Genomic DNA, 288358 nt, shown 5'->3' with positions numbered 1-288358 from the left:
AGATCCTTAGCTCTGCCCACTGATGCCATTTTGTGGGGAGAGGGGACCAAGTGTGTTCTTTCTCGGGGCTTGAATGCACAGACCTCCTGGCCGTGTGGTGGATACTGCGAACATCTGAGCCAGGTTGGCCTCAATGCCAGGGGCCCTAGCCCTAGCCACTGCTGCCAAGCCGTAGGTGAATCTGGGGCTTGCCTGGCCACCTGGAAGCAATCTCTGGGCTCTTGAGGGTATGGAATTACTGCCTAAGGACATCCATGGATAAGGCCACTGTACGTGCAGCTGAGAAATGGATCTTGAGGGACTGCCAATGACAGGGCCACTGTACTTGCAGGTAAGCGAGGGGACTGATACGTGATGGTTTGGAGGTAAAAGACCAGAAGAAGATTTGTATGGGTCAGACTGATACAACAGCCCACCTGGGAATCCAGAGTTGGGCTTCTTGGCGTGGAATATTGCTGACCACCATACGCCAGTCCATGCAAAAGCCATGGCTGGAGACCTGTCCGGCAGGGACAGATCCCAGTACCAGACTGAATGTTGGAACAGGGCATGGGTCACATTAGGCAGGGTCATGTCACCAACCAGCACACAGGAAAACCAAATCTGGGTGTATATTCTGTAGGGGATATGTGGGCCAAACCCTGTGGAAATACTAGTCTTGCTGGTTAGCTCCTGAGTTGGGATAAGGATGAGTTGAGCTAGGTGTGACCATGAAACCTGCCACACTCATGGATACAGGGACCGAGAATACTCTGGGCAGGTCTAGGCTGCCTCACCCAGCCCAACTGTGTATCACACACAAAGGAAACCTCCGCATAAAGCCTAATAGCAACTGGCTTTGTATCTTCTCCTTCTTAGTCCAGACACCACCAGGTGGCGACATTTTGCCATGGTCTACTGACTGTGGACTGTGGTAACAGTGGTAAGCTCACATGCAGTACCAAGTCAAAATAGTAATGACCTTGGTGCACAGTGGGTATAGACTGAAGGGAAGCAAAAATGAATCACTGTATCTTGATTTGAAGCTCACTACTTTATACAAATGTAACAGTTTATCTGTGTAAGACATGTCAGTCTTACCACACGTTATTCTTCAACAAACTTGCAGATTAAAAGAAAAGCAATAGCTGAGACTGTTGTGAGGATGCATTAGGAAAAGCCATTGCCTGATACGCTAGCATCCCAAATGGGCACCAGTGTATGTCTTGGCAGAAGATGGCCCAAGTGTTTGGGCCCCTGTCTCCTATGTGGGAGTTTCAGATGAAGTTCCTGGCTTTGGACTGGCCTAGCCCTGTGAGTGTCAGATCAGAGGATGGGTCCCATTAGACTAGGTCATGACACCAACCAGCACACAAGAGAACCAGGCCTAGGGCTGAATTCTGTGGGCAATATATGGGTCCAATCCTATGGAGCTACAAGTCCCAATAGTTAGCTTGAGTGTTGGGATGCTGATGGACTGAGCTAGGCATGATGGGCGAGCTAGGAACTCACCAGTGTTCACCAGTGTTGGGACTGGGAACAAGTGAGGCAGGTCCGGCCTGCAGCGTCTGCATGCACATCTTCAAACAGGGTGTATGTCAGGCCGGGCTGCACCAGTTCATGCAAAGGCCAGGACGGATGGGGCAGGCCATGCCAGGTAAGGGCCTAAAACCCACTTGCACGCATGAGATTTGGGTCTAGGAGTGGCCCGAATGGGGGAACCTGGGAAACTCCACTGGCAGATCATAGCTCCCACTGATGAGCACATGGTTCAGGCCTGGGGTCAGGAAAGCTGAACAAGATAGCTCCAAATGATGGCAAATGTGTGGGTTAGTTTTGGAAGGGAGTAGACTGGGTGGGGCCAAGCAAACCATAGCCCACTGACAAGTGCAGAAATCAGGTTAGAGCACAGACATACCAGCTAGGCTGCCACACCTACTGATTTGCATGAGTCAGAGAAGAGAGCCAACTGAGCAGGGTCAGGTTCCAGTACCCACCAGTGAGACTTGGGACTGGGGGCAGGCCAGATCGGACCAGCCTACATCCAAAGACAAAGAGCAACACAGGTGAGGGACTACGCCAAGCTGGGTCACTACAACCATTGGCACATGCAAGATCTGTGCTGGGATCAGGCCTGGTTGAGGAGCAAAGAGGATGCCCTAGCTGGGTTATGGTTCCCACTGGTGAATGAGGAGGCCAGAGTGGTGGCTGCTCTCTGGTCTGGCCATGGATGCAGTCTCCCTCGACATGGGGGTGCACTGGGTCTTGGGTATGACAGACTGGTCTAGACTCCAGCAGCCACTGGAGCTTGTGAAAGTCAGGAGGGGTCTAGGATGGTTCTAGGATGGGTCTAGGATGGACTAGGCTAAGTCTCTGTCCCTGCTGAGCCACCTGTGAACTGTGTCTGGGTGTGGACCAGGTTTGGCTGAGCTGTAACATCCAACAGTAAGAACAGAAATGGGTGAAAGCCAGTCAGCATAAGCCACTTTTCCTGCTAGGACATGAGGTGGACTACATAGGGCTGGCCCAGTGACCCACTGATATGTGCAGAATCTGGCATTGGGAGAGGTTCTGATGGAGGAGCTTGGGCAACTCCTATGTCAGGACACAGTCTCTGCAGGTAAGTGCAAGAACCACGACAGGGAGCAACCCAGACAAGGCCAACTAAAGGGACCCAAGGGACCAGGGGCAAACCAGGTAGGGCCAGTTCATATCACCCACTGGCAAATCCAAAATCCAGAATGGAGTGTGGGTCATGCCAGGTTGCACTGTAATACCAACCAGTCTACATTATGACCAGGACTGGGGACTGGCTGGGCTGACTCAGCTGTAGTCCTCACTAGACCAGGGGGTGGGCCAGGCCAGGCCAGGCTACAGCACCCATAGGCAAATGCCAAGCTGAAGCGGGCCATGCCAGACTGGGCCACATCACTCAACCATCACATGTGAGACCAGGCAGAGAGTGGGTGAACCCAGTAGGAGGGCCGCAGGGAGCTCTGCTGCTGGGCCACTGTTCCCACTATTAAGCTGAGATTGAGGGCAGACCAGGCCAGGCAGGGCTATAACACTTTATTTGAGTGGAAAGAAAGCAGCATCAATAAACCAAGCAATCATTTTAAGACAGGAATTTAGACCTGGAGAAAGAAAAGCACATTTTCAGCAGAGTTCAATTAAGGCACCAAAAAAATCCAATTTAGATCGAATTGGTAGGCCTGTCTCAGCACTGGGAGAAGATGCTTATCTGTCCCAGGCGCCACAACCCGGGGCCAGCGGCTGGCCCAGCCCCTCCCTCTCTCACTCCTTCTGCCTGTTCCTCCCCTTCTCCCCATCTTTCTACAACCTTGGCAATCCTTGAGCCTGTCTCCATGTCCCATGTCACTTACCCTCAATGTAATGCCCCGATGGATTGGTGTCAGCAGTGTCCCTTGCTGAGTTGAGTCTCTTCCCATGCTATATCAGTTTAATACAGCAGCTGTGACATCTTGCCAGAGCTTGGTGACAGAACTACCGAAATTTACTGTCTCATTGTACTGGAGACCAGGAGTCCAGAACTAGTTTTGCCAGGCTGAAATCCAAGTGTAGGCACAGCAGCCTTCCCTCTGGGGACTTCCTTGTCTCACCTGAACTTCAGGGGTCTGGAGGCTGCACCCCACCCTTTGTGACAGTCATCGCTGCTTGGGCTCTCTGATCAGAACGGATGCACGAGCCATCCAAGATGGAGACTCTGTCATATGTGTTATCACATGAGGCAGAATTCACTCTTGTTCCTGAATAGGCGACATTTGGGAGTTTAGGGATTTGGACTTCATCACTTCAGGCAGCCATGAATCTGCCTGTTTGCAATTTTCAAACCCTAGCACCATCTTTAACTTCTCTTTCTCATATATCCCACATTGAATCTATCGGCAAACACTACTAGTTCCATCTCTGTAAAAGTTCCGAATCCTACTGCTTCGCTGCTCCTTGACCTCTCCTTAGTGTAAGCCCCTCCGTCCTTTCCTGGACTGTTATAATTGCCTCCTAAATGGTCCTCTGGGTCTCTTCCATCACTGCCTTACAATCACTATGGCCACAGAGATCTGATTAAGCATAAATCTTGTGAAACTTCTCTTCTCAAAACATTCCAGTAGCTTATTAGAATGTTTAGAATAAAATCCAGTGGTAGGCACATTACTCTTTTAGGAGACCCACATCCATCCTCAGAGTGCCTAAGTGTGCTCATTGGATCCGCTCCCAAGTCCCACCAGTACAAATCCTGGGAGGCAGTGGGTGATGGCACAACAGAGTGGGTTTGGATCGAGTTCCTGGCTCCTGGCATTGATCCACTTGTGATTGCTGTAGGGAGTGAACCAGCAAATGGCAACACAATCTTTCTCTCTCATTCTTCTCTCTCTCTCCCTCTTAAATAAATAACATTTTAATAGAATAAAAAAAGATGCCAAGTCCTGCCCACGTAGTGCAAAGTGCCTGCAAGCCCATCCCGGATTACTTCTGCGCTTGTGTTTTCCACACACCGACACTGCTGCTCCTGTTCTTCCATTTGCCACTTACACCGCTGACTCAGAACTTGGGCCCTGGACCACTGTTGTCTAGATTCCTCAGCATCCGTCCCTTGACTACATCCAAGGGTCTGTTTTATCGTCACTTCCTTAGGAAGGCCTCTTCTGAGATGCCCCTTAAAGCAGCCTTTCTGTTGCTCTCTAGCCTACACCAGAGCTATTTGCTTTATGACACCCCCTTACTACCCAATGTTGTGCCATGTCTTTATTGAATCTCATACTTTGGCATCAGCCATGATAGCCACAATCAGGAAACAGCTCCTTTTCCTCATTCCTGCGTCCTTTGGGCCTACAACAGTGCCTGACACAGAAGAGGAACGGAGTGAGACCTTTTCAATGAATGAACGGGTGATGCAGCAGACAGCTGAGATACAAAAAGGAAAGCTCGTGGAAGAGGCCGCCTTCCTCCTACCCGCTTCTCAGATAACCATGCTGTGCTTCCTCGCAGCCTGACTGAACGCCCCCGCCTGCTCCAGCTGAATGTCAGCTCAGCCCGGGCAGCAGCTGTGGTTGCACCCACCCCAGCTTTCTGATCAGCCTGCCAGGATGAAAAGCGAGAGCAAGAGCATGGGGAGCAGAGTCCAGGAAAAGGGCAGTGAATTATGGGGTGTGCATGTGTGTGTGCGTGTGTGTGCGTGTGTGTGGTACCTGTGTTACAGTAACTGCTATGACAGGCATTACAAACATAGTCTACCTCTTTGAATTCTCTATAAGTTCTTAGCAGAAAGACTGCACTTGATGCCCTGGGAGTTGCAAACAAGAGCAGCACCAAGTGAGTGCTGTCTGCATTCCTTCCATGCGTCCAAACACAGAGCCTTCTGTCCACCGCAGACCCAACTCCTGCCACTGCCACCACCTTCCTAGGAAAATTGGTATTTGCTCAGGGATCAGTGAAATTCCACATAAGGCACAGAAGCAGTATATAAAGGGTATCTTCAGTTCTAGAGGCAAACCTGAAATAAAAATAATAATGTGTGTATCTGGGTTGCTGTGTGGATGGAAAGGCCTAGAGCAGCCCCAGCTCTCACTGACAGGCAGTTAGCATAATTATCCTTAGGCGGCCTCTGCAAAGGACTGCAGGAGAAGGAGGAAACCAAGATGGCTGGCATGCTCACGTGCTGTGCTGCGTTTGGCTTTGGTTTCTGCTGTACCGAAGCCATGGAATCACCAAACGACAGGAGAGTTACAAAAGACCTTGGAGGTAAGAACAGCAACGGCCACACCGAAGCTTGCATTTCACCAAAAAAAAAAAAAAAGCAATAGAGGAAGCACCATCAGACAATTAGTTGACAGCCAAGCCAGGGCTACCTCCAGATCTCAGCGCTGTGGCCTTGCACTGCCGTGCAGGGCAGTCCCTCGGTGATTTTGGCCTCCACTTCAGCTGTCCTGTTCCTTCCTCTGCTCAAGCCTCAAGCCACACAGTTCAGGACCAGCTTTTACAGCAGTTACTCACGACCTCACAAGACTCTTTCTCTAGTCTTCCTTCACCCCTCCACTGAGTCCTGTGGCTCCCAAACAGCCTTGCACCAGGCAGAACACCTGGTCAGGCAGCCCCCCCCAGGCGGGGGTGGAGTGTATGGCAGCTGCAAGGTCATCTGAGGATCCCTGGGCTCATATAGCTGCGAAGGCTCTCAGGGGAATGTATTCTCTAGCTTAGGCCTTTGTAGGACCTCAAATTCCTTTCCCATCTTTGGAAGCTTTTATTTAAGCTGTTACGATGACTTGTGACCAGTTTCCATAAATTAGAGTGAAGGCGTAACAGCAGGCCTCTTCGGTTAAACACCCCGTCTAGGATTCCTGCCTGTCTTTACACCTCTCCAGTCCTTGCTTCCTGAAAATACCAGCACTTCTGCTGAGACTTTTCAATAAAGGGATTGCTGGGAACTGAATTCCAGATGCTGACTTCCCGTCGCTAGCAAAGCAACCATCCTATGCCTTACTTCCTTCCTCTGAAGAACTAGGATAATGACTTCTTCCAAGAGTAGTTGGAAACTTATGAACTGATATGTGCAAGACAGTCGTAGAAATATCTGAAACAGAATAAAACCTCAACAGATATTTTCTTTTCAGTACTTCTGAGATTAAGAATATCACTACACTTTCTTTTAGATAGGAATTCACTTTAGAACTCCATCTGCCCCCATAATAAGCATCCCCCCACTTCCTCCTTCATAAATGTCTTACTGTATTAGCTGATGCAAACCCCTTCAGTGCTGGTTCTCTGGTCAAGCGACTCATGTGGGATGTGGAGACACACTCCCTGCTGGGCAGGAGCAGATCTGGTTAACTGGTCCTCACTCTCAAATGATGCTCAAATGATTTATGTGAGGAGCACCACTGAATAAATGATAGGTAACACTATTATTCTTTTTTGAGACTTGCTTATTTATTTGAAAGGCAGAGTTATGGAGACAGATGCACACACACAGAAAGAGAGAGATCTTCCATCTGCTGGTTCATTCCCCAAATGACCACAACAACCAGAGCTGGGCCAGTTCAAAGCCAGGAGCCAGGAATCTTATTTTGGAGTCTCCCACATATATGTAGAGGCCCAAGCAGATGGGTCAGTCTCCGATGCTTTTTCAGGCACATTAGAATGGAGCTGGATCACAAGTGGAGCAGCCAAGACTCGAACCAGCACCCAAACGGGATGCCAGTTCCATAGGCAGTGGTGTTATCCATTACACCATAGCACCAGTCCCAATACTCTTATTATCATGTCTAGTGATCTGCTTGAGTAATTCGATTACTGTTGATTTATCAGAGGAAACCGTCTATTTTTAAAGGTGAAAAGGTGGCTTAACCTCCTAGGAGTAGTGCTCATTGCAATAAAAAGCAAGAATAGCACCTAATACTTACTCTAAACGTCTTCTGGATTATTCCATTTCACGTCCATGACCCTGTGAGATGAATGAAGAAACTGAAGCACCGAGAGGCTTAGCAAATGTACAAGGGTATCAGCTAGGAAAGTGATACCAAGCCAGGCAGTTTAATTCCAAAGCTCACACCTGCTGCATCAAGAACTCTGCTGTATTCCTGTCCAACCGTCCTTCAGCGCTGACCTTCACACCAAACTGGTGGGTGACAGGATCCCCTGATTCCTGCTTTCTGCCTGCCTGAGTTCCTGACACTGCTCACTCCCAGTTTCTCCACCACTGCGTATTGTCTGTCCAAAAAACACTCACCTGTTATTCCTGTAGAATAATCCTGATGAAAAGCACTTTGCTGAGTAGCTCCCCATCATTATGCTGTCCTGTTAATCGCATGCCATACCAGAAAACGCCTGCTCTTTGAAAATTCATTTCATCCTTTCCCCTGCCCCCAGAGGTGTCCAGTGCCACATCCACACCCTTCTCTGTCTGTCCTTTCCTGCTCATGAGAAGACAACACTTAGCCCTGCTTGTGTGTATTCCACAGTGGGGAGACCTCCGGCAATGACCTTGGGGAGACAAAGAGCATGAGAACCAGTCCCTTCAGGCAGGGGTTTTTAACCGGCTTGGCAGACAGGATATTGAAGAATTGCAAGATAGCAAGACAGCGCACACTGAACCTTGATGGAGCACTACATTTACTATGCAATGAAGACCTGTTGTTGTGGCCGAGCATTAGAAAGCAAATGAGAACTAAATATCAGGGTGCCACTCAAACAGCCCCTGCTTATCACGTGTACCAAGTCCAGTGGCCCAATATGAAATGGTACCCAGCGATGGTAGAAACTGATCTTACCAGAAACGTGCTAATGCAGCTCTGTGCAGTGTCCTGTTAACCTCCAGCTCCCTCGCGCGACAGCAGTGGCAGTATCCCGTTTGTGCCCCTCACGACACACACCCCTGAGCCTGTACTCCCAAGCCAGGAGTCCTAGAACCATCATTTATGTCCTTCTCAGTATCTAGCCTTCACCCACCCCATGTAAATTGCAGCTAAAAAGCTGCTTTTAGTTTTGTTCCCTTTTTTTCCCTTGAAATCGTACAACAATGTATTTTCAGGCGATATGTTTTCAGTTTAGTTTCCACTAGCTAAGCCTCCCTGGTGTGTAGCCATTAAGTCTATCGACAGACAGGTATCTGGCATGACCAGAAAATCAATACAAGCCAGTGAAGCAAGCCATTTCTTCCTTGCCTGCTCGAGCGGTTGAGGGCAGCTTCCCATCGTGATTAGGAAGGCCCTTCCTCCCTGCTATTTTCTGTGGGCATATAGGTTTGCTTAATTCAAGGATGTCTACAGTATGGAAAAGTCAGCCTAAAATCATCGCATCTCCAAAGTGATTATGGCATCTGTTCCCGAAAAAGATGGGAAAGAGAAGCAGAGCTCCATTATGGAGGTGTAGAAATATAAATGATCACGGGGCCTGCTGCGGAGTGACACGTCAAGCACTTGTGACACCCACATCCCATACGGGGTGCTGATTCGAGCCCCAGCTGTTCTGCTTCCAGTCCTGCTCCCCGCTGATGCGCCTGGTAAGGCTTAGGTGCCTGGACCCCTGCCACACACGTGGCAGAACTGGATGGAGTTTCTGACTCCTTGTTTCAGCTTGGCTCAGCCACAAGCATTGCCGGAATTTGGGGAGTGAACCAGATCCATTCTCTTTCTCTCTCTCTCTCTCTCTCTCTCTCTCTCTCTCTCTGTCATCCTCTCTTTTTGTAGGTCTGCTTTTTGGAGAAATAAGTAAATTTTTTTTAAATTATGACCAAGTTTTCTACTTCTAGAGAGGACTTCAGAGTAACCATTCGCATTTCCCTCTAGAAATTCTCAGAAACCTGTATTTCTAAGTCCCCGTCTGAAGGCCTGTGCCTGTAGACACCAGGGCTTCCTCCCTTAGTGCAGCTGTGCTTCATCTAAGCTCAGCCATTATTGATGACAGCCTTTCAGCCTGACCCTCTGCTGTTCAGTATGATGTCAGAACGTGTGCTTGTGTGACTAAATGGCAGGTCCCACTCGCCATTACTAGTAGAATAAGAAACGATACATGGTTTTCAAAGATAACAACGATTAAGTCACCTGCCTTCGCTCATCATTTAAAAAATTCATAGACTGGGTGGCTTCAAAGGAGAAACTTACTGGGGCCAATAGGGTGGCACATCAGATAAAGCTGCCGCCCTTGACATCTGCAGCCCGTACGGGAGCTGGTTAGAGTCCTGACTGCTCCACTTCGCCTCTGCTGACACACTTGGAAAAGCCGTGAAAGACAATCCAAGTATTCTGGTCTCCTACCCATGTGGGAAACCTGGATGAAGCTTCAGGCTTAGGAGGGTCCCAGGCTCTCCATTGTAACTAGAGAATAAACCAGCAAATGGAAGCTCACTCTCTCTCTCTCAGTTAAATCTTACAAGAGAGAAAGAAGGAAATTTGAAATATTTACTTATATGTTTGAAAGAATTACAAAGATATGAGAAGAAACAGAAAAAGAAATCTTCCTTTTGTTGTTTTACTCCCCAGATGTCCTCCACAGCCAGAGCTGGACCAGTCTGAAGCCAGGAGCCAGGAGCTTCTTCTGGGCCTTCCACATAGGTACATGAGCCCAAGCTCTTGGAAGAACCCAAATATCCTCCATCGTTCCCCCAAATACCCCATCTTGCCATTAGTAGTGGGCTGGATCAAAGTAGAGCCACCAGGACTCTAACCAGTGCTCATATGGAATGTTGGCACCACAGGCAGAGGCTTAGCTTGCTACACTACAGCACCAATTCCTATAAATCTTAAAAAAAAAAAAAAAAAAAAAAAGCCAGTAAGGGGGAAGAATTCCTGTTTCATGCTATAGCATAGAGACACTTTAAGATGCTATGCTATATAAACTGGTTTTTAAAAACAGTAAAATTCGGGGCCTGGCGGCGTGGCCTAGCGGCTAAAATCCTCACCTTGAAAGACCCGGGATCCCATATGGGCGCCAGTTCTAATCCTGGCAGCTCCACTTCCCATCCAGCTTCCTGCTTGTGGCCTGGGAAAGCGGTCGAGGACGGCCCAATGCATTGGGACCCTGCACCCGCGTGGGAGACCTGGAGGAGGTTCCAGGTTCCCGGCTTCGGATCGGCGCGTACCGGCCATTGCGGCTCACTTGGGGAGTGAATCATCGGACGGAAGATCTTCCTCTCTGTCTCTCCTCCTCTCTGTATATCTGACTGTAATAAGGTGAATAAATCTAAAAAAAAAAAAAAAAAAAAAAAAAAAAAAAAAAAACCAGTAAAATTCTACTTATTTGAGGGTACCTGACATCGTCCATTTTCCCAAAACAAAAGGTAGAATGGTGCTTACCAGGGACTGGGAGAAAGGTGAGGTGGAGAATTTCATCTTCTATGTACAGAGTCTCAGTTTTCCAAGATGAAAAGGGTTAGTGAAAATACTTAATAATGTGCTTTTATGAGAATTAAAGAGATGCATATTTCAAGTTAAACCCCAAGCTAGTAATGTGATAGTCACTTCAGCTTCCTAAGCTTCGGCTCTTTCATCCACAAACCCACAGGGAGTAGTAACAACACCTAGTTAAGGGTTACTAGGAAAGCAAAGTGCAGTAAGCAGAATTGCAGACAATCTAGTGCATGGCAGAAATAGTGTGCTATTATTGTTGAAAACCACTCTGTCACAAGTCTAGCACAGTTAAACACATTAGTTAGTTAGAACTATTTTCATCCTGGCCTGTTCAAAGGCACTTATGCAACATGGGCACAGGAACTGCCTCCCACATCAATTCCCAATTTTGGAAGGCAGTGTTCTTTATAAACAAAATGTCAAACATGGCATTATATCATCTGAACAGTAGGAAACAGAGCTAGCTACTCAAGTTTAGAAGAAGTCAACCAGGATTTGCAAATAGTAATCTGGACTGATGAGTGGTGGGTGCTTGAGGGAAAGGGTCAGGGAACTGGGTTCCATCAAATTCATCCCCCAGCTGCTACTCAGGCGAGAACAAACCAACAAAACCCATTTGTGGGCTCTGAAATATGTACTGCTGCTTGGTGCTGATGGCTCATCTGAAAATATGGCTCATTTATAAAGGGGACAGCAAATGTGAAGCAGCAGCATAGAAGCCCCAGGAAGTTTTGCTGCCAAACTTCTGACTGAATCCAGACCAAGTGCGGATCATCCATGCCCTGCTAGAGTCCTCTTGTTTCCTTGACTCTCCTACTAAAGAATAGCCAAACCCCCCAGTTCTCCTTGGGCATCTTCAGAAGAAGCTAGAAACAATACTTTCTTTAAAAAGGTTTACTTATTTTTACTAGAAAACCAGATATACAAACAGGAAGAGACAGAGAGGAAGAGCTTCATCTGCTGATTCACTGCCTAAGTGGCCACAACAACTGGAGCTGAGCCAAACTGAAGCCAAGAGCCAGAAGCATCTTCTGGGTCTCCCACATGGGTGCAGAGTCCCAACGCTTTGGGCCATCCTCAACTGCTTTCCCAGGTCACTAGCAGGGAGCTGGATGGGAAGCAGGGCCGCCAGGATTAGAACGGCACCCATGTGGGATCCTGGTACGTTCAAGGTGAGGACTTTAACCACCAGACTACAGCGCCGGACCCAGAAAAAAAAAATATTTTTTTGAAATAGAATCTTTATTCTTTCATCCACAGACTGTTCCCAAGAAGGAACTGTCACACAACCAGCAGGAAACATGTCGGGACCACCCTATTGTCCTTGTAGAACTTTGAGGAAGGATGCAATTAAATATTAGATCTAGAAGATAACATACCATTCAGTTGATCCTCACTGATCTTAATACCTTAATAGAATGAGAGGCAGTCACACGGCAGGATTATGTTTTTCAAAAGTTGGATTTGACTTAGAAATGCTGTTGTTTCTTTTAGAAAACTTATTGGGTGCATGTAACTTAATAAGTTAAAGGGAGCAGAATTTTCTTTCTTTGCTTAGAATCTTACATTTTAAAGTGAAGGTGTTCATGCAAAAACACATTAGCTTTTGCTGTTTCTCCAAGAAAGGCTGTATCTTTATGCTGCTGGGAGCCTCACAGCTATCTCTAAGCACCTCGGGTAGACCAGAAAATAATGTTCCTTGCTGACACACTTGCGCAAAGCCGCACACCTCCATCTCATTACCGCAGAAGCTTAGTGAGAGAAGGGACCCTTGTCTGATTCATTGGTTTATTCTTTTTTAAGATTTATTTATTGTTATTGGAAAGGCAGATACAGAAAGAGGAGAGACAGAAAGATCTTCCATCCAATGATTCATTCCCCAAGTGACTGCAACAGCTGGAGCTTTGCCGATCTGAAGCAAGGAACCAGGAACGTCCTCCGGGTCTCCTGTGTGGGTGCAGGATCCCAAGGCTTTGGACCATCCTGGATTGCTTTCCCAGGCCACAAGCAGGGAGCTGGATGGAAAGTGGCACTGCCTGGATTAGACCAGCACCCATATGGGATCCTGGCACGTTCAAGGTGAGGACTTTAGCCTGTAGGCCACTGCGCAGGGTCCTATTGTTTTATTCTTAACAAGAGTTGCAGGCACAGAGGACTCAGCGACTATTTTTGAAACACATAGATGAGTACTTGCTGAATATGTACTCCTACATGAATTTTTGCCATTGAGGACGGCAGAATGTCCCTTGTTTCTCTTTCAAGGGAAACATGCATATCATCACATCCTGGTAAATCTGAAGATGATTCATTTTTAACATATTGATTTTAATAAATACATAATTATAAGGAAACCAGTGACATTTGTGCCTGATATCCAAATATGATGTCCAGACCAATAAGGATATATTTAGTTTTCGAAATTTAAAATCAAATTTGGGGAAACAGCATGTAAGTAAGGAGAACTAAAAGGCAAAAACAAACAAAAGCAACAAAAAAAACCACAACATAACACTTATACTAAGTAGCAAAAGAATGCCAAAATATTACAAATTATAGGACCGGCTTTTGGCTTAGCAGTGAAGGTACCTGCACCCTACGTCAGAGTGCCTAGATTCAATTCTTCCTAACTCTGGCTCTTGACTCCAGCTTCCGACTGATCTAGAACCTATGAGGCAGCAGTTCAAGTAGTTGGATCCCCACCACCACATGGAAAATTTGGACTGAATTTCCGGCTTTTGGCTTTGTCCTGGTCCAGCCCTTGCTACTGGAGTATGTGAGGATTAAACTATCCAACGAGAGTATGTGAGTTCATTCACTCATGTTCTCTGTCTCTTCTCTCACCTTCTCCCTCCCTCTCAAATACAAAAATGTATGCTTAAAAATAAATACATATATGTGTGTATATATATATATATAACTTTTAAAATGGATTAAAAACAGAAACCTCACAAGGTGATCATTCAATGACTGGCCATCTCATCACTAGGGTCAGAATCCAGTTAGTTACTGTTCTGCTACTTGCTTTCTTACACAAAGATTGTAAAGACTGAATTTCTTTTGTTATATATATATTTTAATTTATTTTTATTGAAAAGTCAGACATACAGATAGGAGGGGAGACAGAAAGGAAGATCTTTCATCCGATGATTCACTCCCCAACTGGCCACAACAGCTGGAGCAGAGACGATCCGAAGCCAGGTGCTTCCTCCAGGTCTCCCACGCAGGTGCAGGGTCCCAAGGCTTTGGGCCGTTCTTGACTACTTTCCCAGGCCGCAAGCAGGGAGCTGGAAGGGAAGCAGGGCTGGCGGGATTAGAACCGGCGCCCATACAGGATCATGATGCATGCAAGGCGAGGACCTTAGCCACTAGGCCACCGTGCCACGCTTTACACTGGATTTCTGACATAGGTACTCATTTGTGGGCTTTTGACTCCTTGTATGCCAAGCCTTTCTGAATTAAAAAAAAAAAAAAAAGGTTTCTGGTACATTACACTTTTCAAAACATTTTTCTGTGCATTACCTAATTTTAAATGTCTATGTAAAGACTGGGGAAGGTTAGACATCTAGAAAGCCTGAGCGATCACCCAGTTTAAACTTGTCACCTTACTCCCTAGCTTGCCTCTGGTCACTAACCTCTACTCCAGCAGGAATCTTTCAGCACGGACTAGCAAGTTAATGTGATCAGGTTAGGAAGACTTTCTGGTTTGGAAGGTGCAAGGGGGACTACCTGCAGAAAGAAGGGCTGGGTGGCAGACCACAGAAGAAATATGGGCTGAGCCATTGAGACTGGAGCGGAGGGGCAGCCAGATATGTCGACAGTGCTAAGCGAAACAGAGGATCACACGGAGCTTCCAAGCACGCTGGAATTGGTTCAGGATGCGGAATGATAAGCAAGCCAGTGCATTCTCACTGAGTGGGCTCCTCTAACTCCTGGCTTGGAGACACCTGTGGCAGATCGCAAAGCTTAGGTGGCTGAATCGAGGTGCTTACCAAGAGGCTTCCTGCAACATTTGGCTTGCTTGTCCTTCCACCACACGAAGACACAGCAATTCTCCCTGCAGGACAGTAAAGCATCAGCACACTGTGTTGGAAGCAGAGATCACCCCTCCCCAGACAAACCTGCAAACACCTTGATCGTGAACTTCAGAGCTCCAAAACTTGGAGAAACAACCATTCGTTATGAATTACCCAGCCTCAGGAGTTCTGCTGTAACAACACCATCCTACCACTAGCCCACTAACGATTCTCAGCCAGGAATACCCATTGTCTGTTGCACGTGTCCACCTCAGAATTTCTAGCTAACATTATTTCAGAGCTACATACATGATTCTAATACACAGCCAAAAATGAGAACTGCTGCATCATACCTTACAACAGGTTAGATTGATGTTAGACAGAATTTTCCATTGATGAAGCTTGATCTTGGAAATGTATAAAATATTTTCTGGACTTCAGGAAAGAGAAAAAAAAAGTCATTGAATTAAATATACCAAATTAAACACGTTTATTGACGCTCTCTAGTGAGTTTTCCCTAAATGAAAGTAAGTATTATAAACCATAAGAATAAATTGAACAGAGAATGATTGAAATGCTCAGAAGTTGGGTGTGAGTTCTAGAGATGGGGAAGGGGTAAGAGAATAAACAGGAAAATTGCCTTGAATCTCTATATAATGACCAGGTAGTCCCTCAGATTCTCTCGCCAAATACGAGAAGACAAGATACTTAGATTTTCTTGTATAGGCTGATTGTGGTCTGGAAAAATCAAGTGGAAAGCCTTTGGACAGGTGTTAAGTACAGTAGAAGATGGAGAGGTACAATAGTGAAACCGACGCTTAACAACCATGCTTGCTTATATCCAGGCCCTTGCAAAGTGCCCTCCCACCTGGGACCTTGGGTGGTCCTGTGATTCACCGGGACCACTGACAGGCACTGAAGCAACTCTGTGCTTCCTTTTGACCTAAGCAGTTTCTCCTTTTGTGCTTTTAACGGTCTGTGCGCCGTCTGCTGAAACGACAGAGAGACCACAATGAAGACATCATGAAGGAAAGAACGACATGATGCCAAGACTTCATAGAGAAGAAAGAGGCTCAACGGTCCCTTGGGGGGCTAATCCAGTCGCCCAGCCAACCAGTCATTGCACCAACCGCATAAGGAAAACCCTGTTAGATGAAGCAGTTCAGCCCCAGGGGAGACAGCTGAGCCCCATTCAACCCACAGAATCATGAAAACTAGTGAAATGTTGCCATGATAAGCCACTAAGTTAACTGCTAGTGTGTTATGCAGCAAGTGATAACAACTGTCAAATATTTTTTTAAATTACATCTGGATGTCCACAAACTTCTTTTTCTGTATTTTATTTCATTTTTAACTGACACACTAAAAATTGTGCATTTTTATGGGATACCATGTGATGTTTCAATACGTACATATACAATGTATTGTCCTATCAGAGTAAACATGTCTATCAACTCAAGTATTTATTGCTTTATGATATAAATTTTCCAAATCCTTTCTTCTATTTGTTTAAAAAGAGGTACAGCACATTATCATTTCCCGTGGTCCTGTTATTGTGCAGTTGAACACCAGTACTTCTCATGCCCAAAGATGAGATTGAATAACCTCTCCCCATCCTGTCTTCCTCTGGTAGTCCCCCCAACCTCTGGGGGCTTCTGTTATACTCTTAACTTACATCAAGTCAATGTTTTCATTTTCCACAAGTAAGTGAGGTCATATAATACATCTGTCTGTGCTTGGCTTATTTAATTTAACATAATGACTGTGACAGCCGAGACAAAAAAAAAATGGCAACAGTAACGCTAGATCTCCTGGAACATTTCTGGGCATTGTCCATAACTTCAGGCTGCTGCCGCATCCTGAAAGGGAAGTGAGACTAGTCATTGCAAGAATATCTAATTCCAGGATGAGATCTTGTGTGTCTTTCACACAGTAAGCTGATTGCCACAAACTGCCTTCTGTACACAAAATGGAAAGGACCTGTTTGCCTGGTTCAGTTGTCCCCTACTAGCTGGTCTGCATCTTTCATTGATTGGATAGTTTAACGTGCATTGTGCTTAAACTGGGTGCCTGTGTGCTGTGTCGCTACAGTTGGTTGGATAACCTGTATTGTGCAGTCACGTAAGCTTGGTTGATTGAGTGATTCATATCATGCACCAGTGCTTAGCTGACTGGATGATCATTGCTTAAACCCCTGAACACAGATAATCAGGGCTGCTGCCCTCTTCTACCTGCAGGGGTACAGGGCAGTCCCCGGGTTGGTGCTGGCCAGCGAATCGAGTCCTGAGCTTCTAAGAGTCTGCCTCCAAGTCATTTCTGGGATGGATTTGGCCAACTCACAATAATGACCTCCGGTTTCAACTGCATTGTTATGAAAGAAAGATTCTACTCTTTATGCGACTCAGTAGTATTCCATTTTGTATACATATTACATTTTCTTTATCCATGAAGCCGTTTATGGAGTCTTAGGTTGTTCCCGTTTTGTAGCTATTATATGAATCAGCAATAACATGCAAGTGCAGATGGCTCTTTGACAAGGGCGTTCACCTCCCTTGGGTATATGCTGGGTAGTGGGATTGCTATCATACGGTAGTTTTCATTTCAATTTTTTGAGCTATCTCCTAATCATTTTCCACAATAGCTGTACTAACTTACACCCCAGTAACAGTGTGCAAGGGCTCCTTTTCTTCACATCCTTTGCAGAACTTTTTATCTTTTGTTTTCTGATAATAGCCAATCTAACTGGAGTAAGCTGACACCTCATTGGGATGTTGATTTGCATTAATCTTGGTAATTAATTATGTTGAGATTTTTTTCATGTACTTGTTTATCATTTGCATGTCCTTAAAAAATGTCTATTTGGGGCCCGGCGGCGTGGCCTAGCGGCTAAAGTCCTCGCCTTGAAAGCCCCGGGATCCCGTATGGGCGCCGGTTCTAATCCCGGCAGCTCCACTTCCCATCCAGCTCCCTGCTTGTGGCCTGGGAAAGCAGTTGAGGACGGCCCAATGCATTGGGACCCTGCACCCGCGTGGGAGACCCGGAAGAGGTTCCTGGTTCCCGGCTTCGGATCGGCGCGCATCGGCAGTTGCGGCTCACTTGGGGAGTAAATCATCGGATGGAAGATCTTCCTCTCTGTCTCTCCTCCTCTCTGTATATCTGGCTGTAATAAAATGAATAAATCTTTAAAAAAAAATGTCTATTTGGGGGATAGGCGGCATGGCCTAGTGGTTAAAGTCCTCGCCTTGAACACACCAGGATCTCATATGGGCGCCGGTTCTAATCCCGGCAGCTCCACTTCCCATCCAGCTCCCTGCTTGTGGCCTGGGAAAGCAGCCGAGGACAGCCCAAAGCTTTGGGACCCTGCACCCGCGGGGGATACCTGGATGAGGTTCCTGGTTCCCAGCTTCGGATCGGCACAGCACCGGCCATTTACACTCACTTGGGGAGTGAGTCATCAGACGGAAGATCTTCCCCTCTGTCTCTCCTCCTCTCTGTATATCTGACTTTGTAATAAAAAAAAAATAAATCTTAAAAAAACATCTATTTCGGACCCGGTGTGATAACCCAGTGGCTAAAGTCCTCACCTTGCACCTGCCAGGATCCCATATGGGCACCAGTTCTAATCCCGGCAGCTCCACTTCCCATCCAGTTCCCTATTTGTGGCCTGGGAAAGCAGTAGAGGATGACCCAAAGCCTTGGGACCCTGCACCCACACAGGAGACCCAGAGGGAGCTCCTGGCTCCTGCCCTTCAGATCAGCTTAGCTCCGGCCTTTGCAGTCACTTGGAAAGTAAGCCAGTGGATGGAAGATCTTTCCCTCTGTCTCTCCTTCTCTCTGTAAATCTGCCTTTCCAACAAAAATTAATATTTTTTTAAAAAAGAATAGATGTTAATTTTTAAATGGTAGGTTTTAACCATGAAACCAAATGTTTTGTACTTTTCTTGGCTAGAAGGCTTTTTATTTTAATCTCTGAGTCAGTTGTGTGGCAATTTCATCCCAATCTCTCCTACATCGGAAGGTTTTTGCTGAAAACAACAGAACAGAGTGAAGGGCCAGTGCAATGTCCTAACTACCAATCCTCTGTCTATAAGCACCAGCATCCCATACAACTGCCAGTTCATATCCCCACTGCTCCATTTCCCATGCAGGTCCCTGTTTGTGGCCTGGGAAAGCAATCAAGGACAGCCCAAGCCTTGGGACCCTGCACTCGTGTGGGAGACCCAGAAGAAGCTCCTGGCTCCTGGCTTCAGATAGGCTCAGTCTGGTCATTGCTGTTACTTAAAGAATGAACAAGTGGATGCAAGATCTTTCTGTCTCTTCTCTCTGTATATCTGTTTTTCCAATAAAAATGAATAAAACCTTTTTTTTAAAGAACAGAGTGAAAGGCTAGTATTCAATCCATATTGTTTTCAATCTAGATGTTCACTCTTAAATTATAAGCAACATAATAAAGAGATGAAAATTCTCAAAAAAAAAATTCATGCAGTCACTTTTCTCAGGAAACTATTATCATCTATGATTCAGTAAAAGGATGAGGCTAGAAACACCAGATTGGGGTGAGAAATATTTAGCAATATTGAGGGACTTTTGAAGTTGTCACAAAGTGAGTGTGGCTAACGATGTGTCATGGTTTGAAACCAGGCACGCTATTAAACATAACGACGCAGAAGGCTACAGTCCATGTTGATGGCACAGAGGTTGAGAAAGCTTAAACCCAGAAAGTAATAGACTGGGTGGTAAGATTTTCACCAGCATACATTTGCAAAGCAATGAACCAGGACAGCAGCTGTGTCCCAGCTTAGAGAGCAGTGGTCCAAACTGGAAAAAAGAGCACAAGGCACCCAGGAGCGACATATCCAGGAGGAGGGAAAAGGTGGAACTGAAATGGCCCCTAATTATCAAACCATGTGGAACAGATTGGGAAAGGAATTGTAGTTCTTAGGAAAATGAGATTTACTGCGCTTGTGAAAAACCAAATACATTTTAAATTGAAAGGCTGGTGGATGGTGTAGGACATTAATCCTCCACCTGCAGCACTGACATCCCAAATGAGCACCGATTCCTGTCCAGGCTGCTGCACTTCTGATCCAGATGTTTCCTTATGGCCTGGGAAGGCAGCAAAGGATAGTTCAAGTCCTTGGATCCCTGCACCCAAGTGAAAGACTCAGAAAAAGCTCCTGGCTCCTGGCTTCAAATGAACACAATTCCAGACACTGCAGCCATTTAAGGCATTGAATCAGCAGGTAAAAGATCTGCCTCTCTTTCTCTCTGTAACTCTGCCTTAAATTAAAAAAAAAAATCATGAAGTCGTTATTAACTTCAGAAGAAATAAAAGATGATGCCAGGAGGGAAACAGAATTATATTCTCTTCTTTCAGCAAAAGGGTAATATAATAAAATAATAATAGCAAACATTTATAGCTTATTATAACACAGTTCTATGTGTTATATTTACTCACTTGACCTTCACAGAATTTGAGTAAATGGCTACTGCTCTTAACACCTTGAAGAGGCATGGAGACATTACAAGTGGTTTACCTGAGACTGAAGAGCCATGTGACTGGCAGGCTCAGGGTTTGAACTCAGGACATCTGGCTCCAGAATTTGAGTATTTACCTGCTATGCTGGGCTAGTTACTGATTTAAATGAGCAACATCAAAAAAAAAAAGTTACAATTGCCCAATATGTGCCAACATGGCTGGACAGCCTGTAAGTCCTTCCCACGTTGTCCATCCGTTGAAACAGGTCTGGAATGTCACTGCTGAGACCACAGTGGGAGGATGGAGAAGGAAAAGCCAAGAGTGTGATTGTGATAAATACCCAACTTCTATGTTGGTGAAATGATGCATATTTTTTAATTGAAAGAAAAATAAAAAGAGAAAGCAGGGCAAACATTATTTTCCAATATGAGGGGGGGAATCAGAAGAAACAGCTACAAGCAACCTAAGTGGCTTCCCTGAGTGGATGGAAGTTAGGGACTGAGAACAAGAAGACGGGGAAGGCTTTCAGGACAAGCCAGGTAGCGAGACTGACTTGATAACTGGGTGCACTTGTTACTTTGAGGACAAATGAAACCCAATTTAAGATTGTATGGGTCTGCTGAGGCTTGTCGTGCTGCAAACATAGACGCAGTCCTGGGATCTCCACCATAGCCTCCTGGGCTAAGGGTGTGGCAATAGCAGCTAGTCTCAGAGACCTGCCTGAGCAGACGCCTCTTCTTGTATGAAACAGGAAGACCTTTCAGAGTAGAGATATTCTCTTTAAGCCCCCAAGGGCATAGAAGACTCTATTTGTGCGAAGAAGTATCCGTTCTCTTCACGGCCAGTGGAACTCCTTTATGGATAGACATATGGAGTTTCTTAGGTGGGAAGGCGCCCTCTGGGGGCGGGGAGGTGGATAAACTTGGGTCCCTTTGATGCAAAAGATGAAAGTAGATCACACACAGGAAGGAAGGTTGTATGTAAAAATAGATGTCACATGAGTGTAGAATACAAGTATCAGGAGGGTGTTTTGAGATTTATTAACACTAAACCTTTTTCTATTGCTTCTCACCAGCTCCAGCCACCTTTTATGCCCTGCTTAATACCTTCCTGGTTTCATCATTTCATATATTCCAATCCAATCTATTGTAACACCCAGTGCCTCTCGGCTGACTGGCTTTACACAGGCAGTCTGACAGTTGTATGCCTCATGACCTCACTTAGCTGCTTTCAAGAGAGTACCTCCTGAATGGACAAAACACCACAGAAGCCATTAACATCGGCTCTCCCAAAATGAAGTAACTAGGCAAAAATCTAACAAACAAACATAAAGTCTGTATGCTCAATACTACAAAATATTTACCACCAACAACAAAGCTATACATTGATTTCAGAATAAACTTATCTTTAAATTACTTATCCCATCATAGGGTGGACAATTGGAAGCTCGGTGAAGAGTTTATGGGACTGTGCCCTGCGCGATGGCTCAGTTAGCTAATTCTCCCCCCCTCACAAGTGCCAGGAACCTATTTAGGCAGTGGTTTGTGTCCGGGATGCTCCACAAAGCATTGGGACCCTGCACCCATGTGTGGGACCCAGAAGCTCCTGGTTCCTGGCTTTGGGTTGGCTCAGCTCTGGCTGTTGGCGACTACTAGGGGAATGAACCAGCCAATGGAAGATTTTTCTCTGTCTCTCCTACTCTTTCTGTAAATCTGCCTTTCCAATAAAAAAAAATAAATAAATGTTTTAAACACACACACACATACATACACACACACACAAGTGTATAAGACTATTTGTCCTGTATTTGCAAATTCCTGAGATGCTCTCATTGGTTCAAATTTTTTTTTAAAAAAAAGCATAAAAACCAGGAAAACAAAAATTAAATTCAATTCAAAATAGTTTTTTAAAATGACCCATCTTCCCCCAAGTTTTTTTTTTTTATTCATTAATTACATTGTATTATGTGACACAGTTTCATACGTACTGGGATTCTCCCCACTCCTTCCCCCCAAGTTTTAAAGGAATCAGAGTCCAGTTTAGAAGTAGTAGGAACCTTTCCCTGCGCTGTAGATGCATGTGAGCCTAGAAAGGAAGGACTAGCTAAAGAGAGAATAGAGATGAGTAGGCAGAATCCGGTACCAACAGAGAAAAACCGTGTGCCTGAAGCAGTGGGCTGGAGCTTAAGCAGAATGAGGCTCTGTCTTCACTGACACCCATGCACAGAAAAAAATAGCAGGAGCAGGCAGGCTGGAGGTAATCTAGGCTCGGGGACTGCAGGGGAGGAGAACATGTGTGAGGGTGGCAGGAACGACCAGAGGAAATCACTCCAGAGTGGGAACAAAGAGAAGTCTACACTCCAGGTGCCACCCGGCTGGAGGACGCTTGGCCTGGTGCTTACTGACCAGCTGAGATCCAATTGCCCTCTCGCTGTTCAAGTCAGACCTGCGACCCTGTCTGCATCGGAGAACAGCGGCTCTGCCTGCTGCTTCAGTTCCCAAGTCCAGAGCCCATTAATAACACTCATCATCACAGCCTACATTTGCATAGATGGATTTCTTCTTTTTTTCTTCCCAAAATGTTCTCTATCTGTGACCTCATTTGAGCCTCACTGCTCACTTGGCAGACAAAAACAAAATGGGTTTGACAAAGATAAGCACGTGAAGAAATCAGGAGCTGTCACCGACTGCTGTGCACATTAGGCGTCTGTTCCAGTCTCTGGGCAGTGGCCATCAGTGCTAGGCTAATTGTCTTCCTGGTTGGCCTGTTGGGCCATGTTGGTTGCCAATTCGCTGATTTCTTTTGCAACACGATTTACAGGGACTCCTACCTTCAGAGGGAAAAGCTGCCAATGAAATCCAACCTCCTGGAGGGGCTTAGGCTTTCCCAAGAGCTGCAATGGGAAAGGCAGAGCACCCCCTCCTCTGCATGGGCTTCATTTTTCTTCGGGAAGACACAAAGGATATAGCAACATTCTGCTCTGTTTTTATGCTTTCAGGTGATTCCTGAGTCTTAGTCACAGATGGGTCTTGGATTAATCAGAATTTATTTTTATCTTGCAAACCTTCCAGCTGAAGCTTAGAGGGCTGTGCTTTCACTGTTGGCTGAGGTTGCCATAGAAACTCTCCCAGGGAAGCAGCAGCTTTCTGCATAGCGAAGAAACCTCAAGCAGGGCCAAGACAGACCAGCCACTCCCAGGCAAGAGTCCTGGGGTTCTGGGACCCTGAAAGTACTCCATCCCTTCCTCTCCAAGATTTCCTGAGCCCTGACATGCAAAATAGTCCCCAAACCAGATCAGAGTCCAAGACATAAAAAGCAACTGCACCTGTCCCTGCCAAGTGTGATACTTATTTGCATTTCCTTAGAGAACTACTGGAGAATCAGGTCACAAAAGAGAAGGCTTGAGGATGCATCAGTGCACTAGTGACGGTGTGGGTCATCTTCCAAGCCCAGCACGTGCAATTCTTCCCAACTGCATGCTCAGCCATGTCACACTGGCAGCTTGAAATTAGTTCTAATGGAAGTGCTTACACCACAGAAATTGTCAGGTCCCAGAGAAGCAGTTTGATCCACTCATTACTGGCGTGATTTATCTTTCTGTAAGAACTCTGAAAAGATTTACATTCTGGTTCCAAATGCTTTGTTTTATAAATATTCCTGAGTTGCAGGTATCTCAGTCTAGACAGAAGGTAACTCAAAAGAGTAGACTAGAATATAGATCCGTATTCTAACTGCTGCCACCCTTGTAACTTTTGACTACATTTGTTACCATGGTGTGTAGATTTCTGAAAACAAGTATCATTCTCATGAAACTGTCTCCTGGCAGCCAAGATTGCTATCCCCTGGGACAAGTACAGCAAGTACTCAACACGTATTTGGTGGCTGCACTCCTGAGTTAATAAATGAATGTTCAAGCCAGGAAGGGCCAAGAAAGAATTTAACATAGGGAGTATACTCATAAGAAAATGACACCCAGAAAATTCATATTCCCTTACCCAAGGACACAAATCCTATTAATGGTAGGGGGAAAAAATTAGAAATTTGCTGATACCATTTCAAATTGTTGTCATCTAATTCCAAATGTTCAGTATTTGCAACAAACACCACATTTGGTTTGTCGCTTCAGGCATTCTACTCTCCTCTGAATATTGCTTCCCATAATATCACTATATGTGAAAACCCAAAGACCCCTCACCAGCGTTCTTCCATCCTTGTCTAGGTGTTTCCACCCCAAATAACACCAAGTCCTCCTGCTCCGGGGACGTATAACCACCAGTACCAGAGTCTTGCTCCGGCTGACTCGAGAGCTTACAAAGGATGTGTGGATCGGCGAGGAGATAAGAAGAAGGAACGTGGACCACTACGGCATGATGCTCATAATGGACAACTCGGAAAAGTTGCCTTCTTTATTTATACACAAATCATCACAAGCTTTCGCGTAACATCCAATTGTTTCATTTTTACTTCATCATAAAAGAATGATTACAAAAGCAATCCTAAAAAACATTATTGTTATTTTACTTCAGAGAAAATATTTTCAGCAAGCTATTACTCATTCAAACCTGCAGTGACCTGGCTGAAGGCAGGAACTCCACGGCTGGCAGCACATGCTCTTATGTGATAGTGATTTACTTATATCCAAAATCAACTTTCACTAAACATAAACTAACTAATGTTACTTAAAATATCAAGAGTAGAGAATTAAAAGAAAATCTCATAAATGAAAGGAATTCATAAAAACATGTATCATAGATTCTTTATTAAATTTTATAATCAATCACGCATTAATACCACCACCTTCACCTAGTGCTGATTCAGTTGTTTTTTTGTTCTTTTGTCAAAGGGCAGGGCAAGGGATCAGGGCAAGTCAGCCTTTCTACAAACAGAGGGCCTTTACAAGAAACTTCTTTTTATCTTTATAAATTATTTTGTTTCCCTAAATATGAATGCCAATATAAGGTAGAAGTTTTTAGAAACTGTTTTCTTTCCCTAAATATAAGTACCAATATAAGGTAGAAGTTTTATGCCATTTTTCTTTGGGGGTTCACATTTGTCTCCCTTTAGAAGATGCTTCATATACTTTCTGCTTTCCGTGGTGAGAAGCCAGAATGCATCATTCCATGTGTTTGTAACAATTTGAGGCACATGGTAAACAAACTCTTTGTACCTCCATGGTTGCCATCTGTTCCAAGATATTATCAAGCATTTCTTAAGGAAAACATTGCTTAAATTAGGGCAAACTCCAGGACAAAACTGGGCACATAGCAGGATGTTTGGAAATATTGTGGGCTCAATTGTACTATTGTATGCTTTTAGCTGTGTGTCATTGCCTTACGTTGCTAAAAACGCTTTTAACATAACATGATTGATCAGTTTGAGGTGTTATACCAGTTACAGGAATCATCTCACATTTGCAGAAAAATAACAACACCCTCAGGAAAATTTTATGAAACATCGGAGAGGTGATTGAGTGTCCATATGGGGTGAGGCAGCAATGCGATGACTAGAGACATTCTGTTGGGCTTTGCCACGCAGCCAGAAACTCTTCATTGCCTTGCTAACCAAGGAGCAGTGGTCATCACACACTCATGTCATCCGACCCAACTGCATGGCTTCCCGCACACCAGATAAAGTGTTACTGCTGATTTGAACCCCAGGAACCTGTTCTATTAACAGAGAAGAATGTGGCCAACGACTAAACACATGAGAAGGTGATGTTAGCACACCTCCTGATTGGGAGAAGTGAGGAGACACAGATTCCTACACCTGATAGTGCAGGCAGGCATGGATGTGGCCCCCCAATTCCTTCCTCCTCTGCCCCTCTTCTGGGAAAGTATAAGTGTTTGTGTGCATGTGTTGGGATTGAGAGGGGGTTCAGATGTGGAATTCGTCTAAACATATACGTCCAGACAATACTGACCACCAACGTTCTCATCTGTTGGTAAAGCAAATGACTCCTTCGGTCCAACAATTATGACCTTGTTGAGCAAACTGGATTGCTCCCTTAGTTCATTGAATTTCTTCTTCCGATAAAGGACAGACAAGACCATCTTGGTCTCAGGAAGACAGATGCGAGGCTGGGTCCTGCCTGCAGGATTTGTTTCTAATTCACTGCATGTAAATTTATTTTCCTGAAAACTTCTCATCATCTTACACACATAGGTTGATTATCTACCTAGATGCCTTAAAAAAGAATACTAGGAAACTTGCCTCAAATCATATTTCTTCCTCCCTTCCCCTCTCTCCTTCTTTTTCTTTTAAAAATATATTTATTTGATTAATTTGAAAGGCAGAGTTACAGAGAAAGAAAGAGAGAGGAGAGAGAGGGGGGGGGAGGGGGGGAGAGAGAGAAAGAGAGAGATCTTCTATCCTCTGGTTCACTCCCCAAATAGACAAGTCAAAGCCAGGAGCCTGGACCTTCTTCAGGGTCTCCCACGTGGTGGCAGGTGGGTTGGAAGTGGAGCAGCTGGGACTGGAAGAGGTGCCCATATGGAATGCTACTATACCAGGAGGTGATGTTCCAGGATGCCAGCCCTCATCCCTCATCTTTTTCTTTTGTTTCTTCCCTTCCCTCAACCTTTATTTTCATTTTCTCTCCTCTTCCCTATTGTTTTTTTCCCACCCCTAGTTCTGAAAAGGTTTCTTGCCCTAAAAGGTAGAAATCTTTCATAAATCCTTTCTCGAGTTTTCTTTATAAATCCTCATTGTAAATTCTAAATCTAATCAAGGCTCTTGACATATAGGAAGGAAGTGACACACAAGGAAGAATGAGAAAGATAAACATATTAATCTATATTTAAAAAACTTTTGCAAATGTCAATGTTCTTATTACAGCGTCTCACTATTTCTTGTCTTGCCTGGTTACTAGTAATCCTGACTTGGAGCTCATCTTCCCTCCTGCTCTTCTTACTTCTTTAAAGATAAAATGCAAATGTTAAAGTATGGGAAAAATATGCTGAGTGTTCAATACATTGTGGTTTGTCAGCATGCGGCTGATGACTTTCATTAACAAGTCTTGGGAGGAGAGAGTCAATGACAGATCAATAGCTGCCTTCCAGCCCCGGTTGATATGCTGATGTGCTCCAGTGCAGAAACTACATCTGAAAGAGCAGCTGTAGTTAACATCATGACCTGATTGAACTTACAATGAGGCACTACCATTTTTCACCATCCCTCTCCCGCACAAGTTTAAACGCAGCAAGCTGTTAGAATGACTCCATGGCATTCAAGCTGAAACACAGAATACAGAATATCTGTTCGGTGCAACCATAAGATAAAGTTATGCTGATCTATCCATTCCCATGCAATGTTCTTGGACTTTACACAATAGAGAATGTCAAACTCTGGGGCCAGTGCAGTGGCACAGCAACCTGATCCTCTGCCCCGTTGTACATGAGTGCCATGTGGGTGCTGCTCTGTGTCCCGGCTGCTCCACTTCCAACCAGCTCTCTGTTTGTGGCCTGGAAAAGTAGCAAGGGACAGCCCAGGTCCCTGGGCTCCTACACTCATGTGGGAAACCAGGAAGAAGCTCCTGGCTCTTGGCTTCAGGTCAGCTCAACTCTGGCCCTTGTGGCCATTCAGGGAATGGACCAGCAGATGGAAGAGCTCTCTGTATCTCTCCTCTTTCTATAAAATCTGCCTTTGAAATAAAAATAAATAAATCTTTAAAAAATCATCAAAATATAATGAATTCATAGAAAAAGAGAGCAGAAGAAAAGTTTCTGGGGCTGGACAAGAAAGAAATGGGAAGATGCTGATCAAAGGGAACAAACTTTTGATTATAAAATCAACACTTGTTTTAAGGTTTATTTATTGATTTACCTTAAAGGCAGAGTTACAGAGACAGAGGAAGAAAAGAGAGAGACATATGGAGATAGAGAGAGAGAGAGAGAGAGAGATCTGCTTCACTCCCCCGATGGCCACAAACATGTTATACTAGGCTAAGCTCAAGCCAGGAGCCTAGAACAGGTTCCCCAAGGAGGTGCCAGAGGTCCACGCACTTGGGATATTATATGCTGTTTCCCCAGCTGCTTTAGCAGGAAGCTGGATCAGAAACAGAGTAGCCAGAACTCAAACTGGTGTTTACATTGGATGTCAACATCTCAACAAGTGGCTTAGCCCACTGCACCGTAAGGCTGATGTTCAGAAACCTTGATTGTGAGGCTACAAGAGATTAACCTTTCAGAGAGGTCACAGAAATGCCCTGGCTCCTTATTTGAACCTTTCTCTCAGACTAAATCTCCACCACACGGCTTTCCTTCTTTAGTTGACTATATCAATGAACACAAAAGGCCTTTATTCCCATTTAGATTGTCTATGACAGTGTCTTTTTGACCATCTGGAACCTTTTCTTCTATCAGCACTCCTCCAGGTCACCGATAATAACTAGCGTTGGCCAGGCTGTGTTCTTGACTGCTTGTCTGCTACTTACCTGTCCCAGCACACTTGCTGATGGCTTTAAACTCAGCCAGTTCAGAGAGCACTTCTTATTCTCTTCCTCAGAAACCACAATCAGTTTCCATGGAGAATATCTGTCAGGATTTAGTCAGAAAAAAAAAAAATCGTGTGTATTACACACCTAAAATCTCTAGGGGGATTTAGACATTCGTTGGGCATACACTTTATTCTAAGAATGGACCCAAAACTGTAAGGCGCTAACGAAGTTAGCACAGATCTGGAAAGACCAGTTGGGAGATCCAGCAGAAAGCATCACTCAGCATAGTCTTCCAAAAGCTTTGCAACAGGTGGACAAATCAAGGCCTGCGGGGATTGCAAGCAATAACCGTGTCCAGCTGCTACCAGGAGACACTTGAAGAGTGGTGTATGGGAAGCTGCTAGCTTTACGTTAGCTACTGCCTTGGCATGTCACAGCAGCACCAAGGCCTGCTGCGTGCTCAGGGCCAGTAGCTTGGAAGCTAAGAGGGATGCGGAGCAGAGCAAGCGGCAGCTGGGACCCATAAAGCACTCACTTCTCTGACATATCTGACTGTGATGAACTCCTGAGAGCTGATTACTGCTTCAATTTGACCTCTCAAATCCCATGTAAGTTCTTCTTTTGGCCAACTCTAAACAGGAGCTGCCATTTGGGGAGTGAATTAGCAGACAGATAAACTCTGTGTGTATCTCCTTCTCGCTCCGTAAATTTGCCTGCCTCTCAAATAAAAAATACATAAATATTTTTTTAAAGGTGAGAAAGCAAACACACATGCACACAGGCCCAGGTGAAGAATGGAATGGGTTAGAAGGAGAAAGGGAAAGGGAGGGTGGAAGTAGGTAGAAAAGGCCTGTCCCCGCCGCCTGTCTCTTTTATGCGGTCAGAAGGGAAGTCGCAATTCATCGGCTCCTCTTCCCAGGTCTCAAGCAAAGGAAAACATATCTGGAATAAGGGGAAGTTTGATTGACAAGCAGGTGAATAGGATTCCATGAAGCAAGGCCTGTGGCTTGTGACCTCCAGCTCCATGTCCTAGGCTAGCTATCGCATATCGCTCTCTGTGAAAGCCTTGGCTGGGTGAGAACAAAGGATTTCATGGGCTGTCAGGATATTAGGGAAATGGACTAAACGACTAATGAACTAAATAACTTGCCAGGATTCCTTCCACCCCTCATTCTATAACTTTCGTTAAGACATAATGTTTCTTCTTGGCTCTTTCTTATGAATATTTCCATGCAGGGCGATTCTGGATGATATCCACAGAGAAAGAACAAGCAGCACAATTTTTTTGTAAAGAATTTTGAAACTTCCAAAGCTACTTTCAGATGGATTTTCATATTGGCATCTCAAGCAGTGCAGTGAAGTGAGCAAGGCAAATGCCATAATTAGCATGCTCATAGGTGTGGAGAGGCAGTCTCTGGGCTTTCAGACAGCTTGCTGTTCCCAGAGCTCTTTCGGTTCAGCACGCAGTGACGGAACCGAAGTTATGTAACTGATTACGGCTGCTGGGTCAGATGCCTTTTCTGCCCAGGAGTGATGATGGGTTGCTCTACTTCATTCATACTTCATTACTTGCCAGTTTTAATGATCAACGCACATGCATTTGGAGGAACTGCTTAATGTGCATTGGTAAAAGGAAGACCTCGGCTTGCAAAAAGGCTCCATTACTTGCTAACTTTGTGGTTGTGAGCAGCTTGCTAAATCTCTCTGAGCTTCCGTGCTTGCAGTGAAAAACTGGAATAATTTTTTGCAAGGTTGCTGTGTTCTAGAGACAACATTTGATGGCGCACAGTGGTAGCATAAGGCCAAGTACAAAACAGTTGCTTAACAAATGCCATTTTCATGTATAAATTCTATTTATCCCGTAGGAGTGAAGTCAGTCCCACATAACTCCCTTCTCACATTTTTTTTCCAGTTTAACTCTCTCGGTTTTCACGTAGTCAATAAAGATTTAAGCGGAGCAAACCACTTTCAGACATTGTGCTGCCCTCTGGATTCATAGTGGTGAAGAGAGCAGATGTGCTCCTGCTATCAAGGAGCTTAAAACCATGTGGGAAGCAGACTCCAAATCTCTAAACACAATATTTTTATTACAATGGAGGAACTGCGAAAGAACTGTGCAAGCAGTGGATTCTGCTATAATTCAGATTGCTAGTCTTGCTTGCCTAGGTGCATCACAGGGTTCTTGAGAGTGAAGAGCATACTTGGTACTTGTTCAGCACTAATCACAGCAAGGACACCATGCTGTTTACACACGGGTACATAGTACTAATACATAGTTGAAGGCGGAGTCTTTATTATACAAGCTTGGCAACAGCAGCTCCCACTGCTCTCCAGGAGCCACTGTGCCACACCCCCGAAGTCAGGAGCTTTTAAGCTCTCATCCTCCAATCAGCTTGAGAGCCGTGCAGTACAAAGTTTCCATATATTCAATTAACTAAGTGTCAGGAAGGGAGCTGCCACAGCCCAAAGTTTTCCTGTAGTTGACCTAACGTTGCACAATAGGAAGCAGGAGGGGTCAGGTGTGCAGAGCCTCTGGAGCCATTTCTGCACTGTCAATCATCTTGAATGGCATGGAAATCAGGAGAAGTGGGCTGTATGTGAGGCTCCTCCAGAGCCATTCTCATGCCTTTAATTAACCTGGAGTGGGAGTAGGTGGGGCACAGACCCTGCATTTCCACACACTGTCCATTAGCCCAGCAAGCAGGTACCAGCTAATCTACTGGCTGTACCCTACCACAAACCTAGAAGGTGCCCAAGTTAACTAGACAGCAAAAGATCAAACTTTTTTCCTGCAAAGACGTCTAGCATAACTTTCCATGAACTCAAGTGTTGCAAGGGTTATGTTAGCATCCAGGAATTAACTATAATCAGGATATTTGTAAAAAATATTGTAGAAATCATTCAAATATCAGATGAGATCAAGCCTCTTTTTATCTTAAGAGAAGTAAAATAATGTCAAATGCTAAGGAAACATCGATCTTGGATTCCCATCTAGACCAGACAAGGCCTGGGATTCAATCTATAGGACTTTGAGCAAATCACTGAACCTCAGTAACCTCCAGTTTCCTTGTCCATAAAATTAACGTGATAATATCTTTCTCAAAAGGTTAGTGTAAAGATTAAACAATATTTTCTTCTTGGTATATAATTAGCATTCAATAAAAGTTTTAATTATTATTAACATTTTTACTTTTATTCAGTTATTCCAATAGATTCCCTGGATAAAATAAAGATTTTCTCTTAAGTTCAGGCCAAGGGTGGGCACTGTGGTGCAGTGGGTTAAGCTGTCACTTGGGACACATACCATCTCCTATCAGAATGCCTGGGGTCAGTCTCCTGCCTCCACCTCTTCTTCCAGCTCAGCTTCATCCTAATACATCCAGGACACAGCAGGTGATGGCCCATGTGCCAAATCCCTGCCACCCACATGGAAACCCAGATGAAGCTTCTGTATGCCCCAATTCATCCTTGCCCAGCCCCAGCTGTTGAAGGCATTTGGGATGTGAATGGAAGATCTCACATCTCTCTTGTGTCTCTCTCTCTCACCTGTCACTTTGCATTGCAGATAAATAAAAATGAACAAATAAGTATTTCAAAAGAAAAAGTTCAGGGGCCCCAATGTTGTAGCAAAGTGGGTAAAGACCCTGTCCTCAATGCTGGCATCCTATATGGATGCTGATTTGTGTCCTGGTTGCTCCATTCCTGATCCAGTCGCTAGCTAGTGGCCTAGGAGAGCAGAGGTTGATATCCCACAAACCTGGACCTCTGCCACCCACATAAGAGATCTGGAAGAAGCTCCTGGCTGTTGGATTTGGGCTGGCCTTGTGCTGGCCATTGTGGCTATCTGGGGAGTGAGCTAGTGAAAGATCTGTCTCTCACGAATATCTGTAATGCTTTAAAAATAAGTAAGTGAATTTTAGAAATAAAAAGAAAAACTTCATGACAGATACACAGTCACACTTGTGTGCAAACACTTGTTTCCTCAAACCCAAACTGTTGCGGAGTGCAAGAAAAATCAAATCACACCAGACACAAGTGTAAAATGTTTGGCATTATTGGCCAAGCTTTGCACCTACTACATTCCAGCAGCCACTGTGCAGGGCAGCCAAAACTTTCATCCTCCAATCAGATTGAGAGTGGTTCAGACAAAGTTTGCATGCATTCAAGTAACAACGTGGCAGGAGGCAGGAAAAGGAGCTGCTGGAGCCCCAAATCACCATGTAGTTAATTAATCTGGAGCAGCGCTGTAAGAGACAGGAGAGGCAGGGTGAGCTGGAGAAGGCTCAGGAGCCAGAGTAAGGCATTCAATTACCTTGAATGGCATCAGAGCAGGTGGGAAGGGCAGGGTGCTGAACCTCCACTTCTGCACTGTCCGTGCCACCCATTAACCTGGCAAGCGGGTGCTAGCTAATCAACCAGCTGCACCCCATCACAAAACTACAAGGGAAAGTAGCATCACTTCCAATGTGCAATGCTTCCAAGATATGGAGTGGGCATCGTTTCTCACTAGGCACACGTGGACACTTCCAAAAGTGCATTCTAATGAAACTAAAACGTAAGTTTAATATTGGTGTTAAAACATTTTGAAATCCATGAATGGCTTTTTAGAATGTTTTCCATGAGTTTTGGAAACACTCTTCAAAAATTTGAAATTTTGTACCAGAACGAACTTAGCTTCTAACTTCAGTTTCCCACACACTCTGTGAAGCCCCCTCACATTTATAAACAGAAGCATTCAGGATGCACGCTTTTTCTGCTCTAGAGAGAAGTCCTGCTCTTGTCACCACCCTCAGATCCACCTGCTTCCTGGGAACTTCAGCTCTGTGGGGATGCAGTGTCTTTATAAACTCCTTTCAAGGCTGCAAAAGGGCTGACCATCTGGATGGGACTGAACCAGACAGCACCTTAGCACTCCTCTGTTCTCATTTGCATTCTCCCCTGGTTTTATTGAGATATGTTCTCTTATGGAAATTCTGGAAAATCTATAAAAGAAAAATGGGAAAATTAAGCTCCTTAAAACCACCAAGGATGTTGGTTTTATTTATCCAAGGCACTTTTAGCTGATGTTTTTAATAACCTTAGAAACAAATGCTATCTTAATTTATCCGACCTAAATTTTTTTCAGTATCCACCTTTTCTTTTCTAAATTTTTACTTGTTTGTTTGCTTTTATTTGAAAGGCAGGAAGACAGAAACAAAAAGACCTTCAATCCTCTGGTTTACTTCCCATATGCTTTCAACAGCCAGGGCTGGGTTAGCTAAAACCAATAACCTGGAACTCCACCCAGTTGTTCAACGCGGGTGTGAGACACCCAGTCACATGGGCCGTCACCTGCTGCTTCCCAGGCTGCACACCAGCAGGAAGCTGGAGTAAGAAGTAGAGCTAGAGGTCTGGTGTGATAGCTCAATGACTAAGTCCTCACATTGCAAGCAGGATCCCATATGGGTGCCAGCTCCTGTCCCAGCGGCTCTACCTCCCATCCAACTCCCTGCTTATTGGCCTGGGAAAGCAGTCAAGAGCAACCCAATGCCTTTGGAACCTGCACCCACATGGGAGACCCAAAGGAAACTCCTGGTCCCTGGCTTTGTGTTGGCTCAGCTCCGGTCATTGTGGCTACTTTGAGGAATGAACCAGTGCATGGAAGATCTTTCTCTCTGTTTCTCCTTTTCTCTGTAAATCTGATCTGCCTTTCCAATAAAAATAAACAAATCTTTTTTTAAAAAGCCATGAAATTAAAAACAAAAGTGGTTCTGAGACTCAAATCTACACACTGTGATATGGGAGGGGTGTGTTCCAAGCAGTATCTGAACCATCATGTCAAATGTCCCCCTTTTTCTTTCTTACTTTGACCTAGGTGAAACCAAAATTGTTGACAGGAGGAGTCACTATTCTCTTCCTGCCAAGTGTAGAAGTTTGTCCACCTTTGTTTGCTGGACTCTGGAAAGATTTGTCACCCCCTGTTGGTCAAAAAGAAAAGTACCCAGATCAAGGTCAAAGCCACACTGCCACTGGGAACAGAGTGCAGAGTACAGACCCCCAAGTGTTCACAGGCCAACATCCAGCAGGAGCCTGTCAGGTGGGGAATTGCCAATTCACATAGGCTGCCATCTTCCCACTGCAATTCCAGCTGGGAAGGCAACCCCAATTAGCAGCTCGGATCCAAGAATATTCCAGCCCAGCCTCTTTGGCTTGGGACCAGACATTCCTGGGAACTCTGAGCAGAGAATCTAAATAAAGCTCTCAAACTCAGCAGCTGCCAGTCATGCTCATCTTACCTCATTAGTTAGAATGAATTTCAGCCTGCTTGGACAGGAACTTCCAGGAAAGCTATGGACATTTGGGGGCTTCAAATAAGCTGAGTTCATAAGTGCAGGTTGGAGTTTCTCAACTCAACATTATAAGATGAATAGATTACATTGTCTGGAAAAGACTTCTAGATATCATCCTGCATGATTCCTGCTGGAAGAAAGGGAAATAAAGGTGAGGGTGGAGCCAGCAAGCACAAAATCATGAAGAAAAAAATCTAAAACCACTCCAAGGTCCTTTAAGCATTTGGGAAATTCTTTTTTATCTCTAAGTGCAGTTTTTCCTACTGCCATTTAACCTCATCTCATGTTGACTTCTGAGAGATGAATTTTCTGAGTCTAAAGAAGGGTGGTACAAGATAGTACAATAAGCACTAAGCTACCAGAATCACTTGAGTTGGAATCTTAGATTCTTCACTCAGCTTTATGACTTTACAACTCTGTGTGCCATTTTTTTTGCTTTGGATTCTCCATAAATAAAATAGGCATAATAATACATTCCTTGAGTGGGGGCGGCATCCTGGTACCTTAGGTTAATGCCTCTACCTGTAATGCCATCATCCCAGATGGGCACCTGCTTGAGATCTGGCGGCTCCACTTCAGATTCAGCTCTCTGATAATGTGCGTGGGAAAGTAGCAGAAGTGGCCCAAAGTGTTTAGGCCCCTCACACCCAGCTGGAAGACTGGGAAGAAAGCTCCAGGTCCTGGCTTTGGCCTAGACCATCCCCAGCCATTGTAGTGCCTGGGAGAAAGAACCAGCAGATGGAAGATCTTTTGGTCTCTCTCCTCCTCTAACTCTACCTTTCAAATAAATAAAAATAAATAAATATTTTTTAAAATAAATGATGCATAGTTGCTAGGGTTGGTATGAAGATTAAATGAAATAATATATGTCATGATCCTTAATTCAGAGTTCATGTATCACATATGGTGTGTTATAATGACACTATATACATTACATGTAAGATCAGTTACATTTACATCATATATCCATCATAATGTGAATAGTAAAGTTTATTTTGACATTGCAATGTACCTGGTATTGTAATATAATTTAAGCACACAGTGTAAACTAGAGCTTAGCCCTCTTGTTCAAGTATCCCTTGTTATTTATATGGCTTTATTTTCAGACTTTTGGGGAGTTTTCTTAATTTTTTGATTATTGGAAATAGAATATAAGGAAATTTAAATTCTCTTGTCAATGTGCTAAAATAAATAAACAAACAAAAACAATGTAATCTTCTGCTAGAGCAGACTCAGAGGAGTGCTGGGATCATGTTAACTTTTCACTCTGGTCTTGAAGAAGACAAATGCCATGGACCATTGGTAATGACATTTAAAGAAGCCGCAGCATCCTTACTCTTGGTTTCCACTTCAAAAACAAACAAAAAGAGGGCTGGTGGTTTTCCTCTTCCCTCCTGTACAAAAACAAGAAGCATTTTCTCTTCCCTCTGAGATTTGGTTCCACCCTCAAGGCCGTCCTGGTCCTTTGGGACTGGTGACGAGATTATGTTTACACCTCCCAAATGCCAGTCGCAGAGGACCTAGGATGTGATCGGAACTCAGCTGTGTCCTTTTACGAACAAACTTCCCCCCAGTGTTGACGTTTATGGCCCTTGACTGTATTAACTAGAGGCCTGCCCCCTTTCTCAACAGTATCAAATCACTCCACTTCCTTCTATGCTCAGGGCAGAAAGAGCATTCATGATCCTTGCTCGTTACCCCCTACCATATTCAGGCCACACTGGTGTCTACATGGCTTAGCCAGAGCTCACTTTCGGAAGTTCATAGAAAATTCTTTGAAACCCGTTGTGCATTCCCCTCAGAGTTCTACCAATTTCCTTATGATCGTCCATACTGCCCAGTGACTTCACTGAAAGAATGTTTCTTTCCACTTCTCAGGCAGAGCAGAGCACCATGAGAGGGGCTGCCAATCACCTGTGCTTCTCGTGTCAATGCGTCTTAATCTAGCCTCACATGGTCCTTCTCTTTCCTTTAGATCCCAGAGACCCACCGGACATCCATCACCTGGGCCAGTGCAACAGAACACACATTGCGTTCATCAGAGAATGGCTGCTCCCTTAGCGGCCTGGATGCAGACATTTTTCTCTTTGTCCTGCTCCTTGGAAGACTATAACTTCATTGATTTTGATTTTGCTGGTTTCACAAAAATCTGGTAGTGATATTTGCATTTTGAAAAAAACAAATTGATATAGAAGTGCCAAAATATAAAAATTTACATTTAAAAATAGAGGGCACTTAACTCCAGTCACTTAGCAAGAACTCTACAATACGTATATACTTATCCCTCAACTTGGAGCCACATCAAAGAAGACAAAACACCCTCTGTGCCGTCATCTCCTGACCACCTGCAAGCCCTACACACTGTCTTCTCATTGTTGTTTTTCATCACCAGTCACTCTGCAGTTTCCTAGTCAGCTCCATCACCTCCGATATGCTTGACACATGCTTTCCCCCACCATGGAAGCCCCACACCTTCAACATCTGCTGTGCCGCTCTAACAGTGTCTGGGCTTCACCAATGGTTTTAAATGTTACTAGAGAAACCTGGGAGCCACTGAAACTGAATCCATCCAAATCCATCCCTTGATGAATCTGCTGATACTCACACCTTCTTTCCCACTCATCTTTCTCCGATCATCATCATCCTGTTTCCCCAGGACAGTCTTAACTCTCCTGTTCTATCCTTAAGGCTATGGTTTGTATAGCGCCCCACTCGAAAAAAAAAAAGTGCTGTCTGTTCTACTGGGATATTTTCTGTCATTTGGACAAGTTCAAATTCTTTTATTCCTTCCTTCATATCTGTGTGCATCTGTCCTCCTGTCTCTCCTCGGTCCACCTCTCCTCTTTTGAGGGCTTTCTCCTGCATACCCCCCGCCCCCGAGGCTAAGCCTGTGTTCTTGGTCAAGACCCTCCTTCCTCCTTGGTTCTGTGCTCTTCCATCTGCTGTCCCCTTTCTCTCAAATTGTCAATCTTTCCTTGGGAGGTGGCATCCCAGATTTTGCCTACATGAGCTTCCCTTAAAAGCCCTTACTGCTGATCTCAGAACCCCAACCATGAAGAGACTGTGTCAGCCAGTGGATTCTGACAAGGTTTCATTGCGATTGGAAAGGCGAAATTGGCAGCAATTCAGACCTGTTGAACTATCAAAACTACTTGAGCAGGACCCTCGGAGCATGCGTCACATCGGGGACGTGGGATGGGGGGGAGGCTGGGTGGGGCTTTTCCCTTTGTTTCTCCCCTGACCCCAGATACAGGGAAAAAATATTAGTGTGGAAACAATGGTATTACCCACTTTCCTGTAGCTCTTGACCCTTTGTACCCTAATCAACTAAGATCATTTAAAAAAAATAAATTCATTAAAAATTTTAAAAAACCCTTACTCATCCTAAGATCTTACTATTTCCCTATCCCTCCCTCATTCTCACTCTCCAATGACTTTGAAAGTACAGTCGGGCCCGGCAAGGTGGCCTAGCAGCTAAAGTCCTCGCCTTGAACACACCAGAATCCCATATGGGCGCCGGTTCTAATCCCGGCAGCTCCACTTCCCATCCAGCTCCCTACTTGTGGCCTGGGAAAGCAGTCGAGGACGGCCTAAAGCCTTGGGACCCTGCACCCGCGTGGGAGACCTGGAGGAAGTTCCTGGCTCCTGGCTCTGGATCGGCACAGCACCAGCCATTGCGGCCACTTGGGGAGTGAATCATCAGACAGAAGATCTTCCTCTCTGTCTCTCCTCCTCTCTGTATATCTGACTTTGTAATAAAAATAAATAAATCTTAAAAAAAAAAAAAAGAAAGTACAGTCAAACTCACCACATACACTACGTTCGTGCCAACACGCTTGCTTAACTTCTTCCATTGTGTCTTTTCCCCCTCTTGCGCCTATGAACTCCACCTAAGGTTATCACCGACACACCAGTTACCAAGTCTCCTAACCATGTTTTCCCAGTGAACTCTGCTACAACACTGTTGTTGATGTGGAACACTTCTTTGCTGCCTGACACAGCACTGCTCTGATCTTCATCACTTTGATCACTCTTACTGGCTCTGCTTCTTGCTCTACCCACCTGAATTTAGCTATTTTGGGATCTTCTATCTCTTTATAGTCTTTCTTTCAACTATCAACCATGTTTATTGCTTCAGTCATCACTGTAGATGGGTGACTCTCTAATCTTGACCATCACCTCTCTGCTCTCAGGAATAGATTCAAATTTCTAGGAACTCTCACTACCTGAAATCCAAAATATACAGAAAGAGGCCCAAGATTAAATATTTTTTAACCCCAAAGTACCACCTTTTTTAAAGATTTATTTGTATTAGAAAGGTAGATTTACAGAGATTAAAAAAAGGGGGGTGTGAAAGAAGTGGAGGATGACCCAAGTCCTTGGGTTCATCTGAGAAACCCGGAAGCTCCTGTCCCCTGGCTTCAGCCCAGTGCAGCTCTGGCTGTTGTGGTCATTAGGGGAATGAAGCTGCAGACGGAAGATATCTGTGTGTCTCTCCTCGCTCTGTAACCCTGACTTCCTGCATCCCGCTCCTCCCCCCCAAAAAGTCTTTCTTTAGAAAAAGAGTAATGGTGAAACAGTGTGGGAGGAATTATTGTACATAGGTGATTTGGAAGGAGTGATAGTTTGGGTGTTGGAGGGAAGGAGAGAGTACGTTAAGTGTTGAAAGAGGTAAGATTTGAAAGTGGCCTACAAGGAATGAGTAGAACTTCCCAAAGGGAATGAATGTAACCTGGGGATTTCCTGAGTCCCACCTTGTAGCTGCAGTTGCCATTGTTAGGATTCTGCTGTTCTCCTGCAAAACCATGACAGAAGAGGCTCAGTGGGATGCTAGTAAGGAATGATATTTTGTGAGTCAGTCGAGTTTATCCTGGATAAACTTGTTTCCCTAACTTTGGAGCACCTTATTTAATTCCACTGAGTCACATTTTCTGCAGCCATAAAATAGGAGAACAATGCTGACAGAGAGCGGTCCCTTACTGCCGTTGACGCAGATGCTGGTCTCTCAACAGCCTCAACATCCTCCTTACCTTAAAGTTTCCTTGCCCTGCTTTTATGCTTACATATCAACTTCCTTCTTAAACGCTTTCCTTAAAAATACATGCATATATTTATTTATTTTATTTGAAATGCGGATTTTACAAAGATAAAAAGAGACAATGCATTCCTCAAATGGTTCACTCCTCAAATGACTACAATGGCCTGAGCTGAGCTGATCCAAAGCCAGGAGCCTTCTCTGGGGTCTTCCACCTGGGTGCAGGGGCCCAATGGACTTGAATCATGCTATGCTGCTTTCCCAATTCATAAGCAGGAAAGCTTACAGGAGCAGCCAGGACATGAACTGGTGCCTATATGGGATGACAGCACTGCATGCAGAGGATTAGCGTGCTATACCACCATGCCAGCGCCACACATCAACCTCTTGTTAAAAATAACTCACTGGACTTAGGGAATGATGCAACCAGCACCATTCATGACATCCTTGATTCCTCTTCTAGCTAGGATCTTGATGTTTAGTCTCATCTTCAGAGTTTTTGTTACCCCCAGACACTGCAGGCCCTGATGACTGATGGAAGCCCACTTTGCAACCATCAGCGTTCCCAGAAGTTGATGCACCAACCAATCAAAAGAAGGCCCTAGCACTGTAGACCAACCAAGGGCATGTGCAGGAAGTAAACACGCACATCTCAACTTCAACTGCAATATACAAGATTTTTTATCCCAATTTCTCAAGGTAGTTGACAAATAACAAGATAACTGCCCAGCTCCTTGCTCTGCACTCCACACTTGTTGCACACTCTCCACTCTCTTCCCATTGTTAGCAATTGGCTTGTGTTGGGTGAGCAGATTTGGGTTTGGGGGATTGTATATTACTGCCCACCTCATAGCTGCTTATGAAGATTGAATCAATGACCTGGCACAGAGCCTTGGCATAAATTTAATAAATACTTTTTCCTGCTCATTTTTTCATAAATAAGGAGTTAGCATTATTGCTATTTTCTTTATTTAGAAAATTAAATTCAGTGGGAATTAAATGACCAGGCCATCCAATTTCCATGTAGCAGAATCACTGATGCTATGTTTGCATTCTGTTCTCATGGATTTTTCCAGCAGCTGAATCAATAGAAGAACTCTAGCGCTTATAGAAAGAAAGGGAAGGGCTTTGAGGCCCTGACTATCTGAAAATGATTTTTCAGAATAATTACATTTCTGTCAGTATTTGAAGCAGGGCATGACTGTTCTGAGTGCTTCAGAGAAACACAGTGCTGGCTTTGGATTGCAGTGATTGATGAGGTCCCATCAGCTCAGGTCCTGACACGTGCCTCCCTGTCCCCACTCCATGATCACCAAGCTTCCCACGTTCCCATATCACACACTTTCTTCTTGTCCAATAGCCTTGAGCCTCGGTGTCTTCGATACTTGGCCGTCATCTGTCTGTGACCTCCATTCTGGGGCAAAAATTTGCAGTCAGAGTTCCAACATGATGATGGGAGGACACACTCTTGTAGAGCAGTCAGCATGGCCTCACTGTTTTTCTTCACCCTTCTGTGCTGTAGAATACTGATTAGAAACAAATACAGCGCTCAGCTGGAGAAGGAAGTCTCGAGTTCTCCAGGGAAATTAGGAATAGTGTTCTACACATTTTTTAATCTTTAAAACCTAGCAAAAATGGGCCCGGCGGCGTGGCCTAGCGGCTGAAGTCCTTGCCTTAAAAGCCCCGGGATCCCATATGGCCGCTGGTTCTAATCCCGGCAGCTCCACTTCCCATCCAGCTCCCTGCTTGTGGCCTGGGAAAGCACTCGAGGACGGCCCAATGCATTGGGACCCTGCACCCGCGTGGGAGACCCGGAAGAGGTTCCAGGTTCCCGGCATCGAATTGGCGCGTACCGGCCGTTGCGGCTCACTTGGGGAGTGAAACATCGGACGGAAGATCTTCCTCTCTGTGTCTCCTCTTCTCTGTATATCTGACTTTGTAATAAAATTAAATAAAATTAAAAAAAAAAAACCTAGCAAAACAATAGATATTTCAAAATGGAGAAAACATTTTTGAGATCCTTGCATATAAGCAGTCTTTAAAAAGTTGGTGAAAATGCTTATCATGAGCGTAATCAGCATGGATTTCAATTTTTTGTGCACAAATACATTGATCCCTCTAATTCCATCCATGCTTCATAGACATTTGAGATACCCTCTATAAAGACACTCGTATTCAACCATCAGTACGATAGCTCCGTGCTGAGAAGCTTGCACATTCATAAGTGGTTATGATACAAGGCAGATCAAAAGCAAGACACATGGGATCAGAGGACAAGAAGGTTCCATTCCAAGCAGTGAGGCATGCTCCACTTCATGCTCCAGTTCCTGAGTGGTCACTAGCTGGGGCTGAACTGGAATTCAGTTACTCTTAAGGGCAAAGTTAGAGACTAGGAAGGTGCCTGGCAGAGAGCAGGTACTCAGTAAAAGTTTTGTTTTGTTTTTTGTTTTCGTATTTCAGTAAAAGTTTTAAGGGGAAAAAATTCAGCCTAACAATATACACGTCATTTAATTTCTCCAAATTTCAGTGTTTGTCAACTTTAAAATAGATGACTAGTGTCCTATGTCACATGTATATAAGGAGAACTCCATGCAAATGAACTACTGCAGGGTCCAGAGCTGTGGTGTAACAACTTAAACTGCTACCTGCCATGCCAGTTTAGGTCTAACTATTGTTTCCCATCCAGCTCCCTGCTGATGCAGCTGGGAAAGCAGCAGAAGTTTGTCCAAGTACTTGAGCCCCTGCTGCCCACCTGGATTCCTGGTGGAGGGAATTCTTGGCTCCTGGCTTCTGTCTGGCCCGCTCTCGGCAGTAAGTCATTTGGAGAGTGAACCAGTAGATGCAAGGCTTCTCTCTTTCTTTCACTTTCTCTCTCTTGTCTGTCTTTCATATAAATCAAATAAGGATTTTTTTAAAGTTAATCGATAAAGCAACAAGGCCAAGCATTTGTTCCTTTCATGAAAAACAGGTCAAGAAGAGTATTTTCATTCATGCTAATCCATGTGAACTCTGTAAATGCTATAGTAAGGCGAGAAAGGAAGGAAAGAAGGAAGAGAAGAAGGAAAAAAAGGAAGAAAACAAGACAATAAGAGGAATAAAGAACAACAACATTTGTGGGATTTTCTCATATTTGCTTTCTTGGATTCCAAGTTTTCCCATCGTTCTACAAGTTTGGTCAGTAAAGGCACTAACCCTACTTTTTCTCACACAAAATATACGTGTGACTACACAGAGACAACATGTGAGAATGTCACACTACACAGGATTCATTCACTTTATGACTACTTGCACATGGAAGTGGCTTTAGGTGGTGACCATCCTAGAAGGAGTTAAGTAAGTTCTTAGGCTTTAAAGACAAGGAGTCTGCATTTGGGTCACAGTACTGCCACAGGCAAATCAGGACTTCCTGTATTAATTTCTTCAGCAATTTGTCCAGTCCTTAAGATTGAATGAGAATCAAATGAATTGATCTATATGAAGTGTATGTCATTGTCCTAAGGTCAAACTATGTGATGCTCACATACCACCAGGATGATGAAGATAACGATGCAGCTGATGGAAATGACAGTGAAGGCAATGATAGACCAGGGAACACACGTTTGATTTCGTCACGCTGGAGTTAACAGAGGAGTATGTTTGTGTGCGATTTGAAGAGATCAGCTAAGAAGGAGTCTAACAACTCTTGTTTCATGGGATTTGGCAAAGTCCAAGACACATCCACGTCTATGCTCTCCTTTGTATTCTCGGCAATTTTGACAGGCAAAGGATTGGAGAAAAGGAAATGTTCTGGAGAAGTGGAGAAAGCAATAACATTGCACAGTAGCCCTAGGTGAGGGACTCCGACCTCTTGTCTACCCTAAGAATCTGAGTTGCGGTTTCCCTTTCTCCCTCATCAGTGATGTTTCTGATGAGCATCAAGTTAATCCATGCTCAACTGTTGCCCCTTCCTCAACACCAGGACAACAGGATCAACAGCAACGGTAAGGATGACACCACGTTTTTCCAAGATTCCTTTCTCTTCTGCCCATATCAACAGCTCCAGCCGTATGCTTTTCAGAAATACATCAACAATTATGCCCTATTGATAATATTTGAAACTTAGAGTAATTTTTTCTTCTGGAGATCGTAAAGTGTTTATAGCAGATTATATTTTCTTTATTCCCATTCATGTATGTGAAGTCTCAAAATACTATGAATAGTGTCCTCCTAGGGCATAGCCACGGACTTCCGAAGAGGTTGTTCAAGCTCAGGATGACACTGGCTTCTTTTGTGCACAGGATGTTGCTTTGAGTTGGGGAGTAGATGCCTCTGAGTATCAGGAAAGCCCTGACTTCCCTAATCATTTAGAAAAAAATTTAATTCATTTTTGGCCCCACCAGGCTCTGCCATATACAAGCCCAGGAAGGGACTGCATAGCCTAATCATGTCATTGCTTCCTGCTCTAATCCCAAACATCCCTTGGCTGGTCACAATACCATACAACTGGGCAACAGGATGAGGGAATAATGTGGGGGGAGCCTGATATTTCTCAGCGCCATATGTGCTCTTTGGCCACAGTTAAAATAAACATGTTAATTCTCTCTCCCGGTCCCAAGGGGTGTGCACCATTTTTTCAAATCCACTTAGAATAGTTAAAGCAGGTCATCTGACTTGCCTAATTTCGACTCTGATTTTTACATCTTATCTCTTAGTTCAGAAACATGTGGAAGTTGAGATGCTTCCTTTGGCATCCCTCTACACTTCAACAGGGGCTCCACGGTGATTCAGCAGGTGTTTTCTCTCCCAGGTTCCCCTGGCCTCCCTCTACCTCAGGCTCAGTGCTCCGTCCTCTTTCTCAGTTTCTGAGCACAGTTAGCTTGGAGTGCTCAGAGTGGAACCAGAGTGTCCCTCAGTCTAGATTCTCTTTTCTTTTTCTTACTGTCACACTGCAACTGAAAATCCTCTCCTACACTCCATTTTTCCATCCCCTCTATGGATTCTGGACTCAGCTCTTCACTCTTCCCACACTACTATCTCCTTTTATTCATTCATTCATTCATTCATTGCTTTGGATATCTTTCTAGCACCAACTCAGGCTCAGGAGTATACCAGTGAACAAAACAAGCAAGACTTCTTTCATGGAGGAGAAGCCTCCTAACGTGAGGGGACAGGAAACCAGCCAGTACATCAGTTGAAAATAAAGTAACATTGGGCAATGACAGAAGATACGAAAAACAAGAAGTTGAGAGACTAAGCAGAGATAAGGAGAGGGTAATGAGATAGAGACGGAAGGAAGGAAATGATATAAGGATAGAAGACAATGGTAAAAGATAGAATAGCTTCTGGTGAGGGAGGTGGGCAGGAAAATTTAGAAATTGTCCATAGAGTATTATTCTTAGGCAAAGTTAGTGGAGGCAAGAATATAATGACAAATGGGCCCAGCATGGTAGCTTAGCAGTTAAAGTCTTTGCCTTGCACGCACTGGAATCCCATATGGGCACCGGTTCCAATCCTGGCATCCCCACTTCCCATCCAGCCTCCCTGCTTGAACCCTGGAGAAGTAATCAAGGATGCCCAAAGCCTTGGGACCCTGCACCTGTGTGGAAGACCCGGAGGAGCTTCCTGGCTCCTGTCCTCTGATGGGCGCAGCTCCAGCCATTGCGGACACTTGGGGAGTGATTCAGTGGATGGAAGTTCTTCCTCTCTGTTTCTCCTCTTCTCTGTATAACTGACTTTGCAATAAAAAATAAAATAAATCTTTTTGAATATTACAAAAAAAAAATGACAAGAACTATAGGATAAGGAGAATGCTGGGAACAGACACCATCAGATGCAAAAGCTACAATAATAGTAACGGGGGAAAGCAATGATAAAGAAAATACTGAGAGTTTTAAAAAGTAAAGTTTGACTATGAAATTGTGGACAAGATAGGATGATACACATGAGCGTGACGAGAGCCCAGCTTCAGGGACAACGTTGCCAGGGCAGGATGGAGATTTTATGAGTAGTGAGATGCTACAGAAGGTTTTCAAGCAAGATAAGTACTATTAGCCTCCTGGGTGCAAAAGTCTGCATCCATAATTCCATCAGTGAAGAATAATATATACATATTATATATATATAATACATGTTATATATATAAATTACACATCTATACATATATATGGTATGTATGCTGACCAAGTACACACTTTTCTTCTTTTTTTAAAGCACATGTACTTCTTTTTATTTGAAATGCAGATTTACAGAGAGGAGAAACAGAAAAAGAAAGATCTTTCATCTGCTGGTTCACTCCCCAAATGGCTACAACGGCCAGAGCTGAGCCAATCCAAAGCCAGGATCCAGAAGCTTTTTCTAAGTCTCCCACAAGGTTGCAGGGTCCCAAGACTTTGGGTCATCCTCCGTTGCTTTCCCAGGCCGTAAACAGGGAGTAGGATCAGGAGTGGAACAGCCAGAACATGACTCAATACCCATATGGGATGCCAGTGCTTAAAGGTGGAGGATCAGCCTGTTGAGCCATGGTGCTGGGCCCAGACTTTTCTTCCTGTCTTTACACGCAATGCAATATAGTATAACAATTATTTAGATAGAATCATCTCCATTGTAGCTGGAGATGATCTGAAGACACAGGAAAATGTAATGGGTGATACACAATTATGCAATTTTATATAAGAATTGAGCATCCCAGGATGCTGATATCCTTGGATGGGGGTGAGAGAGCCTGCAACCAACTCCCCAACTCCCTGAGGACACTGAAGGCCAGCTAGGACTGCCCTGTCAGCCACCTAGAGGCCAGAACATATGGTCTCACCAATCAACTCAAAGTGAGATTGGTCATCAAGCTGGAAGATGCAAAAGAAATAAATAAATAGGCAGCAAGAAAGGATCAAAACCAATCAAAATGACAGATAAGGCAAGGGTGCCTTCAACGCATTTTTAAAGCTGCTGCCTGTGATGCTGGTGTCCCATGTGGGTGCCAGTTCCAGGCTGAGCCCCTGTATCCACCTGGGAGACCTGGGTGGAGTTCCCAGCTCCTTGCTTCAGTCTCGCCCGGCTCTGGCCATGGAGACCGCTTGCGGAGTGAACCAGTGCATGCAGGATTTCTCTCTGTGTGTTTTTCTTTCTCTCACTGTAATTCTGCCTTTAATTAAATAAAATAAATCTTGAGAGAGAGAGACAGAAAAAAGAAGAAAAGAAGAAGAGAAGGAGGAGGAAGAAGAAAACAAAAGAAAAAAGAAGGAAGGAGGCAAGGAATGAGGGAGGGAGGGTGGGAAGGAGGAAAGGAGGAAAACAAAAGGCAAAGAAAAAAGAGAACGCAAGCTCATTCTGACTGATGTGCGGCTGTAAATCATTTTGGAGATGCACACACTAAAGCAAACATCATAATTCCGCTGGATTTGTGCTGGCCAGACCACACAGAGGACATCTGTCCCTTTGCCTGTCACTTGGAGAATCATATTGGCAAACTACAAGTCCTGAGAAAGTGGCCAGACTGTCTAAAGGGTGGAAATTTCTAGGTACTACTAAGGAACTTGGGAAGCTGAGCCTTAGCCAAAACACCCTCCAGATGGGGCCTGGCAGAACGATATTAGGGCATCTCAGCAGAGTCTGGGGAGAAGGGAGGAGGGGTACAGAAATTAAGTTTCCATCCAAGCCTAACACCGAGCAATGCGTGGACTGGTCCTCGCACAGCATCCAGGGTAGGGATCCTATAGGGACACCCAGTTGCTCTGTGACTGTGAGGAGGCAGTGTTTCCTGTGCACGGTTCACTTACCGTCAGCTGTTCCTCTGCCGGTGGTTTCAGCAGCGTTTGGAAAGAGAACAGAGAGACTGGGAAACGAGGCTCTTGTATTAATCTTTCACACCAGTCCCCGGCATTCCTGATCTGCTATGTCAATCTGAATTTATAACTGAATTTAAAGGTTCAGGTTTCCCTTCCAGAGCTGGGGCAGGGCCTCGCCAACAGCTGCTAGCACTGGGGAATGGCTAATAATTGGAGGACGTCAAGCCACAAACCTATCAGGTTAAAATAATAAACAAAGAACAAACAAATTAGAGAGGAAAAGAGGACTGCAAAGAACCAGGGAGGGGGGCACGCGTCCTCTGAATCCTGCCCACAGCACCAAGCTTGGCACTAACCGTCGGATCATTCTCTCTGGGTGAGAGCGCAGACGGAAACAGGTGCGCCTCACCACTACCCCACCCGCCCTAAGCAAGGATTTTTTTTTTTTTTTTTTTTTTTTTGTCTGCGTTCGCCGCGTCTGCCACCAATTAATCAAGGCTAGAGAGGGAAACTGGAAGAGACAGGTTCAGGGGAGTGACGCCGCGAGCCATGTCTGGGGTACATGGCAGATGACATCATTGCCTCAAACAGCCTCGGCCCTCCCCTTCCCGGAGACCAACACAGGCATGTCAGCACGGGAGCGCCTGTGGGGCCGCCCGCAGGGTGCGCCTTGTGGCAGCAGGCGCTCCTGAGCTCCAGACCGCGGTGCAGGCGCGAGAGGGAGGCCGGGGGACCACCAGCCGGCTGGCCAGCCCTGGGCGCACGGCGGCTGGAGGTGTTTGCGCGGCCCCAGCTCCGGCTCCGCCCCCGATCCGCGTGGCGCGCCGCCCTGGGAGGGGCACGCCGGGCTGAGGGTGGGGAGTGTGTGTGCACCAGGGGGAGGGTCCGTGGTGGCGGTGGGGCGGAGACCCGCCTGCGCAAGTCAAGGCCGACCGAGCACGCCCGGCCCCCGGCTGCAGAGAGGCTGAAGCTCTGGGCCACCCAGGGTCGGGGGCTGGTGCGCTCCGGAGGCGAACTCGGGGAAGGGGCTACCTCCGCCACCCACCGCCACCTCCGAGATCGCCAGCCGCTCGGGCGCTTCCGCCTTCTTCTGGGGGGGGCGGTGGAGGGGATCCTCGGCTGCTCCTCGGGGAGCCGAGGGGCGGGTGTGGACTGGCCCGGAGCGGGTCTGAGCCTGTAGCCTAGACGGGCATCCCCCTTGGCTTCCAGAGTTGGGGACACGCCCAGCCAGAGACGCGGGGCAGGGCGGATGAAGCCGGAGAGCAGCAGTGCCTAGGGGCAGCGAGAGGTGAATCGCCATGGACCCCCTCCACAGCGCCGCCTCCCAGGGCCCGGAGCGCCACTCCCTGCCCTGCTGAGCCTGCCCCCGGGTGCAAACTGGAAAGGCTGGAGACTGACTGGAATCCCAAGTTCCGGGGTGGGCGGGGAGGCCCCTGTCCGTGGTGCTGAGCGCGATCCCAGCCACCGGCCCCAGGGAAGGCGCGCCGAGCTGCTGGGCCGCTGCCCGGAACGGGGGTGGTCGGCGAGGGTCGCTTCCAAGCCAAGACCTAGAAGTCAGAAAGTCGCCCCCTTGGGGGCATTTCGTCCCCGAGGGTTTCCTCGAAAGAACCACAGGGCTCAGTGCTTGACCGAGGCAATCTCTCCGTTTAGCCCCTAAGCTACCTGCAGAAAAAGATGCCTGCCTTCGACAGATCGTGCGTCCTGGCTTCCCTCTTGCTCATCTACGGGGGTAAGTACCAGCACCCCGCCGTGCGAGACGTGGATGGCAGTGAGAATGCTAACAAACAGGACACGTATTGATGTTGGTGGCAAGAAGGAGCTCTGGCTGGCTTCCCTCTGTGTGCCAGTTATGGAGGTTCTGGGGCTTCCATGAGGATGGGGATTCGCAGCTTGGAAAGGCGCCTCCCCACTGCCCGTAGGCTTCATTCTCTAATCCCCCTTCCGTGTTCCTTCTCTCTCCCAGCATCCTGCTCATTCCAAAGACTGCCCCCACCCTTTCCCCTTGCTGAACCGGAATGTGGTCACGTTCATTCCTATCTAAAAACAGACAAAACAGAACTTAAAAAACAACTTACAGTTACATTTCATTTCTCAATGAGCTGTCGGGATTCCTGGGAAAACTCCCTGAATTCTTCAAAACCTGCCACCATATTAAAAATAAAATAAAAGCTGGATGCATGCATTCTGAGGGTGGAGATAATTTAGTTATTGACCCATTTGTTCGATTTTCCTAAGGAATAGGAGGCACTGGACTCCAGCCATTTGCCATTTATGCATTACATTAATTGGCAACTAGGAAATGCATCTGTTTTTTTCTAACAAACACGTGCAATGAAGATGCTGTGGGTGTTTAGGAAGCTGGGATTTTTTGCTTCCAGGCGTGAATGGACTTTGGTTTGTCAGCTGTGTGCCAGAGGTGACCTTCTTCCTGCAGAGAAGGGGGTTTATACTTTACCTGTGCAGAGTGGTGTCGGGGGTGTGCACGGGCCGGGTGCCTGAATGCATCATGGAAACAGGGTTTTCCTCTGTGTTGTGTGTGTGTCAGCATCTAATGTATGTGCCGACACATGTCTAAGCATGTTCCAATGCACATCTGAATGAGCTGGTGAGTGTGGTGGTGGGAGAGGGGTTCTGGGCCTCTCTGCATTGGCCATTTGATTATCAGATCGCCCGAGCAAGTGTAGGTGCCCATGGACGGATAGGTTGCTTGACTTGATCTTAGCTGCCTTCCTCCATGCTAACATCGGTAAACACGATTGGTGGATGTGATCATGCCCACCTGCTTTCCTGGAGGTGTGCATGTGGGATTATGCTTCTGCAGCTGGTGGGATGGATGCTCATCCTGCTTGTGCAGGGAGACATGCTGGTGGGAATAGCCTCTGTGCTGTAGTATTACTTTGTCAGGCCTCCAGGACTAACTGTAGCTGCCAGCATTATCTGGAGTTCACGTGTTACCAGAGCCAAGCTTCCTGCTGGGGAAAAAAAAAATGCCTGGTGAGGTAGGCCAGGAAGGATGAGGAGGAAAGCAGCACCATCCCCAGGGACAGATGCACAGCCATGCTTCCCCAGGAGGGTACCCCAGGCCTGGAGACGGAGCACATAATAGGTTGCCAGTGATCTCACCTGCCTTAAGGATCAGGACCGAAGTGTTCCCAGGGGAAAAGCCGGGGACATGGCTTTCTCAGGGGAAGGGCTGAGGGTGGGAGGTTCAGGAGAGGTTAGTCTGACTGGATAAGAGATAGTGTGGATAAAGCTGAAGTAAAGACACCTTGGGGTGAAACTCTAAGGAGGCCCTCTTCCCACAGCCCCTACTCTGATTTTTAGGGTTCCGGTGGAGGGTCAGGGCATGCTATCATCCAAGAATCTTTTGGCCAGGACTGATGAGTCTCAGCTCTGCCATAGTGCTGCCTTGTATGAATTCTATCTAACATCTCTTTGGGCTGCACAAGTAAAGGGTAAGGATACGTTTGCAGAAAACTGCTAGAAGTGACAGCATTTCCAGCCTTATGCCTACCCCCCCCAAACAAATGTGGAAGAAGTGTACTGCTCTGTGCTCATTCCCAGCTCTGTTTAAGCTGAATGTTAGCTCATCAGACTGACGAGCTGCAGAAGGGGAAAAGGGATGGTGCAGGCTGCCTGGCTGTCGAATGAAAGAAAAAGGGCCTCATCTCACAGATGTGATTTTATTTTGTTTACATGTGGTTCCAGTTTCAGAGCATGCTTCACTTAGATGTTCTGTCTGCCCCACACTGATTTTTCACATGAGGTCTGAATGGATGGAAGCTCCCTCCACTTATTTCCTGTGTGGATTTGGGAAAATGCCTTATTTCCTTTATGAAAGCATGTAATAATAATTTTAGAACCTATGCTTGCGTGAAGCTTCACAGTTTACAAAGCAATTGCCAATCCTTTACTTCGTTTGGCCATCCTGTCAAGTCTTTGCCATGTCAATTATTCCGATTTAAGAACATGAGCTTAGAGAAGGAATTTGCCTGAGAACTCCTATGTTCTTATTTCGGTCTTCCAGGCTTTCTTGTAGCGCCTCTGTGGTTGGCAGGGTGTACCAGCTGTCCCATTGACTTTGTGAGCTCCTCTCTTCAGCCCTCACTCTTACCTTTACAGGGATCGCATACACTCTTCAGGTCCAGTTCCTTCTCTGCTTGTCCTCTCCAGGCATGGCCTCCCAGCTGTCCCTTATGTGGGGGAATGTTTTCTTCCGCTCTCCAGATCGCCTTGTGCTCATTCTATTCCTTCAAGGCCCTACTAAGTGACCACCTAATTGGATTGCCCAAGCCATTTCAAAGTGTTCACATCTAAAAATAACTTCATTAGGGTGCCCTTTTGGAAATTATTTACATTCTGAACACAGCCTTCCTTATATTAGGACAAAGGAAAGTATTCCAGAGCAAGCTCAGCAGGAGTAATTTGGAAGCATGGAAGGAAAAGACTATTCAGGGTTTGTAGAGGAGTTGGTACAGTCTAAAATATCTAAGAAGTACTGTGGAAAATGCAATTGGAAGGTGAGTTTATTTGGGTGCAAAATTTTTGAAATTCATACATATGAGGGCTTTTCAAAAAGTTCATGGAAAATGTATATTATGAGAAAACTACATATGGATTTCAAAAAAAATTGCCCGCAAATACAATATACAAAATACAATTGTCTTGTATTATTCTCATATGTTCCTTCATAATTACTATGCAGATTGGATAGGAGACCAAAGATGAAATATATTGACAAATATTAGTGCCAGGAATTTCTCATTTACCGTCAGCATCGTAGCTTTCTGCCATGCACACAACCTTCTCTTGGACACTTTGAGGGTCTCAGAGTAGGGAAGGCAGCGTTGGGTTGGAGACTGCAGAGTAGACAAGCAGACTTCACCTTCATATTGTAGAGACCAAGTAAGCAGAGGGCCCTGTGGTCAGTTTGCAGGAGCGGGGAAGCAGTGGCTTGCTCCTGGGTGATCCCCTAGATGATGGTGCCCTAGAGGACAGATTTTCATCACTACCACACACATCCCATCTTCCCCGTATATCTGTGAGTGCTCCTATCTTGCATCCCATCTGCTTGCTCCAAGAGCACATCACCTCTCGCCTAAGGAGGTTAGTCTAACAAATGAGTCCCTTGGTCACCCCAGCAGTCCCGCATCATCCTCACTGCAGGGAAGTCAGCTTGACCGATTCACTGCACCAGTCTGGTCTCTCAGCACCCACTCTTTTTTCCTAAGATTTATTTATTTTTATTGCAATGTCAGATATATATATAGAGAAGAGACAGAGAAGAAGATCTTCCATCTGATGATTCACTCCCCAAGCGGCCACAATGGCCAGAGATGAGCCCATCTGAAGCCAGGCACCAGGAAGTTCTTCTGGGTCTCCCACGTGGGTGCAGGGTCCCAAAGCTTTGGGCCATCCTTTACTGCTTTCCCAGGCCACAAGCAGGGAGCTGGATGGGAAGCAAGGCTGCTGGAATTAGAACCAGTGCCCATGTGGGATCTCAGTGCATTCAAGGCGAGGACTTTAAGCCGTAGGCTATCGCGCCGGGCCCTTGGCACCCACTCTTGTCCCCCTTCACCTCTCCAGCTGATTTTCAACACTGTGGACACATCATAGAATTCTGTTAAAATCACATCACGTCATTCTTCCTCATATCACACTAAGCAGAAGTGAAAGTTCCATCCAGACTGGAGCCTGCAAGATCTGCCATGCCTGGCCTGCCTGCACACATTCTGCTTGTTCCTTTCTGTCCTCACGGGTACACTCTGTTTCACACAGATGGTCATCTTTTCTCTCTTTCTTTTTTCTTTCTTTCTTTCTTTCTCTCTTTCTCTCCTTCCCTCTCTCGCTCCCTTCCTTCCTTTCTCTCTATTTTTAAAAGATTGATTCATTTATTTTCAGAAAGGCAGATTTATAGAGAAGGAGAGGCAAAGAGATAGATCTTCCATCAGATGCTTCACTCCCCAAATGACCACAAATGCTGGAGTTGAGCCGATCCGAAGCCAGCCATCTTTTCTGGATCTCCCATGTGGGTACCGGGTCCCAAGGCTTTGGGCCATCCTCCACTTGTTTCCCAGGCCACAAGCAGGGAGCTGGATGGAAAGTGGAGCAGTCAGGACACAAACGTGTTCATATGGGATGCTGGCACTTGCGGGCAGAGGATTAGCCAGTTGAGCCATTGCACCGGCACCCAGTGGGTTCTATCTTGACCTTTGAGTGTAACAGGAACACTCTTGGGAGCCTCGCCATTTGCTGCTCCGTGTTACTGTCTCACTGGGACCACCCCCAGTGGCTTCAAGTGCCTTCCCTCTCCTCCATTTTATTCTTCCTAATTTTTCTGTTGTTTCTATTGTTTATTTGGGTCCTCCCCTCCCAGACACACCCCTGCACACACCCCAGATGTTGGTTCTTGTTGTGTCCCTAGCGCCTAGAACAATGCCTGCTTCTTGACATTCTTGTCAAATACATGAAGCATAAAATGGCATTCCTAAGCAACATTTCTATAGAGCACATTTACATAAGTTAATATGTAGATTTCTAATGACATTTTCAGCATTTTGTTCATGAAAAGTTGACTCTTGGAGAAGTGATGTCATAGGTTGAACCCATTTCTTCAAGCAGTAAACCACCTCCACGCAGCCTCTGTTCTTGTCACTGGAAGTTTCTCAGCACTTTCTCTATTCTGCTTCTGAGGTCACCAAGCAAGTGTCTCACCTTTACCATCTCTCATTCCCCACGAATGTCATGGCTGCATACCCTTGCCCCTCTGTCTACTCGCAAACCTTTTGCACAAACTATACCTCCTTTCAAAAAATGTAGTTCTGTGAACAAGACTTCAGACTCAGTGCCTGCTGAAGGTGTGTGATCGCTTGTCCCAGCATGGACCCTCCGTCCATGAAGTGATGCCTGCATGTAGAGGCAGGAGATCCTCTTGCAGATGACCAGATAAGACTGCTTTGAATTTCTTGAGGATTTAAAAACAACAATATTTTGCTTTGTTTTTAAACACTTATTTATTTTTATTGGACAAGCAGATACACAGAGAGGAGGAGAGACAGAGCGGAAGATCCTCTGTTTGCTGGTTCATTCCCCGAGTGGCCACAATGGCCAGAGCTGGGCCAATCTGAAGCCAGGAGCTTCTTCGGGGTCTCGCACATGGGTGTAGGGTCCCAAGGCTTTGGGCTGTCCTCAACTGCAGGCAGGGAAAGTGCATGGGAAGTGGGGCAGCTGGGACACAAATCAGCACTAATATGGGATCTTGGCAGTTGCAAGGCAAGGATTTAGCCACTAGGATATCGCGCCAGGCCCTTTTGTTTTTTTTAAGTTAATTATAGGATTCTGGTTTTAACTCTGTGTTTAAAAATGACATGTGTTTCCCTCTAGTAAAACACATTATTTAATTTTTTGATTCAAAATTAATTTACACCAATCTGGTCTAAATAAAGCATTTCTCTGCTAAAAAAAAAAAAAAGTTTATTTATTTGAAGACAGATGAGAGATTGTCCATCTACTGGTTCTCTCCCTAAATGGCTACTACAGCCAGGTTTGGGCCAGGCTGACCCAGGAGGCAGAAATTCCAACCTGGCTTCCCCCAGGAGGTCATCTTCTGCTGTCTTCCCAGAAAGACCAGCAACAAGATGGATTGAAAGTGGAGTAGCCAGGACTCGAACTGGCACTCTGAGATGTCAGTATTGCAGGTGGCTTAAGCCACTGCACCCTAAACACCAGTCCCTCCTCAGTTTTTAGAAAAATACTCTTTTTAAAAAATATATATGTATGTATTTATTTTTATTGGAAAGGCAGATCTACAGAGAGGAGGAGAGACAGAGAGGAAGATCTTCTGTCTGATGGTTCACTCCCCAAGCGGCTGCAACGGCTGGAGCTGAGCTGATACAAAGCCAGGAGCCAGGAGCTCTTCCAGGTCTCCCACACGGGTGCAGGGTCCCAACGCTTTGAGCCGTCCTCGACTGCTTTTCCCAGGCCACAACAAGCAGGGAGCTGGATGGGAAGTGGGGCTGCTGGGATTAGAAACCAGCGCCCATTTGGGATCCTGGCATGTTCAAGGCGAGGACTTTAGCCGCTACACTATCGCGCTGAGCCCGAGAAAGACTCTTTGTCTCAACAATGCCAGTGGACTGGCTTTAAAATACCAGTGTGCCTTGTTTCAGTTGTATTTGGGGGCTTCCATTCTTAACTGATGTGAAAGTAGCGTAGCATCAGAAGCAACTTCACAGCCCAGGTAGAAAAGGGCTTGGTGGCCATCTCACCTTTGCATCTTCCAGACAAATGAGGTGTGCACGCTTATCAAATAGCGTGAATAGTTGCATTTGTGAATAGTTACGGCATCAGACATTTCCATCAGAAATTACTTCAAACTTGTACTTTTTCTTAGAACTGTTGAAGTTGCATTAAAATCAGATTAGACACAGATACATTCCACATTGTCACATTTGCCCGTGGACCCTCGTTGTCCTGCTCAACTCTGGGTTCCATGCATCCAACAAGTTCCTTTTGTAAAATATGGCACCGTGCACGGGGGCCTAACAGCCCAGATTTGTCCTGAACAGTACAGAAGAGCACACTTTTTCCTGAGCATGTGCCTCTGTTAATGCAGCCCACACTGGCACTTGTTTGCTTGGCAGCTGCGTCCCACTTTGGATTCATTCTGAATTTGCAACCCGATAGACTGTGAGTCTCCGTCTCCATGCGGCAGGCAAGGTGTCCCATGTTCTGCCCTCCCTCTGGATTTTTCCCTTTGTCAATCTCCGCTCCTCCCACAGCACATTGCTTCAGCCTGGGGGTCAGTGCAACAGCTTCCGCCTTGCTGCTCCGTCCTCCACCAGGCCAGAATCGCCCAGGGCTTCCAAAAGACATAGAAATGATCCCATCAGCTCCTAGCTTTAAAGCATTCAGTAGCTCACACTACAAAGGAAACACAGCCATGTTCAAAACATGGATGCTAACCATCTGTCCATCTGAGAGTTCACATCATGCTTCTCTTCCTTTCTCTGAGCTCAACCAGGAGGAACAGAGCATGGCATCCTAGTGCCATACTTGGTGGTCTTAGCTTAACGGTAAGATTATGTGTTCCCGGCTAGGTCACAAATATCTAGGGGGCAGGATAGTGTTTTGTTCCTCTTTGTATCTCTCAATGAATGGCTGTTGAGTGATGAGGCAGATGGATGGTGGCTGGAAGCCTGCCTGCCCTGGTGCCCTGCCTGCTTCTAAGACTTTGAGGGTAGGGGTCGAGTCTACACATGCTGCCTCTCCACTGCTTCCAGGCTGCGTCTGGGTCATCCGCGTCTCCTGTGTCTCTTTCCGTACCTGTTCGCGTCATGTACACTTGGGAAGCGCAGGTGAAGGCGTAGACACATCAATATGCTGTTTTCAGATTTGTCTTAACAATTCTTCTTTCTCCATCTCCTCCTTCTCTCCTCGTTCTCCCATCCCTCTCCCGATGCCCCCTCCCCGGTCATGCGTCCACTCTGCAGTCAGCGTCTGCTTCCCTGTGTGTGTGGAAGTGCCCTCGGAGACGGAGGCTGTCCAAGGCAACTCCATGAAGCTGCGCTGCATCTCCTGCATGAAGAGGGAGGAGGTGGAGGCCAGCACCGTGGTGGAGTGGTTCTACAGGCCCGAGGGCGGTAAAGATTTCCTTGTATGTCCTACGGCTGCTTCTGGCCTTTCTTTTGCTGATCTCTGCTGTGATGTGCCTGACTCCTGTCAGTCTGGGGGATGGCAATTTGCACACTCTGGCTCTGTTTCTTCCAAGCACTGACTGTTCCTCAGTGGATAACTGACTCGGCTGAAGGGGAAAGGCGGCACTTGGCCAGCCTGAAGCACAGCTAGTAACCAGCAGGAAGAAGAATGAGAAAGAGATGAACCGTGTTTCCAGTGTAGGCATACAACTAGGCACTTTGCAGGTGTTTCTATGTAATTTCCCACTCCATCCTAGAGAAGTTACAATCAGACCTAGCATTGTCTATGAATAGCACAGGTTAGCTCCTTCATTTCTCACAATGCCACTGAAATAAGTCTGAAGGGAATGGCCGAGGCTGACAGTCTAGTTCTAGCCATCTCCATGGGTTGAGTGTTTACACAGATGTCCAGTGGATATGTGCTGTGCCATGTCTACCGCATGGCCCCACCACCAGTCCTCCCTATGTTCAAGAGACCACAGCACTCACTTCTGGCAAAGGCTCGGCTCCTGTGCCACAGCCAACGTCAGATCTGCTCGGTCAACGTCAGGGATGATGTGGTTGTCATCTGTTTTTAATTCCACTTTGGAGAAGGCCATTATTTACACTTCCACTGACCCCGGGGATAAATTTCCAGGATTGGATTCCTGCCTCCACACTTAGTGCTGTGCCCTTGAACACTTGCTTCAACCACTCTCTGCCTCACTTCTCATTTGTAGAATAGGAATGTACACTGTAGCTGCCTTACAGGATTGTTACCAGGACTCATGAGCCATGCACCTCTGGGTTAACAGAAAGTGGTTTCTGGAATATGAGTAAGCACTGTCCCAAGTGTTTGCTGGAGAAATGAGATATTCCACAGAAAGGGAAACAGAGGCTGGGAGACGTTAGAGTAGTGGACAGTGCGTATTCCACAGCAGTTACAAGGCGCTTTTCATTCGCCACACTATCATTCTGGGGCCAGTTGCTCCTTCACAAAGACTTTTAATGGAGACAGTGCAGGGTAGAAATGACTTTTGCTAACTCATTCCCTTTTCTTTTTTTTCTCCAACATTTATTTTATTTATTTGAAAGAGTGGCAGGGACACACACATACAGAAAGAGACAGGGATTTTCCATCCACTGGTTCACAAGGGCTGGGGTCAGGCAGAAGCCAGGAGCCCAGAACTCTATCTGGACTTCCCATGTGGGCAACAGGGCCCCAAACACCTGACCCATCTTGTACTGCCTTCCTAGGCACGTTAGCAGGGAACTGCCACCTCCAGGGGGTGCCAGTGTTGCAGATGCCGGCCTAACTTGCTGCACCACGATGCCAGCTCCACTGCCCATCTTTATTCGTCTTCGTTCTTTGCTGCTCTCCTCTTCATTTCCTCCCCGAAATTCTAGGTTTCCCAGTGTGTCCTCTGTCCCCCCACCCCTGTCCACCTGCAATTCTACTCTGTCCTGGTCCCATCTTGCTGCCCCTCCCTGTCTCCTCTCGGGCCCTATCCTCTTCCTGCTTCTCTACCTGCAGATCTACGAATACCGAAACGGCCACCAAGAGGTGGAGAGCCCCTTCCAGGGGCGCCTGCAGTGGAACGGGAGTAAGGACCTGCAGGATGTGTCCATCACTGTGCTCAACGTCACGCTCAATGACTCCGGCCTCTACACCTGTAACGTGTCCCGGGAGTTTGAGTTTGAGGCGCATCGGCCCTTTGTGAAGACCACGCGGCTGATCCCCCTCCGCGTCACCGAGGAGGGTGAGACGACGACTCAGGGTCTCTAGGGTGCCCTGCTGTCTAGGGTTGGGTGGGGGAGGTGGCAGGAGGACCATAGGTTTCCACACAGAAGAGATCCCTGAAGAATGCAAAAACTTGGGTTTCTAGTCAGCTTTCCACAAACAGTCTGATGGGTTTGTCTGGTCAAAGTCTGCCTTTCCTCAAAACTGGCACGCTTGGAGATGGCAGTAGGTTGAGCTCTCCCTGGTGCCTGGGGAGAAGGGAGTCCCGAGGAAGCCTTCAGGTACTGACTTAGCTCCACCTTCCTCTCAGGTCTGTGCTGAACTCCGACTCAGTAGGCTCAGAGAAATGTCATGAAGTTAGCTAAAAGTCACAGTGCTGCTGTCTAAATCACTGGCTTTCACACTTGAGCCAACCCCAGCTCTCCTTGCTAGATGCCAACCTTTGCAAGCGGAGCCCAAGAATGTCACACTGTCTAGCAAACGCCAAGCGATGCCATCCAGTGAGAGCCACTGTCCAGACCAAAGTTCTGCAGGCTCTTTGTCACCACCCCCGCAATGCCTGCCTTCCTTCCTGATCTTTCCTTAGGTTCACACTGGGAGACCGGAACAAGTGTAAGCTCTCTAGTTTTTAACTGAAAATTCTCACAAACTCTCACAGCAGCTGCTTGGTTGGTGAGTGGGAAGCCCTTTGCAGTCTGAGCCCAGAATCTTGAGGGCAGGTGTGCAGGATGCTCAGATGCTTGGCTGAGGTTGCTCTTGGCTCCGCTGTCAATGGGCTCAGAGCACGGAACCCTCGGCTCCCCCCAGTGCATCCTGCGTTGGGTTTCCTCACCCAAGCTCTCTGCTAGTTCCATTTTTATTTGAGCCCCTCTCACTCTATTTTGAGCTTGTTCTCAGCATCATTGCTGCTTGAGATGCAGGCTGATGAGCAGGCCAGTGAATATGAAGTTAATGAAAGGAATACTAACGTCCTCCCCAGGCCACTAGTTTAGTTATTTAATTATATTTTAGCATGTCCTTGGGAGACAGAAAATTGCTTAGTCTTGAAGAGTGAATGATGAGAAAGATGCAACCAGTTAGACAGTATGACTAAAATGGGGGAAGGCACAAAGGCCTTTGAGCCGCTTGCATGGAGAGTCTGTTGAGTCACCGTCCTCTCTGAGCCAGGCTCCTCTGGTGTAAGGCAAAGGGTAGGACTGGAAGCTCCCAGTTCAGAAGGGCTAACAGCTACTTGTTTACTCAGCGCTCCTTCCTACCTGGCGCCCTCTCCTGATCATTGTCAGGAACTGTTGACTGGTACCTGCCAGGCCTCGGAAGGAGCCCATCTTCTCCGCTCAGGTGTTTGCCCCCAGCTGGTTGAAAGTGTGGCAAAGCTCAGCTGGTCGCCTGCCAGGCATCAGGGCGAGATGGGTAAGGAGGGAAGGGAAAGCAGCTTGTTAACAGGAGCCACAGTGCCTCGCGGATGACCTGGCTGGAATGAAGTTTGGATGTCACTTAACCCAGGGGGACCTCAGACTTGCAGGTCTGAGTTTGAGGCGAGGTTCCCTAAGGTCGTGAGAAGGAAGCTGCAGCCATGATGCCCTTCAGTCCATGGCTGGGAAGACAGTTCTGCAGGGGTGGGAGATTTGCTTGGGATATGAAGCAGATAGCACCAGAAGCAGGAAATCTGGAATGCAGATTCTTCTGCTAACCAGGGCGGTTCTATTCCCAGTGCATTGATTCCTTCTGCCACCATGCCCTCTCTGCCACTTTCCTTTCCCTTTTGGCCTCTGTGATCCTGGGATAGCCCTGCCCACCTGACGCTTACTGCCTCCCATTGCTCCTGATGAGCCCTGCCAACCTCTCCATTCCTCTGGTCCTAGTCCATTCCTGGGCCAGGCTCAAGTCAGCAGCCAGGAACTCAATCCAGGCCTTTCACATAGATGGAAGGCACCCAAGTACTTGAGCCATCACCACTGCTTCCTAGGGGTGCTCTGGCAGAAAGCTAAATCAGGAACACATACAATCCAGGCACTCGAGTGTGGAACATAGGTCTTAACCACCACCAGGCCAAACACACACCCCGGATGTGCTGTGGGCTTTACAAGCAAGGCTGGCCCGGGTCCTAGGGATAACACTGGAGCAAGAGTCTAATTTACTGGTGGGAGCTGGCAGGAGTAGAGGTGGCTGCTTGACCCAGGGGCAGCATGGAGCACCAAGTTGCAGAACCCATTCTGCACTTTAGAAAGAGCTGCAGGGAGCAGGCAAGGTGGCGCCGTGTGTCCAGCCACTCTTTGTGACCCCGCATCCCACATGAGCTCCTATGCTTCGAATTGAGCTTCCTGCTAATGTATCCTGGGAGGCAGCGGAAGATGGGTGCCGTCTGCATGGGAGACTCTGATTGAGTTCTGGCCCAGCCCTGGCTGCAGTTTTTCCTTTAAGCTATGACTGGTTGAACAGGTGGATGTAGAAGCCATGGATGTGAGGGCTGACTGTCAGCTACTTATCTTACTCAGAGTCCAGGATTGCTCCTGCTGCCCTGCTATACCTTCCACCCAGCACATTCCCACATCCTTATCGCCAGAGTGGGCAGTGAAGTGAGAAAGCCTACAGCAGGACAGCCAGAGGACAGGAAAATCCTTTAGCATGCTCTTGATTTCCTTTTAACACTGTTCTTCCTTAGTCCATCCTTAACAATGGGCCTCACAGCTGTGTCCCCAGTGGCAGCCCTGTTTCTGGAGATCCATGCCCTGCCTGTTCTGAGCCTCATTCTCCTCATTGCAGCCGGAGAGGACTTCACCTCCGTGGTCTCAGAGATCATGATGTACATCCTGCTGGTCTTCCTCACCCTGTGGCTGCTCATAGAGATGGTTTATTGCTACAGAAAGGTCTCAAAGGCCGAAGAAGCCGCGCAGGAAAACGCGTAAGTCCAACGATGCCTAGGGAATGGTGGCTAGCACCTTCGGGATGCTTGCTGTCCCAGGTGAGCTGCTTAAGCGCTCACACACATCCTCCACCTTCTCCTAACAACAACGCCCATTTTGTATAGAAGAACCCCGAGTCTGACGGAGTTTTCCTGAGGCCATTGGAAAAGGTAGAACGAGGTCTTCATTCAAATTTGCTGACTGCTGGCCTTTGTTCAACCAGGGCAAAGACCCTCATTTGCCAGAATTCCTTTTGTAAATGCTGAAGCAGGCTCACAGAGGGAAGTGGGCTGCTGAGGCTGCGTGGTGAGTGGAGAGCCTGGAATCTAAATCCTTTTGAGGTTACATGCAGCTGTGCAAGGTGGCACCAGAGCCCATCAGACATCTTGAGCCCAGCCCTTTCACAGCTGAGCAACTCCAGGCAATGTGTTGCTCCTTGTAGAATCTGACAGGCATTGAACACCCAGGGTATAGGTCCTGTGAATCAAGGGCCAGCCAGTATTACCGCCACTGTCTCCAAGACCGGAATGAGCACATGTTAGAACTGACGGAGGCTGAGATGTCACATTCAGGAAGAGGAAGGGCAGACACAACTCCCCCACAGATTCCTAGCCACATTCATGGGGTAAGGCTGTTACCACCTAGAAATCTTTGCTAAAGTGGACAAAGCATATGTTGCTTTCATGGAAGTAAAAAGTCAAAGCCATTTAAAAATGAAGAGTATTATTCTGAGGGAGACTGAAATTCCTGGTGACCTGGTGCTGCAACTTTAGGATTTGGACTGGAAGTGCCCGTAGTCAGGGTCACAACGAGAAGTACAGTTGGAACTGAGGCCCTCAGCAAAGCGAGGATCTCAGAAGGCTCCAGCTCACACCAAGGAGGACCAGGAATCATCAGTCTACTGGCCCAGGGAAACGCCAAGAAATCTAACTTCGTCCGACTCCAGCCGTAAGAATGGAAGATTCTGACAATTAGTCACCACACCTGCTCTCACAGTGTTTGGCATTTACCTTTCTACCAGCTAGCCACGTGATTCAGGGACCACATGAGCCGTGAAACTCGCTGAGAACCAATTCCCAGCCAGTGATCAGCATCAGTGTTTTACAGAAGCAGATGGAGAACCATCCTGAGGAGACCCTGCTTTCAGCCGAAGTTTGACCGGTTCTGTGGGTGCAGCACTGTTGCATCAGATCCACAATCCAGTCGCAAGCCTCAGAGCATCACAGCCAACAGCCTGCAGACAGCAGGGCCCAATCCCAGGAAGCTCAGCCCCAGAAGGGCTTGATACAGTCCAGAAAGTAAGCGTGCTTAAAACACAGCAGTAACTGAAAGAATCAAAAGCACAAGAAAGTAAATTGCTACAGTAGGAGAAAAAAAAAACACAAATTAGGAAAAACAACAAAAATTCCACAAAGTCAAAAAGATGGTCAGTATGACTTAAAGCTCAATAGATGATTAGCAACCAGAAGAAAACTGTGAGGAAGTTACATAGCAGTAAAACACAGATAGAGAAGGATGAGCTGTAGCAAAGGAAATCCATTAGAATGGAATATAAAGGCACAGCATCAAAGAGAAAAACATCACAAATCCAACCACATTATGTATGAAAAATCAATTGCTTCCTATAGGAACCACTAAGCAAATTTAAAGACAGATAACCAACTTGGAGAGACATGAAACCACCAAAGAAAAATCAGTGAGGAAAAAAAAAATCTCAGAAGAAAAGCTGGCATAAAAAAAAAGAGAGAGAGTACAGAAGTAGGAGGCCAGAGAATTGCTAAACATGAAAAGGTGCTCAGTGTCAACAGAGATCAGGGAAATGAACATGAACGTTAGTGTAGAAGAGCATTTCTCACCCATCCGTTTGGCCAACCTCTTAACCTAACATATACTGAGTCCTGAAGACAATGCAAGGAGGCAGCGCTGGTTGGAGTGCTCGGGCACAAAGGCAGGAGGAGGTGGTGTTGGGATCTGCCGACAGGGCCGTGGACAATACAGGAGCAAGTGTCCCGGGACCCCCTCTGTCCTCCCGACTGGTACCGAAGCACTGACACACTTCCCCCGCTGTGTCCTCCTTTAGGTCTGACTATCTTGCCATCCCTTCAGAGAACAAGGAGAATGCTGCGGTCCCAGTGGAAGAGTAGAAAAGAAGCAGTTACAACATGAGGTGATGTAGAGGAGCTTGGGAAGGGAAGGTGAACCTGGGTGGCAGACGGCTCAAGTGGCTTGAACCTTGGTGCCTTAGATTTAGTCCTGCTTGGCCCACGGTTCCCACACTCAAGGGTACTCCTTACATTGATGCCCAAGTCATCATTAGGCTCTGTACAACACGAAGCTCTTCCGAGGACGGACTACTTTGGCCTAAGTCTTGGGACACTCCTCACCCCTAGTAACAGAGGTCTCATCATTCCCCAATTCCTTCTTTTGGTCAGTGAATTTTGGGGCTGGAATGGACTAGACTGGGTTGGAAATTTTCAGTGTGTTGTTTTGTTGTAGGTAGGTGGCATGAAAACTGAGAGACTGGATCTCCCAAGTTCAGTGATGTCAACAGCATCAGGAGGGTGCGGGCCCCATCACTTCCCTTCCTGTATCCATCCTGCACTTCATTCATCCACACATCTACCCATCCCAAGCTTTCACCTCTGACTTCCCAACTCCGTCAGATCTCTACGCACCCTAAGATTTGGCCAGAACTGAGGAGCCAACATTTCTACACAGACTCAACTTCTCCCTGTTCTAGCTTTCAAGCAAGAAGCTCTTCTGCCAGCTGGATTTCTGCCTTGAGCTCCAAATGACTAGAGGTATCACCTGCCTCTGGCCCTCACTGGCTGGAACTCTCATTCTCCATTGCCGCGAGAGGATGGATGTCTAAATAGAAGGAAACAGGAGTGATTAGTTTGGATTAAAGCAAAACCATGTCATACACTTGGATTTCTTGACATCAGTGTTTCCAAGTTCCTGGCCCACTGGGCCAGAGTACCAGAACAAAGCATCTCTGTTTAGGCTCCCTAAATCCTTATGCACGGACTGACATGTTCTCTGCAGCTTAGTTTCCTAAGGCTGCACCCTGATGCATCTCTGAGACCTGGGTTACTCAGTCCTTCCAAGAAGACAAAGACAGGAGACTGGGAAGGATCGATGGCATTCAAAGTGGCTCCTAAAAGCCACACAGACACGTTCCTGGTCCTATTGAGATCGCGTGTCTGTGCCCTCCTGGAGGACACACCTGGGCACTAGGGCTGAAATTCCTAAGATCTTCCTCTACACATTTCTGTGAATCAGTATTATTCCTCATTTTATAGGAAGCAACTGAGACTTACACAGGGCTCACGTGAGTAACAGGATCAACTGGAGCAGAGAGAAGCATTAGGCACTGCCCAGAGGACTCCCCAGCATGGACCATTCTGTTTTGATAAGGACTTTGATTCTGAGCTTGGCTATCAATGGGCAGCTCTCTTTCATAAGCCCAGAGGAGGGTGGACTGCCCGGCTGAGGTCAGCTCTGATTATATGCAGGTTATAAGAAATTGGCCAAAAAAAAATCATACCATGGAGAAGGACATAGGTGGACACAAAAGATTTCCTCAGTGTAAAAATTTGTGAATGGGAAATATTCTGCAGACGGGAATATCTTTCCATCTGAGATGGGTGGGGGAGCAGGGGAGCCGGAGGGAGGTAGAAGTGGCTTCCAAGCACTTTCTCTGAAGTCATACTGTGATTTTTTTTTCCAAATTATGAGGGAGTAGACAAACAATGGGAACCATTAGTCAACATCTCCTGTTTCATTCTAATTGGTCCAAGTGTGATATATTTCAGCATGTGGTCACCAGAGGGGAAGGGTACTTTATGAATTACAAGAAGATAAAAAGTGATTGGAGTTCGATGAGAGAGATGGCTCTTGGGTCTAGGAAGTTACAGGGAAAAGACCACTCTGCACCGACTTTGGGTCCTGGAAAGCTCATTTTTTTCATCTCTTCCATCCCTAGGGATATATTGGACATCATATCTTTAACATATTAGAATCTGTTCAAGAAAATATTTGTAGTAAATTCAAGACCCTTGTCGTGGGTAATTTCCTACAGAATTCCTCTTAAGTAGGGGATGAGAATATAGAACATTTTCCTTAGAGCTCATTTCCCCAGTCATTCAACCTGTGGATGCTGGGGCTCATATAGCAGTGGGCTACTTCTCATCCCTTCACTTCCCTCTTGGTCCCAGCGGAGCCTGCATCTAACTTACACCCATGTAGTATGCATGACTGCCTTTTACTCTTCTCTACTAAAAAAAAAAAGTGTTTCTTGAGTGATGTTTAATGAAGCTGAATGGTATCTATCAGGCATACCTCCCTATTCTTTAGGTTTGCTTTTTTTTAAAAACTCTTCTTATCCTTGATAGTTTCATTAGAGTTATATGGTTTGTGAAAAAATTTCACTACAATTATTTAATTGTCCCCAACCAGTCCTGCAAGGTGGCATTTGTAATCCTCATGATACATCTCCAAAGTTAAGTAGCTTTACTAAATCCAAGGTCACATTGATTGCTAAATCAAGCTAGAATTCAGGTCTTCAGACTCCCTGCCCAGTTCATAGCCACTCTGTCCACTTAGATTATGCACTTTTCCTTTATCTTTTACATTTCTATTCAGTCTTTGCCTCTCATACTTGCTCTGATGTTATCTTCTCTCACTCTAACTCCACTCTTGCTTCCCTAATGTTGCTTTTTGGCAGATGCTAGACATGTGTTTTGAAAACTAATCTTGTTTTGGTTGTCTCTCTGGTTGGTTTGTACATCCTCATTTCTCTTGAACTGCAATGCACCTCCTTCCTGGGAGACTTGATGATGGTGACTGTAGATTGAAAGTACTGTGGTCACCAGCCCACTTCAGTCTGCCCCAGCTCTGGTTCTCCGTATATTCCTTTGAAAGACCCAGACTAAATGTATGTAGCTTTTGAAACTATTTGGCATATGGTTGCTTATTAAAGGACTTATAAGAAGAGTCCTCAAAGGGCTATTATCACTTTAGAAACCCCATGTTATTTTGGTGCTGGATATCTCCCTTGACTGGTCTTCAATGACACAACTTACTAAAGGCCAAGCTAGATTGGATCTGACCTTCCCTTAGTTACTGCTTCGTAGCCATGAACTTGATTGATTGTTCAACTTTGTGGGCCCTGGGAGCACCTTGTGCTATTGACCTGTCCTGTCAGCTTCGTCTTTTAGTTAGTTTTTAGTTAGTCTTCCAACCTTGTGTGGAACTACTTTTTCAGTCAGTGATGGTCCCTAATCTAGCCTTTATCTTCATTCTCTTTTAACAGAACTATCCCTTATTTTGGAGTCAGAAACATTGACATACCCAGACAATCCTTCTGAGGGTCTGGTCTGTAACTGTTAAACAAAAAACTTTAGTAGGAAAGGAGTTTTCTAAGCAGAAATGTGCTGGGAAATGTGATGAGCAGTCAATGGTTAAGAGAAGAAGCACGTCTCTCCTCTGATCCAAAAGGAAAACACCCAACTCGGAATCAGCAGGAAGAGGGAAAAATGAGAGTTAAAAAAATCAGGTGGATCTTGCTTCCCTCTTTTAGCTAATATGGACATTTATCAAAAATCAAATTCCTCCTCATCTCATGTTATGAATCAGAAAAGCCCTAACCAAATAATTGTACATAGGTCCAAACAGTACTCGGTGTGCCCATCAGCCACTCATCCATTCATGCTGCAAACGAGTACCCGTGAGTCAAGCATGAGCCTAGACCCTCCGTGCGACCTAAGGTCTTTAGGTTTGAAAAGCGGCTTTATCCAAACTTCACTTAACCTCCAAATGCTCACATGGTAGATATTTGTATTTAGTTCAGCCAACTTCCTTCACTAGGAACCAGTAGATAAGCACGGCTAAGCAAGTCCAAGTCACAGATCTCCACATCAGCCAAAGGTCCGAACTGGTCACGTTCTGTCCTTGTTCCTTGTGTCACTGCTGGACATGAGCCACACCTACTGGGCAGTGTGTGTGTGATGTGGAAGGAGGGTACTGAGAGATATATGCTCTCAACTTTGTCAAAATGCCTTTAAACACTAGAAAATTCTTAGTTTTGCAACAGAACCACACCGTACATTGTCACCTTCATATTTGCTTTTTTCTTGATTTTCCACAGCCAATCTTTTTCTGAACTCTAGAAATATTCTTCCAGACCACCTGAGCCCTTGACAACCTAATGCTTGTGTGTAGCATTTTTTCAGTAAACTCCTATTTCATGTCAATAAAATGTCTCTGAAAACCATGTGGCTGGTTTTGCTGTTCATACTCCATGTGTCTGCTACACACCCCACCCTGACTCAGTCTCCATGCTCAATGAGAGGATACATGCCCAGAGAATGGAGAACATATTTCACAGTACAGAGATATGTAGACACAGGCTGCTTGTGTGATCTGGCTTCTACTCTCTGCCTTTCTCCTCTACCCAAACACAAATAAATTCAAGAGTCACCTGTGTTCCTACAAGTTTCTTAACCCAATGAAGGGAGACATCACACTGGCTCTCAGTTCCACCAGTTTAGGCAACGTATGGCAGTAAGGCAAAGCTGTCTCCCAGTGTCCAACTTCCTGGATCTTACAAGGAAAAAGAAAAATTGAACAAGAAACTGTCATCAGGTCATTACATCCGATAGTAATAACAGTACTAATTAAAAAGACATTGAAGAAATTATCTTAGTGTAATCCTAACCACTGTCATACTAAGATATACGGGGGATCTTCATGGATGGGCATCTATCTGCATGTCAACTTGAAGCATCTGGGTTTAAGTCTCAGCTCCACTGCCAACTTCAGCTTCTTGCTGCTGCACGCCATGGGAGGCAGTCAGCGAGGGCTCAAGTAGCTGGGCCTCCACCATCAGGCTGACTCAGCTGTGGCTGTTGTGAGGACTGGGGTGTGAACCAGTACACGGCACATCTCCCCCCACAACCACTTTGCCTTGTCAAATAAATGAGTATTCTCTAAAGTTCATGCAAAATGAAACTAAAAGGTAAGTTCCTTTTTAGTGCAAAAAAAAAAAAAATGTGTTAAAATCCATGCACAGCTTTTTCATGATATACATTCCCAAGCACTTTTTGAAGATCTAGAGTATGTGTGCTTTAAAAAAAAAACAAAAACATTATCTCTAACACACTGAGTCCTGGGGTGACCAATGAGCACAGGGTTGCAGAGCTAGTGAACAGCAGGACAGTAGTCTGTGTGCAGGTCTGTCCGATTCCACGCCTCCTATCTGCCCTAGCAGCTCAGGCTGCTTCTCTAACCTCTCCGCAGGGAGTAGCAGGTATAATTGTACAAACACACCTGCACACAGCATAGAGAACTTTGTGTGAACATGGCCGGGAAGACCAGAAACATCGGAGATACCGAGCACTAATGAACCAAGCAATAAATACACACAACACTTATTGTTTGTAATTCAATACTTTTTCTTTTAATTCATACTGTACTTTCATGGCTCTAGCTACTTTACATAAAGATTTGGCTGGGTCGCCTTGTATGTTTCTAGGTACTAGCAATAAGTTTTCAGACCTTGCGCACAGCGCCAGGCAAAGTACAGTTATATATCCAAACACCGAAGGCCAGACAATTCGACTGCAATCAACCTGCATTTTCTTCCCCTAAGTGGCCCAGTGCAAGTGTCAGGGGCTGTTCCCTCTGCCTTGCTCCACTCCACCCCCTATGTCAGGTTCATCCAGTAGCCATTATGCCTTCTGACCCATCTCTCCCCGCCTTGCAGTCTAGGTTGAGTAGGGGGAAAAAAGCACCATGGGTTTGGGAAGATGGTCTGGTCCATGCAGAGAGTGGTCTGGCCCTAGAATGCAAGGTAAGGAGATGTGGGGAGTCACACACTCCTGTTGGCAAAAAAAAAAAAAAGTGGTTGTTTTTCCAGTGCAATCTGAGCACACAGCACCCAAGCCCAAGGCCAGCTTCCCAGACAGAACCAATTGTCCTGCTTGAAGCAGAGGCCACTCTTTTGCTTCTGCAATGTCTTGCGTTCAGAGAAGGAAGGAGGGCCAAGGGGCAGAGATGTCAATGTCCTTCAAGCCTTCGTAGATTGGGGAGACAATCTGGCATCCACTCCTCTTGGCAGGTAAGGTGCATCTGATGAGCAGCCCAGTCCAGGCTCCCAGGCCTGCTGAGGACCCCGAGTCACAAGACATCTGAGCTGTCACACAGAGATAATCCAAGCAGAGAGCTGGCTGGGCCCTTCACAGCCAAGGCTGGAGCAGGAGTGAGGTAACAATGCTGGGCAGAAAGGTGGGACTGGGAGCTCCCTATGCTGTGGGCAAGTTCCTGCTCCACACCAAAACCGTAGGCGCGGTAAGAGATGGCCTTCCAGAAACACACTCCTCTGGGACCAAAAACACATCTGGAAGAAACCATAGAGGTGGAGGGGCGTGGGGCCAGCCTGCTGGAGGTTGGGAATAATAGTCAAAGGTGTCAAGGGGAAGTGGGATGATTGTCCCACCGCCTAGAGACAAGGGGTGAGGTGGGAAAGAATTAGGAAGAGGGGCTTTTGAGAGTCCTATGAGAATGGATGGGCAAGATCGGGGGGCTGTAGGAAGGGAAATCACAGTCCTGCCACCTGAGGAACATGGGGAGGAGTGGCTGCTTTGGCTACCCTGCAGTGCCAATGAAGCGGAATGGTATAGCATGGAAAGGACCCTTCTGGGACCTCTATGAATCCAGACAGATTCTTCCCCTAGTTCTTTCTCCAAGCTCTTATCCTAGAGATAGGAGGTGCCGACCAATGTAACAGGTACAGTCCAAGCTTGGGTGGGTGACAAGGACATGGAGAGAATCCACTTCCCCAGCAGAATGTTCCTCTTGGCATCTCTTGGTTCTCTTTGCAATACCAGGTTCTTTGTATTGGTGCTCTAAGACAACCCAAGGACTCCAGCCAAACTTTTATCTGCCGTACAAATCCCAAGAGGGTTTTGGTGGAGACTGAAGAGAAGTGTTAGCTGGAAATGGCTTCTCTACTGTGCCTGCTGCCACTGAAGGGGGACGGGTATGTGAAAGACTCCACAATGTGCAGAGATGAAAGATGGGCTTAATCCAAGATGATGCTCTTTTCACCACTGTCAAAGGAAGGTCCCTTCCCTAACTTAAAACTAAAGAATAAAGAAACGCCCTTCCTTGTTAATACTGAGCAATGCAGCAAGCTTGATTTCTTCTGCTACTGAGCTGCCCTAATCCTCTCAGCCTTCTTAAGATAGTTTTTAGCTCCGTTGGGTTTCCTAGGAACCGACACACTGCCCTACTGACCGCTGGCTACTTAGGGAAACTCTGCTCCTGTAAGCGTGTTCCTACCCTGGCAGAACACCACGTAAGACTTCTGAGAACACCCAGCCTCTGGCCTAACCTCCAGCACAATGCCAAAGCTAGACCTACCCAAGAGTCATCTAACCCAGCCCCTTTCTGTTTCAGTAGGAGCCTGAATGTCCAGAGTGATTTGTCCAAGGCCTACAGAAGTACTTAGTGGCAGAGGCAGGACCTGCACCCAGCTCGCCCATCTCTCAGTCCAGTCCTCTATGGACTCTACCACCAGATGACCGATCCTCTGGCCTTATGTGCGGTCCCCTGCACCCAGGCAGGTGCATGGGGAAAGAGGAGAATTACAGATATGGTTGGCTTCTGCAAAGCCAATCTGGTTTAGTCCTCCACACCATGTTGGAGTGAACCCTGTCACTGTTCATCTGGCTAGAAAACCTAAAATAAAATCAATGTGAGTCCAGCATTTTTATGTAAACACCCACTTTCACCCACCCCGACTCCCCACCCCACCCCCAAGGGGGAAAATAAAGATTGGCTGGAAGAAGTGAACACAGGAAGTGGTGGTTTTCCCACTCTCTGGCAGATACCTACCAGCCAGGCTACTCGCCAGGAGTTATGGACTAGCGCAGAAATGATTCTGTCTAGGAATGAATAGAGTTGTTGGTTTTCTTCCGGCTTGACAGTCAAAATTCCATTAGAACAGAGCGAGCCCATCAGAGATCCTTAGTTCTCAGTGGGCATTCTCAATGTGCGGGCACTGTCTCCTGGCCCCAGCATAAAAACGCAGGCTCCTTGGACACAACTAAGGAACGGCCTTCCCTGTGCCTATCCCTCCCTCAAAGGGGCCCGAGAAGGGAGGCACAAACAGCACAGCTCTCTGCGGCCAGGTCGACATCCTCCACTCCATACCAGCACAGAACACCTCTCAAGGCATCCCAGAGGTGCCATGGCTGCCTTAATACTGCGATCACTTAAGTAAATAACCATGTAGCAAATACATTTGAAAATTCACCAGGTTCTGCTTTCAAAAAGTTTCTGGAAACAAACGGGACATTCCTAGCAATTCTTCCTTCTCTGCGTCAAGGTCCTTTAGCTTCAATCCTCCCCCAGAGTCCCCGACTCCAAGTCTTGGATGACCAGCTGGGCTCTGGGAGCATGTGCCTTCCCAAGAACGACGTCTCTCCTTGTTTAGGTGAGGGACAGACACCAATCCCAGTTGACCTTTTCATCTTCCTCCCATGGAGGATGACCTGAGCATAATGAATTTTGCCCTAGCGAGACACCAGGCATTTTTCTTACACAAGTCGAAAAATTTCTTTCCCTTTCTTTGTTTTTGTCAAAGTGGGATGTCCTACAGGAAAGAGCTGGCGTGGATTGGCTCATGCCTTGCTGGGTGGGACACAAAGATTAGTCACTCCTCACCATGGTGTTGAGGATTTTCCTGCACACCCTGCCCCCCCCCAAAAAAAATGTTCTGCACCTTAAATGTCGACAAATATCTTGTTAGAGTTACAAGCCAGTCTAGATAATCCCAAAATCTGCCAAGATCAACAAAATTATACTTCAACACAACAAATGGCTAAATACTAAAATGAAATAGACACGAGACAGCTGAATGGTGCCCTATAGCCATTTTAAGGTATATAGCAGCCAGTTCGGTCCTGTATATAAACTAAAATTGAGATGTCAATGAGCTAATCATAGGTTGTGGTTAGGACTTGGTTTTTTTTTTTTTTTTTTAACATACTGGTTACTCAAAACCATGTCAATTCCATAATATTGCAAATTGCTGTTGATGTTATATTGGGACTCTTAATTGATTGTGATGATATTATACCAGCTCTGACTTTGGACCAGAAATGGTCTCCCCAAGAAACTGTTCAACCCATCTGGACAATAAGTAGCTGGACTCCATGCTTGGTATATGTTTGCAAGGAAAGAATCTTGATTGAATTTGAACTGTAATGCTGCATCAAGGTGGAGGAATCCACCAGGGGGGAGGGGAGGGGGAGGGGGAGGGGTGAGGGGATTCCCAGAGCCTATGAAACTGTCACATAATGCAAAATATTAATAAAAATTAAAAAAAAAAAGTGGGATGTCCTAGCCATTCCAAGAGCCATTCTTTCACTTTGGGGTAAATCAATGAGAAAACAAAACAAAAAACTACTTTCCCTCCTTTGTGCTTATTTGCTTGGGACGTCTGGGGTTCTGGGGTCCCTTCTGTCCCTTGCATCAAGAGACTCAGAAGAACCAGACATCGGAAAAGGTTCTCCAAATCAAATCCACTGAGTCTTTCCTCACTGAAGAGTCTCCATGAGCTCTGTCGGGCGCCCGGCAGGAGTGGTCATAAGGTGGAGAAGCAGTAGTGAGTGTATGAACATGTGTGAATGTGCCTAGGCAGGCCCCACTCGGTCACATAAATGCATGGATCTCTGCAGGCCCATTCTGCAAACTCCCTGCATGGCTCATTCTTCTAAGCAGCATCTTCTCTGGACTCTTCAGCGACCTGATGCTAGCCTGGAGCCACGAAAGGATCTCGACCAGCAACCCCTCTCCTTCCCAGTCTGAGTCTCAGGGTTCAGAACAACCCACAAGAGGTCAGAAAGCCTGAGCCTATCTGGTCTTATCCTGCCTAAACCCTGCAACTTCTACCAAAACCCATCTGTTCAGGATCTTCCCTGCCAAGTGCAATGCTTCCAAGATGGTTATCTCCACTGTCTGAGGTGGGCTCTTTACCAAGAAGGAGCGACACCAGCAACTCCTTGCACAACCTGGCTGTGGTGCTCACTGCTCAGTGTTTGAACAACCTCGGCAACCCACGTACTGGGACACTCTCTCCTTCTCTCTCCCGCTTGCTCGCTCAGTCAGACCCTGCAGGGCCTCAGACACCCAATCCATCCTGAAAATCAAATTCACAGCTCAAAGTGAAGGAATTGCAGCCACAGACCCGACTTGTTCATAACCACTGCAAAGAGGTTTAACAAGCCCTGGCTCATAAACAATGTGCTCTTAGGGCACAGAGAAATAACAGGACTTTAGGCACTAAAAAAGTGACACTTCTCCCAGATCCAGCCTGGGAGAAGACCAGAGAGAAAGGGAGAGGGAAAGTCAGGAATTCCCAGCCCTTAATGGGTCCACACCCTACACAGGTCCGAGAAAGGTGCAGGGGTGATGGAGGAAAAATGCCCTTTGGAACAAGACCACAGGAGCCTGCAGCTCCTAAACCCAAACCCACAAAGGCAGCCTCACTAGTTTTTCCAACGGCCCTCTCCACCTGGCTCCCAGCGCACGGGCCTGGATCTGGGGGCGGCCTCCCGCAGAAGAGTTTAGACTAGGCACCAGCCTTTGATGCTTCAGTGTTCCCAAGAGAACATCTGGGGAAGTGTGGGTTAGGGGAGGAAAACATTCTCTTTTTATTGGGGGGAACAAATCAAAAGTGGATTAGGGAATGAAGCACCTTAAGCAATGCCCCCTTGAGATTCCGAGACCCTCGGTTCTTCACAGGCGTGACTTTGGCTCAACAACATTTCCCTTCTAAGAGCCAAGAATGGCCAGCAAGGGAAGGGGAAGGGAACGGAGGGTGGGAGGAGGAGGATCAGGGGAGGTCGGTGCTGAGGGGTGCTCCCTGCCCTCCTCGGCTCCTCCATCAGGGAAAGCACTGCTCCAGCCGGCACAGGGGCGGGAGGGCCCGCTCCTTCTCCCTGGTACATAGGCGTCATCTCTTTTTAAAATCTGTATATAATATATATATATATTTATATTCTGTATATATATATATTCATATATATATATATATTTATATGGTCTATGTACATGTATTGCACAGGCTGCTTGCAGCCACCCCTGGCAGGACCTTGTCAATGATAGCGGTTCCTCTTCTCTTCGCTTTCCGATGTGTAGTCACGTGCCCTGATGCCATTCTGAAGATTGATGAGGGAGTCCTTCATCTGTAAGACAGGGAACCCCCACGCCAGGGTCAGGGCTGTACCCTCAGCAAATTTCCCCTCCCAGCAGCACTTGCCACACTCAGCATCCCATCCTCCACCCCCACCCTGACCATGTCACAGAGCAGTGGTTTGCAGAGAAAGGGAACAGCCAATCCCACACTGGGACTCCCCACTCCCAACCCCCAGGAAAGGTTCACTCTATCCCTGTGACACAAAACCCTGGTTATCACTGGATTCAGGGGGCTCTCAGCATGCATGCTGTAAAGAGCCCTGCTGGACTGGAGTCCGTTTTATTTTCTATTTATTCTTTGTGCTTTCCCCATGGATATTCAGCATACAGTATGTATTGCCACGTTGTTAATATTTCCACTTTGCCCTATTTCAATCTCACCTGCCTGTTAAGACCCAGAACAAAGGTAAACATTCTCGGATGCCAACCGTCTTTCCCTCTCTTTGCCACTCATACGCCACACACTAAGGGTTCTGGACAGCAGTCACCCCTAACTCCTTTGTTTCTTATCCTTGCGACCAGAATGGTGTTATTCCTCCTTCGGTAGCTAACGGTACCAAGCAGAGACAGAGTAAGCTTTTCACTGGTACCCAAGTCAGTGAATTAACATGTTTAAGTGGTAGGATGGCATCCAAATAGAGGCTGTTCCAGTAGAAGGACTGCAAGATGGCCCATTACAGCATAACACATTTCAATATTGTCTCTGGGGAAAGCTGCTCTGTGATAACACGTGACCACATTTCCTGGGTAAATCACTGTGAATTATGAGAACCTCTGTTCTCTCTGCCTGCTCTTCCACACTCTGCTCTGGATATTCTACACGCTCTGCCCAGGAAGACTAAGTGGTCCATTACAGTTCCTTTGAATATTACTTGTAAAGGGAATGGAATATAACAATTGACATCCACTGGACCCAGCTTAAGGAAAATTCCAGAGTCGAACAATACCTCGATGTCACTCACCCTAAGTGTCCCTCCATTTAATCCTTAAGTTTCTCTTCCATCATCATTCTTATCACCTAGTCATTCCTTGATTAGTTTCAATCTTGGGACATCAACTCTCCAAATAACTTATTACAGTGATGGACAACTCTAAACACAATAGCTGTTGTTATGTGAAGACCATCCTGTTCTCTTCAGCTCACGGTTCCCCTTTCCTGGGCACGCTCTTAATTCCATCAACCCTGCTGCACTAGGTCTCCAAGCTGCTCATTTCATTGTTTATCCTTGTATGATTTAGCGGGGAAAATGTCCTCCTTAATCATGGCTCCAAAGTCAAAATATGATACAATTCCTGTTTTATAAGTGAAGAAACTTACAAGTGAAGTTCACTATATTAGGTCCCTTGCACAAGGCCACAGAACTAGTTAACTGCCAAGACTGGGACTCCACCTCAAGTCCAACTGACGACAAAGCATCAAAAGGACATCACCGTAGGAACAGAAATTCAAACCCTGGGCCTGTCATCTTCCTTCAGCACCACAGGGGAGGGCACACCCATTAAAGACTAAATGTTTCTGGAGTCGGGTGGGGGAAGGGGACTCTTCCACTCAAGGAACCTAAGCTCATCACTGAATTTGCTCCAAGATGATTTTCTGAAATAGTTAGATCCGTTCTTTGGGAGATTATGGGCAGATGCACCACAACACTTACATGAAATGAAGCCAGCACAATCACCCCAGCTGTCAGTGCAACGCCATTGAGGAAGACCTCCAGCTCAGGGGTGGGTGTCTTTTGAGGGCACTGGGGAGGAGTGGTTTGCAACAAAAAAAAATTTGAAGGATTGTCCTGCCGAGAAGAAGGTGGAGGGAGGTTCTCCGTTTAATGGCCTACATTTATGAATATGACTACCTGTGTCTTTCTTTGTCTCTCTCTCTCTCCCCCGCCATCCCTCTCCCCATACACACACGAGTTCTCTCTCCTAATCCATAGCTTCCCTGTTGCAGATGTTGCAGATCTGGTGTGTTATTTTATTGTTATTATTTCTAACCATTATTTCTAACAACCCATTTAAAAATGGCTGGGAGAAGATTAGATGAGAGATCTGGAGGGTTGTCCAGAGAAGGTGGCAGCCTTTCTGGAAGCTGAAGGCACGCCGTCCTGTTCACAAAGGCTGGAGAAGCAGAGAAGACACGCATCTCACCTGGTCAAGCAGCATCACTGAGGATTTGATGATCTCTCTCCATTTTTGGAGTTCAGTATCATGATACTTTTGTTGAGACTCTAAGAGCTGGGCCCACTCTGTCTGAGACTGGGGTAACCTGTGGGGTAGAAGAAGGGGCACCCCAGCAGCTGGAGTTATGCTCAGCAGACTGTCCTGTGCTCCCAGACCCCTAGAGGACAGAGAGTCACATCAGAGTGCTGTGTCCTCCACTCACTGCCCCTTGGGTCTCCCAGAGCCCCCATGGGGCTAACCCTCAAAGTACTCCCCTGGGGCAAGGGCAGTGGAACAGTCCCAAGGAGACTGAGAGGCAGGAGCCAGGACACAGCACTGGGAGTGGGCAGAAGTGGGGACAACAGGATGAGCCCAGGATTACCTTTCTTGGAGCCTCAGACCCTGCCAGGCAGTGAGGGTCTGGGTGGTATATTCCAGCATCCAGAGCTTGTAGAAGAGCATCATGTTAAGGATGACCAGCAGCACCAGACTAGGAGGGAGATACGAGGGGGGAAAGCAATGGCAATGAGATGGATCCTGAGCCAGGCATCTCCCCTGCCTCCAAAGCCATTGGGCCATCCGAAGCATCACAGTGGGTGAGTGGGTGAGTGGGTGAGCCAAAGGGATGCAGTGAGAGGACAGAGAGAAGCATTGATTCTGTAAGGCCAGGGAGAGAGGAAGAGCAGGTGGTGGGCAAGGCAGTGAAGATATTGGGAAAGGGAGACACACACTCATCCAGGATTTGGGTGCCTAGGGGAAGGGAGGGAAGGTGGAGGGGACATAAAGAGTAATTGTAGAGCCAGTACCTGAAACAGATCCTAATGGAGCAGGGAAGAAAAATGGGGAGGAGGCAGAGATTAGAAACAGACGCGTGTGGGGAAGGGAACATTTGCACTTGAAGTAAGCCACAAAGCAAGCAGGTGTGTGGAAGAGAAGGAAATACTAAAAGCAAAACCAATCGGAAATCCAGAGAGGAAGGGCCAGAGAAAGCCACTGCAGTTGGCCTTTCATGTCCCTGCTTCAGCCAACTATGGAACAAGTGTCTGGGGAAACAATATGCATTTACTGAATAAATGATGCAGACTTTTACGTCCTTGCATTTTTTGGTGATTATTCCTTAAACAATACAACCTAACTATCTGCAGAGCATTTACATTAGGTTCTGTGTTATCAGTAACCCAGACACGATTTAAAGTATATGAGAGGATGTATATGGGTTATATGCAAATACTATGCCATTTTTATCAGGGACTTGAACATCTGGCCCTGAGATGACATGGGGATTAAAGGGAAGGTCCAGAGGGGACTTCAAAAAGTACATGAAAAACTGAATTATGAAAAAGTAATCTGTGTATGTGTTGCAAAATTTTTTTCATCAAATTACTTCTCTTTTCATTGCATTTTCCATCAATTGCCTGAGGTGCTTGCATGTGTCTAGAACACCCTGGCCCTCCCCAAGGGGTGGTTCTGAGCGTGACAGGGAGAGAAGCAGACAGCCAGAGGGAGAAAAAGCGGCTAAAAACAATGGGAAAATAAAACAGACAGATGAACAGAAGGCAAAAGAACAAAGGCTTTATACTAGGCCTCCAACTTTGCAACGTGTGAGAGAAATTGGTTTCCCACCCGTGTTCTGGGCTCCATGGAAGGTAGTCTTCCCTAAGCTTGCAGCCCCAGATTCCCGAGACTACTCAGCTTCAGTGACTACACCTGACACTGCGTCAGCACACACAGTACCAAGTGCACTCCCACCTCTACAGGTGCGCTGCATACCATCACAGTGCCAGTAGCAAGTTTGTGTTGAAATCCTCGATCTGCCACCTCAAGGTCAAGGGACACCCCCAGAGGCTTTGAGTGAAGGCTCCACTGTGGTCCCAACAAAGAAGGAGGGAGGTAGGAGGCAGAGTCACTGCACAGCAGGGCCTCCCAGGCAACAAGGCAGGCTGAGTATGCCAGTGTCTTCCACACACAGGCTACTGACAGGCCCTTGGCCTGGATGCTACTGCCCCGAGTCTAGGGGTCGGAACTCAACTGATGCTACAATTTTCTACTCACAAATCCAGTACCAGGCCTGGCGTGGTGATCTAGCAGCTAAAATCCTCTCCTTGAACGCACCGGGATCCCATATGGCCGCTGGTTCTAATCCTGATGGCCCCACTTCCCATCCAGCTCCCTGCTTGTGGCCTGGGAAAGCAGTCAAGGATGGCCCAAAGCTTTGGGACCCTGCACCTGCGTGGAAGACCTGGAAGAGGCTCTGGGCTCCTGGCTTTAGAATGGCTCAGCTCTGGCCTTTGCAGTCACTTGGGGACTGAAACGTTGGACAGAAGTTCTTCCTGTCTCTCCTCTCTCTCTATATATTTATCTATATCTATATATGCATATGTATATGTCTGACTTTTCAATAAAAATAAAATAAATCTTTTTCTAAAAAAATCCAGTACCAGAGATGGAGTTTCAGCAGAACAACACATGAACCGCATTTGAGGTGATGTTGCTTAATGAGAACTTTACTAGTTTTACATTTATCTTAGTATTAGTTGGTGTCATAATGACTTGGTTTCATCAGAAGGACTTTGCAGCCATTTTATGGGACATACTGAAGTAAGGTTATTGAGAGTTCTCGTTATGTTCCACACAGATCCCACTTCAAAAAGGGGTGTCCAAGGTCATACTTGTCCCTGACTTGTCATGCATGCTAACTGCCAATGGGTTGATGTTCCATTACACCTGTGACTGTGATGCTACAGATAATTAAATGTGACTGGAGTTCACAGGGACAAATAGGCATAACCTGCACCAAGATTACTCATGACAATACAGATACACCTAGACTCACAGTCTTCTCTGATAACTTTCCACTAAATCTGACATTCCTTATCATGTTGAACCATCAACAGTCCCTCAAATCAGAAGTCCATTTTTTCTGACTACTTACCTAGATGTTAACTGTCTCCTACCTTTCTGGGGTCTCAGCTGCTGTCCCCCTCTGTCTCACAGCCACCAGCACTTCATGGCCAATGACCTCCCTGCTCCAGGATTTTCTTCAATCCATTCCCTACATTGCCAGGACAGTGATTTGTACTGTAAAGCAAACCTGCCACTCCTGGGCTTCCCTCGGGTTCCTGAGAGCAAGGATAAGCCAACCGCACTCGGGCAGCTGCCCTGCCTTCCCTCGACCCACACTCCTACAATCTCACAGCACACTGTCCCCAAAATAGGGCTGGGGTCACCAAAGAGAAGAGCTGTTCTTGGCTTTTCTAGCTGCTCACTGCTCAAAATCATTCAACAAAGTCCCCGGGAGCCGATGGTGTGGGCTTCCATTCCAAAGAGCAAGCTATGTTTTCCCATCTTATGTCTTTGTTCCTGCTGATTTCCTCTCTTCCCAGCTCAATAGCTGTCTAGGGAAGTGGACTCCTCCCGTTGCTTAAATGTATAGCAATGATCAAGTGTCTACATTAGAACCATCCCCTTGATGTACTTACTAATTCGGTCCCCCTTCCAAAATCGGCATGGTCCTTGCACTTGGCACAGAAAGAACACCAGGATCTCCCAGAAAACAACTGAGCAGACTTCTAACATGCTCTGTAACTTTTTTTTTCCAATGGTTGATTTTATTTGCTGGAAAGTCAGAGTTATCAAGAAAAAAAGAAAAGGGAGAGATCTTCCATCCATTGGTTCATTCCCCAAATGGCCACAACACAGCTATGGTTAGGGCAGGCCAAAACCAGGAGCCAGGAGCTTCATCCAGGTCTCCAACAAGGATTTAGGGGCCCAAAGACTTGGGCCATCCTTTGCTGCTTTCCCAGGAGCACTGGCGGGAGCTGGATCAGAAACGGAGCAGCTGGGATCTCAACCAGGGACGATATGGGAATGCTGGTACTGCAGGTGGTGGCCTAACCCGCCATGCCACAACATCAGCCCCTTTAACTTTTCTGTGTTTCTGTTCCACACAACTGTGTGGGAACTGTGCATGTTCTGTCTCTCTCACTCATCTGTGGGGCATCCTGCAGCATTTTCTTCTGAAATCCTAGCATACACTAAATGTTGTATAAAGCAGAGAAAAGTAAGCAAACCGGCAAAAAGAAAAAAAAAAAATGCCAGAGCAATCCATCTAAACAGAGAAAACCAGAGGACATTGAAGAAACAGAAGACCAAGCATGTTCCTGTCTCAGAGATGGGGAGGAAGCACCATGCAGAAAGGGGAAGGTGCAGGGGCCCGGGCAGAAGAACCTAGAGTCCCTTACACACAGCTGATGACCAGCAGCAACTTGGACACGCTCTGTAGGTGGAAGCCACTGGGAGTGTCTTCGGGGATATGTCGAGTCTGCGTGGAACCTGTGCGAGAACAAAGAGGCTGTCACCAGCATAGCCCACGACAGGAATTTCAGGAAGTGACAGAGAATTGTCCATGCTGCTGCCATGGCGACACTGCTAGCCATCCCCAGCCCTCTAACCAGAAGATAAGCTTCTCAAGGGCAGGGTCATGAATTGGGTTGGGCATTCAGTGAACAAATGAGAAAATCAACACATCCCTACAGCCTGCACAAACGGATATGGGACAAAGTGATCTTTAGCCCCGGAAGGGGAAGCAGCACTGGGGAAGGATTGCAGGCAGCACAGCTTCCAGCTCTTCGCTGCATCCACAGTCAGCTACGCGAGAGCTCTGGTGAAATAGCGGGCGAGGGGTACACGAGACTGGCATGCTCCTCCTCCTCCCCTCTCCCAGTCAGCTCTGAGGAACCCATGAGGATACGTAGATTTTAAAGAGCACTGCAGTCGTGGGTATAAAGCCCCATGTTTCCTGGTTCTTGAAGCTGGTGCATCAACGGGCTGGCTGGGAAGAGGAAGACATATAAAACACGAGGGCAGATGCTATACCCATTGGGGAAAAATAGGGGGTGGCTGGACTCCCTGATCTTGTTCTTATGTTATCTCCAGTCTAGACTTCTCCTTAGTGTATTTCTCAAGAATGCAGAAAGCTGCATACTTGGGTCTGTGCAGGTAGCCAGGGAACTTGGACAATAGGGAAACAGAAGCTCAAAGGCAACGCTCATTAAACAAAGCATACACACTCACTGGGCAAGGGATGAGGCAAAGAAAGGAAAGAGGGTAACAGGAGCCTTAGATTTCAACAGTTTCCTCTGAAATTACGTCCAAGGTGCAAAAGGAACGTGTGTGTGTGCACGGGCTGGCAGCTCCAGCAAATCCTCTTCCAATCCCACCATCCATCCCCACCTGGTAATACCTGCCACGTGCTTGATTCTATGACCCACATCTTCATCAGTGGGTGTGGTGACGGGGCTCATCACCTCTTCCAGGTGAGGCACCCGCAGGTGGGCATGGGGACGCTTCCTCCTCCGCACTGTTGGGGGTTTGGTGGCTTTCTCTTTGGGAGACTGTCTGTGCATCTCAGCCAGGTAGGTGCTCTCCGTTTTGGTCAGTTCACTCTCTACCAAGGACAAAAGGTTGCATCAGAGGCCATCCTCCCATTTCTTCAACCCAACGCACTATCTTCTAGAAGAAATTCTCCAGGGGCGGGCTTGTTCCCATACTGAAGCCTTGGAAGTTGGCCAGGTGGGCAGGGGCCACTCATGGATGCTCAGGGACCACTTCTGGGACCAAGCCCCCACTCAAACTCCTCATCTGGGTTGTTTAACGTGGGATAGGGCCCCAAGATCTCACCATCAGCACAGTGGTGCATACAATTTGGGACCTATCGGGCGCTTCCTAAATGGATGCATCAACAGACTATTTGCCAAGCCTTCTCAGAACAGAACTGGCAGCGGTACTGATATATGTCTGGCTCATTTTGTTTGGAAGGAGGGTTTCATAGCTCCCTTAATGATGTCATAAAAATTACAGCGAAGAGTTTTTGGAAAAGTGCACAAGTCCACATACATGCCAAATTGATCTCCATTTCCAGGGCAGAGTAGGGATCTCATAAAACCCCATCACAATGTCATTGTCTCCCACCCTCCTGAAGGGTGGCAGCTGAGCAGCCCCTCAGCAGCACAGCCACAGTGCCCACCTAGATGGCGGAAGTAGTCCTCCAGTCCACTCCAGAAGTTCTTCTCGATGAAGGTTTTCACCAACCCCCAGGGCTGTTTTCGGTAGCGCAGTTCTGTGGAGACCCTGAGGAACAAGGCAGACAAGGACTGTCATTGCCAAGGTGGACTGTCCACTGGTAGGAAAAGGGAAATTCAGGTCCAAGGCCAACGCAGCTTCATCTGGTGTCCCTGGCCATATCCCTGAGCCTACTGGAGCTAGTGGATTTAGCTACATTTTACAGAGGACCAAAAACTGCCAACCACGAGCATAGAATTCTTTCATGATCTCACACTGCCTACCTCCCAACGGGTCTAAGGATGGTGTTGGACAGCCCCTTCCAGTCAGGCAAGAGAAGGTGAGTAACATCCGCTACCTGCCCTGGCTCCTGTCACTCCCCTGTCCCCAAGGCCTGGTCCACTCTTGCTCAGCTCCAGAATCTGGGTCCCAATCTGTTCAGCCCACTGCTCCACCTCGCCTACTGCATCCACTCCTGCCCTCCCTTCACCTTCCCCTAGTGGTCCCCTTCCTTTTCTTTGTCTTACCATGCTTTTCTTTCCTTTCCTCCCCTGTTCCCTCCCCCTCCCTTTCACTGTCTTGGTTTCCTCCTTGGGTGCACTTGACTTGACGATATTCTCTCTGCTTCTGCTCTCCATGTTAAGGCTGCCTGCACCCATGACCTGTTAGCAGAAGGCCTTCACTTGGAGCCACCTCTTCCCCACCCACCCCGCGACTGTTTCCTGGAACGAAGAAGAGGCACTGCCTGCTAAAGGTCTGTGTGAGGTCAACCAGTTACCTCTTTGGGACCGAAATTAAATAGTCTGCGAAACCTGAGATTACAAAACCTAGACATTGGCCCGGGGGGAGGGTGGGACAGAAGTGGGTGTCTGTGCAGAGGACAGTATAAACAGGAAGGAGATTAGATAACGAAGAGAAATAAAAGAAGGAGGAAGAGCACACACAAAGCCCCACAAAACACCCCACCCGCTCCCCAAGAAAAACGAATAGGGAGATGGGGCAGAAGCAGGCGATGCTTGGGAAGCTGGCATTCAGCGCCCCATGATCCCCAAGAGATCTCTGTGCAACCTCTGGCTAAGCATCCTGCTCTGAACTGCCAGAACGCCTTCCTGCTCCTTCAACCAGAAGCGCTCGCTCTAACATGCAGGTATTTTGCAATGGAAGCATAGCATGACTTTTCAATGAGAAGGCAAGCTCTTAAAATGCCAGGGTTCGGATTTCTTCCATCTTTATTTTCCCACGTCATTGTTAAAACTAAAAAAATAAATAAATAACTACAATAAATTAGAATGAAAGGAGGAGGGAAGGTGAGAGCGTGGGTGAGGTGGGAAGTCTCACTACGCGACTAAATCCACGTACAGGAAATACATGGAATGTCTTCACCTTACATAAATAATTTAAATTTGAGAGTGTCCAGGGGTCTACAGTTATCCCTTGTTTCCAAAACTTATCTTTTTTTAAAATGATGGACTTAGGACTGCTTATGAAGGACTATACTATTGTAATCCTATGGGGAAATAAGTTGGGGGAAGGGCATTTGCTGAGGAGGTAAGGGAAATCCCAGAGCCTATGGAATTGTATCATAAAATTAAAACAGCTAAAAATAAACAAATCAATAAATCTTTTTGAAAGAGTTACAGAGAGAGAGGGAGAGACTGATGGAGAGAGACAGAGAACTCTTCCATCCACTAGCTCATTCCCCAAATGGCTGCAACAGTCAGGGCTGGGTCGGGCCAAAGCCAGAAGTCTGAAACTCCTGCTGGGTCTCCCCAAACATTTGGACTATCTTTTACTGCTTTTCCAGGCACATTAGTATTTGATAATACAAGTAACCTAGATACGATTTAAGAGTATATAAGAGGATGCACACAGGTGCATGTAAATAATGCAAATAACAGAGCATTGGGCATATGTGAATTTTGGTATTCACAGTGGTCCTGTACCAACCTCATGTATACAGACAGGTAACTACCTGCAAGGGGTGTGATCTTGACAAAGTTAGTTCACTTAAATGAGCCTCAGTTTTCTCATGTGAACATGAGGATAGGTTATATCCTATCCTTAGGTTATCTTTCCTTAGGTTACAAACACACCACAGATTGCAGGTAAGGCATGCACACAGCACTCTATAAGCCAGGTAGCCCATAAATGGCCAATAGTCATGCAAGCCTCACTGAGAAGGTGGACAGAGGGGTAACAGGTGCACATGGAGAAGTCAGAGGTCAGCTCTATTAGGACAGTGAAGTGGCAGAACACAGAAAGTGTCAGCAAGCAAAGGCACCCAATCTCCCTCCTCCCAAGAGCAGAGGGGTGCTCCCCTCCGTGAGGACCCCGATCCCTGCATTCTGCACCTGAGCCGGCTCTTGTTGCGAGCCACACGGGTGAGTGTGTAGCGGTTGATGGTGTAGAAGTAGTCGTGATATGGTACATCGTGGGTGAGGACTTCGGCGTCAATCACGTAACATTCACTCTCCTGGCTCGCCTTGTACATGGTCTGTGGTGAGGAAAGGACGGCGCTCAAGACATGCCCGGTGGAAGCCTCTGGGCTCCACACCCCATCCCATAACTTCTGGATAGAAGACTCAGGGTCCCTACAGGTGGCGCAAGCCAAATTGTCACAGCCAGCACCCAGGACTCCTTCCTGAACCCTGTCCATAAATCCTCCAGAACAGACAAGCTTCATCCAGCCCATCTCACATCCGCCTCTGGCCTCAGTCTCTCACCTGAGTCTCTCTGACCGTGGCAGTTTTGGGAGCCAGAGGGTTGGTGAGGGTGATGGTGTAGAGAATGACGCGGCTCTGGTTTCCGTTCTCTTCCTTCTTCCACGGGTGGAAGATGATATCTGCGGGCAGAGATGAACCCCAGAATGAGGGCAGGAAAGCAGTGCCCCCTTGCCCACATCCTAACTGTCCCTCCAAGTCACTAACTTCTCTTCACTGGGCTGGCCACAGACGGGCCCCCAACAGGAAGCCAATGGGAGCCCAAGGACCAGGAGGAGGAGGCGGCCTCGGAGGAGGGGGAGTGGAAACAGAAAAGAAGCTCATTGTAGAACGGCCAGAAATCTACAGTGGGCTCCAGAACGCTGATTGTTCCTGGGTTGGGGCAGGAGGTCTTAGGGCCACCTACAGCGGTGCAGGCAACACTGGAGTTACTGTGGCAAGGACCTAGGATCCCTTGGGAACAAGGCGTCTCCTCCAAGACCTGACTGTCCCATGCCCTCAGCATGCCTCTCTCAGCCTAGGGGCTTTCTGGTGCCCTAATGCTTTCCTCAAGGCCTTTTCCCACAGCAGTGCCGCAGCCCCTGCTGTGGGAACGGCAGGATGGAGGGGATGGACAGCAGTGTGGAAGGTCAAAGGGCAGAACTGCTAGTGCCCAGATCTAACTCCTGGTGCAGTTCTACAATGTTCACCATGAACTGAGAATTTAAGCTTCTTCCTCAGCCCTGGGGGATTACACGGCCTGCACACAGGGCAGCTGTGCACCCTGAGTGATTAAGAAGTGCACCTGCCATACGCTCTATGCTTCACCGGGAGTGGGTACTGGTGCCTTTCAAAAGACACTGAGACCCGAGAGAATGGGAGCCAGGCCACAGAGGGCAATGCGTGACACTGCACAGCCAGAGCATGAAGAGGACAAGCAGGCACTGAGGCAGCTCTGGCACCTTGTATGGCAACACAGCAGGAGCCTCGAACATCAGGTGGCCTGAGGAAAAAGGAACCATGGGAGGGGGCGGGAAGGGCTCAGCCCCACAGAACACACCGGAAAAGCGCCGCTGCTCCATGAAGTCCCGCAGGAAGGGCGAGGTGGTGAAGAGAAGGTCATAGAGCTTATCCACACTGAAGTTGAAGACTTCATTCACGTACTGCCGGCCACTCAGGTCCTCATAGAAGGCCTGGACCTCCCCTGCATGGAAGAGAGTACAAAGAGGTAGACAGTGACAGCAGAGAGCACAAGGAGCCCTGGGGACATCCCCGAAACACTGATGCCAGATTCATGCGTGTGGGCATGGCTGCCAGGAGTGGGGAGACCTTCGGGTCAGGGAGCTGGATGCCCTGGCTCCACTGTTCAGGACTACGCTTCAGTCTCTTCCCTTCACTGGGGTGCAAGCTGTCCACAGCAGTTAGCACTGTATTCATTCACCCTTTACAGAGGACTTGGGGCGGTGGGCACTCTTTGCTTTACACTTCCAAGGCACAGCTATGCTGAAGGGCCAAAGCTTACAAAAAAAGCTTCTGAGGCTGCAGCTGCCCCAGTGATCTGGGATCCCCAACTGTATCATCCCTGCTCTGATGCCACAAGGCAGCTTATTTCACCCATGACTTTAGTCCCCGCTCCTTCTTCTAAAAACTTGCAATGATAGCGTTACAGGAGCAAAAGAAGAGAAATCAAGATGAGCCAACGAGGCTCTACACAGCAAAAGTGGGGATAGGGAGAGAGGGATACACTTCCAAAGTATTAGCTTGCATTCTCCAGGTTGCTGTACCCACTCAGAACACAACTCTGTGATCACATGCAGACTACTGCCAGCCTGGGCACTACACCTGCAATGTTTTGCATTTTCTCCCTGCTGCAGACGAATGTGCCTGAGAAGAGATGGTAAAGCCTTAATATTTCCTCCCAGCTCCCAGCTTCTCACAGTTCCTAATGACTGTGCCTGCATGAGCTGGCTTCCCACAGCCCCTACCGCCTGTTCCTGCATGGGCTGGTACATGACTGAAGCACCAGAACCCTAGCATTTCAAGCACCACTAGAACCTGAGAAGGCCAAAGGAGTCAGGAGCAGCCTACACAGTCAGCGTCTAGGACTGGGCATTGCACAGTCATGGTGTGAAGGATGTGCCCATCTTAGAATATGCGAATGGCATCGCTGGAATCAGGCAATGCCCAACCTGCCCAGTCATTTGTCCTGAATCCTGGGCAGGGGCAATCAAGACAATTGAAGACTAGAGAGCCACCAGAGGCAATCCCAGGGACAAGCTGTCCACAGATAAAGCCACTGAGCACTGTCTGCACCCACCACCAATTCAGTGAAAGAAACCAACAGCCTGATTTCAGGAATATGGAGTCTGTAGTTTTCGCTCTGCAACGTAGGAGCAGAACATATCTGAAGTGGGTCCTAGGAGCTGGCCCCGCCTAGCAGTGCAGTAAGAAGCACTACTGAGATTCACTCCAAAGTCTGTCCAACCCCACATGGCCTAATCTGTGATGTTCAGCTCACTAATGAGTTCTCCAGTGCTCTTGAGAAAATTTCTATCATTTCCATAGCACACTCCCTGTGGCTAAACACTGCCATCACGTAGCACGTCCGTGAAGGATAGAGCTGCAAAGCAAGCCAATGCCAATGGTGAGGTACATTTAGAGGCAAGAATGCGGCAGGAACAAAGCATCCACTGAGCACAGGAAGACAAACTATAAACAGCAAGGGTCCTGCAGTGATCATCTGAAAAAAGGGATATCTAAGGACGTTTGAAAAAGTTTGTAGAAGACAGAGGTAAAACAAGCTTGTTTTGATTCCAAAAAAATGCTGAAATTAATTTAGTTTTTCCCCCAACATTTTCCATGACCTTTTAAAAGTCCCCTACAAATACACTACTAGAAAATTATTACTTGAGGGCCCGGCGGCGTGGCCTAGCGGCTAAAGTCCTCACCTTGAATGCGCCAGGATCCCATATGGGTGCCAGTTCTAATCCCGGCAGCTCCACTTCCCATCCAGCTCCCTGCCTGTGGCCTGGGAAAGCAGTCGAGGACGGCCCAAATATTTGGGACCCTGCACCCACGTGGGAGACCTGGAAAGGTTCCAGGTTCCTGGCTTCGGATCGGCACAGCACCAGCTGTTGCACTCACTTGGGGAGTGAATCATCAGACGGAAGATCTTCCTTTCTGTCTCTCCTCTCTGTATATCTGACTTTGTAATAAAAATAAATAAATCTTAAAAAAAAAGATTCTTAAAAAAAATTATTACTTGAAAGTGTTGCAGGGAAAGAGGGAGAGATAGAAAGAGACAGGTCTTCCATCCTCTGGTTTATCTACCAAGTAGCTAGCATGATTAAGGCTGAGCCAGGCCAAAGCCAGGAACCAGGAATGTTACCCAGGTCTCCCACATGGATGACAAGAGCCCAAGCTCTCAGGCCACCTGCTGTTGCTTTTCCCAGGACATTAGTAGGGAGCTGGATTGGAAGTGGAGCAGTAGGAACACAAACCGGTACCCATATGGGATTGCTGGCATTACAGGTGGTAGCCTGACCAGCTAAACCACATTGTGGGCCCTGAAATGTACCATTTTTTCCCCACAGCTCTGTAAACAACCCTTCCACAAGGAACCTAGAGACAACCAACCGTAGTCTCTAAAGAGTCACTTTAGCTATTCTCAAACGCCCACCTTCATCATGTGTGTCAGAAGAGTCGCTGAGCTCCGTGGGGATGTCTTCATTGTCATTGAAGTCCAACGATGGAGAGTTTACAGGTGCGATGATGTCCATCTTCTCCCCTATGATGTTGTCAATGGCGAGCTCCTTCTCCAGGGACCCATCGCCCTCTAGCACCTCTTCCTCCAAGGGCAAGCCATCGAACTGCGGTGGAGACAGCAGTCACACACCACAGACAATGTGCTCAGGACATCTGTCTTCCAAAGAGATTAACGACCTGGTCTTGGGGTTCCTCCCATGCACAGCTCAGCTACTGGGTAACTACGAGAGAGTTGGCAGTCCTTTCCTGAGCCACATCCTGAGCATGCTATGATCAAGTCAGCCTGCCTCCAAAGCATTTTTGCTATTCCTTCTTCCATCAGCCCTGGAGGCCCAATGCAATGCGTTCTAGCTTCACAACAACCTTAGAAGTAGAAGATGAACACTAATGCTCAAACGCATGTTTTCATACTAACGTGAGTTGGCCTGGCTCTTAACCCACTGCAATGCAAGACTCCCGTTTCTGAAAATTGCTCCCACCTTCCAGCAAGCACACAAACTCCTTCCTTCATCACCATCCTTTCTCCTCGATATCTGAACTCCCAAGAACAGAGAATACTTATCTTTATGCTGTCCACAGAGCCTACCACAGTAAGAAACTGAACTATGGTGTATATAGAAATATTAACCAAATGCACAGTTCCGGATTAGTTCTCCACCAGATGGAGCTTGTCCAGAGCAGTCCAGCAACGAGCCAAGCTCACACAATAGGTTTGGAATGGTTTCCATCTGCTCAGAAGGCAGTCCCATGTCACTAGAACCGAAACTACATCACTGGAATATGGACAGCCCACTCGCCAGGATGTGTTGTTGAATAACCCAACCACGATATAACCACCCTGTCCTCCATTACTCCCCAGAACAGGGTCCCTGTGGAGTTAACTACCCTACAAGAGCCTAGCCCCTGGGTGGAAGGACTATGGGCTCATGCCCATACCGAGACAGGGGCTTCACTGCTCCCTGTGGATGTCAGAGTGCTGTTGGTGATGGATTTCTTGGGCAGCTGAGGACTTGCGTCTGGCTTGGTCTCTATGCTGCTTTTGGAGGAGCTGTCATTGACTTCATTCTCTTCCACGGGGATCTCCTCGCAGTAGCTGAAGGAAGACAGCAGTGAGCCCAGATTAACCTCAGGGGTTATGATCACTGAAGGTGTTAAAAACCTCAAACATGTCCATCTCCACCCAAAGCTATGGGCCTTCCTGCCTCTTTGGGGGCATATATATGTATTTCTCCCCTAACCAAAAGTCTACCTCCATTACTCGCCTCAAAAGGCCTTCCTACCACACCCTACCATTTTCTGCTTCCCTACAACTTTTGGCCTCAAACTCACTTTTTTTCTAGACATCATCCTTAGATTTGTTCTCACCTAAACATGGTAACTACTGGTTTTAAGCTATGCTTTTTTCCACTGGTATCCATTCTGACTGCTTAAATCAAGTGTTTGGGTTCTGAGCATGATTTCATTTCCCCATGACTAAGACAGGACTCCGGCTAAAGTGCTCCCTCAGTGGTACTGTTCAAATCCTAGCTCTTAACTAGTAAACCTCTCTTCCTAAACCTCAATGGAGACCTCTTTGAGAAGGTCATGTCCTTCCAAGGACATTTCAGGGAGAGCTGCAGTTATCACTGTTGTAGTCACCACAAACATCAACATCTGGCTTACTCTTCACATATCAGGACTGACAATTAACATGCACTATTGCACTCACCAACTGGGTTTGCACAGGGATTAAATAATACCACTATTCAATACTGATGCTTACACCTGAGCCCAGGTTTAGGTACTCTCAGTTCAAAACTCTTCCCCTGCCTTCTACTCTTCCAAGTCTCTTACACTGTCGCCTAGTCTTCTCCTACCATCTATAGCTCATGCAAGCTTGCTCTCAGTAGTATGAGTGTGCAGCCTCCTATCAACAGTATGTGACACAGTGGGACTCTCTTCTCCTTAACTCCTTTGCCTTAGCTTCCAGGATACAAAATGCCCCTGGTGTTCTTCCTACATCTGTGGGTATTCTTCTAAGATATTTTTTGCTGCTGCTTTCCTCTTGTCGAGTGCTCTCAGGCCTAGTCCTTGAACTACATCTTACGTCCATTCGGTTAGTGGAGGGCTCAGCCAGTCTCGGGGAGCTCCAGTAACCACTCCAGAGCATGTGGCCCCAGACTTCCTGTGACCTCCACCCTCACACCTCAAGGCCTGCTGGATTGCTCCAAGTGGCCATCTGTCTAAAGCCACTCTTGTGTTCTTCCCTTAAACTGTGCTCTGCCTACAATGCTGTCCATCTCAGTCTGGAGCCACCTCATCTATGCAGATGGTGAGATCAACGACAACAACAAAATCCTACATACAGTTCCCTTTTGGATCTACCAACAAATATCAAAATATATTCAGGAACAGATCACTTACCACCATTCTACAGCCACTCTTCTGGTCCAAGCCACTGTTCTCATACATCTGAATCATCTAATGATTCTCATTCATCTTAGTGTCTCCCGTTTCTCCCTATGGTCTTCCCAACCCCCACCATTGTGTCTTCTGTTAGAGGCCAGGGTGATGCTGTTCAGTCAGACCTTATCAATGATCTACTCACAATGTTTCCATTCCGCTCTTGGTAAAAGCCAGCCATTGGGGCCAACAGGCCCTTGGGCACTTCCACAGCCCTGGCTTTGCTGTTTCCTCCACCTGGAAGACTCTTCATCCAGGTACGTCTCCCTTGACCCCTCAGACTCATTCCTTCACTTCCACTAGGACCAAATTTCAACACCACTTGCCCAGTGGAGGCTTTGCTGCCAATCCAGCCCCAGATTCCCAGAGCAGCCCAGCCCCAGCTCCTCACCCCATTGTGTTGAAGTCATCATCAGGGGGCACATAGTCCTCATCGTCACTGGTCAGGCCCAGCTCGTTCCCGTAGCACTGGTGAACAAAGTGCCAGAGCTCCTTAGGGCACAGAGGCTGCAGGAGAGAAAGGCAAGAAACCTGAACCCTGGTTCTTCCGAACCCCAATCTGCCCAGAGGAACTCTCTTCAACAGGGCTGTGCAGAATGTAACCAACTGGCCACTTGGGTATGATAATTGTCCCACCCACATGCCTCCTGATGAGGTCCAGTATTAACAGCCATAAACTCATGGTGCTCCAAGGTTAGGGAGCCGTTTGGATGCTGAACACCCACAGGATCCCAGACCTTGTATCCCACACACAGCAAATATCTCCTAGTGTGTCACTTCAAAGAATGAAACTCAATGTCAAAAGTGGTCCATTCCACAAATGGAGGATTCCTGTGATTAGAAAGTTCCACATTCTTGGAGTTTAACAGGCCATCTCATTCAACCTTCTCTTGACTGTCTTAATACAGTGGAGCAGCCAGGACACAAACTGGCACCCATATGGGATGCTGGCACTTGCAGGTAGAAGATAAGCTTGCTGAGCCACTGCGCCAATGAATGCTCTTTCTTAAACAGAAGCAGCTTGCAACACCCATCAGTTCCAGCTTTGTTTGCTTAATTTCAATGACTGTGCCACGCACAGTCCTAGATAAGTGTATTCCAGAGTGGGTACTGTGGCATGCATCACATATGGGTGTTAGAGTTCTCACTATTCCATTTCTAATCCAGGTCCCTGCTAATAAGCCTGGAGAAGCAGTGGAGGATGTCCTGAGTCCTTGGGCCCCTGCACTCCATGGGAGACCTGAATGAATCCAAGTCCCAGCCATTATGGGACACTAAAGCTGTCGTTAGACCATCTTTACAGAGCATGGCTTAAGAAACCAGCAGAATACCGCAAGTCAGTCTTCTAGTGTTCTAGATTGGCAGAGCCAGGACCTGTCCGTGGGGTAGCAAGGTTTGTGGGCTCCCTGTGCCACTGACCAAGAAAGGAGTCTCTTTCTTCTGGATTTGAACTCTGTTCTATCTCTGGCCTTTATGGACACCATTCACCCTGCCTGGGACACAGCTGCCTCTCTCTAAGCCACGTCCCAGCCTGCCTCACCACTCAACCTTTGCCATGCAGCTTTCTCAGGCAAATCCCACCGGTTCAGCTGCATCTAACCACAGGTTAAAAAAAAAAAAAAGCACAACAAGCAGATCCTCCTCACTGGGCAGAACTCCTGGAAGCCACTTTACCAGGGCACTGGGATAACCCTGTGTACAGCTTAGACTCAAAAACAGTTGTGACCCAAAAACTCAAATCTGCCCATGAAGACTCAGCTACTGCCACCTGGTTATTACAGGTGGCCAATTAAAGGGACAGGAAGTGCAAATAAGTGACCAGGATTCATGCCATGGATACAGACTCTCAGACTAGCAGAAACTCTATTTGAGTCAAGGCAAGAATGGTGGCCCCTCTCAGTGCAACTCAGCAGTCGGCTGGTGGAGATGCGACTGGGCATTTACACGTTTTTCTATTAGTGGTGCTCTGGCATCTAGCATCTTGTTCAGAAGCAACCTACCAAGGTTCATTAATTCCCAGCAACAAGAACAGCTCACTCACATGCAACCAACCAGCGAACAGTCCCTCCACCCAGGGACGGAGCACACTCCCTTGCCCTAGCTGCTCCAAGGTCAGACGCTGTGCAAACATAGATGACCCCTACACCTTTAAGCATGCTGACTTATCAAAATCAGCCAGACCTAAAATCGCACCCAAGGCTTCCTGCAAACACCACACTAGAGGTGCTGGCTGTGCTCTCCCAACCCTGAAGCTTTCGCTATGGTCCTGAGTGCAGGTCCCGTATGACTAAGGATCTTGGAATAAAAAGTGTCCGTTTTCAAGACAGTCATTTCTATGTCAACACACCAAACAAAAGAACAATTTACAGTAGTGGAACTGATGATGGGTCTGTGATGGATCCAAAATCCTCAATGCTTTACTCTGGGCGGTGTGGAAGTCATTCTCACAGAGGACAGGCTACTTCCAAGGACTCAGGTCTATACTGTTGGTGCTAGCATGTGCCATTCTCCCAACCCTGGCGGAATTCTGGGACCACAAAGAGACTGGGGCATCTTGGAGCTGGCTAAGTAAGGAGCAAGCTCCCGTCGGGACATCAGGTGGAAAGGACATTCAGGTGGACATTCACCTGGTGGCAGAACATACCTTATCAAGGAGAGCATTCTGCCAGAGCCGGAACATCATCATGTACGTCCTATCCCGGGCTCCAAAGGACGTGAAAAAGTGCTGGATGGCAGGAGAAAATGGACAGGAATGTGTGTTAGGACTCAGAAAAGCATGAATGGAGTCATGATCCTTACTTCTTTACAATACTGATTTCATCCTCTAATGCCAACAACCCTGACATTTGTGGTCACAGTCCAGGCACTTCAGCTGCAGAGGCCACACACAAGGGGTCCAGGCTCTTGGGACTCCTGAGTGCCTTTAGGTCCACACCCACGCTTGTCTCAGGACTTTTTTTCTTTGGTTTCAAGTTTTCACTTACAGCGGCATGTGCTGTGGTGCAGCACATTAAATTTCAGCCTACACTGCCGACATGCCACATTAGAACAATACTGGCTGTTCTACTTCCAGTCCAGGTCCCTGTTAACGTGCCTGGGAAGGCAGTGGAAGATGACCCAAGTGCTTGGGCCCCTGCCACCCATGGGGAAGTTTCAGGTGGAGTTTCAGATTCCTGGCTCCAGCCTGGACCAGATCAGGCTATTAGAGCCATATGGGAAATGATCCAGAAGACAATAGATCTTTCTTTCTCTTTCACTAATGCCTTTCAGATAAATAAACAATGGTAAGTGTTTAAAAAGATAAAAGTTTCACCTCCATAAAAAAATGTCCTTCACCCAACACACCAGAACTAGGTCAGAGGTAAGCTACGAACTGACCCAAAAGGAAGGTCAAGACAAATGCCCCAATGCCCTGGCTTTTTTCATTCATTCAACAAGTATTTCAAGATCAGCCTGCACTGGACATCAGTCTACATGCTAAGGCCCCACAAGGACAACACGGAAAGGAATCCTCTCTTCTGGTGCTTAGTTACCACTGGTATCCTTTCTAACATTCAGAAAGCCACCACGTACCTACTAACTACCTCAAAGCTTTTTTAAAAAAAAAATATTTTTTTTCTTTGAAAAGTGGATATACAGAGAGGAGGAGAGACAGAGAGGAAGGATCTTCCTTCTGATGGTTCACTCCCCAAGCGGCTGCATCGGCTGGACCTGAGCCAATCCGAAGTCAGGAGCCAGGAACCTCTTCTGGGTCTCCCATGCGGGTGCAGGGTCCCAAAGATTTCGGCCGTACTCAACTGCTTTCCTAGGCCACAAGCAGGGAGCTGGGTAGGAAGCAGGGCTGCCGGGATTAGAACCGGTGCCCACATGGGATCCCAGGAGTGCAAGGCAAAGACTTTAACCGCTACGCTATCATGCCGGGCCCTGTTTTTCAATTTTGAACCACCCAAAATGCGTTAGGTACTCCACAAAATTGTTAACAAGTATTAGCATGATCTTGAGGTTGGGCAGCTTTCATCATCTCAAAACTTGCTGGGGCCAGAAACAGAATCAAAGCCCAAAACTATGAACCCCAATGTTCACGGATCCAACCACTGAACTGCCCAAGTCCAAGGAAACTGCTGTATTGACATCTTCAGCAGACATCCACCCTGGCTTTGACCAGGTTAGTCTTCAGGCTCTGGTTACTTGCCTTAAATTCTATCCATCAATGTTTCCTCTATGGAAGAGGATGCTCCATTTGCTATCTGACTCTTCCTCCTCTTGATGGATCATCAGCTATGTTCTGATATGAAATGATGAGTACTTATATTTGCCTAGTCAGTGTTTCACAATAATGTTTTCAAATAGGTGATGCTATTTTAAAACTCATTTCATTTCACACATTTGAGAAAAACTAGGGCTCAGAAAGGATGCCTGCAGTCACAGGACTCTATCTCTGAGTTCTGGTTCCAAGTCCAACGTCTGCCACTCCAACCTCCTGCCAGCCTGCCACTCATCATCACTCTCATTACCTCTCACCAAGGTACTACTGGCCTCCACATTCTCGCTATTTAAGGGCAGAAATACAGAATTCATGATTCTGGTCAGAATTAGGGGACGGCACTGTGTGTAGTGAGTAAAGCTGCCGCCTGCAGTGCTGGCATCCCATATTGGCACTTCATTCTCTGCCTGCTCTACTTCTTAGCCTGAGAAAAGCAGTGAGTGACGACACAAGTGCTTGGAACCCTGCAACCCACGTGGGAGACACAAAATGAAGTTCCTGGCTCCTGGCTTCGGTCTGACTCTGCCCTGGCTGTTCAGCCACTTGAGGAGTGAACCAGTGAGTGGAAGATATCTCTCTTATTCTGTCTCTCCTCCTCTAACTTTTTCAGATAAATAGATTTTTAAAAGAAAGGAAGGCAGAAAGCCAGTTCTGAGTTAGACTCCACTTACCTTTTCTGAATCAGTGCAAACCTGGATGGCATTGGGAATGAGGCGAGCTGTTTTTTCTTTAGTCATGGAGCAAATGTCCTTCAAACGAACTGTCAGCTGACATTCCACGGGCACAGGAAAAGACAACAAGTAAGAGGAGGTATCAGTGGACCCAGACAGTGTTTTCAGGTGGCGTAGGTGCAGGCAAGGAATCCAGACCAGAGATGACGCATAAATAGCCTTGGAAGGGTGGCCTTGGGATCTCCGGGTTCCACTCCCCTTCATAGGGAGGAACAGAGCCTTTTGGGTAGGTTAGCTCTAGGTCCAAGAACCTTTCACACTGTGTTATGTGTGTCCAAGTCCTGCCGTTATTTGTCACAAACACAGAATAATGGCATCAGACAGGACCTGACATGTCAACTGGTTAATCATTGTTCACCTCACAGGATGAGGAATCAGACTGTAACACAGAAAGTAGCCTAAAATCACACAGCTATTCGGCTGCAAAACCCAGAGAGGGTGCAATCAGCTCATGAGTCCCAAGGCCAACAGTCTCTTAATTCTATTATGCTAAATGTCCAGAGGTTCACCTGCCTTTGCCAAAAGCAAATGCTCTTAGTCCGATCTTCCACATCCCGAGGGGAGAAGGAGAGAGATTCATACTGGGATTCAGAGTGACCTAGCCTTCCCAACAACTCGTGCACATGTTTCTGTTAATTCTGCCAAGGTCCGGGAAGACAACAATGTCAGCAAGAGGAAAAAGGAGCGGCTTCTCAGCCATAACCAAGGCTCCTTACCAGGGTTTCCCAGCGGAAGATGTTGCTGTAGAAGCAAATCCAATTTTCAGAGAGGTAGAGTCGGCCCTGAAGAAGAATGTCTCTTTGGAGTGCACATGAGTAATCTGTGGCAGGATGAGGAAGAGGAGCACAGAGACAGGAAGCATTTTTTTAACAAACCACATGTCATCCCTCCCAGCAGCACCGGTGAAGCCCACTGCCTCCCGACGACCAGGTGCACGAGCCACATGAAATAGCAGCCAGGAAACACCCTGATCAGGAACACGAAGGTGAAACAGGCCACTGCCTAGAGGCAGAGGAATGAATGGAGCACCAGGGAGCCAAGAGCTACAGGTACCAAAGGCCAACAACAGTCAGCTAACTCCCTCCCTCCGTCATCCATGCCCCCTGGGCCACCTGCAGAGGTTAAGGACGCAGGTGACCTCCTGCAGCTGTGATGCTGGGGCCAGGGCTCTGAACATCCCCTCTTCCTGTTCCAGAAGGATGTGATTATGTGGACTGTTCACAGCCTCCCAGGTCACCCAGCTCACCAACAATGAGGCGCTCCGTGTCTGGAAGTTGCTTAAAGAGCTTTCTGAAGTCTTCATTTCTCTGCTTGTATGTGGGACTTAACACCTGCATGACAATGGCCAAGGTTAGCAGGATGGACCCAGGTTCATCCGGGCTAGCAAATAAGGCACAGGAGCAGCATTTGCTTATATGGTAAGAGGGCAAGGGCCAGTCTCTATCAACCACTGACCCTAGGAGAGCAGGTTAGAAAAGGAGGCTTAATGAAGAACATCAGGGTGGTGAGAACCTGACAGTGTGCCATACTCTGAGTCATGTATTTGTTAATGACAGAACATCACCCATATTAAACCAGGGTTCACACTACATCCCCGAGGAGAATAAAAGGCAGAAAGGACAGTTCCAGGCTCTTCCCCTGCCGGGTACTGCTGCTCAGCCTTCTGCAAGCCGGCAGCTCCACCCCAACAGTGAAGCATGGGACCCAGCCAGGCACATGATGGGCTGGGGCTCAATGTACCCCGCAGGAGAAGCTGTCACCACGACACAGCAAGCACTTAGTTGACCATGAAAGACCTGATTTTTTTTTTAATCATAAAATACTTCTAGAAGACCCATAAAACATAAGACATAAGCGAAGAATAAACACACCCAATTCCCCTCCCCAGCCTCACAAAAGGTTCCAATTCCAACCTTCAGTGTACTGATGGGAAAACCAACGCTGGTTAAAGACAGGTCCCTGAGGTGATGCTGTCCCACAGGCCATGGGAATCAGGTCAGGTAAGGGGTGAGCATGCACAGTGCTTTCCTTCTCTCGATGCCCAGCCCCGGGCTCTCACCCGACCACCACCTGTGCTGCCAGATGGCCCCTCTGCACACACAGCTTACAGGGTTCTCCAAACACTTCCTTGGTTATTCCTCCTTGCAAACTTTGTCAGCTGTAAAATAGGCAGAATTCCTGTCCTTTCGAGGCTAACAAACTTGAGATTTAAAAAATATAAAAGGGCCCAGTACAAAGGCTCAATTGGCTAATCCTCCCTTTGCAAGTGCCAGGATCCTATCTGGGTGCCGGTTTGTGTCCCGGCTGCTTCATTTCCCATGCAGCTCTCTGCTTGCAGCCTGGAAAAGCAGAAGAGTATGAACCAAAGCCTTGGGACCTTGCATCCCTGGAGACCCAGAAAAAGCTCCTGGCTGCAGGCTTCAGATTGGTTCAGTTCCAGCCAATTGTGCCCATTTGGGGAATGAACCAATGGATGCAAGCTCTCTCTTCCTATCTCTCCTTCTCTCTGTAAATCTGCCTTTCCAAGAAAAAATAAGTAAATCTTAAATAAGAATAAATAAGTAAATAATTTAAAACAAAAGAATGGGTGCTTGACACAGTGGTGAAGATGTGCGTGGGCATGCATCCTGCTTCCTGCTAATGCACACACTCTGAGGGAGCAGGTGATGGCTCAGGGAGTTAGCTCTCTACCACCCACAGGGGAGATTCAGGCTGAGCTCTGGTTCCTATTGTCTGCCTGGCTGGCTCCAGCTGTTGTGGGTGTTTGGGGAAGTGAACCAGTGGATGGGCATGTCTGTACATCTCTGATCCTCTGCATTTCAAATAAAACACAAATGCAATGCCAACTCCCCTAACTGTATCACTGCACATAGCATACCTGAATACAACTATTGTACCATACTGCACAAACATGTGCAATTGCTGCATGTCACCAAAAATACCTCGACAAAGTAAATAACATGAAGATATGCACCACAGATGAAGACACCCAAAGATGCAAGGAACAAGTATACAACCCACGAAGAGCCTCGTGCAGCGACAAAAGGCATATGTACTGTGTGCTGACCTACTTCTACAGTGCACAAAGCTGCTGACCCTTGGTCAGAGGCACGCCTGAGGACAGACTGCCCAGTTGCAGGTGACACATGGGTCTTGGCCTTTTATACTTTATCATCCACTCCCTGCAAATCAATTGGCACGCAGTTGTGGGGATGACAGAGCCGGACTTGAACCTCTCATTATTTTGGCCTCCATGGTGCCCAGCTGCCCACAAGGAAGCTGAAGCCATGGTCAGCACACGTGTCCACCTGAGCTATGACCTGGGGGTCTCTGTGTTGGAGGGAAGAAGAGTGTTTCATAGAGAAGGCAACAGGAGGGCAAGGGAAAGGGCAAAAGGTGCTTCCAAGCATTGGGTCTGCAGCTAAGAACTGGGGTTTCAGCCTTTGATCAGTACTTATTACAGAATGAGTTCCACCTGCAATCGTAGCTGCCCCACTGCATTCTGCAAAGCAAGACTGTCACAGAATCCCTCAAATGAAGCAAAGATCACAAAACCAGCCTATCCAGTGAAAGACCTTGGGAGACACCCACACTACTAGTTTCAAACTAGTCCTGAGATTATCAATGTGGCTGGCCCCCTGGCACCTTGGAACACAGTCCATCCTAAAGCCCTTGCTTAGCTATGGGATTATCAGTGAATTCCTAACCATGTCTAACTGGCCATTGAAAGCTGCCTATAATGTACCATGGAATGAGTCATTGCCAAGTACCAATCACCGGTTCAAAACCCAACATGTCCACTCATCTCTATATCTGGCAGAAGGGTTGTTTTTAGTTTCCTAAGTTCCGCTCGAGTAAACTGAGGCACACAGCAGCTAACCAATTTACCCACAGTGCCTGGCTACCGAGCAGGAGAGCAGAAGGGAAACCCAGGGCATGTGGCTCCAAACTGGGGCATGTTCTCCTGCTTTGGGCTCTCTCCCTACACACATCCCCAAACCTCTACACACACACCCAAACCTCCCCCACTATATATTCCTGGCCCTCTGTCAACCTGAGACACTGTTGATCAGGTGGCCCCAAGTCCTTGCAGGGGAACCTGGACATCAGCCTTCCAATCACCTGGAACTCCAAAATTTTCCTATTTCTAATATCCTGCCCACATGGTCATTCGTCTCTTGCTTCTCTTGTGCCCCATGAGACCTCAGACACCTACAGAGACAGAGGTGGTGGGGGCGTCGAGGGCAGTCTGGCTACTGCATCCACACGGAGAAGAGGAGGCAGTCACTTCTCTGCTTGGGACAAGGCTGTAGCACTGAAGACAAGGGAGGACAAACCTCATGTCCACCGTGTCTCTAGGCCAGGGGCACACACAAACGCCTCTAGGCTGCGGGGCACTCACTGGGAAAGGCAGGCACGAAGCACAGACATCGGCTTTTTCACTTTTTCCACTGCACACTCCACTTGTCACCCAGCATCCTCGCCACACCAGAAACCCTGGTCTCTTTCTTCTCCCCCCTGCAATCCTACTCTCCCCAGGTGTGGCACGGTTCCCCTATTTTAGTTCAAAACTATCCAAGGACTCAGGTTCAAGAATTGTCACTCATCAGTTCCCAGGCCCTGGGCGAGCACAGATGCCCAGGGCACGGAAAGGCACAAAGAACCATCACAGACAGAGAAACTGGGTCACACACTCACGGCCGGGATTTCCTCAGATTCGTGCCAGCAACAGTGTTCAGCCCCGGCAGGGGCGTCAGTAAGCCTCTTCAGGTACCCCCGTAGCGGCCAGCTTTCCTGCTGCAGCAGGAGGCTCCACAGCACCCCAGATTCCGTGAGAGATTCCATGGACGCCCCCCCCCAACCAGGGGAGCCCAGCTCCTGCGCGCCAACTCCTGACTGTCCCAAGGGAGGAATGAAAACAATTGGCCTCACTTGGCCTGACTTCTTGGAGACCCTGCCTGAGGTTCTTTCCTCTCCTACAGATGTGTTCCCAGCATGAAGGCTCACAAATGAGAAGGTGTGGTCACAGCATGGCTCTCGAGCCGGGCTGGCTGGCCAGTCTCCCACAGCCGGACTCTGCTTCGACCTTCTTGGCTGATCTTCGGCCTGACAGCGGCCTGGGGACAGGAGGGTGGTATGTGCTTGAGGTACCCTCTCCTGGTCAGTGCAGTCACTCCCAGAGTCGGGCCAGAGGACTCAGAGGCCACAGCAGGTGGACAAGGCCGGCTGGGGGCTCCAGGGGCAGGTCCCTGGGCGGACAGGCAAACTTCACAGAGGTGGCCCACAGCAGGAGGTGGAGGCCGAGCCCCACCGGTTACTCACACATGGTGGAGTGATTCACAGTAGTCAGTCTGAAGCTCCGAAGAGGGACCTGAATGCTCGGCTCTGCAGTTGCAGTCTGTCCCCTCACTGGCACATTTAATCAATGTGCAATGGGCGGGCACAGGGTCACGATGACTCACAGCCCTCCCAAGGCGGAGGGGCCAGCCCTGGCTGTGGCCAACAGGGCCTGCTCTCATCCCCACCCCTACACACACCCCTTTCTCCCTGCAGAACGTGCCCCATTGGGCTGTCCAGCAAACAAGCTCTTTGTTAGAGTCACCCGTGAAAGGAGGGAGGCAGGCAGGGCGGGTGGGCGGGCAGGGCCGAGAGCCTTGCACATGCTTCAAGTTACAGGATCTGGGTGACAGTCCTGGCCAATGTCCTCCAGTAACCCCCGGCCTAGCCAGGCCTCCCCAGCCAGATGTTTCCTGCAATGGAAAGTTGCTGGCTAGGGCTCTGGGTGGGGGAAGGGACAGGGAGGTGCCAAGGGCACTGTGTGATGATGATGAAATCCGAACGACTCCAACAGCCCCGGGACTTCTCGGAGACACTGTCTCCCGACCCTGACCCCAGTGGCCAACAGCAGCCAACCTGGGAGGTTCAATGATCCAGTCTCATGCGTGCTAGGTGGGGAAAGGCTGAGTGGTCACCCAGAGAGGCTAAGCTTGACAGCTGCAGGGTCTGTATGAGACACTCCATCCTGGTCCAAGGACCCTCCCCTACCCCCATCCCAGCAGCAACACAAGGGAACCAAGGCCAGCTAGATTTCCAGACAGCTATTCACATGTCGAGGGTGAAGTAGCAAGGTTAGAGGCTGAACATGCACCACACCCCTGCCCATCAGAAGGCAGCCGCCAAATCCAGAGAAGGCAGTGGGAGCCAGGCCCAGGGCGGGCATAAGGGCTGCGGACAGAGCAGTGCCCACAGGGCATGGGAAGATGTGGACTGCTAACCTTAGGAAAATGGGCCAGCTCCCACGCCCAGCTGGACCACCTGGCCGGGAGGGTCTCAGGGGGGGCCTGTGAGTCTTAGGGATCTGATTCAACAACACTCGAGCTTTCCTTCAACATGAGCAGATGACTACATTAAGAAATGCCCGTTGCCACCTCAAAGTTTCTTTTGGGGACCTCCCCAATCGAAATGGTGGACTCAGAACGCTAACCAAGAAAAGACGGAAGACAGAACAGGTCAATCCACCACCTCAGCTATATGTTGGCAGTGAAATACTGGGCAAATGGAGACTCTATGATGGACTATGTCAATCAGTAGATTCTTCAATGACCTCATCGTGCTTGGAGTGGCAAGATTAGCAGCAATTCATAACTGGTGAACTATCAAAACCACTTGAGCAAGTATCTTAGAGCATGCCCCACATCCGGGACTTGGGGTGTGAGGGAAACTGGGTGGGGCTTCTCCCTTAATACCCTCTTTACCTCAGACACATGAAGGAAACAATAGGGAAATAATAGTCTTACCCACTTCCCTATAGCCCTTGTACCTTTTTACCCTAATTGACAATGTAAAGATTGCCAAAAATATAATAAAAAAAGAAAAAAAGAAATGTCCGTTCCCAGGGTCCCTACCCAGGAGTGCTAATTTAGGGCAGCCCGCTGTAGCCCAAGTGGAGAAAGAAGAGTCGGGCTCCTCGCTCAAGCCTCTCGCAACAAGCCCTTTGTCGCCTCTTCTGAATGACCGCTGCCCTCCCAGATGCAACTCCCACCTCCATCTAGCACACAGGTAGCTGATGCTACTGGACTACCACCTGCTCCAGAAATGCTCTATGGCTCAATTATCCCATCTCCTACAGTAGCGATTCATGAGGTATTTCCAATGTCCTTATCCATCGTACCACCCTGTCATGGACACCGTGAAGGCACACACCTCTATGCACGGTTCTCAGAGCCCAGTCCCAGCCCCCACGGCCTCAGCACAACCCCTCCTTAGCAGCACAGAGGCCAACGCAATGGCCCCATTCTCCAGGGTGCCAGCGCGTCATGCATAGGCAGTAGACAGGTACAGGAGGAACCTCTCAGGGGTTCCAGGAAAGCTCTGGGCAGTGATACAGGAGGACAGTTAGGGTGAAACAGAAGCAGGACACACCTGCCAAGATAAGGCCAGAGTGATGCCTCTCGGTGTGCGCCAGCCCCAGCCTCTCCCACCCCCACACCAAGGGCTGGGCGGGGCAGGGCAAGAGTCTGAGCCACGGGAATTGGCCCTGGGCTAAACATTAATTCTACCGCAAACACAGGGAGCTGGGACCAAGTGGTACCCCCTTCCCGGACATAGCAGGAAGGAGAGGGTGTAGAGGAGCCCGGGAGAAAAACAGATGGATTTTGTTGGAGCACTAACCCCACCTAAGAAGAAACCAATTATGATCTGCAAACCCAGCAGCCCAACCTGGGTAGGCACAAAACAGATGTGGGGCAGAGGGCAGTGGGGAGATGAGGGAAGTGAGAAAGACAGCAAGACAGGTGCAGACGGAGAGGAACCAGTCAACACCGGGCTGGGTGTGAGCTAACATCTGCAGGGGAAGGGAGGGCTGCCGGGGTAGGGGGGTGGAAAGACTCCCAGAGAAACAGGCAGAGGACAGAGAGGAGATGGAGGGAGGCAGAGAGGCAGAGTCCAGCCCTGGGGAAGCCGGCAGGAGGCGGCCATCGTGGGGGCAGGGGAAGACTGTGCCCCCTCACCCCTCAGGCCCTGGCTCCAGGTGCACCAAAGCTGCAGCTTCAGGGCTGCACACCCAGGAGAATGAAATGTGGGGGTCGACGGAAATAGCCATGGCCAGGCCTGCTGGAGTCTCAGGGCAGCCGGAGATGCCACGACCAGCAAGTCCTGACAGCTCCTTACTGTAACTTCCCCCCATGACCCTGGAGCCCCCTCCAAGTGATCCACTCTTTAGACCAGAGTGGCTTGTTATCACACAGTAACAACTCCTCTTTGGCGACCCAAGTGAAAATGAGATCTTTTGTCTTGAGCAGATGAGGGGTGGGGGCACATAAGTGGAGGAGGAGACTGGGGTACGGGGAGATGGTGGGTGGGTTTCTACTCCCACCAGAGTCAGAGGAAACAGCAGGCCCTCACACTCCTAGGTGGGCGGGGCGTTTCCCACTGTTCCCAGGCTGGGATTAAAAGGTCGTCACCTGTCCCTATCCAGGGGACTTCTGGTGCCGTGATGATGTGTCGGGCCTCAGAAGAGCTGGAGAGCTGAGCTAGCACAAGGGAGACCAAGAGCGAGGACTATCCTAATGTCTCCTGAGCTGAGAGGAGGAGGGGGCGGCAGGGATCCTCCAGAAAGGGACCTAGGGCAACTCAGGCCCAAGCTGGGGGACTGGACAGGCCCGGTCACAGCTGCAGGGGCAAGACTGCAGGGGTGCAGTTAGTTCAACACCTGAGCGGCCCCCTGAGAGAATCCAGCCACCCTAGGGGCTGGGCGCTAAACCAGCAGCCGTGGCCCGCTGCTGCATGCACTGACTCAGGAAGGTGCCTCTCGAATAAACACCCAGGTGGCAGCTTCCTGTTCAAGCCAGGAACACAGTCCACCACCCCCGCCCCAGCTTCCAATGCAAGCCAGTCTCCATGAGCAGGTACACTGGCACCGTCTCAGTCCACAAATGGCACCATTGGCATCATCTAAACCAACCTTGGCAAGGAGGCAGGGGCTCCCCTCCCAAGCTGCCCAGTGCCCTGTGCTACAACCCCACTGAGCTCTGTGCGTTGGCTGACCCTGTGCACCTGCTGCCCAGTGTGCGAAATACATGAAGGAAACACGGAAAGAAACAAAATGCTAGACAGTCGACAGCATCATTCCAAGGCCAGGCTGTTGACTTCTGCTGCTCGGCAGCTAGAGGCCCCTGGCCACCCTCAGCCCCTGCCTCTCTCTCCTTCACCAAGCCCACCTGCCACTTCCACCTCCTCTTTCAGTCCTTGCTGTGTTGGCTCTCCTGAACCTTGAGGCCCATGGTGGAGGGCAGACACACCAGGGGCAACAGAGCAGGCAGGGCTGCCAGGAAGGTGGCTCACGGCGTGTAGCACCTCCAGGGGTCTTGGAAAGCCAGTGGAGGCTCCCCAGCCAGCGGCCCTGTGCAATGGGCCTCAGAACCAGCGGTGTATGTCACAGGCTATTGGTGGCATGTGTGCATGATGCGCTTGTGGAAAGAGAAGACAGAGAGGTAGGATACATGAAGAGGGAGTCAGGAACCCAGGTCCTAGGCCATACCCAGCTCCACTGCCATCTCCCATTTGTCTGTCATCTCACGCCCTGACCTCCAGGCCCCCAGAGGGCAGAGCACCTCCCCTCCTCCTCCACCCAACAGGCAGCACCTCCTTCTACAGCCGTCAGTGGGCCGCGGGCTCAGACACCAGCTTTCATGTGTGGGAAAAGGAACTAGAAGCGAAAACGGTGATGGTGGGGAGGGGGGTGGCTGTGAGAATCAGAGTGGGGTCAGAAGTGACAGGGTTCAACGGGACCAGCAAAGTGGAGAAAAACACACCCAGCCCATACCGGTGATCCGGACCCACTGCCCAGCCCTTCTCTGCCTTCCTCAGCTCTGTCATGTGCTGCCACCTTCCCTGCCACTTGTACCACAACCCTGGCACCTGCCCAAGCAGGATCTGGGGTCAGAGGAGGAGGAAGCTGATCATGATCCAATCCCAAACAGGGCAGGCCCTCTTCTGTGCTCAGGCCCCGCAGCCTGTAGTCCACTGAGAGCCTCTAGCCAGGTGCTCTCCAAGGACGACGCTCCAAGGCCCACCACCCAGTCTACATGAGCGCAAGTGGCCTGTGAAGGGTCGGCTGTCCCCAGTGGGCATGCTGTGGGTGTGAGGTGCCCACGGGGTGTCCTGTGCATCGATCCTCTGGGGTTTCACACAGGGCAGGGGGTATTTACTGGAAGGAATTTGCTGGGTGAGAGAAGGTACCCTGGGACAGATGCCAAATTCCTTTAAACGGGCCAGCCACCGTATTGACGCCAGGTCATCTGGTTTTGCCAATGGCCTTGGTTAACTGGAGGCCCCACCCCCCAGACACACTCACACACACCAGGCTGCCCCAGTGCCAGGGTTGCACCTGACTTTGGACTTTACTCTCTCTCACACCCCCTACTCTGAGAGCCTGCTCCTTTACCAAGGGAACAGCCGTGTCATCCCAGCACAGTCACCCCCAGGCTGCCGCAGGGGACAAACCACCGCAGGAACGAACCTCCCTTCCACGTCACCCTCCCTGCACTTGTCATGCACCCCAAAGAAGAGAAAGCAATACTTACATTGTACCAACTCTGGCTTTTCTGAAAAGGACAAAATAAAAGAGAAGGCAAAGTTAGTTGAGGAATGGATGTTGGGAATGGCCAGAGAATGCCTGGCTCCAGGGGGAGGGGACACAGACAGCGGAGGGTGGGGGGCAGGGAGGAGGAGCCCGAGTGCAGCCCAACACTTCCCATGTGGCTGCTCGGGGGGGGGCCTCCTTTCTCAAGACAGCCCAGAAAGGAGGCCCAGGGAGAGCAGCCCATGCTGGAAGCCCCCTGTGCTCAGGGCGGTCAGGGAGGCAGGCAGCGGCAGCACCAGCCAGAGCTGAGCCAGGAAGGAGTCGGAGCCCCGTCACAGGGGTCTTCCGCTGGGGGGTGAGGGACGTGCTGTGGACACCCGAGAGCCAGTTGTCCCCGAACAGACCCTGATCAGAAGCAAGGTGTGAGTGGAGGGCAGCACAGCCTCCTTTTCCAAGTCAGCCCCTGTGGATCAAGCAGTGTGGGACACTGTGGTGATGCCTGAAACCCTGGACGACACCACTGCTGGTTAACAGGCAAAATGGCTCCTGCTTCTGTCCCAATGCCTGGCGGGACAGCTGAGTTTCACGGCTGGAGCGCGGCTTGGGGACTGCTGTGGGGCAGGGGTTGGGCCTCTCCACCCAGCCCAGGGGTCTGTTTAATCTCAGCAACCCCAGACCCCAACCCAGCCTGAGAATTCAGGCACTCCCCAATACCCCAGTCCCTGGAAGAATGGGATCTGAATGGGAAAGAATGAGTGGGGGAGGCTCAGGGGGCTGGCCTGTGTGCGGTCTTTCCTGTAATGGGGTTGGGGCATTTTCAGTGAGAAGTCGGCTAAGGGGTGGATAGACGTGCAGGAAAATCTTTGGGTAAAGGGGAACAACACTCGCCTAACAGCACCTCAACTATATATCCAGGAGTGCAGGTCCCACACATACCAGGCACCCTGGATCCTCTCCCTGGACCTAGTGGAAAGGGGCCTGAGGCTCAGGACAGATGCACATGTCTGCTGGGGTCATGTATCTCTGTCCACAGGTGGATAGGACTGCACGGATGAGCAGGTGGTTGGGGATCTGCCCCCTGCCCCGGCTCTTCCACTCCACTCTGAGTCTCAGCATGGAGGGGAGCGAGGCTTGCGTGGGGGCTGCCTCGGAGTGACTATCCTCATGCCAGAAGGTATGCCAAGACTCCCAGACCCCCTGAAGCCGCAGCTCTCCAGGGTCAATTCTCAGCCAAGACTCCAGCCGAGGACCCCGAATACAGCTTTAATCCCTCTTCCGACCCCGTGGGTCACAGCAACTGAAGAGGCCAAATCCACAGACTCCTGGATACCCGAGCAATGCGGCTAAGGCGCCCCATGTCTGGAGCAGGCTGGAGGGGGCAAGCCAGCTGCCTCGGGCTCCCTCTGCACCCTCTGACCCTAAGGGCACCCGGTTCGGCTGATGAGCATCAAAACACACTCCTGCTCTGGGCCCTGTAAGCCTCATCTGGCCCACAGCTTCCTGGGGCTTCATCCAACCTAAACCAGGTGGCGTTCCGGCCCTGTGACGCTGGCTCCTCATCTCACTGCCCTGTCCTTTGTGGCAGACGCTCACAGAAAGGGCGGCAGTGGGATCTGCAGCTGACAGCCTCGGGACACCTGTCTCAGGCAGGCCCGGGCCTCGGTCTTCCTTGTTAAAGGTCTGCCACATGGACCCCGGTGTTCTCTGAATCTGCTGGCAACACAGAGCTTCAGGGCCACCAAGAGCTGCAGGCAGGGAAGCTATGCCCTACCTGGCACCGGCTGTGCGAGAACTTGGCTCTCCTGCCTCCAGCATGCTCTTTTGTAAGGGGTGGGTATTCTCACTCCAGGCAAAGCAAGGCCCTTGGAGGTTTGGCTCCTCCCCAGCTAGCTCTGGAAGCTTCTCAGCCAACAGTGAGGGTGCTTCTGGGGTCTCCCACCTATCCAGCCCATCCAGCCAATTCCCTCACAGCCCCCAAGGAGCCTAGCAGGTGATGCTGGTCCTTGTGACGAGGTGTTCCCAAACCAGAGCCCAGGCTTGGTGGAGGGTCCCAGGCTCACAGGGAACAAAACATTCCAGAGGGCACCCCTGACATGGGAGCGAAGATCTCTGTCGTGTTCACAGTGACGCCGCCCCTGGCCAGAGGACGGAGCCGGGGAAGCAAGCGCAGAACTAGGGAGCACAGCAGGGCAGTCCTCTGCCAGCCTACAGATGCATCTAGCTAAAGAACGTGGACACAGGACAAAGACGAAGGTGTGGGCAACGAGGACCAAGCAGAGTCTGTTCCTAGCTGCCACTGCCTCTCCTACCAGGGGCTTGAAGAGCAAGCATATGAAGGCACACAAGGCCCCCTGGAAACAGACTAAAGCCCCCATGCCCAGAACATCTCCCCAAGCGGAAGCTCAGGTAGACTGGGAGACGGGACTACGGGCAGGCCGAGTCACACCAGAACAGCACTACACTCAATAGGAAGGGAGAAAAACTCAACGTCTTACTTTGATCAGGTTAAGTCTGTTGTACTGGAAAGAAAATCATGAATTAGAATTGGCATGATGGGAAAAACGCCGACCGTGTGCCAGGGCCACCGCACGAGGGGAACGCCGCGCACGCGGGAAGGAGGCAGGGCACAAGCGCAGGCTGCCCTGCCACTTCTAGGAGGCACTACCGCTGGCAGCAGCTGGTGAAGGCAGGAACACGGTCCCACGCTCCCTCTAGTGGCCACCACAGGCCATTACCACCACAGAGGACACTGAGGCGGCACAAACCAGGTCTCGGAGGGGAAGTCGACATTTGCACCTTGGAGCTCTGCTGGGGCAAGGCTGCACTTAGCATGGGTCACCCTCAGCAGCTCTCAGACCCAGGGGAGGGGTGCCCGAGGGATCACCTAACTCAACACTTCAAGGAGGCCCTGAGCAAGGAACAGACACGGTGCACGCGTCAAGCCTGGCTCCACTGAAGGGCCAAAGCACCCTTCAACTCACCTGGAAAACCTTGGAAGCTCACCTCTTCTAAGAAGCAGACAGGAAGCCGGGAGTGAGGTGGCCTGGCTATGCTGACTGCGCTAGGGATACAGTGGGCAGGCTGAGAGGCACACGATGAGCAAGCACATCTTTGCACCTGGCTTGCCCTTCCCCCTGCAGCACGCCCTGAGACCCTGGCCTGTGTGGAACCTTCTTCCTATACGGGCTCTCAGCTTCCTCCTCTCAAGTCTTTGCCCCAAGCCAGCGTACTCCAGCTGCGACCAACTGGGGACCACTCCTCATGCAAGTTGGCCTGATTTTCACTGCATTCCAAGGCTGGTGGTGGGGTCAGTGGTGATGCGAATGACAGACAACAGAATGGGGTCAGGCACCTGAAGCCAGGGAACCCGCAGGGTGTGGCTACGCAGGCAGGTCCCACCTGAATCCGGGCACCTCCAAGGCAAAGGAAACCTAGGCCTGCTCCATCACCCCCCTTGACTGCTTATGGAGGGAGCTGCGAGGAGCTGTCGGTTCCCACTCGGCTCCCTGTGCTTGCTAAGGCCTCTCCAGCGTCCACTCAGAAGCCCACCTGGCTACCCCCACGGACCAACGTGCCTGTTGCCTTTGGATTCACACAACCACTCGGGATTGGTTCACAGTTCACCTACAGGGTAGACTCACCGCGGGGTGGGGGGGGACGGCTGGGGGATAGGCAGGTGCTTGGCTTCCCCAAACAGACCCCACCACTTCAGATTCTACAAGCAGTCCTTGCGGCAGAGCCAAACCTCCCTCATTCCTTGAGCTAACCAGAGCACGCCCACCCCAAGTTGCGACTGATAATTAGTGAGTACCACTCTAGCCATGGGAGGAAGAGCACAATGAAGACTGCGAACCTCGCCCAGCACCCACACCAACCAGGCCAAAGGTGTGAGGGCTCGGGAGGAAGGCAGACAACAGACACGCCAGCACCTGAACCTCAAAGACCTCCTGCTGCCTCCGCACCTCAGGCCACTTCCTCTGCCCCTGTCCAGCACTGGCTCCAGCTATTTTAAAAGCCTCAGCAGCAGACTGTGCTGGGAGGCTGAAGGTCACAGCCTGCGGGATTAGCCATGTAGCTCCTTGTTCTTCCCTCAGGAGAGAGAACAGCCCCTCCTCCTCCAGCTCGCTCCCCAGGCACTGCCAGTTAAGTCATCCTTGGCTTTTCTTCATGTTGTATCCCCCTCCCTTCCCTTTGTGTCTCATTTCCTAAGCCCCCAACCCTAAAATCCCTATCGTGGACCCTTCCCATCAGGCCTGGATGTGGGGGTCAGGAGGGGTGGTCCTGTGCGGAAGGTGACACCGCTCCCTGACCTGGTCTCTTTGCCCCCAGGATCTGGCAGCAGTGAGGGGTTGCCACCAGCACTGACCAACCTCTAGGGGCTGCCATGGAGCCTCCTCTCCTATCAAGATTCAACGCCGCTTCCACATGGCGCCACATAAGGAGGGAATCAGGCCGTGTGAGGGGGAGCAGCCAGACACGGGAGTGGGCCAAGGGGATAGCGTCTGTTCCCCAACACGGGGTGCCGTGGAGATGGTCCCTCAGTGGACATCCAAGCCAGCCTGTTGGCGGGGGGGGGGCCACAGTGGGGCCGGCCCTTCTGGGAGAGGGACCAAGCAGGACATCTGGGTACAATAGGCAGGGGCAGAGGGCGGGGATGCGGAGCACTGCAGACAGTTCCACACTAGAGGGGAGATACAAAGAGACAAAAGATGGCTTACTTTTGAGAGGCGCTTGTGACACTAAGACCATGCATGCAAAGAAGGTGTTTGGGACGTGGTGGGGAAGAAGAGGAAGAAGAAGAGGTCAGGAGACAAGTTCAGGTGGGAAACTAGTTGCCATGCCTCCCCAGGGGCCCCAGCCCTTTCCCACGCCCTTGGAGCACAGTCTGGGCAAGCAAGTGCCCTGCTTTCCCAACGACTGAGGGACCAAGACACATCACCTGGCGTGCGGAGGAGTGTGGGCTTCCTTCACGCCCGCCCCTGGGCTGCTCAGGTGGAAATGCCAACAAGCTTGGGAGGGAGGGAACGGCCCTGCCGTTGTCCCCTCTGCCTGGGGAGTGCCAGGTGGGTTAGTGCGATGTAAGGCAGCAGGGAGACAAAAAGTAGCATTCTGGTTGTCCCTTTAACCCGAGCTCTAGGGACCAAATCCGAGCATGGCAGCACATAGAAAAGACCACCTCCTGTGCCGCAAAGCATCTTCCCCCAGTTCAGAAGGAACCCGGGGCCTCCAGATCCCCGAGAGGAGACAGCAGGGTGGCTGTAGAATCGTTGGGGTCTCTACCACCTGCCCCACCCTGGCCTCGTGGAACAATGACCATCTCAGGCACACTGGGGTCACTGCATGGTGCAAGTTACTCCTGATCCTTCCCCGTCCCCCTCCTGTCCCCTTCCCCCCTCCTCCTCCTCCTGCCCCCTCCGCAGGCCAGCTTTCCTGGACTGGGTCCAGCTCACCTTGGAATTCTTTCCCCCACTGCGGCCGGACTGGGAGGAGCAGCTGCGCTGCACACCCTGCTCCGGGGTGGACGGGGACTTATCTGATGAGTGGTCCGAGCCCTTCTCCACCATGGCGTCTCCGTCCTGGTTCTGTGGGGTTGGCGAGCGGGACCGCTTCCGGAGGATCGGGGAGCAGGCTGGCGTGCTGCGGTTTGAGTTACTGGCAGTGCTGCAGGGGCAGATGGAGAGAGGGAGTGGGGTGGGAAGGGGAGGAGGAAAGGCAGGCAGTCAGCGATTGGAGGCTAAAGACCAGTGCAAAGGAGCCAGCTCAGGGAGCTAGGGTGAGGGTCTGGGGACACAGGGAGAAAGGGGCCCTGCTATGGGTGTACCGCACCGTAATACTGCAGCTGGCCAGGAGAGGGCAGCAGTGGTGCCAACATGAAAAGGAACAGGACCAGGGACCAGGCAAATAGGGCAGTTAGACATTTAAATTTCCATCCATTCGTCAATCCATCCAACTAGCGTCTGTTACATACCAGAAATGGTCTATAGCAAACAATTTATGACCTAAAAGTCTCAGTGGAGTTTACCCAATGCTATTGGCTCATTTTACGCAAGCTGTAAAATCGAAGTCTCCACACTCAGTCTGAATATTTTTGTTCGTAAAAATAACAATAATAATCCTTCTGAAAGTATCCACAAACATGGTTCCACTGTGTTTTTAAAACACTTTCTTCCTAGGCATGAATGGCCTAATGTGTTTTTTTTTTTAAGATGTATTATTTATTTTTATTGGAAAGGCAGCTATACAGAGTAGAAGAGAGACAGAGAGGAAGATCTTCCATCCGATGATTCACTCCCCAAGTGACCACAATGGCCGGTGCTGTGCTGATCTGAAGCCAGGAGCCAGGACCCTCCCCCAGGTCTCCCACATGGGTTGCAGGGTCCCAAAGCTTTGGGCCGTCCTCGACTGCTTTCCCAGGCCACAAGCAGAGAGCTGGATGGGAAGTGGAGCTGCTGGGATTAGAACCAGCGACCATATGGGATCCTAATGCTTCATGGCTAGGACTTTAGCAAAAAAAAAAAAAAAAAAAAAGCACAGCCTAGCACCTGTAACTCCCCCACACCCTATTGTCACCTGGTCAGCCACAGCTGGTCCTGCTTTTCTGCCCCAGGGGAAAAAGATCATCAGATCAGACAACCCATACTTCACATCTCCCTAATCAAAATGCCTTGAGGATCCCTTAGAAAGTTGAACCATAAAGCAGGTTTACTCAGTGCCCTCCACTCCCCAAAATTAAAATCCATGGCTGCTTTCTTCCTACTTGCACTTTCCAAGAATTTCTGAAGACCTCTTACATGCGCAGATTGTACTCTTCTTCCTTTTTTTTTTTTTTTAATCTGACACCAAAATAAACTTTTGGGACAAGTGTTGTGGAGCAGCAGGGTTAAGACCTGCTCTGGGACGCATCCCAAATAGCAGTGCCGGTTCGAGTCCCAGTTCCTCTGCTTCCAACCCAGCTTCCTGCTAAGGATCATGGAAAGCAGCAGGAGACGGACCACGTATTTGGCCTGAAGTGAGTTCCAACAGCTTGACTCAGCCCTGGCTTTGGAGGGCATCTGGGCAACCAACTCAGAAGACTCTGTGTGTCTTGCTCTACCTTTCAAGACTTATAAATGAGTCTTTTTTAAAAATCCAAAAAAAAAATGCATCCTTTAATTCAATTTTTTCATAAGCTATTTGGAGTGTCCTTGTATGCAGCACCTAATCTAGTTACACCAAGGCTTATGAGCTGCACAAATATCTCTACTTGATATGAGCTCGGGTTTTCAATGGAGTAGGAAATGAAGAAGAGAAGGAGAAAGGGAAATCGAATGCACTTAAACTCCAGTGGGAGTTCATATTGCTTCAAGAGAATGCAGATACGCAAGAGGGAGGGTTACGCTGCAAGAGGCCGGGCAAGGGATAGGAAAGGAGCCGGGAGACGACAAAGCCAAAACGGGGAAGAGGGAGCGGGCATGCAAAGCGAGGACCCTGCAGGCTGCCGGTGTGAGAGGCTTCCTGCAGGGCCTCCTTCCATCTCTAAGCAGGAAGGGACAGCATCATTTGCATGAGAGTCAGGCCAGGAGGGAGGTCATCTGTCCCTACAGACCCATTTGCAATGTAAACCGTGGCCTTTTCAGTCAAATCTTCCACCTGGGCGCAGGGTAAGCCACTGCCTGTGAAACTGGCATCTCCTAAGGGGATCAGTTTGAAAATCCTACTGCTTTGCTTCCAATCCAGCTCCCTGCTGGGAAAGCAGCAGAAGATGGCGCCGTGTGGAAGAACAATACAGAGTTCTAGGGTCATTCTAACAATAACAGATCAATCTTAGAAAGCCCAAGAAGAAACTCCCAAAAAAGGCCATTCAAGTTCATTCTCCTTCCAACCCTACTCCTCCAGGAACTCACGAGAAAGGAAGTCGGGTGTCCCTGCTTCTGTAGGAGAAGCCATGCCTTGGGGAGCCAGGAGCCAGGCAAGGACAAAAGATGTCTGAGTGATAAAAGTTGAACATCTGCTTCTCTCTCCAGCCTTTTGAGAAGCTGCCCAACGAGGGGGAAAGAAACCCCATAAGGTTACATCCTGAGATACCAAAGTTAAAAATTACCTATGTTCTTACCAGTGTAACAATTTACAAGGGTTCATCTGTGAATAGATATCCCATAGGACTGTCACAAAGAGAACTTATCTGAGATAAAAATCCTTAAGAAATTACTAACTTAGGTTAAATCTTTGGGGGAAACACCTGTGTAAACAAAAAGTTTCCCAAAGAACCAGCAGACCACAAAACAGGAAAGGCAACACAGCCCAAAGCCCAGGTAAGATTAAGAATGGGACAATTCAGTTCCCAAGAGGGAAATCCCAACCTCAGGGAAAAGTTTCTATGGTAACCGCCCTCTGCCCCTCACCTTGGTAAGAACACAGCTTGCCAGCCCTCAGATCATAATGGGCTCCACTTCTGTGCTCTCTGAGTATACTTTCCAAAGATACATTCACGTATTTGAGAACAACACAGAGACAGAAAAAGCAATCTTTCATCGGCTGGTTCAGAGGGCCAAAGTGGCCAGGGTCTGGGGCAGGCTGAAGCCAGGAAACAGGAGCTTCATCCGGGTCGCCTACAGAGATACAGGGAGCCCAAGCACTTAAGCCATCTTCTGCTGCTTTTCCCAGGCACAGCAGCAGGAAGCTGAATCGGAAGTGGAACAACTGGCACATGAAGCCATATGGTGCTTCCGTGCTGAAGACCAGCTGTGGAGGGAGTCACGCCAAAGTCCAAAACGTGGGCCAAACATCCCAACCCGGAGGAGATGCATCCCACGTCACATGGCTCTGAGTTTAAGTGATCAACACACCCATGGGATTTCCTCATCCACCCTCCATAGACCCTGCTGCTCCAGCATCCACATCCCTGAGCCAGGTATCATGCTCCTTCCGCTCTTCAGATACTGGTCATCTGCATCATTCCTGAAAACCCCTCTTCCTGCCCTCTGATGGCACGGCTCCAGCATTCTTGTGCTGGTCCATTTCCGGTCTCCATCACTGGCTCCTGCCTTGCTATAAGCCCTTCACCTCACTGTCCATCTCCTGCTGTTCCTGGCCTCAGGCCTCTGGTCAGAGGTCCTCCGCCTTCCTCCAGGCTGCTCCCCTGGCCCAACCACCTGCTGCCGGAGTGTCTCCTCCTGAGCTGTCTCCTGCTGCCTCAGACTCATGAAATCAGCACAGGCCATCTTTTCTCCCAACCTCCACCCACTGCTGCCCATCACTAACAGCACCATCATTTCCTGGTCTCTCAGCCCCGTCTCTTCTGGCTTACCCTACATGAAAATGAGTCATTCCTAGTTCAGCTCCTCGGAGTCTCTTACCTGGGTTATCCCAAGAGACTTTGCTATGGTTCAAACACCCCTGGCAAAACTCACATTGAACTCTAGCGGCCAATGTACAGGGTTAAGAGGTGTGACCCTTAAGACATGACTAGTGGTCCCAGACTCTGTAGCCTAGTGGCTAAGTGCTCAAACCTTGCATGCATCGAAATCCCATATGGATGCCAGTTCATGTCCCAGCTGCTCCACTTCCCATCCAGCTCCCTGTTTATGGCCTGGGAAAGCAGTGGAGGATGGCCCAAATCTTTGGGACCCTGCACCCGCGTGGGAGACCTGGAAGAAGCTCCTGACTCCTGCCTTCGGATCAGCTCAGCTCTGGCCACGGTGGCTGCTTGGGGAGTGAACCCGTGGGTGAAAGAGCTTTCTCTCTGTAAATCCAACTTGCCGATAATAAATAAATAAATCTTAAAAAAACATAATTAGTGCCTTCATAAATGAATCAACATGGCGCAGGGTGGGAGCAGCAGGTAGGGATGGGTGAACACCCGAGTGGGTCCAGAGCAGGTTCAGCCCTTTCCTGCCCCCATCTCTACCTTCCTGCTCACTGGCGCTCCACCTCCTGCCATGAGATGACCCTTGCAGAGCCCCAGCTTTCAGGATAAAACCAGTTCTATCATTCATGAGTTATTCCTTATGGTGCTTTAGCACAAGAAAATAAACTAAGTGGTGTCCCTCGTCTCCTCCTCATTCACATTCTTGTCATTAAATTTTTCTAAAATGCAGCTATCTATAAAGCTCAGTATCTCTCCCTACTAGCAACCCCATACTAACGTCCACAATCCACAGAACGGGATCTAAGATACTCAAAGTAAATGGCATGCATCTCTATTTCAAAACTTTCTATTCCTTAAATCTTCTTGAAGAGTTTCCATGTTCTATTTCTACATACCTCTCCCCAGCTTTCTTAATATACACCCTGACTCCAGGCTTCCATGTATAATTCATTACTTGTGACTAAAGCGTCATTTCTCTCCTTTTCCACCTGATGGAATCGGGTGCATTTTTTGTGACCCATCCCTCCACCTGCCCAGCATGGTCTCTGAAATCAGCACTCGCTCAGTGAATGGCTGTTAAGTGGAACTCCTGCGTTCCAGTGCAGGTTTCCTGCTAGGGTTCATCCCCCGTTAACAGCACAGTTCTCCAAGCTGAACCTTCAACCTGTAAGAATTCATAAAAATAGCTCAAAGTCGTCAGGTGTTAAACACTTCCGATGAGTGCTAAACATGTATTAAGCATTATTTCATTTACTTTCCTCAACCATTCTAGTGCGAATTACTAGCCTTATTCTCAGGTAATTAACTTGAATTCCTGAGAGATCTAAGTCAACCCAATCGGGTGAGTGGTAGGACACGATTGAAAACATAGGCCTGATTACAGAGCGTGTTTGCAGAACCATGCATTCCTTGATGTTTGTTTCCAAGAAAGTCCAACAGAAAAATGTTGGATGGATGGATGGGGTGGGTGGACGCATAGCTGAGTGAAAACGAAGACGAAAGAAATGAACTGCCTGTCTCCACGGATTCTACTGTCTACTTTCCCAGCAGTGTGAGTTCTAAAAAACCGCCCAGTATTTTACCTTTCAAAGAAACTCTATGATGTGCTAGTAATCTGATCCTGTATTATATATAAAACTCTTTGGATATTAGAACCCAACGAAAGCTTTGATTTGCTGTAGGGAAAACAGGAAGACAACTGGTTTATGGGACTAAAGCAAGGGACCTGAGAAAGAGGGAGGTGGGGAGTGCCTGGCCACCGGGATGTGACTGTGGCTTCTCAGAGTTCTACAAAGATTAGCTATCTGGCATTTGAGTTTAATTGATGACACTTCTGCTTGGGGGGTTCGGGGCTGGATTTACAGGCAGGAAAAGCTAGACCACCAGCCCTCTCATTTCAATACAAGCAAGCAGTAGTGAGACCTGGAACAAAATCAATCCACCAAGGAGGTGGCCCTTAAGCAGGTTCAGAGCATGGAAAGAGAGGCCAATGTTCCAGGAAAAACAAACAAAAGCCTCAAGTGCCAGCACAAAACAGAATGGAACAGGCCTGCGCAGGAAACTGTAACCCGGAAGCATAATCTGCTGACCGGAACACCCAAGCAATTCCAACGGTCACCGACTCTACAAAAGGTACATGAGGGCACCCAGGGGAGGGCCGCAAGCCAACACTCATTTCCCACCTGGCTATATTTCAGAACCACAACAAAGACCATTTCATTGTCCCCCCTGGCTACCTGACCACCCGGCCAACACAAAGTCAGACTGCTCATCTCCTGCTGTGTAGGCTGTGGTCCTAACTTCTTACACCTAGGTCTGGTCCAAGGCCCCGAGAAACACAGAAAGAGAGCTAAGGTTTGGCTTGCCTTCCCGCGTGACTCCCTTCGCAGCCTGCTCCCCTACCCCCCGCCGGCAGAGCAGCCCCTGCACCACTCGGCTTGGCGCTCTGCCCCTCCTTGTCTCCAGTGTGGTTCTGCGGGCACAGGATGACCTTGTCGACAAGCCAACTCCCTGACCAGCCACCCATGCAACCTGGCACAGTAGTTACTTGGTGTCCCAGTGCTCCTCATTCTAGTTAAACTTTTTCATCTTCACAGAAAATCCTTTTGGCACCAGATCCTGCAAAACATGTACCTGTCGCTCCGACCCTCTGTGCCTGCACCTGCTTCCACTGCAGCTTCTTCTTGTCACAAAATCCTCATTCCACTGGCCCCACAGCCCTGGCTCAGTTCCAGTCAAATCCCTGGCCCCTCCTTCCCCCGCCTGGACACAGCATGTTCCCTGCATTGCTTCTTTCTGAGCCCAGCCCCAATGTGACCTGATGACCAAACACACAGCTGTAACTAACTCGGAGCCAGGCACACTGAGATTTTATTTCCTTTAAAGAACTGCTTGATCCATTCCAGAGCATCTCCGCCCAATAGAAAAGAGCATTTCATTAGAGATCAAATGCAAGACACCTTCTCATGCCAAGAGCCTGCCTGGTCAGTACATGGCAGAGTCTATGGAGCCACCAGACCCAGGTCTGGGTCCCAGTATGACCCTGGCCCCTAAGCCGCCTTCTTCTTCTTTTTTAAATATTTGCTTTATTTTTATTGGAAAGTCAGATATAGAGAGAGGAGGAGAGACAGAGAGGAAGATTGCCCGTCCGTTAATCTCACTCCCCAAGCAGCTGCAACAGCCGGAACTGAGCTGATCCAAAGCCAGGAGCCAGGAGCTCTTCCTCCAGGTCTCCCACACGGGTGCAGGGTCCCAAGGCTTTGGGCTGTCCTTGACTGCTTTCTCAGGCCACAGGCAGGGAGCTGGATGGGAAGTGGAGCTGCTGAGATTAGAACCGGCACCCATATGGGATCCTGGTGTGTGCAAGGTGAGGACTTTAGCGGCTAGGCTACAGCGCTGGGCCCTATTTCTCTTATCTATTTCACAGGACAATTGTGTTACGTAAACTAGCATAGTGCCTGATTCTCCATACTCCATAATATTTCTGAGCATTTATTGTTCAGTGGATATTTTCTGAGCAATTATCTTAACAGCTACTCTTCCCATCTAGGAAATGGGAAATGCTCTCTAACCTCAGCAGCCCATCTGGGAATTCGTTGAGCAATTCTAAGCAATTCCATAGTGAGGGACCAGGGACACATGGCTGCCTTCTTAGAGCGCAGAAGCCAAACCTCACCCTCACCCACACACCACCCTCATCCAGTCACTGCAACGGTCAGGCCAGTGTGCCCGGGGAAACCCACTTCGCAGATTCTGAGGAGCTTCCATGGAACGCTCCCTCAAGCCTCAAGAAAGACGCTACGTAGCTCCCTGGTGACAGAGACTGTAGACTATAAACAGCTGTTCAGGGTAAGTTCAGTAAGACTCGGGGGAAGAGCGGAATCATTTGAATTCACCACTGTGAGTGCCAATGAAGAGGACCGAGGAGGAGATGACGGGGCTGAGGGCAGCGCCCACTGGGCGCTCACCCTCCTTGGGCAGAGGGGCTTGAGCCTCCTGGGAACCCATGGCCACATGACAAGCACCTCTTTCCTCTCTGCCCGGATCCAGCGTTTGCTTAAAGCTGATCCTGGTATGCAGTAGTCCATAACTCCTGACAGACCACTGTCACAGATCCTATCTGCAGAATGACACCCAAGTTTTAGGAATATAATCCCCATCCATTCTTTTTACCATGACTGCAAATATCCAGGCAGCCAGCTTCCCTTTGAATTTTCCCACAGAATATGTCCAGGACATAGGAAGGCCATGGCACATTTGTATGATACCTGCAGGACATTTAATAAGGGAATACCAAACTAGAGTATCCCAGAGGGGAAAGATCCCAACGACAAAAATCCCAGCAGAGGACCCAATCCTCTTCCTTAAAGAGCAAGTATCAACTCAAAAATATCTTCTCAGGGAGCCCGGGGCAATAGCCTAGCGACTGAAAGTCCTCGGACACGGGTTCGTGTCCCAGAAGCCCCGCTGCCCATCCAGCTCCCTGCCTGTGGCCTGGGAAAGCAGTCAAGGATGGTCCAACGCCCTGGGACCCTGCACTCGTGTGGGAGAACCTGGAAGAGGCTCCATCCAGGCTCCTGGCTTCAGATCAGCTCAGCTCCAGACATTGCAGCCACTTGGGGAGTGAAACATCGCTCGGAAGATCTTCCTCTGTCTCTCCTCCTCTCTCTATATCTGACTTTCCAATAAAAATAAATAAATCTTTAAAAAAAAATCTTCTCAGGTCAGCTTCACGTCTTGTCCTTATCTCTGGAGCTGCTGTTCTCAGCCCTTTTTACCTACAAAACAAAACTGCAGGAAGAAGACTGGTTCAGATAAAGAGTTCAAAGACCTTTCACGTTGAAAGGCAGGGAAAACACAGGTATAGAGAAATGCTATGACTGTACACCAAGAAGTCTTATGTCCTAACTTACGCTCAACTTCTGTGGTAAAAGACATTGTTTAACATACTAGATGGGATGGGCCCAAGCACAGTGGCTCAATTAGCTAATCCTCTCCCTGAAAGTGCTAGGATCCCAAACAGGCAGCAGTACGTATTCCAACTACTTTACTCTTGATTTAAAAAACAAAACAAAACCGGACTGAGGGGCTGTCACAGTGGCTCAATTAGCTAATCCTGCACCTGCAAGTGCTGGCATGCCATGTTGGTGCTGAATTGAGTCTTGGCTGCCCCCCTTCCCATCCAGCTCCCTCCTTGTGGCCTGAGCAAAGCACTGGAGGATGGTCCAAAGCCTTGAAACACTGCATCCATGTGGGAGACCGGGCGGAAGCTCCTGGCTCCTGATCAGCTCAGCTCTGGCCATTGCCAACATTCGGGGAGCTGACCAAAGGATGGAAGATCTTTCTGTCCTTCTCTCTGTAAATCTACCATTCCAATAAAAATATTTTTCTTAAAGAAGAGATACTACAGGGTCCAGCGTGATATCATAGCGGTTAAGGTCCTTGCCTTGAACGCCCCAGGATCCCATATGGGCGCCGGTTCTAATCTCAGCAGCTCCACTTCCCATCCAGCTCCCTGCCTGTGGCCTAGGAACGCAGACGAGGATGGCCCAAAGCTTTGGAACCCTGCACCCGTGTGGGAGACCCGGAGGAGGTTCCTGGCTTCGGCTTGGCACAGCACCAACCATTGCGGTCATTTGGGGAGTGAAACATTGGACGGAAGATTTTCCCCTCTGTCTCTCCTCTCTGTATATCTGCCTTTCCAATAAAAAATAAATAAATAAATCTAAAAATAGGAGAGATACTACATATGTATTACAATATGGTACATAATAGAGTCACTTATTTTTTTCCGTCTCGATATTGATTTGATATGATACATTTGCTATAACCCGTCTCCTTTCTCTCCTCCATCCCCTCCCTGTATTCCACTCATTATTTAAATGCACTGCTGATCCCCTTGGTCATGGAAGGAACCTGCTCCATGTGTGGAATCTACACTTGGTAACTCTCCCACGGGATCCACTTCCCTGTGAGGGAGCAAACAAACTGTGCCATGTGTGTCAAACAGGGATTACCCGGTTGAAGAAACGGACCACACACTTGAAAGTAGTAATGTGTTCTCTGCCTGGCAAGGCTCTAAGATTCTCTTCTCGAACTGCCAAGTGCGCCTCAACACTCGGCCTGGATTGAGGAGCACTTTGCACTTCCGGACAGCGCCTTTGGCTCATCAAAGCTCACGCAAGTGCCCACTGCAGGCCCTGACCCTGCACAGGCCTCCCACAAAGGCTCCAAGATGACTTGGACAGAGGGAGCGTTTCGTTCCCACTTCTCTGGACAATCTGTTGAAATTCTCTGTAGTCTTTTTTATGGAAGGCTCTGTTGGAAATCCGGAACCAAAGGTAGCACCGAGCTACTGCTAGGTCCACCCCACTGTCTGCAGCAATAGCATCCAAATGAAAGTGTAATGGACGAGCCAGTCATCAGTCATGCAAACATCCCTCCCTCCCCAAGCTCCTGATCTTCCTACATCCCATTCCTCTGTGGTCTCCAGCAATGTAGAGTTGGGGGGCGGATGACTCCAGGCACCGCCAAGGCACCAAGCTCCACTCACCCGTTGCTCTTTCCCTGTCCTAAGTATCTAAGGAAAATGTTTTTAAATTTACAAAGCGATTCAAAGGAGGAGGAGTTCATCCAAAACATTTGCAACCAGCTGACGATCTGAGTATCTAGACATCAACATAAACCTGGGAGGAATTACTTGCTGTGAGGGTAGGGCCTAGCACTCACTTTGGTTGTTCGTATGGACTGGCCAACAGCATAAGGTCTCTGGGGAGTGGCCAGGTAGAAAAAAGAGCTTCAGTTACCGTTCCACTGATGTTCTCACCCCACAGACGTGATAAGGAGACGGAGGGCTAGGCGTGGACCAAAGCTGGTCTTTTCTACTCAGGTCAAAGAGAAGGGCTCGCTCATCACAGTGGCTGGAGCCTCGATCCATCCCACTCTCCTGCTGCCTGGCTTTCCTGCAGCTTCTGTTCAGCCCAGAGTTTGGAATTCAGTCCAGGAACAGGCATGACAAACACTATCTTTCATTTCCATGGAGACGAGGGCTCGCAATAGAACTGGGACTCCATGCCTGAAATGCCAAAACAGCCTGACCCACTTTTTCCCCCTTTCCTACACAAACAAAATAAGTTTGTTTGGGTCCTGCCAGAGCTAAGGGAAAAGCCAGAGCTCCTGGTATCAATCTCTGTGGACTGCTCAAAGAGGAACACACGAGGGCAACCTCTGAAGACACCGATGATGCCACGGGGCCACTGGCAAAAAGTCAAACACGAATTGTCTTACCGGAAGAACTTCAAGGCTGTTCTGAGGCTGTTCTGCCGCTGGGCCCTCCCTTCAGGAGAGAGAGCTGCATGCCTCTCACAGAACCACTCCTGGGTTCCTCCATCTCCCGCACTTCTTGCGCCACTTCCTCCCTCATTCTTTCCCAGCCCTCTGCTCAGTGTTGATCATATCAAGTTCATCCCTGGCCTAGCATGTTTGGACTTACTGATCATTTTGCCATCAACATTTCCTCTAAAGTTTCGATCGCTTCCTCCTTCTCAGCCTTCCAATGTCCCCTGCTCTGAACAGCCCTTGCCACTACCCTTGTGGACAGCCTCTCATTCCCCAAGCCATCACCACCACGGCACCTTGTGTCTCATCTCCCTGCACTTACAGAAGCTGGGAGTGTCTTGCTTTTTGCTCTTGTGTGCTTGTTCATCACAAGACTCAACACTCTTGGCTGCCTGCGTGTTCTGTGGTGTCCCAGCATCTCTGGCAAGATGATTGGCAACACTCTGCAAGTGGAGATACGCATAACTGCCTGAATAAAGGAATGAGCTCTTTTTAAAAGTCTTTCATCTCACTCTAATAGACTTATCTATCTCAAGCTGGCTCCAAATCTCCCTTCTTTATTACACCAGCCCATTAATCCTTACTCTGACTCTAACATGACATCACTGGCAGCCTCTTGCATGCCCTGGTCACTTTGTCTAGACAGAACCCAAGTTGAAGATCTGAAAGCATTCGTGCCCTTGAGGAGCATCGTTTTCTCTTTCTGTATGTCTGTTCTCAGCTGCTGAATGATCACAACCCACCTTCCTGGAGCAAGAATCTTAAAAAAGAATAAACCTAATTAGACGGTGAATCCCAGAAGAAAAGAGGTTCCGATAATTGCTCATGGCGTAAAAATGGGTTAGATGTAGGATGTCAGTTCCCACTGAAAAAAGTGAATCCTGTCCCCAGTGATGCTGCCTGTTCCCTATGACCATGGGAATATAACCTGCCACGATCTGCATCTGCGGCTGGTCTCTGTGAGCACAGGGCTGGGATGAAGCAGAAGGCATTGGAGTCAAGCAGGGCAACTTACTCGAGTTGCACAATTTCTGTTTCTGGGGTTGTTCGCAGCACCTAACATCTGGGGGACAGTCTTGCTGGGCTTGACAGCTGGGTGTTGACTGAGCTGATGCACAAATACTCTGCAGTGAGGCCTCCCAAAGGCAGCCCCGTGTCTTCAGATTCCCACTGATGTGGCACCACGGGGTGTTTGCATGCCAGGGCACACAGCTCTAAAAGGGATACTTAAATGCCACAGTCTTTCCTTCTCCTTGGCTCTTAGGGACCATCATCTATCCAGCCCTTTCTGGGTTCACAGTCTTTAGAAATTAGCTAAGCTGGTTAGTGGTCAGTGTCACTAACAAGCACTTCTAAGCACCTTCAACTTCGCCAGACAGTTTCTCTCCCTGAGGGTCCAATCAGACGGCCACTATTCTCTGTACCACACAATAAGCAACATGATGTTGGGCTATCTGTAGGGAGGGACTCAATACTTTCCAACTGGACTCATCCAGATTTAAATACAACCCTACCCCAAGTATTTCAGAAGCCTTAGTGCTCAGGGAGATGGGACCCTGTGAGACAGAAAAGATGCTAAGCCACCCCAGGAAACCCATCTTGGAAAGAGATTTCCAATTGATTAGAAGACCACAAACCTCCAGAATAAGGCAAGGAGGAGTTCAACTGAATAGAACTTCCGGGCCCATGGAGGTATGACCGAGGGCCCCTCCCCCATCTTTATGAAGGTGCAGGTTGCGACTAAATCTCAGAGATATCTTGTGTAGGATCCACCCCTTCCTCCACCGGTCAAACAGCTGATGAGGACCAAATTCCACACCAGGTCATGCTGCAGACATTAGGAGATCTAGAATCTGCCTAAAACATGAATGGAAGAGACAGGTACGTGATTAACACCATGTGACAGGAGTGATCATGGCCAGGGAGATAGAGTGAGGCGGCCAGGAACAGCTGCCCAGGGAGGAGCCTGCCTTGCAGACTCAGCCTCCTTCCCTGCGATGATCTAGGAGCAAATCACCCCTGTCTGAGCTGCAGCTCCTGTTAGGCAAGAATCAGCGTGGACGCCACCTGACTGGCACAGGGCCATGAGAAGAGGACAGCTGTCGGATCTCTGTCGCCCTGTGGGGACCTGGCTGACTGGCCCAGCCTTGGCTGGTGTAGGCATGTGCAGAGTTAACAAGCAGAGCAAATGGGAGGTACTATCCCCCACACACACACCCATCACCCTGCCTTTCAAGTAAATAACTCTTCCCCCCCACAAGCATTCACTGTGGAGTACTGAGCGCAGGAACATCTCTGAGACAGAAGGGCTCAGACTTGAGCTCGGCAAAGCATTCCAGAAACAAGATCCAGGCTTCAGCTCAGGGTCACATCCCCTCAGGCACTATGATGGTACCTAGTCTCAGGTGAGAGAGCGCAGCTCAAGCCAGACCAAGCAGTGCGCAGGTGCAGAAGTGAGTCACAGTGTTTGGTGAGCTCTTCCCCTCCTAGTACGGGTCTTGAAAACAGCTCATGGAGGGTGCCAGTGCAGTGGTGTCGCATGTTAATCCTCCACTGGCAACTGCCTGCATCCTACATGGTCACTGCTTCGTGTCCAGCTATTCCACTTCTGTTCCAACTTTCTGCTTATGGTGTGGGAAAGCAGCAAAGGATGGGCCAAGGGCCTTGTGACCCTGCACCCATGTGGGAGGCCCAGAAGAAGCTCCTGGCTCTCAGCTTCAGATCAGCTCAGCTCTGGCCATTGCAGCCATTTGAGGAGTAAACCGGTAAAAGTCTGCCTTTTCCTTTATATATAAAAAAATTATAATAAAAGAAAAAGCTCATAGAAACATGTACTGTGAAAAACCTACACTTGTATTTCAAAAGTGTTTTGTGCTGAAATAAACCTACCTTTTTAACCCAGCTTCCCATGAGCTCTCTGAAGTACCCTCATATCACTCCCCCTGCTGGTCTCACTGGCAGAGCCCACCTGGGTGGCTAATCGCTTCTTGACTCCTGCGATTCAAACCCAGTCCTGGCGTGTTTTTCTGCTAAAGATAAAGTAAAAACAGGCCAAAGAATGACTGACAGATTCAGGCACAGAAGTTCAGCCATGCGGAGGACTTTACAGCTGGGCAACTCCCCAGCTTCAGGCAGATGCCCACGTCATCCACCGGAAGCTTTTTTTTTTTTTTTTAAGATTTATTATTATTGGAAAGCTGGATATACAGAGAGGAAGATCTTCCATCCGATGATTCACTCCCCAAGTGAGCCGCAACGGGCCGGTGCTGCGCCAATCCGATGCCGGGAACCTGGAACCTCCCCCGGGTCTCCCCCGCAGGTGCAGGGTCCCAAAGCCTTGGGCCGTCCTCAACTGCTTTCCCAGGCCACAAGCAGGGAGCTGGATGGGAAGTGGAGCTGCCGGGATTAGAACCGGCGCCCATATGGGATCCCGGGGCGTCCAAGGCAAGGACTCCAGCCGCTAGGCCACGCGGCCGGGCCCATCCACCGGAAGCTTTATCAAAAGTAAATGCAAGACACAAAACTCAGGATTTTCTTTTTGTGGTCCTTCTCATTGTCTCCTGCAACCGCTGCAAACATCTGCTTTGTGGTTTTGTCGCTTTTAGCTGTAAATGACAATTAGCACCATTCTCTTCTATTCCAGGTGTCCCAGGCTTCGGGTTAGTTCAAGAGCCATAACCCCTTCCTTTGCCTCTCTCCCCTTCTTCAGGTGGATGAAGTTAATCCTTTAAACCTAGTCTCGGAAGTCAAAGTCATCTCGCCAACATCTCCAACCAATCTTTGTTTCGCTCGAGCTCTTACACCTCAAGGGACTTGAAGTCAATAACTGTTATGTAATTCACTTTCCCTTTGGAAAACTCAGGTAGATTTTTGTTGTAGGCATAAGCTGCTTCCTACCATAAGGTCCTACGCTGCCACCTTGGGAGCTGTAGGACAAATCTGATTCGTTTTCTGCTTGTCATCACCCAGGGCTGTCCTGTGACCTGCCCCATATCTGGTGGTCCCTCACAGGGCCACTAACAGGGCTAATTCTTTTTGTATGCATTCCAGGTGATTCCCAATGGCTACCACCACCCTTGAAAAGAGCAAAAGGAAAACAACCCAGGCATGGCTGTAATAATACAGGAGGAGAAGCCATCTGACCAGCTCAGAGCAGGGCAGGATGATCACCCTCGTGCTTCGGAAAGCAGGGTGCAAACATATTTTTGGTTTCATCCTGTGAATCGGGGGAATGTGGAATTAGTCATCATTCTGAGACTTTGGGTACAAGTTTCAGACTTAGCCTGCACGTGTAATGAGTGCACGTGCGTCCTTGCTGGGCACACTACACTTCCTCCAATCAGACAAGCCTGAGTTGCGGGGTGGGACCGGGGGGAGGGCATGCTGACAAATCCATCCAGTTCTGGACCCAGCTCAGGTGGCTATACCACAGCGCTGAACACTAAAACGGGTAACTCAGCCAGATGCAAACCACCCTAGACATCAGATGGTCTTAACTGGACACATACACACATGCTTTTCACATTTTCAAAAGATAACAAGAATCCAAAGAATCTCTCATGACAGGTGCAAGTTGTGTATGAAACTCACAATTTGGAGTTTACAAGTAAATTCTGGCAAGTAAGTATAGCCATGCTTATTCATTCATTAATTCTTCACGGTCTCTCATACTGATATCCAGTGACAGATACAGCATGGCCCGCAGCCTACAGGATGTTCTATCTGGCCCTTCAGAACAAGTTTGTCAATCCCTAGTCTCATAGGGTTTGCCCTTCCACAGATCATCTGTGCAGGGCTGTCAGGGGAACAGAATCTGCACCCTAAATCATGGAACTTGTGTTCCCAAGCAACACTCACCAGGGGAGCGAGGTGGAAGCTAGCTCTCGTCAGCAGAGCAAACCTGAAAAGCCAGGAAAGGAAACTCTTTTTTCTTTTTTTAAGGTATGATGATAAAAGATCTTGCCCTTAATTGGCTCCTCAACGATGCTTTGTAAGTTGCTGAAATACCTAAGGAGTTCAGCCAACCAAGGACCTGACCACTTGGTCCACTCCTACACTCCCTGGGGCGCTTGCTTTCCAGTTCTGGCCTTGACAATGTCACTCTTCCGCCCCCAGGAAACTGACAAACATCCCATGGCTGTTCTTTCCTTCCAAGGCCCCCTTGCCCCATCTCAGCTGTATACTGTTCTGACCTGTGGAGTGTTGTCCATATCAAAGACTTAGCATATCAATGTGCTTAGCATACAAGGTCAGCTGCAGAGAGAGGTATAAGGGGGTAAGAGAGGTGTCCACAGAGCAGAGTTCACTGGTAAATGTCAGGAGAGGCAAAGATCACTCCCCCTAGCCCTGGTTAAGCTGAGGCCCCAGGGAGACAAGGCATTCCAAGTCCTCCCCCACCCATGCACTTCCCCAAATCAGGCAAATAACTAACAATGTAAGGAGGTGTGGGGGAGTAAGGCTCAGTCACTGGGTGTCTATTTTCTCAAAACACATGGCAACTCTCTGAGCCAAGGGCAGGCCAAGTCGAAGAATAAACAAACCCCTTTATTTTCTTGATTCCGGAGCTAGTTATGGACTTCCCCTCTCTGCCTCTCCAGCTGTTGGCCAGCCCCAGTCCCTCAACAACTCCTCGCCTTATGGAAGAAGTGGGATCTATCCCTGTCTTTCTGACCATTGCTGTGGTCACCTCCTGCCCACAGGGACACAGTGCAGCAAAACCACCGGCACATGGGACACATGGCTGGTCCACACCTCCCCTAGGAGTTCTTGGGCCCCTGTCTGTGACGCACTGCTAATTCAGCCCTGGGCTCTCCAGGTCAGAGGATCCTGAGCATGAGGACCCCATGAGCCCCTCTTCCCCAGCCCACCCCAGTCGTGGAGGGGCCCCACCCATCAGTGCTCCAAAGCTGGGTGGGCTCCAGCGGTGCTACTGGAGGAGGCAGAAGGGAGAGCCGAGGAGATGAGCAAAAAGGCTGGAGAGGCAAAAGAATGTGGCATCTCTGCAGCGTGATGTCACGCTGGCTGCTTTCAGATCCCCTGAACAGAGAACAGAAGCAAACAACATGGACTCCGGAATGACTGCCTTGAAAGGTTTGTGTTCTTAGCAGCCCGCACCAGCTGGAAAAAGCACACAACCAGAGGACAGGTCCACGTTCCAGACCCGGGGGCCCAACCCAATCCAATCCGGGGACATGCCCACCCCTGCCAAAAACACATCCCACGAAGAAACAAAGATAGACTCACACACACACACAGCGTCAGCACGAGTTAGCACTAACCTGGAAGCCATTAGGGAACGGTAGCAGAGCGCAGTGCAGAGAGGAACTCATTCATTCATGCATTGGGCAGTGGGGGGGCGGGGGCGGGGAGAAGGGGGCCCTGAGGAGCTTGGAGGCCACTCACCTCCATGCCCATCCCAAAGCCCTGGGTCTATCGGGGGAGGGGACGGAGGCAGGGCTCGCTCGGCCGCGTCCCACCGCTCTGGAATTTTAAGCGTGACCTCCCATCGTTTTCTCCCCCCACCTCCCGCTGTGGCTGTGATTTGGTGTGGTCGTGCAGTGCAGCCGTATACAGCCCCCTCGCCCTTGCTCGCTCCCTTTTCTCGCGCTTAGACAGCTGCTCGGAGCTCAGGCACGCACGCGCACAGGCGCACCGACACACTCAGACAGGCACCCTCCTGCGCGCAGACACACACGCGCGCGCGCACACACGCGCACACACACCCGCGCTCGCCCGCCGCCGCCGCCTGCCGGTTTACATAATGCAACTCTGGTGCAGCCAGCTTGCCAGCGCTCAATTATTCATGCCGGCTTGGAGAGAAGCAGCCGCGGGGGCTGCGGGCGTTATTTCCTCTCCACCCCCTCCCCCACCAGCAATCTGACAAAACACAAGATGCTTCACCCGGGAGGCAGTGCTCCCTCTGTGGCCACCAATTATGTCCCAGGTGCTGCCTATTAGTTAGACCTGTATTGCCGAGGTGACACTAAATACAGGCACAGGCGCCTGGCTCTAAATTAAGCTTTGAAGCCTTGTGAGGACAGCTGCTCTCCCTGCCAGAGCGCTGGGAACAAGGGGAAGAGAAAGGCAGTTCTGGGGACCACAAGCTACAGGAGTAAATGCTGAGGGCCTCATCAGGCCAGTGCCGCCCATGGTTCCTGTGATGCTCATGGCATCTTGAGCTGGTCAGACTTAAGGGAAAGAATGGCAGTGACATTCTGCATTTTCAAATTTCACACTGCACTTTTTCCCTCCTCTTCTGTGCATTCTCTGATACATAGCATGGGTACAAAACACTTGTGCCTACTTGATTTTGCATCCTCTTCCGAACAGGCATTTCCGGCCCATCTAACATACGAAAGCCAAATCCTGGTAAGGGATCTAGAGCACCCAGCATGCCACCCATGCCTGCAACCCCACCCCGTCCCCTCTCCAGGTGTGAATGAGGAGGGCCAAGTCCACTGTAGATAGGAGTTGGAGAAACCCGAATGGGAGCCACAGTCAGCAACCATCACCGATCGGATGCTTGGTGCTTATCACATCCGATCACTCAAGAATCTTGTTAAGCCATAACTTGTGATGTAGTGGCTTAGATCACCCCAAGAGCTTATCTGAGAAACTCCCAGGTAATGTGCACAATGACACTTTGTAGGTCAATTGAGTAGCTAAGTGTTGAGCTCATCCTGCTTGCCTTTTGGCTTTTCCTGAAGGAAGTGTTTGGCCTGTCAGCTGCAGGAAATGCACTTCAGGTGACTATAGGCGACAACTCTCCTCCACAGCTTTCATCTGTGTCCTGGGCAACTACTGCCAAGTCCTATAGCTCACCATGGAAAGTCTTTCCAAGATGACTTCACCCTGCAGCCTACTAACAGAGCAGCAACCTTGCTATCTCTCTGGGTGGTTTGATTCCATCTCAGTTATCTACTGGAATCCCAACTCCCAAGAAAGCTGGATGGACACCATCCGCATTCTACCTACTGTCCTTGTGAGGTCAAGCCCCTCTGCTGAAATGCCTTCCTCACTTCCAACGACCTACCTGCCTCTTTTACCTTAAAAGACTTTGTAAGGAGTTACTCGAATATCCCACCCTGGACCTGGCACTACTTCTTCCTCACAGCTCACAAAATCAGCGCCAGTCCAGCCATCCACCAGAGGTAACCTGGCATTCCACCAGAAAATCCCACACCCATCTTTCAGCCCCTTCCCCAACCCCGCCCACTCACCAATCATCCCTAGGCATTCGCCTGCAGGCACCAATCCCCGCCCCCCACACCTGGTGCACAAAAAGGCCCCCAGGTACTGCTCTCTTCCTCTTTTTTGCTCTTCCCTTCCCCTCCTCCCCTTCCCCTTGCCCTCCACCCTGTTCCTACCCCGCTGGAATAAACCTCCTAAGATACCTCCTTGCGTCTGGTGTTTTCAGCTCACGGTAAAGAACCAGGTTGCCGGAATTAGCTGCGGGTAATATATTGTAATATCCTAAGAACTGGAACTCTAAACTGTTTTAAATAACAGATTTTTTTTTAATTGCAAAGGCAGATTTACAGAGAAGGAGAGGCACATTTTCAGTCTGCGGTTTCTCTCCCCGGGTGGCTGCAAAGGCCAGAGCTGAGCTGATCTGAAGCCAGAAGCCTGGAGCCTCTTCCCAGTGCATCGTACCAAGGCTTTAGGCCTTCCTCTACTGCCTTCCCAGGCCACAAGCAAAGAGCTCAATGGAAAGTGCAGCAGCTGGGACATGAACAGGCATCCATATGGGATCCTGGTGGTTGCAAAGTGAGGATTTAGTCACTAGGCTACCACACTAAGGCCCTGCCTTTCTTCTTTTACTCCAAGAAACTGTCTTGGCCTTGAATCATATCTGTATCCAAAACTAAGTTTTGTTCCTTTCTCACTCTATGACTCTCAGAAGGTCCCTATCCACCTCCATCTTAGCTTCACTGGAGGAACTCTATTATAGGTACTTCCTCCTCTCCGATGTTGGATGGGTGATGATAAAGGCATAAGAAAGCACCGGGTCAAGTGAGCACCTCCCTAGGCTGCTGCTCTTAGAGGGTGCACACTGAACCTGACTGCAATTGTTATTCCCTCTGTTGGATCTGCCTCCCTAAGACCACAGGCTGTTGCTTTCATGTATGTGGTCAAAAGCAGTAGCTAGGGCCTAGCATGAAGGCCCAGTGGCTGGGTCCTCACCTTGCATCCCCCGGGATCCCATGTGGGTACTGGTTCATGTCCCGGATGCTCCACTTCCATTCTAGCTCCCTGTTTGTGGCCTGGGAAGGCAGTCGAAGACGGACCAAAGCCTTGGGACCCTGCACCCGTGGTGGAAGACCTGGGGGAGGCTTCTGGCTTCAGATTGGCTCAGCTCTGGCTGTTGTGGCTACTTGGGGAGTGAACCAGTGGACAGAAGATGTTTCTCTCTATGTATCTGCCTTTCCCATTTAAAAAAAGACAGTAGCTAGAGGGGAAAGACAAAAAGGAAGTTCTCTTCTACTGGGAAGTCCATTACTCAGAAACCTTGGAAAGTGGGTTGAAGAGAGCCCTCACTTCCTGAGAACACCTTAGGAATGTGTTTGATATTTCCTCACCAAAATGTTCTTTGCCAGTTCCATCCCAGATTGGACCTCATGGAATAATAATAAAGGGACAGAAAGAACAAATCAGAGAATCTGGACTGTGTTACAAAATGAGAGCCTTTCTTTCATGATTAGAGGCTCCTCCCTTGAGTTACAATAAAACTAAATTTACCTTGAGCACAGAAAAAGAAGACTTTCTATGTGCAAGGTAATCTACTATGTCTTTGACACATTTTTTTATGTATATATATTTTTATATCAGTTGTTATTGAGAGGAATAAAGAGACAGAGAGAGGAGAAAGCTCCCATCCACTCCAAATGCTCCAGATGGCTTTGAAGCCAGAGTTGGAAATTCAATCCAGCTCTGCCCCACGGGTGAGGACCACTCCTGCCACCTCCAGTGTGCACTGACGGCAAGTTGGAATCAGGAATCAAATCCAGGCTCTCCGATATGAGGCATGGTGTCTAATGCTGTGTGTCTTAATCAGCAGGCTAAATACCACCCACAAGTGATGTCATTTAATCCTAACAACAATAAAAACAGGTATTTACAACCCTTCATTTATCAAATGATAAAACTCAGATGAGAGATTCAATAACTTCCCTGCAGTATATAAAGGACCATCAAACATTCATGAAAAATAGATTACAAAAAGTATACGTGCATTTCTTTTTTCTTTTTTTTTTTTTTGGCACCAAACTAAACTGTTGGCATTTTTCATGAGCTGTCTGGAGTCCCCTGTATGCTTCCTCAACAGCAGAGCACCCAAAGAAACCTGTTGTGCTTTACCTGAATCCACCTTTTAACCAGTACTTTGTATATGAAAAGGAGGATCCTACCAGCCTGTCATCAAGAGGGCTCAAGCCTTTTCCTAGCAATGTTTATACATCTGCATTGTGTCATCTCCACTTACTGCTGGTCCCACTTCAAAGTAGCACACAAATTCCAGCTAAATCCCAAACTGCTAACAAGTAAACTAGCCCACTCACCCCCAGGCTCCTGCAACTTGCTCTCCACACTCTCACACTAAGATCTGGGCTGCCTGAATCTTCAACTGCTTTTCTGTAAATGAACTGAGGAGACTGGGGGGAAAGCAGGTTCCTTTTTCTAAACTAAGCCTTTCCTTTAGAGATATGGAAAACTGACATTTGCTTCTACTTCTAGAAGGAAAAGAGCTTTCTGAGAGTCCTGTGTGACATCCAAAGCACCTTGCAGAGAGCACTCTGAAGAAATCAGGGCTGAGGAGAGAAGTTCAGTACTTCTCTAAATGCCTCAATGAAACAGTCCCATTCAGTGCAGCCCTGTTCAGTTCTACCGTATGTAAAGAAAGGCAGTAACTATGCAGTTTCTTATGCACCCCAAGTGCTTAATAATTGTTGACAAGAATGAAAAACGGTGACAAGAAAGGGGATAAGGTCTTACTTTTTCTTGGAATCCTTCTCGCAACACAGTGAAAACACAGGGATTTTCACAGGGGAAGCCCTGCAAACATTGTAATTGAAACGGACTTTGCTAAATTGTGGTGAATGGCAGGCAAACCGTGAAGCCGACTGTCTCAATATGATCACAACCACTTACCTAAACAGCGGTACACGTCAAAAAAGGGACAGAAACAGGAACTAGTATTGATTGAGACACTTACTGGTATAAGAACAAAAATAGGTGCTTTCACATTCCTTATTCGTTTGTAAAGAATAAAACTTACGGGAAAAAAACTGGGTATGAAAAGCCTATACTTAACTCTGCATATCTGACTTTCCAATAAAAATAAATAAGTCTTTACTACAAATCACCATTATTTCTAAGATCCATGTTGTTGCCATACCATGCTATTTGCATAAATTAAAAATTACTAAGGAAAAGACACAGGAAAGACTACTGCATTTCATTAGGACCTGCTAGAAATCACCCTTCTTTGTCCTACCCGTGATACTGCAGCTGTACCCTGTAAACATTTCTCTTTTGCTGCGTCAGCACAATGTTGTATCTGATCAGTAGAAGGCACTGCAGAGGCACCGGAACTTGATTTATTTATTTTTATTGGAAAGGCAGATACACAGAGAGGAGGAGACACAGAGAGGAAGTTCTTCCGTCCTCACTCCCCAAGTGAACGCAAGGCAAAGGTGCTATGCCTTCCTGGCCCTTTTCCCCTCCTGGTCCTGGTGCTTTACAAGGTCACCAGACTCAGCCTCCATGGCACCCATAATGGGAGATCTCCAATTCTCGGGCCCCGCCCCAAGGCACCTCAAGAGCCTTCTCTGCCACACCCTAGGCAAGCAGCCATTTCTTCACCAAAGTACTTTTGACTCTCAGTCTTACAAGTTGCTCACCCTCCCTCCCACCCTCAATTCCCCCACTTCTCCCACTGAATGATGTGTCTCAATGCAGCAGGTAGTAGCTGTGTGCTTGATCTATCATTCCTGAATTATTTTGAGACCTTTATAGGCTTTCACTTACTAATGATTCCTAATATTCAATTTTCCCTTATCAAATCATTGATGCCATTTCTATCTCCTGCCTGAACCCTCCCTGATGCACTGCTATGCAGATGAGGCAACAAAGCACAGATGAGTCAGACCTGACCCACCTCGGTGAGTCAAGAAAATGAAATGGCTAAAAGCACACGGAGCACTGTGACCATTTTGTTCAATACATGCACATACATGGGTGTTGAATATGAATTCCCTCGTTTACTCTTCACATCATACCTAGAATGATGAAATGGGCACCTAGGAAATGGAATCATTACAGACAACAGACACAGTGGGATGCGTCCCCCAGCACTCCGACTCCAGTGTCTGTTTGAATTCATTCTTGCACTGTTTCCCTCCATTACCAGCTGCAAAAACAAGATGGAGTAAGGCAGCAGAGGTTGGGCCTATAAAGACAGCCTTGAAATGTCTACAAGGGTGAAAAAGAAGTTAGCCAGAGGGTCCACAAATGTGCAAAGAATTTGAGAAATGAGAAGGGGTTATTAGAGCCCATTCTTGCAGAGTGGAAGAGCTGGTATGACCTGGCTGTCAGGTACTCTGGAGACCCTATTAAATAACTCTTTCCTGAATTAATGCTTAGCATATTGTCCATGTTTTATGAACCATTAATGCAAGAGAACTAATGTTCTGTCGATTCCACTCAGCCACCTAAGTTCTCCAATCCATGGAAGCTGAGTCAGGGGTGTCCAAATGGGTATATTGATTGCCTCTGACCCAGCTGTAACTCAAGACCTCTCATTAATACTGCATCTCTTGCATGAGGAACAGTAATGTCTACATAATTAAAACCTGAAGCAAGAAATGGACAGAGGGTGGAGAGGAAGCCGAGGATTCAGACGGCTTCAGTGGAACCCTGTTGCGTAGCCACACTGACACTCCAACAGAGTCCCACGCTTTAGGTCCAAATTTATTATATATGCAAAGAACTGCAAGTTTAAGTGCCTCCTCTAAAGTCAAATGCAGCTAAGCAAGGAAAGAAAAAGTGTAGCTCCTGGCCCACTGGAGACCTAGCATGCAAGAGTCAGGGCTCTGTGGACACATTAGCTAATTCTCATGTGATCAAGCTTGTCAACTCTCACAATTTTCTTGAACTGCATCCAAACAGAATAATCAGCTCCTGTGTTTTTCTTCTGTAAGTGTTTCCAACCATGAACACTGGATTTTCAGCAAGGATCAGCCACAAACCCACTGAATAATCTATTCCAGTGGTTCTCAAATTCCGCTGCATTTTTAGTATTTTCATCTCCCAATGCCAAACTGCACCCAACCCAGTTAAGTTGGCACATGCGTGGTGGGAGCTTTCTTAAGGAGACTGCATTCAGTGGCAAGGTATTGCATTATTGGTTTATACAATCTTAGCCTAATTCTCTAGTAATACGATACAGATTTACTGTATAAAGCACAGTGACACAGTGATCTGCATTTTTCAAGTTTTTCTTTAACCCCAAACACTTTTCCTCTCTTTCCTCCCTCTAACTTCCTATTTAATGAGATAAAACTCACCAAGAACTTAGCAGATCAGATTTATTCCAGATACTTTATGAAGGGCACATTGGATGACAGCTCATTTAATCTTTTTTTTCTTAAGATTTATTTTTATTACAAAGTCAGATATACAGAGAGGAGGAGAGACAGAGAGGAAGATCTTCCGTTCGATGATTCACTCCCCAAGTGAGCCGCAACGGGCCGATGCGCGCCAATCCGATGCCGGGAACCTGGAACCTCTTCCGGGTCTCCCACGCGGGTGCAGTGTCCCAATGCATTGGGCCGTCCTCAACTGCTTTCCCAGGCCACAAGCAGGGAGCCGGATGGGAAGTGGAGCTGCCGGGATTAGAACCGGCGCCCATATGGGCTCCCGGGGCGTTCAAGGCGAGGACTTTAGCCGCTAGGCCACGCCGCCGGGCCCAGCTCATTTAATCTTGCTATTCCAATTTCATATACGAGAAAACTGAGTCTAAAGATTATGACCACATGTGTAAGCTTATTCAGCACACCAAGATGCCAACCAGGGACTAGGGACTTTAACAAATTTAAAGTCAAATCCTTGCATGTTATCTTTGCCACGACTTCAATGGTTTTTCTCATTCTATTTATTTGAAAGAGACAGTGAAATAGAAACACACATACACGGGGCGGGTGGGGGAGAGAAAAGAAAGAGGAAGAGAGTTTTCATCTGCTGACTTATTCCACAAATGACTCCAACATCCAACATCCAAGGAGTAGACCAGGCTGAAGCTAGGAACTTCCAACACAGGTAACAGGGACCCATGTATCGAGCCATCACTTGTTTGCCTCCCAGGCTTTACATTAGCAGAAAGATGGAATGAATATAGAAGTAGGATTCAGGGCCCGGCACGATAACGCAGCAGCTAAAGTCCTTGCCTTGAACGCGCCAGGATCCCATATGGGCGCCGGTTCTAATCCCAGCAGCCCAGCTTCCCATCCAGTGCCCTGCCTGTGGCCTGGGAAAGCAGTCAAGGACAGCCCAAAGCCTTGGGACCCTGCACCCGTGTGGGAGACCTGGAAGAGTCTCCTGGCTCCTGGCTTCGAATTGGCTCAGCTCCAGCCTTTGCGGCCACTTGGGGAGTGAACCATCAGAAGGAAAATCTTTCTCTCTGTATATCTGACTTTCCAATAAAAATAAATAAATCTTAAAAAAAATACAAGACACAGGATTCAAAACCTGCATGGCATAGAAGGAAGCAGGTATCTTAAATCACTGTGCCAACCAAATGCCTACCTCTGATCTTTGAGGTATTTTTTAAAGTATTTTTATAATTTAAATATTTTTTCCTTTTCAAAAAAGATAATTTTTTATTTGAAAGCAAAAGGTAGAGAAACAGAAACAAAGAGAGATTTTTCATCTACTGGTTCACTCCCCAGGTTGCTACTACGGCTAGGGCTGGGAAAGGCCGTATCCAGAAGAACTCCATCTGCGTTCCCAAGGGCAGAAGGGCTACTCTATTCAAAGATTTCTGAGGCTAATTTGATGAAGCTCTGATTTTCATTGAAAAAGATCTTCACTCTAGAGTGGGTGCTCAGTGGCCACAGGCAAGAATCCACTTCTGGCATCAGACAGCAAGCATGGGGCTCCATACTAGACAGAACATGAGGCCCTCCAATTGGAAGGTACTACAAGGAACTCAAGCAGAGTCCTGGAAAGTGAAAAATACGACTGGGAGGAACAGAGAGGAACTAAATCATCCTGTGATCATGATTCTATAGGAAACAGGTAGCAGCAGGAATGTACGTTGAGCCCAGGAGATGCGGAGTGGCCATGATCAATGATGAGAAGGAAGATGGACAGGACTGGACACTAGAGGTCCAGTCTCAAAGTCTTGCACATCAGCAGATGCATGAAGGACAGTTCCTCTCCTTGCAGTCAATTAAAACTTCAGAAACAGGATGGCCATGACCCAAGGTACTGCTAGAAGTGGCTACAAACATGGCTGCAGATATCTGAACCCTAGGCATAATTAGCCAAATAAAAGCACTTAAAATTGCCCACACTGCCAAACTGACATGGAAAGTGGTGAAATAATAATGTAAACAACTCTGTCCGAAGTTCTACCACCTACACAGTCACCAAGCTGTGGACTTCTCCTGCCACTCCCTGTGACATTCAACACATGGCCCTGCCTCAACAGGAATCTGTGTTGCCATGGAGACAGGACACCTGCTCTGTAAGGAAGAAAGGGCGTAAGGCAAAGTACACCATCCTGGATCAGTGTAGGAATGGCGTAATGCTTCCCAGGAACGTGCTACGTCGTCTGGAATGAGGCGCTTTTCCCACAGCTCCTGTGGAGGGATAGCTGCTGGTGGGTCACAAGCAAGTTCCTCTTTGGAAACGCATCTCAAACAAACACAGCACCCCCAAAGAATATGCCTGTCTCCCAGAGGACAGGTAACACCCAACGAGCAGTGCTTGAGAGGATGTCAAAAGCTGGTTGCTGGGACAACCCTGCAGGACCATGCTAGAATCCAGGGCCTTCTTTCAGGGGCATCCAAGTTTAACATCTCCCCAATCCAAAGTTAGTTGCTCCCCAACAACTGTGGGCTTTAGTTTAAGTCAGCTGCTGTCTAACCTGTGAAGTCGCCCTGCAGCTGATGCCCAGGTAAGAGCACCAGCCAATGCAGCTCAGCGTGATTAAGCAGGCATCTAACCATACCATGAGAAATGGCTTTCAAATGAGAGCCATGGAGGGAGTGTGATGAATGGCCTGCCGTGGGCCTCTCGCTGCATAGAGATAACAGATCTAGTTGACATGTATATAGCACATCCTGCTCTTCTAACCAGAAATCGAGTCAGGATACTATCAACAGGTGCTTCTGCATCTTCATTCAAAAAATTCTTTCATTTAGAAGATAGTCTTTGGGTCAGGCACAGTAGCCTAGTGACTAACAATCTTGCCTTGCATGTGCTGAGATCCCATGTGGGTGCTGGTTTGTGTTCCAGCTGCTCCACTTCCCATACAGCTCCCTGCCTGTGACCTGAGAAAGTAGTAGAGGACAGCCTGAATCCTTGGAACCCTGCAACTACATGGGAGACCCAGAAGGAGCTCCTGACCCCTGGCTACGGATAGGGGCGGCTCTGGCCATTGTGGCCGCTTGGGGAGTAAACCAGCAGATGGAAGATCTTTGTTTGCTTTCCTCTGTAAATCTGGCTTTCCAATAAAAACAAAATAAATCTTAAAAAAGAAATTTACATTTAAAAAGCTATTCTTCTATTGCCAATGTGGTTGATAACTACACATAAATGTGTAGTGTTTAAACCTAACTCAATACTCACCGTATAAGAAAAGTAGAGAACCTAAAACCAAACTCTGCCTCAAGGAACAGCCAACTCCAGCCACTAATTGGCTCTTCCCGGGTTTAAATCCTCAGCTTAACTAGTTAAATATACTTTAACTTAGATTTTTTTCCCAACCAGATTTTTTAAAAAGATATTAAAATTTTTACTGGAAAGGCATATTTACAGAGAGGAGAGAGACAGAAAGATCTGTTTTTGTCTACTGGTTCATTCCCAGGTCGCTTCAGTGGGTGGAACTGAGCCAATCTGAACACCCAGGAGCTTCTTCTGGGTCTCCCACATGGGTGCAGGGTCCCAAGGCTTTGGACCATCCTCTCCTGCTTTCCCAGGCAACAAGCAGGGAGCTGGAAGGGAAGTGGAGCAGCTGAGACGTGAACCGGCACCCATATGGTGTCCTGGTGCATACAGGGCAAGGATTTAGCCACTAGGCTATCACACCAGGCCCTCCAACCAGACTCTGATTATTTGTCAATACAGAACTTTCCAATAAGTATCCTGCAGGAAAAATCTGTCTCTAAGCCTTTTCCAAGGTCTCTTTCCAATTTAATACACTCGCTAATTGTCATGATGAAATGTGTGTGGATGAAGAGCAGACAAAACACCCTGCTAGAAATTAAGGGAAATGACCAATTCTGAGGCTCATGGACTTTCTGGACAGTCCTAGCAGGTTGACCATGCAATGGTTGCTGCCCTTCTGTCCAAATCAGGATATTGGGGAGACTAACCCTTCTCCAAATCACCTCTCTGCAGAGGTGACTGGCCTCCTTAATCCTGGATTAAGGTCTTAAAGAGGAAAGTCCGCTCACTTGGTGCCCCAGTTAAGATGCTGACATGCTGTCCTCAGGAACAGGCAGAGTCCCACCTGCTACTGGACCAAGACTTGACCTACACGACCATCCACCTCAGCCTCCCCGACCCCAAGCCCACTCTCATTCTGAACTAGAGAGAAGCAGCCAGTTATGAAAGTATCATTGTTAAGTCTTTACACTGCACTTCTGCGAATAGCATGCGTGTGTGTGTGTGTATGTGTGAACTTATTACAAAGGAATGCAAGCCGAAGAAATGGCCCTATTCTCAAGTGGACAACCACTATGTGCCAAAGAGACTACAGCTGCCTTCCGGCCACACCATACCCACCAAATGTTCCAGGTGGCAGGAAGCAGGACATCAGGTGGAAAGCAGAGACAGATCTGTTTCAAGCATCCTAGTCCGGTTCCCTGATGCAGTTACTTGAGGGAGGACTTCCACAGTTTCTCTGTCCAGCCCTGTGATGGCAGAGGGCTGGCCCTCTGGAAACATTCCCCCTGCCTCCAGCACTCAAGCTGCTGCAAGAGGCTGCCAGACGCTGCTGTGTTTACCCATCAGGTAAATTCTTCCTATTTGCGGACACTTTTCTTGGAGATCATTTTCCCCACTCATGACCAAGCTGTGACAGCTCAGCCACCCCTCTCCAACGCCTAGACCTGGAATCCTCAAGTTATTTCTTTTTTAATATATTTTAATTTCATTTTATGACACAATTCCATAGGCTCTGGGATTCCCCCTAACCCCTCCCCAAGGTCTTCCCCCCCATATTGATTTCCTCCATATTGATACAGTAGTACAGCTTATAAATAGTCATAATTCCATCATTGTGGGCATGGACCATGGCAGAGTCCAACATCTTACTGTCCAGATAAATTCAACGGTTTCATTGGGAGAACATCTTTAATCTGAAAGTAGAGATAACAGAATATCATTCCTTCAAATGCAAAGCCATTATACAAATTCAACAACAGGAAGAGAAATGGAAATTGACAACATCATGAAGCCAACTAACATGCTACTGAATGACCAATGTGTTAGAAAATGCAGGTTCTTAACCACATCCTGTAACTACTTCACTGACATCTCAATTTTAGTTTAAACATAACTGATTGTTATAAACCTTAAAATGGTTGTAGGGTACTATTCAGCTGTCTTGTTTCATTTTTTTTTCATATTTACATTTAGCAGCTTATAGTGTTCCAGCGAGAATTTACTCTACTTTGTGAATTTTAGGATAATTCAAACAGGTCTAAAACTCCAACAAGCCATATATTAACGATTGAGGAGCAGAACAGTTTTAGCAAGGGTGCGCAGAGAAATCTTCAATAACTTAGTAGGGAGTAACTGATCTTTGTGTCCTACCTAGTGAGGTATATGAGAATCCAAACTGACTTTTCTTGACTGTTCTAAGCTTTCCTATTGGTCGGTCTCTGTCTATCTGATCTAATTTGGGGGGCTCCAGATCAACCCTGATGGTCACTGCAAGAGAGGATGGGGAGCCAAAGTTGGAACTAAGTAAGGACCAGAGAAAGCTCCTCTCCTGAGTCTAAAAGAAAGTTTACTATTCTGTTTCTGAGGACCGGTCCAGGTTCCTGGCTGTTGTTCCGATGACAATGGATCCTGTGAGGAGGGTTCAGGGCTTCTTCCATCCCATGTGGGAGATTCAATAGGGAACGGGTGACCTCAGAGTTCTCAGCCTATGAGGGCACTCCAATTCCCAGTGATCTCATTGGCAGCTCGGATATGGTCCTTGGTGCCCATACTGACAGTCCTTGATGAGGTATCCACTGCTTCTGTGGGAGGCTACTGGGGGTCTCCGGGACTAGGATACAAACCTCCTCCTGTCCTCCTGTTCCACGCTGGTGTCCCCTCCTGCTCTGTGCATATGACCTTCCTCATGTTATTTCAAAGGCAGGCCTCCTCTTAGCTAGAGATACAGCACGTATTTGTCACTTAAGGAGGATGGTTCAGGCAGAGGGAGGGGTTACAGACAGGTACACTCCAGATCTCACACTTTAAGCAACACCCACTGCTGTGGGCCATGGACACCTGGAAGATACGAGTGTGTGACAGCTGATGTATTCCACCCTTCCTTTAGACCTCTGTGAGCTCCTCGGATATAAGATGGGGTTGGTAGAGGTGACCCTTAAGTCATGTCCCATTCTAAATGCCCTACATCATCCTTGGTCTCACTACAAGGTCAAAGAGCAAGCAGTCAGGACGAGCTCTGTGGCCACAGAACAAAAAGCAGAAAAAGCAGTGATGCTGACCAAGGCAGAGGAGACCAGTGACCACCAAGCACTGCTGAGCCCTGCCCCGCTCCACCTCCTCTACTGAACACAGCCTGCCTCACTCCCAGCTGTCTGCCTCTGCTTTTCCTTTCTGTGCAAATAGTTACAATGTCCTCGGGGTGGCCCTCTCTCTTTGTAAACACTAAGCAAATCCTTGTTAGAAGGTTTGGTTCAGCCCCAGTCTTCCAGTGAAACCTAATGAGGACAAGTGGGGACGAAAAAGATCTGACTAAAGACCAAGTGGCAAGCCGGGGACACTGACTCACCCACCGCCCTGGGCTGTGACAAGCTGTTAGCAGCTCAGCCTCCGTTCCATGCCCTCACAGCAAACAATGGGGCTCTAACCAACATCAAATTCTCTTTGCACAGTCCCTGGGCTTCAGCCTTGCATGTGAGATGTTAATGGTCTGTCTGGAGCAAGTGACCCTGCAGAACAGGCCCCTGACCCTTGGCAAGACCTTTCTTCTACAAACGTGGCAGGAGATTTCCAGGAATGAGTCAAGTTCCCAAAGTGGACCAAAACAACAGGGCTAATATAGTTGGACTTCACCAACTGAAGCAAGGGAAAGAGCTTCATCGTTCCACCACAAACAGTGTCTGGAAGTTGTCACACTCTCAAGCTGACAGTGTGGGTCTGGGGACTTCACAGAATGCCCTGTGCAAAAGTATAAGGAACTAGGGTTGTGAGACGCCTTCAAATCAACAGGACAGCAGATATTTGAGAGAAGAAACACGAGAACATCAACCGACAGAAGAAATCTGGTTTTTATTTCTCCAGAGGGAGTTAGATTTGAAACAAGGAACATTTGAAGAGTGTAGGTAGTCACATACTTCAGAAGTCTCTTGAGTAAGGGACTAGTGACACATCCTCCTCTTGGTCCAGTCATTCTCTATACACCCTCCCCCGCTCCATGGCATCACCAGTAGCTGATCAGAGTCCAGCATGTGATACCTGGGGCAGCTCCAGAAATCGATGAGCAGAGGGCCTATCTTTACATTGAAAGCAACCATCTTTACCTGCTTTGGCTGTAGACCCTTCCTCTCCGGACTCAGAAGTCAAGAGCTGATCCATGGGCCCAGCATGGTGGCCTAGTAGTTAAAGTCCTCGCTTTGAACACACCAGGATCCCATATGGGCGCCAGTTCTAATCCTGGCGGCCCTACTTCCCATCCAGCTCTCTGCTTGTGGCCTGGGAAAGCAGTCAAGGACGGCCCAATGCCTTGGGACCCTGCATCCGCGTGGGAGATCTGGAAGAGTCTCCTGGCTTCGGATCGGCACAGCACCGGCCGTTGTGGTCACTTGGGGAGTGATTCATCAGACGGAACATCTTTCTCTCTGTCTCTCCTCCTCTCTGTATATCTGACTTTGTAATATAAATAAGTCTTTAAAAAAAAAAAAGAGCTCATCCATAAAATCACAGAGTCTCTAGCACACAAAGGCCTTTCCATCTGGCTTGATCCAATGTATTTCTCTTTTCTGCAGTTGTCTCCAAAGAAAGTGAAAGAAATAGGAAAGAGAAACCATGGGACTTTTTCCATTAGCCTCTGAAGTCGGAAAATCGATATTCTTAACTAATGTGGCAATAGGGAGCCAAATACCTTTCTGGAGGCAGACAAAAAGTGTGTCACTGCACTGAAGCCCTGCTTCTCTCCATCACTGTGGGTCTCAGGGTGGCCACTGCTATCCACACCCTACCACTCTCTCCCCAAGAATACAATTGGCCCTGGGCAGCTTCCTGGAAGTCTTGTAAAATATGCTCAAGTGGGAGGGAGTGGATGCTAAGAAAACTCTGCCCACTGCTGGATCCCTGTATGCTGACATTTGTCATCAAGATGGAAAATATCTACAAGGCATGCCCTGGATGACTGGTTGGTCTTATTCTAAATAATGTAGCATTTTCTCCCTAACATCTCTTTTATCAGGTTCTATAAAGTACAAGTCAGTGTGTTTTATAGAAATGCTTGGGACAGAACGTGTTTTGAATTTTTCAGGGGGAGGAGGAGATTGGAATAGTTGCATGTACATAATTAAATATCTGGGGAATAAAATCCAAACACAAAGTTTATGTTTCATAAATGTGAGTCTGTCTTCTACACAGTCTAGAGGTGAATTTTATACTATGTATTTTAGCGTGTCTGTGGGTTTTGATTGCAAACCATCACATGAGGTCAGGTGTGGAATGTTCCACTTGTGGTGTCATGTCAGTGCTGATACTTGGGGCATACCTATCCGATTTAGGAGTTCGGGATTTACAATGTTAGCCTGTACAAACACCTATGTGTGAAACCAAGCATTCCCGTCCTCCAAGGCTTCCCGGATCTCTCCCAGCCTCCTCCACCTCATGCTGCACCCACAGGCAGCTGGACAAATTTGACTCCTGAGCTGTGGATGCAAAGAGAAATCAGAGAGCATAGGGAGGGGAAAAAAAGGCAGTCAGACACGGCAAAGTATAATCCAACAGGATCATTTTCAGAAAAGTTATGCTTGAGCAAAACCAAGACATAATAGAAATCTGAACCTTAGCACCCCTGAGGGCAATGCCGCTCAGGTCCCCAGCATTACACAGCCCAAGCGCCTCTTGGACACTTCTCTCCAACTCCCTCCCCTGAGGTCGGCAAGACTGTGAGGAGGGCTAAACTTAGCTCAGGGGATTCAGCTGGGTGTGGGCAGTCATTATGATGCCTTGTATTTATGCCTTGCTATTTCTGGTCTGCAGCTTGTTTTCTCTGCTTCAGCTCCCTCCAAGGAGGTCAGTGAGCCTTACAGATGTGGTTCCTGAGAATTCCTGGGACAGCCTTCCCCAAGCCGGCCACAGCTCCTGGAGGTGGAATCAGACCGGCATGTTGTCCTCTCCATTACAGACCAGGAGACAGGGCAGGAAATGCAAGGGCCACCTTCGCAGAACACGTCACACGGACTGATGGACCTCAGGGCTGGCTCGCACATGTGAAACAACTGCCGATCATTTATTAAGGCATACAAAGCTTCCCCAACCAAAGCCAGCTTAGCCTGGGAGCCCTTGCTGGTCAAAGATTATTCAAATTGTGATCTGAATCTAAATCTGGATGATTTCATTGCTATCACACGCAGTGTGATAGAAATGCGCTAAGAACCTTACAAGTCCAGGCTCAGCATCCCTACCCTAGAGATCTGAACCCAACATACTCCAAAACCCACAATTTGTGAACACTGACATGATGTCACCTGACCTCAAGGGACAGATCTTGGTTAAAATACAGCACACTAAAAATAATGTGTACAATTTCCTCTGGGTCATATGCATAATTTTCTTAGACCTGGATTCATCCAAGAAATCCTATTATAAATACGCAATTATTCCAAAATCCCCCCAAATCTCAAGCAGTCAGGATCCTGAGAAATCCATCCAACTGCTTGAAACCTCACAATGGGTTATACGCCTATTTCACAGGTGGGTACACAAAGGTATCAATGGGTTGAGAACCTTACCAAGATCAGACAGAAGGTTGCTGGGGGGCCAGCATTCAAACCCCGGGGACCAGGTGGGACACCTGTTCTCAGCCATTCTAGAAAGGTTGCTTTGCTCAAGTTCACAGACCCTCTGACCCACTACCAGGTCCCCACATGACTCTCATGATGGAACCATTTAGTCAGCGGTTCTCAAACTTAACTTTGCTTATTGATATTCAGATTCCTGGGACGCACAATTTCTACAACCAGAACAAGCACCTGAGGTTCACACTGCAGATTGTACAAAGGAAGCAAGCGAAGAATCGGCACCTTTCTCCCTAGCCCCTGCCTCACCCATTCACCTGGGCAAGCAGTGGCCCCCACTGCAGTCTGCACACACCACTCTCTCTCCTGATGGAGAAGACACACTGCGGCAAAGGAGACAGTGGCCTATGAAGGCTGTTCTGTTCTTCGGCTTTGGTGATAAAGTTGCCTGCAGACAGTGGGGGTGGAGGCAAGGGTGTGCAGCCTAAGGCAGCTCACCGGCCCTCCAACACTTGATCTGCTGCACATCAGAGGGGGACACACAGTTGAGAAAAGAAAAAGAGACTGGGCGGTCTGGGCCCCCGTCTGCACTGCCAGAACAATAAGCTCTTCAAATCCCTGGCATCTGAACTGGCAGTCAGCCACCAGGAAAGAAAAGAGCTCGCTGTCCCTTTAAGAACGCCCTCTCTCCACAAAGGTCAGAGATGCCAGCTTAGCCTGCCTTTTTGGCCAAGTAGGAGCCCTGGGGGCCTGGACTGTGTTTCTCCTTCCAGGGAGTTCTCCGGGCATCTGCTGACTTCTACAAGAGCCTGAGCACCTATCTAGGTGGCGGCTGCTGTTCCAAATGCAGTGACAACCAACCAGGAACCCAGGATACCAACAAACCATCCTCCCAGGGAGCATCAGCAAGGGACAGGGGCCTGAAGGACATCTGCAGCAGGAGAGGCTTGGGGTACAGAGAACAGGTGGTCAAGCAATGGTGGCCCCAGGGAACCACATTTCAATCGGAAGAGCTAAGGCTGCCTGTGTGACTCAGCCAGAAACTGCAAAGAGGGGGTGGGGAACAAAAAAGAGGCTTGAGAGCCCAGCAAAAATGCAGTGGAGTGGCTCACTGACACTTTATGTGTCTATGGGCACCTTTCCAACTTTCTCTGAGCTCGGTTAAACCTATAACATACACGAGGGGGTCTTCGGACAGGGCACAGAAAACGCATATCATAAGCGGATTATGCAGAGGTTTCAAAAACGTTCATCAGAATGAACTTTTTTTTTCATTGTATTTTCCCATAAATTTCTTGAAGTACCCTTACCACGGTACAGTAAACAGATAGTAAATATTAAAACTAATTATAGGGCACTGCTGTTAGGGTATGAGCTGCTCTGTGTGGGTCCTGCAGGCGGCTCAGATGGTCAGAGTGTGCCCTCAAGGGACCTAATCCACAGACTCCACCCTCCCGGTTCCAGCACGTCATCTTGCAAATGCATGTGGCCAAGAAGGGGGCACTCATCAAGAAAACAGCTTGAGCAGGGGCAATCCCTGGCTCTCATGCAAAAACTAAGCATCTATTGATAATGCAAAGCAGGAGTGGGTACACTTTTCCACAAAGGGTCAGATGATGACGCGTACTTTTTGGCTGGGGCATCCCATCCAGCCCGTATCATTAACTACTGAACTCTGTTGTTAGAAGCCGCAGGCAGCATGCAAGAGAGAGCATGAGGCTACTCCCGGGAACGTGGACAGAAACTGTCAGGAGGTTCAAGCGATGGATGGAGATGTGATAAAAAGCATGGGTGACGACCACCTGACCCCAGTCCACAGCAGTGACTTCCTCATGCTCTCTTTATAGCTGTCTCTGCCCACGGTTTGTTTCCCTAAGGGTTTCTTTTCCTCGCTCTTTGGAACACCCTGGGGTCAAGGTCTCCTTCAGCTGAAGAACCACCCCTGGAAGCACTCGAAGCACTCGTCCATTCAAGAGGTCCACTCCCCACTTCACACCCCCACCCATACCCTGTCCCCCAGGGCCAGGTTCCCAGGCCTATTTTTTATTTATTCACTGATTCATTGAAATGGAGAATTTCTGGTACATCTTAGAGAATAGATTTGACTTCCACCTTGAATAGAGCTGGAAGGTCAGAGAGGCAGTGGCTGCTGGGAACCAGTCAGGTCTCTCCAGGAGGGCTTTACCTCGCCCCACCCCGCCCCCGCCGCCCCGGCCCCCAGTGTTTTCCCACGCAACAGCGCAAAGCGCTGAGAAAAAGACTTTCTCAACTGTACTCCCAACTTTTCTCCTGATAATTTTGAAATGGCACAAGAAGCAGGAAAGCTACAAAAAGCTGAGAGGGAGGCAAAAATGACAGCAAAAGCAATGGAAGTGGGAAGGGAAGTAAGAAAAAAAAATCACTTCCAAACATTTAAAACAACTCCCTCCCTACATCACTGTCTCCGCAGAGAATGATGTCACTGCACACATCCCGGCTCTGTGTTCCCAGCTGTGTGCCAGGCATCTGCTCTTAGGGCACCTTCCCCAAGGAGACTTCCCTGACCGACTCAACCACCACAGCTCCCCTTCCTCCCCCAAACACTGCCCCAAGAGCTCCAACTCTCCAAAACGCCTTTCAATGCTCCAGCACGGTGCGCACCTGCTTCTGAACACTGAGTATGAACTAGAAGCACTTACAGGCTCCGACAGTCCTATTCCCTTAGACTGGGACCATTTCAACACCCACACAGACAATCTTACTTTTTCCATATTCCCTATGGGGCCCTGGAGTCAGCAAAGTGCACTCCATAGACTGCTGCCTGTCCAAGGGCCTACTTCAGAGCCAGAGCTGCTGCTGTCTTACAATAGCCCCAGGGACCTGCCATCACCCATCAGGCCACATCGGTTCATTCACTTAGTCATTCAAGCAAACAGACACAGAAAGCTCACGAGCTGTGCAGTGGTCTGTAGATGGTCATCTATCTCATTTACAGACCCACTTAATCCTCAAGTCACCCTGCAGATAACAGGCACCACAAACACAACCAAAGAGGTGATTTAATCAGGACTGGCAGAAGTGGTGGGGTGCTGGAAACGGTTAACCACCACGTTCCGCTAGATGGTACTCCAGCCCTCTCCAGTCTCCACAGTTAGCTTCCGTTAGCTGCAATCGTAGCCCAAAAACATTGAAAGGAAAATTCCAGGGTTAACTTATAAATTTCAAAATAATTTTAATTTCCATATATTATTGTTAACTATTCTGTTTTATTACTAGTTATTATTGCTCATCTTTTATTGTGGCTAATTTATACTTTTATCATAGGTATATATGTATAGGAAAAACACCTATAGGTTATATGCATGTAATACCATGCATGGTTTCAGGCATTCATTAGAGAGAGCAGGTGGCTCTCAGAACTCCCCTGTAGATAAGCTGAAACCATTTATTAATTCACCCATACCAGTACTTGATGCTAGGAAAATAAACATGAGTGTCTTGTCCTATGAATGAAGATTATCACAGAAGTTTCATAAAAGCATTTTATATCAAATTAGGCCAATGCATTAAATTTTAAAAACCAAGTAACAGGACTCAAAGACAGGCTGCTGAATGTATGCTGTGAAGGTTCAGAAGCAATTTTCTGTGAATAATTCCAAACACAAAACCCATAAAGGAAAGAAGTGATTGACAGATTCGAACTACACGTTGAAAATCATCCTGAAATCAAACACAGAGGAAACTCTGGGAAGACACTACTTGCAGGACCCCGGGTTGGTAATTTTATTCTCTTACAACATTTTGAGATATGAAATAGACCAACAGGAAACAGCTCAACACGAAGGTAAGCAAAGGACAAATAGGCAATTTGCACCTGGAAAATAAATGGGTAATGAGGAAATTAAAAACATATTAACCCTGATTGATCAAAGTCATGTAAATGAATGCAACTCTGAGATACTCTGGAGTATCAGATGGGCACCGATTAAAAGGAATGCTAATACCAAGGCCACCCAGGGCAAGGGGAGAGGGCAGCAGCTCTCAGAACTGGCTGCAGGGTGTCCATCGGAACCGCCACGGGAAAGGCAGCTGGGACCAGGAATCAAAGACCCTTCATCCAGAAATCTTACCTTACTATCGGAAGAATGTTAGTCATGATCTTATTTTTAAATTGAAAAGTTATAAATAACCTCAGTGTCAAAGCCTAGCAGATTAGACTGAAAAGTGATGCATTTTTGAAGTTCTAGCCTTAAAATCAATCAGGAAAACCAATACTTTTGACAGGTACCAGAAAGTTTTCATTATGAAATTAATATTATTATGGATTATAATAATGAGTTATGATCTATAAATGTATAACATATCTGTAACATATACAGAAAAATAGTTCATAATGCAAAATGTTAGATATCTCTAGGGGATGTTATTATGACTAATTTTTTTAGTCTCTATTTCAACTATTCTATGTCCTTGGATAAACTTTGCTGCAAAAATAATTTTTAAAAACTGATTAACTTTTGCTTCCAAATATCCTTTAGTTCTGATTTTTCAAAAACAAAACTATGCAAAATAATTTTGGAGGACAAAAATGAGTATATTAATGTAAAAGTGTTACTAACCATCCAGAAAATATTTTTTGAGCACCAACTAAGTATAAAGTCTCACAGAAAGTATAGTAACATCAAGATGGTAAGTGTCAGAGCTGGAACTGGGGGCAGACCAGACTGGGCAGGACTACAACACCTGTTGGTCTACATGTGAACTGGGTTAGGGGAAAGCCCGCTGGGGTAGCTGATTGTGTCCACAGGCACAGGCATGAGCCAGAATAAAAGCAGGCTGGTTGGGTTTTACACAGCATCAGCTAGCAAGTGCTGGGACTGGGGGCAAGTCCTGTCAAGCTAGACCACAAAACTACTGGGAGAATGCGAGATCTGGGACGGGGAGTATGTCCAGTGGGGAGGTTATGGGCTCCTCTCTAATTGGCTGCAACTCCCACCGGTGAGAATGAGAACCAGGACTGGGCGTTGGCTGGCTGGACAGGTGGTGGCACCTGCAGGCCTGACGGAGGGTCCTAGTGGGGAGTCGGTTGGATTGAGTTAGGTTTCAATGCCAAATGACATATACAAACTCTCAATGGGATATGGAGCAGAGCGGACCAGTCCACTGCACTTGCTGGCAGGCACAGGAACCAGAGTGGAGGGTGGGGGATGGTCTGGTGGGGGCCGTTGTAGGTCGCTCTGACTGGGCTGCAGCTCCTCATGGTACGTGAGGACCGACAGTATGTTAGATAGGGCTGGGCCGGGCTGCAGCATCCATTGGTTTATTAAAGATGGAGGACAGAACAAATTGATCAACTACCCCAGTGAAGCTTGACAAAAAATTTCTGGGCCAATGGAGACTCAAAGGTAGATTATGACAGCCAATTGATCGTGGAAGGATTTCCTCATCCTTGGAGGAGCATTATCAGCAGCATCTCAGAAACACATGAACAGAACCCTCAGAAAATGCTCCATGAGGGGGAACCTGGGATGACAGTGGGTGGCAGTTCCCCATCCCCCGTGTAATGCGGCTGTTGGGAGGCTGGGCGTGGTTTCTCCTCTTGTATCCCCTTCTCCCCCATACACAGGAAGAAAAAAAATGTGTAAACAATGCCCATCCACTCTCCCCTGATCCCCGACCGTTCCCACCCTGACCAACTATGTAAACATCATTAATAACAAAAGTACAGTAACAAAACATAAATTAGGATAATTCCTCACTCTGAGAGAAGATATAATATGCTAGGAAAGATCGAATGACTTTAAATCCACGACAATGGAGTTCTTAGCAAGCATAGAGTGATACGATCTTCTCTGCATGCACAGAAAATCACCAAATTATACACTTTAAATAAGCACATTGTGGGGTGTGTGAGCAGTTAATAAAAATCACCCGGGTGGCTGTTGCATACAGTAAGCAAGAATCTAAAGGCCATGAATTAGGAAGACAGTGGTCACAGTCATGGGACGGGAAGGGCAGGTCAGACACTCAGAGAACCAACCTCATGGGGAGAAAAGAAGACAAAAGGAAAATGGTGCAGACATGCCCAGTGCAGGTGACTGAGAGAAGTCACGGTTGTCCGGGACACTATTAAAACTTTTTTTTCATGCAGTGGCTTTGAGAGCTTTAGCACATCCAAGGAAGAAACACAGAAAAGAGCTGCATTTTTGGAGTCCACAGTCCTTTTCCTGGCAATGGTAGCTAAGGGTATCTTGTGACTGGTGGTGACAATTATTCATTACATTCAGCGCTAGCGGTCATAACGTAGGCATAAAAACAAACTGAAGAAAAATTAGTTACAGAAAGAAATTAGGAGTACAGCAAGCCAGGCAAACCACTTCTAGAAGCTTCACATACAACATGCTCAGCATTTCCTATCGGTGACTATTTATTTCTCCAAGTACAGATTTTTTTTTAAAAAAAAAAAGGGGGGGGATGCTGTCAACTGCTGCTATAAAGATAATTATTCAAAGACTGCTCCAAAGCTAAATGGCAATGGCCGCCTCCAATTACTAATGGACCTCATTAGAGTACACATTTCTTTCACTTGATTAATAAAACCAGAGGGTTAAAAGGAATTATTTGCATATGCTATAGTTACCAGATGCAAAATTAATGCATTAAAAGGTATATCTTGGATCAAAGGGACGAGGGAAACACTGCGCAACCAGCATGACAGAGTATAGTCAATGGTCAGTTCCTCAAATTTGTATCCTGAGGTTTGTCAGGTTGAGATTCTGGAAAGCAAAGGAGTTTTGCATGTCAGATCATAATGCCCAGGATGTAAACTATGACCCATTCATTAAGGGTAAAAAGTTGAGGTCGCTGCAGGGAAGCTATTATGAAACAAAGAGACTAGCAGTCTCCAGAGAAAGGGTCCAAAAAAAGATGTGAACCAAAAGATAAATCTATTAACACTACAGCAGGAGAAGCATGAGTCCATCAAGTGGAATTTTCCTGTAAGAGCCTACCTAAAACCAAGGACCCAGTTCTGACTCAATATCCCCACCACCACCACCACCACATACACCAGCAGGCACCCAAGGGATGTTCCTTGAATAAACAAATGAATCCAACACAGAACAGAAAGAATGCAGTGGAACCTTGGGAAGAATAGTAAGGGTCTTCAGAACTTGGCAGGAGGTACAAAGAAAGAAAAGCCTGCCCTCCCATCCCCAGCCTGTCTGTCTGAGCACCACGCCAAGGGCAAGCTCCTAGAGAGTGACAGGCCAAACTCCAACCTGCAGCCCAGCGGTCAAGCGACCTGGGACAGGAGACGTATCCACGAGTTCCAGTCATGAGAGGAGGACACATGACTTCAGATAAAGCTGACCAAGAAAAGCATTACAGCACAAAACAATACAAAATGTAGGAGGAAGGCAAGAAGTGATCTGACTTGTTCACATAATGCCAGGCCCCCTTCTGCATGTGTTAATTACCACATAATCCTGAAAGTCCTTACCCCAATCAGTTGGCCTAGGTCAGTTATCCCCATTTTATAGATGAGAGAACCAAGGCCTGAGGAAGCTGAGTAACTTGCCTTCAGTCATACAACTAGTAAGCAGTAGAACCCTGTGGAACTGTCACAGGGATTCATCCCACAGCTAAAGAGCGGGGAGCCCAGGAAATGAAGCAGGCCTGTACACCAGCGTCAGAGACACAGGCTACCAAGCATCACCTGCAAGCCCTCACTCAGAGTCCAGCAGATGCTCAGTTCCCAAGAATGGCAGGTTCCAGGGCTTGTCTTCAAAAAACACATACAGATAAAAATACGACTTTGTAGGGACCTCATGTTCTCACCCTTAACTGGACAGTGAGCACTACTGGTTCATTTTTAAGTTCCAGATTTTGACCTGATATGCATGATTCCTGCTCTTTCAAGGACTGATGGGGGATGGGGGCACCAACTGAAGGGCTCAATATGTTCATTTCCATCCCAGTCCTGCCATTTCCTTGCCTGCCAAATGGGTTAAAAGCTATCTTTCCTGTAGGGTTGTGTGGGGGCTGTATGAAATTTATAGAGAGACGCTCACAGAAGCATTACTGCTTTTGTACTTCCTAAAGCTCTGCTTCACCAGTGTGCCCAAGCTTTGCACACCCAGTTCTCGCCCCCAGCGTCTCGCCCACTGAGCCAGCAAGGACGTCGTCATGCCTCTGGTCAGCCTGAGCCTGAGGGCTTCTCCTACTGCGGCAGGCATGTTCACAGGCCTAGGCCTAGCTTTTCAAGCCCTGCAGGCGAGTCCTGCTTTGTCATTTTCAACTTCTATCCTGGCGTTCCCACATAGCCCTCCTTAGGTTGCCCAGTTGTTTTCCTTACATAAGGCCCTCATTTCTGTGATGTGACCCTTTTTTGTTTGTTTGTTTGTTTTAATTTGAGAGGCAGAAAGAGAGACCTCCCATCTACTGGGTCACTCCAAAACCCCACGACAACCACAGCTGTGCAGGGGCTTAAGCCTGGAGTCAGGAACTCAATGCAGATCTCTCATGTGGGTAGTGGGGGCCCAATCACTTGAGCTGTCAACCCCATCTCCCAGAGCGTGCATCAGCAGAGAGCTGAAGTCAGCTGGCAGAGCTGGGAACCGAACCAGTGCGGGAGGTCCATGTCTCAACCACTGGGCCACACACCAAGGTAACCAAGACTTGCTTGTCCCCTACCAGGGGAAAAAAAAAAAACAACACTGAATATAACATTGAAAATAGATCTGTCATATATAAGTTGATCATCCCTTTCCTGAAATCCTTGGGTACAGAAGTGTTTTGGACTTCAGAATTCTTTTGATCTTAGAATATTTGCTTATACATATAGTTGTGTCAAGAATGGAACCCAAATTTAAACATAAAATTGATTTATGCTCACATGCATCTTATTACATCGCCTGAAGGGACGTTCCTACAATACCTTTAGTGTGTCTGCATTTGAACTGTGGTCCCTCACACAGGCAGAAGTGCCCATTTGTGACATGCTGTTTGATTATGTAACACAGTCAAGTTGGGATCATTACCTGCAATAGTAAATAGTTATGTAAACATTAGTCCTCTGTTTCCAGCTCCTGTTTCTTCTCCTGCAACCAGCAGCCCCATTAACCACTCTCCCTTAGTCAGACAAGACCACATGACTAGCTTTGGTCAATGACCAGTATTCACTTTCAGAAAAGAGATCCGAGATCTTGTTCCTGCTCCAGGGCCTGTGGCTGAGAGGCCAGGAGATGCCACAGCCTGGAGCCTGGACCTACCATCTAAAGCTAAAATTTTCAGGGCTGGGTTCCCTGAGAGTTTTCCAGAGCCTTAGGGGACCTGGAGTCATTAAGAACACCTCTATGAGGAGTCCAGCTACAGGGGGTGGTCATCATGGCACAACCTAGCCTACCCAGCGTCATCCAACATCCTCCTGCAAACAAAAACCAAACAAGAGCCTCAGAAATGAATAAGGCAAACAACACCTGGCAATATCTAGTGAGCCACATCCTGCCACCCAAGCAACTGCAGCAGAGGTGCAGCCTCTGGGCAATACAGCCAGGGACCTTTCTGTCTTCAAATCCCATGAGAAACTCTAAATCATCCCTCCCAACAATAAAGGTGGTGATGAGAAGGCTGGGAGGAAGGGGTCCCAGGCAGTAGCCTTGAGGAACCTCAGGTCTGCAGAACCAGATTTCGCACGTGTCTGCCCCTCTTTCCCCAAGCCTGCAATGTACAAGAGTAAACATCCTTTCTCTTCCACAATGATGATGATGATAGCAATAGCAAAGAATGTTCACAGCTTCTGAAGTAAAGCCAGGTATAGTTTCCCAAAGTGGATACCTGGGTGAGAGGTAGGGAAGGGTTTTCCTTGGACGAAATTAGTGCAAAGAGATGTGGTTGTTGCTCTGAGCTGCCCTGCTGGTTCCTGGGACATATCCTGGACCACAGGAAAACTCTACTCCCATCCCATCAAATGATAACGTAATCCCTGCACTGTTCACAGGAGGGAGAGCCTGCTGTGCCTTGTTTGTAAATGAACACTTAATATTTTCAGATGAAGGTTTATTTTCAGTGTCCCCTGCTGGCTCAAGAAGGGCACGAACAGTCCACATTACACCCAAGGCAATGTGCTCCACCAGCTCTGGCCATTTACACACCTTGGGCACAAAGGAAGCTGAAAGACCCATTACCCTGCCTGGCACTGTTATTTAATCCCATTTTCAAAGCCACCAGCAACCAAAGGGAAGAGCAGTCACCTATCAAGGCCCAAAAATGGTTACAAGATTCCCATTCAGGTGATAGTTCTCCATAACCTTACTGCAGCCCACTCTGAGAAAAATGGGAAGCCTGACACTAGAAAAGGGATGCAGAGGCCACATTCACAGCTCTCTCTTCTTTCAGAACAAATTTTGAGCCTCTTTACCTACACAAAGGCATGTCAAAAAGGTCGTGGAATGGCCCAGTGCGGCAACCTAGCAGTTAAAGTCCTCGCCTGGCACCCACCGGCTCTAATCCCATTTCCCATCCAGCTCCCTGCTTGTGGTCTGGGAAAGCAGTCGAGGACAGCCCAAAGCCTTGAGATCCTGCACCCATGTTGGATACCCCAAAGAGGCCCCAGGCTCCTGGCTTTGGATTGGCTCCGTTCCAGCCGTTGTAGCCACTTGCGGAATAAATCATCAGATGGAAGATGTTCCTCTCTGTCTCTCCTTCTCTCTATATATCTGACTTTACAAATTTTTTTAGAAAAGAAAGAAAATATATCTGTTTTTAAAAGTTGTGAAAAAATCAAATTAAAAGATCAGTTTAGGCACGGCATTGTGATGCAGCCGTCGAGCTGTCACATGGGACATCCACGTCCCTCAGCAGAGGCCCTGGGTTTGGGTCTCAGCTCTTCCCAGCTTTCTGTTGACCAACACCCTGGGATGCAGTGACGATGGCTTCAACATCTGGATGTCTGCCAGCCACGTGGGAGACCCAGTCTGAGTTCTGGGCTCTTAGCTCCAGCCGGCCCAGCCCCAGCTGTTCTGAGCATTTGGGGAGGGAACCAATAGATGGAAGATTACTCCTCCTACTCCCTCTGTCTCTCTGCCCATTTTTCCCTTTCAAAACAAATAAACAAATTATTCTTAAGTTAACAAAGACAAAACAAATACAACTTTTAAGGAGGGTAAGCTTACTTTGGTCTAAAAAAGTCCATGCACAGTCTTCTTTTTTTTTTTTTTTTTTTAAGATTTTATTGTTATCGGAAAGCCGGATATACAGAGAGGAGGAGAGACAGAGAGGAAAATCTTCCATCCGATGTTTCACTCCCCAAGTGAGCCGCAACAGGCCAGTACGCACCAATCCGATGCCAGGACCAGGAACCTCTTCCGGGTCTCCCACGCGGGTGCAGGGTCCCCAAGCTTTGGCCCGTCCTCAACTGCTTTCCCAGGCCACAAGCAGGGAGCTGGATGGGAAGTGGAGCTGCTGGGATTAGAACCGGCGCCCACATGGGATCCCGGGGCTTTCAAAGTGAGGACTCCAGTCACTAGGCCACGCCACTGGGCCCCAATGCACAGTCCTCTTATAGACTTTTAGAATAAAAGAAAAAGTTTTATTGCATAAATCTAGTCTTCCTAAATAGAGGGAGAGCAGCACAGACCTTCCTTCACCCACTGACACACAGATCAAAGCTCCAAACTTTTTTCATCTGAGGTCTGAGACCTCACCACAGAAATGCTTCATCTGCTACGTGTTAAAAGCTTCTCCCTCTCTGACTTCTTGCTTTTCAAGAATCAGATTCTTCCAGCACACTGACTTTCCTGAAGGTCTGTCACATCCCCAGGCTGTGGACACTGCACCACCAAGCAGATGTGGCAACCAGGGACACAAGCGACAAGAAGAATCCAGGCAGATGTCACGACAGCTGCCAAGTCCCACAGGAGCCAAGACAGCCCGGAGAGGGAGGAATGGGAGACCTTTCTGAGTGGCTGAGATTCAGAAGCTCTACATGAATGAGTGATAACTGTGTGCCACCAAAAAGAAAAAAGAATAGCCATGTGGGAACAAAGAAGTTTGATGCCTTGCAGAAAAATCCCTCGGCTTCTAAATTGCTGTGTGACCCACAATTCTGCGTCAGCCACAACCTGACCTGATCGTTCAGGCTACCTCCCACCCCTCAGCCTCCTCTATCACCGCCTTTACCTTGCTCACCAAGTTACCAGCAGACGGAACACACAGGCACCTTTTAGCATGGCTTAGAACTCCTGTCGTAACAACGGAGTGGGTTGCTTGGGGGAAGATTTCTGTCTCACAATCCAGCCTCTGTCAGTCACAGACATCTTTCCCAACCATCTTTATCCAAACAAAAGCAACCCTACCAAAAGTTCATTACTGTGTAAGTAAGGCACCATTGACAATTTTGTGCAAAACACAGCCTTGGTTGTCCAGCCTTTAAACCCCATCATGCACCAATTTCCCCAAGAGGCCTTCTTTGCAAAGCCAAGCAAAATCTGTTTCTAGAGTGTTTGTGGTTACTCTACTTACCTGTACCCTCAGCACCGAACTGATTCTTGTGCGAATGTGCTATGGGTTCTCATTCCATCTGTGAGACTACCAGCTTGCAGGTGACCAAGACAATGGCCCTCATATTCTCTAATCTCCACAATGGCCCTACGCAAAGGGCTAGACAAACGCTAGATTGGCCTTTGCAGAAGGAAGGGGAACGGATGAGTAAAGCAGACCGTGAGCCTACTCTTGAGAAAAGCAGGTCCGACGCAGACACAACTAAATGTTGCGCTGGTAGTCCTCATCCTGAAATCACCGTCAAGCAGTAAGAGCTTGCAGCCTGGATTTGTCATGAATTGGCTGTATAAATTTATCTTGACCTCATTGTACCCGTAGCTATCGAAGAGGACAAGCCAGCCGTGCCATGAAGTTAGAGTAAGAACCAAATGAGAGATGGCCTTTCTACACTCTTAGAAAAGTCTAGATAATTGACCTAATGAGTAAGACAAAGACAAGGCAGAGCGAGAGAAAAGCAAGCACAGAGTACAAGCACAGTGCAACCAGGACCGGGAGAACCAGCTACAAATTCAAACTCCGACTCGGCTCACATCAGTCATTTTTCTATGTGTCAGTTTCCCCACATGTAAAACGAGGACCTTCATCACAACAGCAGGAGCCTCTTACTAAGGTGTTACTCAACACACAGTAAGTATCAATAAATGCTAGTTTGCTGCTATTCTTATGATGAGCATTATCATATGATGAACATCCAGTGGGCACCTCAGAATGGCTTTTAGAAACGACTCAAGCCATAGACCTTTAATGCCATCCTCTCCCGCACGCGGACAGAAGCGATCCAGAATAAGCGAGCCAAAAGATCAGGTCATTTTGCTTCTGGAAAGCCTCCCTGTTGGAAGAATGTGGAGTGCCCTGATGTGAGAGATCGCCAAGGGGGCCTTCACAAAACAAAACAGCCACAGCACAACCAGAAGGTTTGGTCCCTGGGTCAACACGGACCAACCGATCTGAACTTAAAAAGAGGGTGGTTTGAGTTCAGCAGCGTGGCCTAGTGGCTAAGGTCCTTGCCTTGATCCCATATGGCTGCTGGTTCTAATCCCGGCAGCTCCACTTCCTCTCTATCTCTCCTCCTCTCAGTACATCTGACTTTGTAATAAAAATAAAATAAATCTTTTTTTTTTAAAAAAAAAAAAGAGGATGGTTTACAGGATGGCTTACAGGCTCCAAGAAGATCCAAGAGGCATAAACAGGAAAATGTTCCCAACCTCGCACAATTTTATCTAGCTGAAGGAGACAAGGTTAGCCCATTTACATTTGCCATCTTAACACTGCTATCTTTGTTGAAATCCATTAAGAGATACCCACAACAAGTTTTTTTTAAGGCAAAATAGCATCTATCCAGTCCCTGAGGGACTCCTGCCCACCCCCTACCCCCAGGGGCTGAGGGCTAGAAGCCTTCTGTGTTAGGTTGATGTCTCATTCTGAGTGACAGCCAAGCTACCCCTGGGTGTGCTGACAGCAGGGACACAGGAGGATGCTGAAATGATTTCTGATGAAGAGCTCAATACCTCTGCTCTGCAAGCAGCCCCTGAGATTTCCTTGGAGATCTCATCCTGGCTACGCACCCGGGTCCAAGGAGGAACAAAGGGGGCAGCTCCCAGTGACAACAGGCTCGGCCAACAGCTTGCAACCCAGAAGGACAGGGCACCTGGCTCAAGTGGTCAAGGGCAAGAACAGCTGCAGCAGCTCTGTCGTTTTCAAACCCGGAGGACGAAAAGGCAGCTCCTGGCCCCCCCTCTGGGGCTCCCTAGTTCAGCTTGCACAAGAACTAGTTTCAAGTGTGTTTTCATGACTGGTTAAAAGCTCTTCCTATCTGAGCCAGGAGTGCTGAACTGGGCGAGTCTGTCCAGGTTTAACCTAAAGTTAGGGGTTGGAAAAGTCAGATGTGGCCTTGAATCATGCCTTAAACAGATGAACACCCAGCCTGACCTCAGAGAGACAAACTCCCACCCACTGAGATTCCAGGTGGTGGCCAACTCCAGCCCAGCCCAACCTAGCCCACCGCAGCGCGCCTGCAGGGAGCTCTCCCAGGCAGGCTCGGGCTCCTCCTCCCACTCTCTACCTTCTGCAAGGAGAGAAAGCTCCCTCCCCGCCCCAGGAGCCTGTCTCCTCTGAGAAGGCCTCCTAGGCAGCTGCATAGGCTGCCCTGCGGAAGTAGCAGGTCCCTGGTAGGACAAAGTTTTGCAAGCAAAATCTGCAGTCCTTCCACCGGTTAACAAAGCCAATCCACCCACCCATTGGATCCTCTGCAGATCTAGAGAAAAGTAGGAGAGGAAAAGCTTGGATTCTATTAGTGCACACAGCTACAATGATGCCACACATGCACCCATATTAAACCCAGGAGAGCCATTTGCCAGGACCCAAGGATACATGCTTGTGTAGGGCATGGAACACAGCTCACTCGTTTGGACACCAGGAGCCTGTGCATTCTCCTGGTCCCAGAGCTGCCTGGGTGGGTCCCCTGCCCAGGATGTCATCCAAGGCTGAGGGTAGAGCAGCCGCTCCCCCAGCCACCCGCAGAGGCGCCAATGCTGACCGTTACTGCTCTCTGCAAAGTTCCAGGGACAGCAGCCCCTCCAAGTTGGAGACTCGGTTCAGCTGCAGTTGCCACATCCCCCAACTTCCACACAACCTCTGCCCCTGAAGAAGATGCTGCTGCTATGGGCTACTGCAGCCCAGCGAGCATTGGATGAGCCATAAAGAGTACCCCAACTTTGTAGAATGTGTAGCCCCCCTCTGAACCCTTCGATACCGGGCTCGCAAGGAAGGCCTCCCTGGAGGAGACTTCAACGGGGTGTGGGGGCAGCTGCAAGACACAGGAGGAAAGACTCAACCTCCCCCTCCACTTACCAGGAGAGCTTGAATCCTTTCATTAGTACAGTCACGACAGCCCACCGACTGTGTCCTTAGCATCCCTGTGACAGCTCCGCAGGTCCCAGGACATATTGGAAAAGATGACGGAGTCCCAAAAGAACAAAATCCCATGTAATGTGACTTGAACGCAGAAACAGAAAGGGACAGAGAGAAGGAGAGGGACCCAGGAGAAGGACTGCAAGTGGTCCCCTCTTTTCCCCTCTCCCAGCCGGGAGCAGGGCTCCAAGGCCAAGGGCAGCGCCTGCAGATCCAGCCCTGGGCTGGAGCCGCCCGTCTGAGCTGTCGCTGCCGCTGCCAGTTTCTGATGAGGATGGGTAAGGCTGCCGGGGTTGCGCACAGCAAGTCCTGGAGTTGCCGTCCTCAGGCAGGCTGGCCCGCCACCCACCCACCCTCACCTCGCTCCAGGCAGCTTTGGGGAGGGAAACCAAGCAGCGCCCGGGAGGAGGAGAGCGCACGCCAAGCAGAACCTGCACCTCTCTTCCCCCAGGCGGCAGCTCCCGCAGCTCCATATAATCTCCTAATCAATGCAGTACCCAAGCAAAGCACTGCCAGCCACTTCCGCCCATTTAAAGACACAGCACATGTTTTGTCCCAGGATGGGACAGAATGTCAGGGAGAGGGAAGGGAGGGAAAGGGTAGGTGAGGGAAGCGGGGAAGGAAGAGGAGAGCGGCGGAAATCTCTGAAGATGAGCACTTCCTGGGCACCCACCACGGAAGGCCCCACCCCTGGGGGCTGTGGGGTGGGGGGCGTCAGTGGTCAGCGTGGGGAGTGGGGTAAGCCTTGGTCGCAGGTCTGGGAATCCTAACCTGAAAGACCCTGAGCGGCCCGCGGGAAGTATCCAGTCAGGTGTGCCCGTGCAGGCGGCAGGAGACCACCTTAAATAGGCTCCTCACCGACTCCCCGCGCGGCGGGGCGGGGCCTGCCGGGCAGTGAGCTCCCCGGCCGTTCGCCGCACACCCAACGCTCAGGTCCCTTCCCCTGCAGGGGAAATTGCTACGACTACCGCCGTGAACTGGCAACTTGGGTAGCTCCAGGCGCCTTCAGTCACCTGGGCTGGGATCCTTTTAAGGGGGCCACAAAGGTCGGGAGAGAGGATGGGGGCCGTGGGAATCCACCTTATCCACCAGGACAGAGAAGCTCAGGAAACCCAGGGATTTTCAACCTTATCAGGGGCATAACAAATCTCTACAGCATTGAAGGTGGCTGATCCTTCATCACCTCCCACCTGGCTTGGGGAGGGGCAGACCCAAGGTCCCAGCACCAAAGATTTCCCTTCCTGGGTTATGTGGTTCCTTTTGTCCTTCCTGCAGTACTATCTGGGTCAGTAACGCGGATGAGTGAAGATGAACAAAGAGGAGATTAATTATGAAATAGCAACCTTCAAGTGAACCATACTAAGCATTTACAGCGAAACTGGTCCCCAAACAACCGAAATACATCCATTTATCATGTGCACCTTGTGTATACTTGACCCTCCCGGGTGGCACTCTAAAAACCTGGAGCGTGGCATGGGTCTCGAACTTGTTACCGCTCCACTCTCTGCCTTTCTCTTCCCAGAGGACAAGCTCCATGAGAGCTAAGACCCCACGGTCTGGGTCAGTCCTGCAGCTCCACTGTCATGGAGGACTTCCCCAGGCCAGGGGTGCTGTAATAATCAAGTTTTTAAATTGCTGTACCCTGATCAAGCGCAGCTGAAGCAGCAGCAGTCTCTCCCTTTGGGTGTCCAAATGGTCCAAATACTCACTAAGGTGGCTGCCGAAGTCCTCCCAAAGCCACCCTCAGATTCGGGATTTTGCTCCATGCAGAGTCCCACATCAATGTTTCCAAGACTTCTGAACCCACCTGCGGTTACGTCTTTAAAGTTCCTGAATGGGGCTAGCGGGGTGGCATAGCAAGCTAATTTTCTGCCTGCAGCACCAGCATCCCATATGGGTGCTAATCCAATTTCTGCTTGTTCCTCTACTGATCCCGGGGAAGCAGTCCAAGATGACCCAAGTCCATTGGCCCCTGCACCTATGTGAGAGACCAGGAAAAAGCTCCTGGCTTCAGCCTGGCCCATTTCTGACCATTGTGACCATTTTGGGGAGTGAATCGGCAGATGGAAGATTTCTTTGTTTCTCCCTCTTTCTCTGTAACTCTGCCTTTCAAGTAAAATAAATAAATATTTTTTAAAGATTTACTGATTTTTTTTTATTGGAGAGACAGATTTACAGCAGAGAGGAAAAGATCTTCCATCTACTGGTTCACTCCCAAAGCAGCCACAACAGCCAGAGCTGAGCTGATCTGAAGCCAGGAGCCAGGAGAATTCCCACTTTGGGTGTAGGGTCCCAAGGCTTTAGGTCATCCTCCACTGCATTCTCAGGTCACAAGCAGGAAGCTAGATGGGAAGTGGAGCAGCAGTAACACAAATTGGCACCCATATGGGATCCTGGCACTTTGAAGGGGGCAGGGTTAGCCAATCATGCCATTGTGTCAGGCCCAGTAAACCAATCTTTAAAACACAAAGGAAAGCTTCTAAAACCTGTGCCCAGGCCATACTGCAGGCACAGGTACAGAATGGAGCACACCAGAGTCTAGAATCACAGTGAGGGGTCCCTTAGGGTACAAAACCCAGGTCCCAGAAGTCAGCACTTAGCCCAGCAACAGGGATCCTTCATTCTGCCAGGAGCTATTTACACACGATTTATACATGACTCTTAGCACATACAAAATGATCAACATAAAAATTCACCTGCTATAATTTTACTGAATTTCAAGTACCACCTGTGGTTGTTTTGACAGTGCCACAACAAATGATTTTTCAGGTTCTCCACCTCTGCCCTAGACAAACGTCACTGTCCCCCAGCTGGATGTAAACACGCCCATCCTGCAAGCACAGACGGCACACACAGCGTGGACCACAGCTCTGCAAGCTTCGCAAGTGGTTATTGTGAATGTTAGAACTCACTGGTGTTTATATTTTAACTATTTCTATAAACTCTCTTTACCCAAAACTCCCTCATAACTATTAATAAGAATGCATTGAAAGCTTATTATTTCAATTATCACACTAAGTATGTCACACACATTCTTATTTAATTCTGACATCCCCATGATGCAGAAGTACCAAACAGGATTTCCCAGATAATGTAGCCAAAGATTACACAGAGTGCAGTTCTTGTCTAAACAGACGCATGTAAAACTCCAAAACCCATTCTGTCTCTCTCACCCTTTTTTTTTTTTTTAAAGATTTATTCATTTTATTACAGCCAGATATACACAGAGGAGAGACAGAGAGGAAGATCTTCCATCCGATGTTTCACTCCCCAAGTGAGCCGCAACGGGCCGGTGCGCACCAATCCGATGCCGGGAACCTGGAACCTCTTCCGGGTCTCCCACACGGGTGCAGTGTCCCAAAGCTTTGGGCCGTCCTCAACTGCTTTCCCAGGCCACAAGCAGGGAGCTGGATGGGAAGTGGAGCTGCCGGGATTAGAACCGGCGCCCATATGGGATCCCGGGGCGTTCAAGGCAAGGACTTTAGCCGCTAGGCCACGCCGCCGGGCCCTCACCCTTTTTTTTTAATTGAAGATTTATTGGGCACAGTGTTGTGGTACCATACACGACTGTTAGTTCAAGTCACAGATGCTCCACTTTGGATCCAGCTCTCAGCTAATGCTCCTGGGAAAGCAGTGGAAGAAGGCCCAAGGGCTTCGGCCCCAGCATCCCCGTGGAAGATGGATAGAAGCTCCTATCTTCTCCTCTCTGTGCAACTGTGCCTTTCAAATAATCTTTTGTTTTTACTCATTTATTTTTTTACAAAGAGGAGGAGAGACAGAGAGGAAGATCTCCGGTCCGCTGATTCACTGCCCAACCAGCCACAACGGCCCCAGATGAGCCAGTCCAAAGTCAGGAACCCACAGCCTCTTCCGGGTCTCCCACACAGGTACAAGACCCCAAGGCTTTGAGCCATCCTCGACTGCTTTCCCAGGCCACAAACAGGGAAATGGATGGGAAGCCGGGCTGCCGGGATTAGAATCAGAATCTATATGGGATCCAGGCATGTACAATGCAAGGACTTACAGGCTAATGCACCCGGCCCTCAAATAAATTTTTAAAAACTACTTAGTCAATGAGGTGGTCACAGAAGGTGATTAAGAACTCGCTTTTACTTTTAACATATTAGTTACTCATGTCAATTAATTCCATAATGATGTAAATTTTTGCTGATGGTATGTTGGAGCTTTTAATTGATCGGGATGATACTCTGCTGGCTCTGTCTTCAGACCAGAGAGGGTATACCTAAGAAGCCGTTGAACTTGACTGGACAATAAGATGCTGGACTCTATATCTGGTATATGCTTGCAATGGGGGAATCTCAACTGAACTTGAACTGTGGTTATGCAACAAGGTCGAGGAATCCACCATGGTGGGAGGGTTTGAGGAGGGGTGGGGAGAATCCAAGTACCTATGAAATTGTGCCACATAATACAATGTAATTAATGAATTAAAAATAATAAATAAATTTTAAAAAAGTAAAAAAAAAACTACTTAGTGGAAAGCAGAGTGACAAAGGCACAGACAGATCTTCCACCTGCTGGTTTGCAGCACAGTGTCCGGGTGAGGAGCCTGGAATGCTGTATACATCTCTCACTTGGGTAGTACTTGGGCCAAATTCCATTGCTCTCCAAGGCACATCAGCAGAGAGCTGGATCAGGAATGGAGCAACCGGGACTCAAACCAACATTCAACAGGGAAGCTGGCAAGCAGGCAGCACGTTAACCCTCTAGACGGCAATGTTAGCCATTCACCCCATTCTTTTCATCATTATGCATATTTAAAACAACAGTTCAGGGCTCAACGCAATAGCCTAGTGGCTAAATCCTCGCCTTGCATCCAATGAGATCTCATATGGGTGCTGATTCGTGTCCCTGCCACTCCATTCCCATCCAGCTCCCTGCTTGTGGCCTGGGAGGGCAGCAGAGAATGGCCGAAAGCCTTGGGACCCTGCACCGCATGGAAGGCCCAAAAGAAGCTCCTGACTCCTGGCCACTTGGGGATTGCCAACTGGGGATCAAACCAGTACATGAAAGATCTTTCTCTCTGTGTCTCCTTCTCTCTGTATATCTACCTTTCCAAACAAAGAAAGTTAGTTCACATTCTCCTAGAATAAAGAGTATCCAGGAAATAGGTTTAAAAAGAGAGAGAAGGCCTGGCGCGGTGGCCTGGCAGCTAAAGTCCTGGCCTTGAACACGCCGGGATCCCATATGAGCCCTGGTTCTATTCCCAGCAGCCCTGTTTCCCATCCATCTTCCTGCTTGCGGCCTGGGAAAGAAGTCAAGAACAGCCCAAAGTCTTGGGCATCTTGCAGCTGTGTGGGAGACCTGGAAGAAGCTCCTGGCTGCTAGCTTCGGATCGGCTCAGTTCCGGCGGTTGCTGTCACTTAGGGAGTGAATCATCAGACGGAAGATCTTCCTCTCTGTCTCTCCTTCTCTCTGTATATCTGACTTTGCAATTAAAAATAACTATATCTTTTAAAAAGAGAGGGACTAAATGAAGTGACTGCTTCCACTCCTGCCATGCCTGCTGGCTTCAGTGACAATGAGTGATGCTGGGATGGAGAGGAGAGCCTGGAGGTGGGGCAGCATAGTGCCAAGCATCCGGTCCCTCGGCTCTTTGCTTCTTACATGAAGACCTCATTTTTACAGTTCAAAGAAACTCATCAACTACCGTTTACCTGTGGTTTTCAAGAAACACGGCCTGCGGGGGCCATCTTTCTCTGAGGTAAAACAGTGAAACAAAAATCCTCATTTTGTGGATCTTCATTTTTTCCGCTCCTGAACAGCAACGTGTATGGTTCGAAAAACCCCCTGAGCAGTGGACACAGACACGACCCATAGCAGCGACCCCCTAGATGTCCCGCCTCTGTCGAGATCTGTGTGATCCGCTGTGCAGACCGCGGTGAGTCAGGGAGGGAAGGGCCCTTCCCGGCAGGACCAGACCCCAGCATGTCCTGAGTCAGGCCGGGTGTCCATGAGACAGAAGACACAAAGTTCTGTTTCAACGCTTGACGAACTACGAACAAAGTAAAAAGGAAAAAAAAAACCTTAGAGGTCAAAAATGCAGCGGAGGCGGAAATCAATGAGTCTGGGTTTCGGTTTCCGGGCCTCTCAGATGCAGAGGTGCACGCGAAAGCCCACTCGTGGTAAGTGGTTTACAAAGACTTCCTCTCATAAAACGGCCTCACATCAGCGAACAAGGGCAAACTTGAGCGAGCCAAACACTGCCCAGGAACTCAAGGAAAACACCCCTCCCACTGAACAAAATGATCTCAGAAAGTATCTCAATGGCAAATGGCCGTCACACTTACTGCAGCCTGAGACTACGCGGCAACAGACAGACATAAAGTACAAGGAAAGGTACATCTAACCACAGGAAAAGAAAGGCATAAAGGGGAAAGACAAGGTCTTCTGGGAGAGAATATTGGTAGTCTACTTCATGGGGGCCCGGCGCGGTGGCCTAGTGGCTAAAGTCCTCGCCTTGAATGCACTGGGATCCCATATGGGCCCTGGTTCCAATCCCGGCAGCCCTGCTTCCCATCCAGCTCCCTGCTTGTGGCCTGGGAAAGCAGTCGAGGATGGCCCAAAGCTTTGGGACCCTGCAGCCACGTGGGAAGCCTGGATGTGGCTCTGGGCTCCTGGCTTTGGATCAGCACAGCTCTGGCCATTTCAACCTCCTGGGGAGTGAATCCTCAGACGGAAGATCTTCCTCTCTGTCTCTCCTCCTCTCTCTATATCTGACTTTCCAATAAAAATAAAGAAATCTTTAAAAAAAAAAATAAAGAGGGCCCAGCGCGATAGCCTAGTGGCTAAAATCCTTGCCTTGAACATGCCAGGATCCCACATGGGTGCCAGTTCATGTCCCAGCTGCTCCACTTTCCACCCAGCTCCCTGCTTGTGGCCTGGGAAAAAAGTCAAGGACAGCTCAAAGCCTTGGGATCCTGCACCTGCGAGGGAGATGCCAAAGAGGCACCAGGCTCCTGGCTTCGGATGGGCTTAGCTGTGGCCATGGTGGCCACTTGGGGAGTGAATCAACGGACAAAAGGTCTTCCTCTTTATCTCTCCTTCTGAGTATCTGACTTTCCAATAAAAATAAACAAATCTTACAAAATTCCCACAACAAAATAAACAAAGAGAACAAGATTAAAAAAAAAAACAAAACTTACAACCCTGCAAGGAAAATACAATTAGAAAAACAGACAAATGATTTGAACAAGTACTTTCAGAGAGGAAGCAATATGTAAATATATTACTATATTTTCTTACTATATAACAACACCAACAAAAACTTGAAATCCAAAGCTACGCCATTCCCTGTCTACTTGACTTGCAAAAACTGAGAAGTCCGACAACATCAAGTGTTGGAAAGAAGCTATCTAGATTTGACTGCCTAGGAAATGTATTTGATATCATGCAATAAAGCTGAACAAGTACACCCCAACACTTGATCTTGCTACACCACTGAGTACGGCAACTCACATGAGAAGGCTTGGACAGCAATCGTCACACACTCTTCCATGCAGTACCACGAAAAAAACAAAACCTACAAACAACCAAACAGATGTTAACCAAAAGGATAAGCTCCTGGCCACGGTAAAGCAATGCAGTGTACAACAGACACAACTGCAGCATGCAAACGGGGATGAACCTCGGAAATGCAATGTCAGACCAAAAGCGGGGACTGACTCTATGGTGCAGTAGGTTAAGTTCCTGCTTGCAATACCAGCATCTGCCAGTGATCAGCAGTTCAAGTCCCAGTTGCTACACTAATACTCCTGGGAAGGCAGTGCTTGGGCTCCTTCCACTCCTGTGGGAGACTGAGCTGGAATTCCAGCTTCACTCCCAGGAAGTCATGTGAAGAGTGAATCCAGGGACTGGGCGATAACCTCTGGTTCTGCTTTCTGTCACGATACCTTTCAAGTTAAAAAGAAAAAAAAAAATATATATATATATATACACACACGTAATAAAGAACACAGAGTATGATAGCATTATTCCATATATACATGATACACAAATAAAACACAAATATTCTACATTTGTAAAATAAAAAGTGAAGAAATGATACATTCAACCCTCCTCTGAAAGGCGGGAAGCTAATAAAGCCGGCAGAACCGCTAAGAGAACTGTCTTTTCTTCTTTCTCTATATTTCACTCAAGCTTCTTCTTTTTTTTTTTTTAAGGCTAATTTTTATTGGACAGTCAGATATACAGAGAGCAGGAGAGACAGGAAAATCTTCCCGTCTGTTGATTCACTCCCCAAGTGGCCACAACGACTAGAGCTGAGCCAATTCGAAGCAAGGAGCCCGGAGCCTCTTCCAGGTCTCTCACGCGGCTGCAGGGTCCCAAGGCTTTGGACCGTCCTCAACTGCTTTCCCAGGCCACAGGCAGGGAGCTGGATGGGAAGCGGGGCGGCCAGGATTGGAACTGGCATCCATATGGGATCCTGACACTTGCGTGACAAGGACTTTAGCCGCTAGGCTACCGTGCCTGGCTCTCACACAAACTTTATAAGCATTATCTTGCAAAGGTTCAGTATTTGATGAAACAATTTAATAATAAAGTCATTAAAAATTTTAAAAATTAAAATGAAATAAACAGTAATTAGAAAATAACACCACCAACCTTCCTTGGGTTTATGAGCAAATTTAATTTGGGGGGGGGTGAGGAGGTGTTGAGGGTATGATTGTGACAATGTTTCTACTATCTGCTTATATAAAAAAAGTTATCAAAAAACTGGCTTTTCCAGACTCAATGATACTGCTTTTATCATAAAGTTAGTCCCTGTTCTGCCAACCTACTTGCTACCGTGGTTGAACTGCTCCAGCCTTTACTGAGCTTGAAACAAAGGTTGAGGAAATCCCTTTACAATTTAAGAAATTTTTGGGGTCTCCTATAAACCTTCATGTTGTAAATCAGAATGCAGTCTTCAACATTTCAAGGAAAATGAATTTATTACGGAGCAGGGTGGCAGCTTTCTCACAGGACAGTGCACCAAGGGGAAGGCACAGCAGGATTTTCATAGTTAAGTGAACATAAAGAAAGTCTTGCCACCTGCAAAGCAGCAGGGTGGTCACTGGGAGCAATCTGTTGATTCTAAACATTTCAAGCAAACAAAGCAAAAGTTACCAAGGTCAGCATGCCCTCAAACAGACAATAACATCAAACAGGCCAGAGGCACTCAGTCTTCCAAGAGCCTCACCTGAATTGGCACCTTTACAGAGTTCACGATTGGTCCAGTCGTGGTTGTGTTTCAGCTGATCCATATCACCTCAGGCCTCACCCATGCTGGTATCACTCCTCTGCTAACCCAATAAAAGCAACATCTGCTTTCTCCACTCCATTCATAGATAGGGACTGAAATGGTGAGCGGAGGTGACTGTTTTCCTTGGAGGCTGCAGCTGTCCTGCAGACCTTCAAAGCCCCCAGGCCAAGGGAAACCCTCCAACTTTGAACCCTGAGGTCAGCTCCGAGGAAAGGCTTCAGTGAACTAGTGGCAGAGCTTAAGGGAACTCAGCACTCCAGAATCCTCCACCTCTGCCAACCCCCACAAACCTGTGCTCTTTCCACCAGCAACTCAGGGCGCCTAGGTCCCTCCAACCCTCTGGCTGCTGATTGGAGCAGAAAACGGACCAGCAGGATGGGAGACCCCCTGGCAGCTCGCGTCCGGAGCAGAAGGGAGCTGCAGTAACGGGGTGAAACTGCATGCCTCTAGTGGCTGGCAAAACTGGGGCAGAGCAGTGCTGCAGTCACACGCTGGGGAATCAAAGCTCCAAGCTCAGGCCGGGGAGTCATCAGGCGCTGAGAGTGTGATATTTAAGGAGCATTTTTGGAGGTCAGGAAGCTAGTGAGAGAAGAGCAGCGGGGGAGGACGCAGCCTCCCAAAAACACCATTTCAACAACAAGCCTCCGGCCTCCTCTAGCCAGGAGCCTCTTCCAAACTCCCCGTTGCACTCAATAGAGCCAGTGTGAGAGGACCGGCAGATGGCCAGGCTGCACCGATCAGGTGCTCCCCAGCGCTTCCCTGTTCCCTCCCTTCCTCCTCCTGGGCACGCTCCTCTCCCCACCCTCTGCCACTATTAGTCACTGGCTCTGGGGTGACAGTGTGGGCTGCAGGCACTGGCCTCGCCTTCTGGTCTGCTCATCTGTGTCAGCTCCCAGCTTGCAGCCTCCGGAGACAGCCCTCCCCTCCTGTCCTTCCTACCATCATGCACACCCCTGTCCTCCAGCCCCACCAGCCAAAGTGACAAGGGGCTCAGCGTCCGGCCATAGGGCTGGCAGAGTTTGACAGGCATGTGGCTAGAGCAAGAGAGACTGTTTCAAGAATGCCTCCAGGACACTCAAAGAGAAAACAAAACAAACAAAAAGGGACAGAATCACCTTCACTAGCCTTCCTGACTCCTCCCTCACAATCTGCTAAGCCAGAATGGTCCTTCAGGCAACAACACAAAGCACCAAGAGCACACTTCTGGGCAGCTTCATCCTGGCCCAGGAGAGGTCTGAGGGCAGGACCCAGGCAGCCGAAGCTTCCATCCATGCGGTGCAGATCCAGGCACTCTGGAAAGTGGCTGCGTGGATGTGATATCCGACAGTGCACCTGGCACCCTGCCAAGGCACTGTAACAGGGACCATGGTTCCAGGACTTCTGGTGGTTTGCTTCCTATTATGACAAAACTAGTACTTGGGCACTTGCCCTCATGTAAGTTGCTACTCAATAGCTGTCATTTTAAAAATAGTTTTGATCTCTAGTTGGTCCTGTTCACCCATGTGGAGGTCACAGGTCCAGGGTGCCAAACAACACAACTGAATTAGGTATTTACTTGAAAGGCAGAATTACACACAGAGGAAGAGTCCGGGAGAAAGAGTGCAACCGCTGGTTCACTCCCGAAATAGCTACAATGGTCAGGGCTGGGGCGGGCAAAGCTGGGAGCTTCAGCTAGGTCTCCCACTGAGTGGCAGGGGCCCAGAGACTTGGCTCATCTTCTGTGCTCGCAGCTTGGCAGCCAGCTACTTATCCACTATGCCCAACAATGGCTCCCCCTATAAGCACCTGCAGTGCAAGAGCTGGGCTAAGCACCTGACCCAGTGACTGAGACTGCTGCAGGTGCCCCAGTCCTGCGGCAGAGTGCCTGAACTCCGCTCCTGATCTCAGCTTCCTGGCAGGCAGTGGGGATGGCTCAGGTGGTCAGGCTCAGGTGGTCAGGCTCCTGCCACCCTTAGGGGAACACTGGCCTGAATTCTGGACCCTCATCTATGTGCCAGGCCATCTGTGAAGTCAATCAGTGAACGGAAGCTTCCTTTTTGTGAATTTGCCTCTTTCTCTGCTCTAATTCATTGGCAGACCTGTTTTGTTTTCCTTTTGTTTTTTAAGATGTATTCATTTTATTTGAAACGCCGAGTTCTAGAAGGCAGGAGGTAGGAGGGATAGCATCACCATGTGCTGGTTACCCCCAACCCCCAAATCAGAGCCAGGAACTCCCTTGTGGTCTCCCCCACTAGTGGAAGGAGATCGAGCATTCATTCGGTCTAGGCCGTCTTCAGGTCTCCCCAGGTAGATTCTCAGAAAGCTGGATTGGAAGCAGCGCAGCTGGGACTCAAACATGCACTCTGATGTAGGATGCTGGAGCCAAGGAGTAGCTTAACCCACTGCACCACCAATACTGGCCGCCCCTCCCCAAAATAATGTTTTGAGAGGATGTGCCCAAGTTTCATGGCAAGTACTGTATACTGTTGTACGGAAGGGACTAGATCATCCATAGACTCTGATACTTATAGGGTCCCTGGAATAAACCCCCCTAACATCCATAGTTGACAAATGTAAACAATACAGAGCACGCAGCTGGGGCCACACCAGCCCCTCATCTCTCAGCTGGGAACCTCCCTCTTTCTCCAGCCACTGTCTCTTGTTCTCCGTGTGTAGGGCCGGGGATATCTGCAGACAAGTCGGCTTAGCACTCGCTAGGGCTGTGAATATAATCCCAAAAGCAGCTCCCTTTTGTATACCACCATTCCCTTCGCTTCCAACACGCCTGACTGCCTGACCCCAGGGTGGGTTGGACTGCATGACATGTTCAGTGAACGCTTCAGGGTCACATGACTTTGCTGGTTGACAGAAGGGCAGACCCTAGGAGGCAAGAGCCCCACTGTCAAGAAAGATAACACACACCTCAGAAAAACCCCAGCAGCCAGGAGGGAGCCCGCTGTGGATTTCGTTCATTGTTCTAATTACAAGCACAGAAAAGGAAACACCTCTCGCGCCAGATGGGAGGAACAAGGCAGATTTCTAATGACCGCCCTGGCCCTCCTGGTTCAGTCTTGGGAGAAATTCAGGGTGAATGATGGTGGTAGAGGCTGCTCATAAGCTCAGAGTCTGCCAGGGAAGAGCACCCATTCCCCCATGGCCAACTGCCTCTTGCTCTCCTCCCACCCAGTGGGGATTTCCCTTTTTCCACACAATGACATATGAGTATTACTGTGTATGAGGAAGTGGAAGATAGTTAAGTGTTGCTCACTTCACAGTGGACATCTCCCGGCCAAGGGCATGACAGGCATCTACTATTGGCAGAGAAACTGCTTGCTGATATGACAAGCCCAGAGAAACCGCATTCTTCACTGACCTGGCCTTGACATCAGTCCAGAGGTCTGTGTTGTGGTTGAGTGTGAAGATACTGGAATTAGACTTAGGTGCAAAAAACAGACTGAACAGCAACCCTGAGTGAATTATGTCTTTCTCTTAAGCCTCAGCTCCTTCCTCTAGGAAAAAGTCATGGATGAGAACAAGCCTCTGGATGCTGGGAGGAGGCAGTGATGTCCAAGGTGACGCAGCGTGGAAGTCCTCATTGCTGTAACCAGCCAGCGTCTGGGACATCAGCACGACACGAATACCATCCACCTGTCTCCTTCATGCAGGCAAAGCTTCCACCTTTTTTCCCCCCATTTCACTAGTACTAGTATTTATTATCTGAAGGAAAGAGTTTCGGGGGGGGGGTGTGAAAGTCAGAAAGAGAGAGAGAGAGACCTTCCATCCACTGATTCACCTCTAAGTAGCCACAAGAACGAGTTAGGCCTGGCTGAAGCCAGGAACCTGGATCATCGTCCAGGTGTCCCACGTGGGTGCAGGGGCCCAAGCTTTTGGGCCATCTTCTGCTCTATCCCAGACACAGCATCTGCAAAGAATGTCAACATCACATTGATGACTTAATTCATTGTGCATAATGCAGGTTGCACTGATTCTATTTTTTTTAAATATTTCATTTTATTGGTTTTTTAATTCTCTTTTTTTAAACACTTATTTTATTTTTATTGGAAAGTAAGATATACAGAGAAGAGGAGAGACAGAGAACAAGATCTCCCGTCTGATGATTCACTCCCCAAGTGACCACAATGGCTGGTGCTGTGCTGATCCAAAGCCAGGAACCAGGAACTTCCTCCAGGTCTCCCACATGGGTGCAGGATCCCAAGGCTTTGGGCCGTCCTCGACTGCTTTCCCAGGCCACAAGCAGGGAGCTGGATGGGAAGTGGAGCTGCTGAATTAGAACTGGCGCCCATATGAGATCCTGGTGTGTTCAAGGCGAGGACTTTAGCCACTAGGCTCCTGCGCAGGGCCTCCCATTGCTTCTATTCTTGTATCTTACACATGTGAGATTTCTGGTGGGCCAGTCAACTACTGCGGCTATCACATTCATGACCCAGCAAAACCATATTTCATAGAAAAATCTGTTGTGCTAGAACCTTAAAAACTAATAAGGAATATAAGAACGGGTGTGAAATAATCAAATCACGTAAAGTGTAATGTAATTAATCCCATTTTTAAAAAAAGGGAACATATCAAATCAGGACACACCACCTCTGTTTTCCAAAAATGAATGCAAGTTGGTAGCCATTGTGTCATTTTTAAAAAGCAATCCACTCATATTGGTGAATATGCTCAACTAACCTACACTAAGTGTGTCTGTGATAATTATTTCTTGATTAGTCTGTTCTTAATGCAAGAGCTGGCCAGGGAAAGATGCGATTTGTCATCATCTTTTACGGAGACAAGAACTTCCTATTTGCATGACAGGTGTCCAGAAATAGCGCCTTCAGAACATACTGCTGTTATTGCTGCCAAGAAACACAGGTTTATATGGATGGAACAGACGGCATCTAATGGGCTGCATTTTGAAATGTTTCCTTTCCTACCATCAGGGCATTTTCTCATCAGTGTCTTCAGGCTCGGGGTTAAAAATGCTTTAATTTCACAGCAGATATGAAAATGCTATAGTATGTTTCTTTTGGTACAAAAATGGATTCAAATACATGCAGGTTTATTTCTGATGAAAAAAATATGTATTGGGGAAAAAAAGTTAAGCAAAAATGACACGATTTTTTTTTACCAGAATGAATTTTTTTTTAGAGATTTATTTATTTTTATTGGAAAGGCAGATTAGATTTACAGAGAGACGGAGAGACAGAAAGATCTTGCATCCCTTGGTTCACTTTCTTAATATCCACAATAGTAGAAGCTGAGCTGATCTGAAGTCAGGAGCCAGGAGCCTCTTCCAGGTCTCCTATGCAGGTGCAAGGTCCCAAGGTTTGGGGCCATTCTCTACTGCTTTCCCACGCCACGCAGAGAGGAGTGGATGGGAACCGGATTAGCCTAGACATGAAATAGCACCCATATGGGATTCTAGCACGTTCAAGGCAAGGATTTAGCCACTGAGCCATTGCGCCAGGCCCATGGAAATTCTTTAATAAAAATTTTCTGACAACTTTTTGAAGTGCCCTCATATATCTTGAGCAAACCAGAAAGTTCAGCTTCCATCTGTCTGTGACCAGGACTGCACGGAAATGCACCTGTACCCTTCCACATAAAACAACTGGGGCCCGATGTGATAGCTCAATCAGCTATATCCCCCCTTGCAAGCTCCAGGATTCCACATGGGCGCAACTTCATGCCCTGGCTGTTCTGTTTCCATCCCGTTCCCTGGTTACGGTTTGGGAAAGCAGCAGAGGACAGTCCAAAGCCTTGGGACCATACATCCATGTGGGAGACCCAGAAGAAGCTCACTGCTCCTGGCTTCGGATCTGCTCATCTCCAGCCATTGTGGCCATTTGGGGAGTGAACCAGTGGATGGAAGATCTTTATTTCCGTCTCTCCTTCTGTGTAAATCTGCGTTTCCAATTAAAAAAAAAAAATTTAAAAACAAAGAAAACAAAAAAGAAAAACACTAATCACCTTTGACAACCCAGAGGCACCCTGTCATTGACGGGCACCCCAAAACTTCAACATGGATCCATGATGAAGTGCAAAAGATTAGGACAACACGCTAAGTTTTAAAAAGTTCAAATACATTGGACTTTTTAACATCAGAGCATATATTTTTAAATTTTGTGTTAATATCGCAAAATTCTGTGCCAAGCCCAGCGTTCTTCCAGATTCTCCACAAAATCCAGATGTCCAGACCCCCGCCACAAGGGCAGCTTTCTCGGTTCTGACACCCAGCATTCTACTGTGGGAGACACCTCCTACTCTGCTGCTCCCAAGGCAACCAGCCCCCGTCGCTAGATTGTTGGCACACAGAGCCCCCTCATCTAGCTTTTCACTTTCCAGGTTCATTAATCTGAAGGGAAAAGAAACAGAGATCTTCTGTCTGCTGGTTCACCAGCACTCGCAACTGCCCACAATAGCCAGGAATGGGCTGGGTCTAAACCAAGCCTCCACTGTGGATAGCAAGGACCCAAGCTCTTGGGCCATCACCTGCTGCCTCTCCACATCCCCATAAGAGCTGGACTCAGAAAGGGAACAAGGACTTGATCCCAGGTAGTTTTACAGGAGTTGCAGATGTCTGAGCAATTCCCAGTCACCTGGGGGAGATAACCAACATGGCGCACCACGGTATGCTGCTACACCAGGACTTCAGTAGGTGATGTGTATTACATTCATTTTCCACTAACATCTCCAGCTTATGATGGGTTTACTGATACACGTCCACCAGAAATCAAAGAGCATCTATCATAGTGTTAATAACTTTACTACAATTTCCTTATCCTGAGACATAAATGTCCAACTAAACTACTTCCCCTCCCAGCATGAATAAATGTTGTCACCCTTGACCCTATACATGTCCTTCTCACTCTGACCTCTTGTACCTATCAACAAACGAGACCAGAAACTGAAAAATCATCTGACCTCAGTGCTTTCCCTTCCACGGTTCTAAGTCAGGTCAATTGTAGCTCCTGAGATATGACAGAGTTAATCTCTGAATTAGCAAAGAAGAGAGGGTTGTACAACTGTGAATTGACAGATGACACTTGACAGGCAGATAATAGCAGATATTTATTGAGCATCTAACATATGCCACATAAAATGTTTGATGCCCGCAAAAATTCCCATAGATTAAAAAAGATACAACTCCCTTGTTCAAAAATCACAAACATATGAGAAAATTACCAAGACAGAATGAAAGGAGGAAATGCCCTCCGTGGACCCAGAAAATATTTTATCTTTCTTTGCATTTTTCTAAGATTCATGTTATTATTATTATTATTTTTTTTTTTTTTTTTTTGGAAAGGCAGAGTTACACAGAGAGATTTTCCATCTGCTGGTTTACTCTCCAGATACGCCCAATAGCTGAGTTGCACCAAGTTGAAACCAGGAGCTTTGCCAAGGTTACCCACATGGATGCAGAGTCCTGTGGATTTGGGTCATCCTCTGCTGCTTTCCCAGGTGTATTAGCAGGAAGCTGAATCATAAGCAGAGTAGCCAAGACTCAAACTGGCAAACATTAGGGATGCCAGTGTTACAGGTAGTGGCTTAACTTGGTTAAGCTGGCACCCAAAGAGTACTTTTTTTTTAATCAAATCTAGTAATATATTAAATTCCTTCAATTATTGCCCAGAAACTAATTCCAGTCACATACAGAGCTTTCATGGGATTTCCACCCACAGCTATGCTTCTAGTCTCCTCTGCCTCCTGTGGTCTGTGGTCCACATGCATCCCAAGTACCAGCCACATGATCCCGACTCCACCTCGTTCCTGCTGTCCCATGCCACCAGCAGCTACTCAGTGACCATGGAAGGAATGCTTGGCACAGGACCTAATAATGCTTGCCATAACCCTGTAGTTTTGATGGTATCTTCACTCACCAATCAGGAAATCAAGACCAAGAAAGTCAAGCTCACTCACCCGAGTTCACACAGCAATAGCATTTCAATGTACACACCTTATTCAGAATCATAGCTGGGTCACTTTGCTCTTGTCCACCTGCTGAATTCCCACCCACACCTAAAATATCAGATCAAATGTCACTTCCTTGACAAAGCCCTGTGTGGCCTGCCTATTCAAATAATTCTTTTATGCTTCCCTAGTGACTTGCATTTCTATTATGACCCTATTACCTGGCACTGCTATAATTTGTTTATTCATCTGTCTCACCCAAGAACCCATGTGCACCTGCTCACAGTGATTGTGTGTTATCCGCCTCCCTTCTGAACGCTCCACTGACATCACTCTCTCCCTTCTGAACTCGCCACTGGCATAAAATCAGCATTTAATAAACATTTGTTGAATGAATGGATTAATAAGTGTTTTTCATCCTCTTAAGTTCAATCTGAGATGGAACTGCTCAGCACACAGTTTGTCATCACATATCTTAACACAGGCAGATGAGAGCATCAGACAGCTCCAGACTGAAAGTTCAACCTCAAGAAGGAGGCTGGGAGGTGTGCTAGGGACATGCCATAACACAGCTTCCAAACGCAGACTTCAAGAAATGAAGTCACACAGCCAAAAACCCTCCTCCAGTTACTAAGCACAGGAAGTGCTGTCATCAGGTTTTACCACGCCTCCATCCAAGGCTCTCTCACTCCAGGATAATTTAATCTGGAACACTGGGACCAAGGGGGAATTTGGGAGCATTCTCTCAGAAATAGAAAAGGAAATGTATAATAAGGGTAGGGTGGGGTGTGTGGTTAGATATCCAAAGCATGATATCCAAATCATGCAAATGACCTACCAGCGTCATAATATTTATTTTTTACTCAAGGATTCAGCTGTTTTTCTTATCATCAGGGATTTGGTACACCAGCTCTAACACACAGATTTTCTTGTATGCAGCATCTTAATCAGTTCAACTAAGAGTTGTAAGCCTTCTAGAGAGCTGATGACAGCCACTATATTCTCCCAAGATAAAAGCGAAGTCAGCTTGCCAATGGAGGAGGCCCCGGGACCCTCCCCGGTGTCTATCCAGGCATAATGGAACTAAGCTCCTTTCAGTGGTTTATATGAGAACAGGTTAAAAAATCATAGTGTTGAGGCTAGCTGGCATCTCTTGCTGACTAGATCTGCCTTGTGGTCAAGGTCCTGGAAGCAGCTTCTAACCTCAGGAATGACAGAGCCCCAAGGTCAGATTCCCTACCTGATTAGATACTCAGCAATCTGGATTAAGGGATAGCAAAGGAATCTGAGAGTGTTTCTGCCTTCTTATGCAAATGTAAGCACAAACACAGCTTTCAAACTAACCGCAGAATAGCTCCCCAGTGCTTCTAGCCCACACCTTTCCCATAACACTCCCCACCAGCACTCCCTGAGAGCCTGGCTCAGAACAAACCACTTGGAGCTTCAAGAACTAGCCTACTAACAGGCCTGCAAGACCTTGGCACGACAAACATCACACACGACAGCATTCCAGCCCCCACAGCAAACCACTTGCAGCAAACTGGATCCTAACACGGTGGAACGTATCTTTTCCCACAGCTGCCACCTCACTCTGTCGAGGGGTCACTGTACCTTACACCACCTCTGGTTCAAAATAGGTTCCAAGGTGTTTGTGGAAGAAATGAAGAGAGAGAAAGAAGGGGAGACAGAAGAAGGCAGGCCCAGGGAGATGTGTTCTCACTCACGTGTGCTCTGCCTAGCACCTTTCTGCAAAGACAACTAAGCATTGACAAACCCACGCTGCCTAAAACAACAGACGCGTGTAATTCCACCTTTGGTCAGACAAGGAAAGCCAAGCACAGAGAAGTTCTGACCGCAGAGCACATGGGGGGTTGAATGAAGGGGCTTCCAGCCCAGAACCCCACTCCTGACCACAGTTCCACACCGCTGCCTGCTTCGTAGTCCCCTAGCTCGCGCTCTTTGCCACCTACAGCAGTACAGGGCACCCAATCTGCTCCAGACGTCTGAGCCTGGTCCAGTCTTCCATCTCTGGGAGAAAAGAGACCCTGCCATTTGGTCAGGAAGCAAGGCCCCCAAACAACAGCTGAGATTTTTCTGGAGTGATTACAGGTAGAGACCTGCACACAGGGGCTGAGGTTGGGGTGGCAAAGGCTCAGCCTCCATCCGCTCCCAGGAGCTCAACCTCCTTGCTTGGAAAAACACACAGAAAAAAACAGATTTCAAACTGCAAGTCAGATCCAGGAGAGCGGAAAGCTGCCTCAGGAACGCCCTCTAGTGTGCCCACAGGGTTCATGCACCCCAGCCCCCAGACACCAGCACCTGGAGGGTACCCATATCCGCCCTGCCACTGGAGCACCCGATGGGAGTAAGAGGGGGAGAGCAGCAGCATTTGTCACTCAGACACCAACTTCTCATCGCACCTAGACCAACACATGCTGCTGGATGAGACCGGCTCTGCTCTGAGATTGTCCAGTGCCGTCCCTCCCTGCCCCCTTCCCCTCCTTATACAACAACAGGCAGAGGGACAGAGAAGCCCAGGAAAGGTGACACATGCGGCAATGACAACAATGGATTCAAGAAGCATCACCATCAGGCAGGGCGCCAGCAGAGAGGGAAGTCAGAGGGCAGAGGAGAGAGGTGGCTAAAGAGACACAGAATAAAGCTCAATAAAAACAAGGTCAACTTACAGGAAAAAAGACAACACCAAAATGAATCCAGAGGAAACTCAGGACACCTCTGCCCCACCCTACCCTGCTCTGACTGCTCAGACCCCAGGTCCAACCCACAAGGGTGTGTGCTGCGGGGCCAGGCTCCTCCTCCCCTCCCCAAGGTCTCTATATAATCCAAGCTTTTCCCTCCACTCGGACCCAGCCCCTGGGTGCTCAGTAGTGATGGTTGAGGGGGAGAAGGTAGGGAAGCAAAGTGAACCAAAGGCAGAACTTGGCAAGCGAAGCCACTTACGCACAGTGCGGCCGGCAGCATTTCCATCCTACCTTTGCTGTCGCCATATCAGCCGGCTCCATGGTCTCTGCTTGGCCTACGGAGCGGCACCACCAGAGAGAAAAGGAAGAGTCACAAATGTCCACCAGAGAACACGAACTACCCCTCTGAAGGCCAGGCCACAGAGACCTCCTTCTGTTCTCTGGCCCCATGGGGCCTGGGTGGGGGAAAGAAAGAGTGTGGGGGTACCCAGGTGGTGGGAGGGCTGCCTGTGTTCCCACAGAAGCCCTTGAGGCTGAGTCAGGGGGCCTCTCCCCCTAGTTTGCTGCTTCCTCCTCCTCCTCCCAAGAGGCAAGTGTGGGTCACAGCAGGCTCCCCCTGCTGGGGAGAGGGCACAAAGATGGGGATCCTGCCCTCCCATCACTGGCCAGCTGGTACCCAGGGGGTCAGGAAGAGGGGAGGCTGTGGGCGATAGCCAACTGATGGGTGCTGGGCAAGAGCTGGGGGGAGCAGCGAGGGAGGCGGCTGAGGGCTCGTGGGGGCAGGTGTGGGGACCTCCAGAAGGTACAGGTACTCAAACGGAAGCAGGAGGGTGCTGTGCGAGGAAATGCCAGAGGCCAGCACGGCAGGTGGAGGGTGCAGAGGGAGAGGAATTCGCCCGGCGAAGCCACTCACCTTGCAGTAACATTCAGACTGACTGAGGCCTACCCAGGAGCCGGGAGCGGGCGGTTTACACCCTCCCACTCCACTCCCAGAGACTCGCAGCCTCTGTCTAAAGGTACATGAGAGCAGCCGGCAGCCTGCCTGATCTGCAGAGGCCCCTGGCTGGCTCCGAGCAGCCTGATTGGAGGAGCGGGATGACTTCACCCAGCCCCATTCATCACTCTAGGTTTCCTGCCCAGCAGGGACAGGCCGCTTGACGTGCCGTGACTACAGCTTCCTCTCAGGCCCACTCCACTCAGGCAACCTGGGAGGAAAAAGGGGACCTGAGTGCCCCCCACCCTCCAGGGGAGAGGGGAACAGCTGTTCAAGTTTCTGAGCAAGCACAAGGATTCTCCTTCAGTCACAGTGCACGCATTCACTGTGTGCATCTGCCAAGGCCAGCACTTATACACACAAGACAGAAAGCAGCAAGGAAACAAAGTTGCATGCTCTGGGAGCAGCTGATCTCTCCCTGCCACAGAAATGAACTACAAAGAGAGAGTCCTCCTAATCAGAGAGAATAATTTAAGGGAAAAACACACCCCTGTGGGACTGAGGACCACCTCCCAACATCTTCCCCTTTGGCAGTTCAATTTCCATCAGTCCTCCAATAAGACCACCTGGGCTCACTGGTCAGGATATGAATTCCTTCCTGCCTGTGGTTTTAGAGCAAGGTGTACAGCACCTGATTATTTCAGTTTTTTGTTTTTTGTTTTTTTTTCCCCAGAAGAGAAAACTAAAGCACAGAAAAAAGCCAAGGGGTGAAAATAAGAACATTGTCTCCTGGTAGCTGTTTCCATACAGACTTAAGAAATGACTCCTTTGCATTTTCCTCTTCCCCTGTGCTCCTTTCCAACCCAGCCCATGGCCCACAAAGATGCCCAGCAAAGCAAACACTCAATTCAGATTACACAGGAAGAGCACAAAGAAGGTTGCATGGATCTGGGGGCTGCTCCTCCATTCAGACCCCCATTTCCCGCATTCTGGTAGCCACCTTCTACAAAACCTGCCTTCACAGCCACCCTTCCCCCACTTGCCCAGGGCTCTGTAGCCCACTGTTTGCTTCCAAATTCATTGCCTCCTTGGATGTTCATAGGTAGATCTCGTTTTCTTGCGCTTAAAACGTTATTAAACTGGGATTCAGAGACTTATTCAAGGTCGCAAAGTGAGCAGAACCAACAGGGACTCAACTTCTTCCTCACGCTAAATCCAGATCTTCTCAATTTGCTCCCAACTCCTGCGCACTGGGAACATAAAACCATGGTGTCCCCTCCTTTGGGACCCTGCATGTAAGATTGTAGATGAGGCTCCAACCAATGGCTCTGGGCTAAGTCCTCTCCTTGGGTGCTCCAGGATCCCATATGAGCACCGGGTGCCGTCTCCACCTCCACTTCCCATCAACTCCCTGCTTATGTTGGGAAAGCAGTAGTGGAGGGCCCAAAGCCTTGAGACCTAGAGGGAGCTCCTGGCTCCTGGCTTTGGATTGGCTCAGCTCCATCCATTGCAGTCACTTGGAGTGAACCGGCAGATGGAAGATCTTTCTCTCTGTATCTCCTCCTCTCTGTAAATCTGCCTTTCCACCTTTCCAATAAAAATAGATCTTTAAAAAAAATTTCATTAAGAAAAAAAAAGGCAAATGATGAGAGAATGCATCATCAAATTTGAAGGACAAAAATCTTGGAATATTCAGAGGTTATAACATGGAATAAATCTGTATTTGTGAAAATTGCTTTTAGATTCCAAGGCAGAGTTTGTTCACATTCACTCTGGGCAGAAAAGTAGACCCAACAACTCACCAGATTTTAATCGAACCAATCAGATGAAGTGAGGAGTCATCTTTCAAGCCATCATAAACACAGAAGCCACAAATTCTCCTTCTGCTAATCCATCTCATTCCGATCAAAAGGACATAGACAAGAGTACAGGCTGCATCTCTCTCATTTCAAGCGCTTAGAATATTAGACACATTTCAGGTTCTCAATTCTTTTGGATTTGGGAATATCTGCATGGATTTTACCAGTGAAGCATACCTAATCTGAGAACATGAAAGCCAAAAATGCTCTGAAATCTGAAATGGAAGCAGAATTTAGGTCAGTGAATGGCTGTCCATAACACTGCCTGATTTTTATAAATCCTAAGCTATGGGCATGGAGTACTGGGGTAAGAGGCCTTCCACATGCCACACGGCTCCCATGGTGTTGTGGCTGAGCCATAGCCCCCAAGCCCTCGTCTCTGCCCAGAACCTGTGCTGTTCCTTCTGGCCATCACTGTGGCCTGCAGTCCTGCCTGTTCCGGGGCTGACAATCAAGTGTTTCAACAGATGGAGAGCAGAAAGCAAGTACCCTAGAAGGAGGATGTTCCATTTCATCACATCACGCAGAGATCAGACCATGTTCACTTAAGGGGTTCAGTCAGTCTCCCCAGATGACCACAAGCACTGACCTACTAGTTTCTTTTTCTTTTCTCTCCCCAAGTGGCCACAACGGCCAGAGCTGAGCTGATCCAAAGCCAGGAGCCAGGAGCCTCTTCCGGGTCTCCCACACGGGTGCAGGGTCCCAAGGCTTTTGGGTCGTCCTTGACTGCTTTCCCAGGCCACAGGCAGGGAGCTGGATGGGAAGCGGGGCTGCCAGGATTAGAACTGGTGTCCATATGGGATCCCAGCATGTGCAAGGCAAGGACTTTAGCCACTAGACCACTGGGCCAACCTACTGGGTCCTTAAAGAGCCACCACACAGCTTTAGATGGCGAACACTCACCAGCAATGTTTAGGACAGCTGCTCAGCCAGAAGCATCTGTGTGTATCTTACAAAGCAAGTCATCTGTCTTAAACTCAAACCAGCAGGGAGGGTGCTGTGCGATGTAGGAGAACAACCTGGGAGACCAGGTCTGGAAGAGGAAGTAAGAGGAGGAACAGTACTGAATAATAAGAAAATGAGGAAGAGCAATGGGAAAGAAAGTGATACCAAAAGGGAAAATAAAGCAATCCCACGCAGGGGTTCTTTAATTAAATCACTGAATTTACACTTCTGCTGCTTACCAGAAAGGATGGGATCTAAATAATTTCTCCTAAGATGGTTCAGTCCATTTGTTTTCTGATTTCTGAACTAAAGACCAGAACTCTCTCTCTTCTGTAACTTCAGCCTTTTTCCCCCTGTTGTTTAATGAAAGAGTAAGAAATGCCCCTTTGTAATATCATCTCCCTCCAGGGCAATTATTTGTACTGATTATTTTATAGTTACTGCTTTGCCAACTCCTCAAACATTATGCTTAGGCACTAAGTTAACTGGAAGGACAAACAACCAAAACAACACTTTGCTTCTGAAAAGAGGTTGAGGAATTTGGGCAAGGCAGTAGGGGGAAGCATACAGGGAACCCAGTCCCATGAGCTCAGTTCCTAAACCAGACCATGCACCTGCCTCCTCTTGGGAGGAGGTGGAGCTGTTTCAGGCCCTGGTCGGAACAACTTGCCCTGCTGCACTCTGGGAGATGTAGTTCTCTGCAGAAGCTGCGGGTGTGTAGCCATGTTCGCAACGCTTACTGGGCGTTTAATCTGAAGTGCTCTGCCTTTGCTGAGACTACACGGTCGCATCTGACGCCTCCGCCAAAAGGGTGAACTGATTTCTCTCTGATGTCTGGGTGTGGACCATAACAGAAAAGAAGGTGGAGAAACAGGAAATGCTTCACAAGATCACAGGGAACTTAAAGCAGACCTTGAGAGGTCACGGACGTCACTGTCCCTGAGGTGGAAGAGGCCAGTAAAGGAAGAGAGGGAGAAGGAAGAAGAGGGGCTGTGCCTGCTCTGCTGCGAGTATGCGTGTCTGCGGGGCTGGTGTCCCTTTCCCTCCTTAGCCAGCAACTCTTTAAAAAGGCAGCTGCTCTGAGAGCTCCAGTTCAGATTCTGACTCAATACTCACCATCTGGTTAGCCTTGGATAAGTTACTTAACCTCTCTGTGCCCTCATTTGCAAAACAAGCATCATAATACACATTAACAGGCTGTTATTTGTGACTGACACACAGCAAATGCTGCTGGACATTTCATTTTTTTAAATTTGGTGTCTTCTGTCTTTTCCTGGGTGAGTGACCCTGGAGAAGTTTGAGGCCCTTCATCCCCCACCATCACCAGAGTTGATGATGGTAGACTTGGACTGGGTAGTACATGAGCCACCTTGCAGTTTAGGTGAATAATGTCACCACAAGACGACACAGTCATTAAAATGAGGAAAAGACAGAAAAGGAACCAGGCAGAACAGTGAGAGAAACTTTGCAGGAATATGGTCCTGGCAAGGTTCAACTGGCTAATCCTCCCCTGGCAAACTCCAGGATCCCAGGTGTCCCAGCTGCGCTGCTTCCCATCCAGCTCCCTGCTTACGGCCTGGCAAAGCAGCAGAGGACAGCCCAAAACCTTGGGACCCTGCACCCACATGGGAGACCCAGAAGAAGCCCCTGGCTCCTGGCTTCAGATCATTTCAGCTCTGGCCATTTTGGCCACTTGGGGAGTGAACCAAGATCTTTCTGTGTCTCCTTCTCTCTGTAAATCTGCCTTTCCAGTAAAAAGAGAGAAAGAGACATTTTGCAGGAATACTAAATGGAGCAGGAACGGAAGGAGGAGTGTAGGGACAGGGGTGGAACCCAAGAGATAAAAAAAAAAAAAGAAAACCAGGGAAACTGACTGGGTCCTAAGTGCGGGGGTGGGTGGGGAGGAAGCAGAACAGACAAGCCAAGGGTCAGAGTGGAGCAGTCAGTGCAGGGTGAAGCTGGGGGCTGCAGAAACCCCCTGGCCTGAGGCCTGAGCGTAACTACAGAGGCCGAGCTGGCCTTGCAATGCTCAACTGTTCTCTGGAGGAGTCAGGGTTGTGAGGTGAGTTTCTGAAGCGCTCAAGGGAGGGCAGAAGGGGCACACAAAGTTCTAGGAGAAAAGGCAATGGCCCAGGGGGCAGGGGTCAGTCTCTATCAACCAAGAACATGGCAAGAGCAGCCGTTCAAGGGGAAGAGCTGCATGTCAGAGGAAGGAGGAGCCCCAGTCCCTCAGAGCAGCCTGCTTAGAGGGCCTGCCTTACTGCAAACACGATAGGTGGATGGTCTCAACAGGACTTAATGCCCCAACTTATGCAGACACCTAAACCCCTAAATCTCCCATTAGCAGTTGATGGATTTAGACTAGCATTGTAGGGGTAGCAAGCAATGCCTACCTCCTGCAATGCTGACACCCCACAGGGTGCAGGTTTGTGTGTAGGCTGCTCCATTTTCATGGTCTGGGGAAAGTATTGGAAGATCGCCCCTGCTACCCATGTGGTAGACCAGTTCCCGAGTTCTGGCTTCAACCTGGCCCAGCCCTGGCCATGGTAGACATCTGGGCAGTGAATGAGTAAATGGAAGCTCTCTCTCATTTTGTCTCTCCCTCTCTCTCTCTGTGTATAACTATGACTTTCAAATAAATCTATCTTTACAGAACAGTTGGTGGATTAAGGGTATATTCCACTGCTTCAAGGCAGGACCTCTGGGAGTGACTGGATTAGGCTGCCAGGATGGACCCTGGGATCAGGCTGCATCAAATGTCTGTCTTCCTGGCGTCGGTTTGCTGGCTCACAGCATGACTGTCCCTCCATGCGTGACCCTCTCTCCACACCTATCCCCATCAGGTGCCAGACTAACACAGCTGCCCATTCTTGAAACAAGAACTTTCCGAATTGTAAGCCAAAAGAAAAAACAAAACCTCCATCCCTCCTTACATGTTCCTTTCAGGTATTTCACAGTGATGGAAAGCTAGCCTGACAAAGCGGAGACCCGCCACCCCAAGCTGCTAGCAACTCCTGGGACCCCCACAGGCACCAGCCGAGAGTGGGATTACCTGGACCCTGGCCTCTACAACTAGGAAGGAAAGTAGCACAAGCATCAAAATCCAAGAGTTCAATGGCCTGATTCAAACTGCAGCCTGTTATTTATTAAATTCTTAGCTGTGTGCCTTATGCAAGCTAGGAGACACCTCTAAGACTCCATTTTCTTAACCTGTAAAATGCAAGTCTTAATATTTCATTAAAAAGTGCTGAAATTGAAATGACACTGGTGTCTGATGCACAAGAGACATACCCATGAAATGGTAACTGAATGATGTCTTGTGATTACAATCTTTTTTTTTTTTTTTTTTGGAAAGCCGGATATACAGAGAGGAGGAGAGACAGAGAGGAAGATCTTCCATCCGATGTTTCACTCCCCAAGTGAGCCGCTACGGGCCGGGAACCAGGAACCTCTTCCAGGTCTCCCATGTGGCTGCAGAGTCCCAAAGCTTTGGGCCATCCTCGACTGCTTTCCCAGGCCACAAGCAGGGAGCTGGATGGGAAGTGGAGCTGCCGGGATTAGAACCAGCGCCCATATGGGCTCCCAGGGCGTTCAAGGCGAGGACTTTAGTCGCTAGGCCACGCCACCGGGCCCTGTGATTACAATCTTAGCAGCACTCGGGGCTGCAAGAGTACGTTCTCCCCAAGATCCCCAAAAGCTGCAAGCCATCAGCACTCAGAGCTATTACAAAGCCAGCCATGGTTGTGCAACAACTTCCCCTACCTGCCATCTCCAGGCACCATCACACCACCTCCAGCAGGCATCTGGTGCCCACATTGCATGTTGAGATGACACATTTGTGCAAGCGCTTCCAAAACGGAAAAGATCATAATGCATTTAAGGCCACCACTCCCCTGCCCTGGGGTTTGAGCCAGTGCCTGTACTAATGTTCCCCTGCAAGGGATTTCAGCACCTGTCTCACCAGAGCTCTGAAGGAGAATATCCGGGAAACCACAGGATTAACGGACCAAGCGGTCACACGGGGAGGGGCTGAAGAAACAGCCGATCTACACTTCCTTCACCCAGTGCATGGTGTGCAGGAGCCACCCACTTTTCAGCACTCCTGCAGCCTAAGAAGGCAGGTGCTGGGAGCAGTTGGGACAGAATACGTGGGGATCGTCTGAATGTACTTCTCTAGGTGCAGGCCACTGGGGAGAACCTCAGCAACTGCTGCCGAAGCTGAGAGAGAACCCGGGAATGAGGATGCAGAGCATACACTCAAGGACCCTGACAGTCCAGGAAGCAGCAACAGCCTGGGGCCTGTGCAGGAAGAGTAGCTGGTGAGTTCCTGGGGCTGCTGAGCCCAGGGGACAGCGAGAAGGGTGGAAGACATCTATAGCTCATGCAAATATCTAGGGAAGCTTGACCTGGTACCTGTAGGGAATAAGAGTAGCCACAGTCCTGTCTGGGCATTAATAGTGAAACCAATAGATACCATGAGGAGATGCTGACATAGGAACTATGGCCCCGCCCACTACGTCACTACTTATGACGCCAGCATCCCACATCAGAGAGATGGCTCAAAGCCCAGCTGCTCCACATCAATCTAGCTTTTCACTAAAGCACCTGGGAAAACTGCAAAGGGTGGTCCAAGCTCTTGGGTCCTTGCCACCTGGATGGGAGATCCAAACGCTGGCTCCTGCTGTCAGCCTACCCAGACCTGGCTGCTGTGGTCATTTGTGGAGTGACTAAGCTGATGGAAGATCTCTCTCCCTCACTTAATATTTCAAATAAGTCTAAAAAGAGAGAAAGACAACATCCAAAAGAGGTGCCAGAACTTCCTGCATATATCTGATTTTGGCATTTTTCAAAAACAATGTATGTGAAACATACATAAAAGAGATTAAAAGAAAAAAGAAAATCACCCATTTGGTCCTCGGGCATATTCAACTGAATCATTCAGAATCACTTGGAGGTGTTTATTCTCTAGTGGTTATTTGTTTTTTTCTGGTCCTATTTGGTTTCTAAGGAACGACCTTAGGTGCTGGGGTCCATGTGGTGGGTGTGGAAGACATGAAGGTGTGAAGAGCATTGTTTCATTGCAGGCAGGGCCGCAAGGAATTTCCCACTGCAGGGCAGGGCCAGGCGGATGTCTCTACAACCACCTGAATGCAGCTCCACCTCCCTTTGCATGAATGTCCGGACAACCCCGCTGGGATTTCCGTAATCTATTTAGCCATTGTCTGCCACTACGGAGTTGGTCTTTACTATCAATGTGAGCTTGGAAGTTGATGTTGCTGATAATGTCTTGGTAAAAGGGCCTTTTACAATTCATGTAGTCTCTGTCTCTGCTGCCCTCATTGACCATCCTTGACCTGTAGGTCCCTCCTTCTGTGATGTATTTCCTCCCTTAACTGATTCAGGATTAAGTTGTAGAATGAGGATTGTAGTAGCAATGTGTTACTGATTGATATGCTCCATCTATTGAGAACTTCCTGACCACAGGGTCAGGATGGATAACATCCTGCTTCAAGGTGAAACAAACGGCAGAATTATCCCTGAAAACACCCACTTGACCATGACGTAAAAAGTTTGTGCCAGAGTTTGACTGCTTCTGTATAAATAAAGCAGACAGCTTTCCCGCATTGTCCATTATGATCATGAAATCGTAGTGGTCCGTTTCGTTCTTCTTTACGCCTCATCCACGCACCCTTCGCGAGTTCCGAACTCAGCTGGAGCTGGACCCTGGCAGTCCGGTAACACTTGCTCAGTAAACTCCACCACCCTGGAAGCTGGTAAACAAAGATCCAGCAAAGGAAGGCATTTGGCACCGCTGGAATACCTGCATCCCATAATGCCTGGGTTCAACTTGGGCTCTGCTCCAGGTTCCAGCTTCCTGTTAAAGTACGCGCTAGTAGGCAGTGGGTGATGGTCCAAGTCCTTGGCTCCCCAACATGCCTAGGGGAGACTCAGGTTGAGTCTGTGGCTCCCAGTTCAGCTTAGGTACAGCCCTAGTCCCAGCTGTTATGCAATTCTGGAAGACTGAACCAGCAGATAGGAGCTTCCTGTCTCCAGCTTGGCAAGTTTTCTTAAAGGAAGATTCCGGAAGTGCAAGAAAAAGCAGATTCTACACAAGATCCCAAGTGCTCTAGTTCACAACTTTGTTCAAGGAAAAGTCATAACGTTGCAGGTAGAGCTGTAACTCTGAAACTGAATCCTAGTTCTGCCACCAACACACTGAGTCACGGCACAAGCCAAGCGTCCTCTAGAAAATGAGCATTACTAGTAACAGTACTTTACACGGCTGTTTCGGCACACTGAGAGCTCACGGAGCTGAGGCCCCAACAAGTCCTCAGAACGGGAGATCTCTCAAACTGACACAGGTGGAGTCTCCCTTGCCTGAAGCACTTGAATATCATGGTGTTTCAGATGTGGGGATTTTTACATAGATGTTACTGGTTGGATGCTCAAATTCTGAGATGCCGTAAATCTGAAACTGTTCAAGCAGTGTATTAGCGCTCAGAAAGTTTCAAAACAGGGAGGTGAATTTCTGACTTTCACATTAGATAAACTCAATTGTAACAACAACAAATAGTACCTGTGAATTTACATTCTGTTCTCTTGAGCCAGGCACACAGACACTTTGTTTTGTCTTGTCTTCATCTGTAGATCCATACTCTCACCAGAGAATCCACTCAGCATTTAAGACACCCAGAAAATGCAGGCTAAAGATCTGTCTCACTTTGAGAGGGAAAGAAGCTGAGCATGCAAAATTGTTCTAGCTGACTCGACAGCATAATGGCCAGAGCTCGGCCAGGCTGAAGCCTGGAACTTCATCCAGGTCTCCCACATAGCAAGGGACCCAAGTAATTGGATCATCTTAGGCTGATCTCCTAGGCACATCAGCAGGAAGATGGGTTGCAAATGGAGCAGCCAGCACTGGAACCAGCGCTCAGATGGGACATTGGTATTACATCAGGGAGTTTCAAAAGTCAATCAATGAACTAGGGATTTCCAAAGTCCTTCCTGAATGCAAGTCATTAACCCACCAGTCCTGCTCACAGACAGGGCTACCCCAGCGTGTGGAAGTAGGGTGGCAGGGAGTGCCCACAAACCTACCCCTTTCTGGCCCCTCTCCCTACCTCCATAGGTCATTTTGAATAAGGGTTGCAATGGGGTTTCTCTGCATTTCTGTGGAAGAATTTCACCTTCAAACTAAAAAGGAATGTCAAAGAGAGAGGTAGAGTGCCCAGAGTGAATTCCTGTGGCTCACATGCCTTGAGGATTAGAACAGACGCATTGAGTAACCCTGAAAGTTGGTGACAGATGAGATGCAATGATTAAGTTAATTACACGCTTTCACCCCACTCACCTTTCTCCTCACCACAGAAAGGTGAGGCTTGGGCTAAGGAGAAAGCAGGTAGCAGCTGTGTCCTAGGCTGTGGGTAAAACGGCTCAGTCCACCCTGTAAAACTGCGTATTGACCCCAGCTAGAGCAGCGTCAAGGCCAGAGTTGTGGGGAGGGTGCAAGGACATGTTTTTCAGTGATGGGCCAAGACAAATGGCATCAGTATTACTTGGATTTTGACTCAGTTTCAGATACACAAGGACAGATTGTCCACCTGCTTGGTTCATTCCTCAAATGGCTCCAATAGCCAGGGCTAGGACAAGCTGAAGCCAGGAGTCTGGAACTCCATCAGGTATCCCACATGGGTGTAAGGGCCCACTTACACACCATCTTCTGCTACTTTGTCAGGCACATCTGCAAGCAGCTTACCAGGAGTAGAGCAGCTGGGACTTGAACTGGTGTGTATCTGATAGCAGCTCAATCTACTATGCCGCAACGCTAGCCCCTACAAGGCCGAAGAGCCTTGCCTTAGATTTCTGGCTTCCTAAATAATTGCTGATTATCAAAGGCACACAAATTCTTACAGAGCAAGGTGAAATTAGAAATTACAGATTTGGAGACTGGCAAGGTGGCTCAATAGGATAATCCTCTCCCTGTTAGTGCCAGCATTCCCAAAATGGCTGTCGGTTCTTGCCCCGGATGCTCCACTTCCAAATCAGTTCCCTGCTTATGGCTTAAGAAAGCAACAGAGGTTGGCTCAAGTCCTTGGGCCCCTGCACCCATGTGGGAGACCTGGAAGAAGCTCCTGGCTCCTGGCTTCAGCTCAGCTCAGCTCTGACCATCGTTATTTGGTGAGTGAAACAAGAGATAGAAACTCTGACAAAAAAAAGGTTATATATTTATTTTGATCTCATTCTTTTCAATTTTGTTGTTATATGTAAAATATTTAGTGCATAAATCCTTATGTGCAACTCATACATATGTATCAATGGTACAAACTCAGAAAATTTTACTGGTAGCTGTTCATAACCAAGTGGAAGATCAATTTGCTGACAATGACACTGTTTTTTGTTTTAATATGTTTGATTTTCTTTTATTCGTTTGAAAAGCAGAGTTACAAAGAAAGAGATATCTTCCATCTGCTGCTTCACTCTTCAAATGGCCACAACGGCCAGGGCTGAGCTAGACTGAAACCAGGAACCTCATCCAGGCCTACCCTGTGGGTAAGAACCATCTCCTGCAGCTTTCCCAGGCGCACCCGCAGCAAGTTGCATCAGAAGAGGAACAACTGGGTCCCAGCCTACGCCCATATAGAATGCCAGCATCGACCCCACAGTGTCCTCCATTCCTAGGTGTGAGGTGAGGCAAGCCCCCTGTGGCAAGTGCTGAGAGCTTCACTGTGCATCAGTGAGTGGCAGAAGAGAAGCCTGAAGTTGTGTCCCTTTCAATACGAGAGCAGCACAGAGCAGGGCAAACCTGAGTCAGCCTTCTCAGCCTGGAGACCGCGCCTGCCCCCTCAGGTTCCTTCTGCGCTGTGGCTGGCGGGAGGAGGGGCTTCCTCCCAGCAGGAGGCAAGGACGCTTGGGTAGGAAATTTACCACCCCTCTGCCAGTTGTCCCAACCTAAATCCCAGTATGGCATTCGCAGGGACAGAATAGTTTGCTGAGCTATAATTAACACGTCCCCCTCCTTCCTCAGGCAGCAAAGCAGAAGTGCTGGAGTAGGAGAAAGAGCAAGCAGGTGATGGTTACACCTGCAGACAGTTCTGCTGACAGCAACAGAAGCAGCCAGGCGCACCAGAGAGGGGCTGGGAATGCAGGGAGACACGGGGGAAACAGGAGCACCCGCTTACTTTCCTGCCCTGCGCCCCAATGGCAGAGCCTGGTCCAGATCTAGACAGACGGGCTTCTGCTGTCTATCCAAAGGCCGCTTGTGCCACATGATGCCACATGATGAGGACCAGAAAAAGGGGAAAAAGCCCAGCAGGTCATCTCCAGTCAGACCCAACTTCTTCCGCAACCAGGAGAATTTCTGCTCAATGGTTCACCATGGATGCTCAAGGGTGAGGCTTAAGCCCTCATCTGGGTCACAGTCGCACAATCCCATGTTCATAAAATGTCAGGGTCGTGACAGCCTTAGATGGTTTTCTATTGGTTCCGTTATTCATTTAACAAATATTTGTTGAGTACTAGTCCTGTGTCAGGTACCACACTGAGTGCTGAATACACATGAAATAAAGTGGAGATATCCCTTGCTCTGAGAGGTTTAGGAACTAGCAGGAAAAGCAATGAGAAACCAACAAACAAAACAAAGTTGCAGTTACATATGAAAATAAGCCAGGGCGGTGATGTGGGGGATGGAGAGAGAAACTTGAGGGTGTTTAAGAGGGTAGCCACTACAGTTTGCAGATGACCGAGTGTGTCCAAGGGCTCATAAACATTGACCTTGGACTCCAGAGAAGCTTCCAGAGGTGGGGTCTAGTGGCACTACCCAATCCTCAAAAGAGACGAAGCAGGTCTTGAGGATGAATCCGCTGTCCAGAGAGGAGGCTCTAGTACGGAGAAGTCTCTCCTGCACATGGCCCACTCTTTATATGGCTGTTGTCCCTTCTGTTTCTCTGCTGTATTGAAGCCCTCTCCCGGATTCTGACAGCGGTCTGGGCTCTCCAGTCACCAGAACTGTGAGCCGAATCCATTTATTTATTAGAAAGGCAGAAACAGAAGAGAGACAGATCTTTTATCTGCTGGTTCACTCACCACATAGCCACAACAGCCTGAGCTGGACCAGTCTGAAGCTAGGAGCAAAAAAGGTTCTTGGAGGTCTCCCACATGGGTAACATGGGCCCATGCACATGGGCCATCCTCCACTACTTTCTCAGGCTCATCTGCAGGAAGCTGGATCAGAAGTGCAGCAACCAGGGCTTGAAGCAGCACCAGTATGGGATCCAGCATTACATACAGAGGCTTGACCCACTGCACCACAGGATGAGCCAAATATACCTTTGTTCTTGTCTTAAAAAGTTACCCTACCCTGAGTTACTTTTTTCATAATAACACTTTCAGAAAGGCCTAAGACAGCAGCGTCTCTGAGAAGGCAACAGTCCCCACATGAGGAAACTCGGGCTGAGGAAAGGAGGCAGAGCTCAAGTGTTCTCCACCCATGCTCTCTCCTAGCCCATACTACCCCTCCTGGGATCTAAAGAATGGTAGGGACACCTTGAAGACACTCACAGGGGCCATGAGAATGACAGCACCTGGCCTAAGGGAGTCTGAGTGGAGCCCTCTGCTAACCCAGCTAGCTGAGATGGTTCCTTGTGGGTCCCTGTCCACAGGGCGCCAGCTGGCCGCTGTCGGGAGGCCATCCACACACCTGCTGCTCCGGGTACCTCATCCCCTCTCAAGGGGGCATCGTGCATCCGAAGGAGGAACCGCCTGGCAGTCTAGAAGGTCAACCTCCTCCCAGGGTCATCTGGAATTTGTCTTAACTGTGGGCTCCTTTGCAAAGCTCATGGGAAATGGGATGAAAAGATACACTGATTCTGGTGCAAGGAATTTCTGGAACTTATTCAGTCAAGGGTCTTTAAAATCTACCCATCCAAGCACCTTCAAAGAGTTCATGGAAAATGTATATTATGAAAAACTCTGCATGGATCTCAGCACCAATATAAACTTCTTTCCTAATTATCTCAAATCTCCTAGTTCTGGCTCGAAATTTACCTTTTACAGACCACACCGGCTTAGCCTGAGTCTACTGCCTGCCAAAAATAACCCCAGGTACAACTCAAACAATACAAATGATTTTGTAAAAGTACCACCGTCAGTAAGAAACAAAAAGAGAATTGAGTCTAAGGTCTTGCAGTCTTCAAAGCATTCCTGAATCCCACACAATCACTGATGAGAAAACCTTGTCCCTGCTGCCTGAATCATGTTATAGGAACAGAGACGCTCCTGTGTTGCCATTATTTGTCAAGTGCCCCTGCAAAGCCTTTGGCTCCAGGCTCAGGTCTAACCAGTGACATGAGCACGGCTAGCCCAGAACTGTCTCATCCCAGGCAGTATGTCCCTCCTCCCCTGGACAGGGACCTGTCCTCAATCAATGGGTATAGGATGATGGCCAGCTATGCCGGTGACCGTGTGTATGTGTATGTATGTATGTGCGTGTGTGTGTGTGTCAGAAGGAGAGACAGAGAGAGCCAAGATTCTCTCTAGCACCTGCTGTCTTTGAAGTCCACTATCCCCTTTCCACCTTTCTTCTTCCCTCTCCCCACTTCACATGCCCCAACGTTCATTTTTCTTACTATTGTGTTTCCCCTTATTCCCAAAACAACACTTCCCATTCAGTTCTCTCCCCCACCTCCTCTCCATGCCTCCATATTTTTGAACGTAACTCTCTCCTGGCCGCCGGACACTCTTCCCCCTCCTCCCACTCCTCGCAGTAGTCCCACTCCTCTCTGCTTGATACCGCTCAGGCATAGATCAGGCAGAGCACAGTCAGCAGGAAGCCAGAGTGGAGAGGGGCCCATGCAAGGCATCCCACAGCCACACTGTGCTCCTGTGTTGGGACTGTCTACCCAACAGCTCAATGCCCCTCAGAAACAATCAATCATACCAGGGTAACACCCCAAATCCCGCACTCTTGAGCACCTGTCAAGGGGAACCAGCAACACCCGAGGGATACCATGCTGCTGGGGACTTCAACCTGGGGACACATTGTTCTCTGCAGTTCTTTTCGTCAACACCCCCTGGCCTGATCTGATGAAGAACCCAGACAGCCAAGTCATCTCTTTTACGAGGCACACAGTGGCCCCAGGCTCCCAGCCAACAGCCCACCCATCTGTCCCCTTTGCCCTTCCCTTCAACCTCTTGCACCATTTCCGTCTCTGTCTTGAGCTCCTGTCACTTGGTACAAGACCTAGAATGCCTCTAAGCAAAGCACTACCACCTGCCTCAGGGGAGAGCCCATGGATGATCCCAGACAGGGCCCTCTGCCACCTACTTGGTTCGTAGAAAGGCCAGCTTCTTCCTCAGGGAGGAGACACGGTAGTGACACGCCTGCCTGACAGCTGTGCTGCACGAGACAGTCTCGGGGCGCACACTCTGCACCATGCTGAGTTCAGGCCATGGCTGGCCACACGGCAACTGGCACCTCAAGGGCTGGGGGCTCCTTCCAGGGATGCACGCACTCGCAGCCTCTGCAGCTACCCCAGTAGCCAACGACAGTGCAGTCCAGCATGGAAGTTCTGGCTGTGCCGCTGTTCCACACAAGAGGCAGGTGCAGGGCCTGGGGTGGGAGAGCCTGCTGTTCCGAATCCCCAGAATCCCTTCTGCCTTCAGCCCAAGCCACAGCTCCAAACAGAGTCCTCCTCCATCTTGCCACATCTGGCAGCACTCTGAGAACCGGGGAAGCTTCCTCTCCTTTGTCCTGAGACGGGCAGGATGGAGCTGTACCTGTATGTGATGTCAGCTGCTGGCTCTGGAGGCAGGGGGCGGGCTGGCCGGCAATGCTCCCAGAGGGTTTGCGGCTGGCTCCTTCCTCGCAGAGCAGGATCACCTGAGTGCCTGCTGGATGGACCCTGGGGAATTCAGCAGGCAGGCAGGTAGATGGGGCTAGAGCGCTATTTGGGACACTTGCTGGGATAGAACAACCAGCCGCGACAGGGCCTCTCACATCCCAAGGGCTGGCCGAGAGCCAACCAGAGGGCCTTGAATCTAGCCCGGTTTCAGCTCCTGAGGATTGCTTTTACATTCCACACGCCACTCCCTTGGTTTCCCTTGCTCCTTCTTGAATCTTACAAGCACCAGACACCGATCCAACTCCTGCTCTTTGGAATCTCACCGATCAGCGGGCAGACAAAAAAGTAAGCAAAGGAGCCCCACAATGTGGCAGGACAGTTCACCCTAAAACCCAGAACACAGGCATGCTTCCAGGCACAACTCTGCTCTAAATCCCAGTGTGTAGCCGACATGTACCCTGGGAGGGAGCAGGGATGGCTCACGTATTTGGATCCCTGTCCCCCCTGCCCTGCCCCCGTGAGAGACCTGGTTGGTGATCTGGGCTCCTGGTTTTAGCCCAGCCCACTTTTGGCTGTTGCAGTTATTTGCAGAATAAACCAGAAGATGGGGGAAAAACATTCTCTCTTTCTACCTTTCAAAATTATTTCATAAAAACATGATAGGATTGCTCTCTACCCCCCCCCCCCCCCGCCATTGGAAGAAATAACACTGCAGTCGGATAAGGACATTTTCTAAGAAAAAAAGTAGTAACAAAACGTTCCCCAAATTAGCTATATCCAAACTTCAGACCATTCCCATTCCACTCTCCTGGACCTCGGGAAATGGTCTCACTTCCTATGACTCGGAGAAATAGCTTGAGCTGCTGCTTAACCTTCTCGCCTTCCTACCGCCACCTATCAGTTCCCCTGCACACACACTGATCTCTGTCTCTTATTCAGGCGTGCTAGCTCCTCTCCCTGGGGCTACCTGCTCTTTTTACTTCTTTTTAAGATAGAGCTCATACTTTTTAAAAGATTTATTTATTTTTATTTCAAAGCCGATTTACAGAGAGAACTTCTACCTGCTGGTTCACTACCCAGTTGCTCACCGTGGCTACAGCTGGATAAGTCCAAAGCTGGGAGCCAGGAGCTTATTTCAGGTCCCATGTCAGTGCAGGGGCTTAAGGCCTTAAGCCATCTTCCACCACTCTCCCAAGCTATAAGCAGGACACTGGATCTGAAGTGGAGCAGACAAGACCATGATCAGAACCCGTATGGGGAAGCCAGCACATAGGGGGATTACCTTGCTATACCATGGCACTAGCTCCTATCATACCTATTTTATTTATTTTTAAATTTATTTATCTTTATTGCAAACCCAGATATACACAATGGAGGAGTGACAGAGAGGAAGATCTTCCGTCCAATGATTCACTCCCCAAGTGACCACAACGGCCGGTGCTCTGCCGATCTGAAGCCGGGAGCCAGGAACCTCCTCCACCAGGTCTCCCACACGGGTGCAGGGTCCCAAGGCTTTGTGCTAACCTCTACTGCTTTCCCAGGCCACAAGCAGGGAGCTGGATGGGAAGTGGAGCTGCCGGAATTAGAACCGGTGCCCATATGGGATCCCGGCATGTTCAAGGTGAGGACTTTAGCTGCTAGGCCACGGCACCAGGCCCAAGATTTTTTTTTTTAATTAAATCTTAGGGAGCCTAATTTGATATGACTAAACCATGACACAACTGGCAAATGATCTTTCAAAAGTTTTAAATTCATTAATAACTTTGAAAAAGTGTCAGTGAGAGCCTTGTGGTGTCGCATGTTTAATCCTCCGTCTGACACATTGCCCTGAGTCCCAGCTGCCTTACATCTGACTCAGCTCCCTGCTATGTGCTGGGAAAGCACAGCAGGGCCCTGCAGCCCATGTGGAAGATGTGACTGGAGTTCACAGGCATGAGCTTTGGGCCTGGCCCAAAGGCCTGGTTTTCACAGCCAACTGGGGAGTGAACCACTGGATGGGAGGCTCTCTCTCTCTCTCTTTTTCTATGACTCTTCTAAGTGAATAAATAAATCTTTAAAAAGGTAAGTTTGTCTAAAACAAAGTGTCCCAAAGTGAGGATTTGTCTAAATCTTCACCTTGCAGCCACCAGGATCCTATAGGGGTACCAGTTAGTGTCCCGGCAGCTCCACTTCCCATCCAGCTCCCTGCTTGTGGCCTGGGAAAGCAGTCAAGCAAGGCCCAAAGCCTTGGGACCCTGCACCTGCGTGGGAGACCTGGAGGAAGCTCCTGGCTCCTGGCTTTGGATCGGCTCAGCTCTGGCTGTCATGGCCATTTGGACAGTGAAGGAGCAGATGAAAGATCTTTCTCTATATATCTCCTTCTCTCTTCATGTCTGTCTTTCCAATAAAAAATGAATAAATTAATTACTTAAAAATAAATTTTAAGTGCTCTTTAAAAAACAAAGTGTAGGTAAGATTTGGATGTGGCTGAATTGGAGTCCAGAAAATAAGGGTCGAGCTGATAACTATGTTAAACCATTTTGATGAGGGAAACGGACTTAACTCTCAAAAGAGAAAATTTTGGGTGAATGTAACATTGCTCTTTAAATAACTGAAGGCCTAGGACACAGAGAGTGGGGGTAGGAGTTATAACTACAGGGATCCCAATGCAGATTAAGGAAGACCTTCTGTGTGTTAAAGCTGAACACCAGTAGAGTGGTCTTACAAATGAACGAGCCAAGGGACACTTAAAATACACTAATTTCGGTGCCCAGCACAGTAACCTAGCAGCTAAAGTCTTCGTTTTGCACGTGCCAGGATCCAATACGGGTGCCAGTTCTAGTCTTGGTGGCCCCACTTCCCATCCAGCCTCCTGCTTGTGGCCTGGAACTGCAGTTGAGGACAGCCCAAAGCCTTGGGACTCTGCACCCACGGGGGAGACCCAGAAGAGGCTCCTGGCTTCAGATAGGCGCAGCTCCGGCTACTGCAGCCACTTCAAGGTAAACCAGCAAACAGAAGATCTTTGTCATACACACACACACACACACACACACACACATCTGACTTTCCAATAAAAATAAAAAATCTTTAAAAAAAACAATTTCCAGATTTACCACAAACTGGACTGATTAAGGGTTTCTTAAGTCCCCCAAATAATCCATTTTTAAAAAGGATTTATTTTATTTTTATTGGAAAGTCAGATAGCCAGAGAGGAAGATCTTCCGTCCAATGATTCACTCCCCAAGTGACCACAACGGCTGGTGCTCTGCCGATCTGAAGCCGGGAGCCAGGAACCTCCTCCACCAGGTCTCCCACACGGGTGCAGGGTCCCAAGGCTTTGTGCTAACCTCTACTGCTTTCCCAGGCCACAAGCAGGGAGCTGGATGGGAAGTGGAGCTGCCGGGATTAGAACCGATGCCCATATGGGATCCCGGCATGTTCAAGGTGAGGACTTTAGCTGCTAGGCCACCACGCCTGGCCCCAAATAATCCATTTTAATACAAGTGTGCTTTAAAATGTGCATGGAAGAGCTAGAATCAAAATGTACCTTTTTACTGGCATCACTGTGGTGCAGCTGGTTAAACTACCACTTGCAATGCCAGCATCCCATTTTGGAGTGTGGTGTTGAGTCCCCGCTCCTCCACTTCCTACCCAGTTCCCTGCTAATGAGTCTGGAAAAGCAGAAGACGGTCCCTGCTGCCCACATGAGAGACCAGGGTAGAGTTCCTGGCTCCTGGCCTCAGCCTGATCCAACCCGGGCTGGTGCAGCCAAAGCTTTTATGCTGTGTACACTGGGTTGTTTCTTACAGGACCTGGTCTCCCTTTGAGCAGAAAGCCTTCTAGGGGTAAGAAAGTTGAGACCTGGAGAGGGAATGTACGTATGAGCATGCTGAGGCTGGGCTGCAGCGTGTGGGACCTGGATGTGCATTCATTTGCTCATTCCTCATGCAGACAGGGAAGCCTGCCAGGTTCTGGTCACAGGAAAAACACAGGCTCAGCTGCCTCCTGGTGGGCACTGTGCACCCTCAGAGCAAATGTTTTCCAGACAGACTTGAGTCGATAAGAGGCAGCAGATGAGAAACACAGGCAGAGAGCTCTCATGCACTGGTTCACTCCCTAAATGACTGCAACAGCTGGGGCTGGGCCAGAGGGCATGTAGGGAGACTGGAAATCCATCCTCATCTCCCGTACAGGCTGCTGGCTCCTTGGTCTGCATGCCCCACCTGCATTTTTAAAGCAAATTACCAGAACTTTTCATTTTCTTTTTGCAAGTTACCAGTTGTACTCAACCTTCATTCTTTTTCTTTTTTAAAGATTTATTTTTATTAGAAACTCAGATATACAGAGAGGAGGAGAGACAGAGGAAGATATTCCATCTGATGATTCACTCCCCAAGTGACCACAACAGCCGGTGCTGTGCTGATCCAAAGCCAGGAGACAGGAGCTTCTTCTGGGTCTCCCACATGGGTGCAGGATCTCAAGGCTTTCGGCTGTCCTTGACTGCCTTCCCAGGACACAAGCAGGAAGCTGGATGGGAAGTGGGGCTGCCAGGGTTAGAATTGGTGCCCGTATAGGATCCTGGCATGTTCAAGGCGAGGAGTTTACTGCTAGGCTACCATGCCAGGACCTCAACCTTAATTCTTATTTTCAACTGTTTTATCCATCACAATATTTGATAAGGAATAAATGAGGTAACATATAGGATGCCTGGTGCTTAATAGTTTCAAGGGCCATTTTTACTATTGCCTACTTTCTATCCTTGATGAAGCATAGGCAGAAATAACACATAGCAGGTTGAGAATTTGGGGATGTCAGATGTAGAAACTAAGGTTAAACAGATGTGGTATTTCCCTTCAAGAATCCTGCCATCCCACGGTGAGATACACTTGCAGGTAAAAAGTAATGTGATGCAATAATTGACTTACGGAGCTATCTGTAAGGAAATAAAACTGCTAAGAATGTTATATCATATGTGCAAGCATGTTCAAGGAATCCTGCAGACATTCTTTTAACAGATTAATTTGAAAGAGTAAAAGAGAGTATGTGAACTTTCCATCTGCTGGTTGAATCTCCTAATGGCTATAACATCCAGATTTGAGCAGGGCCAATGCCAGGGGCCTGGAACTCTATCCCAGTCTTATGCCTGGGTAGCAAGGGCCTACGCACTTGGGCCATCTTCTGCCTTCCATGTTGGCATTAGTGGGAAGCTGCAGCGGAAGCGCAGAAGCCAAGACTTGAACCAGTTCTCTGGGATGCCAGCATTGAGGGTGTTGGCTTAATGCGCTAAGCCACAATGCCTGCCCGTTGCTGACATTGTTAATATCATCCCCTCAACAGTTCTAAGACAAGCAGGTGCTATAATCTCCATCTTGGCAAAGAGGGAGCTGAAAATCAGTGCAGTTGAGGCCAGCAGTAACACAGCCACCCTGCTTGTGGAGAGGACAGAGCTGGGACAGCACTCAGAAAGACTCCCGGGATAGCGTGCATCAGCGGAGAGCTGGCAGAGGAGTAGGTGTCTGCCACAGGCACAGCTTTCCCCGCGAGAACAAGCTGTGCATCAGCACGGAGGCGTGACAAAGCCAGGCCTGTTTAGGAGCCACAAATACCTCAGAGTTGCTGCAGCATCCTGTCCTGGCTAAGGGCACACCAGCAAGGGGCTGGATCTGCACCTGGGACAGGTGGGCAGATGCCTGGCCGCGCCAAATCCTGCCACGATTAGGGTGTTCTTTCTTGATGGGAGGAAACCACTGACATTTTGAGAAAAGGTGTTTTAGATCAGGTTGCTGTAGTAGGTATCAGATACTGGGTAGCTTATCAGGATCTCATCGTTTTGGAGGCTAGGAAATTGAACATCAAGGTGTGGACAGATTTGCGGTGTGGTGAGGGTCTGTTTTCTCCATAGACAGACATCTTGTTTCTGTGTCCTTCCGTAGTGAAAACAAAAACTCCTCAGCTCCCTCTAGGGTTATGAATCCCATGCTTGGCGACTCTGTCCTCATGACTTCCTCACCTCCCAAATCCAATTCCTAAGACAACTGAACTGGGGGTTAGAAGTTCAACATATGAGGGCCCAGCGCAGTAGCCTAGTGGCTGAAGTCCTCTCTTTGAATGCGCCCGGGATCCCATATGGGTGCCGGTTCTAATCTCAGTGGCCCTACCTCCCATCCAGCTCCCTGCTTGTGGCCTGGGAAAGCAGTCGAGGACGGCCCAAAGCCTTAGGACCCTGCACCAACATGGGAGACCTGGAAGAGGTTCCTGGTTCCCGGTTCTCCTGGCTTTGGATCGGCTGAACTACAGCCATTGCGGCCACTTGGGGAGTGAATCATCGGACGGAATATCTTCCTCTCTGTCTCTCCTCCTCTCTGTATATCTGACTTGGAAATAAATACATAAATAAACCTTAAAAAAAGTTCAACATATGAATTTCAGGGTGCAATACAAGCATTCATTCCATGGCAGTACATCACTGTCACGTAACCCTTATTAGAAGTCACTTTGGTCCCAGTGAGAGATATGGAATATATATACATATATATTTATATTTTATTTTAGGTTCGGTGCTACAGCGCGGTGGACAAAGCTGCTGCCCACAGTGTTGATAACTCATTTGGGTGCTGGTTTGAGTGCTAGTTGTTCTACTTCCCATCTGTCTCCCTGCTAGTGACCTGGGAAAGCACAGAGGATGCCCACAGTCCTTTGGCCCCTGTACCCGCGCTGGAGATTTGGAAGAGGCTCCTGGCCTTGAACCAGTCAGCTTTGGCTATTGTGGCAATCAGGGGAGTGAGCCAATGGATGGAAGATCTCTCTGTCTCCCTCTCTATCTGTACTATAATTCTGTCTTTCAAATGAATGACTAGATCTTCAAAAATAGTTATTCTACTTGCAATGCAGAGTGACAGAGAGGGAAAGACACACAGATACAGACAAATCATGATCTTCCATTTGCTAATTCACTCCCCAAGTGGTCTCGATGGTCAGGACTGAGCCAGGCAAAAGCCTGGTTCTCCTACATGTGTATCAGGGGCCCAAGCACATGACGAATCTTCTGCTGGATTCCCAGAAATACTAGCAGGAAGCCAGGTTGGAAGTAGAGCAACCAGGACCCTGACCAATGCTCGTGAGATGCTTGTGGCCTGGGCTGCTTAACCCACTGCACCACAATGCCAGCTCTGGGACATGGAAGCAGCGGGCAATGAAGAAACGTAGTTATATTTAATCCTCTTGTTTAACAGCTGCTTATTAAGAACATACAGGTTGAGCACTCATAATTCAATATCCAGATTGATTTGGGCTGTAAGTGTTACAGATTTAATACCTAGACTTGTTATTTTTTGTATTCCTGAATACATGCATATATACACAGTGAAGTATGTTTGGGATGGGACCTAAGTCTAAACATGAGGTTCACTTCTGTCTCATGTATACTTTACACACAGACTGAAAGTGATTTCAGACAATATGATTAGTGCGTCTGTTTCACCGTGACTCATCCCTTGAGCCGAGGTGTGACACTTTCCACTTGGGGTGGCAGGTTGTGGCCAAGAGTGAACCAGCTGATAGAACCTCTTTATGCCTCTCCTTCTCTCTGTAAGTCTGTCTTTCCAGTAAAAATAAATCTTTTTTAAAAATGTGGTTCTTTCACATTTCATGCAGTTTATTGATAAGAATGGCAAAGAGGTGGCTAAAACAAGACTGAGACCTCCTCCCAGTTAACATCAACACAGTCAACCGTCTTTAGGCAAATGCATTTAACCTAGTATCCTTCCACCATTCACGGCAGCACAAAGAGAAGACCCCTGCTTAACCATTAGTTGTACCTCAAATCCTCCACCAGGTATGTACAAGTCACAGATGGCTACCCAGGGTGCTGGAGGCAAGGGGCTGGATCTGTTCCAGACCCCGAATGTCTTCCAGGTATCAGCCAGGAACAAGAGGGGCCCCAGGAGCCAGTTAAGTCACTGGCCTTGCGGGATTCCAGCTGACCAATGATACACCTGAATGGACATTTCTTATCTAATTAGGGCATAGACAGCCCCTTTGCCAGCCCACATGTCTAGAGGAGTATAAAACTCCTTAATACATATTTTAACCGCTCCTTTTCGTCTCCATCTTCCTTCCACTCTGTGCGAAGAGGGCCCAGGAGCGGATTTTCCAATAAAGCTTCCGTTACAACTACGAACAACTTGCTGGTATTATTCCACGAGCGGGCAGTTGGCGGTTATCATCTAACAGTCACCACGTTCCCACAGGCGAGCTCTCCACCTGGCCTCATTTGTCACTGACCTCTTAACACATATACTCCACTCCAAACTGGCCAGGCTCTTGGTCTGCTGTCTCTTGATGGCTTCACATGTTATTGCAGGCCACGCAACTTCCTTTGGCACCGACTATGAGCCCTTCTCCGCCCCTATCCCAGACCCAAGTCTAGAGCCTGGACCCGATACACATTTTGCCACACATTAACTTCTCCCCATTGCTGAGCACCAAAAGCCCAAAGAACAAGCCCCTGACGTTCCTGGATACACATCCAGCCTTTCTAATCTGTCTTCAAGCCCAGAGGTGTGGCTTGTGAGCTTCTCACGGTGTTCACCCAGGCTATCAGTTGCCGGTATCGTTGGAGCACTCCACGTGGTCCCTTGCAGGCCCTGCTCCCTCCCCTCCTTCAGTCTGACCTTACCTTTCTTCCCGTGTCGGAGGGCTCAGGAACCTGCTTGCATCCTCCTCGTGGCTGCTCTGCAGGCTACTCTGCTGGCTGCTGAGAAAAGACAGAGGATGGAGCCATTAACGTTCACTTCTTTCTCAACCCAGAGGGGGAAGGATATTTAGACTTCAATTAGACAATGCAACCGGATTACAAAATTTTAAAGACGCAATTCCCCCACATACGTTTGGTGTGGACAGAGGGCCAATGTGAACAGATGAGAGACAAGGCACAAACCCTGCGAGGACTCCACCCCTCATGCTTAGGATCCGTCTGCTGCTAGCCAGAATGGAAGACCCGCCTGGTGACTCTGCCCCTTCCTGGCTGAATACACTCCCACCTGCCTCCATAAGCAGAGCCTCCAGCCATCTCCACACCCTCCGCCCCGCCCTCCCAGCCGCTCTGACAGAACAAAAATCCCCTTTTCCCTCACTCCCCTGGGGGGAGGCTCTCTAGGAAGGGGTACAGACTTGGAGAAGGAAGGGTCTGGAAGGGTATGGCGGGTGGGGAATTGCAACACATCCAAAGGCTTTTTGCAGTCATAGATTCCATCTGATGTGGGGTACAAATTTCAGTAGGCACAAGTGAGTTTTTAGAACTCAATCACACCCATTGTTTACGTGTTATCTTCAGTCATCTCCACAAGGTGAGAGCTGGGTGAAGAAGGCAGAGTGGAGTGGGTTAGTACAGCAGTGGCACCACTGAGCCTACGACATTCACTACCTGGCCCTTGGCAGAACATGCTAGTCAACTTCTGCTCTAAACAGGCTTTAATAATTCATTTCCGGGGCTGGCATCACAAGCTAACCCTCTGCCTGTGGCACCAGCATCCCATATGGGCTCCGGTTTATGTTCTGGCTGATCTGCTTCTCAACTCTGCCACCATCCATGGTGGCAGAGACTCAGCCACCTGAGGCATCACCACTAGCAGCAAGTTGGAGTGGAAAACGGAGTCAGGACCCTGAGCGGCAGGGCCTGCGAGTTGTGAAGCAGGTTTGGCTTCTGCCCAGAGCATCCCTATGGGTGCAGCTTCAAGATTCGCAGCTCCACTTCTTATCCAACTCCCTGCTAATGTACCTGAGAAAGAGAAGTCGGCTCAAGTGATTCAGTCCCTGCACCCCTGTGGGAGAACTTGAGGAAGCTTCTGGCTCCTGGCTTTGGCTTGGCCTAGACCTGGCCATCGAGGCCATTTCAGGAGTGAATCAGCAGACAAAAGATCTCTCTCTCTCTCAGTGTCTAACTCTGCCTTCCAAATAAATCTTAAAAAAAAAAAGGGGGGGTGGAGAAGGAAGGAGGAAGGAAGGAAGGACAGAAGGAGGGAGGCAGGCAAGGGAGGGAGGGAGGAAGGGAGGAAAAGAGGGAAAGAAAAGAAATGAAGAGAAGAGAAAAAAAGAACAAGGCAAAAAGGAGTTTCTATTGCCATAAATTTCACTGTAACCAAGGCAACAATATAAATAGAACTGTGTCTTTGCTCTGGCGTATTAATCTCTATAGACTCTAGAAACTTTCCTGGACCAGACTAGGATACACAACTAGAAATGTTGAGTGGCCCAGTAGAGCAGGTGCTTGCCCTGGGTGTGTACACTCTCAATCCAAAGAACATGTGGCTTGCTGCAGTTACACTCCTAACCATGCCTTTGACATTTTGGCCTACCAGCAACAAGTAAAGGACCTTAGAAGCAGTTGCCATCCAGTCTTCACACATACACCAAGGAAGCCACACATATACCTACTAGAAACTCGAACAACCCCACCACACACACACACACACACACAGCTCCCACAGCCTGGCAGAACTGTATACACCCAATCCCTTGCACTTTGCTTGACACAAAGCACTGTGTTACATCCTCACTTCCATTTTACCAACTCTGGTGCACTGACCTACTGAAAACTTCTCACCACCATATTTCACTATAATGTCATCAGCCATGGGATTCTACCATGGGACGTAGTATCAAGTACCATCAAACCGGGATGAGTTCTATTCCACAGTGGGCATCCCATGGACAGGTGGAATTCGAACTCCAAGCAGATGCAGCCAGAGAGGAGGACCAATCTAAGCCACAGACAGCACACTTCAGCGAAGGAGGCAGGGAAGATGGTAGAATATCCAGAGCCCAGGAATTCTTGAGGTCATCGTTTGTTTGGGGTAGTTTGTAGGAGGACATTGTGACCTTAGAAGGTCAGTGAGCACAGGATTATAGTTGGTTGGATAATATTTGGAGGAGAATAACCAAATGGCTACCTTTTGTATACTTTATCGGATATCATCTGCATATGTATATGAGAACACCTGATGGAATATACAAGACAAAAGGAGTTCCAAACAAAAGCATTAATGGTTTTGTTGATAAGCTCAGCACTTCCTCCCTTATCCCATATGGCCCTCAGTGTATAAAGTCTGATGCCACTAATAAACTACGGCTTTGACCATCAGTCAGGGTTCACGTGTGTTATTATCGGCTCCGTGCACCAAGTCCATCGCTGCGGGACAGCGACAGTAGTTGTCCAGTTAGTTCTGTTCTTCTGCTGCACTAAATGAGATTCCATATTCTCCTTTTACAACAGGGCCTGTGTCTACTGCTCCGCCTTTTTCATGAAGTAGGACATGTTCCTGCAGGCGAGTCCAAGGACCCAGGCCAGACATTCCTAGCATCGCTGGATCACACGCCCCGAGGGAGCAAGAACCTGACACCCACCTCACAGGCAGGCCCCAACACCTAGGCTAGGAGACATGAGTCCCGGTTGACATGAGTCAACCAGCCCAAAGTCCCAAGCAGCTTTACTGTCCCTTCAAGGAAGAGGTCAAATTTGACCTCATGCACTGGTTCTTCCTATTCCCCTTGCCCTCCTCCTGATAATCAGAAAAGTAAGCCACCAGGAGCAGGCATGTAGCCTAGAGGTGAAAACCCCCATACTCCCCATGAAAGTGTTGGGTTCAAGATCCAGTTCCTGCTCCTAACTCCAACTTTCTGCCAATGCAGGAAGATGGGAATGGCGGCTCAAGTGATGGGGATTCTATCACCCATGTAAGACATCTGTATTGCATTGCTTGCTTCCGGATCTGGCCCCGGCCTGGCCCTGGTCACAGCAGACATTTGGAGTGTGAAGCTTGGGATGGGAGTTTTATCTTTCTGTTTTTCTCTCTGGATCTCTGCCTTTCAAGTAATTGAGCGATTTTTAAAAAGTAAGCTACTAAAGAATTCCCTAGAACTGCCATAGTACCGGAGCCTCAAATATTTTGACTAGATGTTAGCAAATCATCCACTAGATGGCAATATTGACTTCCAAACCAGAAACACAAGCAGGCTAACCAATCAAGTAAACAGAATTAGGCCAAATTTTCATCCCCCTTTTAGTCTTCTCCATGGCTTAGAAAGCAGTTCTGATAATGTGAATTACAGCAACGTTACGTTACCTTCATACTGTCTTTTTTCCCCCCAAATCATGAAGAAACACCAATCAGCATGCATTTGACAAGTGCTTACATAATGCTCTCTGTGTACATACTCCAGTAAGAGGCACCTTCAATAGTGAAGGATTTACAGCCTTGGTATGTGCTGCTTGGGATTATACATAGGCTTCTCCACATCCCATCTATGTGACCTGGAGCAGCTCAGCTCCTGGGACTGTCCTTACTGAAGAAATGGAGACAGATGGTAACAATCACTCTTGGGCCCAGCTTGTTAGCCTAGTGGCTAACTTCTTCACCTTGCACACGCCGAGATCTCCTATGGGTGCCAGTTCTAATCCCACCAGCACTGCTTCCCATCCAGCTCCCTGCTTGTGGCCTGGGAAAGCAGTTAAGGACAGCCCAAAGCCTTGGGACCCTGCACTCGCGTGGGAGACTTGGAGAAAGTTCCTGGCTCCTGGCTTCAGATCAGCACAGTTCTGGCCATTGCAGCTACCTGGAGAGTGAACTAGTGGATTTAAGATCTTTTTCCCTGTATTGCCTTCTCTCTGTATATCTGCCTTTCCAATAAAAGTAAATAAATCTTTTTCTTTTTTTTTCAAAGAAAAAGATTCAGCTCTGGTGATTAAAAGTCAGATTCAAAAGAAGCAAAAACGAGAAGGAAAGGCACCACTTTTCCTGCACCAGGCACTGTTATAGCGGTTGCAGCTGACTGTCGCTGAGTCTCTCCAGCAAAGAGCTCCTATTCTAGTGGGATCCGAAGCCAGAAGTCCCATCAAAGTGTCCCACGCAGGTGTATGGTCCCAAGGCTTGAACCATTCTACGCTGCTTTCCCAGGTTGCAAGAAGAAAACTGGGTAAGTGGAGCAGCCACGACATGAACTGGTGCCCATATGCGATGCCGGCACCTGCAATCAGAGGATTAGCCAGTTGAACCATCGCTCTAGCCCCTCTAGAACTGGCTCTTTGCCATGTTACACTCAGGGGTCACTGCCTCTAAGCCTAGAAGAAGAGGTTTTGAGAGATGCAGGTGCCCCCAAATAATCACAGGGGTGTGTAAGACAGAACTGAATAAATTCCAGAGCTTAATCGCAATGGCGCATTTACCCACACTGAGGCCACACAAACTCTCATATAGCATCTCTCTGGCTTTGAGCAATGTAGTGTAACAGGACCAATTATCTCATGATAATTGGAAACTTTAAAGGGCTCTTAGTAGCAGTAGATGCCTTTGATCAATAAAAACAAGGAGATAAAATTCTTTTGGGTGGTGGATTTAGTAAAGATAGCATGAAGACCTCTGTGGGTTTGTTTCTGATGGCCATATATCCTTGGCAACTAATTAATTTTCCCCTAGTCCATTTCCTTGAAAAGTAAGAACTCAGTGATAACTCACAGCTTCATCTGCAACTACAGATCTGTGTTGAGCAGGAAGTTGAGAGTAACCCAGTCACAATACCCAAGTTCAGAAGATCCAAGTTCTAGTCATTTTCATATTTAAAAAACAAAAGAGATTAGTTAGTTAGTTAGTTACTAGAAAGGCAGAGTAAGGGGTTGGCACCATGGCATAGTGCTCTAAGCTTCAACCTGCAGTGCCAGCATCCCATATGGGCACTGGTTCATGTTCCAGCTGCTTCACTTCCTATCCAGCTCTCTGCTTGTGGCTGGGGAATGCAGCAGAGGATGGCTCAAAGTTTTGGGATCCTGCCATCCATGTGGGAGGCCATAACGAAGCTCTTGGCTCCTAGCTTCCTATCAGCTCAGCTCTGGCTATGTAGCCTTTGGGGAGTGAAACAGTGGATGAAAGATCTCTGTTTCTCCTCTCTGTAACTCTGCCTTTCAGATCAAAGTAAAATTAATTTCTTTTAAGGCAAAATGATACAGAAAGAGATCTTCCTTCTGCTGGTTTACTTTGCAATTGGGCCAAGCTGATACCAGGAGCCTGGAACTTCATTTGGGTCTCCCACATGGGTGGTGGCAGCCCAAGGACTTGGGCCACCTTTGGCTGCCTTCTCAGACTTACTAGCAGAGGCGAATCGGAATCAAAAGAAGCTGTGACTCATCCAATGCTCCTAGACGAAATGCTGCCGTCTCCGGTGGGCAGCTCAGCCTGTTACATCCACGACACCAGCCCCAGTATTCTAGGCCTGCCTCTGCACTTCGCATGGGGACACTGGGCAAATCATTTTACTTGGAATTCTAAGCTTCTGATGGGCATGTGATATTTTACAAGACCGTAGAAGAATTCGAAACAGAAGCCATACTACCAAGCGTCCGGGGTGATGTTCGACCTTTGGCATGTGAACCACCAAAGTGCCAACTCTACTCAACAGTTACATTTTAGTTTGGCAGATGGATCACAGAACAGATGTTCAGTGGTGAAAATGCTGAGAACTAGTGGCCTAAAAAGTAGGGCCACACATCTCAGACAGCTGCATTTTCTACTTGAAGCACTCCCACGGACACGAGCATTGTGACATTCAGTTCCAGATGGAATATGAGAGGTGTGTGGGGGAAGAGGAGGCAGGTCACAAAGCAGTGGGGAAGGAAGAATAGTTTGTTTTTCACCTGGCAAGCAGGTATGGGAAAGTCTAAGAATAGGACTTAAATAAACAGATGTTTTTGGGGCACAGGGAATGCCTGCCAACTTCTTACACAACATACCTTAACATTCTCAAACACCACTTAGGAAACAACACATTCTGGCTGAAAACCAGTAATTTATCTATCAAGTTAGCCAGACTGCTTCTGCTTAATGGCTCCCAGGGGAATCTGCAGTGAGGCGGGAGCTGCTCAAATGCCCAAGGATTCACAATCCAGCTAAACAGCTAGCTCACCAAAACTCACAAACTCTCCCCTAATAGTTCTTTCACCTCTCAGCATGATCGTGTCTGTCTCAAAAACTCTCAACTCCTGTTTTTCCTTCTCCTCGTAGCCATTTCATTTAAACAATATAATACCTGGTGATTGCCCGACTTACATCCCAGGCAGGAATGGAGCAGCCAGAGCCAGCAGGCTGGAACTCAATCTTGGTGCTCCCGGTAGGCAGAGGGACCCAAGCACCTGAGCTATCAATCAGCTGCCTCCCAGGATGTGTGTTAGCAAGCAGCTGGGTCAGAAGCAGAGGAGAGCCAGGACTCAGCCAGGAGCTCTGATGTGGGTGTTGCCAGGTGGGACACAAACCATGGCACCAAACGTTTGTTCCCAGCTTCCCAGTGATGTTGAGGGCAATGAGGGGTGACAGCCACTGGGCGTTACCCTTGATGCTCTGACCTCCTCGCTGACTCACCAGTCAATCCACTGAAATCTGAGCCCTATACCCACTACTCCTTGGTTTAACTGCCTCAGCCAGTTGACAATGGTTCATCCGCATCTCTTCGGACAATCCAGCTATGATGTACCACCTGCCTTGCTTTCTACCACACCACTCCATCCTGGTCTACTGTTGATCTTCTTTTCTCCATTTCAGTGATGTTCATGAGCTCCTTAAATGTTGTCCAGGACTCCTTCGGTCACTCATTTATCAACTATGTACTAAACACTATCCTGGAATTGGATACTGGTGCACAGAAGTCGAAAAAAATGGACGAGGCCTCTGTTCACAAGGAGTTTACCTCTTATTATATTCCTTCTTTCTGCGTTTTACCAGGCAAACCTATCACATGGACCTCTATAACGGCTCTCAGTAAACAATGCAGTAACAATGCACATTCGTGAGTGAGCTTCATAGCTTTCAGCAGATTCTCCAGTATGCTGTGACCCATAAAAGGTTAGAATTTATTCCAGTACATTCCTTGGGGTTCTCATTCACACCCAAGACTTCAATCACAATGGACATACTGATATCACCCACAGCCACGGAAGAGACCTGAGCCACCCCATGCGGTGGATGCTGGTCATATATGGTTATGGCTGGTCATATATGGCTTCTGTAAAGACAGCACAGAAAGAGAACATTTCTACTATTGCTGAAAGCGTTGTTGGAAAGCATTGGTATAGAAAATTCCAGACCAAACCTAGGGTTTAACTCTAGCTTTGCTATTTGTTGAGTACATCTGAGTGATCTCATTAACCTCTCTCTGTATTCTCACCTTGAACGTGTTAAATAAAATGTAAGCACAGGTGACTCCTGACTTAAGACTCTCTGACCCATGAGATTTCAACTTCATGAAGGTGAAGAAAAGATATACATTCAATGAAAACCATGCTGTTCCGTGTAGGCCCCGGTCTCCCAAGGGTTAACTCCACAGCTTAGCTTGTTTCTAAGAGGTAACACAGTGGGAAATCTTGGCCTAATGCATTTAACCCCTGGCTTCACTGCAAGTTCCCTCTTCCTTACTTTCCTTTTGTTAAGATGCCCCCAGGGGAGCTTAGGTGTTGCTTGAACATTGGGATAATACTGGGAGGGACTAAGCAGACTATAAAAGATGCAGGATACTTGGAATAAACTTGGCATTCTGTGTACAAGAGTGACCCACTGCGTGTTGTCTTATGTGTTGTCTTATGTGTTGCCTGTTTGCAACCCTAGTCCCTCCGCTCAGCTCGGGGTACGCGGTGACGGTGATGCGGGCGTTGCCAACAGTTCCGGATTCCTGTCAGTGTGAAAATCCAGAGAGAAACAGCTGACATTCATTCCATAGTGTGTGTGTGCTGTGGAGCTAAGATGGTCAGTAAGAGAGATGATCATGCGTACTTTCAACTCACGTTGGTTTCAGATTCTCATGGGTTTATGGGAGATATAACTCCATTCAGTGTTGGGGAGCATCTGTAATTGCATAAATGTTTAAGAGGGCCAAATGTGTTAAAACACAGAGCACCTAACCTAAGACTTGGCAAGTGACAAGTATCCAACAAGTGCGAATGACGCTTCTTTATTCTCCTACATTTGCAGCATGACCAAGTCCTCTCGAATACCCAAGAAGAACCCCTCACTGAGCATCCCTAATACTGACCTCACCACCTTCATTGCTGCTAGTACAAGAGGCACATTAACCCACATCAGCTGCACACCAAATTCTGGAGACTCTGCTTCCTTCTGCCTCCCTGGCCCCCACCCTCCACATATCACTGCCCTGCAACTGCCTTAGACCACACTCTCGTCAGTTGGAGAGAATTATTTGGAGAGATTTATTTGAATAGGTTCCCAATCACTATTCCTGTAGCCAATCTGGTCCCTCTCCCATCCACCTTTGACATAAATCCAACAATCTTACAGTCATGTAGATTGTATCATGTCTCTAACTTAAAATTCCTCAGGATTCCAAAAATTTCAAAGCAAAGTTCAAACTCTCTAACTTGGCAACCTAAGCCCCATAACCTAGCTACTGTCTCAATTCCTGTCTCTGTCAGCTCACATCCACTCTGCACTCCAGTCTAGCTACTTGCCATGGCCCTTGGCTCAATTATTTTCGGGTCCTAGGATGATGGTGGAAGCAATCGGGGTTAGAGGCTGAGAGCTCTAGCTTGAGGTTGCCTGCATGCAAATGCTGGCTCTTCTACCCCTGCCACTCTGTTACAACCTCCGCAAAATAGTGAAGCTAGGATCTATTGTGTGTTGTAAGAAGTACATAAGAAAACTCCCACCAAATACTTGGAAAGTATTGTGGCATTAACCTGAGGCCTGATATTACAGCTATTGCTGTCCTTCCAAAATGAGACCAGGCCAAAGACATCTTCCCTGATGACCATCCCTCACAGCACAGTGCTAGAGCATCCTGTACTACTGTTCATGAAAGTAAGTATTATAGTTAATGACATGCTTCTCTATACCTTTTTTTTTTTAAAAGATTTACTTATATTGGAAAGGCAGATATACAGAGAGGAAGAGAGAGAGAGGAAGATCTTCCGTCCGATGATTCACTCCCCAAGTGGCCACAACAGCCAGAGCTAAGCCAATCTGAAGCCAGGAGCCAGGAGCTTCCTTCAGGTCTCCCACATGAGTGCAGGGTCCCAAGGCTTATGGGCCGTCCTCAACAACTTTCCCAGGCCACAAGCAGAGAGCTGGATGGGGAGCGGGGCCACCAGGAATAGAACTGGAAAGTATACGGGATCTTAGCGCGTGCAAGGCAAGGGCTAGCCACTAAGCTATAGCACCAGACCCTTCCCTATACCTTCCACCAATTATTCAAAAAAAATTTTTTTTTCTTACTTCTTTCAAAGCCCAGTGCCACAATCTGTTGTGTGGTAAAAGGGTTAGCTATCTATCCCTGTCTTGTCTTATTCTCTTCCCCTGGGCATTCTGTGTGGAACTCAAGGTCAGGGACAGGGTCTACAGTGTCAAGATGTCCACTATTCAGTTGAAATTCCTGATGTGGCACGCATCCACATATGTTTTCAATGACTGTGTTCAAAAGCATTAGGGCTCAGCTTTGGAGACACCTATTTGAGGTGGGCAAATGGAGACTTTTAAAATAAAGAAGGCAGTGTAACAAAACCCTCCAGTCTCTTCCAAATAGCAGCATATTGCTCCCCTGCCCTGCGTGAACGTTGTGGCCAGACTCTACGAAACTCGGCTTGGGGAGGCTCGGTCTGCTGCTCATGGGCGCCTCCAGCAGAAGACAGCCTGCAAAGACCTCTGCAGATCAACACTGCACACGGCTGTGACTCTTTTATTCACTTCCTTCTGAACTGCCTGGCGGTTTGAATTCTTATGTCAGTTCTTAGATCACATGAATACAGATAATCAAGCTCTGATTGGGGGAAAATTTAAATATTCTTCCTAAGGTCTTGTTATAGAACATTTTCATAAGGGAAAAAGATCGCTTATCCACAACAAAATTATAGGGCTCTCACCACAATTTTTTTCTAGATTTCTTTTTCTTTATTGCAAAAGCAGATTTACAGAGAGAAGAAGAGGTAGACAGAAAGATCTTCCATCCGCTGGTTCACTCCCCAGGCGGTCGCAACAGCCAGAGCTGACCTGACTTGAAGCCAGGAGCCAGGAGTTTCTTCTGGGTCTCCCATGCAGGTGCAAGGTCCCAAGGCTTAGGGCCGTGCTCGACTGCTTTCCCAGGCCACAAGTAGAGAGTCGGATGGGAAGCAGGGCTGCTGGGATTAGAACCAGTGTCCATATGCGATGCTACTGCTTGCAGGTGGAGTATTAACCAAGTGATCCATCACATTGGTCCCAAGCAAATGTGTCGTGATTCTCCACCCTTTTCCTCCAATCTCTGGAGTAAAACCCGGCTATATTCAAGGCAAGCACTTTAGCCGCTAGGTTACAATGACGGGCCCGCCACAAACAATTAAAAGGGACTATGTGGATACTCCAGTCCAGATTCCAAGCAGCTTTCTAAGAAAGGGAGCAAGGAAGCCTTGTGTCAGCTTCAGTTCTCTTGTACTGCTCTCAGCTGAAGAGCACGCTCCTCTCCTTGGTCTCTCACTTTCCAGTAGCTAGGCTCCTTGGCCCAACCACCCGTAGCTTCACAGAGAAATCTGAGCCACTCTTAAGAGTCTACGCAGGGCCCGGCGGCGTGGCCTAGCGGCTAAAGTCCTCGCCTTGAAAGCCCCGGGATCCCATATGGGCGCTGGTTCTAATCCCGGCAGCTCCACTTCCCATCCAGCTCCCTGCTTGTGGCCTGGGAAAGCAGTCGAGGACGGCCCAATGCTTTGGGACACTGCACCCGCATGGGAGACCCGGAAGAGGTTCCTGGTTCCCGGCATCGGATCGGCACGTAGCGGCCCATTGCGGCTCACTTGGGGAGTGAATCATCGGATGGAAGATCTTCCTCTCTGTCTCTCCTCCTCTCTGTATATCCGGCTTTCCAATAATAATAAAATCTTTTTTTTTTTTTTTAAAAAAAAAGAGTCTACACAAAGGTAGACTTAAAGGCAACGTTCCTTGAGGAGGGAATGCACCCAAGCAACTTGAAGTCTGTGCAAGCTGTCAGAAGCCTGGACTGAGGAGCCCCAAGGCCAGCCCCCTGTACTCCCTCGGCCTGTGCCACACTTTCCTTCATTCACAGACCACAATCAGAAAATCCCTTGTTTCCCAATCCAGAGTGTCACACTGCAGGGGAAAAAGGCAGTGCTTACTAGAGAATTTTTTTCCTCATTAACTCTATTTAGTTTATCATTTTATGCTACAATTCCATAGGTTCTGGGATTTCCTGAGCCACCCCCCCACCGTCTTAATGGCCCCTCCCCCTGATTTCCCCTATATCATTACAATAGTATAGTCCTTTGTAATCAGTCATAAATCAATCATGCTGCTGTTTAAGTGTATCCTGACATTGCAGGCATGGACAATGACAGACAGTCCAGCAGCCTATTATCAAGACATACTTAACAATTTCATTGGAAGTCCATTTTTTATTTGAAAATAGAGGTGCACACTATATTGTATCCTCACATCTGGATATTATAGTCTCCTTTACACAGTTACTATATATCCCCTTAAATGAGAAGCCACAAAATAAAGTCAATAACAGAAAGAAAAAATAGAAAATTAACAACATGAAGCTAAGCAACATGCTACTGAATGATCAACATGTCACTGAAGAAATGAAAAAGAAAATAAAAAACCTTAAAGTAAATGATGCCACTGTGTGACCTATGAGTCAGTGAGGAAATTAATCAGAAAAAAAACCCCTTTCTTGAATGAATGAAAATTAAAACAAAAATATCAAACCACCAGCAAGCCAGAAGGCACTTCATGCACAGATACCTCCACACCCTATACTGGACAATGTGATAGATCGGCTGAACTGCTCAAGAGAAGAGGTTCGAGTTCCTTCTCCATCCACTGGCTCCTTCCCATGAGGGCACCCAGACTTCATTATTGCAAAATCAGATGTACAGAGAGGAGGGACAGAGAGGAAGATCTTCTGTCTGTTGATTCACTCCCCAAGTGACCGCAACAGCCGGTGCTGCACCATCCAAAGCCAAGAGCCAGGAACTTCCTCTAAGTCTCCTACACAGGTGCAGTGTCCCAAAGCTTTGGGCCGTCCTCGACTGCTTTCCCAGGCCACAAGCAGGGAGCTGGATGGGAAGCGGGGCTGCTGAGATTAGAACCGGCATCCATGTGGGATCCTGGCATGTTAAAGGCAAGGACTTCAGCTGCTAGGCCACCGTGCTGGGCCCAATGCTTCTGTTTTCTCACAACCTCCCAACTTCCTCTCCACTGAACTATATCCCCAGCTGTCATGCCTCAGAAGATACAACTGATGCCCGGCGCGATAGCCTAGCTGCAAAGTCCTTGCCTTACATGCACCAGGATCCCATATGGGCGCCAGTTCTAATCCCGGCAGCTCCACTTCTCATCCAGCTCCCTGCTTGTGGCCTGGGAAAGCAGTTGAGGACGGCCCAATGCATTGGGACACTGCACCCACGTGGGAGACCCGGAAGAGGTTCCTGGTTCCCGGCTTCGGATCAGCGCACATCGGCCCGTTGCGGCTCACTTGGGGAGTGAATCATCGGAGGGAAGATCTTTCTCTCTGTCTCTCCTCCTCTCTGGATATCTAACTTTCCAATAAAAATAAAATAAATCTTACAAAAAAAACCCCCTGCTATGGCATGGTCTCTCCTTGGCTTCTCTTCCTCTGCTCCATATGGGATCCCGGCACATGCAAGGTGAGGATTTAGCCACTAAGCCATCATGCTGGGTCCATAGCTACAGCTGCGCTGGTAATCTCAGCCAAAGCCATGATTTCAACAAAACCCACTGCTTTGTTCCCAAAGCCTGAGCAGCTATCACCAGGGGAAATGGTAGATCTACCTAGACCTTGGACTTTAGCAATATATATATATACACACAAATATTTTATAATTCATTCAAGACACTGCATGCTAATATTCCGCAGTTAATATCCACATCTTCCCATCAACGGAATTCTCTCCAGTCCACAGAAGGCTTCCTTGCACATTCTTCCATATACTCTCTGCAACCTCACAAAGTACCTAATATATGAGTCTGGACTCATGGCCTGTTTGTAAGTGCTGCTGACATAAGAAACGAGGATTGTGCCCAGCAGCAGGGCAGGGAGAGTCCTCCCACAGTCACGACGTGGTCGCCTGGCTCCGCAGCCAATCTGGAGAAAACCAGAGCAGAGACCCCAGAAGCAACCACCAAACTCCGACAAGAACATTCTGGAAGCCCAAGTAAAAGGAACACTGATCCATTCACAACTGATTAAAATCAAATTCAATTCGGAACAAACACGTTTTCAAGACTCTCATGACTATGTTTTCCCAACTGGTAATTAATTTTATAACCACCTGCTTCTTTCCCTCTAATTAACAGAAGTCAAATCTCTCACAAAGCTGAAAACATCTCCAGCTTCTGCTATTGTAGAGAAGAAACACGTGAACCCAAGAATGGGAGCTCTCCCTCAGTGTGTGTATGTATTTATGTGTGTGTGGGTGGTATGCCTCTCAAATACATCAATATAATTTGTAATAAAATGGCTGAAAAGGTGAGGGTGCTTAATGGAAAGTTCATACTATTTTATGTTTTAATTTTTTTTATTTGAAATGCAGAGTTACAAAAAGAAGGGGAGACACACACATAGAGCCGCTTGCTGATTCACTCGTGTGAGCCAGGGCGGGGCCAGGCTGAAGCCCAGAGACAAGAGTTTCAGCCAGGTCTCCTTAGTGGGGGCAGGAGCGTAAACATCGTACTGTCTTCCACTGCAATCCAAGGTGCGTTAGCAGGGAGTTGAGTCAGGTGGAGCAGCAGGGTCTTGATCTGCACCCATGTGGGATGCCAGCCTCCACAGGCAGACATCAGGGGCTCCACCGCAATGCCAGCCTCCAGGCTCTTTTCATTCCATTTCCCATGAGCCCTTTGCTGTCCTCCCTTCACGAGTCCTGAGAAGTCTGCAGGGAAGACACGGGCAGCCTTACGTTCTGCTGATGGCGGGGGTCAAGCAGGCAGGCACCCAAAAAGAGCAAATGCTGATCCCACTGGAAAAGGATGAATGCTCGGGTTCTGAAGCATAAGAGAAAAGGGGGTGGCAGATTCATGCAGAAACCCTACCACAGGGAACTGCACCAGTGACCATGGAGTTCAAGGACAAAGGGGCTGGAGGCTGTGCTGATTTCCAGAAAAAATCTGCTCAGTTTCCAGCGTCCCCTTACCAGGCCCCACTCCCAACCCCGGCCCTGCCCCCATCCAATGTCATTTTCCCTAGCCCCAGGAAAAACTGGCTTGTGGTCAAACTATTATCTTGTTGTTTTTCCAATTGGAAGAAATAAAAACACTCCTACCCAAGAATTCTTGTCATCTAAACTCACAGAGAGGCCCTCGGGGGGCTGGGAAGAAACAACAGCGGTGACCGGAGTGGGGCTGGGTGTACAAGGGTAATAATATCCAATCTATGCCATAAGGCCATTTTCCACATGGGATTAAGCTCTTTGTGTTCTCTGTCACACACTTGGGCAGCATTCTTATGAAGTCTGTATATCACACTCACGTGTTGTTGCTATGAAGGCAGCAAAGAACTGGGTAACTCAGAATATTGTACAAAAGAAAACAGTAGTTGAAACACAATGTATTTAGGATGTTTGAGCTTTAATGAAACACACACACACACAGAGTCCTATCCTATTTTCAATTAACCCTCAAGTTCAGTTCTGGGACCCATCGAGATAGACAAGGACATAGAAAGGATTTTGATGATCCACAATGCAGCTCATTAATTCTTTTTTTTTTTTAAACCCACACACACTTTTTGACTGGCAGCCTGTAACATGGAAAACATGCGAAGCCAATTTGAGGTAGGCCAAGCCATGAGCTAGAAAGGGGGCAGACACAAAACACACTAGATGCTTTATTTTTGTTTATATGGTAAACTAACGTCCCAATTACTCTTATCAGCATTTTCTCTCTTTAACTTCTTTAAATTTATTGAATGTATTTCAAAGAGAAATGACAGACACTGAGACAGAGCGCTTCCACCCTCCGATCCACTTCCCAAGTGTCTGCAACAGTGCCTGGTAGAGACTGAGGCTGGCGTCACGGCTCGGGCCAGTCTCCCCGGTGGGCAGCAGCAGCCACCCTATCGCCGAGCCGTCGGCACTGCCTCCCAGGCTGCTCACGAGCAGGACACTGCAGCCAGCAGCCAGAACCGGCAGGCCAACTCGGGTTCTCTGATAGGCAGTGTGACCATCCCAATCTCTAGGCCAAAAATCTCCCCCACTCTTGGGTTTCTCAAGCTTTATTCTGCTGTTTGCGATTTCTTTATAACAAGGAGTGTCCCACGTTTCTTAACAAGGAGTGTCCCACGTTTCTCGTTCACCCAATCTTCACTAACTCCAAGGGCTCCTCATTACAACTGCAAATCATCCACGACGTGCTGTTCCTTCTGACCAACACACCCTCCCCTAAAGCAGCTCCTAGAATGTTTTTCCAAATTCATGAGAAGGCAGGCAACAACACTGGTGTTGCCCAACCTCCACAAACTGTTGTTTGAATACTTCATGTTAACGCTGCTGTGCAGGTAGTATTGAGTGACTGACACTGGCCCAGGAGCTCTCCAAGTCAGAGGAACATCACAGAGGCACCAGGCACGAGCCCAGAAGAAACTACCCCCCCCCCGCCAGGATGCCATCACCTAAAGGAACTGCCCACCTGCAGAGTATCCACATGTGTAAAGAGTTAGATGGGCAAACAGGTACTTAGAGTCATATCTATGTTGCAATGGAGAAGACAAACAAGATGTTTGGGCCAGCACTGTGGTAAGCCTCTGCCTACACCATCAGCATTTCATATGAGCACCGGTTTGCATTTTGGCTACTCCACTTCAGATCCAGCTTCCTGCTAATGGCCTGAGAAAGCAGCAGTGGATGGCTCAAGTCCTGGGGTCCCTGCACTCACATGGAAGACACAGAAGAAGCTCCTGGCTCCTGACTTTGGATCAGTTCAGCTCTGGTCACGACAGCCATTTGGGGAATGAACCAGTAGATGAAAAATCTCTCCCTGCTTCTCTGTAACTCTGCCTTTCCAGGGTCCGGCAGCATGGCCTAGTGGCTAAAGTCCTCGGCCTTGAACGTGCCGGGATCCTATATGGGCGCTGGTTCTAATCCCATGTGGGAGACCTGGAAGAAGTTCCTGGCTCCTGGCTTCGGACTGGCGTAGCACTGCCCGTTGCGGTCATTTGGGGAGTGAATCATCAGACAGACAAAAAAAAAAAAAAAACTCTGCCTTTCCAATACAAACAATGATTTCTTAAAAATTTTCACTTTTTAAAGATTTATTTATTTTTAATTGGAAATTCAGATTTGTAGAGAGAAGGACAGACAGAGAGAAAGATCTTCCGTCTGCTGGTCCACTCCCTAAGTGGCCGCTATAACCGGAGCTGAGCCAATCCGAAGCCAGGAGTCTCTTTCGGGTGTCCCATGTGGATGCAGGGTCCTAAGACTAGAGGCTGTCCTTGACTGCTTTCCCAGGCCACAAATAGGGAGCTGGAAGGGAAGCAGAGAAGCTGAGACATGAACTGGTGTCTAAATGCGATCCTGGCACATGCAAGGCAAGGACTCCAGCCACCAGGCTACCACACCAGGCCCAGAACTTTTTTTTGAAGTGTACAGGATGTTTACGTTAGACAAGGAGGTTCTTTTAGCATGAGAAAAGTACATTCCTACCCATTTAGTTTCTAGTTTCACTAGGAGAATGGAAAAAGTTATCATCACACTCTTCTGACGGCTTTTTGTTTTTGTAAAGATTTGTTTATTTTTATTGAAAAGGCAGATCAGATTTACAGAGAGAAGGAGAGACAGAGAGAAAGATCTTCCAACCACCAGTTCACTCCCTAAACAGCCACCAAGGATAGAACCGAATTGAACAAATCCAGGAGATTCCTCTGGGTCTCCTGTGGGGCACAAGGTTCCAAGGCTTCCTCAAATGGTCTCCAAGGCTAGATTGAATAGATCCAAATCCAGGAAGTTTCTCGGGTTTCCCTTGCAGGTGCAGGATCCCAAGGCTTTGGGCCATCCTCTCTACTACTTTCCCAGGCCACAAGCAGCGAGCTGGACGGGAAGTGGAGCAGTCAGGACATGAACCAGGGCCCATATGAGATTCTGACGAGGATTTAGCCACTGAGCCATTGCACCAGGCCAAGCCCAAGTTCTTTTACTATTGCTGCACGGTGAGAGACCTGGATAAAATTTCAGGCTCCTGGGCCCTGTGCCATGGTCTAGTGGCTAAAGTCCTTACCTTGAACGCCCCGGGATCCCATATGGCCACCGGTTCTAATCCCAGAGGCCCTACTTCCCATCCAGCTCCCTGCTTGTGGCCTGGGAGGGTAGTTAAGGACTGCCCAAGGCCTTGGGACCCTGCACCCATGTAGGAGACCTGGTGGAAGTTCCTGGCTCTTGGATTGGCTCTGCACTGGGTGTTGCGGTCACTTGGTGAGTGAATCAGCGGGTGGAGGATCTTTCTCTCTATGTATCTGCCTTTGCAATAAATAAATAAATAAATCTTAAAACAAAAAAAATTTCAGGCTCCTGGGTTTCAGCCCCTACTGCTACAGCATCTGAAAAATGTACCAAGTGAATCAGTGGAAGATTTTTCTCTTTGCCTCGCCTGTGTCTGTAAATCTGACTTTCCAATAAAAATAAATAAATCTTAAAACAAAACAAAAAAAGCAAGCAAGAAAGTGAACCATCAGGTGCAGGATTTTTTTCTCTACTCTCCTTCTGTCATTCTGTCTTGCCAGTAAGTAGAATCAATCTTTAAAAATCATTTTAAAATTTGGTTTAAAAAAAAAAAAACAACCCTAAGCCATTTGCTTCAAACTCCTCCTCCGATCTGCTCACTTTTCAGGGTAATTTTAGCAAGATGATGAAGGACATTGTGATAGGGTGGGCTCCATCCACAAGTCCAGCTGAGGGAGAATATCACGTAGATGAGACAAGTTGTCTTCTCTTCCCAGGAGCCCCCAAAAGAGGAAGTGTTCACCCTACATGGGCTCATCATACTTCCGGTGAACACTGTTCTGAACTTCCTGTCACTGCCCCAGAGGGCAGCCCAGGGTCCCGAGCTGTGGCCACTGCCTTTCAGCTCCCACCGTCCATGCAGTGCTTCACTCAAGGCACTGATCTGCCGGAGAGGATGGCCTCCTGGCCTTTTGTCTATCTCGCTCTTCTCCACATTTCTTCAGCCCTTCCTTCTTGAGGGGAAAAAAGAAAAAAGAAGTATCCCGCCCTAGGCTTACTTGCAGAACTCCTTAAGGAAAACACAACCAGCATGTACGCAGCATTTACTGGATGCCAAGCTCCATTTGAGGGAACACAAATATGTTAACAGGGAGAATAGGAGACACATTCTGTCCTCAAGGAAGTAACTCTCAGGGGGAAGAGCCGTGTCAGGGAAGGAGGGCATTACACAGAGCAACTTAGCTGATTCCTGCAGGATGGGCGTACATGCACAGCAACCCGTCACACCTGTGCATCAAGCCAACACATGGCATAAACGGTCCAAGACATTTGCATTGGTACCCAACGTATACAGACTTACTTCCTTTGCCATGACTCTAAATAATACAGTGAAACAACTTAAAGTCAGCGCCAGGGCCAGAGCCTGACCCAGCATCTACATTACATTAGGTAGCAGGCATCTAGAGATTTCAAATATACAGGAGGAATGTTGTGGTCTTAAGCAGCCAGCTCAAGGTCAAGGGTTGCAAGTCACGCCTTCCCCACCCACATAATTCTTTTTGCCCACCTGTGATGCTCACCTGTCATCACCTGGAACCTCAGAGGGACAGTATTATGCTGTTGCATAAACATTCTCCTCACAAGCCCCCACAAAGGCCCATGATAGAGAGGCGCTCTCTCTTGATCCCCTGCTTCCGTCACCTTAGCATTTCGACTCTTGGTCTCCCCAGTACCTGCTTGTTCTCTGGCTTTCTGCAGACAGACTCCGAGGACAGAGAGCCCCTGAACATGGCCCCTGTGTGTCTGTATTCCTCAACCTCTGTTCACTGCTTGCAAGGGACAAAGAATATGTTAATGTTAAGATGCTTTGTATTTCTAATGTGTGTGCTTTCAAGAGTTCTGAGAAAGGTGAGGCATAGCAGTAAAGGAATGTGGGCAGAGAAGCCAGGGACTGGATTGCTATATGGACATCTCGTTTGCTACATTCTAGTGGGCCCTGTTATCACCAAGCTTGGTTAATAAAGACTCCTTAATACAATCTAGTCCCGTCCGGCATGATCTTTCTCACACCTCGAAATAGGATGTACACAAATTACATGTAAAGTTTATTTAAGGGGCTTCAACATCCTTAGATGTCAGTATGCTGCAAGTATCCTTCTATTAATTAATTCCCTGAAGACACAGAAAATCAACATTCTTTAAAAACGGTGGTTAGTTATTTAAAAGACAGAGTGAGAGAATTGGGGGAAGTGCTACTGCTCAGAATGAGAGTAAATTCTGATAAGCATTTGTTACCACAAATCAATGTGACACGAACTGTTTATACCAGGCTGTTTTTGTTTTGTTTTGTTTTTTCCTAAATCAGGCTGCTTTTCAGCAACATAAAGAAGATAGTTGTGGGGTCCAGCACAGTAGCCTATTAGCCAAAGTCCTTGCCTTGCACCTGCTGGGATCCTATATGGGTGCCGGTTTGTATTCCAGCTGCTCCACTTCTCATCCAGCTCCCTCTGCTTGTGGTTTTGGAAAGCAGTAGAGAATGGCCCAAAGCCTTGGGACGTGCACCCATGCAGCAGACTTGGAAGACTGGCTCAGCTCCAACTGTAGTGACCATTTGGGGAGTGAAACAGCAGATGGAAGATCTTTCTTTCTGTAAAACCAGCTTTTCCAATAAAAACAAGTCTTTTAAAAAAGTGTTGGGTGGAGGGAGCCCTCAGTAGCGTGGCGGCTGCGGGGGGTACCTGAACCAGGTTGGACTCAGTGCTTAGGACTCTGGCCAGGGGTGTCACTGCCTAAAGACGAGCTTTAGGGTTTTGGGGGTATGTAATTGCTGTTTAGGGAAATCCATGGATAAGGCCAATGTGCATGTAGGTGAGGAATGAATCCTGTTTGATTCCCAGTGACGGGGTCACTGAAATTGCAGAGAAGTGTGGGAATTGAGACCTGGTAGTGTGGAGGGGAGTGTCCATAAGATATGTTTGGGTCAGACTGATTCACTAGCCCACATGGGAACCCAAGATGGACTGTTAGCACAGAACATAGCTGACTGCCACACACCAGCCCACATGAAAGCTATGTCTGGTGAGGGTTATTGGGAGTTGCCCAACTAGGTTGCAGCTGTCACCGGTTTATGTGGCCAAGTGTTTGGTGGGCAGGATTGGGATGGGCTCCAACACCCATTGGTTTGTGTAGAAGCTGGGGCTGGAGGCAGAACTGACCCAGCAACTGCATAGCAACCTCCAGCATACACATAGGCTAATTGGGGCAACGGACTGTGCCGGACTCTGTACTGGCAAGCACACACAAGAATCAGGTATGGGATCACTTCAGACAAAGTTTTTTTGGGATTCCCCCAAATCAAACTGCCAGACTCAGAACCACAACCATGAAGAAAATTGCAGGTTCCATGGCCTAACAGTGGAATGCATGTGTCAAAGCTGAGCCTCCTCAGTGGCTCAGATCGAGCAGTGGACAGCATATCCAGGTGTATATGGAGGATATGGCAGCCCACTGGAACCTGCAGAGGACACCCGGCACCAAAACAGAGGGTAGAACAAACTGATCAACTACTCCAGCTAAGTGTCGGCAGTGAAAATCTGGACAAGAGGAGACACTAAGGCGGACTACGTCAGCTGGGAGATTCTGGAGTTGTGTTCGGAATGGCAAGATTGGCAGCAATTCAGAACAGTTGAACTATCGAAACTACAGTGCCCTCGGAGCATGTCCCACAACTCTGGGATGGTTGGGAAGGTGGATGTGTCTTCTCCCTTGGTCTCCTCCCTTCCCCCAGATAAAGGAAGGAAAAACGAGAATGTGGAAACAATGGTCTTGCCCACTTTCCTGTAGCCCTTGACCCTTGGAGCTTTAATCAACTGTGTGAAGATCATACACACACACACACACACACACACACACACACACACCCAAAACCAACTAGACAGTTATGAAGACAGTAAAACAGGAGCCATAGAGGGAGGTAGGGGTGGGAGTCTCAAAGAAACAAAACAGATCATACCAATAAAAAATCCCAGACCTTTTGAAGCACGCAGCTCATTCCTTAGCCCACAGCTTGGCAAAGCACTCAGCACTGCCGGCCTAGCGCAAGGATTTACAAAACAGACACAGCATGTATACAGAGTGACTGCAGGAGGATGCCTGTTACCAGCAGGGTTCTCAGGCTGGCTGTGGCTGGGAAGTGAATCCAGAGGCTGATCCTAGAGAAGCCTATTTTGATGTTACTTCAGCAGAGATGATAGTTTAGTACTTTCCCCTCTCTTTCGTGTCACCAACTACTGGGAAAAAAAACTGGATTTAATGATTGCTTTCTGGTTTCCCTAAATATTACACAGAGCTGTTACACATCATAGTTATTGGTGATGGTAATGAGGATAAAACAGACCACAAAGCTAGTGAAACACTGGGTGCTCACACGCAATCACTCAGATAGATGGGATTAAGGTGTTTCTCAAAAGACTTTCAAGTGACAAGTGCCTCCTCCAATAAACAGTCTCACAAAAGAAGGCGTAAACATTCTAGGGCCACACAAAACCCATTCCCATCTCACAAATACATCATGGCTATCTCTTAAATGCGAGTTTTAACCTTTGCCTTGGTTGTTTTTGACAACTTCTCCACATTTTCCTAAAAGGTCTCGTTCTTCATCCTCTCCCTAGCACAAATAACTTCTCCCCCAGTTACACTTCATCCACACTCAAGAATATCCCACTCATTCCAAACTCATTTATTTAGTGTCCTTGGCACAGTCTTAATTGTACAGTTAACACCAAAACTGCTTAAGCTAACACTAAACATTCATGAAGCTCTGCTACAGGAAATTCAGCACCAGGCAAGAGGACACAAACACACAACGTCTCCATGGCTACCTTCCTTGTCCCCACCCTCTAACCCTTAAGAAGGAATCAGATCTGCCAAGATCAGCAAAATTATACTTCAACACAACAAATGGCTAAATACTAAAATGAAATAGACACAAGACAGCTGAATGGTACCTTATAGCCATTTTAAGGTATATAGGAGCCGGTCCTGTATATAAACTAAAATTGAAATGTCAATGAGCTAATCATAGGTTGTGGTTAGGACTGGCTTTTATTTTATTTTATTTTATTATTTTTTTAATATACTGGTTACTCAAAACCATGTCAATTCCATAATATTGCAAATTGCTGTTGATGTTATATTGGGACTCTTAATTGACTGTAATGATATTCTATTAGCTCTAACTTCGGACCAGAAATGGTCTCCCCAAGAAACAGTAAGTAGCTGGACTCTATGCTTGGTATATGTTTGCAAGGAAAGAATCTTGATTGAATTTGAACTGTAATACTGCATCAAGGTGGAGGAATCCACTAGGGGGAGGGGAGTGGGGAGGGGTGGGGGGATTCCCAGAGCCTATGAAACTGTCACATAATGCAAAATAATTAATAAAAAAAAAAAAAAGAAGGAATCAGGTTCCGGAAGTGCTCCAGCAAACAGTATGCAGCTCTACCCAACCTTTGGACTGTCACTTTCACCAGGTCTGACAACCCCAGACGACAGCAGAAGTGCCCAGCAATGACAAACAACCATAAGGCACAGGCCTGTCCTTCAGCTCAAGTGGGGCCTGAATGACACCCTTCTGGAAACATCGCCCACCCTTAAGTGAAAGAAAACAGGAAAGAGAAAGTGAGCACTTCCATGACAGCACGGGAAGGTGGGGCTCCCTTGCCCAACTCACCTTCCCACTCATCCACGAAGTAGGTGTGCTATCCTACGTACACGATGCAAACAGCCCGAGGGAATGCACTCTGTTCCTAGCTGGAATTGTTCCATCAAAGCAGGCTGGAAGCTGTCACCGCACTAAAAGTCTCTGTAGGTGCAGGGATGTCATCTCTAGCGGCCTCACTAGAGTCAGTAATGGTGAGATCACGGGTCATTATCAAAAGATGAAGGGCTTAGGAAGAAACACAAACAACCTATTTCTAAGCAGTTCTCCATCACTCTCAAGTTCATCATTAGGAGCAACTGGTCACTTTAGATGTTCCCCATCGTGAATCCCATTTGGGTTCAGCTGAGTTCACTTGCAATAAAGCAGGCATGATCAATAAATCTCCTGGAGATAGATGGGTTGAAGCCAGCTGCTTTCACAAAGACAAGTATCATATCCAATAGACAAATTAAAATCTATGGCTAATAAGGGTTTGAGTCACTGCTCTATGATCCAAAACCACCTAGGGTGCCAAAGTGAACCTAAGAAGGTTCCAGTTTTGAGAAATGTATACCTATGAGCCCAACACGGTAGCCTATCAGCTGAAATTCTCACCTTGCACGCACCAGGATTCCATATGGGCGCAAGTTCTAATCCCGGCAGCCCTGCTTCCCATCCAGCTCTCTGCTTGTGGCCTGGGAAAGCAGCAGAGAACGGCCCAAGACCTTAAGGACCCTGTACCCAAATGGAAGACATAAAAGAAGCTCCTGGCTCCTGGCTTCAGATCGGCTCAGCTCCGGCCGTTGCAACCACTTGGGGGGGGGGGTTGAATCATCAGACGGAATATCTTCCTCTCTGTATATCTGACTTCCCAATAAAAATAAGTAAAATCTTAAAAAAAAAAAAAAAAAAAAAAGAACCAGCACCCATATGGGATCCTAGCATGTGCAAGGCAAGGACTTTAGCCACTAGGCTACCACTCCAGGCCTGCATTATTTTTAATTAGGAAGGCAGATTTAAAGAGAGGAGAGACAGACAGAAAGATACTCCACCTATGGGTTCACTGCCCAAATGGCTAGAATGGCCAGAGCTGAGCTGATCCAAAGCCAGGAGCCAGGAGCTTCTTCTGGGTCTCCCACACAGGTGCAGGGTCCCAAGGCTTTCGGCTGTCCTCCACTGCTTTCCCAGACCACAGCAAAAACCTGAATGGAAAGTGGAGCAGCTCCAACACGAACTGGTTGCCTGTACGGATGCTGGGACTTGTAGCCGGAGGATTAGTCATTTCAGTCATCGTGCTGCCCAATCTTGTTACCCTTCATCAATGGCCAGGGCTCCCCAGCCATCTTTGCCCATACTGTGAAATGAATGAAGAGGCACCATGCTGAGACTGAGCCCAAACTTCCATCCGAGTCTTCTCTCTAAGGTAGGTCTTCCACAGTGTAACAGTTGCTGCTGTCCTCAGAGGCACCTGTCATTTTAAAATGCCACATTGCTTCAGAATGGTATGCACCGACTGCTTAACAGGTGCTTGACAGAAATCCACTGTTGAACAGATGAGTGAATGAATAACAAACAAACTAAACTAAATCCTTCAAGAGCAGAGGCAGCCAAAGCCTGCTAGCCAGTTCACAGCAGCCAAGCAATGAATGTTGGCGGAAGTTGGACTCTCCTCTCCCTGACAGACTGGATATTTAATACATCTCTCCCAACTCCGGGGAGGGTACTCTGGAGCAACCAGGATTCAACCAAAAATTTTCACAGGAACTGCAGCTTAGGAGTTTCTAGGCACTGGGAAGCATCCGACTATGAGGCTGAGTCCTTACACTCCATTTTCTCCAGATTTTCACTGTCCCACAGTATATGTGAGACACTGTATAATGTCAGATACACACATGTATTATACACTATAGACAAAGACGTTCAGTGGTGTGGCACGGTGAATTAAGCTGCTACCTGCAATGCTATATGAGTCCAGTTCAAGTCCAATCCAGCTCCTGGCTTCAGCCTGGCCCAACCATTGCAGATTGCAGACTTTGAAGAACAAATCAGTAGATGGAAAGGAAATTCTCTCTCTCTCTCTCAAATAAATCTTTTTAAAAAGGAGAAGAAGAGGAAGATGAAGAGAAAAGGAAGAAAATAAAAAGACCAAATTGGAAGTGACCTGACATTAACTCTTTTCCAGTCTGGTTTCTAGCATTACTTTATGGAGGTAGGCATTTCTAGAAATCCAATTTGCTTAAGAGGGGCTGAATTTGTGGTGGAGTGGCAAATTAGGCCTCCATCTGCAGTGCTGTCATCTCCTATGTGCAGCAGTTCGCATCCTGGCTGCTCCACTTCCAATCTAGCACCATACTAATAGGGAAACAATATAAGATGACCCAAGTCCTTGGCCACTGAACCCACATGGGAGACCTGGGAGAAGCTCCAGGACCCTGGCTTTGATCTGGCACGGCCCTGGCTGTTGCAGCCATTTGAAAGGTGAATCAGTAAATGAAGGTAATCTTTCTCCTCCTCCTTCTCACCTCCCAACTTTCCCTTTCATATATATATACATATATATATATATATATATATATATATTTTTTTTTTTTTTTTTTTAATTTTCCTTAAGTGCCAAGTTGGGCATACACATTACATTTGGCACATAGGCAGGAGAGTATATGCGGCCATGGCTTGTCACACCGTAAGGTCTAATGTGTGCCAGCATTGTTGGTTACATACTGGGGCAAACTCAAAGGGTAATTACATTCAGCTCTTGCTTTTCCGGAACCCTTGGCCTGGTAAACTCCTTTGGAAACAATAAAATGCCTCTCAAATCGAGAGATTATGGCCCATTGATCGTGTCCACGGTGCTTGCATTTGTGTCCATGCAGGTACCATCCTTTGCTGCCGACAGAAAGAGCCCAACAGCAGGTGTCTGTCTCTTCCTTCCCTTCCACCTTCTCCTGAGAAGCCCAGTTCAGGGCTCCACACTCCATGATGGCTCAACACATTTCATTCACTGCCTACCTGTAGGGCTGTTGTTAGGATGGATAATGAAAGGCCATTTCTACTGGCAGCCCTTTGCTGTTGGCTTCACAAGGGCCAGCAGGCTTTCACACACACACCAGGAGAGCAACTGTTTTTGGCATATGACAGCTGCAGAGAGACAACCAGTTTCAGCCCATCACCACCCAAAGTCTTGGACAATGTCAGTGCAACAAATGTGTCTGCATTCCACAATGCCCATGTTAATCCAAATTCAGCTGCCCTACCAATGCAAGGAGAGGCAGCTGCCAGCTTCTCCTGCTGTTCAGGCTCTCTTCAAAGCAGGTTGGAAGACATGACTTTCAAAACCCTGATTTCTGAATTTTAGAAAACAAATCTGCTTTTAGAAATGTGCACAAACCATTTGCTTTTAAACAAATAGGGAGCAGTGTGGCATTGTTCATTTCCTGACATCTCTCTAGTGACATCACATTTAGTAGGCGGTAAGTTGTACCATAGCTGTATCTTCAGTTAGGGCAGAATTTGTTTGGCTCACTATTGTTTCTGGTGTCAAGAGCAGTATCTGCCATGTAGTTTGTATTGAGTAAAAAGAAACTTAAACAGTTATTTTATTCATTTAAAAGACAGAATAACAGAGAGAGAAGGCAAGACAAAGAGATTTTCCATCCATTGGTTCACTACGATAGATTTGGCCAGGTTTGGGCCAGGCCAAAGGCAGGAATCAAGAACTCCACCTGAGTCACTCACACCAGCAGCAGAGGCCCAAAGCATTTGGGTCATCTTCTGCTGCCTTCCCAGGCATACTAGAAAGAGCTGGATTGGAAGTGCAGCAGCTAGAACTCCAACCTTTGCCCCTGATATGTGATGCTGGAGGCAGAGGAAGCAATTTAACCCCCAGCACCACAGCACCAGCCTTTGACTAAGTATTTGTTAGATTAAGTGGGGTTGGGGGAGGGAGACATAGAAAGGATACATCTATTTCAAAATCCTCTTTTGCATGAGGAGCAACTGTTGTCCTGACCTAGAAGCCCAAGAGGAGAAATGATGATGCTACCATGGCAACAGGCTTCAAAGCTGTCGCAGGACTTTGGTAGGGAAAAACTTAACCAGGATTTGCACATCATACCAGGGCCCTGGGTCAACATCAGACAAAATATTGCCCAATGTGCTCTTACTCCCCTGGAGCCTCTTTTTGGGAAAGGTCAATTCCTTTCCAGTTAACTTTGCCAAATCTGGCTTCCCTGGTTAGAGGCCACCCAGAGAAGGACAGCCATTCCTGTCCCCTTACAGTGTGATGAGGATACAAAGGGCAAACGAAAAACAGAGAAACAAAACTCAAAGGCTTAAGGCAAACGAACCAACAGCAATCCAGACTTACACAAATAGCACATGGTGGCAAGAGAGGGGGTCATTACCCCGTATCCAGAGGACTTCTCACTTTGCAAAAGGATTTACAATGATTCCACAGAAATCAAACTTCCTTCCGGTTTTCATCATTAAATTGTGCAATCATTCCCTAACTCCATGCTTACTGAGCTCCAAGTGTGTCCCTGTGAACAGCTTAGCAGACAAGGAAGGAAAACAAGAAGCTCTGCCTTCACATTGCAGGACGTAATAAAGGACACCCACTCACACTCCCATGCAGAATGCTCCAGGAGTATGGAATACTAATAAACACCCAGGGAAGACAAGAAACACTCCTAGAGCACAAGCCAACGAGTTCTAAGGCCTTAAGACCTGCAAAGCGAGTCAATGCTATGAAAGAGAAAGCTTCTTTGCAGGAACCAGATCAACCAAGACCTGGAAATGAGAGCACAGCCCATTCAAGGGACTGAGGGGTCCCACTAGCTGGAGGCAGAGAGTACAAGGAGCAGTAATACAGGGAGCAGGCTCCACGATGGAGAATTAATTACAACAGAGCTGTGATGTCAGTATTAGTCAGAAGGAGACTTAAGGATTATGTGGGGAGATGATGACAGAGGTTTAAAGGACGTGCTTGTGCTACCATTGTTAGTGCATCGGGTCAAGCTGCAGCCTATGACACAGCATCCCATATGAACTCAGGTTTGAATCCCTGCTGCTCTGCTTCAGATCCAGCTCCCTGCTAATGCACCTGGGAAAGCAAAGGAAGATGATCCAACTGCTTGGGCTCTGGCACCCACGTGGAGGACCTGCATGCAGTTTCTGGCTCCTGGCTTCAGTCTCCAGCCCTGGCCACTGTTGCCATGTTGGGAATGAATCAGCAGGTGGAAGATTAATCTCTGTGTCTATATCTTTGTCTCTCATTCTCCGTAACTGTCAATCAAATAAATAAATAAAACTTTAAAAAACAATCCTCTTCCACAGAAGAACAACCTTGAGAAACAGAGCGGTGCCTATTTGCAGTGGAAGGACATTCTGGAAGGAACCAGTTTGGAGGGAAAGAAGAGGATTTTGGTTATGAGTAGATTCACTGATTTCTGAAAAACATCTCAACGAAGTTGCCCACTAGTTAGCTGCAAGCACGAGCCTAAGGCTCAAGAACCAGATGAGGCCTGAGATACAGGAATAATATGAGGCAAGAGAGTGGACAAAATAGTCCAAACATGGAGTGCAGTTATAAGGAACAGGGCAGGGAAAGGAAGACAGCAAAAGGGAAACCAATAAGCCAGGAGTCAACCTTCAGGCAACCAATGGCAAAGGCACAGATAGTGGCAGCTAGAAAATCAGTAAAAAATCAGAAAGTTTATGTGCAGCTATTCAGCACCCACCAACAGAACTCAAAAATGTCATCTCATAAAAAGGAAAAAACATCAAACAAGCCACAAGCCGCTGTCTCAGCTTGGCCCTGTGAGAGGGGCAAACCCCAAGAAGCATCACAGACACCAAACATTTCTTCACTTTTATAAACTAATAGAAACATGAGCATAAACTACTCAAGCACATGGACTTCATTTTCTATCACCAGACGCAACAGGAAACGCATACTTTCCATTTTATAATCAACCTCACCGAGGCCCAGAGAGACTGAGTCACCTGCCTGGGACCACAGAGTGAGAACATCATCACAACCAGGGCTTCCGCTCTGTACTTCCTCTGCTGTTTTCTAGGAAGGGAGGGGCAACCAGGGGGCTTCTGTCCCAGAAAAAACCACCACCCCTCCTGCAGAGACAGACAACACACATGAAGAAAGATGTGTCTCTGTCCAGGGAAAAGATGGGATCCGTGAGCAGGAGAGAACGGCACACTTAGGTTAATGGAGATCTGCTTTCCAGATTTACCTATGCCACTGACCTGCTTCAGGAAGTTGAAATGACCCCCAAGGTCTGTCCTGCAGGGAAATGTGATCCTCTGCCAGGTGGCACTGAGAGTAAGTGAGATCAGGCTGTGTAGGAAAGCCAGGCTCTGGGACGCAACCCCTCCCTCCCACCCAACAAATACTTTCTGCACACCTATTGCTTTCGCGCTGTGTTCTGGACGCCAGAGTCCACCGAAAAGATCTTTCACATGTTCATCTCCTGTGAGAATCTCAACGGAAGGGCTGTGTGCATCCAGGTTTCCCTCCCTCCCTTCCTTCCTTCCTTCCTTTCTTCCTTCCTTCCTTCTTTCTTTTTAAAAACTTATTTATTTTGATTGGAAAGGCAGGTTTACAGAGAGAATGAGGGAGCTGGATGGAAAGTAGAGCAGCCAGGACAGGAACCCAGGACCATGTGCTTCCAGGGGACGCTTAGCCAATTGAACCATTGCTCCAGCCTGAAGATCCGGGTTTCTAACCCAAGGATATAGCATGCATCCCAGACTGGAAGAATTACCTCTCAAATTATTCTTGATTTCAGCTGAATCTCTCTGACAGTGAAACAAAAGGTGTCACGGTCTCCAACAGAAGTATTCTGGAACAAACACGATAAGGAACAATGCAGGCAACGAGAATGCACATGGAGGAGAGAGCTAGACAGCACCGTCTAAGGACTTCCTAAATGTGTGTACCACCTTCCACTCGGCTCACCTGTCAGACTGTCCAGTCTCCTCACACACATGGCTTATCACAGCTGGAAAGTTCCTCCAAAGTCTGCAGGAGCCACAGTCCCTACCAGAGACCTGAGACACTGGCGTCCGCTATGGGCACCAATTTGAGTCCCAGATGCTTCTGATCCCGCTCTCTGTTGATGTGCCTAGAAAAGCAACGAAAGATAGCCCAAAGGTTTGGGAATCTGCATCCATGTGCAAGACCCAGATAATGCTGACAGTTCCCAGTTTTAGCCTGGTCCAGACTAAGCCATTTGGGGAATGAATTAGCAGATCTCACTCCCTCTGTAATTCTGCCTCTTAAGTACATAAAAATGAATTATAAATATATATATGTATGCACACACATGCATACATATACGTATATACATATATATAAAAGAAAGAAAAAAAGACAGTGATCAAATCATTATCTACCATCTTCAGCAAGCATGAATCAAGAGAAAATGAGTCTGAATTGTACCATAGGGATTTCCTCCAGAGTTTAGCCACAATTATCTCAGTAGTGGGCTGGTTGGGTTTAACTAGGCTTCAATGTCCACTGACATGAAAGAGAGCTGAATGGGATATGGGACAGACAGGACCAGTCTGCTGTATATACTGGTAAGCACTGGAACCAGGGCAGGAGGCGGGCCTGGTAGGGGTTATTGTGGGTCATTCTGACTAGACTACAACTTCCACTGGTTTGCATGGGGGCTGAATGTGTGGTGGGCAGGATTGGGCCTGACAACAACACCCATTGGTTTATGTAGAAGACAGAGCTAGAGACAACTAACCTAGCAATTGCAACTAACAGTGTGCTCATAGGCTGATTTGAGCGACAGACTGTGCCGGTTCCTGTATTGGCAAGCACACACAATAATCAGGTCTGGTATCACCTCAGATGAAGTTTCTTTGGGAATATCCCCAATTGAATTGTTAGGCTCAGAACTCCAACCATGAAGAAAATTGCAGGTTCCATGGTCTAACCGTGGAATGCGTGTGTCATAGCTGGGCATCCTCAGTGGCTTCGATGGAGCAGTGGACAGAATATCCAGATGCAAATGGAGGATCTGGCAGTACACTGGAGCCTGCAGAAGACACCTGGTACCATGACAGAGGATGGAGACCAGAACAAATCGATCAACTACCCCAGCAAATAGTTGGCAGTGAATACCTACGCAAACAGAGACTCTAAGGTGTACTATGTCAACTGGTGGATTCTGGAGAGATTTCATCTTGCTTGGAATGGCAAGACTGGCAGCAATTCAAAACTGTTGAACTATCAGAACCATTTGAGCAGGACCCTCAGAGCATGCCCCATATCGGGGACCCTGGGATGGTTGGGTGGCTGGGTGTGGCTTCTCCATTTATCTCTCTCCTTCCCCCAGATACAGGAAGGAAAAAAGAGAATGTGGAAACAATGGTCACACCCACTTTCCTGTAGCCCTTGACCCTTCACACCCAATCAAATATGTAAAAAGTATAAAAAATAAAATTTACAAAAATGAATACAATAAAAAGTAAAAAAAACAAACAAACAAACAAACAGTGTGGCCTGTAGACACAGAAAGAAATGATCAAGACAGACCAAATAATCCTACTGACTAGGTTTTGCTTTCAATGAGATTTTCTCTTGTCAGGAAGACAGGGTTCAAGGTTGTCCCCCACACAAATGAAAACTGTTTCAGGCAAGGCCCCACCCAATTCCCAGTAACCTTTACTGCCTCCACACCGGCCAACCCCCTCAGACTCCACAACAAGGTCAGGAAGAGCTTCGGAGTAAAGTGAACCAGCCACAAAACAAAGCTTCCTGTGGAAGCAGACTGCCCTTGAGGGGTCTGTCAGGGACAAAGTGACATCCCAGAGGGCAGGCACCAGGAAGGGGAGGCAGCCAAGTGGCTCAAACACCTGCCAAGACCCACCCAGCCCCCAGGAAGAGGATCTCCTCTTGGCCACTTCTCCAGAAATAGTGCTTCAGAAATTTGGTTCTTCCTTATTTCAGACTTCCTGTGGTGTCATACAAAATGTATTTGGTCTTGGTCTTCGATTCTGGCACCAGAGCTCTTAAAACCCTGGGAATTTTTTTTTTTTTTAAGTGATTGGAGTATCTTTCACTCAGCCCCTTTGATGGTACCTGAGTTGCTGCTGCTTCAGGGTCTTCAGTCTAGCACCTTGAATGGCTTAGGATGGGACCAGTCACTGGAAGGACCCAGGACTAAAGAACAGGGTTAAAAATGTCAGCCCCACTCGTCAGCCTCCAAGGAAGTGGGAGGAGTAGGGTCTGGAGATCAAACTGCAAAAACTAGCAGACCACAGAATTTGCTGAGTTCCTGGTTTGCTGAACTCATCATACAAGTGCTGGAAGGGTAAAGAGAAAGGGAACGTGGAAGGTGATCACCCACCAATCCTTACCTAATCCATGTACCTCACCATCTGGCTGACCAAGTACATTCTTCACAATAAGCCAGGAAGTCCAAATGCCGGGGACCAGCCTGCAAAACTGACTTCAGGCCAACACGGGGGTCAGGCATCCTGGCTTGTAAGCAATCGGTCAGAAGTACAGGTGCCCGGGATTGCAACTGGTATCTAACGTGGAGGCTTCTTTGTAGAGCTGAGCTTTTAACCTTTGGATCTGACAGTCTCCAGACAGATTCAGAACTGAACTGAATTACAATATGCCCAACTGGATACTACTCCATGCATGTGACCACACAGCCGGCAGCACATATGTCCTGGATTGACGTGTGTGAGTCGAGTGAAAACAAGAGTTCACTCCATTCAGTACTGGAGTCAGTATAAGGAGTTATTAGAATGGTCCTACGTGACAGAAGCATCTGGTTGTGAAAGAGAAGTGTGGAAAGGCAGGGAACAAGGCAGCTCTGGTTCCTGGGTACCTGCATGGTCATTAGTGGTGCATAATAGCACTTGCGCCAGGATTAGGTGAACATTACCAATCTGGAGACAGCCTCAGCTCTAAGCTGCACACTCCCGGCTCACTGGATGCCTGGGGTGGGGTCAAGGAGGCTTCTCCCTAACTCTCCCTGTAACCCCAGTCTCCACAACCAAGCAACAGTCCAAGCAGCCTTATGGGATTGGCTGCCTCAGCTTCCCCTTATGGATCTTGCAGATGCTAACAGAAACAGGTTAGTCCACCAACCAACAGGAAAGGCAGTGGATTAAAGGATTTCTTAACTAGGTGGAATTGTTTAAAGAAAGAAAGTGAACTAAGAGAAACAAAGGCACAAAAGAAAGTGGAGTCCTAGGAACTATCCCAACAGGGTGGAAATCTTTAGAAACTTATTTTAAAATGGGTAAGTCAAATGGACATTGATGGGATTAAAGCAAATCCTAACATAAAACCCTCAGGGGTTCAGTGGGTCTAAGAAAGCCCCTGCTAAGTCTCCCAACATTACAGGGCTCCAAAAATGTCTGCTGTATTATCTGCAGTTGGAGAGAAAAACTTTAAGATCTATTTATTTTTTATTAGAAATGCAGATTTACAAAGAGAAGGAGAGACAGAGAGAGTTATCCTGCTTTTGCTGGTTCACTCCCTAAGTAGCCACAATGCCCGAAGCTAAGCCAATCCGAAGCCAGGAATCAGAAGGTTCTTCTAGGTCTTCCAAGTGGGTGCAAGGTCCTAAGGCTTTGGGCCGTCCTCCACTGCTTTCCCAGGCCACAAGCAGGGAGCTGGATGGGAAGTGGAGCAGCTGGGACAAGAACTGATGTCTGGCACAGGTAAAGCAAGGATTTAGCACTGAGCCACTGAACTGAGACTTCGAAAAAATTTAAAAATTAAAAGACAAGAGTCTATACGGGCACCAAGGACTAAATCCCAACTGCCAAAGAGGCCACTGGGAATTGGAGTGCCTTCGGAGGCCGAGGACTCTGAGGTCACCCACCCCCATTGGGATCTACCACATGGGATGGAAGAAGCCAAAATCCTTCCTCACAGGATCCAGAATCATCGGAACAACAGCTAGGAGCCCTGAGCAATCCATAGACACAGAAGAACAGCAAACTTCCATCGGGACTTGGGAGAGGAGCTTTCTCCGGTCCTTACTTAGTTCCAACTTTGGATCCCCATCCTCTCTGGCAATGACCATCAGGGTTGCTCTGGAGCCCACCCCCCAAAAACAAACAAACAAAGTCAGAATAGATAGACAGAGAATAATAAGGAAAGCTTAGAACCAGACAGGAAACAGTCAGCGTGGATTCACATATACCTTACTAGGTAAGACACAGAGATTAGATACTCCTCACTGGGGAATAGAGGATTTCTCTGCACACCCCTCCTAAAATAGCTCTACATCTCAACTGTTGACATATGCCTTGGTAGAGTTATAAGCCAATTTAGACTATCATAAAATCTACCAGGTTCAGTAGAATTATGCTTCAATGCAATGGACTGCTAAATACTAAAATGAGGATAGACATGAGACAGCTGAATAGTACCCTAGAGCCATTTTAAGGTGTATAGAAGCTGGTTGTATATATACTAAAATCAAAATGTCAATGAAGTAGCCACAAGATATGGTTAAGAACTTGCATCTTGTAACATATTAGTTATTCAATACCATGACAATTAATTCCATAATGTTGTAAATTGTCATTGATGTCAAGTTGGGGCTTTTAATTAATCAGGATGATATTCTGCCAGCTCTACCTTCAGACCAGATATGATCTCCCCAAGAAACTATTGAATGTATCTGGACAATTAGATGCTGGACTCTGCTTGGTATACGCTTGCAATGAAAGAATCTCAACTGAATTTGATCTGTAATATTGCAACAGGGTGGAGGAATCCACCAAGTGGGGAGGGTATGGGGACAGGTGGGAGGAATCCCAGAGCCTATGAAACTGTGTCACATAATACAATGTAATTAATAATACTAATAAAAAAGACAAGGGTCTAGCATTGTGACAAACATACAACAAAGGGAGGAGGTTTTCTTTGGATTCTCAGCTTTACTAATGCAGCAGTTTGCTTCTGTAAACATGAATCAAACTGCCCTCCACTTCGGCTGATTGGATAGCCTTTCTGCCTGCGCCATTATTAGCTTAGCTGATTGGACAGCCCTCGGTGCAAGTGCCAATATTAGCTTCACTGACTGGATTGTCTTTTACACTCTCCAGAGCTCAAAAACCCCTGATAATGAACATGTGATTCTACTCCCCTCTTTCCTTTTTCCATAGTAGGTCTGTCCACTGACCGTTGAATGGACTCCTAAGCTTCTAAGAGCCTGACTGCGACTCATTTTTAGGATAGCATCACTCAGCTTGCAACAACAGCATTGCGGCACATTGCTGCTGCTGCTGACACTGGCACCCCATGTCACAGTGGCCAATTCAAATCGTGTCTGCTCCAGTTCTTATTTAACTCCCTGGCTGCTATTTCTGGGAAAGCAACAGAAGATGGCCCAAATGTGTGGATTTCTGTCCCTCAGGTGGGAGAACCAGATGGACTTTCGGGCTTCTGGTTTTGTCCTGGTTCGGTCCCATCTGTTGTAGCCTTTTGGAGAGTGAACCAGCAGATGAGAGATTATTCAATCTCTCTTTCTCTCTCTCCTACTCTGCCTTTCAAATAAATTATAATTATATATAATAAAATATATTATTTATTTGCTTATTTTTTTTAATCAGGAGACATGGCCTGGCGCAATGGCTCAATTGGCTAATCCTCCACCTGCAGGTGCCAGGATCCCATATAGGCACCAGTTTGTGTCCCGGCTGCTCCACTTCCCATCCAGTTCCTGCTTGTGTCTTGGGAAAGCAACGAACAGTAGCCCAAGTCGTTGAGATGCTATCCCTGTGTAGGAGATCTGGAAGAAGCTCCTGGCTCCTAGCTTCAGACTGGTTCAGCTCCAGCCATTGCGGCCATTTGGGAAGTGAACCAGCAGGTGAAAGATCTTTCCATCTTTGTCTCTTCTCTTTATAAATCTGTCTTTCCAATAAAAATAAATAATTCTATTTCTTATTCTTTTTTTGTTGTTATATTTTTCCTATTGTTTAATAGCTGAGACAGATGAACACACACGTAGGTCTCCAATTAGGGTTGAGGCATGGAGGAAGGTAGATATTATTTTTTCTTCTGTGTCCTAGGGGGGTGGCCACTCCTTGCTGTCAATCTACATCAGCACCTGGGGATGGGGGGAAGTCATGTGATGATGCCTTAGAGATCCCAGCATTGGGAAGAATGTTCCATGGGTGTTATTTGAGGGGTTTTGATAGTTCTGAGGCACTGTCAGCTTCATTGCACCTGGGTTGAGAATGTCTTTCCTAGCTCTATTGGCTGTCTGAGTCCACCTTACTATATCCACAAAATAAAATACAGGCCTAGACACCTGCTACAATGTTTGGTCAGGAGAGTGATCCTATCTCTTCTGCTTTCCATCCTCTGACAAGGCACTTGTCATCCTCTGCTGGCTTAGATGAACTGACTGTCTTGTCCTCTGTAGTATCTGGACATGCTGTCCACTGCACCAGCAACTGAGGAGGCCCAATCCTGATATATGCACTCCAAGGACAGATCACCTATCTTGTGATTTTCCTTGTGACCAGAGATTGAGTCCAGCCATGTAGCTAGGGAGTTCCCCCAAAAAGCCTTGTCTGGGGTGACCACAGACTTGATTCTTAGGTGCGTCAGCCAGAGCTGAGTCAAGTTCGGTTTGACACCTGCACCACCATACCGGTGGATCCAAATGTCTGATCCATTTTGCCCTCAGTCACATATCTCAATGTGAACTGACACGTGCTTCGGCCTAGCCTAGCCCAGCACTCAGGCTGCCACAGGCCTGGCCCTCATGCACTTTAGCACGTGCCTTGGTCTAGTCGGGGTGACCTCCAATAACTCCCCACCAGGCCTGCCTCCGGTCCTGCATCCCATCTGGCTCTCGTGGATACCCAAGGGTGCTGTGGCTTAGCTCAGCCCAACCCACCTCTAGACCCAGACCACATGTATGCCAGTGGGTGCTGCTGCCTTGTCCAACCTGGCCTGGTTCCAGCCCTGGCTGTCATGCTCACCAGCAGGAACTGCAGCCCAGTAGGGGAGTGCTCACAGTTCCCGTATCAGGCCAGCTCCCAGTTCCGGATCTTGTACCTTCCAAAGAGTACTGCAGTTCAGCTTGACATCACTCCATCCCAATCCCAGCACTTGCCAGCAGGTGCAGCAGCCTAACCCATCCCGGCCTACCCCCAGTCCCAGCTCTCATATTCAACAATGGAAGCAGAAACCCAGCAAGAGAGTCCCTGAAGTTTCCCTATCAGGCCTGCCCCAGGCTTTGTGTATGCCAGTGGGTGCTTCTGCCCAGTTTGAGATGTCCTGTCCCCCAGTATTGGCATTTGCCAGCAGGTGCTACAGCCTGGCTCATCCTGACCTGCCCCCAGTTCTAGCTCTCGTTAGTAGGTATAGTAACCTGACCCAGTCAGGCTCACACCCAGCACCAGCCCCAGTGTGAACTGGAGGGTATTGCACACCAGTGTGTTCTGTGGACTGGCCCTGCCTGACCTACCCCCAGACCCACCTCATGTATATGTGAACCAGCGGGTGCTGCAGTCTAGCCTGGCCTGTCTCACACCCCTTCTGGCTCTCGCGAGTACCAACAGGTGTTAGAGCCTAGCCCAGTCTAGCTGCCCCTAAAACCAATCCATACGCATGCTGTGGGTACTGCAGCCTTGCCCAACCTGGTCTGCTCCCAGCCCTGGCTCTCGTACTCACCAGTGGGAGCTGCAGTCCATTATGGGAATTCCCCAAGTTACCCTAATCTCATGTCCCTGATCTCATGCTCACAGGTGGGTGTTGAAGCCTGGTCCACTATGGCCTCCTCCCAGTCCGGACTCCCATGAATGTCAGTGAGTTCCTTGGTGCAACTTGACTCACCCCATTACCACCCAAGCTCTCCACACAAACCTGCAGGTGCTGCAGTCCCACAGAGGTGAGCCAACAAGTTACCTACAGAATCTTGCCCTAGATTCCAGTTCTCTTGCATTATGGTGAGTACTGCAGCCCAGCCTGATCCGGTCCACCGCTGCTTCAACATACACACATGCACAAAAATCAGGAGACAACAGTTATAATGAGAAACCTGATCTCAAAATAATGAAGGTAACAAGTAGATCAATCAAGACAAAGACTAAGAAAAAGGCAGGGATCTCTTGGCACCATCTCCTGCGGGAAAGGTCAGAAGGTGGGAGAAGGTCGCAAGGATCCACAGGTACTGTGGGACAAAACTCATGGATAAAGTCTGGACACGAGTCACAATTAGACTGAAAGCACTTATATGTGTACAGGTAGATAACATTATGCAAGCTGGGATGTTTAAATATGCTCTATAGGGCCAATATTTTGAAACAGCAATAAAGTTGATACCCGAGATGCTGGCATTCGATACAGGTGTCAGTTCAAATATTGCCTTACTCCTGATCCACGTCCCTAATTTTGGCCTGGGAAAAGCAGAAGATGATCTAAGTGCTTTTGAAAATGCTCCTGGTTCTTGGCTTCAGCCTGGCCCAAACCCAGCCCCAGTTGTCAAAGTGGCCATCTGGAGAGCGAACCAGCAGGTGGAAGACCACACATTCTCTCTGTAACTCTGACTTTCAAATAAATAGTAAATTATGCAAAGCTGTGTCTCTTTCACCTGCATGCTTGAAGGGGATTATGTCTGACTGGGGCACACGTTCCCTACCTCCTATAAACCCAGAACTTGCTATGAATCTAATGGAGGCTACAGTTAGGAAGCAAGGGTTAAAGAAATGAAGAATAAACTAGAGGATAACTGAGCACTCCACTTTCCTTTCTGTGGCCTGGGCCACCCGTTAAGTCCTGACCCAAACTGCAGCCATTAAACATTTATTTAAAGTGACCAAAAAAAAAAAATCAATAGGATAACAACAATGTTTAGGTAGGCTTAAGGTGAAGTGGCTGCCATTTTTTATCCCGGATGGTGTTACGGGGATGGACTCTGCCTGGGAAAATGTTGCTTGTGCCTAGTGCTATAACAGCAGGCATGTAAATCTATCCCTCAGGTGACACAAATTGGGAACCCAGTGTGGGAACCAACAAGCCTCCCCAAGCGCTCAGTACAGCTCAGGGTTGTGGTAATGGCAGGGAGAAATTCTCTTTGAGGTAGTCCTGTGTGGAACCAAAAGCCTGCCAACAGCTCCTGCAATGGCTACTGGGGCGACGATGGGCTAGAAGATGAACATGGTTTCCACAGGCCACCCTGCCTGGGGAATGCAAGGAGCAGACACTTACAGCAGGAGCCTCTCTCCCCCAGGACTGAAGGGGGACTGTGTGAGGGCCTGCTGGACAGTACCCTACACAAACAACTATCCACTGGCTGGCAAAGAACTGCTTGCTGTATAAAGGACAATTCCAAGGAGAACAAAAAATATCCTGCTTGGAAGAACGCCACTCTGACAGCAGAAGGTTAAACCAAATCAGTGCAGTGGGCTAACTCACATACTGTTTTAGCAACAGAACTGAACAGCACTTCGAGCTCCTGCTTGGTTTTTTACTGACTCATGGGCAAGAATCAGTAGCCTGGCCACATGGTCAGGCAGAAAGGCAACAGAAACTGTGGAAATCACTGGTACATTAAAGTAGGACATGTCAATGCCCATCAGAAGAACTCCTTTCAGCCTAGCACGGTAGCATAGGCTGAAATCCTCACCTTGCACGCACCAGGATCCCATATGGGCACTGGTTCTAATCCCGGCAGTCCTGCTTCCCTTCCAGCTCCCTGCCTGTGGCTTGGGAAAGCAGTCAAGGATGGCCTGGGGACCCTGCAATCTGCATGAGAGACCTGGAAGAAGCTCCTGGCTCCTGAGTTCAGGTCGGCTCAGCTCCAAGTATCACAGCCACTTGGGGAGTGAATGAATCATTGGATGAAGATCTTCCTCTCTGTCTCTCCTCCTCTCTGTATATCTGACTTTCCGATAAATAATAAATAAATCTTAAAAAAAGAAATCCTTTCTGGGTTTAGAGGTGTCTGCGATCAATAAGCAGATAGCCCCGTGAGCTCACCAAAAGTGCTCAGCTGCATCTGGAAAGGGAATGAACTCGGAGCTGGCTGCAGCATGCTGTGCTGGAATGAATCAGGACAGTTTCTTGCATCTGTGAGGTATACAGTAACAATAAGAACTGTTTCTGCCAACAACAGCTGGAAACTGTACAGTGCTCTGTGGCAGGTTTCCCCCAGGGGGCACACCCTGCACAGAGCTGGCTCATAGACTGAGGTGGCTGCTTCTGGAAAGTCAGAAATGAGTCTTGACAGGAGGAGACAGTTTCTCTGGACTGTTTACCCGCTGAAAGATGCAAGGCTCAGAAGGCTGGAACAGAACTGGGACACAAGACAGTGCACCGATTTTGGTGTTCAACCATCATTTCCTCAGAGCAGGGAACTCACTTCATGGCCTACACCTTCTCACACTGAGCTCAGAGCCCTCTTGCTTAGAGTTATAGAGAAATGGGATCAGAAGTGTATACAATCCAGTTCACACAAGGGCATGCAGTAGCCTGTTTTTCTGGAAGATCTTGGGAAGACAGTGTAGGAGAGGATGCTTTCAGGAGAATCATTTTAATCTGCTTCCTGTTGCTAAAGCAAAATGCAACACCAGGTGACTTATCAGAGTAGCATTTTGTTTTTTAAACTCAAAGTCCTGGGGGTGCAAGAGGGAAATATAACAGCATGGAACAGTATCCAATCAGGGTCTTTTGCTGCATCTTCAAGATGGTAAAGGGCATCACACAGACAGAAGCAGCAAGTGCACTCACTCAGATGTTTCTTTCCCTTCTTATAGACTCACTGCTGCCACCATGGACATCTCCCTTACCATCTCATCTAAAGCTCCAAGCACCACGAACACAAGAATATGGGGCTTAGCTATCCGGCAACTGAACTTTCCGCAGGATACAATTTCAACCACAGCAGATGACTACACTGTTTTTGCATTTCTTTCTTCCCCACATCACCACCATTTTCATTATTCTTATTTGATACAGTAATCACGGGACCTGGGCTGTAACAAGTGCAAGAAACAGGGACAATTCCTAAGCAAAAGACTATGAGTGCATTTCTTAAGCCGATGTGTCAAAATTTCTCTTTGTATCCAGCAAAACTAGGGTTAATAGTAAATGCAGGGGCCAATTCAGTGGATCAACAAGATCAGCTGCCCACCAATAAGCACGGGAAGCCCATATGGGTGCCAGTTCTTGTCCCAGCTGCTCCACTTCCCATCCAGCTCCCTGCTTGTGGCCTGGGAAAGCAGTCAAGGACGGCCCATAGCCTTAGGACGCTGCATCCACGTGGGAAACCCGAAAAAAGCTCCTGGCTCCTGGTTTCAGATCAGCTCAGGTTTGGCAACTGAACCAGCAGATGGAAGATCTTTCTTTATCTATTTCTCTTTTTCTCTGCAAATCTTACTTTCAAATAAAAATAAATAAATCTTAAAAAAAAAAGAATAAATGCAGCTTGGAGCCAGGTATCTGCTGTAGTAGTCAAGATGCCAGCTAAGACCAGTGTGTCTCATCTCAGCATGCCTGGGCTTGATGCTCAGTCCTGACCTCTGTCCCTAGCTTCCTAATGCAGAGCCTGGCAGGCAGTGATGATGGCGCAAGGTGGGTGGGGTCTTTGCCACCCACATGGGAAGCTGGGACTGAGTTCCTGACTCCCAGTTTCAGCCTGATCCAGCTCCAGGTGTTGTAGGCATTTGGAGAATGAGATCATGATTAATAGCTCTTTATCTGTTCCTCAAATAAATAAAAAGATAAAAAAAAATTTTAACCAGCCTACTACTGGTCCAGACAACCCATGGGTTCTTTATTTACGACACTCTATCCTGGACAGATGGGAGTGGACCAAGGGGGAAGGTGTTACTGCGCCAGTACAGCTGCCTGCAACTCAGACCAGCATAATGGATAAGCATAAAATATTCCTTCCAAAAGTAAGAAAGTTTAGAGATATATGGAGAAGAAGGAAGAGTAATGAAAGTCAAACAAAATGGTAAATGTGTAATGTGATGAAAGGAATCCAGTTTACATCAGCACCCTAAAACAGACCCAGTATAAAAGGTGATCCTCTCACCTGTTTCACCTGACACTCAAAAACGTGAGGTGTCGCGGCCCAGAGTGATAGCTGAGCAGCTAAAGTTCTCGCCTTGCATGCGTTGGGATCTGGGATCCCATATGGGCACTGGTTTATGTCCTGGTGGCCCCGTTTCCCATCCAGCTTCCTGCTCCAAGCCTAGGAAAGCAGTCAAGGACGACCCAAAACCTTGGGACCCTGCACCTGCATGTGAGACCTGGAGGAAGCTCCTGGGTCCTGGCTCCTGGCTTTGGATTGGCTCAGCTCCAGATTTTGTGGCCATTTAGAGAGTGAATCATTGGATGGAAGATCTACCTCTCTGTCTCTCTTCTCTCTATATCTAAATTTCCAATCAAAACGAATTAATCTTAAAAAGAAAAAAAAGTGAGGTCTTAAAGTGCTAAGGCCACTATTGCTTTTTTTTTTAATTAGTCATTCATTCACTTGAGAGGCAGAGATTAAGACAGACAGGAAGACAGACAAAGAAAGAGAGAAAGCTTTTAGCTATTGGTTCACTCACCAAACACCCACAAGAGCTTGAGCCAGTAACTAGGCACTTAATCCAGGTCTCCAAGGTAGGTGGCAGGGACTCACCTGTTGCTGCCTCCTGAGGTCTGCACTGACAGGAATGCGAGCAAGGCATCAAGTTCAGGTGCTCTGAACGGGATGCGAGCATCCCAAACAGCATCTTAGCCATTAGGCCAAACACTGCCTTGCCCTCCTGCAAGACAAGATCAAATGGAAAAAAAAAGCTATAAACTGAAGTGGCCTCACACTGATAGATATCTGGGTTTTTTTCTTCTTTTTATTTTTTAAGATATTCATTTGTTTTTATTGGAAAGGCAGATTTACAGACAGAAAGAGATGCAAAGATCATCCATCCGCTGGTTCACTTCCCTAGTGGCCACAATGGCTGGCGCTAAGCTGATCCGAAGTCAGAAGCCAGGAACCTTTTCTGGGTCTCCCACACGGGTGCAGGGTCCCAAGGCTTTGGCTGTCCTCCACTGCTTTCCCAGGCCACAAGCAGGGAGCTGGATGGGAAGAACAACAGCTAAGACATGAACTGGTACCCATGTGCGATCCCAGCAAGTGCAAGGTGAGGATTTAGCCACTAGGCCATTGTGCTGGATCTGAGAGATATTTTCATATGATATCATAACAGACCAGACTAACAACAAACGCTGAATGGGACTCTATAATGTGCCAGTACCCTGTAATTGTTAGAACCTTATAAAAAATGTATTCATTTTTATTGGAAAAAATAGATTTACAGAGCAGAGAAAGAAAGCCCTTCCATCTGCTGGCTGAATCTCCAAATGGCCACAAAGGTTGGAACTGAGTCAAACGGAAGCTAGGAGCCAGGAGCTTCTTCAGAGTCTCCCACGTGGGTGGAGGGTCCCAAAGCTTCAGGTCAACTGCTGCTTTCCCAAGCCACAAGCAGGGAAGTGGAGCAGCCAGGATACGAACCAGAGTCCTTGTGGGATCTCAGCACTTCTGAAAGGTGGGTGTGTGTAAATTAGGCAATTGGACCATCGCACCAGGCCCCGTTAAATGTTGTCAGGGATCCTGGATCCAAAATGAGGGACTAACCTGTGGTATAATACGGAATGTATGGCCTTTATCCCTTTATCATCGAGCGCCCTCACCCTTAGAAATTTCCATGAGGTAGCAGTGTTTTCCGAACAGGTCTCTTGATGACACCTGGATTTACCCTATGAGGACTGCATCAGGAGGGCAGCCAGTTCCCAGGAAGCCCCACCCACTAGCCTCCAGCCTGGAGGAAGGGGATAAGAGAGCCAGGTGTGGGTGGCTGGAGACCCAACTCAAAAAATTCCTGGACAAGGAGATGTGCTGAGCTTCTGGTTGCTGACTCCTGAAGGTGCTGCAAGCGTAGGGAGCCCCAAAAGGACACGGGCAGTCCCCTCTCCCTTTTACATCCCAGTGTGTGCTCCCCCATCTGGCCATTCATCTGTTCTCTTCCAAGCAACAGGTGAGTGTTTTCATTATAGCGCCACCCTGGTGAATAAGTTAAACCCAAGTAAGGAATTAGGATCAGAATTGGTTGCTGGATGGGTGGTTCAGAAATACAGGTGGCCCAGAACTGTGAGTGGTGATTGATGTGGGAGCAGTCCTGTGGGGTTGATTCCTCAGTCTGTGGGATCTGACACTACCTTGGGGCAAATGGGGTCAATATTAAGCTGAATTATAGTATATGCATCTGTGTCAATGGAAAAATGCTTGGGATATGGGAAAAGCTCCCACATGTTTTGTGCCAGAAGTGGTGCATGTTGAGTGTTCAAGAACAGGGAAAACAGTTTATTCTTTTTTCATATTTCTCTGTCCTTAAGCAGTGGATAAATGTTCTGTTTCACATTCTACAGCTACAAGGTACAGACGAATAGATAGAAAAGAAGCTTTCAGCTAGAAAGGAAATTCAAATGAGAAAAACTACTGGAAGACAACACCCCAATGTCAATAATAAATGGGTTACCATGATCAAAATTATATTAGTTCCTCTTCCCTAATACCCCCCAAATTTACAATTATCTAGCTCTTGTATTAGACATGTAATATTCATTGACTTACACATAAAATGACTTATTTTAAGACAACATCTGGAAGTTTGAAGGGTTTCTAAATGTTACTAAATTCACCCTCCTTTCTTACTTTCCTTTAGCTTCATTTATTCTTATTGGAAAGTCAAGATTTACAAAGAGAAGGAGAGACAGGGAGAAAGATTCTCTATCCACTGGTTCACTCCCCAAGTGGCCACAATGGCGAGAACTTAGCTGATCTGAAGCCAGGAGCTAGGAGCTTCTTCCAGGTCTCCTACATGGGTGTGTAGGACCCACTGCTTTTCCAGGCCACAAGCAAGTGGGAAGTGGAGTAGCTGGGACCCAAACCAGTGCCCATGTGGGATCCTGGCGCTAGCAAGCAGGAGGATTACTCAACTAAGCCATCACATTGAACTTCTCTCCTGTACCTCTTTCCAATTGCCTTCCACATCTGCTTAACTCTCAGTGTAAATACCGCAAAGGTTGTATGCGGAAACTGGGTCCTGAGGCAACTGTTTTTTTTTTTCTTTAGTTGCAAAAGCGAGGGGAAAAACCAAGGCAGTTTTTAACTGATTTTCTATTCCTTCCTCCAGCCCCATCATTTCCTGGCCAAAGTCACCAACCGGAAGCATCAAGACCAAACCTCTGTGGTCAAACCGTGGAGGCGCAGGCAATAGACTGAGATGGAGACAACTGACGACGAATGAGAAGGCTGCAGAAGCGTGATAGGCTAGTGAGAACTGGCCAAGACTGTAGGTTAGAGGTCTCAATGCCAGCCTATAACCCAGCTCTGCGAATGGGACATGCGCGGCCACCCTGTGTCTTTATCTCATCTACAGATCAGCGTCTCAGCCCACGAAAGTGATTCACCTCCCTCAAACTGCAGTCAGTCTCAATTGGAAATAGTTTTTCTTACCCCTCTCCACTTTCACCGTAGTTAAAACAGAGCTGTATCTTCCTTAAACTACACTTGTATTTGCTGAATTGAAAACCCAGACAAATGGTCTGAAAACAGACTTTCTGGGATCAAGACGGCTTGTGGGAGTGACAGGCGGAAGCCTATGGAGGTGTGTGGGTGCCAGTCACAGCTTTGTATCTCTCTCTCAGTAGCTCAAGGCATCTCCATCCAGTCTCCCCATCCTCCAAAAACATTCAGATGGGATTTTTCAGATCTGTTCCCTGATAGAAGCTTGACCTTTGTGAGAAGGCATTTTCCTCCAGGCTCCAAGGTCACCAAGGAAGAACTCACAGGAGTGTCTTCCTTGTCACTGCATACTACACCCCTCAACAAGTCACCACACTGACGTAGATCTTACAGACAAGAATTCCCCACCGCCCCCCTCCCCCCCAAAAAAATAAGCAACAACAACAAAATCCCAGGCAAAGCCCTCAGCCTTCCATCAAGCTCTCACACCACTGCTTCTCTAGGCCTGGGCTATGGGTCCAGACACCTGCTCCAGGGCTGGCAGTTCACCCTTTAAGGTCAGAAGGACAATTCCTCAAAGGCTGCTTAGCCTCTCAGATGACTTAATGAAAAGTGAGTGGCCCTAGAAGCAACTCTCAGCGACCACCAGCAGCTGGAGGAGCACGCGGGGTCTAGGAGGGCAGATTGTTACCTGCTCATCTGTCCCTTGTTCATTCTCTTGCCTGATACATCACTGGCACCCCTGGCAGTGTATATAACCACCACGGGAACTCTCAAAACACCCACTCCCACAGAGGAATCTGCCAAGCATGAATCAGCCCACAGGCCTCCATCTCTACCGTCTCAGTTTCCATAAATTGTTTTTAATCTGAAAACCACATCTACAGCCAAAGGTGACTACTCCCTGGCGAACAGCCCCCCTGCACCATCAACACTGTCCACACACACACCGTGCATCCCACAAGTCCATGTCTCCATTTGGCAATCTTCCCATCTCAAGAGTGTCATGTCAGGGCTGCCTGCTCTCAGGTTCCCCAGGGAGTCAGAGCAGTGGAACTGCAAAAAGCTCACCCAAGATTTGAGATAAGAATGCAGTTCAAATCTCAGCCTTCTGCCGCTCAAGCTCAATGCAAGCAGCGGGTGGGCCCAGAGACTTACCCCAAAGAGAGCGGCCCCTGGAGCCCAGGCAGGCCCAGGGACATCTCACCACGTGCACCCAAATCTCAGCCTTGCTTCTGTTAAATCGGAAGTAAATCCATCTCCAAACCCCAGGCTCCCTAGAGGTCAAACAGCCCTTGGTGATTTGTTGTGAGAATTAAATATGACAATGTAGTTAAAGTGCTTAAGCAGAAAACCTGGTACAAAATAAGACTCAGTCTCCACCTTTAAAGAACTGTGGGTCTCCTAGTGGATTCGCTGGTTAACGTGATCCAGCACTGATCACTTCTCTAATCTGCTGATACATCACACATTCCCTTTGGATTTTGTTGCTTTGTGTTGAGAACACAAGGGTCACCACTGTGCAGCAATTGGCAATGGCTGCATCCCAAATTAGAATGCCAGTCTAAGTCCTGGCAGCTCCAATTCCCAGCCAGCTCCCCACTAACGTGCTCAGAGAGGCAGCAGAACATGGCCCAAGCACTTGAGACCCTGTCACACACAGGAGAAACTCAGATGGAGTCCTAGGCTCCAGAATTCAGCATGACACAGCCTGAGCCCTTGCAGCCACTTGGGGAGTGAACAAGCAGGCGGAAGATCTCTCTCTCTCTCTCTCTCTCTCTCTCTCTCTTTTCTCAAATTTACCCATTTGTATTGGAAACACAGATTTATAGAGAGTAGGAGAGACAAACAGCTTCCATCTGCTGGTTTACTCTCCAAGTGGCCGCAACGGCCAACCCAAAGCCAGTAGCCAGGACCTTCTTCTGGATCTCCCACATAAGTGCGGGGTACCAAGACTTTGGGTTATCCTCGACTGCTTTCCCAGGCCACAAGCAGGGAGCTGAATGGGAAGTGGAGTAGCCAGGACTTGAACTGCCATCCATATGGGATCCCAGGAATGCAAGATGAGGATTTAGTCACTAGGTTGTCACACTGTGCCCTCAAATATACATGCTTAAAGTCAAAAGCTTTCCCTCTCCCATATTCCAACAACCTCTTCAATTTGGTGTCCAAATAGTGACTGGATGATGAACATAGCATTTGGATACACAAAATCACCCTTCCCTCTTGTACATGCATTAGAAACAAGTTTCCCTCCAATGATTACAGGAAAAGGGTGGAGAATCAAGTCACATACTTGGGGCTAGTGGGATGGCTCAACTGGTTAATCCTCCACCTACAAGCACTAGCATCTCATATGGGCACTGGTTCACATCTTGGTTGCTCCACTTCCCATCCAGCTCTCTGCTTATGGCATGGGAAAGCAACGGAGGACAGCCCAAAGCCTTGGGATACTGCACTCACATGGGAGACTCAAAAGAAGCTCCTGGCTCCTGGTTTCGGTTCAGCTCAGCTCCAGCTGTGGTCATCTGGAGATTGAACCAATGGATGGAAGATCTTTTTTGTTCTTTCTCTCCATAAATCTGACTTTCCAATAAAAATAAATAAATCTTAAAGAAAAAAATGTATATGCTTAGGATGTGCACGCATTAATGGCTAGCCTCAGCAGGCTGGGAAGACTCATGGAAAAGTACTACCAATAGACAAATGTGGAACCAAGGAGGAGCCCTGAGACAGCAGTGTGGAAATTCCGTCACCTTCCCTTATTCACAGTTTCATTTCCCATAGTTATTTACAGTCACTTGGGGTTAATACAAAGGGTATATGCAGTACAGTAAGATATTTTCACAGAGGGAGCAACTGTATTTGTTTTTACCATCTTGTAATAGCTGTTTTATTATTATGCATTGTTTGTCTTCGCAAATTAAACTTGATTAAAGGCCTTTGCTTCTAAATAGAGAAGAACACAGCACATGTATGGTGCAGAACCACAATCAACTTCCATTCTTGAGGGTCTGGGAAGGCACCCCTTGGGGGTAAGACAGGGTCTGGCTGTACTCTTCCGTTTTGAGTCCAGTGATCCAATTGTAAAAGGGATTTCCAAAGAAATCTTACCTGAACTGACCCTAGACCTGATGCCTGTGTGTCAGCCAGCGTGGGGTGCGGCTCAGCCGCCTGCCTCAGCCTACACACACACTGGTGGTTACAGTGGCCCAATAGTTCTGTCCCCAGCTCCACCTCACACGTAAACCAACAGATGCTGTGGCCCAACCCAACCCTGCCTACCACAGACTTGGCCCTCACGCACACCAGCAGGAACTACAGCCAAATCAGATCAATCCTCCAAACCCCCACCAGTTTCACCCCCAGCCCTGGTTCCTGCACAAGCCAGTATGTGCAGTAGACTGGTCTAGTCCATCCTGTATCCCACTGGATTATTGTACACACCAATGGGTGCTGCAGCCTAGCTCAGCCCAACCAACCCTACTATCTAACCCACACTTACGCTGGCCAGTGCTACCACCTGTCCAGCCATGATGCCTGCCCCCAGCCATGGCTTCCATGCTTACCAATGGGAGCTACAGCCAATCACAGAGGTGCCCACAGTTCCTTGTTAGGCCCACTCCCAGTCCTGGATCTTGCACTTTCCAGGTAGTACCATGATTCAACCTGACAGCACCTGACCCAGCTTGTCCTGCAATCATCATGGTTCTCACATCCGCCAGTGGATGCTGTGAACTGGACCTGACTGGCCTGGACCCAGACCTGAGCTACATGTATGCTAGCAGGTACTGTAACCTGGCCTTACCTCAGCTGCTCCCAGTCCTGGTTCTTGCACCCACCTGCTCAAGTACTTGAGACCCTGCCACCCAAAGAGGAGACTCAGATGGAGTCCTAGGCTCCTGGATTCAGCACGACACAGCTTGAGCCCTTGCAGCCACTTGGGGAGTGAACAAGCAGGTGAAAAGATTTCTCCCTCTTCTCAAATTTATTCATTTTTATTGGAAAGACAGATTTATAGAGAATAGGAGTATGTTCTAACAGAGGAGTTCCCCAAATTCCTCTCTCAAGTCCCCTCCCAATGGTGGATCTCTCATATACCAGTGAGTTCCTGGACCAGCCTGACTTGGCCCACCTTTTGTCCTGGTAGGTACAGTGGCCTTGCCCAGTCCTGTGCTTACTGTTGGGTACTACAATCCCAACTGACCCACTCCCACATCCAGTGGGTCAGCAGTGCTGTGAACTAACCCAGCCTGTCCTATATCCACTCTGGCTCTTGCAAGCACCCCTAGGGGCTGGGACCTAACTTAGTCTGGCACATTCCAAACCCAATCCATACCCTGCCAAGGGATACTGCAGCCACATGCAGTCCACTTTGACACCCCCATTCCGGCTCTCTCACTCATCAGTAAGAACTGCAGCCCAGCCAGGGTATATCCATAACTCCCCAACTAGGCCCACTCCCAGCCACAGATCTTCATGTCTCGATGCTTGCTCTGACCCAGCCTGACATAGCCCATCCCCCAGCTTGGCCTTTGTCATCAGATGTTGCAGCCTGGACTGGCCTGGCTTGCCCCAGTCCAGACTCTCACTGTTGGGTGCTGCAGCTTAGTCCTGCAGAGCCTGCCCCTATCCCTGGCTTTCATGCAAACTGGTAGGCATGATAAACTAGCTCAGCATTGCCCACATCCCATCCTGGCTCCAGTGCATGTCAGTGTGCTGCAGTTTGAGCTGGCCCTACCTGATCTGTCCCTCAGAGCCAACCCACATGCCTGCCCACAAGTGCAACAGCATTGCCCAATCTGGCCAACACCTAGCCCTGACTCATATGTGCATCAGTGCGAGCTATAGCCCACCAGGAGAGTTCCTCAAGCTCCCCCATCAGGCCCATGCCCAGACCCCAATCTCATGCATACCAGTGAGTGCTAGGCCCTCATTTGGCACAGTCTGCCCACCAGTTTCAGCCCTTGTGTGTGCTGCTGGATATTGTAGCGCAGCCTGCCCCACATCAAATTCTTGGATGCGCCTGTGGGTATTGCAGCTTGGACCAGCCCAGCCTGTTCCCAACTCCAGTACCCATGCATGCTGGAGAGTTTCGTGGTCATGCCTGGTTTGCCATCACCACCTCCCAGTTCTTAAGCAAATCAGCAGACATTGTAGTCCCATAGGGGTGAGCCCACATATTCCCCACAGAACTTGCCCTCAGATTCAGTTCTCTTGTTTGTTGGTTAGTGTCATGGCTCAGCCTAACATGACACATTCCCTGTTCTGACACTCACTGGTGGGTACTATGGTTTAACCCTGCCAGGTAGGCCTCCAGCATACAGTTTTAGTGTGCACTGGTGGGTGGTGGCCAGCAGTGGTCAACGCTAACTAGCCCAGTTCAGGTCTCCCACGTGAATGAGTGCGTTGGTCTGACCCAGAACAGTCCTCCAGCTTCCCTCCTCGAAACTGCTCAGTCTCAGCCCCCTTGCTTACCTGCAAGTGCAGTGGCCTTGTCGGTAGAAGACCCCCAGAAGTCATTCCTCATCTACAATGTACTCTCTCAGTGGTCCCCCCTCCCATATATTTCTGTACCTTCTCTGAACAATCTGGGCATAGGGAGCACATTGGCTCCCCCAATCCTGGTCTGCCAGCAGGGTGGTGCACTGGCCCAGAGCCAAGCCCACCCACCCAGAACCCAAGCTCATGCACATGTTTCCAGACCCGGTTCTCTGGCACATGTGCCGGCCTAGAACCTTACACCTCTGCCTACCTGGAATCCCAGCACATGTGTGATCCCTAGGCCTGGTCCACCACCACTGAAAAGATCAGAGTGATAATTTATGAAATTCTGTTTTTTCTTTTAAAGATTTATTTCTTCTTATTGGAAAGGCAGATTTACACTGAGAAGGAAAGACAGAAACATCTTGTCTGCTGGCTCACTCCTCAAGTGGTCACAACAGATAGAGTTAAGCCAATCTGAAGCCAGGAGCTTCTTCCTGGTCTCCAATGTGGGTACAGGGTCCTCTACTACTTTGGGCGTCCTCTACTACTTTTTTTTTTTAAGATTTGTTTATTTTATTACAAAGTCAGATATACAGAGAGGAGGAGAGACAGAGGAAGATCTTCCATCAGATGATTCACTCCCCAAGTGAGCCACAACGGCCGGTGCTGTGCTGATCCGAAGCCAGGAACCAGAAACCTCTTCCGGGTCTCCCACGCGAGTGCAGGGTCCCAAGGCTTTGGGCTGTCCTTGACTGCTTTCCCAGGCCACAAGCAGGGAGCTGGATGGGAAGTGGAGCTGCCGGGATTAGAAACGGCACCCATATGGGATCCCGGGGCATTCAAGACAAGGACTTTAGCTGCTAGGCCATGCTGTCTGGCCCCTCTACTACTTTCTTACGGCACAAGCAGGGAGCCAGATGGGAAATGGAAGAGCTGCAATATGAACCGGTGTCCATATTGGATCCTAGTGCATGGAAGGCGAGGATTTAGTTACTAGGCTATCACACTGGGCCCTCCACATCTTTTCTTTACATTTGCAGCCTTCCAGCTTCTCTCTTCCAGTTCTTTATCAAATATATAAAGGTCACTATGAACTATATCACCTTACTGTGCTAGAAACTTACTCCTCCTATCTGGGTTTTGGTGTCTGCTATCCAACCCTCTCCATCCCCACTGCCCATGTTTGTCAAGCTCTCAGGAAGATTATTCTAATCCCCAATTTATATGCTGCTGGCTTTTGGAGTTGGGACCTTTGCGAGATGGGATCAACAGAGGTCTGGAGTGTGAGGCCCCCACAGTGGCATCAGTGGGCTCACAGGAGCAGAAGAGACCCAAGTCAGCACAGCTGCTCGCTCTGCCTCAGGACACAAGCCACCATGTTACAGGAGGTGACAAGTCCCTCGGCAGACACAAAAGATGCAAAGGCTGTGTTCCTGGGCTGCACAGCCTTCACAAGGGATGCCTCAGTAAACGCCCATTCCAAGTTAGCCGCACCAGACAGACGGCTTCCACCAAGAGGCCTTGGTCTCCCTCTGGCACTTAGCTCTCTCTGGCACGTAAGTTAACGGTAGCCTAAGACTGGGGAATAGGAAATGTAGGGACTGAAGGTGCTAGCGAAAGGGTACACAGTTTGTTTGTGGGTCACAAAAGTCTTTTAAAATTGACTGTAGTGGGGCTAGCATGGGGATATAACAGGCTAATCCCCTGCATCAGCATCCCACAGGGGCCACGGTTCGTATCCCAGCTGCTCCACTACCCATCCAGCTCCCTGCTTATGATCCGGGAAAGGTTCAGCTCTAGCCATTGTGGCTATTTGGGAAGTCATCTAGCAGCTAGGAAATCTCACTCTGTAAAACTCTGCCTTTCAAACAAAAATAAATAAATTTTAAAAATAAAATCGACTAGGGTATGAGTGCACGTATCAGAGAAGATACTAAAAACAACAGTGAATCCTACACTTTAAATATGTACATTATAAGATATGTAAATTTCCTCTAAATTATTGCTGTTTTTAAAAGCTTAGTTCTGCAGTTACCTCCAGGAAATTTCTCTAGACTCATGAATGAGGAAAATTCCACTTCAAACAGTACCAAAAAGGGAAACATCCATTCCCTCACAATTGATTCAGCAACGAACACCTGGGCATTGCTTTGAGCAGCCAGGTACAGTTCAGTGGTGGGCAATGAGGATGTAAGGTGTATGACAGCAGATGTGGCGAGCCCTTGCGCTGTCCCTCTGGTTCTCTGGATCCCCAAACCCTGCTAACTTTGCAACTTTCTCCATTTCTTCCTTCCCAGGGCTTTCACACCCGCTTTCTGAGTTCAACTTTGTACAAACTGTAAGAATTAACGCCCTCAAGGCCTTTCCATTGGATTCCATGGCAAACCTGAATGGTGTGCTTTTTCTGCCAGAAAGCAGATTTGGCGTGGGAAATTCAACTATGAAAGGCTCCGTACTGGGCCTGGTATGTTAATCCTCCCTAATCCAAGCCAGAGCAGAGTCACATCCAATCATTGCGTCCAAGGCATGTACAGGTGGAAGAAGACCAGGTACGGCTCCAGGACACGTGAACCTGTGACCTCCCAGTGACCCAAGCACACACATCCACAGGATGTTGCCAATAAGCTTTCACCCAGCAGCAGGAAGAGCAAGTTCACAAACAGCATCACACACGTTGCTCCTTTCAACCCACAGAGAGCGCCATTTTCACAGATGTTGAAAGCGAAACGCTCAGAGGCTAAGAGGCGTCCAAGTTAATCAGTGACAGACCTGATATGAAAAGCCAGGGCTCCTGACTTGAAGCCCAGGGTTCTTTGCCCTGTGTTGCCTCTAAATGCAAATTCCTTCCCAGACAATCCTCACAGATAGCCATAAGCATCTGCTTCCTCTCACTTAGTTCTCTTTTCAGTATACCTTCCATTTTCAAGGGCTAAAAAAGTTGTCTTTGTTTTAGACAATCCACATAGCTCCCAACAGAACAACAGTTTAGAACAGAGACTTCAATCAAAAACAGTTGGATATAAACTCTCTGTATGTAATTCTTTTTCTGTCCATACAATCTGCATCCATATCCGTGGGCTGTACAGACCCAAAAAAGACTTAGTAAAAAAAAATTACACCTGAACTGAATGTACACAGACATTTTCCCTGGATCCGCAGGGAGCACCACATCCAGTCTGCAAACAGAAAAGAAAAACCCCGGGATGTGGATCTGAGCCTTCCGGGACAAGGAACACAGTGTGAGGATTTGCTCAGAGTTTGGAATCCTCGAAAAGCATAGCTTTTAAGGGTCTGATTTCCAGTTTTACAATAATGGATTAACTCAAGTGAAGGATAAGATCTGAAGTTGGGAATCCTGGAAAGCAATCAGGTTGTGCGTGGCAGAAGTGAAGCCATTCATAACTGAATCATACATAGTAAGCCACACGGAGGACCCAGCCTGTCCCAGTCTCCACTTCCCAGCTCGCCATGTGATCCTGCTTCGACACACACACAGTGCCATTGCCAGCCCATATCCTCACCAGACACCAGCCCAACAGGGGCCCCCAATCTCCAATTGTAAATCTCCCAAACTGTAAGTCTTCCCGCTTTCCAAGTAACTTCTCCTAAGGATGGGGACCATGAGAATCTGCCACACACACACACTGTGGAAGGCTCAAACTGTCCCTCTTGTGCCTAACCTTCCCCTGGTCTCCAAAACCCCTCAGACATGTGGCAGTCTGTGTCTTTCACCTTCCCCCACATTTTTCCTCTTAATTGGTCTTACCCATCTGACTTCACAGTCTTCCTAACTTATACCACCTAGTTGTACTGTTGTGGTCTGAGCCTCTTTCTGCCTCTACTTCTCCCAGGTTCCCCTTTTTCTCAACAATGTAGGAATAATATATGTCTTCCAGTGGCACCCCACTGAACATGAGTGAGGCTTACATGCCTCCATTTCTTACACAAATGTCCCATGCCCTCGCTTCTCCACCCCACCCCCATCACCAGACCTCTGCCACAAGCTCTCCACCATGCACCTGCTCGCCCGCAGCTCATCATCTCCACTAGCTGGCTACAGACTGAGCTCACAAGGGCCTTCAATAACAACTTGTTCACTGAAATAAATGAAACTGAACCGACTGTGAAGAGTCTCCAGGAAAGTGGTTGGTGATTCAGTGACCCCACACAAGGGCACAGTCCCCAAGTGAAAAGATAGGGCTCCATGACTAAAAGCGAGAGTTGGCAGAGGCTGGCATTTAGCCTAGTGACAAAGACACTGGTTAAGATACCAGCATTTCATATCAAAGTACTTGGGTTCAAACTCCCCGCTAATGGCCTGGGGAAGTCAGCAAAAGATGACCCAGTCACTCGGCCCCTGCTACCTATGTGGTAGAGTAGCAAGAAGTTCCTGACTCCTGGCTCTTTGGGAAGTAAGCCAGTGCATGAAAGATCTCTCTCTCTCTCTCTCTCTCTTCTTCCCTCTGTTTTTAACTCCATAAAAAATTTTTTTTAAAATATCTATTTATTTTTATTGGAAAGTTAGATATACAGAGAGGAGAAAAGACAGAGAGGAAGATCTTGCATCCGCTGATTCACTACCCATGTGACCGCAACAGCCAGAGCTGAGCCAATCCAAGCCAGGAACCAGAAGCCTCTTCTAGGTCTCCCACATGGGGGCAGAGTCCCAAGGCTTTTGTCCATCCTTGACTGCTTTCCCAGGCCACAGGCAGGAAGCTAGAAGGGAAGCAGGGTGACTGGGACACAAACCAGTGTCCATATGAGATCCTGATTTCAATGCTAGGGCTTCAGCCGCTAAGCTACTGCACCGAGCCCTGTAACTCCATAAATCTTAAAAAATAAAATTAACAAATAAAAATTTAAAATAAATTAAAAACTGCTTGGATGCAACTGATTCCTGCTGCTAGCTCCTAACTCTAGCATCCTGTGGGAAGCAGTGATGGCTCAAATGATGGCTCATGTGGGAAACCTGTATTGAATTCCAACTTGATACTTCACTGTTCCAGTCACTATAGACATCTGGGGAGTGTTCCAATAAATGGGAGCTCGCTCTCTCTCTCTCAAATTTAAAAGTAACAGGGAACAGTGCCATGGTGGAGCACCTTATGCTTCCACTTGCAACACCAGTATCTAAAATGGACTCTGGTTCGAGTCCCAATTGCTCTACTTCCGATCCAACTCCCTACAAATGATCTGGAAAAGCAGCAGAGGATGGCCCAAGGCGTTGGTTCCTGTATACTCATATAGGAGACCCAGAAGAAGCTCCTGGTTCCCAGCTTCCAACCAGCCCAGCTCTGGCCATTCCAGGCATCTGGGGAGTGAATCAGTGTATGAAAGATCATGCTCTTGAAACAGTGGATGGAAGACCTCTTTCTCTTTCTCTGTCTCTCCTACCCTCTAACACTGCCTTTAAAATTTGAAAACACGGAAAAATATTTTTGAAAGATTTATTCATTTGTATTTGAGAGACAAATTTATAGAGAGAGCGAGAGATAGAGAAAGGTCTTCCACCTGCTGGTTCACTTCCCAAATGACTACAATGGCCAGTGTTGAGCTGATCTGAAGCCAGGAGCCAGGAACCTCTTCTGAGGTCTCCTATGTGGGTGCAGATCCCAATGACTTGGGCCATCCTCTGCCATTTTCCCATACCATAAACAGACAGCTGGACTGGAAGTGGAGCAGTTATGACATGAATCAGTGCCCATATAGGATGCAGGCACCACAAGGTGGAGAATCAGCCTGTGCAGCCACGGGACCAGCCCCCAAATAGATTTTTTTAATTTAAAATATCTATATACCATGCAATGTTCTCCACCCTTACACTTCCATTCTACCTCTCTCTTAAACAAACAAATAAATTAGCAAGTACATGTAATAGGGGGCATCAATGGACATATGAGAACTCCCAGCAGCCACCAGCAACTGGCCTGACTTCAACACAACTCCTGGAAGTACCTCTCCTGAGCAAGGCTGCACAGCACAGCCTCCAGACTTTCTACCCCATGAAAGTCTGAACTTCCCCTCTACTCAGATGTCACATTTACCTAACAAAAAAAGGAGCTGGCACAAACCACAGTGGTGTGGAAGTGTGACTCATCCAACATGAACACTCCACCTCTACCGGTATGGGCCGCTTCACACAACCTACTGTAGTCAAACATAAAATAATAAAAACTGAAACTCAGAAATCCAAGTCCAAGTGGAAAAGCCTCTTAACCCCCGCCGTCTCCTCTCTGGCTAGCTGTACCTGTAAGGTGGCAATTACTGTAGTATCTACCTCGGTGTGCTGGTGCTCTCCGAGGGAAGATGCGTCTGGAGCACTCCACATAGCCGCCCACATAAAGAATAAATACTAGCTGCTATTACTTTTACTGTTTGCTTGACTGGGAGGTTCAAGCGCGATGGTAAGCTGCCTGAAGCCCAGGTCTCCTGGCATCTACCCCAAGGCCGCACAGGGAGGTGGCAGGCAGGGAAGGAAAGGAATCACTAATTCAGACAACGTGCACAGCCGGGAGGTTTCCATCAGGATGCCCTAGGGCCCCGGCAGCTCTAGGGAGGAGCCGGAGGCCAAGGGAAGACAGCCGGGGGAACAGGAACCTACCTGCTTTCACTGCACTCCTTCCTCTCCCTGACCCTCAGCCACTTGCGGAGGAGGAAGCGTTTGCGCCGTGGAGAAGCGCTGGGTGTGGAACAGTTGGACCACGGGGTGTCCTCGTCGCTGGAGGGCGTGATCTCGATGGACGGCAGCTGCAAGAACTCCTTGCCAGGGGCCAAAACGCTGGGCAGGTCCTGGGTCAGCCCGGCCTCCAGGCTCTGCTCCTGCACGTTCTTCATGCGGCGCATCTTGAAGCGCCGGCGACGAAGCGTAGGGGTCGACGAGCTGGACCAGACCAGGCTGCCTTCGGGCGCGCCTTGGGATTCGGGCACCTGCAGGGCGGGCAGCTGCAGGTTCTCCATCATGTTGGCTGCCGGCATGGGGACCCGACACCTCCGCGCGCCCTGGGTCAGCTGCCGCACTTTCTTGCTCTCCGGCTCGCAGCTCTCTGGCTCGCAGCTCTCCAGCCCTTGGCCCACGGTGGCACTCGGTCCCCGCTCACCAGAACAATCGCTCGCGGCTAGAGCGGCAAGAAGAGCAAGTTCTTTTTTCTGGAGCGCCGTGCGAGGAAGGGACGTGAGTAGACGCGACGCGCTGCCGACTGGAGTCTAACTTTTCGGAGCGCCCGTCCTCCCGGCTGTCCGTGGCCAGCGAGGCGACCCGGGAACAGCGGAGGCAGCCGCCTGCCAGCCAGCACACGGCCGCCCTCCTGGGGCTCCCCTTGCGCGCCCGTTTGTTTTTCTTCCGCTGCGCTCGCTTGCGTCTTTGCCTGAGCGGGACTCGGCGGCCCCGGGGCCCAGGGGACGGCGAAACAAACTCTCAGTGGTTTGCGTTTGGCAGATCAGGTCGGGGAGCCGGCTTGGCGCTGCAGGCGGGCAGAGAGCAGGAGGAAGATGCAGTAGTGAGAGAGAGAGAGAGAGAGAGAGAGAGAGAGAGAGAGAGAGAGAGAGAGAGAGAAATCGAGACACAGGATAAAAACCAAACAGGAGGAGAAGCAGGGGGTGCCTATCCTGAAAGGGCACGCATGGGCAGCGACAGCGATGTAACTGTACGCGGAGTCCCTGGGGAGGGGCTCAGCCTCCAGCTCCAATCAGCCCAGGGACAGAGCAGCACACACCAAACTTTCTCAAAGCAGCGATTGGTCCTCTGCTCTCATTAGCCCAATTCTCTGCCTTTTTTTTCCCCCTGGGAGCTGGGCGGGGAGGGGGGTAAGGGTAGCCAGCCGGGTAAAGGAAGGCAAGAGAAGCAATGAATTCCAATCTAACAGTGAGGAGGGGGGTGGGCTTTGCAGCACACTAGCTTTTCCCGAAAAAGAGGCTCTCTTTGGGTGATGTGGGGGTGAAGGAGACCTGGGTACACTCAAACGGAGAGGCTAGGTCTCTGGAGGCTGCTTCCAAAATGACAAGCTGAGATGAGAGGACAGTTGTGTGGCATAACCTGAAGACACCAGACACGACACACCAAGGAAAGATACACGATGGGTGCTGAGAGACACAGGACACAAAGGACTAGCAAGGAAGAGGGTCTGGCAGGCCCCTGCCAATACCTTAGTGGCTCCCAAACAAGGAAGGATAGGAGAGGCAGATGAGCACCTGCAAGACAGTGCCTCCAGTTGGGCACCCAGGGAGCAGAAGAGATCCCTTTCTGATCCTGGGAAAGATTTTAACTCTACTTCATCCTGCTAAGGGCATGGATTGGGTCACACAGTCTAGTCAGTCCCCAGGTTACAGATCCCAGTCTGGGTCACACCTGATAGAGTTGTAGGATGTGCTGAGCCACTGGCTCTCTAGATCCAGGTCTTGGCCCTGCATTACAAAGTAGCCCTGGATCTGCTGCACCCTGCTGCGTGCTCTGCTGGCCCTGGGGCCAGGTCTAAGCAGCCCCCACACTACCTTTCCCCAGCTTAGAGCATCTATCCCTTCACTTAGCCACTACCAAAGAGACAGTGAGGAGCGCCCCCCTGAACACACCATGAAGTCCGCAGTCTGAGCCCAGGGCTCTTCTCCGCCCCTCTCGGGGCATCTAGTTTGCATTTGAGAGCTGATGCCAAACCTCCATGCCAGGATGAAGGTTCACATTTCATGAGTCCCAAGGGATGGGGGGAAAGATCACATCCCCCCAAACCATAAGAATTCACCTTGAGAAAAATACACCCTTGCACTTCAGCAAGACAACAATGCTGACAACCTGGCACCACTGTGCCCTGCAATGACGCGTGTGGAAGAGCTTGAGGCATCCTGAGATTGCTTAACCTCTGAGAGGCCCGAGGTTGAGGGAGAGCTTGTGTCCGAAGAGCCAGGGCCAGGCCCGCTCATCAGTGACTCTCCGGAACACTGGCCCCAGTCTGTGGCTGCTCACATCCGGCACTGGTTCTCTTAGGAGTGATTTGGTATCCGTCTATTTTAACTCACGGAAGGATGTGGCACGGAAGGGAGAATCCCTCCCCACTAGGTGTGAAGACTAGGGTGGAGGGGAAGGGCACCCCTTCCGGCTCCAGCTCCTGGATACCAACAGGGAGGGGGGAGGTCACTCTGAACTCCAGAAGTGGGCAGCAAAGCCAAGGTTCCCTGGGCACGTGATCTCTGCCTTGGATCTCCTTCAAGGATGAGCACTTTGCTGTGGCATCTGAGAACTTCACAGTACAAGGAACCCAGCTGTCCAGTGGGGGAGGGGTGCTGTTGGAGTAAGAGACTGGGGTCTTGGGTTTTTCCATAAAGAAAGGAAGCTGGGACACTACCTTCAGTTGGAGGGCAACAAAATGAAATGTCCATAGACAGGGTCCAGAGCCTTAAAAATGAGTATTCTGGAGAAAGCATCAACAGGGCAGCCCACTTTAACTTTATCCTGAACATCCTAAAGTTAAAGATATGCTTCTCAAAATGGAGAAAACCTATTACTCTCCAAACCCACACTTCAGCCACTCTCCCACTGGCAACAGATTCAGGAACTGAAATCCTAGGAGATGCAACGCAACCCTGGGGCAGGGCAGGGCAGGGCAGGGGTTGCCAGTGACTGCCTACTGCTTCACCACCTGGTCTGAAGACCAATCCCCTCCTAGCTAAATCTGAAATGGCCTCACGTGGTTCAAAAGCACATAGCCAGAGCACCTTGCGTCTTCATACTGTCCTCCCTCACAGCCACCTGTACTGCCTTCTTTCCTGCAAGCTTTATTTTTTTCAACCATTAAAACCCTGCTCAAAAGCCCTCTCCTACAGTTTCTGGGTCCCCCTAGTACCGTAAGTACCCGAATAGTGAGGCACTGCTTTAAGGCTGTAACGCCAGACAGCTGTGAGTCCGACTGCTCTTAAACACCACAAGCTTGCTGAGTGAAGAACCAAGTTCCTCCCCCTCTGACTCCCTCCCTGTGCTTGTCAGTTATTCATGGCCCTTTGCTGTACGTATTCCCTTTACACATTTTAAAAGGGCTTTCCACAGGTGGAACACAGGTTATTACACTCATGCTACAATTGATGAAAGCATAACCGAGAGATATGCTCATTTATCTAAGGTCGTAGATAAAATGGTGACTAACAGATGCCAAGGTCAGACCTTAAAGCCCAGCCTTCTGCAACCGGGTTTAAGACGACTCAAGTCGCTCCAAACGTGTCCACTCTGGAAAGCAGGACCCACTGTAGCTCGAGAATGTTACCAGCCCTGGTTTGTGTTGGAGCCATCCTGAAATTACAAGGAAATATTTAACTCCACCTGCTGTTTCACAGGCAGGGAAATGGAAACACCATGTGTAGAAAAACAGTTTCCTAAAGCAGCTGGCATTGGGCTGTCAGGTCCGAAGATTCCACAAGCCCCTTTAGAAACACCAAGTGAAGGCATCCATTTCCCAGATCTGCCCCTTCCTCTATTTCCTCTCTCCCATGCCAGGATCTCAGTGACTCCACAGTTCTCTCAGGGAAACTGACTTCACCCTTCCACATCCCTTCTTTCCCCTCCCCCTACAGACAGGTGGTGGCAAGAATCCCCTGCCCCTTCCCCCAGCCCACTGCAGCCAGGCCTCTAACTTCAAATGAAAGGAGCTCCGATTACCAAGCAACTGTTGTTCACTGTTCCCGGGGCAGGATCTCCTTTCCTACAGACCCAAGACACCCAACACCTTTCTATTGCTTCTGGAGCCCCAGAAACTGCCCATTCCATTATTCAGCCACAACTTCCAGGAGGGAACACCAGGGGAAAAGGACAGCTTCACGGTTAGATTTCTCCTGGGTGCACATCACGAGCGCGAGGTGGAGGATGCAGGCATCTACAGACCCACCAATTCTCACCCCTCTCCACCACAGGATATCAAGGGCAGGCAGCTCTTGAGAACACAGAACTCCTGCACTGTTGCTGCCAGACAGAGACAACCTGCACCTTCAAGGTTGAAACATGGAGTCCCTCTCCCTGCACAAAGTACTCAGAAAGGCCAACCCCAATGAGCCATGTACATGGCCCAACAAAACGAAACAAAAACCCCACCTTGAACACATGTGAAGTGGAGCATGTGGCGCTCAGGAAAACTGGGTATAAGGAAGGGAACGTGGAAGGTGCCGTGAGAGCAGTGGCAGGCTAGGACCCTCCGACTCTTCCTGTCACCAGCACAGTGTGGGGGGTTCAGGGCACCTGGTATACTTTTTCCTAGGGTAAGGCTGGGTAGGGACAGGAATCCAAGGGTGGCTTTCTCCTGGATCTTTAAAGGTAACTGGAGCTTAGTCAGAGGCAACAGCAGGAAAGAGATGATCTCTTAAAGGCCCAGTCCTCACTTACCACTATGGCTCTATCTTTTCAATAAAAGCATTTTGCTTCTGCCTCAAAGTTCACTTACATTAAGTCATTATTGGCTGTAGGCATTTTTAGTCACTGGATGCTCAACACCAATCAGAGAACACAAATCAACTAGAAGTACAAAGACCAGGGTGGTGACCAGAGAGGCAACCAGGGGTGGGGACCTGAAGACTAGTGAAAGAATCAGAACTTACTGTCTCCCAAGATACCTGCTTTGGTTTCTTTCAGTAATCCTCTCTTCACTTCCCCCAGGGAGGAGGAGCTAGCTACTTCAGGATCAGAGGACACTGCACAGAATCTGTGTGGTTAAAAGAAAACAGGTGGAGCAAGACCCATGCTGGCTAAACACAATCAAAATATAACCACAGTTGACCAGCCAGCACGCCCAGTGTCTCCTTCTGACCAACAGGAGGAAAACGCTTGGAGAATGATGGCGAGTCAGTTCCCAAGAACAGAGTGCTGGGCAAGTGCTCTCAGCCCTGGGGAATGCACAAGGTCGGCAGAGACTTGCTCCTGCTAGCCTGGGCAGGGGCCAGGGTGAGGCATGACGTCACCCAGCAGAAGGGCCGTCGCCAGATAAGCCTGCCTGATTTCATCGCTCTCTAAAGGCTTAGGAGTCAATGAATGTTTCTACAACATTTGGCTGCCCCCGTTCTTGACACGCAGATACCAAAGCACGGACCAAAGACATCCTCTCTTGCCCTCTGCACGTCACAAGGACAGTATTTATGCAAACCAGGGTTGGCAGAGACTTCTTGAGGTCACCCATTTAGATTTCCATCCCAAGGAAGGCAGGTACGTGCTCTGAGTATTGAGCAGTTGTTCTCGGAAACACCATGAACCCCCAGTAGCCTTCAAAAAGTGATTCAGTCACAGGCCACAGTCACACCATCTGAACTCCAGACCCTTTCCCACTATTTTCTATTGGTTTGATTTCAGGTAAGTCATTTGACTTCTCTGTGTCCAGTTTCCTCACCTGTGACGAAAGAAGACCAGGAATAACCAGCATCTCCCTCCCAGGGTTACTGTAAGCATTAGCACTGGGCACAGAAAACTGACTTGGCACAGAATAAGTATAAACAGTAAACTTTGTTAGATCTAATTACATTTCCTTTCCAGTGCCTTTCATGTGGATTTTCAATTGAAACTTCATTCTACCAGTAGTGGTTAAGCTACAAAACTGTGTAGGCCTACTAAGTAAGCACTGAGGCTACAGCAAAATAAATAAGATCTATGCAATGGAGAATACCACCTAGCAAAAAAGAATTCATTAAGTGTAAAATATAAGTGTGAATGAGTGGAAATACAATGGTACTTCAAAAAGCTGATGGAAACAAAAAAAGATAAATTTAGTTTTGGAACTCCCAACTTTGAAATCCATGCATATAAAAGGTCTTCAAAAAGTTTAGTATACTACTGAAAAAAGTGGATTTCAAATCTTTTTTTATTTTTCACCAAAACAAACTTAACTTCTAATTCCATTTCTCCAGGAACCTCTTATAGGAATTATTTATTTATTTCATTCGAAAGTCAGAGTGCCAGAAAGCAAGGCAGAGAGAGTTCCCATTCTCTGGTCACTTCACTCTGGCAGGTCTTGGTCAGGACAAAGCGAGGATCCAGGAACTCCATTTGGGTCTCCCACATGAGTGGCAGGGTTCCAAATACTTGCACCACCATGTGCTGCCTCTAGGAGGAAGCTGAAGTTGCAAGCAAGCCAGAATTTTACCCCAAGCACTCAACTATGGAACATGGCTGTTGCAAAGACAAATGGCTGCCCCGTGGACTCTTTAGTACACTTGTGTTAATGAATTTTAACAAGGCAGAAAGAGGTGGAATAGCCAGACCCTACAGAGCAGCTGATATTTTACAATGAAAGACTACATTTTAATAGGACAGAAGAATAAGGCATCAACAATGTATGAAAAGACACTGAGAAAGGAGAATTTCTGAAGCTAAGTCAGGGCACTGGAAGGACATACAAGGAACTGGGACCAGATAAGCTTCAGCATTAGTTTCTTCTTAAAGAAATGCATTCAATTTGGTTTCGGGGTTCCTTGTAGGGAATGCGACATTATTGATCTGTGCTTGAGGAACGTCAACTCTGTGCCATTGTGAAACATCTTGAAAAAGCCAAAGATGGGAAGTACATAGGCTAATCAAGAGACTGTTATGCAGAGTCCATCAATACTTTTGGGATGCTGGCCGTGATTGGCAAATTATTCTGTAAGAGATGGAAAAAATCTAAAGCAGGACAGCAAAAAAACATGGAGTGAGAGTGGAGGGGCAAGAAAAAGGAGAATCCTCAACAGGTCTGTTCAAAGTCATAGAGGATTCTGAGATCGAACAATGGCCTGGGAATCAAGGGAAAAAACGAGCCTACAATGATTGCATGGCCACGGTGTGTCAGACATTGTGATCAGGACTTCACCCTCAAAATCCCATTTGAGCTTTGTGACACTTCTAAGAAACACACATCAAAAGCTCTTAAGATCTTAAGAGAGACTTTTACAAGGTGACTTGTCCAAGTTCACATAATTAGTCAGTGAAAGGTGAACACAAATTGAAATAGGGTCTCACTACTTTAAAACATGCTTCGTTCAATTAGATCACATTTCTAAAAAATAAATGATGCCAACTACTACAATGAAGCTGGGCAGGAGGAAGACTGAGATAATTCCATTAGATTTTGTAATTAGGTCATTGGTGACCTTTGAGACAACTGTTTCAGTGGAGTGGCAAGAGAAGAAATGAGACTGAAAGCTAGGCAGGGAGTGCAGATGTGTAGGCACAGTGTCGGGTTGCCCTTCGCAGAAATGATGAGGCGATAACAGTGAAGGGCATCTAAACCTTCTGGAAAAGTGTTTTGTGCACCCAGTAGGTGCTAAGCACTCTCCCAGAGTCTGGCTTTGAGTTGTGAGAACTTGACAAGGAGGGGAGTCAGGGAGGAGGAAAAGGGAAGGGGATGGGAAAAGGGGGAAGAGGCAGAAGAAGAAGGAGTGGGAGTAGGGAGGAAGGCTGGAGAAAGGAAAGGGAAGGGGGAAAGGAAGCAAAGTCTAGTCCAGTCAAGGGAACGTCTGGGGGATGAAAGGATGGGTCTTCTCCTTCACTTTCTGTGCAAGCTTTATTATCAGTGGCTGTTAGATTTCCGAAGCACAAAATGTGACTGCATGATTATGCCAATTTAAAATGAAGTTCTACTTATATCTGCTAAGAAAACCGAAGCTTGGTGGTGTACTTGGTAATCTAGCAAATCAATCAAAAAAGTATTTAATATTCCCAGACTCCAAGTATGCCATCCTACTGGGTACCGTGAAGAGTTCCTGAAAAAATTATGCAAAATGATTCATTCCTTCCTAAAAATATTTTTGAATGCCTATCAAAGATGGCTCTGGCCTCAGCTGTTTCAAATTGAAGAGAGAGGAGGAAGGAGCAAAAAACCAATCCAAGAATGGCAAGTTGGCAGAAAATTCACTTCCACAGAAGCAAGTATCGGATGCACCGTGAACACAGCAGGGGAAGCTCCTGACCCAGACCACGCCACACAGGAGACTCCTGTTCCTAATGCAGATGTTAAGGCTGACAGAGGAGTTTTCCAGGGAGATCAACAGGCTCGTTACCAGTGAAGCAGGCATATGTGCAAAGGCACCGAAGCATGGATTGGTATTGGAATTACAGAATCAATGGTCTGACTCGATGGAGTACAAGGAACTTCAGGTGGGTGAGGGGTGAGCAGAGGAGATTCTGTCTACAATTAATCTTCCTTCATTCGCCCACATGTTTATGGAGAACACATTGTTCCAGCTGCCAGAAAACATGGGTTCAGCAAGGTAAATCTGGGCCTGGATGGATTTTTTTTTTTTTTTTAAGATTTATTTTTATTTTTATTACAAAGTCAGATATACTGAGAGGAGGAGAGATAGAGAGGAAGTGGAGCTGCCGGGATTAGAACCAGCGGCCATATGGGATCAAGGCAAGGACCTTAGCCACTAAGCCACGCTGCCAAGCCCTTTTTTTTTCTCTTAATGATCACAATCCCAGAACGGTGGGACACAGACTTTTTACAGGTCAGAAAACTCAAGCGCAAGGAAATCACTTGCCAAAAAGAAAAAGCTTCCCAGTTTATGAAGAACTGTGCAGTAGAGATCAAGACAGAACAAGTTGAAAGTTTAGCTCACTCAGAGAAGGGCTCTCCAGCTCTAGAAAATGGATTTCTTTTAAACGTCAAAGTGACTGCGTGAGCTTTAATTCCTGATAGGCTCTCAGGCCCTTCCCCTGCTGGTGGAGACAAGCACTGCAGAGAGCCAGGAGGTGTTTGCATGGTGGCATCTACCCCAACACTTAACTTGGATCACTTAGTACTCAGAGCCATAATGCTGAAAGCAGCAAGGTTATACCAGTCTCAGCTGCCTGGCTTGTTCTAATGGGATACAGCAGTACATGTGCCAGGCACCCAAGGGGATACTAGTCTTTATGTCAAGCCAAAAATATGTAAATGAAATAAAAACCAGAATCGCTCTGTGATGATACAGAAAGAAGTCTATAATGGCTAGCCTCCACTGGCTGTGAACAAGCATCCTGCTGCGTTCCTTTATCTTTCATTTGGGATGAGTGATAATAAATATTTCATTTCCATACAGTGCATTGGGTATGAGTTCCTGCCCCACTGAAAGTCAATCGGGAGGATGTCCCCACCTTTCAGGAAGAATCCACGATGCCTCCACCTGGGCTGCACCCAAGCTCACTGCGTTCCCAGTTAGCTTCAGTTCAATGACTGCACCATATTTTAAATACCTTGAAATCAAGACTTGGGAATTTGTGAAACCAGATGATCTTTACATTCTCTCGTCATGTTCAGAGTCTAGGAACTAGAAACGTCTACTTCACTTTAAGCAATCCTGTAGAATGCAAATACCAATTTTAAAAATATATGAGTCTGAAATATGCTTTATATAATACAAATTATTCATCTCACAGAAGAGATTTGGTGAAGTAGTGTCTCTGCATATATGAAATGTTTGTTGCATTAATAAACTTAAATCAGGCACAGTTTACAAGGAAGCCATCTGCTGAATAACTTGGAGTGCCTAACAGTCATGAAATAAATATGTCACTGGGTGCACAGTGACCTTGCTTCTTTCTGTTTCCAGGAAAAGAAACAATTTCGTTCCCTGGGACCGCAGCCCCTCCCTGGAAAAAAGTAGGTACCTGTGGAGGATGTATTTATTCTGTCTGACAGTTGGAAATTTTTATGAGAAATGGAGCTTCCATAGGTAATACAATCATGGACCTGGCAGAAACAGAGATTTCATTCACTGCTCATTCATCTTCTACCATGACTCATCCAGGATCACAGAAGAGAAACTGAGGTACTGGTGACAGATCCTGGCCAAAGTCACAAAGTCGGAGCTGAAATTGCTTTATGTTAATCAAGCATCTTTCAAATTCCACCTTCATGACTTTTGGTATTATTTTGGAGGATTATTTAAAAAAAAAAAGAAACAGCAGGTAAGCAGCTACTTGCGAAGACTGCATTCCAAATCAGAGAGCTAGCTGGAAGCTCAGCTACTCTGCTTTTGATCCAGCTTCCGAATGATGCCTCCTGGAAGGCAGCAGAGATGGCTCAGGTTTGTGGGCCCCTGCCACTCCCAGGGGAGACCCTGATGGAATTGTGGACTCCTGGTTTCAGCTTGGCTCAGCCATAGTTATTGCAGGCATTTGGAATTAAACCAGCAAATGAAAGCTCTTTCCGTTTGTCTCTCTGCCTTTCAAAGAACATATTATAAAGACTTTATAGAAATTGCACCAACGAATCAAAACATTCAGATTTAGTAAATACACATCCTTGAGCATCTCAGGTTCCCCTAGGCCCCACAGGACATGAAGTTTATCACACATAAATATCTTCCTAGAATGAACCCAAGCTGAGAAGGAGACTTACACAAGATAATACCATCGTTATTTGCTTTCAAAGGAGCCTTCTGTTTTACATAAACAGAATTCCTTTATATGAGGAATCCCCCTAAAGCATTTGAGAGTTTACATGATTGACACACAGTTTTACAAGCATATCACTACTCAGTTACAGTTCATATATGAATGATCAACTTAACTAATCTTACCCCCTTTAGTTTAAAAGCAAATATAGGATAACTAGGACCTAGTCAAATGAAGAATCTACTCCTAACAGCTATAGATTAGAAATCTTGGGGCTAGCATGGTGGCATAGCAGGCCAATTATCTGCAGATGGCACCAGCATCCCTTATGTGTACCTGTTCCAAGTCCTGGCTGGTCCCTGTTTATAGCCTGGGAAAGCAGTAGAGGATGGCCAAAGTCCTGGGGCTCTGGCACCCATGTGGAAGACCCAGAAGTTCTTGCTTTCCAGCTGTGAATCAGCCCATCTTTGGCAGTTACAATCATTGGGAGAGTAAACCAGCACATGGAAGATCTCTCTATCCATCTATGTCTTTCTCTCACTTTTCTTTCTTTGTAACTCTTTCAAGTAAAATAAATAAATCTTTAAAAGGAAGAGAGAGGAAGGGAGAGAGAGAGAGAGAGTAAAAAGAGAGAAAGAGAGAGAATGTTTCTGTGTCCTAAACATTTTCAGATTCACCTCAGAATTTGGGTAAAGCATCGGCATTTTCTCACTTAAATCTCATAATCCTATGCATGAAATGTCATTCCCCCTGGCCCATTTTACAAAGACACGAAGACTCAGAGAAATTACAAATTTTAGATGTTAAAATGTGACCCAAACTGAGGCATTCCCTCTACTACACTACTAGTTCATTTCAACTTTCTATCAGCTACCATTTCAAATTCCATTCACTGATTAGCCTTGTCATTTTTTATGAAGACTTTCATTTGATTTTCAATTTGACAAAATTAGTATTGGGGATGGTTCTGCAAATAGATATCCTTTGTGTTCCTATTTAATTTGATCAGTTTCTGTTTGTTCTTTAACTAAAACATACCACAAAGTATACATCGATTTCCTTGAGAGATCCTACTGAATTTAAAATATTTTTATCAGAGACAGTATCCCAAGTATTTGACAGAATTCCAGAAACACTAGCAACAAACACTAGTAATGCCCACAAGTTTTGATCACACATGTTGTTTAAAAAAAAATTTTTTTTTAGATTTTTTTTTTTATTGTAAAAGTCAGATATACAGAGAGGAGGAAACACAGAGAGGAAGATCTTCTGTCTGATGGTTCACTCTCCAAGGGAGCACAACGGCCAGTGCTGTGCCGATCTGAAGGAGGGAGACAGGAGCTCTTCCAGGTCTCCCACGCGGGTGCAGGGTCCCAAGGCTTTGGGCCGTCCTTGACTGCCTTCCCAGGCCACAAGCAGGGAGCTCGATGGGAAGCGGGGCTGCCGGGATTAGAACCGGCGCTCATATGGGATCCTGGCGCGTTCAAGGCAAGGACTTTAGCCTCTAGGCCACCGTGCCGGGCCCACACATGCAGTTTTGCTTTAACATTAATAATGTAAGCATAGCCCCAATTCGTAATTTTTACCCATGTGTCTCCCCAACCTCTTACCTGTAAAATGTCTACCTGCAGATCTGAAGTGAGTTGGCAACTCTTCCAGGCTCCTGTTACAGAGGGCTGCAGACACACAGCTCCAAGCCGACTTCACACACAGCAAGGAAAACAAGGCAGGACACCCCAGTGCAGCCCAAGGCTCTGCTAAGTTGACTTGCTTAACAGGAGACTTGTCATCCCCTGCTGCAAGTAACTGGTAAACATTACAAACAAGTTTCCCTGCAGTCTTACGGTTCTCCGTTAGCTCCCATGGGGCAATCTGCCTTTGGTTCCAGATGTAACCAGGCAATGGCTTAAATCTGGCTTGCCAGGGCAAAGTCTCCCTCCTTGAAGATCTGCTCACAAGACCTCCTCCTGTGCAATTCATCCCCCACCCCCAGCAGGTTCTTGGACCTTGGAACCCTACCACAATAAAATCTCCCCAGCTTGACACAAAAACAACCAAGTGGCATTCAATGGTCCTTGTTGTCCTTCAGAGAGCCACTAGGACACTGAAAATCCAGGCTACTTCCCTGTTCTCCCTTTTTTCTCTCTCACTCTCAAAAGTTCCCTTATTCCCTTGGGAACAGACAACAGGAATCTAGAAATAAATAGCAAGTCGCCATCCCCAGTGGCAGTTCTGCATACAGTAAACCTGGTGGGGACACCTCACTGGGGGTGGAAGAGGAAGGCAGCAGATAGCCTCTGCACTTCACAGGCTCCAAAATCCTAAATAGGGGGGCAGTGTTGTGGTATGACATGTTAAGTCAAATCCTACAGTACCAGCATCCTATACGGGCACTGCCTGGAAGCCTGGCTGCTCCACTTCCAATACAGCTCTCTGCTAATGTGCCTAGGAAAGCACCAGATGGTCCAAGGCTTTGGACCCTGCACCCACTTGGGATAGAGACATAGGTGATGCTCTTGTCTCCAACTTCAGCTGGGCTCAGTTCTGGCTGTGGCAGCCATTTGGAGAGATGGAAGATCTCTCTGTTTCTTTCCCTCTCTGTGTAACTCTTTCAAATAAATTAAGTACATCTTTTTAAAAAGATTTATTTTATTTTTTAATTGGAAACACAAGTATACAGAGAGGAGACACAGAGAGAAAGATCTTCCATCCACTGGTTCACTCCCCAAATAGCTGCAACAGCCAGAGTTGAGCTGATCCAAAGCCAGGAACCTGGAACTTATTCCAGGTCTCCCACGTGGTTGCAGGGTCCCAAGGCTTTGGGCCATCCTCAACCTCTTTCCCAGGCCACAAGCAGGGAGCTGGATGCAAAGTGGAGCTGCCAGAATTAGAACCAGTCTCCATAATGGGATCCCAGCACTTGCAGGGAGAGGACTAGGGAATGAAGCCATCATATCAAGCCCAAATAAAACAAATACATATGTTTTTTCAATTCTGGTAGGAAGCAAACTCCTGCTTGTGCTTCTCCAGTTGTCCTTCCTGGGATCTCCACTTCCTGTTGTCCTTTGCGAGCATCCTCAGCATTCATTAAAGAAAATCTTGGGAAAGATTACCCACAGCTCTTTACAACACACCTCTTCCCAGCTTGTACCATTATTGATGTGCATGTTCCACCTCCCCTCAGTTGTAACTGCCGCCAAGGGAGGATTTACACCCCATCCATCGCTGTCATCACTGAACGGAGCTCTCAGAGCTATGCTAAGTAAATGTTCGGCATGGACAAAGGCGGAGGAGGCAGGAGGTGGGGCAATGAGAGAACAGGGCTGGGAGAGCCACAGCAGCTGACGGGACACCCTGTGCAGTTTGTTCCCCAGCCTCCAACTCCAGGGCTGCTCTCGAGACACAAAACCTCCAGCAGTCCAGCCATCTGGCCCTGCAGTTTCCGCAGGGGCAGGTCCAGCAAGCAGCCCCATTACCCATGCGCCAGCCCCTCCCACTCAGTCCCACCCTACAGCAAGGCTCAGGAGAAGCGACCTGGGACCATCGTGCTCAGGTTAGCAACACTGCTTCCTCGTGAACTGAGTGCTAGGGTTTCTTAGGTCAAGCCGCTCACATAGACATCTGAGGGTCCACGGAAGGAGGAAATGAACACGCACTTGGGAACAGTGACTTATCCCTCGGCTCCAAAGAAAATATCCCACACTGGTGTTTAATCAACTATGTCTTAATGTAAGACCCTCAGCTTGACCATTTTGCAGGAAGAAAACAGCACCTGCCTGTCCAACCATTTCCAGATAGGCAGGCCTCCCAACTTTCACCTGGGAAACCGAGAGACACTAATGCTAGAGCCGCCCAGCACCATCCTGCCGCAAACTTTCTGCCCAGGTCCTGCCCAGGCAGCCTGAAGGGTCAGCACCAAGGCGCTGGTAAGCACTCCTAAATGCCTCTACCCGTTGTTTGAACTGCAAAACAGAAAAACATCTCAGAAGGAGCAATCTCTGCTTTCTATGAAGCAGTTGAAAAATGGCAGAGAGTGCCAAATTAGGGCTGCCTTTGTTACTCTGTTTACCATTAATTACAAAAGAGTAACCAGATTTTTAAAACAGATTTATTTCGGTCCCAGTGCAGTAGCCTAGTGGCTGAATTCCTCGCCTTACATGCACCAGGATCCCATATGGGTGCTTGTTCATATCCCAACTGCTTCACTTCCCTTCCAGCTCCCTGCCTGTGGCCTTGGAAAGCAGTCAAGGATGGACAATGCCTGGAACCCTGTACCCACATGGGAGACCCAAAAGAGGCTCCTGGCTTTGGACTGGCTAAGCTCTGGCCGTTGAGGCTATTTAGGGAGTAAACCAGTACACGCAGATCTTCTGTCTCTCCTCCTCTCTGTCAATCTGACTTTGCAATAAAAATGAATATATATTTTTAAATATTTGTTTTTATTGGAAGAACAGATTTTACAAAACTAAGGAAAGACAGAGAGATCTTTCATCCACTGGCTCACTCTCCAAATGGCTGCAATGGCCAGAGATGAGCAAATATAAAGCCAGGAGCCACAGGCTCTTTCTGGGCCTTCCATTGGCGTGCAGGGTCTCAAGGAATTGGGCCATCCTCTGCTGCTTTCCCAGGCCACAAGCATGGAGCTAAATGGGAAGTAGAGCATCATGGACACAAACCTGTGTCCGTATGGGATACAGGTACCTGGTGGTGGAGGATTAACCTGTTAAGCCATGGTACAGGTCTCCCACCAGGTCTTTTTTTTTTAAATTACAGATTTACAGAGAAAAAGAGACAGAGGCAAAGGTCTTCCATCCACTGGCTGGTTCACTCACCAAAATGGCTGCAACAGCTGGAGTTGTTGGTTCTCCACACAGTTGCAGGGTCCCTAGGACTTGAACCATACTGTATTGCTTTTCTAGGCCACAAGCAGGCAGCTGGAAGGGAAGTGGAGCAGCCAGAACATGAGCAGGCACCCATATGGGATCCTGCTGGTTGCAAGGTAAGCATTGAACCACTGAGCAATTGTGCCAGGCCCAATCAGGTCATTTTTTTAGGTCCATTTTAAAACAATTTCAGGCATATGGAGGTTATCATGAGCCAGACTTTCATTCTTCCTGTTTCAGCCTCATTAGTAAAACTTGTCTCTCATGTCCTAACCCTAACCCAGGGCTACAGCCCAACTTCAATTTTTTTTTTTTTTTTTACTTTGTTTTGCCTGTAACAGGTAAGCATTTGGCCCAGATTCCAGGAACAATCTGTTTGTTTTCTGAAGGGAAATATCACATAGAAGAACATGTACAAAGTTCCTAAGGGGGGGAGTGTGTGAGAAGATGAGTTTTCCTAAATTAAATGATACTCAAACAGTCTGAATACATTAGTGAAACTAGCTGACATTTATCAATCAGGCATCATCTCAACTCATCAACAAACCCAGTGCTATTTCCATTTTCAAAGGAGGAAGAATGAGGCTCGGGAAGACATTTGGCTCATGAGCAGTTGGCCAGGGCTCAACCAGGCAGGAGACCTAGTCTCCTCCAGCTGGGGTGATCCCAGAATTTAACATCAACATCACAGCCCCAGATTGGTATCTGATTTTATGACTTCTCTTACAAGAGTGGTTTTCTCATGCAATTATCACTTCTATCACATTCAATAGAAGTAAAAACATGGGATTTGGGTCTTCCATTGAGTGACTCTATGAACAATACTACTTAAACTCAACCATGTGAGTTTTTAAAATCCATCACAGCTTGTTTAAAGTAGATGTAAATATATTGGAGTGTATCTATATATGTATATATACATATGTGAAAAGTTATATACCTATATATACACTTGTACATCTCTCTCTCTATATATATACACATACACACACACACCCCTATATATACATCTTCAACATCTGCATTTTCAAGGGCACCACACATATTGGCATTTTTTGAACACTTTCACCGCATTTTCCGTTTACATTACACTTACACTACATTTATTTGATGGCACACAAATTGACTAGTAAGAATTCGATAGCTAGAACATCTGAGTTCACATCCTGAATCTACCACTTATTATCAAATATTTCTTAGTGCCTCAGTTATCCCATGCAGAAAATTAGATGCATAATAATAGTAACTATCTCAAGGATTTCTTGTGAGAGATAAGAAAATATATCCAAGGGACTTCAAAAAGTTCATGGAAATGCTTGTTATTAAAAAAAAAAACTGCAGGACCCGGCACGGTGGCCTAGCGGCTAAAGTCCTCGCCCTGAATGCGCCCCGGGATCCCATATGGGTGCCGGTTCTAATCCCGGCAGCTCCACTTCCCATCCAGCTCCCTGCTTGTGGCCTGGGAAAGCAGTTGAGGATGGCCCAAAGCCTTGGGTTCCTGCACCGTTGTGGGGGACCTGGAGGAGGTTCCTGGTTCCTGGCTTCGGATCGGCGCAGCCAGGAACAGGGGAGTGAATCATCGGATGGAAGATCTTCCTCTCTGTCTCTCCTCCTCTATGTATATCCGCCTTTCCAATAAAAATAAATAAATCTTTAAAAAAAACCTGCATAGATGACAGGAGATTTTGCATAAAAATAAAATCCTCTTGGGGTGGTGCCCTGCTGTGGTGCAACATCTCATATGGGCAACTGGGTTCGGCTAGTTGGGGAGTAAAGCCATGGGCTAGAACATCTTTCTTTGTCTGCCCCTGTCTCTGTAGCTCTAGCTTTCAAAGTAAGTCTTTTAGGAGGCCAGCACTGATGTAGTAGGCTAAGCTTGCACTTGTCATGTCAGCATCCCTCATGAACACCAGGTCATATTCTGGCTGTTCCGCTTCCTGCTTGTGGCCTGAAAGGGCAGCAGGGGATGGCTCAAGTCTTTGGGCCCTTGTACTTAGGTGGGAGTCCCAGAAGAAGCCCCAGGCTTCTGGCTGCAGGTTGGCTCAGCTCTGGCTACTGTTGTCATTTGGGGAATGAACCAGTGGATGGAAGATCACCCTCTCCTCTTTGTTTCTTCTGCTCTGTTATTTTGCCTTTCAAACAAAAATAAGAACATCCTTTAATTTCCTTTTCCCAAGATTTTTTGAAATATTGTTGTGTGTGTGTCTATATGTATATATATCCTGGCATTAAGGTATGCCCAGTTACAGGAGACATCATACACCCACTGCAGGATCACTCCAGATACAGGCACATATACATATATACGAATATATCTCACCTCTTCTACACAGTACCCCACAGGCTGCATATATGAAAGTGTTCCCCCGCTCACAAAAAACAACGCGGAAAGCCTGAGGTTAACTTAGTAGTTTGAAGTACAAGTTTGTTTATTTTAGGTCTGTGTAAAAGACAGAGATGAAAAAAAAATGCGACAACTGGTACAATGACGATCATTATCATGATTATCACCAGCATGAATAGGACTCGGCTCGTCAGCATCTCAGATTTCTGTCCTTGCCTTTTCTAAAGGAACCAGAGAATGCTTCACTGCGCCCTCACAAAGGGACTGGTCTAGCCATTCAACATCATCTCCATCACGCTCAATAGAAGTTAAAAGATGGTAGTTTGGCCTTCTGTTGAAGCGGGTGATCTCTCTATGCCTTTCATTACAGAAGCAGCAACTGGTAAAGTTAATGCAATGTACTGTAACTAATGCCTCGGAAATGCTCAAAGCACAACAACCTTAATCCACTTTGAAGACTAACTGTATTCAGCAGCCAGGTTTTGTATTAAGCTATATATTACAGTAAAATCAGCTTCACAGGAAAATCTTCTTTGAACCAGAGCTAAACCATTTGTATTTATTTCCAAAACTTCTAAGAGCCTAACCCAATAGAACCAAGCAACAGACCTGAATGGTAAGAGATCAATGGAACCTTTGGCAAAGTCAGGGTTTTGCACAAAGACTATGCACAGGGGGTTTTCAAAATTTCATAGAAAATATGTATTGTTTAAAAATTGCATCAGTTTCATTTTTTACAACAAAATAAAAACTTACTTGTATTGAATTTCACCCACATTTTAAGAAGTACTTATGTACATGCGTATTTGTGTGGTATGTGTGTGTATGTAATCTTGAATTCTTTTTTTTTCTAAAGATTTATTTATTTTTATGGGAAAGGCAGATATACAGAGATGAAAAGGACAGAGAGGAAGATCTTCTGACCGCTGATTCACTCCCCAAGTGCCCATAATGGCCGGAGCTGAGCCGATCCAAAGCTAGGAGCCAGGAGCTCTTCTGGGTCTCCCACGTGAGTGCAGGGTCCCAAGGCTTTGGGCTGTCCTTGACTGCTTTCCCAGGCCACAAGCAGGGAGTTGGATGGGAAGCAGGGCCACTAGGAATAGAACCGGCACCCATATGGGATACCAGTGATTCAAGGCAAGGACTTTAGCCACTAGGCCACAGTGCCGGGACCATAATCTTGAATTCTTAAAAGTTGCATGTGTGTGTCACAAAGTGACAGGAACTGTTTTATTTCTTTTAAAAAGGATTTATTTTATTTTTATTGGAAAGGCAGATATACGGACAGATAGGAACAGCTTCCATTCGTTGATTCACTCCCTAAGTGGCCACAATGGCCAGAGCTGAGCAAATCCGAAGCCAGGAACCGGGAGCTTCTTCCAGGTCTCCCACATGGGTGCAGGGTCCCAAGGTTTTGGGTCGTCCTTGACTGCTTTCCCAGGTTTTGTGCCGGGAGCTGGATGGAAAGTAGGGCCACCAGGACACAGACCGGCACCCATATGGGATCCCAACACGTGCAAGGCAAGACTAGCTGCTAGGCTATCACACTGGGGCCAAAGAAACTATTATGAAAGTAAACACGGAAAGCAAGCTTCAAAGTTATTGTTTTTCCAATGAGGCATAATAATAGCAAAAGTTAGTCAATTGAACAGTTATTAACTGAAAAGCCAGTAAACCTCTTTAATTGTACAAAGAAGTATAGAAAGAAGAAATGATAGGCTTAATACAGTGTCTGAGAATCTCATGATGTTTATTCACCCAAAAAGAATACTGACAAAAGAATAAATGGCCAGAGAAGAACATCCCCTCCAGACAGCAAAGACTTGAAAGATAAAAGAACCAAGATCCACTCGGCTCTGCATAACACCAACACAGGGCTGCAACCCCAGACCTGGCAAGTCCTGGCTCTTCTACACCCTGCCTCAGAAGACAGCAGAGGTAGCCAGGAGACCCCAGAAGCCTATGGAACCTCCAAATAATGGTGTTCCCAAACTGGGCATCCTCGGGGACTTTTCAGCCAAACACACTCCTTAAGAATCTAGCAAACGATCAATGGGTTTTGAGTGAATAGAGCTACTTTGGAAGGTTGTGCACACATGGAAGAGAATATCCTGAGGACCAAGCACAATGGCTTTATAAGCTATTTCTCCTTGCAGCACCAACATCCCATATGGGCACCAGTTTGTGTCCCAGCTGCTCCACTTCTGCTTCATCTCCCTGATTATAGCATGGCAAGGCAATGAAGGGATGGCTCAAAGCCTTGGAACCCTGCACCCACGTCGGAGACCTACAAGAAGCGCCTGGCTGCTGGCTTTGAATCAGCTCAACTCCAGCTGATGCAACCGTCTGGGGAGTGAGCCAGTGGGTGGAAGATCTTTCTGTCTCTTTCTCTATATAAATCTGTCTTTGCAATATAAATAATAAATTAAGTCTTTTTTTAACAAAAGAATATCCTTTGAACGAGTGACCCAAATGTAATAAATAATGCTAGTACTATCTCAGAAGATTGTCAAAGAATTAAATGAGATATGGTGCTGAGAATAACGGGCATCCAGTAGGCGTCCAATCAATGCTAGCTGTAATAATATGGACAACGGCGATGGCGATAGTACTAGATTTCCAGTACCACTGACAGCTTCTTCCAGGCCTGCTAAGGCCATCACTGCAGAAACTATTTTGTGCCCCTTAGATGTTTTTTTTTCTTTAATCAAATGACTCTAAAGATGAGCCATCTTCTCGAATAATCACTTCTTCGTGACAAGGTTTTGTAGCCACAGTGCTATCTGTGTACTGACCACTCACGTTTATTTGCACACAAAGAATACCAAAGACGCAAACGCACAGCGTTGAGTCAGTCAGAGAGGTGCTTTCATCAGCACACTCACTGGGTGCAACCTCTCTTCCTGGAAGCTGGGGTGCAGCGGCGCCAGGGTGCTGGGTGACCTCTGAGTGTTTATGTCTGCAGGACCGGCCTCTTCTGCACTTGAAGATGGACAGGCTGAAGAATCGCAAGGATACTCATTCACTCTGCATGCTCTGCAACTCTTCACAGCGGGACAAAGGGGACCCCGTGTCATCTCACTGATCCCTTTCCATTTTCTCAATAGGATATTAAAACCATGCGTTCATTTCAAAAGGAAGACGAAGGCAGCGGGAAGTGCTCCCTGAGCTCTTGTGGAAGTTTCCCGGTGCTCCTCTTTCTTCTCTCTTCCTAATGTTGGCTGGTTATGTGTCCTACACACCTTACCCCAGACTGCCATTAAGGCAATGATGGAAATGAGAAAGATGATGAAAAGAAGCCATTCCCCTAAATCCCGCATTAGGAAATAATATGCTTTGCCACATTTTTCAGACAGGAAGAGAACGATACGGTAGGAGGTGAGTAAAGATATTTCTCTCCACTACTGCCGAGATGAGTAGCAAATCTCAGGTACCCCACATTCAGGTGTGCACCTAGGACTTGGTGAGCTCAGAGCAGACTGTGACACAATCAAGATGCTAGTCCAGAAAGATAATAGTCAAGCTTAAGAAGGATTTGGCTCCAGAAACAACAGAGTGTATGTGCATCTCAGGGCTCCTTAGCTTCAGAGAATCAAGTCCAGCAAAACCATGAGAAAACAGTTTGCTGGGGGAGCTGGGCTTTCTACAGACACAGATTGTGGAAGGCAACATGGAAAAAGACAGAACGGGACAGATGGGGCCCAACACAGTGGCCTAGTGACTAAAGTCTT

The 288358-nt window shown here is 47.9% G+C and overlaps 2 protein-coding genes across 13 annotated transcripts; one reads left to right on the top strand and one right to left on the bottom strand.

The window, feature by feature from the left end:
- Window positions 1-48782: 48782 nt before the first annotated feature.
- Window positions 48783-64837, top strand: SCN3B (sodium voltage-gated channel beta subunit 3). The gene is made up of 7 exons (XM_058664036.1): window positions 48783-49182; window positions 49545-49623; window positions 57386-57549; window positions 59103-59328; window positions 62073-62211; window positions 64293-64379; window positions 64709-64837. The coding sequence occupies exons 2-6, from the start codon at window positions 49569-49571 to the stop codon at window positions 64354-64356; spliced, it is 648 nt and encodes a 215-aa protein (XP_058520019.1). The 5' UTR covers window positions 48783-49182; window positions 49545-49568; the 3' UTR covers window positions 64357-64379; window positions 64709-64837.
- Window positions 64838-69666: 4829 nt separating this feature from the next.
- On the bottom strand, window positions 69667-267629 carry GRAMD1B (GRAM domain containing 1B). 12 transcript variants are annotated; one of them, XM_058664027.1, is made up of 22 exons: window positions 266697-267134; window positions 208841-208918; window positions 113623-113833; window positions 112891-112911; window positions 108174-108194; window positions 98837-98921; window positions 98307-98410; window positions 97531-97626; window positions 95240-95320; window positions 92987-93102; window positions 91090-91246; window positions 90068-90257; window positions 87449-87592; window positions 86413-86531; window positions 86041-86183; window positions 83655-83758; window positions 82872-83075; window positions 81871-81961; window positions 78012-78119; window positions 77618-77735; window positions 75372-75465; window positions 69667-70610 (listed from the first exon to the last, which is right to left on the bottom strand). In XM_058664027.1, the coding sequence occupies exons 1-21, from the start codon at window positions 267068-267070 to the stop codon at window positions 75376-75378; spliced, it is 2655 nt and encodes an 884-aa protein (XP_058520010.1). In that variant the 5' UTR covers window positions 267071-267134; the 3' UTR covers window positions 69667-70610; window positions 75372-75375. The 12 variants fall into 12 exon arrangements, with proteins under 12 accessions (XP_058520010.1, XP_058520009.1, XP_058520007.1 ...); XM_058664026.1 differs by lacking the exon at window positions 69667-70610 and adding an exon at window positions 74908-75250; XM_058664024.1 differs by lacking the exon at window positions 69667-70610 and having other exon boundaries at window positions 74908-75465.
- Between the last annotated feature and the right edge of the window lie 20729 nt (window positions 267630-288358).

The sequence above is a fragment of the Ochotona princeps genome, chromosome 4, assembly GCF_030435755.1.
Source record: "Ochotona princeps isolate mOchPri1 chromosome 4, mOchPri1.hap1, whole genome shotgun sequence".
In the NCBI taxonomy this organism is placed as follows: domain Eukaryota; kingdom Metazoa; phylum Chordata; class Mammalia; order Lagomorpha; family Ochotonidae; genus Ochotona; species Ochotona princeps.
This window is presented reverse-complemented; position numbering and strand designations above follow the sequence as displayed.

Coding starts and splice junctions, on each gene's coding strand:
- GRAMD1B (XM_058664027.1), bottom strand. CDS start 267,070: ATGCCGGCAGCCAACATGATGGAGAACCTGCAGCTGCCCGCCCTGCAG. Junction 91,247..92,986: donor GATGACTTCAACACAATGGG/GTGAGGAGCTGG, acceptor GTCTTCCTTCAG/CTACTGCGAGGAGATCCCCG. Junction 86,532..87,448: donor GGAGCAGCGGCGCTTTTCCG/GTGTGTTCTGTG, acceptor CTCTGCCCGCAG/ATATCATCTTCCACCCGTGG.
- SCN3B (XM_058664036.1), top strand. CDS start 49,569: ATGCCTGCCTTCGACAGATCGTGCGTCCTGGCTTCCCTCTTGCTCATC. Junction 49,624..57,385: donor CCTCTTGCTCATCTACGGGG/GTAAGTACCAGC, acceptor TCCACTCTGCAG/TCAGCGTCTGCTTCCCTGTG. Junction 57,550..59,102: donor AGGGCGGTAAAGATTTCCTT/GTATGTCCTACG, acceptor CTCTACCTGCAG/ATCTACGAATACCGAAACGG.